At 44.3% G+C, this 288358-nt stretch overlaps 5 protein-coding genes and 3 pseudogenes across 18 annotated transcripts; 1 reads left to right on the forward strand and 7 right to left on the reverse strand.

The window, feature by feature from the left end:
- Positions 1-7312: 7312 nt before the first annotated feature.
- On the reverse strand, positions 7313-32833 carry LOC115502294 (zinc finger protein 501-like). Of its 4 annotated transcripts, none has more exons than XM_030297552.1 (6): positions 32612-32833; positions 32217-32430; positions 16979-17060; positions 12324-12766; positions 10653-10779; positions 7313-9790 (listed from the first exon to the last, which is right to left on the reverse strand). In XM_030297552.1, exons 4-6 carry the CDS (start codon positions 12354-12356, stop codon positions 8505-8507), a joined length of 1446 nt encoding a protein of 481 aa, XP_030153412.1. In that variant the 5' UTR covers positions 12357-12766; positions 16979-17060; positions 32217-32430; positions 32612-32833; the 3' UTR covers positions 7313-8504. The 4 variants fall into 4 exon arrangements, with proteins under 4 accessions (XP_030153412.1, XP_030153414.1, XP_030153413.1 ...); XM_030297554.1 differs by having other exon boundaries at positions 12324-13124; XM_030297553.1 differs by lacking the exon at positions 32217-32430.
- A 49847-nt stretch (positions 32834-82680) lies between these two features.
- Positions 82681-180978, reverse strand: LOC115502257 (zinc finger protein 418-like). Of its 6 annotated transcripts, none has more exons than XM_030297451.2 (3): positions 104455-104625; positions 101460-101586; positions 82681-88057 (listed from the first exon to the last, which is right to left on the reverse strand). In XM_030297451.2, the coding sequence occupies exons 1-3, from the start codon at positions 104485-104487 to the stop codon at positions 85254-85256; spliced, it is 2964 nt and encodes a 987-aa protein (XP_030153311.1). In that variant the 5' UTR covers positions 104488-104625; the 3' UTR covers positions 82681-85253. The 6 variants fall into 6 exon arrangements, 5 of the variants coding, with proteins under 5 accessions (XP_030153311.1, XP_030153310.1, XP_032447138.1 ...); XM_030297450.1 differs by lacking the exons at positions 101460-101586; positions 104455-104625 and adding exons at positions 178151-178277; positions 178384-178693 and having other exon boundaries at positions 84618-88057; XM_032591247.1 differs by lacking the exons at positions 82681-88057; positions 101460-101586; positions 104455-104625 and adding exons at positions 117072-122082; positions 127994-128120; positions 145528-145751.
- Positions 107175-115161, reverse strand: LOC116737801 (annotated as a pseudogene).
- Positions 125414-125953, forward strand: LOC115503151 (annotated as a pseudogene).
- LOC115503152 lies at positions 154804-155666 on the reverse strand (annotated as a pseudogene).
- Positions 180979-197309: 16331 nt separating the features above from the next.
- LOC115502260 (zinc finger protein 418-like) lies at positions 197310-208749 on the reverse strand. The gene is made up of 4 exons (XM_030297459.1): positions 207819-208749; positions 207630-207727; positions 205065-205191; positions 197310-202051 (listed from the first exon to the last, which is right to left on the reverse strand). Exons 1-4 carry the CDS (start codon positions 207952-207954, stop codon positions 199815-199817), a joined length of 2598 nt encoding a protein of 865 aa, XP_030153319.1. The 5' UTR covers positions 207955-208749; the 3' UTR covers positions 197310-199814.
- Positions 208750-231363: 22614 nt separating this feature from the next.
- LOC115502259 (zinc finger protein 814-like) lies at positions 231364-241349 on the reverse strand. 3 transcript variants are annotated; one of them, XM_030297458.1, is made up of 4 exons: positions 240156-240821; positions 238542-238735; positions 238309-238435; positions 231364-234321 (listed from the first exon to the last, which is right to left on the reverse strand). In XM_030297458.1, the coding sequence occupies exons 2-4, from the start codon at positions 238569-238571 to the stop codon at positions 231737-231739; spliced, it is 2742 nt and encodes a 913-aa protein (XP_030153318.1). In that variant the 5' UTR covers positions 238572-238735; positions 240156-240821; the 3' UTR covers positions 231364-231736. The 3 variants fall into 3 exon arrangements, with proteins under 3 accessions (XP_030153318.1, XP_030153316.1, XP_030153317.1); XM_030297456.1 differs by lacking the exons at positions 238542-238735; positions 240156-240821 and adding an exon at positions 240879-241349; XM_030297457.1 differs by lacking the exon at positions 240156-240821 and having other exon boundaries at positions 238542-238853.
- A 22404-nt stretch (positions 241350-263753) lies between these two features.
- LOC115502261 (zinc finger protein 814-like) lies at positions 263754-274128 on the reverse strand. Of its 4 annotated transcripts, none has more exons than XM_030297463.1 (4): positions 273147-273602; positions 271533-271726; positions 271300-271426; positions 263754-267317 (listed from the first exon to the last, which is right to left on the reverse strand). In XM_030297463.1, exons 2-4 carry the CDS (start codon positions 271560-271562, stop codon positions 264901-264903), a joined length of 2574 nt encoding a protein of 857 aa, XP_030153323.1. In that variant the 5' UTR covers positions 271563-271726; positions 273147-273602; the 3' UTR covers positions 263754-264900. The 4 variants fall into 4 exon arrangements, with proteins under 4 accessions (XP_030153323.1, XP_030153322.1, XP_030153320.1 ...); XM_030297462.1 differs by having other exon boundaries at positions 271533-272847; XM_030297460.1 differs by lacking the exons at positions 271533-271726; positions 273147-273602 and adding an exon at positions 273869-274128.
- Between the last annotated feature and the right edge of the window lie 14230 nt (positions 274129-288358).

The raw sequence follows: 288358 nt of genomic DNA on the forward strand, positions 1-288358 counted from the left end.
GAGGGGCGTGGTTTGGTGTATGTGGGTCCCGACTCCACTGTGGGCCCTGCGGACCCATCCCTGAGGCCCTGCCTTGGTGGTGGTGGGGACAAAAACGGCGACCCCCCAGTCTCTCCTCCACGGACCGGTGTCCCAAATCACTCTGTCTGAGCCCTCCTCACTGTGCCACAGGCACAGATGGGGAGGTCTGTCTCACTCCACCGACTCCCATGCCCCGGTGCTTGGCCGGGATTCAAACTCCCGCTCCGTGCACCCTGGTACCAGGGAAGTGCAGTTCCACACGCCCAATATGTGGTCCAGCTGGTTTTGTCCTATCTTGCAGCACTCCAGGAAGGGGAGCGCTTTGCCTGCAGACTGAGCCCCCGACCTAGCCACCAAGCCCAGGGCTGGCTCCCCTCCTCTCCAGGTGTGCGATCCGGCAAGCTGGCCCCGGTCCGGAGAAAGCCCTGCAGTTAGAGATTGGGTCTTTTTTCATCCCAGTCGGAGGTTTTCCTCTTGTCCAGACATAGTCCTGTGCTTCCCCAGCTGCTCTTTCTCTTTCCTTTGTCCTCCACAGAACGGGATCCCTCATTTTCTCTCTCCCAGTTCGCAGTCACGCACCTATGGCCCGTCAGGTTGTCTCGGTGTATCCCTCGTAGCTGAGTCGTCTCTTTTCCTCCCAGACTTTTGGGATTCAAAGTCCTTTGGCTTCAACGCTTCTGTGTTTAAGAGATGTGGGAAGTTCGGATTCCCCTTCTTCTCTGCCATGTTCTGTGTCTTATACTGAGCATCTGACTCTTGATCTCAGCCTGCGTCTTGATCTCAGAGTCGTGGCTTCAGGCCCTGCACTGGGCTCTGTGCTGGGCATGAAGCCTACTGAAAAAAACACAAAGCCACATACCAAAGAGGCATCTTTTTGGGGTGTCATGTTCTGGTTTCCTCCAGAGGAATCCAGGTAAGTGGCCTCCTTATCATTGTTCCACAAGACACTCTCATCCCTGGCTCCTGACAACCAGAAGGTTCTCCCTTCATTCCTACTTTTCCTGACGGCCTCCACGGCACCGTTTGCTGGCACAGGCTCCACTGCCTGGGTGTTAAACTTTGAAGCGCACCCTTTGCACAACCCAGGGCCCTTCAGAGTCCGCCATTGTTAATGATTTTTTAAACCAACCTCTGTGTGATCTAGTCCACTTGTAAGACGTTAATTGTGAACTCTATAAACACTAGACTTCATCTCCATCCAGATTTGGATATACAACCACCTAGTTGGTTTTCTGAATCGGATGTCTCATAGTACATCATACTAAAAATGGTTTGGCCATAAAATCTTGACCTTCTTCCTTCCTTGCGTTGGCTGTGCCCACAGACTTCCCACGTGAATGGATTTTATCATAATTTACCTACTGCCCCTGTTCCAAACTCTGGAAGCGTTTCCTTATCCTGTGTCACCCCGCACAATAGACAGTTCGTTGTCCAGTCATGGCCATTCTCTCCCTTGATACGTGCATCCACACACTTTATTTCCATTTCCGTAACCACTCTCCCCACTGTTTGTTTAACCACGTGTTCCTTGAAGGACATCGTTGTTGATTCCAGTTCAGGGTTATGATGACCAGAGCTGCTAACAAGATTCATGTCCAGGATTTTCTCGGAACATGTGTCATCGGGCCCAGGGAGGGGTCCTCCCGTCCACTCTTGGGTTTGATGCCTCACTTCCTAGAAGGACTTACAGGACTCTACAAAAGCTGACTTCCTGGAAGTCAAACTGGTACATGGCCCAGGGCCCCCCACCCTAAAATCACATTGTTAGCCTTAACTACCCAAGGGCTTAGAGGTTTCCTCTCTAAGAGGAGTGAGATCAGACCTTTCTTTGGAATATGTAGGTTCTGAGTATTCTAGACCTGCTCAGTCAACCCTTCACTGTACAACGTGTTTTCATTTGTCTGGGACAGAAGCCCAGGTTGAGGTTCTGGGTTGTAAGTTATTTACAAGTTTGTCGTTTTTGTTTTCGTCGCGTGTCCAAGACTGCCACACTTTCCAGAGCGGGCGTGCCATTTTACATCACTAGCGATGCATGAATGGCCCAGTTTCTCTACGAGCCCGCAAGCACTTGGATGCTGTTCCCCACCTATCCTGATACCTGCTGGGATTTACTTGCGTTCCCAGGAAACAGCTCTCAGCTTTTCATGTGCTTACTTGGCATCCAGCGGCGTCTCTCCCCCTCCGTGAAACGTTCTGCGCCTTTTGTCTCTTTCGCTTTTGGGTGATTTTGTGTACTGGAGGGAACATTGTTGCATTCTGAGAGCTCTTTACACATTCCTCTTGGATGTTTGGCCTTTGTCCTTTGTGGTTTTGTCTCTTTGGCGGTGTTTTATGGGGGGTGGGGAAGGGCGGGGGAGCGCCTTTTCCCGGCAGCACAGCAGCATTCCAATTGTTCCTGCCCGGCCTTTCCGCGTTGCACCGTGCTCTCCGAGCTGCCCTGCCGGTCCCTGCGCGCACTTTCCAAGCACGCCAGACCGAGCAGCCCCGCCTGCTGCCGGAGCCAGTTCTGCCACACGGGTGTCGGCCCAGCCCCCACCCCCTCCCCCCCCCCCCCCCCCCGTCGGTGTCCCAGGTGCAGGCACCCTGCCCGCGCTGCAGACCAGGGGCAGCGGGCGTGGGCGGTTGTGGGGGCGGAGCCTCAACCGGGACAGGGTCGTCAAAGGCCGGTGGGCGTTCTGGGTTCCTGGGGTGTCTTCTCCTGGCCGCCAACTTGCAGCCAAGATGTCCCCGACCCCTCGCCGCACCCAAGGTCCCTTGCTGCCCCTGCCGTGTGGTGCCCACCCCGTCATGCTGTCAACCTGGGGCCGCGCTCACCAGGCCCCTGTGGCTCCCTCCGTGTCCAAGCTGCGGCTCCACAGCAGTGGTGTGTGTGGGCAAAGGTGTGTCCCGGGCTGCTCCTTATTCTGACACCAGAACCTGGGTCAGGTCCCGTCTAACCTGGCCTGTGGCCCTGCTCTTCCAGGAGCAGTTGCTGTGATGATGGGGACCCCAGGGGTTGGGCAGTCTGGGTACAGTTCCGGAAAGGGAGCCTGAGAAAGGACTACCACGTCCAGGGAAGGCAGCAGGCACCCAAAGCACCTGCTGGGGCCACAGACCATGGTGAGAAGTGATACAGGATGCTCCCCGGGGCCCTGGCCTCAGGACGAGTCCACTCCAAGTCCTTAGCGCGGACCCACTGGAGGGTGAATCTGGTGCCAGCAGCCGTGGGAACCCCAGCTCCAGGAGAGGGTATTGTTGATAAGTTGGCGCTTGGGAGCAGGTGGTCACTTGGCCCTGGGGGGTGGCTGCTGCTGCTGCCCTCAACAGTTGAGTGTCCTTACTGGCCTGGAAGCAGTTACTCTGAAATTGGATACCACAGCTGGGTATTCATGAGCTGTGGGACCATGGCTCTATGTGGTTCGTTTGCTGGTTCTTTATTGAAGTAGGCTTCACGTCCACCTGACCCTCAGATCAAGACCTGAGTGTGAGGATCCAGTCGGTCGCTTAAGTAACTGGGCCCCCAGGCTCCCCCGTGTGGTTCTTTTCTGGACTTGAGGCCATGACTCGGGAGGGACGGATTGGGGCCCTCCTCCTCTGCGGGCGGAGGTGGGCCTCTTGGACGCGTGCAGGTCAGCGGTTTGAGGAGCTGGTGCCCTCTGTGCTAGGTCTACCGCATGCTACCCCCTGACCACGCGGGGGAAGCTGCGTACATGGAGTCTGCTCTCGGAGGCGCGCGGCCACTCAGCTGGAATTGGGACCAGAGCAGTGCCGGGAGCGGAACCTGCAGGGTCATCGGTGAGGGCGGCGGCAGCTCGGAGCGAGCGCTGGGTCGTCCCCGAGGTCACCGTGTGAGGGGGTGCTCCGTGCCTACCCACCGCCTGTGGCGTCCCCCTCCCACCATCCGTGTCACGGGTCCCACCTTTGCTTCCGCGCGGAGCTACCTTCGCCCTCGTGGTGCAGGGTCTTTGGCCCTGTGCCCAGATCCCGCCCCCGAGGCTCTTCCCCCCACACCCCACCGCGGCCCCGAGCCTTGTGTCTGGCTTCCCGCCCCGAGCCCTGTGCGCCCTCGGTGGTGAGGGGAGCAGGTGCGGAGAGGGACTGGGGGTCGGACCCCAGAGGCTCTGGCATGGTTCGGAGGGGAGGCCCGGGCAGCTCGTACTGGCGTGGAGACTTAAAGGCCCTTGGGGATGCCCTGTCCACCTCGGGTTGCGGTGCCCGCGGACAGTCGGGAGGCCCCGTCCTCTGCCGGACTGTCCCCCAGGTCAGGGGTGACGCCACTGAGCACACGGACACTGCGCTCTGCGGGGGGGGGGGGGGGGTGCTTCTGAGCTCGGGCTCCTGGTTAAGCCTTCTGACCTCTGGGGTCTGATCTCGGCGGGGGGAGGGGGCTGCCAATGAAACTCCCGCAGCTGTTAGGGTGCAGCGGAGGGTGGAGTGAGTTGCAGGCCACGTTTGATCGTGGACCCTTAGAACGTACTCCCGCCCCGGGCTGCACCCCCTCTACTCCCGGCCCTGCTGGAGAGCTATGTCCGTGGCCGAGTCGCGCGTGGGCCTGCGCCTGGGTATGTGCGTCCTGCGCCCGCGGTGGTGGCGCGGCAGGGTCCGCTGGCCATGGGGACCCCTGGCGCACGTGTCGGGGCGGATGGGCGGGAGGCCGGAGTCCTGCTCCACACCGTGTATGGTGCCGTCGTCTTTCCCCCGCAGGAACTCCGGTCCGGCCGGCTCGTGACCGGCTGTGTCCCCCTCTCCCTCAGGGCATGGGGGGGTGAAGATGGGCGTAGACGGTGGCCCGGTGCCCGGCTCTCCTCTGGCTCTCTGCGGCATCTCTCCCTGCACTGCCGGCAGTTGATCACGGTGGCCCGGCCTCCCAAGGGAAGTGGTAACCCGCTGAATTTGAAGCACGAAGTCGGTCTAACGATGAGAGACCAGGGAGGAGCCTGCCTCCGGGTGGGGCGCGGCGAGTGTGGCGTCGGGAGGCCCAGTCCCGGGGCCGCTGGGGCCTCCTGGCCAGTGGGGCCTTCCCGGTGTCGGGTCGCTTGGGACGCAGAGCGCCTGGTTAGGGTCCACTTGAGGCTCAAGCCGGCGTGAGGCCGACCGCGGAAAACAGGTGCGCAAGTTGAAAAGCACTCGGGAAGGGCACCGGAGAGGACCCGAAGCGCGGCGCAGGGAAGCGGGAGAGTGCACAGCCCGCCCGGCGCACCCCTCCCGCCCAGGGGCTCCGCGGTAGCCCAGGTGCGCCCCGCCCTGGTGGTGGCTGAACCGCGCGGGCTGTCGTGCTGTTCCCCGAGGGGCGCCCGAGGCGATTGGTGCCACGTGGAACAGGGAAAACTCTAGAGCCGAGTTTTCGGCTGCTCTGGTTCCTGTGTTTTGGTGTTGGTGTGGCTGTCTGTGAAAAAGACTTTGCTGTGTGTAATTAATAAGGACCGATGAGAGCCAAGAAGGTTTAGCAGTAAAGGTCATCCTCGATTGGGTTAGGGTTAGATGTGCCATCTCAGTATGAATGCATGCGGCAATCCCTACTTAATCCAGACGTCCCCTTCCTTGGGGACAGGTTTAATAAAGCTGTCCAAGGGGTGCCTGGGTGGCTCAGTTGGTTGGGAGTCCAAGTCCTGATTTTGGCTCAGGAGCCTGTTGGGGATTCGTTCCCTCCCCTGCTCTCCATCTCTTAAAACAGACTTTTAAAAGAATAAAAGTGATCTGTCCGAAAGTAAAAAGGGAAAGGGTGACGTACTGAGCGTGAACCACCCATGTTAACCCGGCGCTTGGGGCCAAGACCAACTCCTTTTGTGATTTCACTTCAAAAAGAAGTATGTACACCTCCGTGGACGTAATCTTGTGGAGGGGCATTTAAGTTCCAAGTGCATATTCAATTATGTTCAGAATTTGTTAAAAGTGGGTGTGCGCTCTGAGTCCATTCTTAACACACTGCCTAATTTATAGTTGTGATACCTCTGGCCTGGTGGTTCTTTATGATCTTGTGATGCGCTCACCCAAAAACCATTGGCGGGGGGGGGGGGGGAGGTTAGAATAGGATTTGTATGACTCAGTGTGACTCGTGGGATGGCTCACAGCATAGCGGCAGGGCTCTGAGGGGGGCCTTGGGTTTGGTGGGTTTCACTTGTCACTGGTAATTTCAGGGAGAAGACGGGGTATCTGCCCACCAGAAGTGGGCGTGTGGGTCTGTGGGTCGTCAAGGTGTTTGCCGGCAGAAAGGATGCTATCGACAGCTTTTATACAGGGGTAGCAACTTAAAAAGTAAGCATTAAAGATTTTGTACCTAAGTATTACGATTGCAAGAAAGAAGGTATGCCTTATTGGTTGTTCTTGCCACTGTTGGAAACAAGCAAAACCGGCCTCAGAATTCGAATTGAAGGTTATAATCACACTGTGTGAACAATCCGGTGAAGACAAACAGGGGAAGAACTTGCTGCTGCGAAGGGGCTGAATTTAGGAACCAGTAACAGATCATAAGCTTCTAGTTTTGGAATCCTCTCCACATTGTTTCTGAGTTGATGAATCCCATTTTGAGTGCGATTTTCCTGGTGTGAAGGAAGGGAGTGAGGCAGGCAGGCAGTCTACTGCAATGTTATTTTTCTTAGTTTTAGAAAGGCCATCGTGTATACAGAAATCCCAGTGGGAAACCAAATGCTAATGCGTTTCTTGCAAGAATTCCCCGGTGTGTGTGAAATTTTTTTCTTGAACATGCTTACCAGTCTTCCATTTCATGGTTTGGGGATAAGAAAGAATTTCTCGGGGCGCCTGGGTGGCTCATTCAGTTGAGTGTCAGACTTTGGCTCTGGTCTGGATGGATCTCACTGCTCGTGGGTTTGAGCCCTGTTTTGGGCTCTGTGTTGTCAGCTGGGAGCCTGCAGCCTACTTCGGATTCTGTCTCTCTCAAATACATATAAACGTTAAAATTTTTTGTTAAGAATTTCAGGTTTTTACCTAAGACAGTAGTAGTTCTGTGGGTAATCTGTTAAAGTCTACAGTATTTTCAGTGGCAACATTGCTGCATAGAGTCTCCACTGACTTTGAAATGATTTTTTCGTGGTGGTAATGGGCTGCAGGGCCAGTAATATAGTAGGAGCAAGGCAATAAACAACGAATGGGGAAGGTTCAAAGAGGTTCAGCAAAACGTACATTTGAAGTTTTATTTGTGGTGATCAGCAAGCGCATAGGTAAGTGGGGTAAGCAAAATCATGGTACATCCATACAGAATAGCATTCAGCAATAAAAAAATGTGCTCTCTCAAAATTATTCAGCATAAAGGAAACCACAATTTAAAAAAGTAAAACATTTGACTCTAATCATGTAAAAAATACAAAATAATTTACTGTGCAGGGTAGAGGTTTAAAAAGGGCACAAAATAAAAGGAGTTATATAGATTTATAACCACCCATGGTTTTGTATACAATTTAAATATGTGCAGTTTTACAGCATGTTAATTATACCTCAATAAAGCTTTTTTTAAAAATCAAATAGAGGTCTGGGTCCCCTATATTTTTGCACAAGAGTCCGCCATCCTTCCTCATGCCTGGGGAAGGGATGCCCTGCATCAAAGAAGAGTTTCAAGGTCATTTCTATCTGGGTCAGCAACTGGTCAGAAAAGCTACAGATCTCAGTGGGATTTTCTAATCCTATTGCCATTTTCTTGCCTACGCAGCAAACATCTGTGAGATGGGCTAAAAATTAAGATTGGCACGATGGCCTCGATTTCCACAACTATAGGAGGAACACTGGTGTGGAGTGTACAAACCAGCATGTCAGTGGACACAAGTTTTGTTAGATGTTTATATATCCTAAGTCCTGCCATCTTCTGTTTCTGTACAATCACGGGTTTTCAACCTGGCTCCTATCGTAGTTTTACAACCAGCCAATGACACCAGAAAGTGAACTTTACACATGAAGGCACATGATTCCTTTGCAGTGCTCGGGAACAGCTTCCCCATGATAATGCTCGACATCGTGGGACAGCCCTGGGAAAGAGGAACCACTCTCGCGGGAGCCCTACAGGTGGTCAGAAGAGAAATACGATGTCCTCGTGGTGTACTGCAAGGAGGTCTAGAAGGTAAACAGTATTTTCATTTCAACCCCTTGGCACTGTCAAAACTGGGTCAGAACCCGAATGAGGCAGAAGGGACTTGCTGTGTTACATGCCCCCCCACCCATCACTGACAGTGGTTGAGAAAGGACCTCTGCCCTGAATGAGGAACCTGGCAGAGCAGAGTAAGAATATGCAGGGCTCCCGGAAGCTTCCCCACAAACCTAGGAGTTTTGGGGGATCTCCCCAGTGTGGACGTTCACACGTGTGTGACGTTCAATTGCCAAGAGCTGGCTCCCTCACAAGGTCTCTAGTTCTATGAAATACCATATTCTGGGCAGGACCTTCTGGGGCCCAACAAGGCCGGACGTTTAGATGAAGGCTTTCCACCGACATCTGCTGCACATATGTAACATACATGTAGCTTACGAGCCATTTCCCCACAGTTGTTGAGCTCATGAGGTTATCTGGTGTGAAGTTTTCGGTGCTGAATGATGTGGGAGCTTTGGCTGAAGGATTTCCCACATTCCCCACACTCGTAAGGCTTTTCTCCTGTGTGGACTCTCCGGTGCTGAATGAGGTTGGACTTTTGGCTAAAGGATTTCTCACACTCGTTGCACTTATAAGGTCTGGCTCCAGTGTGAATTCTCTGGTGTTGATTGAGAGTGGACCTGTGGCTGAAGGATTTCCCACATTCACCACACTCATAAGGCCTTTCTCCGGTGTGAATGCGCAGGTGCTGAACAAGTTTGCATTTGTAGCTGAAGGATTTTGCACATTCGTTGCATTTATAAGGCCTTGCTCCACTGTGAATTTTCTGGTGTTGAATGAGGTTGGAGCTTTGGCTGAAGGAATTCCCACACTCGCCACACTTGTAAGGCTTCTCTCTCGTGTGAACTCTCTGGTGTTTAATGAGGGTAGAGCTGTAGCTGAAGGCTTTCCCGCATTCGCCACACGCATAGGGTCTCACTCTGGTGTGAATTTGCAGGTGCTGCACAAGCCTGAATTTGAAGCTGAAGGCTTTTCCACATTCGCTGCACTTGTAAGGCCTTGCGCCAGTGTGAATTCTGTGGTGTTGAATGAGGTTGTAGCTTTGGCTGAAGGATCTCCCACATTCGTTGCACTCGTAAGACCTCGTTGCTGGGTAAGCTCTCTGGCAATTACTCAGGATGGAGCTTTGGTTAAAAGGTTTTGCACAGTTCTCCCAGGCATGGGAACTTTCTCTAGGGTCAAGCTGCTGAGGCTGGAAAAGTTTATTATAGTCACAGCTGAATGATTTCCCATAGTCGCTGCATGCGTGCGGACTTTTTCCGCCCTGAAAGGACTCCTCGTGCTCGAAGCTGCTGTATGGTTTTGCCCCTTTGAGAGTGGCCTGATGCTGGAGGAGACTCAATATGGCCAGGAAGTCCTTCCCTATCTCCCCGCAGGGGAAGGGCTTCCCTGACACGTGCAACTTGTAGCTTGTCACAACCTCCATGTCCCACCTGAATGGCTTCTCTTCGTTGTGCTTCTGGTGCTGGTGAAGGCTTGTGCTGAACCACAGCTGCTTCCCGCATGCCTCACAGGTGTAGGATTTCTCGCCCGGATGTGGTCCTTGGTCCTCTGCCAGGTACAGAATATCTCTCCCAACCAAGACACACTTCTCGCAGGGATGAGATTTCCACACGGGTGGACCTGGATCTGTAGCCTTGCCCAGTGACATTCGTGGCACAGAAAGTGCCTCCTCGTCCTCCATTCCGTACCAGCAACCTGAAAGCCCAGAGACGCTGGTGTGAAGTGCATGCTATCTTTGGTGGAAGGGGAGGGCTCAACACAAATGTCTGTCGGGCACACTAAAGAACGAGTCCACTGGATGTGTTTTCAAGATGAGGGTGCTGGGGTCGGGTTGGTAAAAGGGTTGCAGTCCTGGAACTCTAATGTCACAAGACTGGGGGCGGGGGGGCAGCAGCACAGGAAGAAGCAGGTTCTCCAATGCACCCCTGCCACTGGCCTGCAGCTGGGAGTGCTGTGTGGGAGTTTATGTCCAGGCACCAGAACATCTGGTTGCAACTGACTAGATGGTATTCAAAGACTAAGGACGCGTAACCTAACATTGGGAACAGTAGAGAAGAAAGGTTGATGTATGGAAGACGGAAACAGCAAGGGACAAAACCTGAGGAAGGGGGAAGGAAAGACAGAAATGACGTGTGCGACCACTGGCATAAATACACCGGTGGGCCATCCTGCTAAGACCCTGGACTCTTCTAAACCCCGGGTGAGCGAAGCGGGACTTGGATGACACAAATCCCTGAGGCAAGGACAGGCAGGGACTAGCAATGCCCCAGAGCAATTCTGCACACGACCAAAAACTGGCAACAAAAATAATACTGTGTGTACAAACAGTCCCTGGTCCTCCAAGCAACTGCTGCCAGAGACCAGAAGAAACATGAGCTAGAAGGAGGGGAAAAACCTGGGCAGGGGCCACGGATGTGGACAACAGTGCTGGACGCTGATGTTGCGGGCTCAGCAAGAGGGCAGTTGCTGAGCCCGGCCCTGGTGATGGCAGTCCCTACAATCTCTACAACCCAAATGTGAGGGGCAGGATACCACGGAGTGGGGGTGAGGGTCTTACCCAGTGAGATCACAAGTGCAAAGTTCTCCAGCATCACATCGTGGTACAGGCATCTCTGAGTCTCATCAAGGAGACCCCACTCCTCCCAGGAGAAGTACACGACCACGTCTTCAAAGGTCACAGTATCCTGTCGTAATGGGGGAGAGATGCAACTACAAACAGTCCCCTCTCCACAGGACCCACACATCTATCCCACACTCATCCTCCTCGCGGGCCGCCCGACTGAGAGGAGATACCAAGCCCTGCTGCCAGTAAATCACTATGTCCAACCCTCTACAAGAACAAGGATGATGTGGGCAGACAGACATAATCTTAAGCTCGGGTGGGCATGGCCTCTCCAGCCCCCAACCAGGCAATGTCCCTGAAATCCTCCACAGTGTACCGGCCGGGTACAACCAAAGATAGACTCCACCCTCCCACCTAAGTCCCTGATACTGAAGGCCTGGGGGGGGGTCCCTCAGTTCACACACCTCTTTTACCCCGTAAGTGCCTCTCCCTAGTACTGAGCCCACAGCATCAAGAGTGCTTGGCAAGATGGACCCCACTTTCCAGGGCAACCTCAAATCCACTATGAAGACCTGCCTTTCATTGTATGTGTTCCAATTTCCTCTTCTTTTAAGGATACTACTAATCATATTGGATTTAGAGCCTCACTTTATAAGGTCTTTAAAGACCCTATATCCAAATACTGGGAATTAATGATCTTTGCCCCTGAGCTCACCCACCAGGCTCCATGAGAGCTTGCCACAAATAAGCAGCAGCCTGCTCATGTCCACTCTTCCCCTGAAAGTCTTCTGTCCCTTACCCGTGTTTGAGAGGCCACTTGCTCCAAGAAACAGGTTTGAACTCAGTGCCCAAATTCCTGGCCTCTTAATAATGTTATTGCCAGAATTTCCCTTCCTAAATGCAACACAAAGCGCCACCTACACATCTAATGTTGAACCACCTCAAATTTTTAGACTTTATATCCAGCTGCCCACTTCGTGCCTGCACTCAAAGCCTTCTGAGACAAAGAGACAGGGGTGGCCCCTAGGGCTTTATTCTAACTCACTCTCCACAGTAGAAAATCAGGTTGGGTCTACCTGAAGAAGGAAGTTAAAATCCAACAACTCCCCTTACCTCCATGGCCACAATTTACATCTACGTAGCCTCCCCGCTAACCTTCCCAGTATGTTTTCTGCAGCTACGAAGCGTGGGTAAGAGAAGATCCAGACCATCAGAACGAAAGAACATTTGCATTTCTCTGAATACTCACAGCTCCGGCAAACGGGTAGCTGTGCCCCAGGACAACCTCATCTTACCGCTAGAATGGAGAAGGCCTCCCCCCACACAACCTCTAGTTTAATGTCTCTCCAGCGTCCTGAACACCCTCCTCTTACTTTGATAGGTTCTAAAAGTGCTTCATCTGTAGAGGGTGGGGCGCAAAGAGATCTGGTCTCTACTGTTCCTCTAACCCCCCACCCCCACCCCTGGCCTATAAGTCTAGGCATGACTCTGCCTCATATTCTGCTTACGCACGCACAAAACTCACACCTCGGTTTGGAGCTTGCAAGCGGGTGCTCAGACACGTGGCCCCCGTCCACGAGCGCCTCCCTGTCTGGGACCCCGGGGTCTGGACCGCAGGGAAGCCAGCGGGTGCCCAGAGCTCAGGCCCAGGGGCTGTGCATTTACCTGAGCTGAGTCCCTGGGCGTGGCCGCCGCCATCGGACTCTGTGGGCAGAGCAGGGCTGGGAGCGGTCCGGCGTCTCAGACCCTCCTCTGAGCAGTGGGGACACCTCCTCTCGGGCCGCTGCAGTCCTCACCTCGTCTCGACCCAGCACTCTGGAGCCTCTGACCAGGAAATGGACTCGAGAGCTGCCAAAATGACTGCCACCAGGACCCCGCAAGTTCCACCCTGAGGAGTTGGCACACGTGGAAACGCCCGTCTCCTGGACCTTCATTGGCTCCACGCTGATGTCGCTTGGTGCAGGGTCCTCTGGGCAGTGTGGTTCTCACAGCCCCGTGGGCCTCTGCGAAGGGCACTGCACATCAGAACCTCCTGGAACACGGGTGAAGCAGCTTCGCTCCTCAACAGGCCAGGCCAGGTTCCTGGGGAGTTGCTGGCAACTGCTCACCTAAAGAGTTAGCAACAATGATGCTGCTTCAGACTTCATGAAGTCCACGTGCTCCCAGAGGCGACAAGTTCTATCCCAGATGCCCCCAAAGGTTACAGATCCAAATGCACACAGCATTCCATTGTCACTCACATAGCGTGTGGGACCTCATCTGCCATGGTTTTGCTTTCTCAAGGGTCACCGCCCAGTCAGTGCTTTTTTCCAACACCCGAAGGCCATGGATTCTGGTATTTGGTCCAGTTTTACAGCCACTTACAGAGGAGTGTGACGGAGACCATTATAGCCTCACACACTTGGAAATGAAAGGGATTCCAAGGCTTTCCAAGCCCAATTCTCCATGCAGAACTTTCTCCACACTCTGCAAATGTTATTAGGGTTTTCAAGAGATGTAGGTTATAAAACAGAAGGCTCCAAAGCGAATTCTATGTCACGTTAGAGATTTGACCGACACCAGTTGTGCTCACTAGCTCCTACGGCTTTACGTAGCACCTACCGTAAGAGGATTACCTATGCAAGGACTGAGAAGAGAGAACAGAAAGACAGGAGCACTGTGCACGAGTACTCACTTCTGTAGAGGTAGTTCTGAGTTACTCCCTGTGTCTGAGAAAGCAGCAAATAAAACCGTATATTTCATCTATGTAGGGGGCTTAAACAGATGAAGATATAGACTCATTAAGGATATTTTGATGTATATACTCCTGAATCGAGTTGGCAAAGAACATGATTTGTGATTTGATAGTTAACATTTTTTTAATGTTTCTTTATTTTCAAGACACACAGACAGAACGTGAATGGGGGAGGGGCAGAGACAGAGGGAGACAGAATCCGAAGCAGTTCCAGGCTCTGAGGTGTCAGCACAGAGCCTGATGCAGGGCTCGAACTCACAAACCAGGAGATCATGACCTGAGCCGAAGTCGGACACTTAACCAACTGAGTCACCCAGGTGCCCCATGATTTGCTACTTAAAGGATATGGTATGAAAGGCTGAGAGAAACCTGTTGTGTGTTGATGCTAAGAGTTTCTCACAGTTCCGGGGGGGCGGGGGACAAACAGTACATGCACCAAGAATAATCTTTTTGGACATTCAATTAGAAAACATCCTAAACCTCATGACTCTCTTGTGAAATACTTAACAGGTTTGGGATTTGCAGGTAATGAGGCCCTATTCAAAGGGCCACCTAGAATTTATGAATGCTGTGGTATTTGTTCTGACTGCTCTACCCTCAGGCTTCCTTATTGAGACACAATATTGAAACTATCCCAATTAATAATCCTACAATAGCTTCTAGATGAAAAGAAGAGTTGTAAGTCTCTCTCATTGAAATCATAAGCTAGAAATGATTAAGATTAGTATGGAAGGTATGTTGAAAGCCGAGACAGGCCAAAAACTATCCCCATAGCCAAGTTATGAATGCAAAAAACCCACAAAGTCTTTAAAGGAAATTAAAAGTGCTGTTCCAGGGGTGCCTGGGTGGCTCAGCTGGTTAAGCATCCAACTTCAACTCAAGTCATGATCTCGTGGTTTGTGAGTTCGAGCCCTGCATCAGACTCTGTGCTGACAGTGCAGAGCCTGCTTTGGATCCTCTATCTCCCTCTCTCTCAAAAATAAGCACTTAAAAAAAAAAGTGCTACTCCAGCGAACACACAAATGATAAGAACACAGGACAGCCTTACTACGGATACAGAGAAAGTTTTAGTGCTCTGGACAGAAGCTCAAAGCAGTCACAGCATTCCCTTAAGCCAAAGCCTAATCCAGAGCAAGGCCCTAACTCTCTCCCTTCTATGAAGGCCAGGGGAGGTGAGGAAGCTGCTGAACACAAGTTTGAAGTTAGCAGAGGTTGGCTCGTGACACTGAAGGAAAGAAGCCGTCTCCTAACCGCAAAGGACCAGGTGGGGCAGCAGGTGCTGACGCAGAAGCTGCAGCAAGTGCTCTGGTAGCCCTAGCGGAGATCGTTCGTGAAGGTGGTGACACTGAACCACGGATTTTCCAAATGCAGACCGAGCGGCCTTCGACTGCAAGATGGCCATCTGGCACTTTCATAGCTGGAAAAGTCAAGCTTGTTAGGGCCAAGGCTCACGTATCATTCTGAAAAGCCCAGGGCCCTTAGGAATTCTACTCTGCCCGCGCTATAAATAGAACGGCAAAGTCTGGATGACAGCACATCTGTTTATAATATGGCTTACTGAATAATTTTTTAAAAAATACTTATTTACTTTGGGGAGAGCACAAGTGGGGGAGGGGCAGAGAGAGGGACAGAGGATCTAAAGAGGCAGGCCTCTGCACTGACAGTCTGACAGCGGTGAGCCTGATGTGGGGCTCAAACTCACAAACGGCGAGATTATGACCTGAGCCGAAGTCGGACGCTCACTGATGGAGCCACCCAAGTGCTCCTGGTTACTGAATATTTTAAGCCCATTGCTGAGACACAGTGCTCAGAAAAATAGATCTCTTTCAAAATATCACTGCTCAGTGACAAAGCATCCTGATGGAGATGTATGATGAGACTAATGTCTCATGCCTGCTAACACGACATCCATTCTGTTGCCTGTGGATCAAGGAGTAATTTTGACTTTCAAGTCTTAAGAATATGATTTGTAAGGCCAGAAAAGTAAACTGAAATCCTTCTGGAATTCCATTTAGCTGTCATTCATCGGTAGCAGGAGTTTGGAAGAAGTCACTGCAGATGCGCTGGCAATGGCAAGAGAACTAGAATTAGAAGTAGACGAGATGCGGGGCGCCTGGGTGGCTCAGTTGGTTTAGTGTCCGACTTCGGCTCAGGTCGTGATCTCGCTGTGCGTGAGTTCGAGCCCCACGTCGGGCTCTGTGCTGACAGCTCAGAGCCTGGAGCCTGTTTCAGATTCTGTGTCTCCCTCTCTCTCTGACCCTCCCCCATTCATGCTCTGTCTCTCTCTGTCTCAAAAATAAATAAATGTTAAGAAAAAAAAAAAAAAAGAAGTAGACAAGATGTGACCAAATTGCTGCAAGGGACAAGCTCACAATAAAACCGGAAGTGGGTGACCAGAGAACTGGTTGCTTGAGGGGGAACCTACTCTGGGGAGAGGCCTGAAGACTAGAGAAATCCAGTTGGTGGATAAGATGCTATCAAACAGCATCGTGTGCTTTGGCGAAATTGTGACAGGAAGATCCACTGATATGGGAACTTCACTGCCTTATTTTAATAAACTGCCATAGCCACCCCCACGTTCAGGGTCATAAACAAAAAGATTATGACTCACTAACAGCTCAGATGAGGGTTAATGTTTTTTTTAGAAGACAGTATTTCTCAAGGTATGTATACTGTTTTTAAGACATAATGCTATTATATACTGTAAAGACAACAGTTATGTATGTACTGGGAAACCAACGACTCATCTGACTTGCTTTATTGCAGTGGTGTGGAACCAAATTTGTACCCAAAGTGTTTCTGTTGGTGGCCTAAAATAAGCTACTTTGGCATAAGAATCAACACAGGCAGAAAGAAGCCTTCCTGAGCATCCATCTGATAAAAGCAGAAACTTTTTAGAAATGAGTAGCGTTCTCAATCCACCCTCCCTCAGAAGAAAGTTGGAACTGAGCTCAAACTACACAAACCAACCTCTAGCTTTCTCACATTTTTACCTTCTTCTGCTAAGAACATAAAGGCAAACAGGTCCCTACACAAGACATGTGACCTTTTCTGCATCATTCATAGCATTAGATTAAAATACTATTGAGTCAATTTAGAGATTTATACTCCTCAAGGTCCACATGCACTGTCCATACCTTCACACAAAACATTTTTCACCCAATGTTTACAAAATAAACATTTTGGGCGTTAGCTTAAAATTCAGATCAGCATTGGATTCCTACCGTTAAACTCTCAAAATCTGAAAAAGACATACATTTACATTTTCATGGAATTCTGTCTTTGGATAATTGCTCATACAACAGCTTCTTTTGTATCCTACAATGGCTATTCAACACTGAAAGCAAAATTCCCAGCAGCTCAAATGACAGTTTATATTCTGGAAGGAACTTAGAGCCCAGAGCCTGTATTTGGAAAAAGATGTTTTCCTTGCCCTCAAGCAGAACTGAGAAACAAGTTGTCACTGCTAATGAGCACAATGGGAGGAAATGCTGAGAAGCATGCAGACACAAGAGAAGAGAGGTGTGAGTCAGGGTTACCCAAAAGGAAAAAACACAAGTAAATGAGTAAAAAGAGTCAAACATACCAGGATCAGGATGGTGCATATGGCTCTGGCTTCACAGGAAGAGAGTCCACTGCTGAGAAGGTACTGAACCCACTGCTTGGACCTGTAAAGAACAAAGACAATGTGGAGTCAAAAGCCCAGACCACGAAGCTCGAACACATTACATTAGTATCACAGATGCTGACTAAATTTCCTATGCCTCCTAAGCCTTCCAATCTGCAATATCCCAGGAAAAATGTATACATTCCCACCCCCGCCCCCCACTCCTGTTTCTGCTCAACAAACTGGCACTCTCATGGGAATGTCGATATTAAGTCATAAAATTATAGAGAAAACTGCAAGGAATTTCCAAAGATATCAACTCTAGTCTGAATGAGGAAGACAATATTTAAGTTAAAAGAAACTACTTTATCAACCAATTTAGAGAGTGTGCTAGAGGCTGATTTAATTGAATGAGAAGACTCTAGTGACAAAGAAGGAACACTGGGTCGTTATACCAGAAAATTTCTTTGCTCACATAACAAGTTGTTTCAATTTAGTAATAATCATGAGACCAAATCTTTCATAATTACAAAGCTATTTTATGTACATTGTTTTTTAATGACAAAGATGAGAATCACAGAATCAACCTAACATCTATCAACTGGGAATTGAATAAATCCTCATGGAGCATTAGGTAGTTGTGGATGTGATCGGTAACTTTCCCACTGCTGAAACTTCAGGTCATAATCTTCTATTAAGTAAAGCACGAGAGGGGGATGTGTGCATGTTTGTGTTTGAATATTTGTGGTTGGGTAGGGCATGGAAAAGGGACAAGTAAGGGGTGTTTCTGGGTGCTCCTAACGCTGATCAAACTGTGATTCATAAACGATTTGATTATTCTGACACTCAGTAGTGCATCTGCATACCTGTATCAGGGCCCCAGAATGTTCTCCAATGTTCACTCACAAGGTTCTCCTAATAGCCTGAAGCTAACTGGACACTTTTGTGTACACTTTCAGATCTTATCCTAGGTTATCCTACCAGCAGTCAGCTAAGTAATAAATGTATTTGTTTTATCCTTCTTCATCACAAAGAATAACCAGGATTCTTAAAATAGCAAAACATGCTCACAGTGCTTTCTAATATATCTAGAATTCCCTAACAGAATAGGATACCCAGTTTAATGTGAATTTCAGATGAGTAATGAATAACTTTATAAGGTCTATTGCATGGGACATACTTATAGTAAAAAATATATATATTATTTATTTTCTAAATCTGGCAACCCTAAGTATACTGATAATGCACAATTTCAACTGGGTATCACTTTAACATGTGAAACTGGCCTTTTGACTTTTTTGTTGCTGCTTAAACAATACAAACATTGAATTACGGTTCTGGAAGTCAGAAGTCCACAACGGGTCTCCACTGGAGTCAGCAAGGCTGCCTTCCTTTCTGGAGGCGCTAGGAAAGAATTTATTCTTTCGCCTTGTCCAGTTTCAGAGGCCAAACACAGACCTGGGCTCATGGCCCCTTTTCATCTCAAAGCGAGAAACGGCCAGCTGAGTCTTTCTCACCCTGCATCACTTGAACTTTTTCCATTTTCTGCCTATCGTTTCCCCATGTAAGAACGCTTTTACAATCATACTGGGCAGGCTCAGGTAATCCAGCATAATCTCCCCATTTCTAGGTCAGTGGATTAGTACTCTTAATTCTACCTACTACCTTAACTCTCCTTTGCTGTGTAATCCGACATTAAGACATAGACATTTAAGGGACACCTGGGTGGCTCAGTCAATTAAGTATCTAACTCTTGGTTTCGGCTCAGGTCACGATCTCCGGGTTTGTGAGATCGAGGCCTGAGTCGGGCTCCATGTGCTGACAGTACAGAGCCTGCTTGGGATTCTCTCTCTGCCCTTCCCCAACTTGTGCACGTGCCCTTTCTCTCTCTCTCTCTCAAAATAATAAATAAATAAACCTAAAAAAGACAAGGACATTTAAGTGGGGCAGTTTTCTGCCTATCCCATTGGCTTAAAAATGACTATAATTCCCAAAATCCAGCACAAACTTCCCTCTCATTAGGAACATTGGGTTATATGGTTTTAGGCGTATCTGGTGCTGGATCCCCCTCAAGCCCTAATGGTATGATATTGACTCCAACAACTCTTATCTTTTTAGGGGGGTTTCTGCTTTATCCTTAACTGCATACTGATACCACTGGGCAGAGGAAGAGAAAGAAGAAACAAATGCAGTTTCCTCTCTTCTTCAGGATGTGATGCTGGTAGCTACAGTTTCTTCTCCTTATTGCTTTCATTCCAACCATTCTCCTCAGATACATTCTTTATTTTGCTAGAAGCAAAAGTATTTTTTACTTATCTGTATTTTCATGGCTTTATTGAATTATAATAACTGAATACAGTTAAAGTGTACAATGTGGTGAGTTTTAACGTAGACCTACACCACTGAAACCATCACCACAATCAAGACAGGAAACATATTCATCACCATCCAAAATTTTCTTACAACCCTTTCCACTACATCTCTCCCCCATTCAACCACCATTCTCAGGAAACAACTGATCTGCCTGTGTTATAATGCATTAGTTTGCATTTTCAAGAATCTTAAACAGAATCATGCTGTGTGTTCACTTTGTCTGAATTTTTCCACTCAGCATAGTTATTTAGAGATTCATCCACGTTATTACATATAGCCACATTTCATTCCTGTTATGTAGTGGGTACGTGCCCCCCAAATTCATAGGCTGAACCCCCCAACCCAACGTAGTAGAATTAGAAGGTGGAGTACAGACAGGTAATTATGTCAGATAAGGTCATCTGGCTGGGACTCTCATCAAGAGATTAGTGATACCACGTAAGAGACAACAGAGGAAGATGGCAGAGCAGCATGGCTCACCTCCTCCCACAAACGCAACAAGGCAACAACTAAGTATAACCCAACTCACTCTGAAAATGACTTTAAGGCCAGCAGAACACTTATTCCACGGCTCAAGACAAAAAGCCAAATCGAGAAGGGTAGGAGGAGCAGAGATATGGTCCATAACCAAACCCCAAGCATGGCAAGCCACAAGCAGGAGGGATACCACAGGCACAGAGGTCCTCTCTGAGGAATGAGAGGATCGATCCCCACATCCGGCACCCCTGGTCCTGGGGACCTGTACCAGGAAGATGAGCCCCACAATGTCTGACTTTGAAATGAGCAGAGCTTAACTCTGGTAATGGGAGAGCCAGAAGGCTATATAGGAAACTGAGATTCTGTTCTTAAAGGGCCAGCATACCATAACACTCAGGCTGAAACCCAAAAATTCTGCCTGAATAGGCAGAAGTTTGAAAAATAACTGTATTACATATGAAGATTTACTGACTAATTTTAGAGCATATGCCAGAGGAGCAAGGATCTGTAGAAGCCTTTTTAAGGAAGAGAAGTGCTGGCAGGAGCCATTTTTCTTGCTCTCCTTCAGCCTAGCTGACTGGATGCTTGCGGGAGTCAGTTCGGACCGTCTGTCAGTGCTACCTTGCTAGACCCTCCCCCCTTCCTGGCATCCCCCTGCAAACCCACTCGACCTAAGCTACTCACCCCAGCAGGTACCCGTCCAAAGCAGCTCCTGCCCTGCCTCAGCCGGCAGGCAGCCCCAGACAGGCACCTCTCCAAAGCATCTCCTGGCCTGCCCCAGGGAGGAGAGATCGGCCCCCCTCACCAGCATACCAGCAGCAGCTACAGCTTGGCCTCTCAGCCAGCCACACCAGGGACCAGCCCTGCCCACCAGTATGCTTGTAGTAGTCACGGCTGGTCACTGCACACAGATGGGCTGAGGGCCAGCCCCACCCACTAGCATGCCCACAGCAGTCCTGGCCCAGTTACAAAAGAGCTCATAAAGCACACACAGGGGACACACCCTGCAGCAACTCGTCCTGGTGACTGGGGGACTGGGCTACTGGGCCCCACAGGATGCCTTCTACATAAAAGGTCATTCTTTTCAAGACCAGAACCCCCGTAGCTGATCTACTAATACATACAGATGAGACCGGGCGCATTCAGGGTGGTATGGCTGTACACTCTACCTGATACATACAAACAAACACAAGGAATCAGACAAAATGTGAAAAGAGGAGGAGTATGTTTCAAATATGAAACACAACAAAACCTTGGGACAAGAACTAAATGAAACGATCTACCTGATAAAGAGTTCAAAGTAACGGTCATAAAGATGCTCACTGGTCTTGGCGGAAGAGTGGATGAATTCAGTGAGACCTTCAATAAAGAGATATAAAAAAGAACTAGAGCTGAAAAATACAATAACTGAAATGAAAACTATACTAGAGGGAATTTACAAATTAGAAGATGCAGCAGAATGGATCAGTGAGCCAGAAGATATGGCAGTGGAAATACAGCAGTGCAAAGCACTCAAGCTGAATAGCAAAAAGAAAAACGTATTTTTTAAAACTGGGATAGGTTAAGGGACCTCTGGGACAACCTCAACTGTACCAACATTTGCAGAGTCTCTGAGGAAGAGAGAAAATGGTGTAAACTTCCCTAACCTGGGGAAAGGAAACTGATGACCAATCCCAGGAAACACAGAGAGCCCCAAACAAGATGAACCCAAGCAGGTCCACACCAAAACACATAACAGTTAAAGTAGAAACAAAATCTAAAGAGATGATCTTAAAAGCAGCAAAAGCAAAGCTAACAGTTACCTACATACAATGGAGACTCCATAAGGCTATCAGCTGAATTTTCCGCAGAAACACTTCTGGCCAGAAGGGAGTGGCATGTGGCATGATACTGAAAGGAAAAAAACCTACAACCAAGAACTTTACCAAGCAAGGTTATCATTCAGAATTGAAGAAGAGATAAAACTTTTCCAGACAAACAAAAGTTAAAGTTCATCACCACTCATCTGGCCTTACAAGCAATGTTAAAGGGAATTCTTTAAGCAGAAAAGAGAAAAACATATAACTAGAAGAAAATTATGAAAGGAAAAGTTTTACTGGTAAGACAAGCATATAATAAAGGTAGTGGATCAATGACTTATAAAGCTAGTATGAAGGCTAAACAGCAAAAGTAGTAAAATTTTGGTTTTATTAATTTTCTTTTACAAAAATTGGTTAAGCAATATATACAAAAAGATGTAAAATATGACATCATGTACATAAAACTTCGTGGGGGGAGAGAGTAATAAATGTAGTGCTTTTAGAATTTACATGACCACCAACTTAAAAACTTGTAATACTAAAGAAAGCCAACAAATCACAAGGGAAGAGCACAAAAGAAAAAAAACAAAATGCAGTTAAGTACATACCTACCAATAATTACTTTAAATGTAAATGGACTAAGTGCTCCAATCAAAAGATGTAGGGTGACTGAATGGATAAAAAAAAACAAGACCTATCTATACACTGCCTACAACAGACTCACTTCAGATCTAAAGACATACACACTGAAAATAGAGGAATGAAAAAACATATTCCATGCATACCGAAGTGAAAACAAGCTGGGGTAGCAATACTTATAAAGTAGACTTTAAGACATGGACTGTTAAAGACAAAAGTCATGCATAACTATAAAGGAATTAATCCAACAAGAGAATAGAATAACTGTAAATATCTATGAAACCAACATAGGAGCACCTACAAATATAAAGCAAATATTGGCAGCCATAAAGGGAGAAACTAACAATACAGTAATAGAAGGGGACTTCGGGGCTCCTGGGTGGCTCAGTCGGTTGAGTGTCTTGACTTCGGCTCAGGTCATGATCCCACGGTCTGTGAGTTCAAGCCCCGTGATGGGCTCTGGGCTGACAGCCCAGAGCCTGGAGCCTGCTTTGGATTCTGTGTCTCCCTCTCTCTCTGACCCTCCCCAGCTTGTGCTCTGTTTCTCTCTCTCAAATATAAATAAATGCTTAATTTTTTTTTTCTTCTTAAAAAAGGGGCTTCAATGCTCCACTTACATCAATGGACAGATCATCCAGAGAGAAAATCAATAAGACACATTAGACACATAGACTTAACAGATATACACAGAACATCATTTCCAAACAGAATACATTCTTTTCAAATGCATCTGGAACATTTTCCAGGATAGATTACATGTTAGGCCACAGAACAAGTCTCAATAAATTTAAGATTGAAATCATATCAAGTGTCTTTTCCAACAACAACAGTACGAAACTAGAAATCAATTACAAGAAAAGAAAATGGAAAACACAAACACGTGGAGGCTAAACAACATGCTACTAAACAACCAACAGGTCAAAGAAATTAAAGAACAGCTGGAGACATATAAAAATGGAAATGCAACAGTTCAAAATCTTTGGGATGAAGCAAAAGCTGTTCTAAGAGGGACGTTTATAGCAATACAGACCTACCAAGAAACAAGAAAAATCTCAAACAATCTAACCTTATATTTAAAGTAACCAGAAGAGGGGCTCCTGGGTGGCTCAGTCGGTTGAGTGTCTTGACTTCAGCTCAGGTCACGATCTCACGGTCCGTGAGTTCGAGCCCCGCGTCGGGCTCTGGGCTGATGGCTCAGGGCCTGGAGCCTGCTTCTGATTCTGTGTCTCCCTCTCTCTGCCCCTCCCCCATTCATGCTCTGTCTCTCTCAGTCTCAAAAATAAATAAACATTAAAAAAAATTAAAAAAATAAATAAATAAAGTAACCAGAAGAACAAACAAGGTCGAAAGTTAGTAGAATGAAAAAAAAAATAATAAAGATCTGAGTAGAAAGAAATGAAGACTGAAAAACAATAGAAAAGATCAGGGACACTAAGAGACAGTTCTTTGAAAAGATAAAAGAGATAAGCCTTTAGACAGACTCATAAAGGAAAAGAGAGAGGACTCAAAATCAGAAATCAAAGAGGAGTTACAACTAACACCATAGAAATAGAAAGGATTAATTATATGCCAACAAATTGGACAACATAGAAGAAATGGATAAATTCCTAAAATATATATATATAACCTTCCAAGACTGGATCACAAAGAAATAAAAAATTTGAACAGACTGTTTACTAGTAACAAAACTAAATCAGTAATCAAAAACCTCACCACAAACAAAAGTCCAGGACCAGATGGCTTCACAGGTGAATTCTACCAAATATTTCGTTTAGCGTTAATACCTATCCTTTTCACACTACTCCAAAAATAGAAAAGGAATGCTTCCAAACTCATCCTCAAAGCTAGCATATACCTTGATACAAAACCAAACAAAGACACCACAAAAAATGAAAACTACAGATCAATATCCCTGATGAACGCAGATACAAAAATCCTCAACAAATTAGGAAACTGAATTCAACATATGAAAAAGGTCATTCACCACAAGTGGGATTTATTTCAGGGATGTAAGGATGGTTCAATATCTGCAAATCAATCAACATGATACAATATATTAACAAAATGGAAAGTAAGAATTATATAATCATCTCAATATATGCAGAAACAGCATTTGACAAAATTTAACATCCGTTCATAATAAAAACTCTCAACAAAGTGGGTTTAGAGGGAAAATTCCTCAACACAATAAAGGCCATATATGAAAAAACTCACAGCTAACATCATACCCAATGGTGAAGAGCTGAAAGCTTTCCTCACCATCTACTCTCACCACCTTCATTCAATTCAGATAATAAAAAGAACTAAACAGCATCCAAGTTGGAAGAAAAATGTAAAACTGTCACTATTTGCAGGTGATATGCTATATACAGAAAACCCTGAAGACTCCAACTAATAAATGAATTCAGTCAATTTGCAGGATATAAAATTAATATGCAGAAATCTGTTGTGTTTCTACACACTAATAAAAACCCAGCAGAAAGAGTAATTAGGAAAACAATTCCATTTATAATTGCATCAAAAAGTGTAAAGTATTGGGGCGCCTGGGTGGCGCAGTCGGTTAAGCGTCCGACTTCAGCCAGGTCACGATCTCGCGGTCCGGGAGTTCGAGCCCCGCGTCGGGCTCTGGGCTGATGGCTCAGAGCCTGGAGCCTGTTTCCGATTCTGTGTCTCCCTCTCTCTCTGCCCCTCCCCCGTTCATGCTCTGTCTCTCTCTGTCCCAAAAATAAATAAACGTTGAAAAAAAAAATTAAAAAAAAAAAAAAAAGTGTAAAGTACCTAGGAATAAATGTAGATAAGGAGGTGAAAGACTTGTTTTCTGAAAACTGTAAGACACTGATGAAGACAGCACAAATAAATAAAAAGACATACCATGTATCATGTTCATGGAATGGGAGAATTAACATTGTTAAAATGTCCATACTACCAAAAGCAATCCACAGATTCAATGCAATCCCTACCAAAATACCAATAGTATTTTTCACAAAACTAGAACAAGGAATCCAAAAATTTGTATGGAACCACAAAAAAACACAAATAGCCAAAGCAAGCTTGAGAAAGAACAACAGAGCTGGAAATATACAACACCAGATTTCAAACCATAGTACAAAGCCATAGTAATCAAAACAGTATGGTACTGGCACAAAAATGGAACAGAATAGAGCTGAGAAACCTATGCTTATATGGTCACTCTGTGACAAAGGAGGCTAGAATACACAATGAATAAATGGTGTTGGGAAAACTGGACAGCTACATACGAAAGAACGAAATTGGACCACTTTCTTACACCATACACAAAAATAAACTCAACACGGGTGGGGGGCACCTGGGTGGCTCAGTTGGTTAAGTGTCTGACTCTTGGACTTCAGCTCAGGTCATGATCTCATGGTTCATGAGATCAAACCCCAGAGTACATGCATACACTCTCTCTCAAAATAAAACAATAAAACAGAACAAAACAAACTAAAAACTCAAAATGGATTAAAGACTTGGATGTAAGTCCTGAAACCATAAAATTAAAAGACATATGCAATAATTTCTTTGACATCAGCTTTAGCAACATTTTTCTGGATATGTTTCTTCAGGGAGACAAAAGCAAAAACAAAAGTAAAAGGGACAAAAGGGAAACAAAAGCAAAAATAAACAATTGGGACCACATAAAACTAAAAAACTTTTGCAAAGCAAAGCCATCAACACAACAAAAAGGCAACCTACTGAATTAGAAAAAATATTTGCTAATGATACATCCAAAAAATATAATATATATATGTATACATAATATATATAACATATATATTATACTCCAAATACCCCAATACTAAATATCCAAAACATATAAAGAATTCACACACCTTAACACCAAAACACCTGAAACAATTCAATTAAAAATTAGCAGAAGACCCAAATGGGCATTTTTCCAAAGAAGACATACAGATGGCCAACAGACATGAAAAGATGCTCAATGTAATCAGGGAAATGCAAATCAAATCCACAATGAGATATCACCTCACACCAGTCAAAACAGTATCAAAAAGACAAGAAATAACAAGATGATGAAATAGAGGAAAGAGAACTCTTGTGCACTGCTGGGTGGAATGTAAAGAGGTGCAGCCACTCTGGAAAACAGTATGGAGGGTCCTTAGAAAACTAAAAATAGAAAAACCATATGATCCGGTAATTCCACTTCTGGGTATTTACCTGAAGAAAATGAAAACACTAATTCAAAAAGATATATACATCCCTGTTTACTGCAGCATTATTTACAATAAATAGGATATGGACACAATCTAAGTGTCCACTGATATATAAATGAATAAAGACATGATACACACACACGGGAATATTACTTAGCCATTAAAAAAAAAAAAAGAAATCATAGGGTGTCTGGCTGGCTTAGCTGGTAGACAGTGCAACTCCTGATCTCCAGGTCATGAGTTCAAACCCTATACTGGGCATGGAGATTACCTTAAAAAAAAAAAAAAAAGAATCTTGACATTTACAACAAGGATGGACCTAGAGGGTATTATGCCAAGTGGAATAAGTCACAGAAAGACAAGTAAGATAGGATTTCAGTTATCTATGGAATGTAGAAAACAAAACTATCAACAGCAATAACAGAGGCAGACTTATAAATACAGAGAACAAACTAGTGGTTGCCAAAAGGGAAGAGTGTGGGGTGATGGACAAAACAGGTGAGGTAGATTAAGAGGCACAGCCTTCCAGCTCTAAAACAAGTTACTAAGGTGAAAAGTACATTATAGAGAATAGTCACTAACATTGTAATAACTTTGGTGAGAGATAGTACACTTATGAGCATTCTGTAAAGTATGTAATAGTTAAATCATTATGTTGTACACCTGAAACTAAAATTAATGTCAACTATACTTCAATAAAAAAAGAGGGGAGTGGGAACACCAGAGAACTGTCACTCCCTGTCTTTCCATCATGTGAAGACACAAGAGAGCCATCTGCAAACCAAGAAGAATCCTCATCAGGAACCAAAGCAATAAGCACTTAATCTGGACTTCCTTCCCAGCTTCCAGAACTCTGAACAATACATTTCTGTTCTTTAAGCCACCTAGTCTATGGTATTTTGTTACAGCTGACAAAGAAAATTGTTTATTCCTGAGTGATATTCCATTATATAGAGGTATTACAATTTGTTTATTCATTCAACTGTTTTTGATGGGCTTTGAGTTTTTTCCCCCTTTTCCATTAAAAGTAAAGCTGTTTTAAACATTTGTTCACAGGTCTTTGCATAAACATATGCTTTTATTTCCTTCGGATAAATACCTAGGAATGGGACGACTGGGTTGTATGAAAGCTGTATGTTTAATTTTATTTATTTTTAAAAAATGTTTATTTAGGGGGGCCTGGGTGGCTCAGTTGGTTAAGTGTCCAATTCTTGATTTTGGCTCAGGTCATGATCTCAGTTTGTGAGTTTGAGCCCCACATCAGGCTCTGTGCTGACAGCAAGGAGCCTGCTTGGCATTCTCTCTCTCTGCCCCTACCTGACTCATGCTATCTCAAAATAAATAAACTTTTTTTTTAACGTTTATTTATTTTTGAGACAGAGAAAGACAGAGCATGAACGGGGGAGGGGCAGAGAGAGATGGAGACACAGAATCAGAAGCAGACTCCAGGCTCTGAGCCATCAGCCAGAGCCCAACACGGGGCTCGAACTCACGGACCGCGAGATCGTGACTTGAGCTGAAGTTGGACGCTTAACCGACTGAGCCATCCAGGCGCCCCTCACATACACTTTAAAAAAATGTTTATTTATTGGGACAACTGGGTGGCTCAGTGGTTAAGCATCCAACTTGATTTCGGCTCAGGTCATGATCTCACAGTTCATGAGTTCAAGCTCCACATCAGCCTCTGCACTAATGGTGTGAAGCCTGCTTGGGATTCTTGCTCTCTGCCCCTCCCCTGCTCACACATGCATGCATTCTCTCAAAAATAAACTTAAAAAATGTATATTTATCTTGAGAGAGTGTGTGCACCAGGGGAGGAGGGGCAGAGAGAAGGAGGGAGAGAGAATCCCAAGCAGGCTCCATGCTCAGCACAGAGCTCAATCGGTCTCACGACCTGACATCAAGGGTCAGACACTTAACTGAGCCACCCAGGCACCCCTGTATGTTTAATTTTAAAGATGCTGCCAAACCGCTTTACAAAGTGCTTGTACAATTTCCCTTCCTACTATCAGTGGATGAGAGTTCCATTTGCTCCACATGCTTAACAAAAGATGGTATGGCCAGTTTTTAATGTTACTGATAGGGAAAAATCTGTTATAAGATGGCCAACAGGACTGATAGGGAAATTCCAGTCCTCGACTGAAGACTTCCCTTCCGGGTTCTTCTTCCCACCCCACTTGCCACGCTCACAGACACCAAATTACTACTAATGCGGAATGCAGAAGTAACAAACTATAAATTATTCCCTCTGCTTATGCTCGGGGCTCAGACCTCTGGAGAGGGATCTCCTCTGAGCCTGCCAGCATAAAATAAACCTCCAGCCTTCCAACATCTCGGAGTGCTGCTTGGTTCTTCTGCCGGGTAATCCAGAACAGGTTCCATGACATTATCAATTCTAAAAGTGCACAGTGGTTAAGTCATTATGGGTTTTTCATTTTCCTAATGACTCTTTCCAGCATCTTTTTATGTAAATTTTTGCCAAACTTTTTTTTGAAATATCTGTTCAAATCTATTGCCTGTTTTTAAAAACTGTTTCTAACTATCGAGTTATAAATGTTCTTTATGTATTTTAGATACTTGTCCTTAGATACGTTTTGCAAATAAAGTCCCTCTCTTCTCCTTCTGGGCCTGCCATAATGCATATATGGGTCAGCTGCTAGTATCCTACATGCCCCTTAAGCTCTCTTTACTTTTCTTCTTCTCCTTTTTTTTTTTTTTTTTTTTGCTCCTCTGACTTGACAATTTCAAATGACCTGTTTTCAAGTTTGTAGATTCTTTACCTGATCAAGTCTGCTACTGAACCTCTCTAGTAAAGTTTTCAGCTTAATTGTTTTTCAGCTCTAGAATTTCTGATTGGTTCTCTCTTACAGTCCCTATCTCTTTATTGACATTCTCACATTGTGCATGAATTGTTTTCTGACATTGTTGTTTGCGTTCTCTTAAGTCACCGAGCATCTTTAGCACAGCTGTTTTAAATTTTTGCCAAGTAATTCAGAGGCCTACATTTCTATATGGCCAGTTTCCAGACATTTATTTTGTTCCTTTGGTTGGGCCATGTTTCCTTATTTCTTTGTATGCTCTGTGATCTTTTGTTGAGATGTAGGCATTTGAATTTAACAAATAAATAAATAAATAAATAAATAAAAGCCAACTTTTCCAGTCATTAAGAACTGGCCCTGTGCAGGGGAAGACCTTCACTAATCTCCTTACCTCAGAGGTTCTGGGATCACTCAAATCTTTTCTGGGAATGCATATTCCCTGTGTTTGAGTGTGTGTGTTAGCTACAGCATATATGATTGCCTTTAAATACCTTCATTTCCTAGAGAGGTTCTCCCTTGCTGCTTCTTAAATTTTTTTTTTTTTTTCAACGTTTATTTATTTTTGGGACAGAGAGAGACAGAGCATGAACGGGGGAGGGGCAGAGAGGGAGACACAGAATCGGAAACAGGCTCCAGGCTCTGAGCCATCAGCCCAGAGCCCGACGTGGGGCTCGAACTCACAGACCGCGAGATCGTGACCTGGCTGAAGTCGGACGCTTAACCGACTGCGCCACCCAGGCGCCCCCCTTGCTGCTTCTTAGAAGCCACAGCCACTTCGTGCTCCACAGGAAGGTACAGGCATCTCCCTGGCCTCCCCATGTTACTTGCTGCATGGTACCCAGAGTTTTTTGTAAATTCAATCAAGATTCAATTGATCCTCTGATGATCCTCACTGCCAGAGGCAGCTGTGAAGCCTGGTATGTAGTCCTTCCTGCTTAACTTGGTCTCTTGCTACAACCTCCACAACCCAGACTGACCTGCAGATTGCAGATACCCATGACCTCATTCCATTTCTGTGCTGCCCTTGCTGTGCCCTCTGCAGTCAGAACTTTCTGATTTTGACTTAACCCCTCATTCAAAGCCCAGCCCTACTGGTCACCTACCTGAGTCCCAGTGTTTCTCCCAGATTTGCCCCTAATCTTATCCTCCATACTGAATGAAATATCCCAGGCCCCACCAAAGTTGCCACAAAATCCATGAAGTCCCTTAAGTGGAATAAACACTAGCTCCAAGGACTGAGTATTAATGGGCCAACTCCTATGCTTCTGTGTCCATCTCATGTCCACTCTTCTCCCGGTATCCTTCATCGGCTATGCGTCTACGCCATCCTCAGTGTTTTCTCCCTTCATGTTACTCACTTCTGTTAACTTCAGTATGTAAAACTCAATGCCATCAACCAGATATCCAAGCAAGAGGCCCAGTCCTCGGCTACTTCCCTTTCCTAGTCTGAAAATGGTTTTACCATCATAGCCTAGAGACTGCTTCTTGTAATCACAGCTCACTTACCTGGACATATACAGTAGCCACAATATTTTGGATGTCTCCATCCCGAAGCCCTCCCCAGATTTCCAAACATGGGTGTTCAGCTGCCTACTTGATGCTTTTACCCAGTGGTGTCTGAAACACCTCAGATCTTAAAATAGCCACAACAAAGTTCCCAATATCCCCAGTGAAAATTACTCTATGACCAATTTTCCCATATCAATTGATGGAATTTTCATCTTTCCCGTTGCTTAGATCAAAACCCTAGGGTCATCTCTGAAAGTGCTTCACTTTCCCACTGTTATAGAATGTTTATGTCTCCCACCCCAATTCATATTTTGACATTCTACCCCCCACAAGCTGATGGTATTAGGAGCTGGGGCCTTTGGGCTGAAATTAGGAAGCAGGCCCTCACCAGACACAGAAACTGACCAGCCTGATCTTGGACTTCTAGCCTCCAGAACTATGAGAAATAAATTTCTGCTGTTTATAAATCACCTAGTTTATGCTATTTTGTTACAGCAATAGCAGCAGACCAAGCATGCGACTTCCCTTCCACATTAGGAAATCTAGTTGGCCCTTAATAAAAACAGATCCAGAATCCAGTTACTTCTCCTAAGCCACCACTCTGTTCTGTGAACCCTGAACTGGAATGTTACACTGGGCTCCGCCTTAGTTTTCCTTCCTCTTCCCTCATCCTCACGATCTTTTCTCCACAGTGAAGCCAGAGGAAGACCCGGGTGAGATCATCTCCGTCCTCTAATCCAAAGCTCGAGTCACCTCCAGAACAGATAAGCAACTTCTCAGGCAGCCATTTCAGTCCTGAATCCTGTCTCACTGCTCTTTGTTCCCACCTGAAGGAAAAGGAATCTGTGGTTTCCTCAACACTCCCAGCTTCCCTAAAGCTCTAAGCGTTCTTGTGTGCCAGTATGGAGATAACCTTTCCTCGGCTGTTTCCCTCAGGCGCACAAAACGGAAACACCTCTATATAATCCCTGGTATGGACCCAGGGCGGGGGGAAGCCTGGGGTTTCTCGAGGGTCCCTCTACCCAAGGTCTGGAAGGTCTGGAGGAACGGCACCGAGAGTCCCCAGGCACTACGGGACAGAGAACACAAGAGGGGGAGGAGCCAGTGTGGGCCCGGGACACCGTACACGGACCGGTGCAGGTTCCATGAGAGCGTCCGTAGCCATGTTTTAACAGGCAGGTTCCAGAGGAACAGGGCCACGTCAGGTTGAGTGCGCTCAGGCCGGCATGTGAGCCAGGTGAATCTGGGACTGGATGCCTCACCTCTGTGCCTCAGGGTTTCCTCTTCCTAGCTCTGCGTCCTTGAAGAGTCAACCTTCCAGCGCCTCAATGTTTCCACCACCCTCCAACCAACTACCTTTGAGAAGCTCTTAAAGCCCTGACGTAATTCGTGTCGCTCCTTTCTTTACCGTTCTCCACAGCTTCCAGAATCCCGAGATGCAGGTAGAACCCTCGGCCTGCTATTCCAGGTGTGACTCCGCCTCAAACACTGTTCCTCGCAGGCACACCGGACCCCAGCTTTCCCGAACGCTGCCAGCTGAGTCGCACCTCCCAGCCTCGGCACGGGTCGGCTCCTCTGCCTGCAACACTCCCCCGCTCCTCATCACAACCACAACAGTAAAGCTGAACAGAGAAGCGGAGATGTCATGTTCGTTCACGGCCATTGTCAGAAACGGGACCCCACCTACCCGTGGCCTATTGTCCCAGACAGTCAGGCCTGGGACGTGAGGACGTGAGCAGGCGCCCCTCCGCCGGCGCTTTAGGACCCGGGAGGCGGGGAGGGGCCGGGGAACGCAGCGTTTACCTGAGCCGGGTCCCTCAGCGTGGCTGCCGCCATCCGGGCCTGTGGGCGGGGCGGGGAGCGGGCAGGCCCTCGTGCGGGGCGCCCCGGGCGGTGTCGCCGAGCCTCAGACCCGCCTCTGTGCGGCGGGGACAACGGCTCCTCCGACTCCTTCTCCCGCACGTCACCTCCGCGCAGACCCACCGCTCCGGAACTTCTGCCCGGATGAACACAGAGGAGAAGCCAAAATGACCGCCCGGAGGAGGACGCCGGAAGTCCCGCCCCGCGCTAGGTGTCACACACGGAAGGCCCCTGTGCTAAACCTTCATTGGCTCGGCGAGGGGGCCGTTAGACGCGGAGCCTGCCGGGTAATGTAGTTCACGGACTCGGGTGCCTCGGGCAAGAGCGCTCCCCAGCAGACCTGCGGACGAGTTTGGAGCCGCGAGCTGCCCTGGGGGATGGCGTCTGCGAGTCCAAGGGAGTAGAAGGGTCTTTGTCCCTTCCTCAAGGAGCAGAACTCAAGTTTCTGGGGCGTGTTGTGTATTGTCTGCAGCTGTTCACCCAAGCGTTTGGAAAAGTGTTAACTTCGGACTTCGTGAAGTTCAGTTTGCTCCCAGAGGCTACAGATCCAAATGCACTTATCCGTAGTCATTCAGACAAAATGTGTCCACTGGTAGCAGAAGCTAACATGTCACGTTGCAGTTCAAATCCATATACTGTGCAGTGTATGAAGAGTCGTTGTATCGGTCTATGCTTGACTAAGGACAAGAGAAAAAACAGGTTGCGTCATGACAGGAAATACTGTAGAGGGAGGCTGGGCTACCCTGAAGCAGGAATAAAAGGTGAGCTCTGTAATTACTACAGAAAATGTCTCCCTTGACTGTAAATTATTGTGTCCAACCTAGTGAGCGACATGTTTACCTCTTTTTTAAAATCTATTTAATCTTTTTGGATAGCCTGATAGTCATTTTCAAAAATGAAAATAGTCTGAAAAATAGAACTGTGAAGAACCTGCTACTTTGATAGCTTCAGTGGCTTGTGTTCACAGGTGTAGCATGTATGAAAAGGGTGTTGTGAACTTCAAAATGTAGGGAGCAACTTAAATCCATGATTTCCTCTCACTACTGGAAAGTGGTTATCATTTCCCCTATGATTACAGGGAATATTCTGCATGAGGAATTGACATTATCTGAGAAAAACCGTTGTAAAATGCAAATTACAGAAAGCTATTAATAGTGGCTATGTAATGATTCAGAATTTGTGTCAGAATTGTGATATTAATGGAAATATCAGCGGATGGTAAAAAGATCTCAGAGAAATTATATCAGTGTTGTCTGAGAAGAAATACAATTAAGCTGAGCATGTGACTGTAACAATCATTCTGAAGACTTTGTCTCCAAAATTTGATTCTTACTCATTCTTGAAATGAAGCGATATTGGCATTCAGGGAAAGCTAACAGGCACATGAGGAACAGGCAGAACTGTAAAACTATAAAGGGAAGCTAAAGTGTCTTGTTTTTTCTCTGTTCTAACAAGTGATCAATGAGTATTTGGCTTCAAGAACTTACTGTACACGGATAGGAGACATTAGGACACAAAAGGGACAAAAGATTTCTGTCCTCCTGGGGGCTATATTATATACAAGGAGGTCACAGAAATCATGAAAGAAGAAATACTAAATCATACGGCATGTTAGAATGTGGTAGGCACAAGAAGAACATAAGGTGAATGTGCTTAGAAGTATGGTATGTGTATTACATACAGCAGTAAGGCGGGCCTCTCTGGAGGGTCATTGAGCAAAAACTTGAAGGATAATATATGAGGGATAACTGGGTGGGCATTTTTGGAATAAGCTCTAGGCAAAATACACAGGTGGTTAGATAGCTTTGGTGGATAAAGCACTCAAAGGGCTCCACAGTGAAGGACTCTAGCCAAGTAGGCCATTAGCCTGACTTGCTCCTGCACAGATGCTCAGGGGATGTACGTGAGAAACCTTGGCTCTGCTTCTGGGAGCCTGCATTTCTTCATGGTGGTGGACTCGAAGGCCTGGAACTAGGCAGCCTCATTTTTCATAGAACCCTGTTTTTCAAGTTTGATTCCTAGACCTTCACCATCAGTGTCACCTGGTGACTTGTTAGAAATGCTCATTCTCAGGGCTCCTGGGGGGCTCAGTCGGTTAAGCGTCCGACTCTTGGTTTCAGCTCAGGTCATGATCTCATGTTTTGTGGGTTTGAGCCCCACATTGGGCTCTGCACTGACAGCACAGAGGCTTCTTGGGATTCTCTCTCTCTCTCCCTCTCCCTGCACTTTCCCTGCTTGCTCTCTCCCAAAATAAATAAACATAAACAAAAAAAAAAAAAAGAAAAGCTCATCCTCATTTCAGAAACTAACCTAGTGAAATAGAGACTCTGGGGATCAGGACCTAGAATTTGTGGTTTAACAATTTTCCAGGTGATTCTGATACATTTGATAACATTCCACTGTACTGTTGTGATTTTCAGGTCATGGTGTTTCTCACAGTAATTGGAGTCCTCTCTAAATCTGCAGGATTTTTGAAAAGGAGGAGGGAGAGGGGGAGAAGAAGAGATCAGTACAGGTTACTTTCCCTAATACAAAACATTATATACAATTATAAAATAGCATGTGAAAAGTCTATGACAGTTCTCCCTCTTGGAGAAAAACACGTGCAGTAGAGCATTATCTTTTCAGAATTGTATCTGCACGTGTGTGTCTGTGTTCAAATGTATGCTTGTATCAACTGTTTTTCTCAGGAAAAATTAAGTCAGACTTTGTACACTGACCCATGTTTTGATTTTCTCACTTAATACATCTTGGACAACCTAAAGCTACTTTCTCATTTTACACCCATTACCTGATACTTCCCTCTCTTGACACCTTGTAGACTGAAAGCTGCCTTCTTTTAATTTTTTCATAAAATTTTTTAAATGTTTATTTATTTTTAGAGAGACAGAGCGTGAGCAAGGGAGGGGCAGAGAAAGGGAGACACAGAATCCGAAGCAGGCTTCAGGCTCCTAGCTGTCAGCACAGAGCCAGAGGGGGGTCTCGAACTCCTGAACCATGAAATGATGACCTAAGCTGAAGTCGGACGCCTAACTGCCTGAGCCCCACCCCCCCAGGCGCCCCTAAAGCTGCCTTCTTTTAAAGACTGTTATGCATTTTGTGCACTGCATGTACTAAACCCGGCCAGCTGCTGTGAGGAAGCAGGGCTTGTGGCTATCCGTCACCTCCCAGGCCCGGCAGGACCCCTTCTCTAAGGCCAAAGAAAACTCCTCTGTGAGGAGAGTCCTCAAGGGCTGGTCAAGCCCCTCTGCAGCTCCCCATGGGAAGAAAAACCAGACCAAGTAACGACAGCATGAAGGCCTAGAGGCTGGCAACCATGTCCCAGGGCTCAGGTTCACCTGAGATTCCTGATGCAGAGTCTCCTGACCCAAGGGCAGGTCCCCAAGATTGCATGAACGCATGTGCAAGAGAGGCACCAGCACTGCTTGGTTGCCACAGGTGGGGCATCACCTTCTGGAGTAGGAGGAAGTGGGGCCCCGGCTTCTGAGCCTGAGGCGAGGACACTGCCTCTGTAGGAGGAAGCCGGGATGCAGCGGCTGGTGCACCTGACCTCTGATGCTAGCCTCTGGGGCTGAGGTTTAAGGGCGGCCAGCCTGAGGTTTCAGAGCACGCCTGTCTGGGTAGGACTCCGCGGAGAAGACACAGACACAGAATCCAGAACTAAATAAATGGAGAGACATACCAGGTTCATGAACAAGAAGACTCAATATTGTCTAGATGTCAGTTTTTCTCAAATTTATCTACATATCCAATACACTCTTAGTAAAAATCCCAGCAAGTTATTTTGTGGATATCGACAAACTGATTCTAAAGTTTGTATGGAGAGGCAAATGAACCAAAGTAGCTAATTAATTCAATATTCAAGAAAAAGAACAAAGTCAAAGACTGACACTACCCAACTTCAAGATTACTACAGCAACAGTGACAGGGGATGCCTGGGTGGCTCAGTCAGTTAAATGGCCAACTTCCTTCAGCTCAGGTCATGATCTCACAGTTCATGGGTTTGAACCCCACGCTGGGCTCTCTGCTGACAGCTCGGAGCCTGGAGCCAGCTTCAGACTCTGTGTCTCCCTCTCTCTCTGCCCCTCCCCCATTCAACCTCCGTCTCTCTCAAAAATAAACATTAAAAAAACTTAAAGCAACGGTGATCAAGACAGTGTGTTGCTGGCCAAAGAATCGATAAAAAGATTAATGGAACAGAATAGTGAGCTGAGAAATAGACCTATGGTCAAATGATCTTTGACAGAGTAACAAATGCAATGTAATGGAACACAGATAATCTTTTCCTTTTCAACAAATACGCTGGAACAACTGAACATCCAGATGCAAAAAAAAAAAAAAAAAAAATCTAAACATAGTCTTTATTCCCTTCACAAAAATGAACTCAAAGTGGATAACAGACCTGAATGCATAACAACAACAACGACTATAAAATTCCTAGAAGATAACATAGGAAAAAAATTAGATAACCTTGGGGATAGTGATAACTTTTTCAATACAAAACTAAAGGCACAATACATTAGAGAAATAATTGATAAGCTGGGCTCCATTAAAATTCAGAACTTCTGCTCAGCAAAAGACAATGTCAAGAGAATAGAAGACAAGCCACAGACCAGAAAAAAACATCTGCAAAGGACACATCTAATCAAAGACTGTTATCAAGTATATACAAAGAACTCTTAAAACCCTACAGTAAAACACTTGATTTAAAAATGGGCAAAAAATACCGTTTAAAAAATGGGCAAAAGACCTTAACAGACAGCTCACCAAAGAAGATACATATATCACCACCGAGCATATGAAATGATGTTCAACATCACGTCATTAAGAAATAGCAAATTAAGCACAGCAAAGGAAACAACCAACAAAACTAAAAGGCAACCAACGGAATGGGAAAAGATATTTGCAAATGACATATCAGACAAAGGGCTAGTATCTAAAATCTATAAAGAGCTCACCAAACTCCACACCCGAAAAACAACCCAGTGAAGAAATGGGCAGAAAACATGAATAGACACTTCTCTAAAGAAGACATCCAGATGGCCAACAGGCACATGAAAAGATGTTCAGCGTCGCTCCTTATCAGGGAAATACAAATCAAAACCACACTCAGGTATCACCTCACGCCAGTCAGAGTGGCCAAAATGAACCAATCAGGAGACTATAGATGCTGGAGAGGATGTGGAGAAACGGGAACCCTCTTGCACTGTTGGTGGGAATGCAAATTGGTGCAGCCGCTCTGGAAAGCAGTGTGGAGGTTCCTCAGAAAATTAAAAATAGACCTACCCTATGACCCAGCAATAGCACTGCTAGGAATTTACCCAAGGGATACAGGAGTACTGATGCATAGGGGCACTTGTACCCCAATGTTCATAGCAGCACTCTCAACAATAGCCAAATTATGGAAAGAGCCTAAATGTCCATCAACTGATGAATGGATAAAGAAATTGTGGTTTATATACACAATGGTGTACTACGTGGCAATGAGAAAAAATGAAATCTGGCCTTTTGTAGCAACGTGGATGGAACTGGAGAGTGTGATGCTAAGTGAAATAAGCCATACAGAGAAAGACAGATACCATATGGTTTCACTCTTATGTGGATCCTGAGAAACTTAACAGGAACCCATGGGGGAGGGGAAGGAACAAAAAAAAAAAGAGGTTAGAGTGGGAGAGAGCCAAAGCATAAGAGACTGTTAAAAACTGAGAACAAACTGAGGGTTGATGGGGGGTGGGAGGGAGGGGAGGGTGGGTGATGGGTATTGAGGAGGGCACCTTTTGGGATGAGCACTGGGTGTTGTATGGAAACCAATTTGTCAATAAATTTCATACATATAAAAAAAAAAAAGAAATAGCAAATTAAGAGTGAGATACTACTACACACCTAACACAACTGCCAATATCCCAAACCCTGACAACATCAAATGCTGGTGAGAATGTGGAGCAGCAGGAACTCTCATTCACTTCTGGTAGGAGTGAACAGTTGCATAAGACACTTTGGGATACAGTCTGACAGTATCTAACAAAACCAAACATACTCTTACCACACAATCCAGTAATCACACTCCTTCGTATTTACTCATATGGGTTGAAAACACATGCACACAAAAACCTGCACACAGATGTTCACAGTAGCTTTATTCATAGTTGCCAAACTGAGAGGCAACTAGGATTTGCTTTAATAGATGAATGGATACATAAACCCTAGTACATTCATACAATGGAAAATTAAAGAAATGAACTTGACACACAGGAACCAAAAAAATATGTTGCTAAGTGAAAGAAAATAATCTGAAACGGCTACATACTGTGTGATTCCAATTATGTAACATTTAGGAAAAGGCAAAACTTTGGAGACAGTAAAAAGATCAGTGGTTTCCAGGGGTTAAGGCACGGGGTGGATGAATATGCAGAGCATGAAGGACTGTCAGGGCAGTGAAATTATCCCATATATTATGATGATGGATACGTATCATTACACATGCACCAAATCCATACAATGTACAACACCAAAAGCAAACTCTAACTTAAACTATGAAAAAAAAAATGAACTATGAACTTCGGGTAATAATGATGTGTCAGTTTAGGTTCATTGATTGTAACAAATGGACATCGCTAATATTGAATGTTCATAGGAGGCTGTGCATCTGGGGACAGGCAGGCAGTATACAGGAACTCCTCGAACTTTCTGCTCTATTTTGTCTTGAACCTAAAACTGCTCTAAAATAAATTTCTTTTAGGGGTGCCTGGGTGATTCAGTTGGTTAAGTGTCCAACTTTGGCTCAGGTCACGATCTGGCAGTTTGTGGGTTCTAGCTTCGCGTCGGGCTCTGTGCTAACAGCTCAGATCCAGGAGGCTGGCTTCAGATTCTGTCTCTCTCTCTGCCCCTCATGTTTACACTGTCTCTCTCTCAAAAACAAACATTAAAAAAAAAAAAAAAACAGATAAGTTTGTTTTGATGGGATGCCTGGGTGGCTCAGTCGGTTGCACGAATGACTTTTGATTTCGGCTCAGGTCATTATCTCACAGTTTGTGAGATCGGGCTTCATGCTGACAGTGTGGAGCTTGCTTGGGATTCTCTCCCTCTCTCTCAAAATAAATAAATAAACTGTAAAAAATAAGTTTATTTAAAAATTAAAAAGAGATCATCACAGTTTTAATTAAAAGCTTTTACACACTTAAATGGGGAAACGTACACATTTAGGGGCATGGAATACATGAGTGTCAGTAGCTCTTCTTTCCCCTTTGATCTCTAGGTGAAAGTCGATATGAAAAATAGGTTTATAATAAAAATGTCCTGCAGCTAGTTACTTGAGAAAAAAATTTTAGGCACTCTCTACATACGTTAGATTGTAGGCCGTGAGGCCAAAAGTCTTCACTGCTTATTCTTAGCTCCGGACAGTTATTCAGAACTTTGAAAGTAATTCTAGATTCTAGAAACTGATCGATGATGAATTCTCATCCAACTGTATTATGAATCTGAGTTTCAGGACATTAGCACATGATTCTAGAAGATGGGAAATGGTCCTAGTCACATACATACAGACCTTCAATGCACAGCTGTACCATCTGTTCTCTAACAACAGAAGCTTGGACGTTATCCTGATGAGAGGGGGAGTGCCAGGCTCAGAACCCAACAGAGACTAGGACTCAGAAAGGAATACCCCAACAAGCGGCACAGCATCCCAGGGCACTCCTGTAACTGCTGTCTGAATGCATGCTTTCCTTTGCGAATCCACTGTGCTTCCAAAAACTGTTCTTACCAATTCTTTTTACATAGGGGCACGGAGACACTTTGCTGGCTCAGCAAAATAAATCTTTATCAGAATTCTGTATTGATTTGTCTCCTTTTAAGTCCATTTCAATTGTTAGAAAATGTACTTTCGTTCAGTTCCTGACACGCAGTCCTTTTCGTCACTACTGAAGACTTATACTGTCCCATCTGTCCCATTTTCCTAGAATTGTGCCACTTTCTGATATTTTTTTAATCTTTGGCTTTTAACATGATTCATCTCTTGTTCTCTCTTCCCCTCCCTCTTCTCTCACCTCTGTCTGCTGTATCACTCTCTCTTGCTTTACCCTATGTGTCTGTTCTCTAAGCTCTCTGATCCAAGATCACACCTGGCCACGCGTAACTTACTAAATGTATCCTCTTGTAAAAGTGTACTAAACTTCCAGAAACCGGGACACAGGAGAACGATGAGCCATCTGGAAAGGCTCCTCAGACTTGGAATATTCTTCATATGGCTTTATTCCTGACAAATGAAGACGAAATATTATGGAGTTGAATTTAGGACAGCTCCTAGATGTCGGACATCTTTTGTTTTTCATACGATTTGGTAGAATCCTCAAGAATGGAGTGTAGTTTTGATGTAGTTATGAAACCTCATCTTTACAGTGCAATCAGATTGCATCTGTCTTCCGTCTGCTGTTCCGTCTGCCTTTTGGAACCTTCACGTTGCCTGTTCCCGCTGCAGAGCCGCGGCCGTGTCTGTCACGTACTCTCACAGATGAAGGGAAGATGCACAGTGTGTGGGAAGCTCCCAGTCCAGGCGGAGGCTCCACATCTCATGACACCATCTGGATTATGATGAATGCTTCTGTAGCTGGCTGAGAACATGCTTAAGAAATCAGGATTGTGCTTCCATAGGAAAAAACCCTGTGACCTGCAAAAGAGAAAAATCTTCCCTCCCCCCTTAAAGGGAGAAAACATGAATTTCAGGAAAAGACTGAGTTACTTCAGAGAGCAAAGGTTTTAAGTGATTTTATGAGTTTCAAAATTCAAATGTTTCCCTAAGATGTTTTTCCTTACGTAAGCAGCTTTCATCTAAGCTCATCCTGTCTCTCAACCCCTTTGTTCTTTGCATTCCTCCTACTCACAAATGTCTGTGCTTTAGGGAAACCTTTTAAATCCTATTTGTGGTCTGAGTGACTGGATTCCAGGGATGAGGCAAATGGTTTGCTATGAGTTCATTTGTGTTACAAATGGGTAAGTGGTCATGAATTATGAATTAAAAATCTTGTAGGACTTCCGTGTTTGAAGGAAGAAATACTGTTTCAAATGAAACAAAACCTAACACCGAAGGGACTGTGGAATTCTGTCTTGACAGAATGTACAAGAACACACACGTCATTTGTGATGTGGAGAGCTCTCTTCCCAGATTCCGAAAAATATGTGAATGTTTGGTTTTCTCCCTGTAACTAGAATTTCAACAGCTCTCATCTAGGGCACAAGGACAGTTTTTCAGTCATTGCTGTCACCAGATGGACCTCAAAACCCCAAACCTTACTGCTTTCGTCTTTTTTTTTTTTTTAACGTTTATTTTTGAGACAGAGAGAGACAGAGCATGAACAGGGGAGGGGCAGAGAGAGAGGGAGACACAGAATCTGAAACAGGCTCCAGGCTCCGAGCTGTCAGCACAGAGCCCGATGCGGGGCTCGAACCCACGAACCGTGAGATCATGACCTGAGCCGAAGTCGGACGCTTAACCGACCGAGCCACCCAGTTGTCCCGCTGCTTTCGTCTTCTTACTCAGTGCTCTATACTTGCTCACAGTAGTCTTGTGATCCTTTTATTTCTGTGGTATTAGCTGCAAAGCCTCCACTTTTTATATAATTTTAATTCGATCCTGTTTTTTATCTCCGCTAATCTAGCTAGTTTTGTCAATTTTGCTTTTCTTAAAACAATTTCTCTCAAAATAAATAAATAAACATTAAAAAAAAAAAAGGAGGGGCACCTGGGTGGCTAAGTCGGTTAAGTGTTCAGCTCTTGATTTGGCTCAGGTCGTGACCCCATGGTGAGATTGAGCCCCACAATGGGATTTGCACTGACAGCACAGAGCCTGCTCGGGATTCTCTCTCTCCCACTCTCTCTGCCCCTCCCCTGCTCCCTCTCTCTCAAAATACATAAATATTTAAAAAAATTATTCATTTCATTGATCATTTCTGTTGTTTTTCTAGTCTCTATTTCATTTATTTCTGCTCTAATCTTTACCATTTATTTTCTTCAGCTAATTTGGGGCTTATTCTTCTAATTCCTGGCAGTGTAAAGTAAGGTTGTTTATTTGAGATCCATCTTTTATCTTAATGTAGGCATTTAGATCTATAATCTTTCTGTGTAACTGCTTTCCCTGCATCCAATATGTTTTGGTATGTTATGTTTTCATTTGTTTCGAGAGAGAGAGACAGAGCATGAGCAGGAGAGGGGCAGAAAGAGAGGAAGACACAGAATCCGAAGCAGCCTTCATGCTCCGAGCTGTCAGCACAGACCTGGACATGGGGCTCGAACCCACAAACCATGAGATCATGTCCTAGGCTGAAGTGGGACACTCAACTGACTGAGCCACCCAGGTACCTCTAACCTTTTTTTTAAAAAAGCAGGTAAAAGATATGAACCAACATTATACCAAAGACGACATGTATCTGGCAAATATACAAATGAAAAAATGTTCAACATCATGAAACATCAGGGAAATTCACCTAAAACCACAGTGAAATACTGCTAAATATTCATTAAAGGGGTCAAAATTTTTAAAAACTGTATCTACTACTGGCAAGGATATAGAGGAACCAGAACTCTCATATACTGCTAGTAGAGAGAACCATTTTTTTAATGTTTATTGTTTGAGAGAGAGACAGAGACAGAGCACAAGCAGGGGAAGGGCAGAGAGAGGGAGACACAGAATCGGAAGCAAGGCTCCAGGCTCTGAACTGTCAGCACAGAGTCCGACACAGTCCCACGAACCGCAAGATCATGACCAATGCTCAATCGACTGAGCCACCCAGGCACCCCGAGAGAACCATTTTAGACCAGTTTTGACATTTCTTTCTTTTTTTTTTTTTTTTTTAACGTTTATTTTTGGGACAGAGAGAGACAGAGCATGAACGGGGGAGGGGCAGAGAGAGAGGGAGACACAGAATCGGAAACAGGCTCCAGGCTCCGAGCCATCAGCCCAGAGCCCGACGCGGGGCTCGAACTCACGGACCGTGAGATCGTGACCTGGCTGAAGTGGGACGCTTAACCGACTGCGCCACCCAGGCGCCCCCAGTTTTGACATTTCTTAAAAAGCTAAGACATTCACCTAGCCTGTGACTCCAGCACTGCACTCTGAAGTACTAACACAAGAGAAATGAAACACAGCCACATAAAGAATTGTATTAAAATGTCTAGCAATTTTATTTGTAACCACCCAAACTGGAAAGAAGTCAATATCCATAAAGAGACGAATGAAAATACAAATAGTGGTAGTTCATAGAACATCATACTCTCAGTAATATAAAAATAATGAACGATCATGTAAGTATCATTGCTGAATCTGAAAATAAACATTCTGCAGAGGGCATCCATGGCAGTAAAAGAAAAAGGGTAAACAATGTATTACTTCAATCATGTAGACTTCCAGACAATGCAAATTAATCTGTTATAAAGGAAAGTAAACCAATGGTTGCCTGACAGGCAGGCAAGCGAGAGAGAGAGAAAGAGAGGGGGAGAGAGAGAGAGAGAGAGAGGGAGAGGGGGAGAGGGAGAGAGAGAGAGAGAGAGAGAGGGAGAGAGAGAGAGAGAAAGGCATCATTATAGATATGGGCGTGATGGGCAGGTCCATTATCATGACAGTGAGGGGTTTCCTGGGTTATTTAGTTGTACAGTTTACTGCATGCCATCTACACCTTATCAAAGCTTTAGAAACATGGTTTGAAATAAAAATCTGGACTTCCTACTATTTTGTAAAATCCTCCAATATCCACTCTACCATCTCTCCTCATGCTCCCGGAGCAGATGCCCTCCTCAGTGATAACAAATATTGGTGAGCAATGAAAGCCATTTCCACTTGATTCAAAAGGACAGCAGTCTGAGGTACAAAGGCCACATCACTGACCAAGACATCTCCTTTCTCTCTACCCCTCCCTGCCCCCAGTTTTCCTCCCTGCACAGCAACAGCCTCGAGATAGCCCAAAAAGAGCTGTAAGATTCGTAAAACCTTCAGATTATTCTTTCTGACAGGCCCTCAGCTACACAAGATATACTCTTCTGGAAATCCTGAGAATTTTGGATTCTCATCCTTCACAGCCACAGGAACTAAACGTCGTGGACGCTCTTTTAGAAGAGGCACAGTCCAACCAGTCTGTTGTAGTCTCCTCACTCCCTATAAGTCCAGTCTTTTATAATAATTATGAGTACCCCTATAATTTTTCTTTAAAATGTTTATTTACTTATTTTGAGAGAGAGAGAGAGAGAGAGAGAGAGAGAGAGAGAGAGAGAGAGAATCCCAAGCAGGCTCCACAGTGTCTGTGCAGAGCCCGATGTGGGGCTACATCCCACAACCGTGAGATCACGACCTGAGCTGAAATCAAGAGTCAGATATTTAACCAACTGAGTCACCAGGAGCCCCATCCCCCTATAATCTTTCAACTGGTACCACTAACCTAAAGAATTCTGGACACCAGGGCACATGCTCCTTTGCAGGAATCTGTGGAACAGATTTCCCTTACCAGTGCTGAGCAAAGCGCAACATCCCCTATGAATGAGTAACAGAATACTCTGTTACTCCCACAAACACCAGACGTCGTCACAATGGTCTCTTCCTCAGGCTGACCTCTGAACCGACAAAACACCACAACATCGAAGCTACATATAAAGACCATAAGGCCCTGCAGTCTTTCTGGGAGGCTAAGAGCAGCAACACAAACTAGGCCAAAAGGAGAGAGCTACACGTATTCTGCTGTAATATTATCCCATCTGAGGTGCACCAAATTTGGAATCCCAACAAAAGCCGGTCACACCTTCATGCTAGCACAACTCAACTGTTCTCAGCAGAACAGCTCAAAAGGTTGTTTTCAAGCTGCCACAAACACAGGGACTGGAACCCCCAAGATTAAAGGTGCCTGAAATAAGGCCTTCATCACACAAACCAGAACAGTGGAAGGCAGGCTGTTCCCAGGTTTGTGCTTTGGAGGCTGGAAAATTCCATCACAAGAGCCACATGAAGGGGATATGTGGGTGGGTCAATTGGTTGAGCAACTGACTTCAGCTCAGGTCACGATCTCACAGTTCCTGAGTTCGAGCCCTGTGTAGGCTCTCTGCTGTCAGCACATGGCCCTCTTCAGATACTGTCCCCCTCCCTTTCACTGCCTCTCCCCAGTTATGCACATGCACTCGCTCTCTTTCCCAAAAATAAACAAACACGGGCACAAAAACAGACATTCAGATCAATGGAACAGAATAGAGAACCCAGAAATGGACATACAAACATATGGCCAACTAATCTTTGACAAAGCAGGAAAGAATATCCAATGGATTAAAGACAGTCTCTTCAGCAAGTGGTACTGGGAAAACTGGACAGCGACATGCAAAAGAATGAACCTGGACCAGTTTCTTACACCATACACAAAAATAAACTCAAAATGGATGGAAGACAGGAAGCCATCAAAATCCTTGAGGAGAAAGCAGGCAAAAACCTCTTTAATCTTGGCCACAGCAACTTCTTACTCAACACGTCTTCAGAGGCCAAGGAAACCAAAGCAAAAATGAACTATTGGGACCTCATCAAAATAAAAAACTTCTACATAGTGAAGGAAACATTCAGCAAAACTAGAAGGCAACTGACAGAATGGGAGAAGATATTTGCAAATGACATATCAGATAAAGGGTTAGTATCCAAAATCTATAAAGAACTTATCAAACTCAACACCCAAAAACCAAATAATCCAGTGATGAAATGGGCAAAAGACATGAGTAGACACTTCTCCAAAGAAGACATCCAGATGGCCAACCGACACATGAAAAAATGCTCAACATCACTCATCATCAGGGAAATACAAAGCAAAACCACCTCATACCTATCAGAGTGGCTAATATTAACAACTCAGGCAACAAAAGATGTTGGAAAGGAGAAAGAGGATCTCTTTTGCGCTGCTGGTGGGAATGCAAACTGGTGCAGCCACTCTGCAAAACAGTATGGAGGTTCCTCAAAAAATTAAAAATAGAACTACCCTACGACCCAGCAGTTGCACTACTAGGTATTTATCCAAGGGATACAGGTATGCTGTTTCAAAGGGACACATGCACCCCAATGTTTATAGCAGTGCTATTGACAATAGCCAAAGTATGGAAAGAGCCCACATATCCATCGACAGATGAGTGAACAAAGAAGATGTAGTATTTATATACAATGGAGTATTACTCGGCAATCAGAAAGGAATGAAATCTTGCCATTTGCAACTATGTGGATGGAACTAGAGGGTATTATGCTAAATGAAATTAGAGAAAGACAAACATCATATGACTTCATTTATGAGGACTTTAAGACACAGAACAGATGAACACAAGGTAAGGGAAGCAAAAATAATATAAAAACAGGGAGGGGGACAAAACAGAAGAGACTCTTAAATATGGAGAACAGAGGGTTACTGGAGGGGTTGTGGGAGAGGGGATGGGTTAAATGGGTAAGGGGCATTAAGGAATCTACTCCTGAAATCACTGTTGCACTATATGCTAACTAACTTGGATGTAAATCAAATACTAATAATAAATGATTTAAATAAATAAATAAGCATTAAAAAAAAAAAAGTCATGTGAGACCAATAACATCCCTGAAAAAGGAAGTCTGTTTTCAAGTCATGAGCAAAGTCTTCCAGGCCCAAAGTGGATCAGATCCATGGCCTAAATCATCAGAGAGAAGGAAATGAGAAAGGAATGAAAGCTCAGGCTTCTCAGACACCCTTCCACCAACAGGAAAGTGCTACTTCCCTGAACACAATGTACTTAGTGAATGATACATACCATGGGCACCTTCCACAGGGTAGACGTAGAACAGGTTCAGCAACAGAACTGGGGGGCATAAATCTGGCAAAGGCAGATTTTAAAACATACCTCTCCCAGAGGTACCTGGGTGGCTCAGTCATTTAAGCATCTGACTACGGCTCTGGTCACGGTCTCACGGTTGGGGAGTTTGAGCCCCACATTGAGTTCGAGCTCCACATCAGGCTCTGTGCTGACAGTTCAGAGCCTCGAGCCTGCTTCAGATTCTGTGTCTGCCTCCCTCTCTGTCCCTCCCCTGCTTGCACTCTCTCTCTCTCAAAAATAAAATAAACATTAAAAGTTTCTTTTTTTTTAAATGAAAAAAGAAAACATACCTCGCACATACCTGGAATTTGGTGGCTGTTCAGATGTAGGAGTTTAAATTCAGGTGGAATTTAGATCCCTCACAAGGGACCACCTCCAGGGTTCTCAGCAGTACAGAGATCGCACATCCCCTGCACATCTACGGTAATGACCTAAGTTTCCCATGTGACTTTCTGGGTGCTCAGTGAGACGGGGCGTCCACCTGAGTACTCCGCACACGCAGGAAGCCTCCAGCCAGTGTGAGCTTTCTGATGCTGAAGGAGCACAGAGCTTCAGTTAAGGGATTTCCCACATTCCCTGTCCTCAAAAGGCCTTCTCCAGCATGAATTCTGATGCTGAAGGAGCACAGAACTCTGGCTACAAGATTTCCCCCATTCCCCGCACCCGTGAGGCCTGGATTCAGTATGAAACCTCAGGTTCAAGAGACTGGATCTGTAAGTAAAGAGGTGCCCACATTCCCTGCACAAACAAGGCCTTTGTCCAGTGTAACCTCTGTGATGCTCAGTGAGGTTGACCTAAATAATCTCCCCCGTTCCCTGCACCCCTGAGGCCCTCTTCCAGTGTGACCTCTCCAATGGTGACTGAGGCGGTGCCTTCTGCTGCAAGACTTCCACACATGGAACACGCACCACACATGGAAGGTCTTCCTCTAGAGCGGTCTCTGGTGTTGGACAGATGTGTATCTGTTCTTGAAAGCTTTCATGCGTCCTCTGTTTCGAATGAGTTTTCATACCACGTGAGGCCACTGCACACTCGGTACTCTCTTGGGCTTCTCCACAATGGGAGGGACTTACATTGAAGAGACACTGAGCTGCTCAAGAAGTCATTCCTGAGGTCCTTCCCGACCCCCCCCACCCCCGCCCCGCCTCGCCATGTAGGTAAAGCGCTTCTGGGACACAGAACCTGTAGCTCTTCACAAATGAGACTCTGCTCCGCAAGTGTTTCTCTCCAATGTGCTGCTTCTGGTGCTACAGGAGGTCTGCAATAAAACATTCACTGCCCACCTGCCCCATGGGTGTACAGCCTCCGCGTGGTATGTGCTCCCTGGTGCACATAAATGTCCCTCGAGACGAGGCTTCGTATCTCCTAGGAGCAGGCCTTCTGGGCAGACACACCTGCCTTGGAGTCCTCACCTGTGGCACGCCTACAGAAATGCTCCTCCTCGTGGTCTCCTCCACACCAACCACCTGAAAGGAACCAAATGAGGAGGATCCATGCTTACTGCGGTTGGGGGGACCGCCCACGCACAAGAATGTGTTTGACAAACTCAGGACAAGTCCAGGGATTGTCTACAGAACCCGAATCGGCTCAGGCTGAGGACAGAGCTGCTCTGTTGCAAGGAAATAAAGAGCAGAACACGGGGAAGGGGTCCAATGGCGAGGGACATGGCTACGACGTGTGACATGCAGGAGAGCAGGGCCTATAACCGGTTTCTGCGCAAAGAGCTTCAGCAGGCCCTTGTTACCAGTGACATGTCACCACTATGAAGAAGGGTACGTCCAGGACCAAGAAACTCCAACCGCGACAGAGCAGCTCATGGTCAAGTACTATTTGAAGACACATGCACACCTCATGACACAATGCGGAGCGGTCGATGCCGCGAAGCACTGCAGAAGGGAGCAGCGAGGGAAGTCGGTAAGACATAGAGTCCCAAAAGGGACAGATTGGTCCCGCCCAGGACATGAGAGCGGAAGTGACATGCAGAGCTGACAAGGAGGCCAAGCATTGAGACTGGGGAAGAAACAGCAGACATGAGAAGTACTCGCCGGCACCAAAACACCAATCACAGAGCATAGACTCTTGCTGCAGTTTCAACACAGCCCCGGTGTTATACCCTGACCCAGGCACCCCCGCTCAAGATCAGGGTCTCCCTGAACCCATGTTGCTGTGGCTGAACAGCCACTTGTGAACTGCTTAAAGGTTCTCCACCCTCCCCAGATGAGCAAATACATGGCACCTGTGTAACGCAACTACGAAGGGAAAGACCTTACAAAAGAGCAGACGGTACTGGGCCACAGCTCAGCATGTGACAGACCACGGCGGGGGGGGGGGGGGAGCGAAACCGATTACAGAAAACTTCAGAAGAGTGTCTCGCAAGACAGCTGTAACCGTGTCAGTGTTAGCAATTCCTGGCACAGCAGGCATGAGGAAATGTCAGCTAGAGGAAAGAAGTAGCCGCTGGTGTACTCTGGTGCCTCGGATCTGTACAAAGTCACAGGCCAGGAAGAGGGCAAGCGAAGCAGAATCAACTACAGTGACTGCTAGATGTCTGACCCATGCTGGGACTGCTGCAGGAGAGGGCAGTGCACATACCTCAGCCTTACCAGCCACAGCACATACTTGGGGAGCTGGGGCAAGAAGCAGTGTCCATGGTCCTGATACAGGAAGCACAGACAAGCCCCTGGGAAAAAGGGGAAGAGCAGAGAACATCTAAGGGTACAGGGGTGGTGTGAGGGCCTTACCCAGAAAGACTGTAAGTTCAAAGTTTTCCAGCATCACATCGTGGTGTAAGTGTCTCTGAAACTCATCAAGGAGACCCCACTCCTGCCGGGACAGGTACACAGCCACGTCTTCAAAAGTCACAGTGTCCTGTCATGATGGTGACAGATGAAACCACCAAGAGCCCTTCTCCTGGGTACCCAATCCCTCCTGTACACATCTACCCCAAGATCACCCTCCTCCCAAGCCTCCAACCTAGGAAACAAACCAGGCCTTGGGACAGCTTGCACTGCTGGTTACTCGTGGGCTCATGAGTCATGAGGTCCGATCATCAGCAACAACACACAGGTGAACAGATGTCTGAGCTGTGGTCCTGGGTGGATGAATGCACCCACTTCTGTCAAGCTACTCCTCCACCCTGATATGATCTGTCGTGTAAGTGTCATTCCTAGGGCCCTGGGACCTTCAGACATACTCCCTCTCCAAGTATTCTTCAGAATGCACAGCCTCATGTTCCTGGACACTGGTGGCACAATGCCACGTGGCACAGGCATCTCCTTGGCCTCCCTATAAGTCACTTTTGTTTGAGAATTCCTGTCCTAGGCTTATGGGGACGGCCAAACACAAAGTACCGGACACTGGACAGATGAGATCAACAGCAGTTTACTACATATATTCACAGCCCAGAGGGGAGGACACCACACGCCTTACAGGGCCATGTGAATGCTGTATACTAGAAAAGAGCGAACGACCAGGGGCTGTGAGATGCAAGTCTCACAAGATCAAGAGTTGGGGTACCATCTGGTTCCCACAGGATGATGTGAACGGCTTGTGTGAATAACTCCATGGGCCGGTAGACAAGTGAAGCCCACTTCAAAGGCCGAAGCAGGAAGTGCTCTGGTGCTCTCAATGAAAAGGGATGCCTGGCTAGGACACTTTACCCAAGAATACACTCTTGGCCACATCAGCCACTTGGGGCTTCAACAGGTGTCAAGGCAGCACATAAAAATGGGCCTTCAGGGGCGCCTGGGTGGCGCAGTCGGTTAAGCGTCCGACTTCAGCCAGGTCACGATCTCGCGGTCCGTGACTTCGAGCCCCGCGTCGGGCTCTGGGCGGATGGCTCGGAGCCTGGAGCCTGTTTCCGATTCTGTGTCTCCCTCTCTCTCTGCCCCTCCCCCGTTCATGCTCTGTCTCTCTCTGTCCCGAAAATAAATAAACGTTGAAAAAAAAATTTTTTTTTTAAATGGGCCTTCATTTTAAGTCATAAAATGAACTTAGCAGAAAACATCCAGAGCTACTTGGAAAATTCTAACAGAACCCAATACAAGCCAAGGATGCCCATGGCTCCCACTAGAGTTGGAAACACCTAATCCTTCTATGAAGGCCTCCCTACTGAGACTCAGCCACACAGAATCAGTTGTGGGTCTCAATACCCAGGGCCCTCTTCCATTTCTGTGCTGCACAGGCTGTCTCCTCGGCAATGACAACCTTCTGTGTCCACCTAACCCTCATTCAGAGCCCAGTCCATGTATCACCCACCCCAGTCCTACTGATTCTCACAGATGACCATATATCTGCCCCTGATCATACCCACCAGGCTGAATGAAACATCCCAGCCCCCACCAAATCCTCACAAATCTTGGTGGATCCACAGAGACGTGAATAAACAAGAGCTCTGGCCTGAGTGACATCTTGCCTCGATTACCCCTTCCTGCTACGTCTTCATGTCCACTCTTATCCACCTGCTAGACTAGTCTGTCTGATACACCCTACCTTAAGTGCCACATACCTCCCTCAGCTGCATTTAAGAATTCCAATGCCGTCACTCAGGTCCCAAGCAAGAGACCTAGTGCTCAGTCTCTACCCTCCACCTCCTGGCCCATAAACAGCTTCATGACCATGAATATGAAGATTATATCTCCTAAATGTAACCACAGGTTACTTACTTGGGCCCACAGAGTAACCACCACATTTTGAATGTCTTCAATTTGAACCCCTCTTTTGATTTCCCAACTTGTGTTTCTAGATGCCAATTCGATGCCTCCACTAAGTGATCTCTGAAATACCTCAGACTCCTAACGTGGCCAAAACAAAGCTCCTGATATCCCCAGTGAATATTATTCCTACTACCAACTTCCTCATCTCAGTTGGAACTTCCATCCCTACAGATGCGAAGATCAATCACTCTGGGGTTATCCCTGATACCTCTGTTTGCCTCCCTCACCACCCACATGAGAAAACCCAGTTTCCCTGTTTTAAAACTTGTATCCCATGGCCGCATCCAGAAATGCAACCACCCTAAACCACAGCCCCGGTCCATTAACCCTCACCTAGACTATAGTAGTAGCTTCCACCCTGGCTTTCCTTGCTCCTCTCTCATTCCCATGGTCTGTTCTCCACTTTACAGTCAGAAGGAGACTGTTTCCACCTTGCTAACGTTACCTCTCTCCTCTGGCCCAAACCTCCCACTGCCTCCAGAATTCACACTCAACTTTTCAGACAGTCATTCCCATCCTGACACCTGCTCTTTGTTCATATCAGAAAAGGAGACACGTGGTTCCTGAACACCCTGAGCTCAGCTTTACCTTTATGTATTTGCACTTCCTGGTACCTGACCCTGGGTTAACTCCACACACTCCTTCATGTTAGCTGACAGGAATGGAACACCTGCGTATAACCCCTGGCATGAGCTCAGGACCCTGAGATGGGGTTTCTCTAGGGTCCCCAGACCCAAGGACTGGGAAAATGGCACATAAGAGTCCCAGGACTGCCATCTGAGTGGCATTCAGGGCCAGTAAGGGATCAGGGCCCCCTCTACATACCTGTGTTGGTTCCCTAAGTATTTCTGCAGTCCTGGAACTCTGCGGGAAAAGGCAGGTGTCATGCGACGGTGGTGGAAAGGGAGGTGGATGGGCTCATGCCCTTCTCTACCCCTCCCAGGTCCTGAAGCCAAGTGACCTCAGACTGGCTGTCTAACCACTGGGCGTCAGTGCTCAGTATGGCCTTTTAGCAGCTGTGGGACCTTGCACAAAGATCCACCCTCCCAGGGTCTCAACGAACCCTCCTCCAATCTGCTCTTCCTTTGAACTGCCTGGGGGAGTTTTAAAACCCTAATGGAGGGAGGGGAAGGAAAAAAAAAAAAAAAAAAAGAGGTTAGAGTGGGAGAGAGCCAAAGCATAAGAGACTGTTAAAAACTGAGAACACACTGAGGGTTGATGGGGGGTGGGAGGGAGGGGAGGGTGGGTGATGGGTATTGAGGAGGGCACCTTTTGGGATGAGCACTGGGTGTTGTATGGAAACCAATTTGACAATAAATTTCATATATTAAAAAACAAACAAACAAACAAACAAACAAAACCAAAAAACCCTAATGGAAATCATGTCCCTCCTTTGGCCAGAACTCTCCTTGCCGTCTAGAGTCCTCACATAAAGGGACAACCTTCCTGACCGCCGTGCCCCCGCCGCACACCCTCTGTTTCCCGAGGTTAGAGGGCGGACCCCCACACTCCCGAATCCTCTCCCTCGGCGCCCCCTGCAGCCCTGCACCAGCCGGCCCCGCCCCAGCAGCCCGCTCCCGCACCCCGTCACGCCGGCGCTCAGACGCGGGGGTCCCTGCCCGCGAGCACCTCCCGGGCCCGGACACCGGACCTGGGCCGCAGGGGCGCGAGCAGACGCCCCGCGCTCGGGCCTCGAGGGTCTGGGGCGGGGGGGGGGGGCCGCGGGCCACGCGTTTACCTCAGCCGGGTCCCTGCGCGCGGCCGTCGCCATCGGACTCCATGGGCGGAGCGGACACCCGGGCGGGCGGTGCCTGTCCGGGCCCCGGCGCAGAGCAGCACCGGCAACGTCGCCGAGCCGCTAGCCCGCGTCTCGGCTGTGAGCATGGCTCTCGCCATGCCTGCTCCGTTCTGTCATGCGCGTCTCAACGCTGCGCCAGGGATCCCCAAGAACCGCAAAAAACGCGGGCGAGGGGCCGGAAGTCCCTGTCACGCGATGCGCACGCACGGATATGCTTCGTCCTGGTCGGTCATTGGCTCTTCTTGACGCACGATCTTCTGGGTAATGTGGTCCTGGAGCTCGCGAGGTGGCGGGAGAGCGCGTTCTCTATCCTGACCCAGAGCCTTGGCTGCGCGACGCTGCGAGGGAAGCTGGAAAATGGGACTCCTACCTCAAGGGAGGAAGAGGTTCGCCCGTTGTCAAGGCGGAGGAAGAACATTGTTTCAGACTCCATCAAATCAGCATGCTCCCAGAGGTTAAAAATCTCATGTGAGATGCTCCCAGATCTACAACATAAATGGCCTTATCGTCCCGTAATCATTCAGTCATAAAATGGTCCTTGAATAGCTGGAAACGTTATATTATTGCTCTTCAATTTTTTTTTTTTTAGCGTTTATTTATTTTTGAGACAGAGAGAGACAAAGCATGAACGGGGGAGGGCCAGAGAGAGGGAGACACAGAATCTGAAACAGGCTCCAGGCTCTGAGCTGTCAGCACAGAGCCGACGCGGGGCTCGAACTCACGGACCGCGAGATCATGACCTGGGCCGAAGTCGGCCGCTTAACCGACTGAGCCACCCAGGCGCCCCTATATTATTGCTCTTCAAATGCTGTGGCCTGAAGCGCTATTCGGTGTTGTTTCATTATGTTTGGACAGGAAGCCTAGAAAGACTCCATAGACGGTCGTGATGGGGGTCGTGACAGGGAAGGAAGAAGGATGTCAGACTGAAGCCGGTGGACAAACAGGAGCTCTGCGCCTGGATCCCACAGAAAACTCCCTTGCCTATATCATCAGTGATTGTGTCCTACACACTGAAAAACACTTGTAATCCATATGTTTTACCCCACAGACTAAGATATACTCAATTTCTTTTAGCAATTTGAGAAACATCTCAATATGAAAGCAACTTAACTAATGCTATCTGTGTGTGTGTGTGTGTGTGTGTGTGTGTGTGTGTAATAGGCTTTATTTTTTATACCAGTTTTAGGATCATACCAAAATTGAGCAGATTTCCCTTATATCTCTGCATTCCCTCCAAAGGTCCCCCATTACCAGTATACCCCTACAAGAGTGGTACATTTGTTACAATTTATGAACCTTCATTGATATATCATTATCATCCAAAGCCCATAGTTGTGTAAGGTTTCACTCTTGGTGTTGTACATTCTATAGGCTTGGACAAATGTATAATGACAAGTACCCACCATTATAATATCATATAGAGAAGTTTCACTGATCTAAAAATTCTTTCTGCTCCACCTATTCATCCCTCCCTGTAGTGTAAGGGACTGACAATAAGCTTTTGATCGCCAAGACATCAATTTCAAACACATGCATCTGGAAAGTGTATTGCCAGCTATATAACAGCTACTAGTAAAACAACTGGTATAAAGCCCCAGGTAACCTAAATAACTGACCATTGAAGTGACCCTGTTTTTCCCTTTGTGCCCTCATTCCCACTCTTATGTTTTAACTTCTCCAATAAAGAGGGAGGCTGTGAAACCCTAGGCAGCCCGCTCATGACCATAATCAAGGCAGAGCCCCAGGTCCAAACTCCCTCCTTCTAATTACGACCTCCTTATGTGGCCCTTGGGTGTGCTTTGTATCTTTTGCGACCTGTGAGTAATTAACATTGGTTTTTCAAAGTTCCTTGATCGTTTTCCCTGATTGCATCCTGCAATCATAATAAAAACCATGAGGTGTGGTCCAGCCATAACACTGGCTCCAGGGAAATATCTATGGGGGCTCGCCACAAGTGATACCAAACCTCAGGCATTCCTAGCTGATTGCATCATTATTGATAGGCTGAGAGCAACACAAAACCCTCTCTCTCTTACCCCAACTATTGCTATTTAGTAAAGGTCAAGGTATAAAGGGAGCATCTGAACTCTGAGATGGGGCATTTGAGTCCCATGGTCTCCTCTCTGTGCTGCAAGGTGATTATTATCTTCCAGTAATTGCAGGGACAGTTCTGCACAGGGGATTGAGGTTATCTCAAAAGTGTTTTAAAATGCAAATTTCAGAAAATTAGTTGTAAAGCTTATGCAGTTATTCAAGACAGTATCAGACATAGCTCTGGGGAAATATCAGGGAACTTTGAAGAAAGTTAAGATATTAGAGAATTTTTATCAGGGCTTTTATTCTCAAAAACATTAAGCAATACCAGCTCGGTCAGAAGGAGAGTTGAAGTGGATATTTACAGTAGCCAGATTTGTAAAAATGAACACAAAGCTGAGGTGTCCTGTTTATTCACAGCTTTAACAAATGTTCGTTGAGCAAATGCTGTTTCAGGTAGTATTGTAGGTGAATGGGAGACCTTGGGACACAAGAGAGACATTGTCTTCATGCAGCTAACATTCTTCAAAGAACACAGGCAGGTAATATGAAAGAAAATCATGAAGTTACACAGTAAGTTAGCATGTGGTAAAACAACGAAAACAAGAAGACAATGGAATATATTACATAGCACAGTAAGGGGGAAGGAGGTTCTCCTTAATTAGAGGTCCATTGAGATAACACTTGAAAGAGGTGAAGAATGAGCCATACGGGTATTTTTGAAGTAAGTTTTGAGCAGAAGAAGCAAGTGATTAACTGGCTTTGGTGGGTGGAGCCCTAACGGGGTCCAACAGCAGTGGGGGGGGGGTGTGGGACTCAATCCCAGATGGCCATCCATCTGCTTTCCTCACCGTAGAGACACTGAGAGGATGCGGGTAAGAAAACTTGGTCTATCCCTTGGAACCTCCAATTCCCTCCCTTAGTGGACTCTGGCCCAGAACTAGGCTGGATTTCGTACAACACCGGTTTTCCTAGTTTGATCCTTGGACCTTCACCTTCAGTGTCACCTGGGGACCTCCACAGGAAATGCATCTTATCAGTCCTGAATGCGGACCAACTGAGTCAGGCACTCTGGGAGTCAGGTCCCAGAATCTGTCTTAACAAGCTCCAGGTGATTTCGATGCATGTGAAGAACAGTCCATCCTTGGGGCGCCTGGGTGGCGCAGTCGGTTAAGCGGCCGACGTCAGCCAGGTCACGATCTCGCGGTCTGTGGGTTCGGGCCCCGCGTCGGGCTCTGGGCTGATGGCTCAGAGCCTGGAGCCTGTTTCCGATTCTGTGTCTCCCTCTCTCTCTGCTCCTCCCCCGTTCATGCTCTGTCTCTCTCTGTCCCAAAAATAAATAAACGTTGAAAAAAAAATTTAAAAAAAAAGAACAGTCCATCCTTCTTTTGTTAAGTCCTGTGGACAGGGTGCCCATGTTTCTTGTAATTACTTGGAATCCCTTATAAATCTGCAAGATTTCTGCACTGAGTTTGCAAAAATGCATCAGTATATTTGTTTCCCAAAACTTTAAGAAGTATATAAAATGTCAAAATTTCAAGTTTTTATTAAAGAGGTATCGTGTTATATACATTTATAAAATATAACATGAATAGTTTCTGATCAATCTAACTCCTGGAGAAAAGCAAAGTTTACAGTAACAGCTTTATCCTTTTAGGATCGTGTCTGCACATGTGTGCATCACTCTGCGCGTATGTCTGTGTTCAAACATATTCTAATACATGTTGTTTTTCTTAGCAAAAATCAAGTCATGTATTGTATGCTGATCCATACATTGACTTTCTCACTTAATACATCTGGGACAGCCTACAATTACTTCCTCATTTTATACCTGATACCTTCTTATCTCCATATTTTGCGGACCTAAAGCTGCCTCTTTGTGAAAACTGCCTTCCATTTTGTTTCTGCATGCCCCAGCTGGACCCAGCCTACCAACAGCCCCTAGGTTCCCACAGGGCCCCTCCTCCCAGGCCACAGAAACTCCTAGGGTCCTTCAGAATCTTTCCTTCGTGGTCAGGATGCTCTCAAGTGTCACTGGGGCTGAGAAGTAGGGCCAGGGAGTGTCTCATGAAGGCCAGGATGCTGGTGATGCCATACTAGGCCTGCAGAACCAAAACTGTCACATGCTGCTGGTTGGGGTCAGGTTTGGCTTTATTGCCCAATGCAGTGTCTAGGAAGGCCACATGGTGCCAGCTGTATGTTGCCCTGCAGATTGACACATGGAACTAACGCTACTCAGGTGCTAAAGGTGGGGCATGAGACTCTTGAGGGAGAAGTGGGGGCTCAGCCTCTGGTGTCAACAGTGAAGACACGCCCTATGGAGGAGGAAGCTGGGATTCAGTGGCTGCGGGTACCTGTGTGCACCTGCGTCCTGATGGATGAGAGAAGGAGGGTCTCCACCTCTGCAGGGAGGACCAAGATAGCCTGGTCTAAAGGTCCAGATCTTCCCCAACACTTTCCCAGCAGGGACCCCAAAAGAACTCAGCTGCAGGATTTCCTGTTGCCTGCCCAGCCCTAAGCTGCGTGAAGGGAAGACTAAGCTGGGGGTGGGAGTTGGGAATCTGGGGTCTACATTCTGCCTGCAGGGAATGGAGTGTCTGATGCTGAATTAAGCCTGCAATAGCAGGCAGAAGGTTATCCTTCATTGTGAGGACTCTAGATGCTGTGGAGAGTTTTGGACAAAAGAGGGACACAATCTATGTTTGTGTTTTAAAAGCTTCTTCAAAGGAAACTTCAAAGGAAGAACAGACCAGAGAGGAGTGATGAGGACACAGAGGCCCTGGGAATTTGAGCATCTTTGCTCAAAATCACACAACATAGTTGGTAAGAGGTGACATTGAGTACTGAGGCACAGAGGATAGAAGCTAGCCTGCGGTCACCTGACCCCGGACCAAGCAAAGGTTGAGTGAGACATGAACCCATTTAACCCTCCCATGGACACATTCTTCTAAGGCTTGCCTCTTCCCACAGGCTCCCACCACCGTAGATGTACCAATGGAGCCTACACAGATAAATGGAGGGTGTTCCAGTCCCTTACTGGCCCCAAAGTCGTCATTATGTTCTGTCAGTTGTGGTTTTCTGGGAGTCTTAAGTGCCATTCCTAATGCCAATCCTAGGGTTGGGAACTCTGAGAAACTCAAGCCCAGGGTCCTAAGTCAATTCCACAGGTTATATGGGCTTGTGGCAATTAGTGTAAACAGGCATGTTAAATTATCCCAGAAATTGGCACTAGGATGTGCAAATGCTTATAAACACAATTGAGCTGAGAGTGTTCAAAACACACAGGTCTGTCTTCAAGTGGGAAAGAATAGCAGATGATCAAGAGTTGGGACTGGAACACCTGGTTGAAACTTGGGTGTCTATTCTGGAGGTAAAAGGAATCTGATATCAAGGTCTCAGTGAGCTACATCTGGCTGCAGAATGGAGAACAGACTGCAAGGTTGAGGGAGGAGGAAGCAAAATTACAGTGGAGGCTAATGCTGTGTTCAGGTGAGGTTTAACTTGTCAGAGTCATGGCTTAGGAGATGTGGTTGGCTTGTGGATACATGTCCTAATAAGGGATAACTAGATTTTCTAACGTGGAAAGGGGTAAAACTGGATTCAGGGTATTTGTTCACAGCAGCTCTAGAGATGGAAACTCCATCGACTGAGACAAGTACATTGAGAGTAGGAATAATATTACCTGAGGTTATCAAGAGCTTTGCTTTGACTACAACAGTCTCAGACATTTCAGAAACTACTTAATGGAGCCTCTTCTTATTAATGGACCAACACAATTCCTTCTTATTCCTCTGTAGCACTTTTCAGTTCCAGGCCATGGAATTACTTAACCCAATCACATCCTTCTGCAGAAACCAGAGAACACCACACCTCTTGATCCTATAAGGTTTGTATTTCACTGCTCTTGGTTGTTCTCTGTTCTCCAGAGTAAAACCTCCATGTGGATATGTGTAATGTCTCCTTAATCTAGGCTGTGAATATATGTGATTAATAATAATGTTGTTGATCTCACCCATTGCTTTTCAGGAATTGTCTATTTGGCCATCCCCATAACTCTTGAGTGAGAATCCTACCCTTATCTATAGTGTAAAGAGAAGGTGATTAAAATACAAGTAATGTGTGGAGAGGCTAGAGAGATGCCTATGGAATGGGGCAGGTAGGTAGTGGCAGGCATGAGCATCTGGCTATGAGATCCAGTGATGTGAGAAGTGTAAAATTAAAATGGTGTGGGGTGCCTGGGTGGCTCAGTCAACTAAGCATCTGACTTCATCTCAGGTCATGATCTTATGGTTTTTAGGTTTGAGCCTACGATAGCGCTGCTATAAACTTTGGGGTGCATGTGCCCCTTCGAAACAGCACACCTATGTCCTTTGGATAAATACCTAGTAGTACAATTACTGGGTCGTAAGGTAGTTCTATTTTTAATTTTTTGAGGAACCTCCATAGTGTTTTCCAGAGTGGCTGCACCAGTTTGCATTCCCACCAGCAGTGCAAAAGTGTTCCTCTTTCTCTGCATCCTCACCAACATCTGTTGTTGCCTGAGTTGTTAATGTTAGCCATTCTGACAGGTGTGAGGTGGTATCTCATTGTGGTTTTGATTTGTATTTCCCTGATGATGAGTGCTGTTGAGCATTTTTCATGTGTCTGTTAGCCATCTGGATGTTTTCTTTGGAAAAGTGTCTACTCATGTCTTTTGCCCATTTCTTCACTGGATTGTTTGTTTTTTGGGTGTTGAATTTGATAAGTTCCTTATAGATTATGGATACTAACCCTTTATCTGATATGTCATTTGCAAATATCTTCTCCCATTCTGTCAGTTGCCTTTTAGTTTTGCTGATTGTCTCCTTCACTGTGCAGAAGGCTTTTATCTTGATGAGGTCCCAATAGTTCATTTTTGCTGTTGCTTCCCTTGCCTCTGGAGACATGTTGAGTAAGAGGTCATTGTAGCTGAGGTCAAAGAGGTTTTTGCCTGCTTTATCCTTGAGGATTTTGATGGCTTCCTGTCATACATTTAGGTCTTTCATCCAGTTTGAGTTTATTCTTGTGTATGGTGTAAGAAAGTGGTCCAGGTTCATTCTTCTGCATGTCATTGTCCAATTTTCCCAACACTATTTGCTGAAGAGACTGTCTTTACTCCATTAGATATTCTTTCCTGTTTTGTGAAAGATGAGTTGGCCATCCGTTTGTGGGTCCATTTCTGGGTTCTCTATTCTGTTCCATTGATCTGAGTGTCTGTTTTTGTGCCAGTACCATACTGTCTTGATGATTACAGCTTTGTAATATATCTTGAAGTCCAGAATTGTGGTACCTCCAGCTTTGGTTTTCTTTTTCAGGATTGCTTTGGCTATTTGGGGTCATTTCTGGTTCCATACAAATTTTAGGATTGTTTGTTCTAGCTCTGTGAAGAATGCTGGTGTTATTTTGATAGGGATTACATTGAATATGTAGATTGCTTCAGGTAGTACTAACATTTTAACAGTATTTCTTCTTCCAATCCATGAGCATGGAATGTTTTTCCATTTTTTTTTGTGCCTTCTTCAATTTCTTTCATAAGTTTCTGTAGTTTTCAGTGTATAGAATTTTCACCTCTTTGGTTAGGTTTATTCCTAGGTATTTTAAGGTTTTTGGTGCAATTATAAGTGGGATTGATTCCTTGATTTCTCTTTCTGCTGCTTCATTATTGGTGTATAGGAATGCTACCGATTTCTGTGCATTGATTTTATATCCTGCAACTTTGCCTAATCCATGGATCAGTTCTAGCCATTTTTTGGTGGCATCTTTTGGGTTTTCCATATAGAGTACCATGTTATCTGTGAAGAGTGAAAATTTAACTTCCTCCTTGCCAATTTGGATGTCTTCTATTTCTTTGTGTTGTCTGATTGCTGAGACTAGGACTTCCAATACTATGTTGAATAACAGTGGTGAGAGTGGACATCCCTGTTGTGCTCCTGACCTTAGGGGGGAAGTCTCAGTTTTTCCTCATTGAGGATGATATGAGTGGTGGGTCTTTTGTATATGAACTTTATGATCTTAAGGTATGATTCTTCTATCCATATTTTCTTGGGGGTTTTATCAAGAAAGGATGCTGTATCTTGTCACATGCTTTCTCTGCATCTATTGAGAGGGTCATGTGCTTCTTGTCCTTTCTCTTATTAATGGAATGTATTACACTGTTTGACTTGTGGATATTGAGCCAGCCCTGCAGCCCAGGAATAAATCCCACTCGATCGTGGTGAATAATTTTTTTAATGTATCTTTGGATCCGGTTGGCTAGTAACTTGTTGAGAATTTTTGCATCCATCTTCATCAGGAAATTTGGTCTATAGTTCTCCTTTTTAGTGGGATCTTTGGTTTTGGAATCAAGGTAATGTTGGCCTCATAGAATGAGTTTGGAAGTTTTCCTTCCATTTCTATTTTTTGGAACATCTTCAAAAGATTAGGTGTTAAGTCTTCTTTAAATGTTTGGTAGAATTTCCTTGGAAAGCCATCTGGCCCTTGACTCTCTTGTTTATTGGGAGATTTTTTATTCTAAATCAATTTATCTACTGAATTATGGGTTTGTTCAAATTTTCTATTTCTTCCTGTGTCAGTTTTGGTAGTTTTATGTTTCTAGGAATTTGTCCATTTCTTCCAGATTGCCCACTTTATTGGTGTATAATTGCTCATAATATTCTCTTATTATTGTTTGTATTTCTGCAGTGTTGGTTGTGATCTCTCTTCTTTCATTCTTGATTTTATTTATTTGGGTCCTTTCCTTTTTCTTTTTGATCAAACTGGCTAGGGTGGTTATGAATTTTGTTAATTTTTTCAAAGAACCAAATCCTGGTTTCATTGATCTGTTCTACTGTGTGTTTTTTTATATAGAATTGATTTCTGCTCTAATCTTTATTATTTCACATCTTCTGCTGGCTTTGGGTTGTATTTGCTGTTCTTTTTCCAGCTGTTTAAGGTGTAAGGTTAGGTTGTGTATCTGAGACCTTTCTTCCTTCTTTAGGAAGGCCCAGATTGCTATATACTGCCCTCTTATGACCACCTTTGCTGCATCCCAGAGATTTGAGACTGTGGTGTTATCATTTTCATTGGCTTCCATGTGCTTTTTAATTTCCTCTTTAATTTCTTGGTTAGCCCATTCATTCTTAAGTAGGATGTTCTTTAGTCTCCAAGTATTCGTTGTCTTTCCAAATTTTTTTCTTGTGGTTGATTTCGAGTTTCATAGCATTATGGTCTAAAAATATGCATGGTATGATCCCAATCTTTTTGTACTTGTTGAGGGCTGATTTGTGTCCCACTATGTGATCTATTCTGGAGAATGTTCCATGTGCATGGGAGAAGAATGCGTATTCTGCTGCTTTAGGATGAAATGTTTTGAATATATCTGTTAAGTCCATCCAGCTCATTCAAAGCCATATTTTCCTTGTTGATTTTCTGCTTAGATGATCTGTCCATTATTGTAAGTGGGGTGTTGAAGTTCCCTACTATTATGGTATTATCAATGAATTTCTTTATGCTTGTGATTAATTGATTTATATATTTGGGTGTGCCAGGTTGAGGGAATAACTGTTTATAATTGTTAGATTTTCTTGGTGGGTAGACACATTAATTATGATATAATGCCCTTCTTCATCTCTTGTTACATTCTTTATTTTAAATATAGATTGTCTGATATAAGAATGGCTACTGTGGCTTTCTTTTGGTGACTATTAGCATGATAGATGATTCTCCATCCCCTTACTTTCAATCTGCAGATAGCTTTAGGTCTAAAATGGGTCTCTTTTAAGCAGAATATCTATGGATTTTGTTTTCTTATCCATTCTTATACCCTATGTCTTTTGATTGAAACGTTTAGTACATTGACATTTACAGTGAGTACTGAAAGATATGAATTTATTGCCACTTTGTTGCCTGTAGAGTTGGAAGTTTCTGGTGATGTTCTCTGGTCCTTTTAGTCTTTGTTGCTTTTGGTGTTACTGGTTTTGTTTTGTCTTTTCTCCCCTCAAAGAGCCCCCCTTAAAATTTCTTGCAGGGCTGGTTTAGTGGTCACAAACTCCTTTAGCTTTTGTTTGTCTGGGAAACTCTTTATCTCTCCTTCTATTTTGAATGACAACGTTGCTGGATAAAGAATTCTTGACTGCATATTCTTCGAATTCAGCATGTTGAATATATCCTGCCACTCCTTTCTGGTCTGTCAAGTTCCTGTGGATAGGTCTGCTATGAGCCTGATCTCTCTTCCCTTATATGTTAAGGACTTTTTTTTCCCTTCCTGCTTGCATGATTCTTTCCTTGTCTGTGTATTTTGTAAATTTGATTTTTTTTAACATTTGTTTATTTTTGAGAGAAAGAGAGACGGAGCATGAGCGGGGGAGGGGCAGAGAGAGAGAAGGAGACACAGAATCTGAAGCAGGCTGCAGGCTCTGGGCAAGTTGTCAGCACAGAGCCTGATGCGGGGCTCAAACCCACAAACTGTAAGATCATGACCTGAGCCGAGGTTGGATGCTCAACTGACTGAGCCACCCAGGCGCCCCTGAATTTGATTTTTATATGCATTGTTGATGGTTGGTTTTTGTTGAATCTAATGGTAGTTCTCTGTGCTTCTTGGGTTTTGATGTCTGTGTCTTTCCCCAGGTTAGGAAAGTTTTCTGCTATGATTTGCTCACATAAACCTTCTACCACTTTTTCTCTCTCTTCATCTTCTGGGACCCCTATGATTCAGATGTTATTCCTTTTAATGAGTCACTGAGTTCCATAATTCTTATACCATGCTCTTTTGCCTTAGTTTTCCTCTTTTTTTTCTGCTTCATCATTGTACATAATTTTGTTTTCTATATCGCTGATTTGCTGCTCTGTTTCATCCATCCTTGCCTCCATGGCATCCATTCAAGATTGCATTTCAGTTATAGCATTTTTAATTTCATCCTGACTAGATTTTAGTTCTTTTATCTCCACAGAAAGGGATTCTATGCTTTTTTTCAACCCCAGCTAGTATTTTTATTATCATGATTCTAAATTCTAGTTCAGACGTCTTGCTTTTATCTGTGTTGATTACGTCCCTGGCTGTCATTTCTTCCTGTTCTTTCTTTTGAGGTGAATTCCTTCATTTTGTCATTTTGGAGGAAGAAAAATAATTAATAAAATAAAGTTTAAAAAGAGCACAAAAAATCAAATAAAGGATGCTAGTTCCTAGTTTTTTTGGTCTGGTTATTGAAAGACACTTGATAAAATAGAGAAAAAAGGAAAAGAAAAGAAAAGGTTTAAAAATTAAAACATATGTACACAATAAAATAAAGTGAAATGAAGAAAGTAAGAATAAAAAATTTTTCAAAAAATATTGTAAAGATATTTTTTCCCATTTTTTGTAAAAACAGAAAATAAAAATAAATTTTTTCTTTCTGCATCCAAGAAGAAAAGAAAAAGGGGGCGACTGGGTGGCTCAGTTGGTTAAGCGTCCAACTTTGGCTCAGGTCATGATCTCACAGTTTGTGGGTTCAAGCCCCGTGTTGGGCTCTGTGCTCAGAGCCTGGAGCCTGCTTCGGATTCTGTGTCTCCTCTCTCTCTGCTACTCCCCCACTCATGCTCTGTCTCTCTCTCAAAAAAATAAATAAACATTAAAAAAATTTTTTTAAAGAAAAGAAAAATAAATAAATAAAAAATGAATAGATGGACCAGTGAACAGAGTGAAATCCAAATGAAATTACATTCAGTTTCCCCTAGAAGTCAAACTATGAAGCACTTTATTGTCCATACACTAAGCAGGCAGAGAGACTGTGGTCCTCTAGGGCTTGGTTGGTGTGGTTGGATGGGGTTTGGTGTAAGAGCTCCATTCTCCACTAGGTGGCACTGCTTACCTTACTGGGATGGATAGGTGTGGCATGCGTGGGAGAAGTGAAAATGGCTTCACTCAGCTTCCCAGTCTCTTGGCACAGGAACACTACACTCTCATCAATTGGCAACCAAGCACCCCTCCTTTATCCCCAACTTCTGTCCACTCCCTACTTTTACACTGTCTGTGTCCAAGCCATCAGTCTTCCAGGCAGCACCTCCCACCCGAATTTTATCTCAGATGGGGCTGTTTCCAAACCCCTCACTTCTGAGGACCCTGTGGCTTGGACCTGCTCTCACCCTCTGGCAGAGGGTCTCACCAAGCAATGGCCAGGTGCCAGCCTGCTCCAGAAAAAGTGCATGCAATACCGCAGCAGCAGAAGTTCAGGGATTATGGTAAATCACAACACACAACCAATGCCGGGTTTCACCACATCCTGGCATCTTTGTTTCAATACCAGCAAACATGGCTGTTCTCTAGGGTCCACTGGGACCTTTGCCTGTGGGAAGGCCATAATGGCCTCTACCCAATACTCTCCAAGCAGGGGAACCACTTCTCTCTTTGTGGCCTGTAGACCTCTGGGACCTTGCTGCCTACTCCTGGGGATTCACCCTTCCCACCAGAGCACCACCAGGTATTGAGCTGAGGAATTTCTGAGTCCCCTCTCCCCTGTTTGTAGAGTCCTAATGATATTGAAACCCTCTCCTTTCTCCTTTCTCCCTTTCTTGTTCAGTCACTTGTGGGTGTTTCCACTCTTTCTCTTTCTCTTCAGCTACTTTCAGGAGAAGTGCTTTTCCTGTACCCTCCCCCCTTCTCTGTCCTCTCTCCACAAAAATAGCTCCCTACTCTCTGCAGCTTCTCTCTCCCCTAGTTCACCTCTCCATGCCATGTACCTGCCAAATTCTGTGGCTCAAGTTATGCAGATTGTTGTGTTAATCCTCAGGTCAATTTTTTAGGGTGCAAATGGTTTGTGCTAATCTAGCTGCATTTTAGGGATGAGAGAAGGAGAGAATTTTCATGCTGCCCTGCCATCTTGGCCCTTCCCCCCAAGACTCTTAAATACAGAAAACAAACTGCAGGCTGCTGGAGGGGAGGTGGGGGGGGATGGGTTAAAAGGGTGATGGGCATTAAGGAAGGCACTTTTTGGAATGAGCGCTGGGCATCATACGTGAGATGAATCACTGGGTTCTACTCCTGAAGCCAAGACTATACTGTATGTTAACTAACTTGAATTTAAACAAACAAATAAATAAATAATAAATAAACAAATAAAGATATAAAGACAGAAAGACAGACAGAAAGACAGAAAGGCCAAAAAGCACCTTTGCCACCCATGTTGCACGAGCTTAAGGGTCCATCACCAAAAAGTTCGCCCAGGACCTGATGTCTCAATTGTAGTCATTTGGGGCATGGAGAAAAAAGTTGTCCTGAAAGGTCTTGTATTAACCCAAGTTCATCTTGAAGAATTTGAGTAGCTTCTGTGGGTAGCACTGGGTAGACTGCCTAGCATAATCAATGTACTTTCTCAATAGCTGGTACCGAATGGATCTGTTGTTGCTCCAGGAACCACCTTTAATCTTTCTGATAAGGGTTACAGAAACCACTTCAAGTGCAGAAGTATTTCAATCTTGACTATTCATGTAAGGTACCATAGCACCGCTGACAGTTCTTTGCTTTCTATATCTTACTGCAATCACCAGTTCAGAGAGTAAGTGGTCATGACCCTTATTTGGGGTGTCATCTGCATATTTTTGGCTTCCTACAAATAGCACTAATACCAACCTGCTTTAACAAATTCATGACCAAAAATGATGGTGAACTGACAAATAAGTCTAAACATGTTTTCTTCAGCTTGAATCTCTTGGATGGCATAAAGGTTTTTAAGGGAGAATTCCATCAATGTTCCATGCATTTATCCATCCTTGGAAGCCTTTGTTTTCTGTCCTTTCCTATTGATAACAGAATATGCTTCAATGTACAAAAGGAATCTTCATCATTTGACACTTTAACTACTCATCTTCCTTACTTCATTCAGTTCCATGCCTGTTTGAATGCAGTTTTCCCATTAGTCCTGGAAATTACCAGAGACCTGTAGTTGTCAAAATCCCTTCTATGAATCTCTTTAAAGTTGAAACACATTTGCAAGAGCATCAGAGCACAACAATAACTGTAAATGACAAAAAAAGGGGCCCAAAATGGCCATAGTTCATTACAATGCCATTGACAAGGAAATTTGGTTATTTCTCTGACACACAATGCTTCAATAGTTACTTTAGGACATATAAAAATGTTAGGAATTTCTGGAATAGTTACAGCATTCACCCACACAATATAACCTATGAAGGTTTATCATCACTTTTTTCACAATGCTTTGCATATAATTTGACATTTAACCTACCAAATAAACAAGCCTAATTAGTTAAAAAGACATCATTTAGAAGGTAAATTTTAGGAAGTGTGTCGGAAAAATCAGAGGTTTTAAAGCACATGCCTAAGTAAGATTACAGGTCATTACAAAACTTAATTATCTATTATGCCAAGGTGACAATAAGAGATTCTAAAGGCAAATGCACAGGGTTACATAGTTGTTTAAAAAAACATATCTCTTTTAATATTGAGAAGATTCAACTTTAATCAAAGACCAAATAAAGACAAAATATTAAAACCTTGTTTTTACAAGCAGATTATAGATAAAGAAAAATTTCTGTTTACAATTTTGACCAGTAATCTAAGAAAACTCATTTTAACAGAGAGAAAAGCCAAATTCCAATTTTTTACTGGTGTACTTCTGATATTAAAACTCATTTATTCCAATAAGATCAACTTTATTTTTTAAATTTATGCAGTCCTTCCTTTTTCTTCTCTGTCATCTTGCATGTTGATACATACACTTATTGAGGGAAGGACATCCAGAGCACTGCATGGATCTCAGTTATTGTGGGGGATGCTGTGATGTGCCAACTAGAATCTTCACCATGAGTGAAGGACCCTCAGCTGTTGGAATGCTGCCAACTGTTCTCAATGTCAGACACCATCAGATTGCCTGGCTGAAGATAGCTGCTTTGCATGCTCTCTTCCCAGGTGGTCACATGCAATGACTGTTATGAAAGCCCATTGCTTTTGCCCCAATTAAGGATGGGTCTGAAGGGTAATCCAACTTTTGAGATTCCTCAGAGAATCAGCTTAGGCTTCTGTTGATATTGTATCACTGCTCAACTTCTCTCTCACTACCCTTTCTCTTCCCCAGGTAGTGGTCAACCCCTAGTAAACTTTTTTACACACCATTCTCCATAATCTCAGCCAGTCCTGACCAGGCACAAAATTCCTTTCCAAAGATTCACTTCTCATAAACCTTCTACAACTTTCCATTTTACATCATTCAGATTTTTTCCTAAGCTTTCGCTCTTTAGAGGAGAAAGTTTTTCCTACTTCCTTGCATATGGAATTTCCCTTATTATTTCCAGTAGGCTTTCTTTTAAGTTTACTTATTTTGAGAAAGAGAGAGAGAGAGAGAGAGAGAGAGAGAGAGAAAGAGAGAGAGAGAGAGAGAGAGAGATGAAGAAAGAGAATGAGTGGAGGAGGGGCAGACAGAGAGGGAGAAAGTGAGAATCCCAAGCAGGCTCTCCACCACCAGCACAGAGCCCAACAAGGGATTCCATCTCATGAATTTCAATATCATGGCCTGAGCTGAAATCAAGAGGTGGATGCTTAACCAACTGAGCTACCCAGGCACCCCTCCAGTAGTATTAATTACTACTTGTTCTTGGATTACTCATAAAACTTCACAAAGCATTAGACAAGGTTTAAAGTTTTTTTTCTTTTCTAACAAATTTTCCAACAGAAATAACATCAACTTACTTGAGTTTTAGTAAGTATAGGCAGAATAAATTTTGTATGTAATGTTGATAACTCTAAAGTCATGTCCATTTTTTAAAAAATCTTTTATTTATTTTTGGGAGAGAGAGACAGAGTGTGAGCAGGGGAGGGGCAGAGGGAGAGGGAGACACAGAATCCAAAGCAGGCTCCAGGCTGCAAGCTGTCAGCACAGAGCCTGATGCAGGGCTCGAACTCACGAACTGCGAGATCATGAACTGAGCCAAAGTCGGATGCTTAACCGACTGGGCCACCCAAGTGCCCCTAAAGTCATGTCCATTTTAATTAAACCAACAACTTTAAATTAGCTTTAATACTGGATATTATCCAAGATCACAGGAAAAACATTTGGATTAGTTTCTATCTTTCTGAGTTTTAGAATGCCTAACTCTTTTTTATTAAACATATTTATTTTAATTCAAGTTAGTTACCATACAATATAGTATTGGTTTCGGGAGTAGAACCCAGTGATTAATTGATCATTTACATATAACACCCAATGCTCACCTCAACAAGTACCCTCATTAATGCCAATCATCCATTTAGCCCACCCCCTACCTACCTCCCCTCCAGCAACCCTCAGTTTGTTCTCTGTATTTAAGAGTCTCTTATGGTTTGCCTCCCTGTCTGTTTTTATCTTATTTTTCCTTCCCTTTCCCTATGTTCATCTGTTGTGTTTCTTAAATTCCATATATGAGTGAAATCATATATTTGTCTTTCTCTGCCTGTCTTATTTTGCTTAGCATAATACATTCTAGTTCCATACACGTTGTTGCAAATGGCAAGATTTCACTCTTTTTAATCATTGAGTAGTATTCCATTGTGTGTGTGTGTGTGTGTGTGTGTGTACACATCTTCTTTGTCCATTCATCAGTTGACGGACATTTGGGATCTTTCCATAATTTGGCTATTGTTGACAGCCTAATTCTTACAAGAACTTACATTTAAAACAACTAAATAGAACTCCTTTACAAATAAACTTTAGCAAGACCATCTGGAGGTAGAGAAAATATTTCATATTCACAACATACTTGGAAACACATACAAGATGCAAACAAAATCTTAAAGGTTCTATTTCCAAATATCTCCCTTTTACAAGAGAAACCTAACTGCAAGACAGTATTATAATATATGGATCCATTAATTGGTAATTTTTTTTAGAGGTGGGGAGAGAGAGAGAATAAGCGGGGGGAGGACAGAGAGGGGGAGACACACAATCAGAAGCAGGCTCCAGGCTCTGAGTTGTCAGTGCAGAGTCCGACGCAGGGCCACAATTCAGCAACCTCAAGATCATGACATGAGCCGAAGTCCAACATTTAACTGACTGAGCCACCCAGGTGCCTCTAATTGGTCATTTTTTTCCAGAGTCTAATGAATATCGTGGCCAAGCAGTGTTCCAAAAACCGATTGCCCAATTTTGGAGAATAAACCTGAAGGGCTGTATGTGGGGATCAAATTATCATTTCCCATTTTCCAATTAGGACACAGCTGGTTTTATTCAAAGATACCAAAGGCTGCAGCAACAAACAAACCAAATGAAGCCCAGAACGCCTCTGTGAGCATGGGTTTCTCTCCAAAAGTCAAGGCTTCATCAACTGAACCAAACAGCTTCCTCATCAGCCTTTTTTCCCCTGTTTTATACAAATTAACATTCAATCAAACAGAATCTTCCCCAAATAGATGGGGCTCCAGGGGGCCCTCCAGTAAACTACATACAGTAATACCCTTAAACAGCCAAGGGAAAGCTAAATTTAATGGAAAGCCTTGACAAATTCTGGTACGTACTGGGGTTACACTGTCTACTTTAATTACCACTCTCATAGGCCAACAACATCTCTAGGAGTGAAAAAGTTTCCATAGAGGGATTGTCTCATAAAATTCAGAGAAAATTTCTATACCAATCAGTACAAGTGACTCTAGGGTCTTTCAATGAAAAACATTCCATTTTCCTGTACGATACAGCCCCAATCAATTAGGCAGAGATCTTTCTAAATTAAAAGGGCTAATCTGTTGCCTTCAGTGGAGCTCTCACCTTAGTTTCCTGACTGACCTACACCCATATTCTTTATAATTTTCTTTGGTATAGAAGAGGAAAAATTTCAACAATAGTTCTCTAATTTAATCGAGGTGTTCAAAAATCTGACCCTTCCAATGCTGACTAAAGAGAATAAAAAGTGTAAAGCCTATAAGAATTCAGATAGATGTAGGGCACCTGGGTGGCTCAGTGGATTGAGCATCCAACTTTGGTTATGGTCATGATCTCCTGGTTCCTGAGTTCAAGCCCCTCATCAGGCTTTTTGCTGTCAGTGCAGAGCCCACTTCATATCCTCTGTCCCCACTCTCTCTCTCTTCCCCTTCCCTGCTCTCTCTCTCTCTCTTAAAAATAAATCAACATTAAAAAACTCCTCTTGGGGCGCCTGGGTGGCGCAGTCGGTTAAGCGTCCGACTTCAGCCAGGTCACGATCTCGCGGTCCGTGAGTTCAAGCCCCGCGTCGGGCTCTGGGCTGATGGCTCAGAGCCTGGAGCCTGTTTCCGACTCTGTGACTCCCTCTCTCTCTGCCCCTCCCCCGTTCATGCTCTGTCTCTCTCTGTCCCAAAGATAAATAAACGTTGAAAAAAAAAAAAACTCCTCTTAACTCTGAATTAATTTCTCTGCATGCAGAGTAACCTGCTTTCACCACCTAACACTATAATCTTACTAATCCTGCCATGTCACTACCTCTGATGAAGGTGAGTCCCATGACTGTGGGGTAATAATGTCCCATTTCATATACCACATCCTGATTTGAGACATCACATTAATTAATTCTGATCTATTTTTGTTTGTTGGTGGGTCACACTGTAAAAAAAAAAAAAAGATAATTTCCAGGTTGGTTATGCTGTTATCACCCAATATGAACTACTTGAGAAGAAAAATCTCCTACAGGCTAAATCAGCCCAACAAGCAGAGCCCTATGCCCTTATCAGAGCATGCCAGTTATCGAAAGGCCAAATTGCTAATATTTATACTGATAGCCAATATACCTTTGGGGTCATCCGTAATTTTGGAATGTTATAGAAACAAAGGGTTTTCTTACAACCACTGGGACCCAATCAAAAATGTACCATGTAGGGCACCTGGGTGGCTCAGCTGGCTAGGCATTTAACTCTTGATTTTGGCTCAGGTCATGAGCTCATGGTTCATGGGTTCGAGCCCCACATTGGGCTCTGTGCTGACAGCGACGAGCCTGCTTGGGATTCTTTCTCTCTCCCTCTCTCTCTGCCCCTCCCCCACTTGTGTGCACCCTCTGTCTCTCTCTCTCTCTCAAAATGAATTAAAAACTTTTTAAAAAAATGAATGGGGCACCTAGGTGGCTTAGTTGGTTAAGCAGCCAAGTTTGCTTCAGGTCATGACCCCACGATTTGTAAGTTCAAGCCCCGCATTGGGCTCTGTGCTGACAGCTCAGAGCCTGGAGCCTGCTTCAGATTCTGTGTCTCCTTCTCTCTCTGCCTCTCCCCCACTCACACTCTGTCTCTCTCTCTCTCTCTCTCTCTCTCTCTCTCTCAAGACTAAATAAACACTAAAAAAATTTTTTTAAAAGGACATGTAAATGACCTTCTTACTGCTATTCTCCTACCTTCTGAAATTGTTGTCATCAAAATTAAGGCTCACGTTAAACAGACTACACCTAAGTACCAAGGAAATGTCCTAGCTGACTGTCATGCAGAGGCAGCAGCAATAGAATCTGTAAAAGTTGCAATTATCCACATGTGGATTAAGGCCATTCTCCAACAACAAAAAATGACCTCTTGCTGCCAGAGTTTTGCCATCCTGATGTCCCTGTGACATGACAATAGTCTGCTCCCCGATCAGAAAAATTAAGATAGAACAATGGTTGCAAATTCAATAAATAGAGCCATGGGAACCCAATACAGCTGTTTGGTTCTTCCCAGCTCCATGGCAAATCCTTTTATTTGTTTTTACATTCCTTCATCAGCCAAGGTGTGTTCAAGATGACTCAGTTATAAGTAAACATCGGTGGGTAGACTTCTACAAAATTGCAAAAACAGTTTACCATCAACATCTAATACTGGACAAACTATTTTCCCTCCAGAGGCCTCAAACTCCTCCCTCTATATCTCTTGATTACCCACAGCTGGAGTTCATTCAATTGCCACCTAGTATGGGTTATCAATATGTCCTTATTATATGTATGTTTTCCAAATGGGTTGAAACCTTCCTCTGCCACAAAGCTGATGCCCTTATAGTGGCAAGAAAACTGTTAGAAAATGTTTCCTACATGGGGTATACCTTCCATAATTTCCAGTGACTGAGACATCCACTTCACTGGGAAAATCTTATAAGCTTTAATGAGTGCCATTCAAACCTTCTGGAGTTATCACTATCCGTCAGGCAACGTTGAGAGAACTAATGGAATCCTAAAACTTAAAATATCTAAGCTTGCTGAAAGTACTGGACCCCCTTGGCCTAAGGTATTGCCTCTGGCTCTGCTGACTATTTGCAGTACCCCTTTTGGAAAACATAGACTCATTCCATATGAAATAGTCACCAGTAAACCAGTGTTTATTGGCTGATCCCACATTTTGCTGATCCCTTGTTATCTCATATTAATATAACCAGTGATTCTAAGTTTTTCGTGTCTTATGCTAAAACCTATCACCAAAAGGTTAAAGAATCTTTCCCTGTTTCTAATTCCAATGATCCTGTTAGTCATAGTCTGGAGCCTGGTGACTGGGTATGTGGAAACATCACAAATGTTTCTCTAGAGAAAAACAGCTCTAGAGACCCATTGGAAAGGACCTTTCAAGTGCTCCTGACAACACTAATTCAAAACTAGCTGTAATTGAGCCTTAGATACACATCTCACAGCTAAAGTCACCAGCTGACATCTGGTCCTATACAGACGCTGTAGACCTCCAAATAAAATCAACAAATAAGAGAAGCAGCTGACATTGAAGCAGACTGCTTCCATCCAAGATGCTGGATCAAGACTTCATACTTTAAGCATGAAATATTTTATTCTTCACTTTTTTTCCTTTACTCTGGCATTGACCTGGAAAGATAACACATTTATTAGTAACTCCCAGGCCACTGCTAAGGTTGGGGGGGGGGGCTTTTTCAGGCTGCTGGATTTGTCATCAAAGATACCAATCTTCCCATGAGACTAGAGACCTCCTAGTTCTCCCTGTGACCAATTACTCTTCTATTCTATTTGTAAATGCAAACTACAATCAACCCCCCTCCACCCCTACTGCCCCTTAAGAAGTCTCTTACCAAATTCCACTTGTGTGTAAAGAAAAACCTATGCCTTGTTTTTACCTTCCTTCAGTTATAACTGTATGTACCAAATTAGGCACAAATACTTCATATAAATCTTAGTATGTTTGTACCATCACCTTCCCTTGATTATCTATGTCAGATCTGCCCCTACTCACTAAAAGATCTCACCAGCAGTAAACATCCTTGCAAGGTATTTAGAAGTATTCACTCTTTTAGGCTAGATTTTCTTTCCATATGTGCTAAATGGCTCCTGGGGCATCTGGGTGGCTAGTCGGTTAAGCATCCAGCTCCTGATTTCAGCTCAGGTCACGATCTCACAGTTCATGGGTTCAAACCCCATATTGGCCTCTGCTCTGGCAGCATGGAGCCTGCTTGGGATTCTCTCTCTCTCTCTCTCTCTCTCTCTCTCTCTCTGCCCCTCCCCTGCTCACATTCTTTCCCTCTCTCTGTCTCTCTCTCAAAATAAATAAATAAATAAATAAATAAATAAATAAATAAATAAACAAACAAACTTAAAAAACAAAAACAAAAACCTAAATGGCTCCTGGCTTGAATGGGTAGACACAGCAATCCCTACAAATGAATCCATGAACAGTACCACTTTTTTTCCCCAAATTTTTATCTAAATCCTAGTTAACATACACTGAAATATTGTTTCAGTAGAATTAACTGATCACTTACATACGACACCCAGTGCTCATCATAACAAGTGCCGTCCTTCATACCCATCACCCATCTAGCCCATCTCCCACCCACTGCAGTACACTTCAAAGAGAACAGTTTGTGCGCTGACAGGGTTTGTCTTTCCCTGTGAATGTTATCATTCTCCTTGGGCCTATGAACATCTAGATAGCTAGCACACAGCAGGGCAATCCCTCTTAGGCTATCTAACTGCTTGTTTTCACAAGCAAACTAAGGCATCTTATTGATCAACTTCCTTGGCTTCACATTGTCAAGACAGACCTACAAGGAGGTATTCATGACTCAGGATTTGCTTCATTTTGCAGGGCCATACTTCCCTGGGTAGGAGTAAATGTAAAGGCAAATGTGATCAGAAAGCCCTTACCTCTGGTAGATATTATAGAATTTGTGCTAAGACAATAGCTTCTGAAAAAGATCTTTAGAGTCTCTAACCAAAGTTGTTCTTAATAATAAAAGAGCTCTGGGCACCTGGGGGGCTCAGTCAGTTAAATGTCCAACTTCGGCTCAGGTCATGATCTTGCAGCTCATGAGTTTGAGCCCCACATCAGGCTCTGTGCTGACACAGAGCCTGGAGCCTGCTTCGGATTCTGTGTCTCCCCCTCCTCTCTCTCTCTGTCCCCTCCCTCACTCTCTCTCTCAAAAATAAACATTAACTTTTTTTTTTTTTTTTTTTAATAGACGAGCTCTTGATTATCTTCTACCTGAGCAAGGAGTTGTCTGTGCTGTGGCTAACACCACCTACTATAGCTGGGTTAACACCTGCAGAAGTTGAACTCAATTAGTTAACTTCAAAGAACAAGCCACTTGGTGGCTTAAAAGGTGATTCCTTCCACAAGGCCTTCCTCTGACTTATTTTGGTTGGCTTGGTGTTAGGGACAGTGGCTCCAAAGTGCACTCCAAACAATGGGTATTATCCTGCGTATAATAATCTCCCTGATATGTTGTAGTCTCTCAAAATTATGCCTTCACCGCAGTTAACAAGAAGCAACTCTTGTCTCTAGGTTTCCAGGATCCCTTAGGGAGCCGCATTGCATTCTCTGATTGGTCAGCATGGAGAAAATCTCTGCAGCGGTCTCCACGGGCCCCCAACTACATTACCCAGAAGACCGCGCGCGGAGTTGAGCCGACGGAAGCATTTCCGCTGAAATTCATCGCTTATGTCGGGACTTCCGGTCTCCTCCCAGTGGTGGCTGCTTTGCTGCTCTAGGGTGTGTTCCGATTCTCCAGCGCCAGGATGGGACCAAGGTGATGGAAGAGAAATGGGCGCGTGGCAGAGAGGCGGGCTCGCGACTCGGCGACGCCGCCCGGGCTGCCCACTCCGGGGCCGGGACAGGGACTGCCGGCCCGGGTGTCTGCTCCGCTCACAGAGTCCGATGGAGGCAGCCGCGCGCAGGGTACCCGGCAGAGGTAAACGCGTGGCCCCCGGGTCCTCCCCCTCCCCCCAGACCCTCCAGGCCCGAGCGCAGGGCGCCTGCTCGCGTCCTTGCGGCCCGGGTTCCGGTGTCCGGGCCGGGGAGGCGCTCTTGGGCGGGGGCCCCGTGTATGAGCGCCGGCGTGACGGAGTGCGGGAGCGGGTTACAGGGGGGCCGTCGCGTGAGGAATCGGGGGTGTAGGATCCACCCTCTGCCCTTGGGGAACAGAGGGTGTGCAGCGCAGTCACTGCTGTAGTGGTGGGCTGAGGTGTGGTACCTACGTCCTGAGGGCGCTGAGACCAGTGAAAGATCGTGAACAGGAAGCCACAAGTCCAGCCTTCCAAAGCCGCTCAGAGACCCCACTGGCATGTTCTCAGGGTTGTGGTTCCCTGTTAGTTTAAATTCCATTTCCCCAGTCCTTGAGTTTGGAGATCATGGAGAAACCCAAAGCCCAGGGACTGAAATCCATGTCAGGTTTTATATATATATTACCATTTCTTGCAACCAGTGCAAACAGGTGTGGAGGGTACTATGGGAGATGTACCAAGATGTGTAAGTTCTCAGGTAAAACTGAGCTGGGGATGGTCAGGAGAACAAAGAGCAGGAGTGCAGAAGTCACAACTGGAATGGCTACCTGAGAAGCTGTGTGTCTGTCTACTCTGTAAGTGGTAAGAGATATGGATCAGAGGATGGGTGGTAAGATATGTCTGGAATATTTAATGCTCTAAGGCTGAGGGCATATTTATGAATTATACTTAGAACAAATGACATTTCTATAGCCGAGAATCCTTTTAAAATCATATGAAATATTAACATGGAAATGCAATAAAGTAAAAAATCAATGGTAATCCTGTAGGAAGCTTTCTCCCATCTAAACATTTAGAGAAAATATCTTAATGCAATATAAATAAAAAATTGAAAAATAAATACTAAGAAATGTGACAAAAGAATTGAAAGAAATTGGGGCGTCTGGGTGGCTCAGTCGGTTGAGCATCCTACAAGGGCTCAGGTCATTTCATGGTTCATGACTTAGAGCCCCCTCATTGGGCTCTGTGCTGACAGCTCAGAGCCTGGAGCCTGCTTTGGATTCAGTGTCTCCCTCTCTCTCTGCCCCTCCCTGCCTCACGCTCTATCACTCTCTCCCAAAAATAAACACTAAAAGCTTTTTTTAAAAAAATGGAAAGAAACCTAAAAACTTATGGGAATTGTGAAAAGCAGACCTAAATACAAATAGATATAAGCCATTTTTGATATAGGAAGATTAGATATTATAAATAAAATTACTAAAAGACAATTCAAACAAAAATGCTAATATTCCTGAGGTTATTAAGTAAAATTGGGAGCCCAGAAATAAACCCACACTTATCTGATTAATCTATGACAAAGGAGGCAAGAACGTAGTATGGGGAAAAGACAGTCTCTTCAATCAATGGTATTGAAAATGGACACCTACATGCAAAAGAATGAACCTGAACCACATTCTTTCACCATACAGAAACATAAACTCAAAATGGATTAAAGACCTAAACAGAAGACCTGAAATCATGAAACTACTAAAGGAAAACAGGCAGTAATCTCGTGTACATTGACCTCAGCAATACTTTTCTGAATATGTCTCTGTAGATGAGGAAAACAAAAGCAAAAATAAATAGGACTAAAACTAAAAACCTTTTGCATAGCAAAGGAAACCATCAACAAAAATGCAAAGGCAAGCTACTGAATCAGAAAAGACATTTGCTAATGATATATCCAATAAGGAGTTAATATCCAAAATTTGTAAAGAACTCACATACCTCAACACCAAAAAGCTCCAAATCAATTAAAAATTTCCAGAAGACCTGAATGGACAGGTTTCCAAGAAGACATACAGATGGCATGGGGCACCTGGATGGCTCGGTTAGGCATCTGACTACGGCTCGGGTCATGATCTCATGGTTTGTGAGTTCGAGCCTCACGTTGGGCTCTGTACTGACAGTGCAGAGCCTAGAGCCTGTTTTGGATTCTGCATCTTCTCTCTTTCTGCCTTCCCTCCCTTGCTCACACACTCTCTCTCTCTCTCTCTCTCTCTCTTAAAAATAAATAAACATTAAAAAAAAATTTAAAAAGTAGACATACAGATGACAAACAGACACATGAAAAGATGTTCAATATCACTCATCATCGGGGAAATGCAAATCAAAACCACAATGAGACATCACCTCACACCAGTCAGAATGGCTAGTATCAAAAAGACAAGCAAGTGTTGGTGAAGATATGGAGAAAAGGGAACGCTCATGCAGTTAATGGGAATGTAAGTCAGTGAAGCTACTCTGGAAAGCAATATGGAGGTTCCTTGAAAAACTAAAAATAGAACGATACAGTCCAATAGTTCCACTTCTGGATATTTACCTGAAGAAAACAAAAGCACTAATTCAAAAAGATCTGTGCACCCCTGCATTTATTGCAGCATCATTTACAATAGACAAGATATGGAAGTAACCAAAGTGTCCATTGATAGATGAATGGATAAAGATGTGGTATATGTACACAATGGACTATTACTCAGCCATAAAAAAAAAAATGGAATCTTGCCATTCACGACAGTGTGTATGGATGTAGAGGGCATTATGCCAAGTGAAATAAGTCAAAGAAGGACAACTACCATATGATTTCACTTATGTGTGGGATCTAAAAAACAATACAACAAAGGAGAGAAACTGAATCATGGAAAACTAGTGGTTGCCAGGGAGGAAGGAAAAGAGGGATTTGCAAAATAGTTGAGGGGGATTGATTAGTACAAACTTCTCATTGTAAAATAAGGAAGTCAGAGACATGAAAATACAGCATGGGGAATACAGTCAATAATATTGTAATGACTTCGAATGGTGACAGATAACTACCCTTATGGTGAGCGTTTCATGATGTATGTGTCAAATCACTATGTTGTACCTCTAAAACTAATATATTACATGTCAACTATACTTCAATTAAAAAAAATTTTATGTATTTTAATGGGTAATAAATGGGGGTACCTGGGTGGCTCAGTTGGCTAAGCGTCTGACTCTTGATTTCAGCTCAGGTCATGATCTCACCTCATGGTTGGTAGGTTCAAGCCCTGTGTCAGGCTTCGGGCTGACAGCACAGAACCTGCTTGGGGTGCCCTTCCCCTGCTTTCTCTCTCTCTCAAAATACATAAATAATAAATGTAACTTTATTGAGAAACCTTACATTTATATCTAGAAATTTATTCTAGAAGGAAAACCCTCCAGAATGGGTTAGTGGTACACAGTAGACAGCCTGGGAACACCTCTGACATCTACATACTGGTAAACGTTTAGAGACATACACGTATTAAATTTGATTATCAATTTGTAGAGAAAATAATGAAATAAATATTAAGATGGATTTTGCAAATGAGAAGGAAAAAATCTCAGTTTGTATCTCAGTTCAAATAGAAAATTAATTGCACCAATCTTAACATGAAAACAAAAAGCCTAAGATTATTTAAAAATTTTTTAAACAAAACTGCACTTGAAATGTTCAAGTCATGGGGTGCCTGGGTGGCCGGTCGGTTAAGTGTCCGACTTAAGCTCAGTTCGTGGTCTCACCGTTGGTGAGTTCAAGTCCCACGTCAGGCCCTGTGCTGACAGCTCAGAGGCTGGAGCCTCCTTTGGATTCTGTATCTCCCTCTGTCTCAGCCCCTCCCCTGCTCACACTCTGTCTCTCTCTCTAAAATAAATAAACATTAAAAAAATTGTTTCAAATGTCCGAGTCATTACAAAACAAGATCTCAATTTAAAGCCACAAAATATGCTTTTCACTTTTTAAAAATAAAAATATATGCAAAATACAAAAATACAACTAAAAAATTAATCACAAAAATAACACAGAATGTAAAACAGAACTGATATTTTCAGTATTCACACAAGCCATAAAATATTAGGCAAAATTTTAAAACAATTTTTGTGGAAACTATCCAATATATGGAGATACACACACACACACACACACACACACACACACACACACACACCTATACAAAAATTTCATTTTGATTTAAAAACGTCCCTTTAACCCATTCAGAGCTAAAGTAGACTGAAAATTTTAAATGTTTCAAAAACATCCTAATTGTAGAAAACTTATAGAATACTTAATACTTTATCACTTACACTTTTACCAGCCACATTTCACTGAATTTTTAAAAAATGTATTTGGAAGCTTTCCAGTGCACTCAAATGAATATTCATTAAAATAAGAATGCTTTTTGTTTTTCCAACTATCATCTGTTGTTTACATCATATTAAACAATATAAATTTTAAATAAAACCTGCATTGAATTTTTAGGAAAGAAAAAAAGTGATCCTTAATGAACCCAGGAGGTAACTATGAAAAGAATCTCTGGTGTGGAATAACACACCTTTATAATAGTACTCATCATTTTGCATTTAAGTATCATGAATTTGTTTTAAGAGGGTGTGAGGAGAATTAATTCAGCAGTTAGGGCAAGTAGAGGTCCATAAGAGCTCTCCCAGTATATATGAAAATGAATCAAAATATTTGTGATAATCCACCAATTGACAAGCATGCTCTTGGCTTCAGTTATAGAGTGATTCAGAAGGGAAAATAAACTAGGTCATATATAGATGGATTAGTCAAAGTTCTACAGTAAACATTGATTTATGAGGCACTCTATAGAACGAACAAAACTAGGGTATTACTAATGCAATATAAATGCCAATAAATCAGAGTTAAGCACAGTGAGAGAACTGTGAAAAGGAAAGTTATGGAAATATTTATATTAAAAACTTGATATAAAACATCATACACAAGCTCAAAGTCCTATGGGATTCCGGCATAAGTGCTCAGTGTTTTGTTACGTTTATTGATGCTCCCAGGAGCTCAAGTAAACCCCATCATCGCTTCTATGTCATAGTCAGCAAACAGGCTCAGGGGGCCCTAGCTGGTTGCTCAGATATTCCTAGCTGGGGAATCCACACCAAGACCTTGGTGTTGTGCAGACCCTCCTCCCTACAGGTGGGTTTTGGGGACTGATTTGGATCAGGGGCTTCTGGGCTTCTGAGACGCCCCATTTCTTTCCAGCACACACGTGGGAGCATAGGCGTCTGGTGGTAACTGGGAGAGCTACAGGTGCCTGGCCCTAGGATGCCCCCTACGGGTGGAGCTATACAGGAATGGACACAGCTCTTCACATCTTCCAAAGGACCAGGGGTGGGGCAGCTCCTAATGCCCATTATACATAAGAGAAAACTGAGGCCCCCAATGGGCGCATTTGCCTGTGGGTCTTTATTATGGCCAGGAATCCAAGAATTAAACATAGGCAGCTTGGACCAGGACCTGGGGAGTGTGATCACTGACCTCTGCATCACTACCACCCCACCCTCCGCCCCGCCAGGTTTTGGGACTCAAAGTCTAACCCAGCCCATCCTGATGCAACGTTATCGGCCACCTGCTCCAGCCCACCAACCAATGGTCACTGATGGTGATAAAGCAGGAAAATGGGTAAACCACTACAAAGAAAGGCTTTATTGTATTCCTCAATGACTGGACTCAAGAATGTGATGGAGAATATGTTAATAATGCAGAAAAAATTTAAAAGGGTACAGCATAAGTGTCCATCCCATTGTGAATTGTGCACACACACACTTGTTTCACTGTCCTGTTTCTTAAAGGAAATAGTCAAAGCTCAAAGAATAGGAAAAAGATATGTGCAGACATGTTACCAAAGATGTAGATAGCAAATGAACGTTGGAAAAAATGCCCATTGTGAATCCTTACAGAAATGCAATTTAAACAGAAAGTGAGATAACACTAAAAACTTATTAAAAGGACTAAAATTAAAATGATTGGCCAAACAGAGGAAATGGAACTCTGAGACACTGCTGGGAAGATGCAAAATGTAGAATCAAAAGTAAAACATTTACCTACCCTGTGACCCAGACATTACACTCTTAAGTTACTGACAGAAGATCAAGGAAACATACATTCACATAGAGAGCACTAATGTTTATACTAGCCTTATCTTCAGTAGTCAAAATCTAGAAAAAAAAAAAATCCTCGTACACTGATAAATGGATAAACTGGTATATCCAAAAATATTACTTGGCAAAAATGAATAAAACCCACTACTCACATAGTATCATTGATGAGTCTCAAAGTAATTGTGACACATAAATTCCAAACATAAACTCAATCTGTCTATTGTAGGAGAAACAAATGGTTACCTACAGAGGTGGGAGATGCAAGGATTATAAAAAGGACCTAAGTAAACATACTGTGACAGATATGGTTATTATCAGGACTATGATGATGGCTTTAGAGGTTCAGAACTATGCCAAAACTTATAAAATTATACTTTAAATATATGCAGGTTAGTACATGTAGGCTAGATCTTGAATAAAGCTCAAGATAGACTGTCCCACTCTTTTTGGAAAACAGGTTTGGCAACCTGTTTGGCACATTGACTCCATCAATCTTCCCCACGCCTATGGGGGTATCACCTCAGTGGCAGCAAATGTGGAGAACAGTGAATAATATTTCCATACAAGTCAACAGGAATGCTCCACATCCCAGGAATATAGATCCTCCTTTATCTTTTTCTTTTCCTGTCTGTGTGATAACGGCTTTGAGGCAAACATCACAGAATCCACAAAACCTTTTGATTATTTTAATTTTTATTTTTTTCTCTGACAATTACTTTAGCTACATAAGATAAATGTGCCCGGAGGTCCTGAGATTTGTGTACACACTGATCCTGCAAAGTCATGGTCACAGAAACTTTCCTGGACACATTTTTAGAAGAGGCACATTCCATCAAGTTGGCTGCAGTTTCCTCCACTCCCTATTAAGCCAGTGTTTCTTTATGAATTATGACTTCCCCAGATGCCTGTGGTCTTACAACCAGTGACCCTGGCCCAATGGATTGTGGACATCAGGGCACATGGCTGTTTGCAGAGCTGTGGAAGAAAACACCTCAACAGTACTGACATCCCCTGTGATAGCTCCTCTGAGTAAGTGAAAAATTCATGCTGCTTTCAAAAGCCTCTGAGGGTCTCACACTTGTCCCCTGCTTGGGGTCATCACTGAGACTCCTAAAACACAAAGCATCCAGACCTCAAATGAAAACCAGAAAGCCCTGCAGTTTTTCAGAGGTTGTGGGGCAGCGATACAGATTTGGTCAAGGCTGGCAAGCTACTTTCTGCCATCATCCTCTCCCTCCTCAGGCATGGACAATTTGAGACTCCTAAAAAGTTCACCCTCTGATGGCTGTTGAGCCCAAATCTGTTTATAAACTACCCCACAGAGTAAGTAGAACATTCAAGATTAAAAAGGATTTAAAAAGTAAGGCCTCGAGGGGCACGTGGGTGGCTCAGTTGGTTCAGCGTCTGACTTTGGCTCAGCTCATGATCTTATGGTTTGTGGGTTTGAGCCCCACATAGGGCTCTGTGCTGACAGCTCAGAGCCTGGAACCTGCTCCAGATTCTCTCTCTCTTGGCCCTCTCCCACTCGTGTGTGCTCGCTCTAAAAAATAAACATTAAAAAAAAAAAGGGCCTGGATTATTGTTTAAGCCAAAGCAATGTGCAGCAGACCACTCTCAAGTTTGTGACTTGGAAACTGAAAAAACATCTCACAAGTATCACAGGAGACCATCATGTCCCTGAAAAAGGTAGTTATTCTCTGTAAGCTGCCAGCCAAACTCATATTCTCTGGGTCATCAATGATTCAGGTTCAGGCTGAAGGTAGTCAAGGAGATGGGGAAGCTGACCCCTAAGGGCTCAGGTTACTCCTAATTTGCTCCAATTCATGAGAGAACAAAGGTCAGCCTCCCTGAACACACTGTGGTGGTGAACTAATGCACACCTTGGGGACCTGCCAGGCGGTAGAGGAGAACAGGCTTTGGGCACAAGTTCTAGCTGTGACCTAAATCTGGAAAGAGCCCTGAACAGTATGGAAAGTGCAACATATTTACACAAGCTTACCATGTCAATGAAACTTACAAGGGATCTCCCCACTGAGCATGTTTAGATGTCTGAGATTCAGTCCAGATAGAGGACTCCTCAAAGCTCCCTCCAGAGTTGTTACAGTGGATAGGAAATTGAACATTCCCCGCACACCTAAGGCCTTTCTCTAGCGTGAACTCTCTGATGTTGAGAGAGTGTAGATTTTCGTGTAAAAAATTTCCCACATTCACTGCACTCATAAGGCCTTTCTCCAGTGTGACCTCTCCGGTGTTGACTGAATTGGGAACTATCCCTGAAGGATTTTCCACATTCGCTGCACTCATAAGGCCTTTCTCCAGTGTGAACTCTCTGATGATAACGTAGCTTGGAGCTAGAAATAAAAGATTTCCCACATTCACTACACCCATAAGGCCTGTCTCCTGCATGAACTCTCTGATGATAACGAAGAGTGGAACTGGAAGTAAAAGACTTCCCACATTCACTGCATTCGTAAGGCCTTTTCCCTGCATGAACTCTCTGATGGTAAGAGAGGGTAGCGCTACTGGTAAAAGACTTCCCACATTCACTGCACACATAAGGTCTTTCTCCTGTGTGAACTCTCTGGTGTCGAATCAGTATGGAGCTGTTGGTAAAAGATTTCCCACATTCACTGCACTGATAAGGCTTTTCTCCTCTATGAACTCTATGATGATAACCAAGGCCAGAGATAGATGTAAAGGATTTCCCACAAGCACTACACTCATAAGACCGTTCACTATTATGAATTCTCTGGTGTATTGACAGGGAAGATTTTTGGCTAAAAGTCTTCCCACATTCACTGCACTCATAAGGCCTTTCTCCCGTGTGAGTTCTCCGGTGTTTATTGAATTGTGATCTATCCTTAAAGGATTTCCCACATTCACTGCACTCATAAGGTCTTTCTCCACTGTGCACTCTGTGATGATAACGAAGGCTGGCACTAAAGGTAAAAGATTTCCCACATTCACTGCACTTGTAAGGCCTCTCTCCTGTGTGAACTCTCTGATGGTAACGGAGGGTAGAACTGGAGGTAAAAGATTTCCCACATTCACTGCACTCATATGGCCTTTTACCTTCATGAACTCTTTGATGGTAACAAAGTGTGGAGCTACAGGTAAAAGATTTCCCACATTCATTGCACACATACGGTTTTTCTCCTGTGTGAACTCTCTGGTGTTGAATCAGGGTCCACCTATTATTAAAAGATTTCCCACATTCACTACACTTGTAAGGCCTTTCTCCTGTGTGAACTCTCTGATGTAAAATAAGGTTATTTCTTCGGATAAAGGATTTCCCACATTCACTACACTCATAAGGCCTTTCTCCAGAATGAACTCTATGATGATAATGGAGGTCAGATCTAGAAATAAAAGATTTCCCACATTCGTTACACTCATAAGGCCTTTCTCCAGTGTGAACTCTCTGGTGATAACGGAGGGCAGAGCTAGTAGTAAAAGATCTCCCACATTCACTGCACTCATAAGGCCTCTCTCCAAGGTGACCTCGATGATGATACTGGAGGGTGGAGCTACAGGTAAAAGATTTCCCACATTTATTGCACACATACGGCTTTTCTCCTGTGTGAATTCTCCGGTGTCGAATGAGTGTCCACCTATTGTTAAAAGATTTCCCACATTCACTACACTCATAAGGTCTTTCTCCAGTGTGAACTCTGTGGTGATAACGAAGGCTGGAACTAAAGGTAAAAGATTTCCCACATTCACTACACTCATAAGGTCTTTCACCTGAGTGAACTCTTAGGTGTATGATGAGGTTATTTCTTCGGGTAAAGGACTTGCCACATTCACTGCACTCATAAGGCCTCTCCCCAGTGTGAACCCTGTGATGATAACGGAGAGCAGTACGAGTGATAAAGGATTTCCCACATTCACTGCATTCGTAAGGCCTTTCTCCAGAATGAACTCTCTGATGATAACGGAGGTCAGACCTAGAGATAAAAGACTTCCCACATTCACTGCACTCATAGGGCCTTTCCCCTGTGTGAGATCTCTGATGATAACTTAGGGCAGAGATAGAGGTAAAAGATTTTGCACAGTCACCACACTTATAAGGCCTTTCTCCAGTTTGAACTCTACATGGAATCAACACCGAGCTCTGACTAAAAGATTTTGCACATTCACCACACATATAACTGTTTTCTCCACCGTGCCATCGCTGGGGATGAATGAGAACGGATTTGTGGCTTAAAGATTTCCCACATTTGCTGCACTTGTATTGCCTGGATCCAGAGTGAGTCTTTCCATGTTGACTGAGGGCTGAGCTTTGCCGAAGGGATTTTCCACATTCATCAAACTCGTGATGCCTTTTTCCAGTATGCAATCTCTGGTGGATAACAAATGAAGATTTGTACCTGAATGTTTTCCCACATTCACTGCACACAAAACACTGGTCCTGAGAAAGCGTGTGTTTGGGACCGAAGGCTTTCTTGCATTCTCCCCAGGTGTAATGACTTTTTCTGCTCTGTATAGTTGCCCTGCACTGGCTGATTGTGTTTAGCTTTTCTCCAGTATGAATGGCCCCTTGTTGCAGATGCCCCGAGCCAGGCAGGAAGTCTTTCTCAATCTCTCCACAGGTAAAGGGCTTTCCTGAATCATGGAATCCACAGCTCTTCACAAAAGAGGTCCTGTCCACGCTGCTTCTGAATGGTTTCTCTCCCGTGTGCTGCTCCGGCTGCCGCTGAAAGTTTACGCTGAAGTAAAATCGTTGTGCGCATGCCCCACACCTCAACAGTTTCTGGCTGCTTGGCTTTCCCTGGTGCTCAGCCAAGCGGAAAACGTCTCTCAAGACCGGACCGCACATCTCACAGGGGTGGGTCTTCCGGGAAGACAGAGCTGCCTTGGGCGTGCCGGCCTGTGACACACCTACAGAAACGCTCTGTTCAAGGGGTGCCTCCGCATCCTCTGCTCCACAGCAGCAACCTGAACGCAAAGAAACTCTCATGAAATACGTGGTGACTACAGTGAGGGGTGAGCCCGTCACGCATATGCACCTGTCTCGTGTAGGCACAAGTTTATGGGATGCTTTTCCAGACACAGGAGTTGGAATTCGGTTGTGCATTGCTGGGATCCTAAGGTCACAGACTGGTGGATAACCCACCAGGGAAGGAAACAAAGACAGCGTATGAGACAAGGAAGAGAGATGAAGACTACAACTCGTTTCTCTGCCAACGGTTATTGGCAGGACCTTTGCCACGGCTGATGAGATGCTGAGTAGAAGCATGCATCCAAGCCCACTAAAATCCAGCTGCAACAGATTAGCTGCTGTTCCATGTCATTGTAAGGACGCGTGAATATCTCATGGCTAATGCTGGAGCACACAGAAAGAACACTGAGAGAAATGGGTGAGATGAGGAGACACGGAGGTGATGATCATCACTGCACTGAAAGTCATAGTAGAAACGATGAGAAGAACCAAGAAATTGGCAAAGTGTCAAACCAGAGAAGAAGAAGGTAGTAATGAAGTGCGGCCAGTGGAAATGACATGAAAAGTGGGGGTGAATAAAGACAGGTTTCTGGTGTAACCTGAGCACATCCCTGATGGCACACTCTCTCCAGCCATTCACCAGGACCAGCCCACCCCTTCCCCCGCTGAGTCCACCTTGCCACATCTGGAGTCATGTCCATCCTGTAATACGCAAGGACTCTTCTCTGTAAGCCCTGAGCAACTACACGGGACATGGATGATACAAGTCCTAAGGGAAAAACAGGACAAATGAATAGCCAGCCCTGTCCCGGGGCTGTCCAGCACACAAGAGGCCTAGAAAAAAGAGCAAGGTAGATGATGTCAGCATGACAGCAGAGGAAACCAGCCTTTGACCTTAGCAGGCTTAGGAGTCCAATTAAGAGGGGCGGCTGGCTATCAACAATATCCAAATTATGGAAAGAACCCAATGTCCTTCGACTAATGAAAGATGATGTGGCATGTGTACGTATGTACATACATGTGTACACACACACACAGAGGAATATTACTCAGTGATCAAAAGGAATGCAATCTTGCCATTTGCAATAATGTGGATGGAACTAGAGTATATTATGCTAAGTGAAATCAGTCAGAGAAAGACAAATATTCTGCGATTTCATTCATATGTGGAATTTGAGAAACAAAACAGATGAACATAGGGGAAGGGAAGGAAAAATAAATAAGATAAAAACAGAGAGGGAGACTCTTAAATACAAAGAACAAACTGAGGGTTGCTGGAGGAGAGGTGGGCGAAGGGTGGACTAAATGGGTGATGGGCATTAAGGAGGATGCTTGTTGGGATGAGCACTGAGTGTTATATGTAAGTGATAAATCACTAAATTCTACTCTTGAAACCATTATTACACTACATGTTAACAACCTTAGACTTAAATGAAAATTTTAAAACATTTTTAACAAGAGGGGCACCTGGGTGGCTCAGTTGGTTAAGCATCCGACTCCTGATTTCAGCTCAGGTCATGATCTCACAGTTCATGGGACTGAGCCCCACGTTGGGCTCTGCACTGACAGCGTGGAGCCTGCAGGGGATTCTCTCTCTACCTCTCTCTCTGCCCTTCCCCTTCTTGCTTTCTCTAACACATTAAAAAAATATTAAAAAAGAGTCCAATTAAGACACAACCGCAACACAAGGGAGCACACAAAAAGGAGAATAACCACAAAAAGGATCGATGGGGACACTGGCTTAGTGAAGACACCTGGAGAGACAGAAAATAAGGGTGGGCACTATATGTGTCAGCCAAAGGGGTGACGCCACTGCATTCTGCAGTGGCCTACTCTACAGGGGACCCCAGCAGCCACTGCCGCGAACCTCAACAAGTCCCACTACCGCTGTGGACTATCACAGGTTACACAGCAGAAGTGTCCAGGTGTTTGTAGACATGGACCCCAGATGTCTGCTGTGCAGAAGACCCTGGCAGCTTCTGCACTAACATGACCGACAGCTGACACCATGGGGACCTGCCAGGGAATAATAACTGAGCTGCCCCCTCTGCCAAAAAAGGAGCTACTGCTCCACCCCGGGAGCAGAGCTGGCACTCACATCAAACCCGCACACACCCTGGACCCAAGAGATGCAACTGCTCCGTGGTTGCCCATATTCCATAACCTGACTCCATGGCTGTCACCTGAGTGCCCAAGCCTCAAGTACCAAGGCCATGGCCACTGTGGGCCAGCCAGCTCCTCAAAACCCAGAGACACTGTCTAAATGTACCCATGCTCCTGTCACAGGTTCCATCAATGCTCAGTGTCCAACCGCATCTCACATAGCACACTCAACACTGCTGCAGACTATTTGGCATCTGGGACCCTAGAACTGCTAATGCTCTGTGTCAGCTCACACCCTAGAAACCAGACCTGTACCTGCTCCACAGATGCCTGCATATCAGACACCAATGCTACCACCACCACGAAGACACCCAAGAGCTGGACTGGGCATCAAGATGGGAACCCCATGGCCAAAATACTTCCTGTGGGAGAAAGTGTTTCTCTACTACTGTGGACACACAGAGCCTTAGCTATTGAGGACTCCTGCAATCTTTCTAACATTGATCTCAGATGACAGAGCTGCAGACACTAAGCCTCTTGGCCATCTTGTAGTGGGAACTGCCACACACAGGTAAAGATCTTCCCCACTAAAATCTTTCTGTAAAGTCTAGAAGTGACTACTCCATGAAATGTACAGACATCAATGCAAGGCTACAAGAAACACAAAAAAATCAAGGAAACAGAACACCCCCAAAGGAACACAGTAATTTATCCATCACCCTAACAAAATGCAGATCTATGAACTGTCAAAGAATTCAAACTAATTGTCTTAAGGGAGTTCACTGAGCTACAAGAAAATACAATTTAATGAAATAAGGGAAACAATTACAAAAGATTTTCGACAGATACAAAAATATAAAAAAGAACCAAACAAATTATGGCATACTATATTGTACACCTGAAACAAATATAACACTGTATGTTAACTATACTGGAATTTAAATTTAATAATAAAAAAAGTTAAGGTGAAGAATACAATGAATGAAACCAACAAAAAAATACAGAAGAGAGAATCAGCAGCCAACCTGATCAATCAAAAGAATGAATCTGAAAAGGAAAAAAAAAAAAAAAAAGAAAATCTGAAACTGAAGATACTTTTGAAATTATTCAAATTAGAAAAAAGACAACAAAAAAATTGAACAAGGAAAGTCTGTGTGGATTATACATCATAAAACAATATTTGCATTATGGTGGTCCTGAAGGAGAAGACAGACAGACAGACAGAAAGGGACAGAAATCTGATGTAAACAGTCACAGATTATAAAATAATGGATGAAAACTTCCCAGATCTGGGGACAGACATGAACATACAGGTATATGATGCTCATAAGTCCCCAAAAAGATTCAAACCAAAGAGGACTTTACCAAGACACATTACAGGGGCACCTGGTTGGCTCAGTCAGAAAAGCATGAGACGCTTGATCTTGGGGTCATGAGTTCAAGACACATGTTGGATACAGAGATTACTTAAAAATAAAATCTTTAAAAAAAAAAAAGAAAAAAGAAAAAAAGACGACACATTACAGTGACCCTTAAGAACAACATGGGTTCGAACTGTGTGGATTAATTTATAAGCAGACTTTTTCCAGTAAATACAGTAAAATACTATAAATGTATTTACTCTTCCTTATGATTTTAGCATATTCTTTTCTCTGGCTTACTTTAATGTAAGAATACAGTAGATGTATAATGTACAAAATATGAGTTAATTTATGTTATTAGTAAGGCTTTGGTGAAGAGTAGGCTAATAGTAACTAAGTTCTGGGAGAAGTCAAAAGTTATACATGCATTTTTGGCTGCATGGGGGTTAGCGCCCCTAACCCCTGTGTTGTTCAAAGGTCAAATATATGGGGCACCTGGGTGGCTTCGGTTGAGAAGGCTCAAGTCATGATCTCAGTTTGTGAGTTCAAGTCCCGTATCGGGTGAGCTGGAGCCCTGCTTCAGGTGAGCATGAACCCCAGGTGAGCCCCAATTCTCTCTCCCTCTCTCTCTATGCCCCTCGTGGGATTCTCTCTTTCTCTCTGCCCCTTGCTCACTTGTGCCTTCTCGCTCTTAACAAAAAAAAAAAAAAAAAAAAAGTCAACTATATAATAAAAATCGAAATATAATGACAGAGAATTTGAAAGCTGTGGGAAGAGAACTCACACAAGGGAACCGCCCCCCCCAACCTCCATTAGGGTATGAGTAGTGTTCTTAGCTGTAACACTGAATACTAGGAGAGTGGCATGGTGTGTTCTGTAAATGCTGAAACAAAGAAACTGCAAACCAAAAATACTTTACTAGCAAAGTTCTCATTCAGAAATAAAGGAGAACTGCTTTCCCAGACAAACAGAAGCTAAGGGAGTTCATCACCACTTGATGTACCCTACAGAAGATGCTACAACAGTTCTTCAAGCTGAAATGAAAGTATGCTAATTAGTAACATGAAAATATAGAATACACTGGTAAATGCAATTATATAGTCATAGTCAAAATACAGGAGTCCCTCATCCATTTCACTTTCCATGGTTTCACTTACCCATGGTCAACGATGGTCCAAAAGCAAATGGGGGCACCTAGGTAGTGCAGTCAGTTAAGCGTCTCTTCATCTCGGCTCAGGTCATGATCTCACAGTTTGTGAGTTTCAGCCCTGCATTGGATTCTGTGCTGACAGTACGGAGCCTGCTTGGGATTCTGTCTCTCCTTCTATCTGCCCTTCCCCATTTATGCTATCTCTCAAAATAAATAAACTTTAAAAAAAAGCTGCAAAAGTAAATGATCCTTCTTCATTATAACAGTTCAGAGGGTCTCTAGTAGCCTAATGCTATGTCACAATGCCTATATCATTCACCTCACTTTATCTCATCATTCTTGATGAGGCATTCTTTTTTTCGTTAAGTTTATTTATTAAGAGAGAGAGAGAGAGAGCGCGCACATGTGAGTGGGGGGAGGGACAGAAAGAGAATCCCAATCAGGTTCTGTGCTGTCAGTGTGGATCTCAATGCGGGGCACAAACCCACAAACCATGAGATCACGATGTGAATCAAGAGTCAGACGCTCAGACTTGAGCCACCCAGCTGCCCCGAGATTATTTATGTAAGCCTCATGGTAACCACAAAGCAAAAACCTATAGGAGATACAAAAGAGAAAGGAATGGAAGCATAAGACCACGGGAAATCATCAGATCACCAAGGAAGACAGCAAAAGATGAAGAAGAAAGATACTACAACACTCTGAGACGATAATTAACATGGCAACAGTAGGTCCTAATAGAATTCTCCAATCAAAAGACAGAGTGGCTGAACTCAAAACAAAACATGACCCAACTATATGCTGCCAACACTAGAGTAACTTCAGCCTTAAGGACACACAGAAGCTGAAAGTGAAGGAATTGAGAAAGACAGTCCACACAAATAGAAACCAAAACAGAGTAGGGGTAGCTATACTTACAGGAGATACAACAGACTTTAAGTTAACAACTGTCAAGAGACAAAGAAGGTCATTACATAATGATAAAGGAATGAAATCATAAAGAGAATGCACGAATTTTATGTATATATGCATCACATAAAGCATCTAATTTAAGTATTAAGCAAATTCAACTAGATCTGAAGACAGAAAAGACAGCAATCAGATATTAATTATCAATATCCCCCTTTCAACAACAGGCAGATATCCAGACAAAAAATACTAATAAGAATATATCTGAATTGAACATTCTCGTCCAAATGGATGGAAAAGACATATATAGAACATTCCATTTCACTATAGCAGCATACACACTCTCAAGTGACACAGAATATTCTCTAAGATAAATCACATGTCAAACAAGTCTTAACAAATTTCAGAAGACTGAAATTCTGTCAAGTACCTTTTCCTAACAATGGATGAAACTAGAAATCAGTAACATGAGGAAACTTAACAATTCAAATATGTGGACATTAAACAACACATGCCTATCCAATCAGTTGGCCAAAGGATAAATCAAAAGCAAAATAAAAAAGTATCTTAAGAAAAACAAAAGTGGAAACAAAATCTATGGAATGTGAGGGGTGCCTGGGTGGCTCAGTCAGTTGAGTGTCCCACTTCGGTTCAGGTCACGATCTCACAGTTCATGAGTTCAAACTCCGCATTGAGTCTGATGCCGTTAGCACAGAGCCTGCTTCTGAACGTCTGTCCCCCTCTGTCTCTGCCCCTCCCCCCGCTCACGCTAAGATAAAAATAAACATTTAAAAGTATCTATATGGAGAGCACCTGGGTGGCTCAGTTGAAGTGTCTTCCTTCCGCTCAGGTCATGATCTCGCAGCTTGTGAGTTCAAGCCCCACATTGGGCTCTCTGCTGTCAGCATAGAGCCTGCTTCAGGTGCTCTGTCCCCCTCTGCCACTGCCCCACTCACACTCTCTCTCTTAAAAATAAACAAACATTAGTAAATAAATAAATACATACAAACATACATACATACATACATAAAAATACCTATATAGAATGTGAAAAGTCAGTTCTAAGAAAAAAGTTTAGAGCAATAAATGCCGGCTCTTAAAAAAAGAAAAGATCTCCAAGAAACAACCTAACTTTACACCTTAAGAAACTAGAAAAATAACAAACTAAGACCAAAGTTAGAGAAACAAAGGAAAACACAAAGATCAGACCAAAAATAAAATAGAAACTAGAAAAATAAAAAGATAAACAATACTAAGAGCTGGTTTTCTGAGCAGAAACTTGAAAAACCTTTAGCTAGACTTAGAACAAAGGCAAGACTCAAATAAATTAATGCAGAAATATAAGAGGAGAAATTGCAAGCGAGAGCACAGAAACACAAAGGATCATAAAACACTACTATGAACGATATACACCAACATATTAGATAACATAGAATAAAGTCCTACAAACATACAACCTACCAACACTGAATTGTAAGACATAAAATCCAAATGACAAGGAAATTGATTCAGAAATCAAATATCTCCCAACAAAGAAAAGGTCATGACCACAAGATTTCTATCAACATCTTTTTTTTTTTAATATGAAATTTATTGTCAAATTGGTTTCCATACAACACCCAGTGCTCATCCCAACAGGTGCCCTCCTCAATACCCATCACCCACCCTCCCACCCCCCATCAACCCTCAGTTAGTTCTCAGTTTTTAAAATTTTTTTTTTTTTCAACGTTTTTTATTTATTTTGGGACAGAGAGAGACAGAGCATGAATGGGGGAGGGGCAGAGAGAGAGGGAGACACAGAATCGGAAACAGGCTCCAGGCTCCGAGCCATCAGCCCAGAGCCTGACGCGGGGCTCGAACTCACGGACCGCGAGATCGTGACCTGGCTGAAGTCGGACGCTTAACCGACTGCGCCACCCAGGCGCCCCAGTTCTCAGTTTTTAAGAGTCTCTTATGTTTTGGCTCCCTCCCTCTCTAACCTTTTTTTTTTTTTCCTTCCCCTCCCACATGGTCTTCTGTTAAGTTTCTCAGGATCCACATAAGAGTGAAAACATAAGGCATCTGTCTTTCTCTGTATGACTTATTTCACTTAGCATAACACTCTCCAGTTCCATTCACGTTGCTACAAAAGGCCATATTTCATTCTTTCTCATTGCCACGTAGTTCCATTGTGTATATAGACCACAATTTCTTTATCCATTCATCAGTTGATGGACATTTAGGCTTTTTCCATAATTTGGCTACTGTTGAAAGTGCTGCTATAAACATTGGGGTACAAGTGCCCCTATGCATCAGCACTCCTGTATCCCTTGGGTAAATTCCTAGCAGTGCTATTGCTGGGTCATTGGGTAGATCTATTTTTATTTTTTTTTTTTTTTTTTTTTTTTTTTTTATTTTTGGGACAGAGAGAGACAGAGCATGAACGGGGGAGGGGCAGAGAGAGAGGGAGACACAGAATCGGAAACAGGCTCCAGGCTCCGAGCCATCAGCCCAGAGCCCGACGCGGGGCTCGAACTCCCGGACCGCGAGATCGTGACCTGGCTGAAGTCGGACGCTTAACCGACTGCGCCACCCAGGCGCCCCAGATCTATTTTTAATTTTTTGAGGAACCTCCACACTGTTTTCCAGAGTGGCTGTACCAGTTTGTATTCCCACCAACAGTGCAAGAGGGTTCCTGTTTCTCCACATCCTCGTCACCATCTAGTCTCCTGATTTGTTCATTGTAGCCACTCTGACTGGCGTGAGGTGGTACCTGAGTGAAGGATTAAACTCTCAAGTTCTTCCAAAAATTTGAAGAGGAAGGGATCATTTTCAAATTCATTTTAGAAGACTAGAATTAGGACACCAAAGCACCTTACAAGAAAACAAAATTACAGGCCAACATCTCTAATGAACATAGATGTAAAAAAGCTCAATAAAATCCTAGCAAACCAAATTCAACAGTATATGAAAAGAATCATAAACTGTGACCAAGTGATATTTATCCCTGGGATACAAGGGTGGTTCCTCATAAGTAAATTGGTAAATGTGTTCTATCTTATAAAAGAGTGAAGGCCAAAACTCATATGATCACATGAACAAATATTAAAAAAAAAAAAAAAAAAAAGCATTTCACAAAATTCAATCCTTTTATGATAAAACTCCCCAAAATTAGGTAAAGAAGACATACACCACAATACACAAAGGCCACATATAAGCCCACAGCTAAAAGCACATTCTACAGTGAAAAGGTAAAAACTTTTACTCTATGATCAGGAATGAGACAAGGATGTCCACTCTCATAACTGCTATTCAAAATTGTACTGGAAGTCCTACCTGGAACAATCAGAGATGAAAAAGGCATCCAAATCAGAAAAGAAGTAAAACTGTTTGTAGATGACATAGATCTTGTATAAAGCAAACCACAAAAAGTCCACCAAAAAACTGTCAAAATGAATAAACTCAGTAAATTTACAGGATAAGAAATCTACATACAAAAATCAGATATGCCCATTACTAACAATGAAATATCTCGAAAGAAATTAAGAAATCAATTCCATTTACAATAGCATTTAAGAAATAAAATACTTAGGAATACATTTAGCCAAACAGATGAAAGATATGTACAATGAAAACTGTAAGACATTAATGAGAGAAATTGAAGATACAAATAAATGGAAAGATATCCCATGTTTGTGGACTGAAAGAATCACTATTAAAATATTTCTACTACATAAAGCAACCTAAAATTCACTACACTCTACCAAAATTCCAGTGGGATTTTTTACCAGAAACAGAACCAGAATCCTAAAATTCGAACCACAAATGACGTCAAACAGTCAGAGAAATCTTGATCACAAAGATCAAAGTTAGAGTAATCACATTTGTAATTTCAAACTATACCAGAAAACAATAGTAATCAAAATATTATGGTACTGGAATTAAACAAAACAAAACAAAACAAAACATGCAGGGGCCCCTGGGTGGCTCATGGTTAAGCATCTTTCTCTTGATTTTCGCTCAGGTCATGATCTCATGGTTCATAAGATCGAGCCCCGAGTCGAGCTCTGTGCTGACAGTGCAGAACCTGCTTGGGATTCTCTCTCCTTCTCTCTCTGCCTCTCCTCCACATGCTTGCTCTCTCTCTCTCTCTCTCTCAAAATAAAATAAACAAGCATTTATAAAAGTGCTACTCCAGGGGTACCTGGGTGGCTCAGTCGGTTAAGCATCCTACTTCGGTTCAGGTCACGATCTCGAGGTTCGTGAGCTCGAGCCCCGCATCCAGCTCTATGCTGACAGCTCAGAGCCTGAAGCCTCCTTCAGAGTCTGTGTCTCCCTCTCTCTCTGCCCCTCCCCCACTCACATTATCTCTCTCTCTCTCTCTCTCAAAAATAAATATATATATATATATATATATTTTTTTTTTTTTTTTTTTTTTAATTAGGATAGGGCGCCTGGGTGGCTCAGTTGGTTAAGCGTCCAACTTCAGCTCAGGTCATGATCTCACGGTCTGTAAGTTCAAGCTCAGCGTTGGGCTCTGTGCTGACAGCTCAGAGCCTGGAGCCTGTTTCAGATTCTCTGTCTCCTTCTCTCTCTGACCCTCCCCCGTTCATGCTCTGTCTCTGTCTCAAAAATAAATAAACGTTATATTTTTAATTAGGATAAATTATTAAAAAAAAAAAAAGTGTTACTCCAGCGAACACACAAATGATAAGAACACACAACAGCCTTACTACGGATACAGAGAAAGTTTTAGTGCTCTGGACAGAAGCTCAAAGCAGTCACAACATTCCCTTAAGCCAAAGCCTAATCCAGAGCAAGGCCCTAACTCTCTCCCTTCTATGAAGGCCAGGGGAGGTGAGGAAGCTGCTGAACACAAGTTTGAAGTTAGCAGAGGTTGGCTCGTGACACTGAAGGAAAGAAGCCGTCTCCTAACCGCAAAGGACCAGGTGGGGCAGCAGGTGCTGACGCAGAAGCTGCAGCAAGTGCTCTGGTAGCCCTAGCGGAGATCGTTCGTGAAGGTGGTGACACTGAACCACGGATTTTCCAAATGCAGACCGAGCGGCCTTCGACTGCAAGATGGCCATCTGGCACTTTCATAGCTGGAAAAGTCAAGCTTGTTAGGGCCAAGGCTCACGTATCATTCTGAAAAGCCCAGGGCCCTTAGGAATTCTACTCTGCCCGCGCTATAAATAGAACGGCAAAGTCTGGATGACAGCACATCTGTTTATAATATGGCTTACTGAATATTTTAAGCCCACTGTTGAGACGTAGTGCTTTCTTTTAAAATATCACTGCTTAGTGACAAAGCACCCGTGAGCTCTGATGGAGATGTACAATGAGCTAATGTCTCATGCCTGCTAACACAACATCCATTCTGTAGCCTATGGATCAAGGAATAATTTTGATATTCAAGCATTATTTTTAAGAAATACCATCCTGTAAAACCAGACAGAGCTGCCACAGTGATTTTTCTTTTTTTTTTTTTTTTCTTTTTTTTTTCTCGTTTTTATTTATTTTTGGGACAGAGAGAGACAGAGCATGAACGGGGGAGAGGCAGAGAGAGAGGGAGACACAGAATCGGAAACAGGCTCCAGGCTCTGAGCCATCAGCCCAGAGCCTGACGCGGGGCTGGAACTCCCAGACCGTGAGATCGTGACCTGGCTGAAGTCGGACGCTTAACCGACTGCGCCACCCAGGCGCCCCAAGTGATTTTTCTGATGGATCTGGGCAAAGTAAATAGAAACCTTCTGGAAAGGATTCACCATGACTTTGAAGGGTTCAAGACTTCCTTGGAGAAAGTAACTGCAGTTGTGGTGGGAATGACAACAGAACTGGAGGTGGGGCTAGAAGATATGAATGAATTGCTACAAGCTCATGGTAAAACTTGAATGGAATGGATGAGGACTTGCTTTATATGGATGAACAAAGAAAGTAGTTTACTGAGATGGAATCCAAAATTTAGAAAATATAAAAACACTGTATTTAACTATCCTGGAATTAAAATTTTTAAAAATTCAAAACATGGCCACCTGGGTGGCTCAGGTGAGCATCCGACTCTTGATTTCAACTCAGGTCATGATCTCACAGTTCATGGGCTCTGCACTGATACAGCAGAGCCTACCTGGGATTCTTTCTCTCCCTCTCTCTCTCTCTCTCTCTCTCTCTCTGCCTTCCCCCACACATGCATTCATTCTCTCTCAAAATAAAATAAAATAAATTCAAACAGGGGCACCTGGGTGGCTCAGTCGGTTTAGCATCTGACTACAGCTCAGGTCATGATCTCACGGTTCGTGGGTTTGAGCCCCATGTCATGCTCTGTGCTGACAGCTCAGAGCCTGAAGCTTGCTTCCGATTCTGTGTCTCCCTCTCTCTCTCTGCCCCTCTCCTGTTCATGCTCTGTCTCTCTGTCTCTCAAGGATAAATAAACATTAAAAATTTAAAAAAAAATCAAAGAGATGAAATCTACTCCTGGTGAAGATGTTAAGACTGTGGAAATGACAACAAAGAATTTAGAATATTATATACGCTTAGCTGATAAAGCAGCAAAAGGGTTTGAGAGGACTGACTCCAGTTCTGAAAGAAGTTCCACTGTGGGTAAAATGCTATTAAACAGTATCGCATGCTATAGAGAAATCACTCATGAACAGAAGAGTGAACCAATGCAGCAAGCTTTGTTGTTGTCTTATTTTACGAAACTGCCACAGCCACTCACCTTACAAACCACCCTGGGCAGTCAGCAGCCATGAACATCAAGACAAGACCCTTCACCAACAAAAACATGACTGGCTGCAATTTCAGATGACAGCAGCGAACTATTTTTAAATCAGCTACATTGTTTTTGAGACACCATGCTATGACAGACTTAATAGACTACAATAATGCAAACATAACTTGCGTGCACCAGGAAAACAAAAAATTCATCTGACTTGCTTTATTGTGATGTTTCTACACTGCAGTGGTCTGGAGCCAAACCAACAATACCTCCAAGGTGTGCCTATAGAATGCCAGAAGCCGGGGTGTGGAGGAAATAGGGCGATGTTGGTCAAATGGTACAAACGTTCAGTAATAAGATGAAAAGTTCTGAAAATGTAACATACAGCATGGTGACTGCAGTTAATAATGATGCTGTATACTTGAAATTTACTGAAAGTACTAAAAGTAGATCTTAGGCATTCATACAGAAAAATAATGTAATAATTTTATAAGAATGGATATTTAATTAACTTCAATTGTGGAAATTATATCACAGTGTATACATATATCAAATCACTACAGTGTACACTTGAATATATATAAATTTGTATCTCCAGAAGGCTGAGGGGAAAAAGAAAATACACCTAAAGTACAAACCTTGCAGGAGTCTGTTGAAAAGTAGCCTGTGATTCAGCTAAGTAGTCTGACAATGTCTGCAAACCCAGCACAAGGAGACAGGAAGACATGTCAGCTAAAAGAAGGGATCAAAACCTGGGAAACAGGGGAGCCTGGCTGGCTTACTTAGTAAAGCATGCAATTCTTGATCTCAGAATTCTAAGTTCAAGACCCAAGGCTGTAGAGCTAACTTTAAACAAACAAAACCCCTGGGATACAGAAGTGACATGGATCTGTACTCACTGACCCAAACGAAGAGAGCAAGCATGGTGGAATCCATTACGGTCACTAAAAATCGACTAACTTTGAATCCTTCCCTATGAGGGTTTTAGTATAGCAGGTACTGAGGCTGCAGGGGCGGGGAGAAGAGGGCAGTGCAAACAAACCAGCCCTATCGACATGGCAACTACCCAGAAAGCTGAGAACCCACAGTGCCCATGGTCCACATGTAAGAGAGACTGAGAAGGGATGGGTTGGGGGAGAACAGGACCTAGTTCAGGCCACTGGGGAGGGAGAGGGCCTTACCCAGTGAGGATATAAGTGCAAAGTTCTCCAGCATCACATCGTGGTACAGGCATCTCTGAGCCTCATCAAGGAGCCTCCACTCCTCCCAGGAGAAGTACACAGCAACATCCTCAAAGGACACACTATCCTGTTACGATGGGGACAGATGAAACCATGAACATTCTGAGATCCCACAATCCATCTCACCATACATCTACCCCACACTCCTCCTCCTCCAGAGCTCCCCACTCCAAGAATTCCAGGCCTATGTGCCACTAGCACTGCCCCTCCCTCCCCCCCCCACCCCCCATCCTCAGGGTCTCTTTATTCACTGAGTTCAGCCCTCAGCAACATCAGGCAGGGAGACAGAGATGTCATCCAAATTCATCCTGGCCTGTAGGGTCCCAACCATACAATTCCCTAGGGCCTCCATTTTGAGACTCCCAAGACACACTGAAATGTGGGCTCATGCTGTACCCTTCAGCCTCCAATACCAGGGCCCTGTGGCCCTGAGCACACACTTCCTCTTGATGTGCACACTGCTCTGCAGACTCTCCTCTCTCACATCTCCAGTCCCTACAGCTGCACTCCCACAAGCTCTACTTTGGGCAAAGCCCTGAATTCTGCTTTGAAGTCCTCCTCTGTGCCTCTGATCTTTGCTTCAGTGTCAGCCGCCCAGAAGCACATATGCATTAGAAGGCTATGGCCCACTTCCACTTCTGTGCTGGACTTGCTGTCGTCTCACTGGTCACAACTCCCCACCTCTCCACTCAACCTTCCTTAAAACCCCAGCCAGGCATGATGACTCTCACAAAGGACTACATTTACCGGATCTTATCCACCAGCAAGACCCGAACACCCCAGACCCCATCAAAGCCCCCCCAAAATTCTGGTGAATCCATACAGTGGTGAATTAGCAGGAGCCCTGCCTTCAGTGTCATCTTGCCTCAATTACTCCTCCGAAGCCATCTTGCAGCCACTTGTGCCATGGAAGCTTTAGCCTCCCTGATCATCCTCTCTCCCACACCATTCACACCATCATTTCTCCCTATCGCCTGTGTTTCTCATACTTAGGATGTCAACCAGGAGCTAAGCAAGAGAAGCACCTCTCAGCATGCACCCTAGTCTTTCTGACCAGCCAACAGCATTACCACTATAACCTACATTACACACTTCCTAAAGTGTGACCCACAGTTCCATCCTGGTCCGATAGCCACCGCTTTTGAAAGTCTGCCCCAGACCTATGCACCATCAAGACTGAACACCACAAACCCCACCGAAGCTCACCACAAAATTCCCGCGAAACTGCAATAGTGAGTAAGCAGGAGCCTGGCCTCAGTGTCCTCTTGTCTCAATTACTCCCGTGCCTCCATGGCCTCCACTCCACAGGAGCCTTCATCACCTGCCAGATCATCCTCTCTCCCATGTGTTCCCCACCATCACGTCTCTTCTTCACCCGTGTTTGTGTGCCCAGCAACCCTGATCAGGTGCACAGCAAGAAAATCACTCCTCATCATGCACCTCCCTCTATTTGGCCAGCTAAGGCACTGTCACAATGACCTGCATTCCCCAACCTAAACATAGTCCACAGCTCCTCTCTGGTCTACACAACAGCCACCACTTCTGGATGTCTTCATCCTGCACCTCCTCCCCAAATCTCCAGACCGGCAAATCCAGCTACTCACTTGCTGTCTCCACGAGCTGTGCCCTGAAATATCTCCTAACAGGACTCGTAACAGGACCAAACGAAACTCCTGGCAGTCCCAAAGAAAATTAACCTACCGTCAACCTCCCCACCCCAGGTGATGAAACTTCCATCCCTTCAGCTGCTAGGACCAAAATCCCTGGGGTCATCCCTGACTTTTTTCTCTCCCTCACCTACAACATCAAAAAATCTACTTTACCCTTCTTTTAAAAATGGAAGAGTCCAACTTTTCACCTACCCCTACGGCCATTGCTTTGGTTCATCAGCACTCATTTGGATTGCAGCAGCTGCCTCCTCCCGGGCTCCCTGCCTCCTCCCCTACCCCCAAGGTCTGTTATCTTTTCTACAACCGGAAAGAGCCCATTAAGACTTCGGTAAGACCAGCCCCTCCCCCTCTCATCCAAGCCTCTCACTGCCTCCAAAAGAGGTGCCCAAATTCTCAACAGCCGAATTACAGGCCTGATCCTTGACCCTCTGCTTTGTTCCCGACAGGGAGAATGGACGCAGGTCGTACCTGTCCAAGCATTTGCACACTCTGATATCTATTCCTGGGATAGCTTCTCACACCTGTTTATATGTAACCCTTGGCCTGCACTCAAGAGCCTCGGCTTGGGGTATCCTCAGGGACCCCACACCCAGCCGTTGGAAAAATAGCAAGGGAAGGGGCTCAAGACACCACAATCCTGGACACCGTACTGGCGATGTCAAGATCAGTGAGGGACTTGCGCAGGTGCCATATGAGCTTTCACAACCTTCAGAACTTGTGGCTGAGTGAAGGCAACCAGGGCTGGGCTCTACCAGGTCAGGCCTCCCCTGCATCCCGCCCGGCCCTGGAACCCAGGGACCTCGGGATGACCAACCTCGGTGCCTCAGTCCTCCTACCAGCTCTGTGACCTTCGACAAGAACGGCACTCCCGGGGCCTCCTTGTCTTCATCACCCCCTTTCACCTCTCTCTTGAGAAGCTTTCGGAAAGCTATTCACACCCAAACACGGACCGTGTCCCTCTTCGGTTCACGACCCTCCAGCGCCCTCAGAACGGAGGTACCACACCCCAGCTCGCCAGTCCCCCCGTGATCCCGCCGCACACCCCGTGTCCCTGAGGGCAGACCCCACACCCCCGAATCCTCCCCCTCGGCGCCCCCTGCAGCCCGCTCCCGCACCCCATCACGCCGGCGCTCAGACACGGGGCCCCGCCCACGAGCGCCTCCCCGGCCCGGACACCGGACCTGGGCCGCAGGGACGCGAGCAGGTGCCCCGCGCTCGGGCCTCGGGAGTCTGGGTGGGGGAGGGTCCGGGGGCCTCGCGTTTACCTGAGCCGGGTCCCTGCGCGCGGCCGCCGCCATCGGACTCTGTGGGCGGAGCGGGGCCCAGAGCGGCGAAAGAGGAGCAGACACCCGCCGCGGGACAGCTCGGGCGGCGTCGTCGCCGAGCCGCGGACCCGCCTCTCCGCCGTGGGGACAACGACTCCTGAGCCTTGACAGTTCCGTCACTTCGGTCCCGCCCCGGCACGCCCGAGAGCAGCAAAATGGCCGCCACAAGGAGGAGGCCGGAAGTCCCACCCCTACGGGATGAATTCCCGCGGAAACGCTTCCATTGGCTCAATTCCGCGCACGGTCTTCTGGAAAATGTAGTTGGCGGATCCCTAGAGGCAGCAGCGAGGGTTTTCTCCATTCTGATCTGAGCATTGGCCAGGCTGCTCTCCAAGGGATGCTGGAAACCTAGAGGGAGAAGGAGTTTGCTCCTTGTGAACTGCGATGAACAGGCATAATTTCATACTCCGTGATTGCCAGCCTCTTCCCAGAAATGAGATGTTCCCAAATCCAGTGATCTAAATGGTCCTATCATTCCATAGAACCATTCAGACATAAAATAATCCACGCATAGCTGAAGGCAGTATGTTACTCCTCTTCAAATGAATGTAGCTGATGCTTTTGTCATCACTTTGTGAGTTCTATTATGATTGACTAAGAGCAAGGGAAAAAACTTTACACAGGGACGTGACTGGGAATAAAGAGAGATGTTAGGCCGGAATAAACAGGATCTCTGCCCCTGGTTCCCACAGAAAATTTGTTCCTTGCCTGTAGGGTCAGTGATTGTGTCCTGCCCATTTTTAACTACCTAGTATTCTTACTCAGTGTTCTAAGATACACTCAATTCTATTTCGCAAAGTGACATCTACCTCAAACAAAGACCAACCTTAGTGCTATTTTAGTTTGGGTCAGTGGCTACAACTTTAACAGTTGCAGAATGTCTGATGCAGAGTATCTGAACCTCCAGATAAAGGGTGTAATTGACCCCCATGATGTCATGTCCTGACTGGTAAGTGACTATGATATTCCAGTGATTGCAGGTACAGTTGTGCATGGGGAACTGAGATTATTTCAGAAGAGTAGTTTGGAAATGCAAATTCAGAAAATTAGTAATAATGTTTTTGTTCTTTTTTTTTTTTTTAAGGTTCTCTTTTAAGTAATCTCCATATACAACTTGGGGCTCAAACTCACAGCCCTGAGATCAAGAGTCACATGCTCTTCTGACTGAGCCAGCCAGGTGCCCCAGTAATAATGTTTTTGCAGTTTAGAGATAGTGTTAGAAATAGCTCTGGGAAAATACCAGGGGATGCTGAAGAAAGTTAAGATGTTAGAGAATTTTTAGCGGAGCTATTTTTCTTGAAAATATTAAGCATACCACCTTGGAGGGAAGAAAAGAAGTGAACATTTATAGTAGCCAGATTACTAAAAATGGACAAGAAACTGAGGTGTTCTGTTTATTCACAGCTCTACCGCTGTACACTGAGCAAATACTCAGTTGCAGGCACTTAGGCACTTTTGTAATGTGAATGGAAACATTAGGGGATGCATGGGTGGCTCAGTCGGTTAAGCATCAGACTCTTGATTTTGGCTTAGGTCATGATCTCACCATTTGCAAGTTCAAGCCTCACTTTGGACTCTCTGCTGTTAGTGCAGAGCCCGCTTCAGATCTTCTGTCCCCCCACTCTCTCTCTCTCTGCCCTTCCCCCAGTTGCTTGTTCTCTCTCTGTCTCAAAAATAAACATTTTAAAAAAGGTTAAAAAAAAAAAAGAAACATTAGAACACTGGAAAGACAAATACTCATGCAATTTACATTCTTCAAAGAACACAGGTAGGTAGCAATCCCTATCAAAATAATACCAGCATTCTTCACAGAGCTATAACAAGCAATCCTAAAATTGGTATGGAACCAGAAAAGACCCCGAATAGCCAAAGCAATCTTGAAAAAGAAAACCAAAGCTGGAGGCATCATAATCCCAGACTTCAAGATGTATTACAAAGCTGTAATAATCAAGACAGTATGGTACTGGCACAAGAACAGACACTCAGCTCAATGGAACAGAATAGAGAACCCAGAAATGGACCCACAAACGTATGGCTAACTAATCTTTGACAAAGCAGGAAAGAATATCCGATGGAATAAAGACAGTCTCTTCAGCAAGTGGTGCTGAGAAAACTGGACAGTGACATGCAGAAAAATGAACCTGGACCACTTTCTTACACCATATACAATGATAAACTCAAAATGGATAAAAACCTAAATGTAAGACAGGAAGCCATCAAAATCCTTGAGGAGAAAGCAGGCAAAAACCTCTTTGACCTTGGCTGCAGCAACTTTTTACTCAACACGTCTCCAGAAGCAAGGAAAACAAAAGCAAAAATGAACTACTGAGACTTCATCAATATAAAAAGCTTCTGCACAGCAAAGGAAACAATCAGCAAAACTAAAAGGCAACCAACAGAATGGAAGAAAATATGTGCAAACGACATATCAGATAAAGGGTTAGTATCCAAAATCTATAAAGAACTTATCAAACTCAACACCCAAAAAACAAATAACCCAGTGAAGAAATGGGCAAAAGACATGAATAGACACTTCTCCAAAGAAGACATCCAGGTGACTGACAGGTACATTAAAAAATGCTCAACATCACTCATCATCAGGGGAATACAAATCAAAACCACAATGAGATACCACCTCCCACCTGTCAGAATGGCTAACGTTAACAACTCAAGCAACAAGTGCATAAGAGATAGAATGTGGATTCATTTCTGCTTGCTTGTTGATCCTTATGTTCCTTTATGCTGGCCTCAAATTTGTCCAGCCCACGCTGGCAGACATTCACAAGCCCTGTCAAGCCTCTCTGAAAAGGCTCAACAGCTGGAAGAGCACCTCAAGTCTGAATGCATAAATTAATTTTGCTCTCTGAAGGATGGGTTGTAGTGTAACCACAAAATTCCACTTCTGGGTTCTTCATGATCATGTAACGAAGAGCATTTCTTAGGGTATGGTCCTCCTCCTTGTGCAACAAAAATGTCACACAATTGTCACACATTTCCAGGGCTGTCTTCTTCTCACCTTCAGCCACTGAGGTTCAATCCAGGAATTTTTCCCTCCAGCTCCTGGTCCTCTTCTATTGTGGGGGCGGCTTCCTGAAGCCTCAGGTGGTGTAGGAGGGTCGGAGGCTCTAAGGCATACCGCAAATGGTGAGGGCAAAGCAGGAAGGAAGGAACGACCTATGCAAGGAGCCAAGGACAGAGGCAAAAATGAATAAACATTTTAAAAATAGAAGAAGATTCTCTCTCTCCCTCTGCCCCTTCCCTGCTCTCTTTCTCTCTCAAAAAAAAAAAAAAATTAAAAACTTAAGAAGCCGATTTAAATTGTTGTGGCATTTTTAGAATTATACCAGGTGTGTCCCCAACTACATCTTTTGGGTGTGGAGCCTCGTTATTTATGTCTTTGGCAAAGAGAACACATGAAGTGAGAGCTGTGTTAGTCTGCTGGGGTGGCCACAACAAAACCCCATAGACCGGGTGGCTTCAACAACAGAATGTATTTCTCACAGTTCTGGATGCTGGGAGTGCGAGATGGTCGGGTCAACAGGTTTGGTGATCTATAGTCTCTCTCCTTGGCTTGTGGATGGCTACCTTCTAGCTGTGTCCTAATGGGCCTTTTCCTCTTGGCGAGCAGTGTTGGTGTCTATTCTTCTTAAAATGCAGCCAGTTTGAATAGGGTAGGACCCCACCTTAGTGACTTCATTTAACCTTAGTGACCTCTTTAAAAGTAGTCCTTTAGGGGTTAGGGCTCCAACATATGAAAAGTATTCTATTAATGTTTTAGTGGTAATAGAAGGCAAAGGAGTTACTAAAGTTAGATGATAGACAAAGACCATTCAACTATTTGAAAGTATCTTCCAGTGGCCAGTGGCTCACAATAACTTCTAAAAGTGACTTTTATGAAAATGTAATTTCCAAAAGGTGCATTTAGTGGTATTTACTTACAGTATCAACTGTAAATGCATTGTTTCTTTTTGTTTGTTTGTTTAAGTTTACATATTTATTTTGAAAGAGACAGAGACAGTGCACATGGAAGAGGGGCATAGAGAGAGGGAGAGAGAGAGAGAATCCCAAGCAGGCTCCACATGGACAGCATGGAGCCCAATGTGGGGTTCAAACTCACAAACTGTGAGATCATGACCTGAGCTGAAACCAAGACTTGGATGCTTAGCTGACTGAACCACCCAGGTGCCCTTGTAAATGCATTATTTCTAAGAACTACTTAAAGAAAACAGGGTGCCTAGGTGGCTCAGTCACTTAAGTGTATGACTTCAGCTCACATCATGATCTTATGGTTCGTGAGTTTGAGCCTGCATCAGGCTCTGCCCTGATGGTGCGGAGCCTGCTTGGAATTCTGTCTCCCTCTCTCTATGCCCCCCCCCAAAAGAAATAAACTTTAAAAAATTCAAATACTTAAAAAAATAAAGCAAATATTACAAAGTGCTAAAAGATAGAGTTTAATAAAGTAAAATACATTTCTTTCAATTGAAACTTAGTATTTTGTGATGATGGAAACAAAGGCAAGAAAAATGTAGCTTAAATTAAATCTCTTTCCAGCTCACAGTCCACTGACAGACACCTGAAACATGCAGAGTGTGACCTTCCCCAAGGAACTCATGGCTGCCTTAGTGACTTTATGTTTATATTTTATTAAAGTCTAAAAGTAACCTTAACAGCTAGCCCCTCAAGGTCCTGAAAGCCTTGCTTCAAAATTTCTCTATCCCCACTCCCTCTGCAAACTTAAAAGTCTATAATCAGTCACTCCTCACAACCCCAGTGCAGCTCTTTCTGCCCATGGGTCCTGTCCCTGTGCTATAATAAAATCACCTTTTTTCTCCAAAAATATCTCAAGAATTCTTTCTTAAAAATCATAAGCAACGCTGATTATTTATGCAGCCTGATTAAACCCTCACAAACACATCATCTGGCCTAAGAAAAGTTCTGAACATTTTGGTCTTTGCGGTGTCCTCAGATACCTGGCATGAAAACCCTTCACCTACTTTCTGGGATTCTTTTCTCGCCCCTGTCTCCATCATACATTTTTCCACAGAGGCAATGATCTTTCTTCAGTTTTTTAAATTCCACATGCATCTCTCCACATGCATACGTCTGGCTTTCCTTCTCTCTGATTAAAACATTTGCCCCCACTATGCTTTGTAAATTTAAATATATCTATATATAGGTGTCTGCATAAATTTCAAATCAGAAGTGTTTTCTACCCTAAACTCCTAAATCCTGAACATTCTGTGAAAGGATCTCAATTTAAAATGGAACCAGAAAATATGAAATGGAGACTCTCACACACAGACTCTCAGAAGAGTGGAACTTAAGAACTGAGAGACTGTGGCTCCTGGGGGGTGCAGTCAGTTAAGCATCTGATACTTGATCTCATCTCAGGTTGTGATCTCATGATTCATGAGTTCAATCCCCACATCGGGCTCTGCACTGATGGTGAGGAGCCTGCTTGGGATTCTGTGTTTCCTTCTCTCTGCCTGTACACCACTTGTGCTTTCTCTCTCTCTCTCCCTCAAAATAAATAAATAAACATTAAAATATTAAAAAAACAAACAAACCCGGGGGTCCTGGGTAACTCAGTCAGTTAAGCATCTGACTTGGGCTCAGGTCATGATCTCATGGTTCGCAAGTTCAAGCCCCACATCAGGCTCCGTGCTGACAGCTCAGAGCCTGGAGCCTGCTTTGGATTCTGTATCTCCTCTCTCTGCCCTTCCCCTGCTCATGCTCATGCTCATGCTCTGTCTCTCTCTTTCTCTCTCTCAAAAACAAATAAACATTCAAAAAAATTATTAAAGGGGCGCCTGGGTGGCGCAGTCGGCTAAGCGTCCGACTTCAGCCAGGTCACGATCTCGCGGTCCGTGAGTTCGAGCCCCGCGTCGGGCTCTGGGCTGATGGCTCAGAGCCTGGAGCTTGCTTCCGATTCTGTGTCTCCCTCTCTCTCTGCCCCTCCCCCGTTCATGCTCTGTCTCTCTCTGTCCCAAAAATAAAATAAATGTTGAAAAAAAAAATTAAAAAAAAAAAAATAAATAAAATTATTAAAAAAACAAAAAAGAACTGAGAGACTGATTTGCTGTAAACATTTGATTTACAGAAGATTTGTCACCTGACCAATGAACATCCCCCAAGAATCTCCATCCTCAAGACAATGAACTTCCTGCTTGGACTTGGGCTTGACTCCTCTATCTTTGCACTGCAAGCCCTAAATACAGCCTGCTTGAAACCCCCATTGGACTTGCCTGTATCTTTCTACATTATATGTGCTGAATTGCAATTTCTCTGTCATTCCTAAATAAAATAAATTTCTGGTAATTCAAGCTTGTTCCAGTTTACCTCCCTATTTAAGGTGACAATTCCCTATATTATACTATCATAAAATTTCCTGAATATCTCTAGTGATTAACAGTATTCAATTTTAGAAAATTCTTTAAAAATAATTATCAATAGCGTTCCTGTTTTCCATACACTATAAGCAACCCAAAGCAGAGTTATTATCATTGTTACTCAATTTGAATCAAAATGTCCTGGAAGATTAAATGGTATACAATGAGAGCCTACAAATACATAAAGTTGACTAAATAAATGATCGGAGGGGCGCCTGGGTGGCGCAGTCGGTTAAGCGTCCGACTTCAGCCAGGTCACGATCTCGCGGTCCGTGAGTTCGAGCCCCGCGTCAGGCTCTGGGCTGATGGCTCAGAGCCTGGAGCCTGTTTCCGATTCTGTGTCTCCCTGTCTCTCTGCCCCTCCCCCGTTCATGCTCTGTCTCTCTCTGTCCCAAAAATAAATAAACGTTGAAAAAAAAATTAAAAAAAAAAAATAAATAAATGATCGGATGTTTTAGAGAGGACTTCTAGCCCAGAAACTGCATTTGGAACATTTGGGGTTTTGCCTAGTGGGCAAAACAAAACAGAGATCCTGGTTTCACTGCCAAAGAGACTGAAAGGATGACTGTCAGGGACCCTGAAGACACCCATGCAGAGGCATTCATCAGAGGTGTGGCTTCATAATCCCATAATCAGGGGTATGTGAAAATACAAAATAGAAGGCGGAGTAAAAGGAGACAAACATTCACCAGAACAAGAATTGTGCTGAGGGCTCTAGCCTCGTGGGAAGGTCTGGGGGAAAGGCTGTTGCTGTGAATTCGACGGCCTTGCTTCCTGTGCCTGTGTAGGTCAAAGATCATGGAGCCACATGGCCAACCATGAGGTTAGGACACATAACATCAACGAAGAACAACATGAATGTGTGTACTGGGATGGTCCATTTTTCTGGAATGTCTGAAAGACAGTATCTATGAATATTTTTCTGCAGTTGTTTTTCCTCTTTCTTGGTCCAGTCTACTCATAGCAGGAGAGGAATTTAGCAGGAGTTACAGGGCCCACCAGAGGAAAGAGCAGAATCCAAGGCACTTTGGAGACATCATTCCTTAGCTCCACCCATCTCAGAACACTGGGGCAAAGCTTACTGACCTGGAAGCCACTTGAAAGGATGTAGTGTTGAGACAGATCCTTCTGCCCCTCTGTGAAAATAAAGGACAAGTTTATGTCCAATGTCACCTAGAAAATATTTCCTTCCAACGCTGCCCTTGTCTGAAGGAACTCTTTAGAGAGAAGCCCCAAGGAGTTGGCAAAGACAAGTTGTTTAACCATATCTCTTAACAGATATTCTCCCCATCAGTACTATTCAGTCTCTTTGAGTCTCTTTTTAAAATATCTCTTTAAATGTTGTACACGTTAAAACAATTATAGTTTCACTCTTCCATCCAGTATATTTCTTGTTTCTACCTGTTAGTTCATAATTTGGGGAGCTTCCTGGGTATCATCTGAAACTGGCCCTTGTACACAGAGGACAGAGGCAGACCGCTCCAGATTGCTAGGTGGCAGAATTAAGCAAGGAAACTTATGTGTGAGGCTTACCTTGGGTGACTGCAAGATAAACAGATCTCTGCATCTGCCCACCGGAATCTTAAAATGTATATAGAAACCTTCACTGGGTTCAGCTGCATATACCATCCGGATGGTGTCAACAACACTTAGTATCGCAAGGCTGTGTCCTCGGGCAGCTTCTAGTGTAGGGAAGGCAAGCAGAGTGGACATTCCCAGGACAGGGGAGGGGTTTGGAGCCTCTGACTGCCCAGGCCAATCTCTTCACTCAACCGATGGTGACTTCTTGATGACTTCCTCTAATACTACCATTTCTCATTCACATCTGAAATAATATATATCTGTCCCTGGTTCCTGATGCAAACCTTCTAAACCATTATAATTTTCTGGTGATAGTCACCTTTTCACCTCTCTGGCAAAACTGAGGCTTAACAGTGAATGCAGATGTATCACCTGGTGTAAAGCCCTCTACTTCTGCATCTTTGTAATTTTCAAAGGATTGAACAAATGAGTTATGTAATGAGGGAAATCCAAAATTACATTAATGCCTCGAAAGGGGCTCACAGCGAGATGGAACACAGGTAGGTGAGAAGGACACGTGACAACATGGGCTTGCGACAGGTATCTGAAGTGGGGGAGGGGCAGCAATCCCTGCTATCTCCAGGTAGATAGCGTCAGAACCGATTTCAATTGTAGGACACCCAGATGGTGTCAGAGACTTGCTTGGTGTGCACCCCCCACGCATACCCCCAGTACCACTGACACTGGACAAGAGTGCAGAACCTTCAGGCAGTAAGCACAGAACATTGAGTTCTAAGGTGTAAAAGAATTAAGTTGAACCCACGGCTACACTGGAAACTTGGCTACCAGGAAATTCTTCTTTCTAAAAAGCGTGTTGTTTTATTTTTTTCTCACTCTTGAGAAGTCTGAGGAAAATTACACTTAGAGGGAAGGAAATAATCAAGTGAGAATAGAAATACATGGAAAAGTGGAAGGAAAGCTATATAGCCTTGTGCTGTTTCATTGTTTCAAAAACGTTCACTCAACATCTTATCTGGTTCAGAGACTGGTCTAGATATGTTACACATCAGTAAAGAAAGAAATGTGTCCTACCGTAGCCTGCATTCAAAATTATTGAGGGGAGTGACCAATAAGTAGTGAAGAGACTATTCTATATTATACTAAATTATAAGGTGGCAGGTGCTGTGGAAATATGAAATAAGAGCATTACCAAGTAATGGCAAGGATGTGGATTCAGGAGGATTTCGATAGGAAATAGAGGGGTCAGGGTTGTTCTCATAGGGAGATATTTGACCACACAATTAAAGGAGGGAAAGGAGAGATTTGGGTACTTGGGGAAGATGTTCCATGGAGAAGAAATGGCCAGTACAATGTCCCAGGACCAGGAGCTTGCCTGGAGTATAAGACAATTGATGTGATTGTTGTTTGAATTGGTTGGTAAATTTTAGTAAGCCAGACAGAAATCTCCCTACTGTGTGCACATTTCTGTAAGTACATCTACATGTCTCTACCACAGACCCCCTGGTTTCCAATCTTCTTCACTCTTCCTTCTTCACCAGGGCAGATCACTGGCTACTACCTGGAATCTACATATATTATCGGCTTGGGATAATAATTGTTCCACACAAAGTGGATGGCCAGACCAAAGCATAGGTAAAATGCTGCTTCTTCATTGTCTTTCTGGGACACCTTGAATATGGCTGTGATGCAGCTACCATTGATTTTACTTGCAACCATAAACCAAAATGAGCCAAGCAGAACCCAAGCTCAAGCCCTTAACGCCCAGTACAGCCATTATAGTGAGCTATTGCCACATTGGTGGGTTCTCATGAAGCCCAGTTGTGTTCTCTAGATCTGATTTGGCTCAATCCTGACTGCACATTTCTACCTTCTAATTAAATACACCAGAGTCCTTTGACTTTATAATTTGGTTGGTCCAAGAGAACTCTCCTCATAGTGGGTTGTTCTGGATGCACAGATATTTATACACCCTATTCACTGTTCAGTTCTTATTTGGAGACAATGACTCAACAGGAATGGTGTCAAAATGATGTAGAAGTCTGTACTACAGACACACAGGCTTCCTCCAAGAGCCCTGGGGGACTGTCTTGTGATTCTCTGGCTTGGACTCTTACTCAAACCCCACACTGCATGTTTCCTACCAGGTGGTCTGCTCAATTTTGTGGCCCAGTGGACAGGACTGCTCCCACCACAGCCCAGATCTGCTGCACAGCTCTTTCCCACAGGACCCCGTCCATGGCCTCCATATCCTCTGGCATAGGACAAGTGTTTCTAGTTGAGGAAATGTTGCTTCTTAAAGACAAAGAAGCCTACCAGGTGCCGTGCTCCACATTTTTGTAAGGAGATCCAAGAGACAAATATCAGAATGGCTAACACTAAAAAGATCGATTACAGCAAGGGTTGGTGAGCATCTAAAGAAACTGAAATTCATAGGCTACTGTTGGGCAGGAAGCTAGGCATGCGCAACAGGAGGACGGACCTTAGATGTCCTGATGGAGAGCCCCAACCGAAGGCCACCTGGGGGGAGGGGGAGCTTTGTCTCCCTTGGAGTGTACTTCAGTAACACTTTGCTCACCTTTACGTTCATTTTGCTGTCCTGTAATTTTTTCCTGTGGCAGCGAGAACTGAGGCTTCTTTCCTTTTCCATCAAATTCTCAGTAATACTAGTGGTGGAGATGTAGAACCCTGTAACCAAGATGGAAAGCAGTTTGGCCATTCCCCCTCTCCCCTCCCCCCTTCCCCCCCTTCTTGTGAACTCCTTTGGGTCAGACACCAGATCTTAAAAATTGTAGCAAAAATGAAAACTAATACCGGTTTGGTACTTTGGCAGCCATTATCTCCTCTTTCTCATAATGGCCACGTAAGGTAGGCGGGGCATAGGTTATAACCTCCACCGGGCAGATGAGAGGCTATCACACAGCAGGAAGCAGCAGGGCAGGGAGGGCCTGGGGCTTCTGCCACCTGATTCTATCCCTGTTCCACTACCCCTTGCAGTCTCCCTTGTGCTCTTCTGATTTCCCAAACCCTCTCTAAGGCAAGCGATGGCCAATATTTGTCGATTTTATAACCTCCAACTTTACCCCCTGGCTGTCATCCTGCTGCCGTAGTGGCCTGGTGTTCGCCTGCTGGTACAACTTTGTTCTCCATGTCCCATGTCGGTGTTACAGGCTCCGAGAAGCAAGAGGATAACCGATGGCGGACCCTCAGAAGCAGCTGCCGGCGGGCCTTCATTGGGCCAGGTGTGTGTGTCAAGGTCACACAGCTAGGGAGACAGAGGCTGCACTGGGACCTGGCTCTTTCCAGAGCTCAGTGTTTGCTCCTATGGGAAAAGCAGAGATGCAGCAAGGGAGAGAGATGATGCTTGGGGAGGTGAGCCCTTACCTAGCAAGACCAGGAGTCCAAAGGTCTCCAGCATCACCTCCAGGTACTAGATTCTCTGGGCTGTGCCCAGCCCACCAGAGTGAAGGTCATAAACACCTGGAAGTCAAACTAAGGCATCATATTGACCTTCGGGTTGGTGAGTGGGATCAGAGCTTATCACTCCATTGCTGATAAAGATAGAGAGACCCAACCGTGAATCACCAAGGTGTCTTAAGGTTTGAGCTCTGTGCTGGGCTCAAGGAGGAGGCTAATGCAGTCGTGTACATAATGCTACTGTGACTGAGAGAAAAGCCCTTCCTGGGGAAGGCCACTGGAGATGACAATGGCCTCCCCATGAGGACAGTGGGGGCAGAGGACAAGTGGGAAAACAGTCATGACCATTCCAAGGAGAACAGCAGCAGCAACAGCACCTCCTTGGTCCTTGCTATGCACCTGCCCTGGGCTGAGGGCTTCGTGAACTGTGGTACAGGGGTTACACACACCCAGGGCTGGAGCTAGTCGTTCAGGTTTGAATCCAGTCTCTCAAATCCGACACTTGTCTGTTTTATGACCTTGAGGAACCAACTCCATCTTTCCAACCCTGGACTTCTCTGGAAATACAAAAATCATTCTCACCTCCTCAGGTTGCCATAATTAGAGATGCTCACAATGCAAGCCCGCGAGTCCTGACACTGATAAATGCTCAGGGTGCGAGTCTTAGTAATTCTCACAGGGGCCAAGGTAAGCACCATCACTGCCTCCCTGTCAGTCAGGGAGCTGAGACTCCGGGAGCAATAACGAGTTGCCCAGATTCCCAGGTGAAGCCCCGCTTCCCCTGCAGGCAGGTTAGCAGGTACTGGAAGGCCCCATTTCTTTCTCAAACACACCAAGGGATAGAGGGCTGTTGGGGCACTGGAGAAACATTGCCTGGCCCAGGGGTGCCACTGCAGGCAGAAGTTGGAGTTGCTCAGGGCTAGATAGGCCACAGGTGCCACTGCACAGCAAATGACCTCCGAATGCTCAGGAGCAGCCTACACCTTACACGCCTTTTACACAAGAGGAACCTGAGGCCCACAGAAGATGGGAATGTGTCCTGGGGATCTGGGGTTCAAACCCAGGGCTTAGGGATCCTGATCAGTGCCTTATATCCTCTCTGTTGGGCTTTAGGACTCGAAAAACACCTTCTCCATCCTGAGTCCACCTGGTGCCCCGAGAGTCCTGCTCCAGCCTACCGACCTCCATAATGACAGACCAGGAAAATGGGTGGACACTACAAAGCAAGGCTTTATTGTATTATTAAATGTCTGGACTTTAGAACGTGAAGGAGAATATATTAATGTAGATTAAAAGTGTTTATGTGTGTCCATTATGCATAGCATTAAAAAACTGAAAACAACGAGAACATACACTTTCAGTATTAAAAATAATTATCCCACAAAGTAAAAGTCACAACATGAAATTCCAACATACACCTGTTGTTTCACATCCTTTTGTAAAAGGAAAATAACCAAAGTTCATAGAATAGGCAGAAGATATGAACCGTTTAGCAAAAATATAGATAGCAAATACACATCAGAAAAAAATGCTCATCATGACTCCTCAGGAAAATGCAGTTAAAACACTGAGACTGCACTATAGACTTATAAAAAGGATTAAAATTAAGAATGACCAAACCAAACAATTCACTAGGATGTGGAGGAAATGGAACTCTCATACACTGCTGGTAAGAGTACAAAAAGGTATACCATTTACATCACAATATGCTAAATTCTTTAAGTTAAACATTTACCCTACGACTCAGACTTTCCACTCTGAGCTACAGACAAAAAATAAGTGAAACACATGTCCATATAAATAATTACACATGAATGTTTATACCAACTTTATTTTCCATATGCAAAAATTAGAAATACCCAAATGCCTGTAAACAAATTAATGGGTAAACTAAGAGTGGTATAACTCAAAAGAATATTTGTCAGCCAAAAAAAAAAAAAAAAAAAAAGATCACCTACTTATATATCATTGATGCATCTACAATTATTTATGCAACACAAAAGTAGGAAAAAAGGGGGGGGGCACCTGGGTGGCTCAGCTGGTTAAGCATACAACTTGATTTTGGCTCAGGTCATGACCTCATGGTTCGTGAGTTCAAGCCCTACATCATGCTCTGCGCTGTCAGGGCAGCGCCTGCGTGAGTTTCTCTCCCTCCCTTGCTCTCTTTCAAAATAAATAAAATTTTAAAAACTTAAAAAGAAAATACTTTGATTCCCACTATATAAATCATAGAAAATAGGGTTTTTTTTTTTTAATGGAAAGTAAATCAATAGTTACTTGGAGTGCTGTGAAGGTAGATAAAGGACATGAGGTAAATATACAATGACCGATATGATCACTATAAGACCACGATGTTTTCTGAGGTTTGTAAGTATGTCAAAACTTACTAAAGACTACATTTCCAATATGTACAGTTTATTACATGTAATTATACCTTAATAAACCTTTCTTAAATAATTCAAGATAAAAAATCTGTTTGTCCAACTCTTTTTGGAAAATAGGTTTTGCAACCCTACATTCAACACACAGTCTCACCCCGCGGAGGCTAGTTTTGCTGTGAAAGCAAATATAGCGATCAACGAAGGACTCTCCATGAGAGTCAAGAGGACTGCTGGCTGGGTCACAAAAGCCGCATCCCCGGACTACAGATCCCCCTTTTCTCGATCTGTTTTCCTGCCTGTGCAGCAGTGGTCTTGAGATGAACATCACTAAGAGGCTGCAGGAATCCACAAAACCTTTCAATTATTTCCAATGGCAACGATGTAAGCTACACCAGATCCATCCACCCGGAGGTCCATGGACTTGCGCACACCCCAGCTCTGCACAGCCTCTGCTGCAGTATATGTGGGCACACTTTTAGAAGAGGCACATTCTGTCTAGTTGGCTGCAGTCTCCTCCACTCCCTGTTAAGTCAGTGTTTCTATAGCAGTTCTGGTCTCCCCTGAACCTTATGGCCTTACAATCAATGACAAAACACAGGATATCAGGACACATGGCTCTTTGCAGGACCTGGGAAAGAGGTGTCCCTCAACAGTGCTGACATCCCCTGTGCTATCCCCTGTGAAAAAAAAAAAATCATGCTGCTCGCAGAAGCACCTGAGGTTCTCACACCTGCCCCTCCTCAGGGTGATCTCTATGCAGTCTTTCCTAGGAGGTCACGGGCAGTGCAAATTTGGCAAAAACTGGTAAGCTCATTTCTGCCACCATACTGTCCCCTTGAGGCACAGAAATTTGAGACCCTCCCCAATGAAAGCTCTTCACCCCTTCATGTTTGTAGATCACAAAATGTTTATAAACCACCACACATGGTAGATAAAACACACAAGATTGAAAAGGACTTAAACATGGACTTTGTTACTGCACAAACCAAAGCAACAGGGGCTAGCAGTTCTTCAGTGGCTTGGAAGCTGGAAAAATTAATCACAAATGTCTCTGGAGACCATGTTCCTGCAAATGCTCATCCTTCTCTGCAAGCTGCCAGCTGAACTGATTTGATGTTCTCTAGGACAACATTGGCCAGGTCTATGCCAATTAGTCAGAAAGAAGGAAATGTGGGTCCCCCAGAGACTCAGGTTACTCCTAATTTCCTCCAGCAATGAGAACAGAGGTGAGCTTCCCTGAGCACAGTGGGGTGATGACTGATGCATGATGTAGAGACTTGCCAGGGGAGGAGTAAATAGCTTTGGCCACAGACTGGCAGTGAAATGTATCTGGAGAAAGCCCTCAGCAGTTTAGAAACTGCAACATAGCCACACATGCTTCAGCCACATAGCTGAAACTTATGAGAAACCTCTCTACTATTGGCATTTAGATGCAGTAGATTGAATTCAGGCAAATGGTGCCTTACAAAGAGTTGCCTCTGGTATCATTACACCGAACAAGGAAACTGTATGCTTCTTACCCATCTAAGGCCTTTCTCCGGTGTGAACCCTCTGGTGCTGAGAAAGGTTTGATTTTCGGCTAAAAGATTTCCCACATTCATTGCAGTCATAAGGCCTCTCTCCTGTGTGAACTCTCTGATGATAATGGAGGGTAGAACGAGAGGTAAAAGATTTCCCACATTCACTGCACTCAAAAGGCCTTTCTCCTGTGTGAACTCTCCGGTGAATAATGAGGTGAATTCTTTGGGTAAAGGATTTTCCACATTCACTGCACTCATGAGGCCTTTCTCCTGTGTGAACCCTGCGATGTCGAATCAGTATGGAGCTATTGGTAAAAGATTTCCCACATTCACTACACTCATAAGGCCTTTCTCCAGTGTGAACTCTCTGATGATAACCAAGGGCAGAGACGGAAGTAAAAGATTTCCCACATTCACTGCACTCGTAAGGCCTTTCTCCAGTGTGGACTCTCCGATGTTTAGAGAGATATGAGTTCTGACTAAAGGATCTCCCACAGTCACTACATTCGTAAGGCTTTTCTCCAGTGTGAACTCTCTGGTGTTGATTCAATTGGGAACTATCCCTAAAAGATTTCCCACATTCGCTGCAGTCAAAAGGCCTTTCTCCTGTGTGAACTCTCTGATGACAACGGAGAGCAGAGGCAGAGGTAAAAGACTTCTCACATTCTTTGCACTCGTAAGGCCTTTCTCCAATGTGAACTTTTTGATGATAACGGAGGGCAGAGCCAGAGGTAAAGGATTTTCCACATTCCTTGCACTCGTAAGGCCTTTCTCCTGTGTGAACTCTCTGGTGTATATTGAGGTGATTTCTTTGGGTAAAGGATTTCCCACATTCATTGCACTCGTAAGGCCTTTCTCCCGTGTGAACTCTACGGTGTCGAATAAGTATCGGTCCATTGGTAAAAGATTTCCCACATTCACTACACTCATAAGGTTTTTCTCCAGTGTGAACTCTCTGATGATAACAGAGGGCAGAGCCAGAGGTAAAGGATTTTCCACATTCACTACATTCATAAGGCCTTTCTCCCGTGTGAACTCTCTGGTGTTGAGAGAGGTAAGATTTGTGGCTAAATGATTTCCCACATTCACTGCATTCGTAAGGCCTTTCTCCTGTGTGAACTCTTCGGTGTATAATGAGGTGATTTATTTGGGTAAAAGATTTCCCACAATCATTACACTCATATGGCCTTTCTCCTGTGTGAATTCTCTGATGGTAACGGAGGCCAGAGCTAGAGGTAAAAGACTTTCCGCATTCACTACATTTATAAGGTTTTTCTCCAGTATGAATTCTCTGATGATAACGGAGGGCAGAGCTAGAAGTAAAAGATTTCCCACATTCACTACATTCATAAGGCCTTTCTCCTGTGTGTACTCTCCAGTGTTCAATGAGATCGGATTTTCGTCGAAACGATTTCTCACATTCAGTGCACTCATAACTCATTTCTCCAGTGTGAATTGTACGTTGTCGAATAATGATGGAGCTCTGACTAACAGATTGAGCACAGCCACGACACACGTAACAATTTTCTCCAGTGTGACTTCTCTGAGGATAAGGGAGGACAAATTTTTGGCTAAAAGATTTCCCACATTTGCTGCACTTGTACTGCCTTGGTCCAGTATGAATTCTTCGATGTTGACTGAGGGTTGAGCTTCCCGTAAATGATTTACCACAATCACTACACACATGAAGCTTGTCACCAGTGTGGATTCTCTGGTGAATAGCAAGTGAAGATCTGTACCTGAATGTTTTCCCACATTCAGGACACACAAAACACTGTCTTCCAGTGTGGATACCCTGGTCTTGAACAAGTGTGTGTTTGGGACCAAAGGCTTTACCGCATTCTTCCCAGGTGTAATGACTTTCTTTGCTTTGAAAAGTCATCCCACACTTGGTGATTCTGTTCTCTCCAGTATGAGCTGCCTGTTGTTGGAGATGTTCTGAGGTGGTCAGGAAGTCCTTCTCAACCTCCTTATAGGTAAAGGACTTTTCTGAATCATGGAAATTGCTGCTCTTCACAAATGAGGCCCTGTCCACACTGCTTCTGAAGGATTTTTCTCTCATGTGCTGCTTCTCATGCTCTTGAAGGTTTGCACTGCAATAGATTTGTTTCACACATGCCCCATACTTGAATAGTTTCTGGCTACTTGGCTTCTCCTGGTGCTCAGCCAAGTGGAAAACGTCTCTCAAGACCGGACCACACATCTCACAGGGATGGGTCTTCCGGGAAGACAGAGCTGCCTTGGGCACACTGGCCTGTGACACACCTACAGAAATGCTCTGTTCAAGGGGTGCCTCCGCATCTTCTGCCCCACAGCAGCAACCTGAACGCAAAGAAACACTAGTGAAATACAAGCTGACTTTATTGGAAGAGGGCAACCCAATTACAAATATGCAAATAAAAACCAAAAAAGAGCAAGGTCTGGTATAATGATAAAATAGTTAATTTATCAAGAGGATAGAATAATTAATTGTAAGTATACAGGTGCCCAATATCCAAGCACTTAAATATATTAAGCAAATACAGATCAGAAGGCAGAAATAGACAGCAATGCTATAATAGTAGGAGACTTCAATATCCTATTATCAACAATCAACAGACTATGCAGACAGAAAATCAGTAAGGAAATGTTGGATTTGAACTGCACTTGATACCAAAGAGACCTAACAGACGTACACAGAAGATGCCATCCAACTGCAGCAATAAACTGTACGTTCTTCTTTTTTTTAATTTTAAATGTTTTTTTTATTTATTTTTAAGACAGAGACAGACACAGCATGAGTGGGGATGGGGCAGAGAGAGAGGGAGACACAGAAACAGAAGCAAGTTCCAGGCTCTGAGCTGTCAGCACAGAGCCTGATGTGGGGCTTGAACTCACCGTGAGATCATGACCTGAGCTGAAGTTGGACACTCAACCGACTGAGCCACCTGGGCGCCCCAACTGTACATTCTTGTTAAGTACACATGGAACATGTCTAGGACTCTCTCACATGTAGATCACAAAAAAATTCTTAACACTTAAGAAGACTGAAAACATACCAGGGATCTTTTTCAACTATGTGGTATGAAACTAGAAATCATTAATAGAAGGAAAGCTGGAAAATATCACAAATATGTGGAACTCAAACAACATTATCCTGAACAATGGGTCAAAGAAGAAATCAAGAACTATATTCAAACAAATGAAAATAGAAACACAATACATTAAAACTTATGGAATGTAAGAAAATCAGTTATAAGAAGGAATAAAAATTATAGTAGAAATAATTGAAACAGAAACTAGAAAAATAGAAAGACCAATGAAACTAACAGTTGGGTTTTTGAAATGATAAACAATTTGACAAACCATTAGTTAGACTAAGAAAAATGTGAGAAGACACAAAACCAGAAATGAAAGTGGAAACATCACAAGTGATACTGCAGGAATATAATCAAACAAAAGAGACTACTATGAACAATTACATGACAACAAATTGGCTAACCTAGAAGAAACAGATAAATTCACAGAAATATATAACCTGACAATACTAAATACTGAAGAAATAGAAAATCTGAACAGACTCATAACTGGTAAGGAGAGTCAATCAGTAATAAAAAATCTTCCAACAAGGGACATAGGTGGCTCAGTCAGTTAATCTTCTGACTCTTAATTTTGGCTCAGGTCATGATCTCACGGTTCGTGGGCTCAAGCCCTGCATCGGACTCTGTGTTGACAGCACAGAGCCTGTTTGGGATTCTCGGTCTCCCTCTCTGCCACTCTCCCACTTGCTCTCTCTCAAAAATAAATAAACATTAAAAAAAAAAAATCTCCCAGGGGTGCCTGGGTGATCAGTCAGTTAAGCTTCCGACTCTTGATTTTGGATCAGGTCATGATCTCACACTTCATGAGTTCAAGCCCCACACTGGGTTCTGCACTGGCAGCACACAGCCTGCTTGGGATTCTCTCTCTCCCCTTTTCTCTGCCCCCCCCCCACTCATGCTCTTTTTCTGGGTGTCTCAAAATAAATAAATAAACTTAAAAAAAAAAAAATCTCCTAACAAAGAAAAGCCCAGAACCAGACAGAATCACTGGAAATTCCACTACATATTTAAAGAATCAACGCCATCCTTCTTAAAGTCTTCCAAAAAACTGAAGGAACACTTCTAAAATCATTTTATGAGGCCAGTATTACCTCAAAGGTAGTACAAGAGAGGAAAAGTACAGGCCAATATCCCCAATGAACATGAATGCAAAACTCTTCAAAAAAAGAAAAAAAAAATACTTGCAAACCAAATCCAAACCCAAAAGCACATTACAAGGATCATACACTACAATCAATCAGGATTTATCCCTGGGATCCAAGGATAGTTCAATATGTGCATATCAATAAATGCAATACACCACCTTAATGGAATAAGAGTTTAAAAGGTAAAAATCATATAATCACATCAATAGATGTAGCAAGTTTATTTATTTTGAGAGAGTGTGAGTGGGGGAGGAGGAGGGAGGGGAAGGAGGGAAGGAGGGAGGGAGGGAGAGAGGGAGAGAGGGAGAGAGGGAGAAGGAGAATGAATCCCAAGCAGGCTCTGCACTGTCTGTGCAGAGCCTGATGCAAGGCCCAATCCCACAAACCATGAGATCACGACCTGAGCAGAAATCAAGAGATGGACATTCAACTGAGCCACCCAGGTGCCCCACCTTCACTTTTATTCAACCTAGAACTAGAAGTTCTAGCCCCAAGTAATTAAGGAAAAAAAATAAAAGGCATCCAAATCGGAATGAAAGTAAAATGGTCTGTTTGCAGGTGATACAACCTAACATACAGAAAATCAAAGAATACACCAAAACACTGTTAGAAGTAATTAATGAATTCAGTAAGGTTGTAGAACTAAAAAAAAAAATCAACATACAAAACTAAATTGTATTTATATACACCAATAATAAACTACCTGGGGGAAAAAACTGAGAAAACAATCCCACTTAAAATAGCATCAAAAAGAAAACAATATTCAAAATAAATTTAACATAGAAGGTGAAAGATCTGTATCTTGAAAATTATAAGAAATTGATGAAAAAAATTGAAGACACAAATGGAAAAACATCCTGTGTTCTCAGACTGGAAGAATTAATAGTTAAAATGTCCATTTTACCACAGCAATCTACCCAAAGCAATCTACAGATTTAATGCAATCCATAACAAAATCCAATGACATTTTTCACAGAAATAGAAAAAACAATTGTAAAATTCATATGGAACCACAGAAAACTCCAAATAGCCAAAGCAATCTTGAGAAAAAAGAGCAAAGCTGGAGACATCACACTTCTTGATTTCAAAATATGCCAAAGGTATAGTAATTAAAACAGTATGGTACTAGCATAAAAACAGACCAATGAAACAGAATAGAGAGCCCAGAGATAAACCTTTGCACACATGGGTCAACTAATCTTTGATAAGGACACCAAGTATGCATTACGAGGAAAGGACAGTCTCTTCAATAAATGGATATCCACATGGAAAAAGAAAAAACACCTCCACCTTGGGTCTTAAAATAAGATGGGAGGCATGGGGAGACTTTGGCCAAGCCTGCCAGCTGGTTTGAGAAGCCAGACTAGCTGTCGGTGAATGTGGACATTGCGGGCTTTTGTCCACTCCCCACCCCAAGTTCTCCATATGTAATTTGGGTGCCAGCAGCACTGTGATGAGGCCAAGGCTGTGGATATTCCCTACATGGATACTGAGGCACTGAAGAAACTCAACAAGAATAAAAAAATCAGTCAAGAAGCTGGCCAAGAACTATGATGTCTTTTTCTTTCAGAATCTCTGATCAAGCAGATTACACAAATCCTGGGCCCAGGCCTGAATAAGGCCGATAAGTTCCCTTCCTTGCTGACCCATAATGAGAATACGTGGCCTATGTGGATGAAGTTCACAATCAAATTCCAGATGAAGAAAATGCTGTGTCGGGCAGTGGCCATTGGCCATGTGAAGATGACAGATGAGGACCTTGTGGACAACATCTACTTAGCTGTCAATTTCCTGTTGTCAGTGCTCAAGAAGAATTGGCAGAACACCTGGGTTTTCCATGTTAAGAGCACCAGGGGCAAGCCCCAGTGCCTATCTATACTAAGGCACAGCTTAATAAACCCTAAGGCTACCAAATACAACAACAACAAAAACACTGGACCTGTATTTTACACCACTCACAAAAATTAACTTGAATTGGATTTTTTTAAAAACTTAAAACATAAGACCTAAAATTACAGAAGTTTTAGAAAAAACATACAGAAAAAGCTCCTTGACATTTGTGTTGCCAATGATTTTTTGGATAGGACACCAATAGCAAAGGCAACAAAAGCAAAAATAAATTAAGTGGAACTGTATCAAACCAAAAACTTCATAGCAATGGAAATAATCAACAAAATGAAAAGACAACCTAAGAAATAAGAGAAAATATCTGCCAAGAGATTAATATCCAGAATACATAAAGAACTCATAAAACTCAACAACAAAACCCAAATAACCCAATTAAAAAGGAGCAAAGGACCTGAATAAACATCTATCCAAAGACATATAAATGGCCCACAGGTACATGAAAAGGTGCTCAACATCACTAACATCAGAAAAATGTAAATCTTAGTTACAATGAAAAATCACCTCACACCTATTAGGATAGCTCTTATCAAAATGCAAGAGAGAACAAGTGTTGGTAAGGAATGTGAAAAAAAGGAAATCATCACAGTTGGTAAGATAAATTGGTACACACATCGGTACAGAATGGAAAAGCTCTCAAAAATTAAAAATAGCAGCACCAGGGGCGCCTGGGTGGCTCAGTCCGTTGTGTCCAACTTTGGCTAGGTCATGATCTCAAGGTTCATGGGTACGAGCTCTGCATCCAGGCACAGAGCCTGGAGCCTGCTTCAGATTCTGTGTCTCTCTCTCTCTTTGCCCCTCCCTTGCTAGCACACTCTCTCTCAAAAATAAATAAAAACGTTAAAAAAAAAAATTACAAAAAAAATAGCAGTGCCTGTTTCAGTTAGAAGAGCATGAGACTCTTGATCTCAGGGTTGTGAGTTCAAGCCCCACTTTGGGTATAGAGATTACTTTAAAAAATAAAACCTTAAAAAAACTGAGTATCTCAAAGAGGTATTTGTACTCCTGTATTTATTGCAGCACTGTTCACAACAGCCAAGGTATGAGAACAAGGTAAGTATCTATGGATGAATGGATAAATAAACCCTGGTGTATATATATACAATGGAGTATTGTTCAGCCATAAAAAAGGAAATCATGCATTTATGACAACATGAATAAACTTGGAGAGCATAATGCAAAGTGAAATAAGTCAGACAGAGAAAGACAAATACTATATGGTATCACTTCTATGTGGAATCAAAAAAAGGAAGGAAGGAAGGAAGGAAGGAAGGAAGGAAACAAAGAGTAGAATGCCAGGGGCTGGAGGCTATGGGAAACAGGGAGATGTTGGTCTGTTACAAACTGATCAAGTTCTGTGAATCTAATATGCACCGCGGTGATTATCATTAATAATGCTGTGCTGTACACTTGAATTCGCTAAGAGAATAGATCTTAAGGGTTCTTATACTCACAAAAAATATGTAAAGTGATGATATGAAATCAATTGTAGTAACCATTTCATAATATACATGAACATCAAGGTCATAACACTATACACTATAAATATATACAAAATTATTGGTCAATGATACTTCAATAAAGCTGGCAAACAAGAAAAAGAAAAAAGAAGTCTGAACACTATAAATAGAACCGGGATGGTCTTGAAAGACAGTCAATGGTCCATGTAAATAATGGTCATGATAATGCCTGCAATTCCCAGCACAGGCAAGCACAATGAAATCTCAGATTAAATAAGCAAACAAAACCAAGGACACAGAAGAGCCATGGACCTAGAGAGATGAACTGGCCAGGGAGAGGACAAACAAGATGCCATCCATTAGCCTTACTGCACAACTACTGAAATCAAATCCTTCTTGTAAAAGTTCAGTACGGACAGTGCTGGGACTGTGGGGAGAGAAGAGGGCAGTGCAAAAACACAGCCCTACCTAGGACAGCAACTATCCAGGAAACGGGGAAAGCCAGCTGTACCTATGGTCTATATGTTGAAAAGGACAGAGAAGACCCTGGGGGCAAGAGGGACAAGGAAAAAAAAAAAAAGGAAAAGAGAGTTATGGATGGTGAAGTGCAAAACCTAGTCCACATCACTGGGGAGGGTCTTACCCAGTGAGGATATAAGTGCAAAGGTCTCCAGCATCACATCGTGGTACAAGCGTTTTTGAGCCTCATCAAGGAGCTTCCACTCCTCCTGGGAGAAGTACACGGCGACATCCTCAAAGGTCACACCACCCTGTCAAGAACAGGACAGATGAAACCATGAACATTCTTTCTCTGAGAACCCACAATCCACCTCCTACACATCTACTCCACATCCATCCTCTTCCAGAACTCCCCACCCTAGAGGAGGTACCGGGCCCCAGTGCCACTGACAGCGGTTCTCAGCAACAACAAGCAGCAGTGCCCATGATGTCAAGGAAGCTCTGGGACTGGCCCTCAGGGCCCCATCCCTCTTACCAAGCATTTCTCCTACATCTCACAGATCATACATACAAGATACGGCCACATGGGCTCATGCTTCACCCCAAGGTCCCCAATCCCAGGGCCGGAGGGCTCTCAGCTCATACTTACTCTTGATGTGTACATCATTCAGTAGACCTGTCTCACATCTACGGATCCCTCAAATGCACTCCCAAGCTCTACCATCTCCCTGCCCCGCACCACAGGCATCTCCCTGGACTCACCCACGTACTGGGCACACCGCATCCAGCGTGCTTGAAAGTTTCAAACATGATCTGGTATAACCCCCGTCCTTTGATGGGATCCCAATGACAAAGAAACCCCAAGTGCTGCTTTGAAGGCCTGCCCATCTCTCTGCCTGGGATCTCTGCTTCAGTATTAGTCACCCAGAACCACAAGTGAATCTCATGACCCTCTTCTACTTCTGTGCTGCCCTTGCTGTCCCCATAGCAGCAGCAACCCTCCTTTCTCCACTTAACTTTCATTAGAAGTGCATCAAGGGGCACCTGAGTGGCTCAGTCTCTTAAGCGTCCGACTCTTGATTTCAGCTCATATCTCACAGTCATGAGATTGACCCCCATATCGGGCTCTGCGCTGGCATTTCAGAGCCTGCTTGCCATTCTCTCTCTCTGCCCCTGCCCTGCTTGTGCTCTCTCCCACAATAAATAAACGGAGGAAAAAAAAAAAAGTGCATCAAAACCCCACTGGTCTCCATGCCAGGCACAGTGACCCTCACAAATGAACAGATTTGCCCCAGACCTTATCCACCAGTAAGACTAAAACACCGCAGATGCCATAAAATCTCGCCACAATTCTGGTGAATCTGCACGGTAGCGAATAAACAGGCCTCACTGTCATCCTGACTCAACGACTAGCTCTGCCTCCGCAGCCGTCTCCTGTCCACTCCTCCCAGGGAAGTCTTGGCCACCTGCCAGATGGTCCTCTCTCCCACACTGTTCCCGCTCTCACACTTCTCCTTCAGCAGGCACCCTCTTCTTTCCAGCCCACCAACAGCACTGCCACCACGCTACCACCACCTGCATCTCACCCCTCCTATATGTGATCCAAAGCTCCACCTGGTCCACACAATAGCCAGAACTCTTGGATGTCTCCATCCTGGACCTCTCCCAGATTCCAGACCTGAGTGTCCAGTGGCCCATTTGACGCTTTCACTCAGTTCTCTAAAACTTCTCACACTCTTAACAGGGCCGAAAAACTTAAGACATTCACAGTGAAAATGAGCCCACCGCCAACGTCCCCATCCCAGTTGATGGAGCTTCCGTAGCTTCAGCTGCTAGGACCAAACCCTCCCCCCTCTGCTAGGCCAGAACTCTCCCTGGCGTCTAGAGTCCTCACATGAAGGGGCAACCCCTCCAGCCCGCCAGTGCCCTCGCCGCACACCCTCTGTTCCCCGAGAGCAGAGGGCGGACCCCACACCCCCCGATTCCTCCCCCTCGGCGCCCCCTGCAGCCCTGCACCAGCCGACCCCTCCCCTGCAGCCCGCTCCCGCACCCCCTCAGGCCGGCGCTCAGACACTGGGCCCCCGCCCACGAGCGCCTCCCGGACACGGACACCGGGACCGGGGCCGCAGGAACGCAAGCAAGCGCCCCGCGCTCGGGCCTGAGGGTCGGGGGTGGGGGCGGGGAGAGGAGGGTCCGGGGGCCGCGCGTTTACCTCAGCCGAGTCCCTGCGCGCGGCCGCCGCCATCGGACTCTGTGGGCGGAGCGGACACCCGGGCGGGCGGTGCCTGTCCCGGCCCCGGCGCGGGGCAGCACGGGCGGCGTCGCCGAGCCGTGAATCCCGGTCGGCGCGCCGCGTACGGCGCCTCCTCCCGCCCTTTCTCGGTCAGTCATCCACAGTCCGAACCCGGAGCTCCGGAATTTGTGTGAAAGAACGTGCCAAAAGGACCAGGATGACGGCCCCGGAAGTCCCGCCCCGAGACGATGCGCACGCACGGAAATGGCCCCTCATTGGCTCCTGACTGCGGCCGCCCAGCGCAGGATCTCCTGGGAAATGTAGTAGTAGCACAGGGTCCGCAGTGTCTACCAGCAGGTGGGCCACGCGACACGCAGGCAAGGCTAGTGACGCTTCAGAGTCAGTGGGGAGAAGGGGTTTTTGCTCATTGTTAAACGTGGCTTAGAGACATTATTTCGACTCTATAAAGCTCAGCCTGCTCCCTGAGGATAAAAATATTATTTTAAATGGGCTCCATGCCCAACGTGGGGCTTGAACTCAGGACCCTGGGATCGAGAGTGGGATGCTCTACCAAATGAGCCATCCAGGTGCCAGAGATGACATTTGGATAGAGGATTTGGGCGCATCTCAAATAATATTAATTTTAGGAGCGCCCGGCTGAGCTTCTGGCTGGCTCAGTGGGTTAAGCGGCCCACTCTTGATTTCAGCTCGGGTCAGGGTCTCAGGGTGGTGAAATCGAGCCCCACTCCTGGGTCCGCAGTATGTATGGAGCCTACTTGAGATTCTCTCTCCCTCTGCCCCTCCCTGGCTCGCTCACATGTGCTCACTTGCTCTCAATAAACAAACATTTTTAAAATGGCATCTGATTCCATACATCATTAAAACATAAAAGAGTTCACACATAGCTGGAAACATTACGGTATTGTTCCTCAAATGTATATGGCCTGAAGCATTACTCAGTTTTGTGTGTGTGTTTGTCAGGAAGAAGAAAAAAGACTCCACACAGGGCCATCACAGAAAAGCAAGAAAAGGCATATTACACCACCCTGACACAGGTGGACAAAGAGGAATTGTTTCTGGCTCCCACAGAAAACTTCTCCCTTACCTGTATCATAAGTGATTTTGAGAAGCGGAAGCAAAAATCAACAGAAGTGGAAGTAAAATTGTAAAAGCTCTATACTAAACCCTCTATATTTTGTAAAAGCTAATTTATAATTGTGTAGCCTTTAAAAAAAAAAATTTTAAGTAATCTGTACACCCAAGGTGGGGCTGGAACCACAGCCTTGTGAGATCAAGAGTCACATGCTCCACTGACTGAGCCAGCCAGGGCAGGTGTAGCCTTTTTAGAATTGTGACCATTGTGTCCCCTAACTGTATCTTTTTGGATGTCCAGCTTATTTATTTTTTTGGTGAGAAGAACACATTAAATGACAATTGTGGTAGCCTACTAGGACTGTCATAACAAAACAGTATGGACTGAAGCAGCTTGAACAGAAATTTATTTTCTCACCGCTCTGGATGCTGGAAGTTGAAGATGAAGGTTTCTCCTAAGGCCTCTCTCCTTGGCTTGTGCATGGCCATCTTGCTGTGCCCTCACAGGGCCTTTTCCTCTCTGTGACCATACTCCTGGTGTCTATTCTTATAAAGAAATCAGTCCTAATGAAGTAGTGCCCCATCCTTATGATGTCATTTTACCTTAATTGCCTCTATGAATGCTCTTTCTCCAAATACACATTCTGGCTTAGGATTTAAAATATTAATATTACATTAATAAACGTTTTAGTGGTAATGAAAGGTAAATGGCTTACTAACGATATGTAATAAAGAGAAAAAGAGCAACTTTTTGAAAGTATCATCCAGGTGCCAATGGCTCACAATAATTACTAAAATTGACTTTTATAAAAACAATTTCCAAAAGCTTCATACTAAGTACTGTAAATGCACTTACAAGAACTATTTAAAAGAAAAACCTTTCAATTAAAACAAATATTAAAAGGTGCTAAAATGTAAAGTTTAATACATTTATTTGGATACTTAAAATGTTATCATTAACAATACTATTGATCCCATCTGATTAATCCCTCACAAACCCATTATTTCCCTTACCCAAAGTTCTAATCATTCTTACAGTTCAGGTGTCCTCTGATACCTCGTAGAAAAAGCCTCACCCACTTTCTATGCTGCTTTTCTCACCACAGTCCCCATCATACATTGTACTAAACACCCATTGATCTTCCTTCAGTCTTTTGAATTCCATGTGCCTTTCCATCTCAGAGTATTCCCAGGTCTTTTTTTCTCCAATTGAAACACCCTCTCCCCTGCCACTATGCTTTGTTAATTAGAATCTTTTAAATGTCAGCGTAAATTTGTAATCAGAAGTGGTTTTATACTCTCAGCTCCTATATTCTGAACATTCCCACTGTTAGATCATAAAATTACCTGAGCCTCTAGTGAACTACATCATACAATTTTAGAAAATTACTTTTGAATGAGTGGCATTCATGTTTTCCACAATATAAGCAATATAGAACAGAGTTATGATCTTTGTTATTCACCTTTGAGTCAAAGTTTCTCAGATTAAATGACATAAAATCTGAGCCTACAAACATGTAAAGTTTATTTAAAGAAATGGTGAGGTGTCCTAGAGAGAACTTAGAGCCCAGAAACTACACTTGGAACATATGTTTTTCTTGCCGAGCCAGCAAAGTATAACTGAAAGACCTGGGTGTCACTACCAACGAGCACAAAGGGATGAATGTCAGGGAGCCTGAAGAAATCAGTGTAGAGCTATTCATCAGACCATGGTGTAGGTTCATATTCCGAAAGATAAAAGAGAACAAAAGGTGACAAACGTATTCACCAGGATGAGAATGGTGAATGTGGCTTTTGTCTCACCAGGATAAGAATGCTGCTTACGAGAAAGTCTAGGGGAAAGGCGGTTCCTGTGACTGTATTGGATTCCCCACTTGTGTCTGCGCCAAAGTCCCTTGGAGCCACTTGGTAGACCATGAAGTGAGAACATACAATGTGAATGACGAACAACATGAATTCATGTACTGGGACTATATATCTTTCTGGAATGCCTGCATAACAGTTTCCATGAATTATTATTATTTTTTTTCTGGAGTTGTTTTTCCTTTTTATTGCTCCCGTCTATTCATGGCAAGAAAGGAATTTAGCAGGAGTTACAGGGCCCACTAGAGGAAAGAGCAGAGTCCAAGGCACTTTGGAGACATCATTCTTAGCTCCACCCACCTCAGACTCCTGGGGCAAAGTGTATTGGCCTAGAAGTCACTTGAGAGAATGTAGTGCTGAGACAGATCCTTCTGCCCCTCTGTGAAAATGAAGGACAAGTTTATGTCCAACGTCACCTAGAAAATATTTCCTTCCAAAGCCACCACTGTCTGAAGGTACTCTTTAGAGAGAAGCTGTAAGGAGTTGGCAAAGACAAGTTGTTTAAAATAACTATGTTGGGGGTGCCTGGCTGACTCAGAAGATCATGTAACTCTTGATCTTTGGGTTGTGAATTTGAGTTCCATGTTGGGTGCAGAGACTACTTAAATAAAAACTTAAAATAACTTTGTTGGACACCTTAAAACAATTATACTTCACTCTTCCATCCGGTACATTTCCTGCTTCTACCATTTCTCACTCACACCCTTTACATCTCAACTTTTTAAGAGTGTTTTTTGGGGCACCTGGGTGGCTCAGTCGGTTAAGCATCAGACTTTGGCTCAGGTCATGATCTCACAGCTCATGAGTTGGAGCCCGAGGTCGGGCTGTGTGCTGACAGCTCAGAGCCTGAAGCTGCTTCAGATTCTGTGTCTCCCCCTCTCTCTCTGCCTCTCTCCTGCTCATGCTCTGTCTCTCTCTGTCTCTCAAAAATAAATAAACTAAAAGAATTAAAAAGTTAAAAAAATTTAAAAAAACTATTTGAGAGAAACACCCAGCCTATAACGTATCTAAAATGCCTGGAAAACACCAGGTAAAAACGACAGGCAAGACAAGGTCTAACCATTGAGAGAAGACAGCTAAGATGGACGAGGTGTTTACTGGGATGTGTTTTTGGTCAACCCAAGTGTTTCACCTAAAAATATATTACTTTAAATTTCTGTTATTTGTGCATCATTGCAGCCTGCTAGAAGATGAAAATAAAGAAGTAGGAAAGATTTCACATTCTTAAAAATGAACAGGGACAAGGTAGGTATACTTTTATTCACTGCTTCAATAGGTACATGTTAAGCATGCAATGTGTGTCACACCTTATTCTTGTATATGAGAAGTAGGAGGAAGAAAATGTCTGGCAAAGAACCTGCCTCTATTAAGCCAATGTTACCATCAGGAAAGATAAACTTCAAACAAAACAAATAGCTAAAATATGCAATATATTTTCAGATGAGAAGGGCACAGTCAGGGATTCCACAGACAGAGGAAATTCTGTCTCTAGACTGGCTTCAGACTAGCGCTGAACATCCACTATTCCCTGGATCTCTAGTTTAGATCTAAGATCTAAGATCTTAGACTTTTCCAGCCTCCACATTTTTGTGAACCAGTTCCTTTAAAATCTCTCTCCTTTCTCTCTCGTGTCTCCATTAAGCCAATATTACCGAGGAAAAAACGAATATGACGTTTCTCTCTCTTTCTCTCTCTCTCTCTCCCTCTTGGTTCTGTTGCTCTGGAGAGCCCGATGAATGAATAGTCTTTGAAAACTTTCTGTGATCAGTTACAAAACTGCACACCCTGTGTACTTTATTACTGGTCCTGGGGAGCTGGGTGCACATTATTTCATCTGTATTTTATGTCTATAGCAAATTTCTGGGATCTGCACAAAGAAAGTGTTACTGAACCCAAGTTTGGCTGGCAGTCGCCTGAAAGATCATTACTCAAGAGACCAGTTTTAATTGGAAAGGAATTTGAGCTTTATATACAAGGCCGGCAACCTGGGGAGAAGAGGACTCTTGTCCAAACGCCAACTCTGAGGTTTCTACCTGGCCCAGGGGTTGGTAAAGGGGTTTAGGACAGCTACTCAGCAAAGGGAGTGCCATGACCTGCAACATTTCTTGGTCACGGGCAAACTCGATGGTGCCAGTTATAGATGTTGTCTCGGTGCTTGGTAGTTGTGCGGCGGGGTCCTGGTTATGTGCTGTGCAGGAGGACTCTGTTCTTTCTGCAAAGGAGGGCAAGGTCTACAGATACGAAAAGGGAGGTGAGGAAAAACATTTCTGTGACCTAAAAAAAAAAAAAAAGTTTTTCAAAAAAAAAAAAAAAAAAAAAAAAGAGAAAAGAAAAGAAAATTGCTAGGCTAATCAGAAAGCCGAGGTGGCTTCAAACAGATCTGCTGGCCTCTGTGGCCTGGGAAAGTTCTAGTTCCTCACACCTCAAGACAGGTGGTCTGCAAATCTCAAAGAGAGTATAAATGAGCTGTTATAGATCAAGGACCTCAGGTCAGCAAGTAAGGAGCGTGTCAACTAGAAGCAAGTTAACCTTTAAAACCAGCTGGAGTGCTGTCACAAGTGTGTTCTCACTCAGAATAAACACCTCATTGGATAAGAGAAAGAATAAGTGAAAGATCACCGAGTGCAGAGGCCAGGAATCACAAAGGTGTATGATGGTGTCAAGGCCCAAGTGTTTCTCTGGCACTTATATGGCCCCTGGATATCAGCACCTGCTCCAGATCTGCAAGGATTTCTAAAGCAGCTGCCCCACTCATCCTCTGAGCAGTGACAACTTGGTCTGATCTGACCTCTAGAATTTAAGCCACAGAGCTGTGAGGTGGGGAGTCTCCTGTTACTTCTCCTGAAAATAAGATGTGCCAATTTAGTCCCTAAGTGTCCTTCTACAGAAACTATGTGATAAAAGACAGGACACAGGCTTGATTTTTTTCACAAATGACTATAGTTCTTAGTAGGAGTGAGACAGGTAACCACAACTGGTCCAGGACTCAAAGATCTTTTGTGATCTCTTTATGTACCCAAATCTTGTGGTTCTGACTCCCACTTACATGTTACATCTGATTATTATTTAAATTCATTTCATACTTTTTCTTTATTACAATTCCTCTATAATTTTCTATTATTTGTATTTATTGATTAATTTCACATGCACATGCACGCACACACACACTTTGTTTGTTCTAGTTTATTACTGTTTTCCTTACTATTTTTTCAATATGTATACAATCTTTTTGTTTAGAAAATTTTGAGATTTATGTGCATACACATACAATACCTAGTATTTCCTCTTTCTCCTACTTGACGCCCTATCTCCTATAACGCAAGAGTTAAGTTCTGTCATCAATTGTTGTGCATCCCTCCAGAAACACTTATTTGTTAGCATATATTCGCGGTAACTAGCCTGTAGTTTACCAAACATCTGACGGTCCCTGAAGTCTAATTCCAATTAATAATTTGCTGTTATTTAATAACTTATGGACTATTAATATAAACAAGTAAAATATTATTATGGATTTGAAGTAAGTGATGCTGTGATGAATCCTAATTTGAATTCTCTGGGAGAATCTCAAATCTGTATGGTTTAGGTGTCGTTAACTTAATGTAGCTAATAAAACTGTTTTTTTTTAACATAAACGTGAACAGATACTTCACCAAAGAAGACAGATGGATGGCAAGCGAGCATATGAAAAGATGCTCAACATCATTTTATTATTAGAAATTGCAAAATAAAACAATGAGATACAACTAAATATCTAACACAAATGGCCAAAATCCAGAACACTGATGACAACAAATGCTCACAAGAATACAGAGCAATAGAAACTCTCATTCATTACTGGTAGGGATGCAAACTGGTACAGCCACTTTGGAAGATGGTTTGGCGGTTTCTTACAGAACTAATCACACTCTTATCATACAATCTGGCATTGTGCCCCTTGGTATTTACCCAAAGCAGTTGAAAATGTATGTCCACATAAAAACCTGAAGATAGACATTTTTAGCTGTTTTATCCGTAACTGCCCAAACTAGGAAGCAACCAAGGTGTCCTTCAATAGGTGAATGGATAAATTATGTCCTATCCAGACAATGGGATATTATTCAGCACTAAAAAGAAGTTATCAAGGGGCACCTGGATGGCTCAGTTGGATAACATCAGATTTTTTACTTCGGCTCAGGTCATGATCTCATGGTTCGTGAGACTGGGCCCCACATCGGGCTCTGCGCTGACAGTGCGGAGTCTACTTGGGATTCTCCCTCCATCTCTCTCTGCCCCTCCCTTGCTCATGCACATGTGCTCTCTTGCACTCTCTCTCAAAATAAATATTTTTTAAAAATTATTTAAAAAAAGAAGTTATCAAGTCATGAAAAGGCATATTACTAAGTGGAAGAAACCAATCTGAAAAGGGTACATACTGTAGGATTGCAAGTATATGACATTCTGGAAAAGGTCGAACTATGGAGATAGTAAAAATCCACAGAATGCACAACACTAAGTGTGAACCCTAATGTTAACCGTGGACTTTGAGTGAAAATGATGTGTCAGTGCAGATTCATAGATTGGGAACAAACATATCACTCTGACGTGGGATGTTGATAGCAGGAAGTGTGTGCTTTTGTGGGGGAAGGCGTATACGGGATACCTCTGTAGCTTCCACTAATTTTGCTGGGAACTTAAAACTGCCCTAAAATCATAAAGTCTAATTTAAAAAATAATAATCTGGGGCTCCTGGGTGGCTCAGTTGGTTAAGCGTCCGACTTCAGCTCAGGTCACGATCTCACAGTCCGGGAGTTCGAGCCCCGTGTTGGGCTCTGGGCTGATGGCTCAGAGCCTGGAGCCTGCTTCCGATTCTGTGTCTCCCTCTCTCTCTGCCCCTCCCCTGTTCATGCTCTGTCTCTCTCTGTCTCAAAAATAAATAAAACGTTAAAAAAAAATTTTTTTAAATAATAATCTGGATTTGATGACCTGCTTAACAAGTAAAAAACTTATCATAAATACAAAATAACAGCTAACTTAGTGGGGTCTTCTCTTCTCCAGTATGCAAGCTCTACCCACATGGCTGACCTTACTCCTTTCACTGACCTCTCCTCCCAACGTAGAAAGAATATAAATTATTGATTCTTGCTTAGGAAAAATGATGAGAAACAGAGTAACAGAAAGAGACTTCAATGTAATACTCTCAAAATTGAAGGCTAAATAATGCAATATAAGGATGAATGGTGCCCTAGAAAATAATGATTTTAGCAAATAGAGGAAAAATATTTTTATCTGTATTTAATTATTGAAATAATGACATTTTAACAATAACTTTAAATTTTCAGACATCTACAAAAGAGAAAGGTTAATAAAATGAACCATGTGAACCCATAACAGTTTCACAGAACCTACCCACTGCCAAACTCATTTCGCTTATAAACCCACCCACCCAACTTCCCTCCAAAGCCAATTCATGTTAAGGATAATTTAAGAAGCCATATAATTGTGCCTCTAAACACTTATGTGAATATTTATAAAAGAATGTTTTTTATAAAAGAATATTTCATTTAACATAAAGTATTTTTATTACATGTAAACTAAATAATAGTTGCTTAAAATCATCAATTACCAAGTCAGTATTCAATTGTGATGTGTTGATTAAATATTTAGAGTTGTTTGTTGGAATCAGCACTCAAATATTTTTCTGACCATTGTATCATATTTATATGTTCTCTAGATTTTATTATATTCTACAGATATCCTATCCCTTTTATCTTAACATATTACATTTTATGAAAGGGTTCATATATCTTATAGAATTTCACATATATTAATTTGGCTTACTGCTTACTCATAATGTATTTTAATATAATCTTCGATTCCCCATTGTTCCTTTAAACAGTCACTTAAAATCAATGGGTGGGATCAAAATTAGATTTGGTACTTGGGTAGAATTATTCATATGGGGCCATTGCATTGCTACTTTTCTCTATATGACATTCCAAAAAACATACTATCTCCTTATCTCTATTTTCATCAAGTCAGTATCAATGTATTCAGTAAGTTCTTACTTAGGAGCCAATCAGCTCCTAATGACACTCAAGAGAAACAAACAAACAAAATTTTCCTTCCATTCTTAGAAAAATACAGCTACCTGCACAAAATATTATGACACCTTCTTCTTCTTCTTCTTCTTCTTCTTCTTCTTCTTCTTCTTCTTCTTCTTCTTCTTCTTCTTCTTCTTCTTCTTCTTCTTCTTCTTCTTCCTTCTTCTTCTTCTTCTTCCTTCTTCTTTCTTCTTCTTCTTCTTTCTTCTTCTTCTTCTTCTTCTTCTTCTTCTTCTTCTTCTTCTTCTTCTTCTTCTTCTTCTTCTTCTTCTTCTTCTTCTTCTTCTTCTTCTTCTTCTTCACCTAACAGTATGTTCCAGAGCTGTAGCAGTTGGGAGAACTTCCTCCAAAGCTAATGCTCCATCTTGGTATCCGTCGTGATTTATTCAATTTTCCATTGACAGACATCAAATTAGTTTCAATCTTTGGTAGTATTAAAAAACCCTCCATGGGGCGCCTGGGTGGCGCAGTCGGTTAAGCGTCCGACTTCAGCTCAGGTCACGATCTCGCGGTCCGTGAGTTCGAGCCCCGCGTCAGGCTCTGGGCTGATGGCTCAGAGCCTGGAGCCTGTTTCCGATTCTGTGTCTTCCTCTCTCTCTGCCCCTCCCCCGTTCATGCTCTGTCTCTCTCTGTCCCAAAAGTGAATAAACGTTGAAAAAAAAAATAAAAAAAAAAAAAAAAAAACCCTCCATGGGGCGCCTGGGTGGCGCAGTCGGTTAAGCGTCTGACTTCAGCCAGGTCACGATCTCCCGGTCCGTGAATTCGAGCCCCGCGTCAGGCTCTGGGCTGATGGCTCGGAGCCTGGAGCCTGTTTCCGATTCTGTGTCTCCCTCTCTCTCTGCCCCTCCCCCGTTCATGCTCTGTCTCTCTCTGTCCCAAAAATAAATAAAAAACGTTGAAAAAAAAAATTAAAAAAAAAAAACCTCCAAAAATTAAATTTGTGTGTGTGAAAGACCTGATGTTAATGCTTATGTTATATTGAGTTGGAAAAGTCGGTTACGTGAAAAATGACTTCTGAGTGTAAAGATAATAAGTCTTATTTATTTATCAAACTCACAACCCTGAGATCAAGAGTCACATGCTCCACCAACTTCCAGGTGCCCCAATCCAATTTTATTTTAAAGTTTACATATTTCTCTGATTCAAGGAAAATCAAACCGCCCAAGTCCTCTAAATTGATAAAATGGTTTCTACTAAAATTTGGATATTATCTTCCTCAACCATACTGAATGTGGGATCCTTATATTATCTGTATAATTTTACTTTTCTCACAGCACAGAAGGTGTTATTGACAGACTTGAATTTCAACCAACTTATCTTTAAACTCAATAAAGCTTCCCTCTAATGAGATTTCTCAGCCAATGACAGCTTTTGGAAGGAAATGTTTTCTGGAATGATGTTGGATATTACCTTGTCTTTATTTTCACAAAGGGGCAGGTTTTTCTCAGCATTGCCTCCTTTCTGAGTGGCTTTCAGAAACTTAAGCTTTGCCATAATACTTTGCAGTGGATGGAGCTTAGAATGATGTCTCCAAAGTGTCACTGGTTTCTTCTCCTGCAGCCTGCATCTGCATTAAGTAACTTTACTGCCAAGAAAGTAAATGGCCCCAAAAGAAATAAAAACTACTAAAAAAATATATAGTAGTATTCATTGGATATTCTAGAAATATCACCTCACTGCATGTATGCATGTTGTCATCCACTGACATTGTGTGCTCTGGCCTCATCTACCAAGTGGCTGCATGTCCTTGTCCTGATCGGGTACAAGCAACAAGCCCACCATGTTCACAGCCACGGCCTTTCCCCCAGACCTTCCTGTGAAACCAAAGCCCCAAACTCTATTCTCATCTCAGTGAGACAAGAGCCATGTCTCATCCTAATGAATATGTCAGTCGCCTTTTACTTTCTTCTACTTCATCTTTTTGAATAACGCTGATTATGAACCTACAACATAGTCTGATGAACACCTCTACACTGGTCTCCTCAGCCTCCCCAACATTCATCCCTTCATGCTTTCTGACAGTGACATGTGGGTGTCTCAGTCCTGCTTTACCTGCTGGGCAAGAAAAACAAATGCTCCAAGTATAGTCTCTAGGCTTTAAGTTCCCTCTAGAACATCTCATTATTTATCTAATCAACTTTATATATTTGTAAGCTCACATTTCATGTCATTTAGTCTTCCAGGATATTTTTATTCAAAATTCAGTAACAGTGATAGTAAGTCTGCTTCATCTTGCTTATAGTGTAGACAACTATAAGCTACATCTTAAAGGTCACACTGCCCTGCATGATGACAGATAAAACTACATTCTACTTCTGAGAAGCCACAATCCTTTCCCCTGCACATCTCCCTATGACCATCCATCTCCCAAGCTTCCCAACTTAGAGGAGAAATCAGGCCCTGGTACCACTGGTGTTATTGTCTCCTCATGGTCCCATTGGCCACTGGGTTCAACCACCAGCAATAAAAGACAGGCAGAAAAATATATATCTGAGCTGTGGGCCTGGCACACAGGGATCCACAACCTCCTGACAAGCAATTCCCCTGGTATGGTCATTGTCATGTAATTAGCAATGCAGGGCCCTGGGATCATCTGACATGTTCCCTCTCCAAACTCACATCTTTCTTTAGGCTGCACATCCCTTAGTGCCTGTAACCCACAGTCAAATTACTGCAGCTGCCACCGCCTCACTGTCCCACTCCAAAGACAGCTCCCTGACCTGCCCAGAAGTTACCTATATTTAAACTGCTTCCTCCTCACCCCACCCTCAGATTATGGTGATGGCTGAACACATAACACCTAAGACTGGACAGATGTGACTGACAGCAGTTTATCACAAATTCACCCCTCTGAGTACAGGATACTACTCACCATAAAGGCCCACATGGGGGCTGCATTCTGGAAAAAAGTGAGAAAATAGGGGCTGTGAGATGCTATCCTTGTAGGATGAAAAGGTTGGGAGCCCTCTAAATCCCATAGGCTGTGACTGGCTTGTGTGAATAAGTCTGTGGGCTGGGAGGGGACTGAAACCTGCTACAAAGAGATGAGCAGGAACCGTGCCCTGTTCCCTTTATGAAAAGGGTTGTTAGGCTAGGAGATATTATCCCATGAAGCAATGTGGGAAGGAGAATTTGCACTCAGGCCATCTGAGAGCACTAGGTACCTCCACATGTCAAGGAAGCATATCATACAGGGTTTAGGCCTTATGCCACAATTTGGCACACAGCACCCACAATTCAAGTGGCAAATTCAAACAGGATCCTGTAAGACCACTAACCTCATACGGGTCCCAACAGCAGTGTTATTCCAAATCATTTTATGGCTCTGATCATCCTGTGGCTCGATCCTTACCTGACTTAGACACACAGAACCATGGGCAGATCTCACATATCCATAGGCCCATCCTATTTCCTTGATGCACTTGCTATCACCTCAGCAAATAAAAATTTTCTCTGTCCCCCTAACCTTCGAGACCAACTCCATTGATTGCCCACCCCAGGCCTAGTGATTCTCACAGGTGACCCTATTTTCCCTGACCAGGCTGAATGAAACACATCAGGCCCCACCAAAGTCCTCACAAAATCTTGCTAAGTCTAAAAAGTGGCTAATAAATACCAGTTCTGGCCTGGGCGTCATCTTTTGTCCCCTACCTCTCGTCTCTGCATCCACTGCAAACCCACTCTTCCCTTGGAAGCTCTGGCCATCTACAGACTATTCTGTCTGATACACCAAACCTCATGTCTACTTACCTGCATCTGTGCAGCCCGAAACCATGACCCAGGTATCCAAGCAAGAGACCCAGTCCTGGCCCTCACCCTCCACACCTGGCTCCCAAATAGTTTTGCCACCACAACCTCAAGTTTGCCTAAATATGACCCACCGCTCAGTCCTCTTCGTCCCCACTGTAGTTTCCACATTTTGGATGTTTCTAACCTGAATCCCTCCCCAGATTTCCCGACCTGTAAGCTGTTCATTTGATGCCTCCAGTCACTGATTTTTGAAACACCTCAGACTCTTCACATGGTCAAAACTAAGCTCCTGATACCCTCGGTGAATACCAACTTGCTCATCTGAATGTGCCAGCAGCTAGATCCCAAGACCTGACCTTTACTTCTCACCTGCTTGTATCCACCGACCTTTGTCCCACATTTTTCTTAGGCTCTTCTTTCCAGCTTATCTCCTAACTCAGGCCAAAGACCCAAGAGGCAGAGCATCCCATGATGGAAACCAAAACTACCCCTCAAGCTATCACGACTGCCTGGAGCAAGAGCTCTTGCGGCCCAGACCAGTTGGAGCTTAACCCCTAACTCACGCCAGCACAGATGGATCATGGAGTGACCAAGAGTTACCTTTAACTCACTACAATGTTGAAAATCACGCCCAGAGGTGGAGGCTTACCTGCAAACAAAACACCCAATGTATGAAGAAGCATGTTCTGTCAACTGCGCCTGCGTGCCCAATTCCTTGTATTTCCCCACCCCTACATGCTTACACGTCACTCCTTTTCCGCCCTAGGTCCTTTAAAATTCCCTATTTTTCGGAGAGCCAGTCTAACACCTTTGTTGTGACTGTGTTTCCATTCAGTTACAGCTGTTGCTCCAATAAAGCTTTGTCTGTATTTTTAAATCGTGGGTCCAGGTTCATTTCTACTCTCACTGGGTCCAAGGACTGGAGTTCGGTAACACATTGATGCAGCTTCCATTCCTACAGCTGCTAAGACCAAAATCTTTGAGGTCATCACTGATTAGCTCTTTCATTTTCTCACTGTCCACATCAGAAAGTCTAGTTGCCCCTTTTAAAAACACACAGGGGCACCTGGGTGGTCCAGTCAGTTAAGTGTCCGACTTCAGCTCAGGTCATGATCTCGCGGCTTGTGGGTTCGAGCCCCATGTCAGGCTCTGTGCTGACAGTTCAGAGCCTGGAGCCTGCTTCAGATTCTGTGTGTGTGTCTCTCTCTCTGCCCCTCCCCCGCCTAGGCTCTGTCTCTCTCTGTCTCTCAAAAATAAATACAAAAAAAAATTTATTTTAATAAATAAATACAAAATAAAAAATAAATAAAGACACACAGGGCACTTGGGTGGCTCAGTCTGTTAAGCGACCAACTTTGGCTCAGGTCATGATCTCATGGTTCATGAATTCAAGCCCTGTGTCGGGCTCTGTGCTGACAGCTCAGAGTCTGGAACCTGCTTCAGATTCTGTGTCTCCCTCTCTCTCTGCCCCTCTCCTGCTCGTGCTCTGCTTCTCTCTCTCTTTCAAAAATAAAACATTAATAAAAAAATTTTTTTAACACACAGCCAGAATACAACCATCTCCTAAGCAACAACCCTGGTCCATTACCCCTCACCTGGACTATAGCAGTAGCCACAATGATTTTCCTTCTTGCTCCCTCAAGCTCATAGTCTGTTTTCCACTCTGAAGCCAGATGAAGTCTTCTAAGACCTTGGTAACATCACCTCCTTCCTGTGATCAAAACCTCTCGTTACTTCTAAATTTTTTTTTTCCAACGTTTATTTATTTTTGGGACAGAGAGAGACAGAGCATGAACAGGGGAGGGGCAGAGAGAGAGGGAGACACAGAATCGGAAACAGGCTCCAGGCTCGGAGCCATCAGCCCAGAGCCCGACGCGGGGCTCGAACTCACAGACCGTGAGATCGTGACCTGAGCTGAAGTCGGACGCTTAACCGACTGCGCCACCCAGGCGCCCCCCTCGTTACTTCTAGAACACACACCCAGAAGCGCAGGCAGTCACTCTTATCATGACACCTATCCACTTGCTATTTATTTCTACTTGAAAGAAACGGAGACCTGTGGTTTTGAACATTACTGACTTTAGTTTTACCTCTAGGCACTTGCACATCTTGGTACCCAGTCCTGGGTTAACCTTCCACACCTGCTTAAAATGGTCGCCATTAAAGGGAACATCCACATATAACCCCTGACATGAACTTAGGACCTCGGCCAGCTGACCTCAGGCTGGCTTCTATTTTTTGTGCCTGAGTACTCAGTTTTGCCTTTTACCAGGTGTGACCTTGAACAAAGACTCAACCTCCCAGGGCCACAAGGTCTTCACCACTCCTCACCCCCCCACCCCTTACGGAGATCGTGTCCCTCCTTTGGCCAAAACTTGGCGTCTAGTGTCTAGAGTCCTTGGCGTCTAGAGTCCTCACGTGAAAGGACAACCCTCCAGCCCGCCAGTCCCCCCGTGACTCCGCGGCACTTATGTTCCCCGAGGGCAGAAGGAGGACCCCACACTCCCGAATCCTCCCCCTCAGGTCCCCCTGCAGACCCCTTCCTTGCAGCCCACTCCCACACCCCGTCACGCCAGCGCTCAGACACTGGGCCCCCGCCCCGGGGCCGGACACTGGGGCCTGGGCTGCAGAGACCCGAGCAGGTGCCCCGCGCTCTGGCCTGGAGGGGCGGAGGCGGGGGCCCGGGGGCCGCGCGTTTACCTCAGCCGGGTCCCTGGGCGCGGCCACCGCCATCGGACTGTGGGCGGAGTGAAGTGATGACAGCTGAGTGAACACGACGGTCACGGGCACAGAAGTCTCCAGGCCGGTCTCGCTGGCGACGAGGTCCCCGCCCCCAGACTCGCCTCCGTACGGCGGGACAAAGCCTCCTTTCTCGCCGCGGCCCGGCCCTCCGGAACGTCTCACAAGGCGAAGACACCTGCCGACAGCCAAAACGATGGCCACAGACTGGACACAGGAAGCCCCGCCCCAACCCTTTGTGCTCAAACGGAAACACCTCTTTTCTAAGCCTTCGTTGGCTCAGCGATGCCGTCTTTAACGCTGGGCGTTCTGGGAAATTTAGTTCCCACAGATTCCCAAGGCCTAGGAAAGAGGGTTCTCCACCTGACTCCAGGAGAAAAGGCCAAGATTTACTGAGAGGGCCTCTGGGAAATGGAAGGCCCTTGTTCAAGGGTAGAGGTTCGGCGGTCCTTCTTTAAGGAGGCCATGTGCGGATATCTGGAGACTAATCACCCAGGTGTCCAAGCCATGAATTAGAATAACAAATCTTTGCCAAGAGGCTATGGGCAGCGATGCAAATTTGCCCAACACTGAGGTGCCATTTCCTCCCATACTGTTCCCTTAGAGGCACACAGAGTTCGGGAATCGACAAAAATTGTAATGCTTGCAAAGCCCAAATCTATTATAAGCCACTGCATAGTAGCTAGAAACCCCAAATTTAGAGAGTATTTTGAAAATAAGGTCTTTCTTATGGTACAAACCAAAGCAATATGTGATAGGCAGTCCCCAAGTTGGAGACTTGGGAGTGGGAAAAATTAATTGCAAGTATCGCGTGAGACAAACGTACCTGAAAAAGGTAGCTCTTGGCAAGCTGCCAGTAGAATTCATCTGCTTTCCTCTGGGACAACGCTAGGTGAGGTCCATGCCAACTAATCAGAGAGAAGGGGATATGGACCTTCTAAGGGCTCAGGCTACTACTACTTTTCTCCAATACATGGCAGAACAGATGCCAGCTTCCCGGAGGGGAACCTGCCAGGTAGTTGAGATGAAGTGGCTTTGGCCACAGAAACGGGCAGTGACATGAATCTGGAAAGAGCCCTGGGCTGGTTAGAAAGTGCAACATAGCCACATATGCTTCCCACATAAATTAAATTTATGGGGCATCTTCCCTTTATGGAGGTTCAGATGTATGAGATTCAAAGCAGACAGATGGATACTCACAGAGGCTTTGATCCATTTTTGTTATACTGAACAAGGAAATTTCACATTTCCTCCAAACTATGGTCTTTCTCTAGTGTGAACTCTCCATTGATAATTGAAGGTGAGGCTATCGCCAGAAGATGTCCTATATTCACTATACTGTAAGGATTTTCTTTAGTGTAGACACCCTGATTCTGAGCAAGTGTGTCGGTGTAGCTGAAGGCTGTCTTGCGTTCTTCCCAGTTTTAATGACTTTTTCTACCAACCCACACTTGATGGTTTTGTTTGCTCTCTACCTAGTATAAGTGCCCTACTTATAAAAATAGTCCAAGGTGGCCAGGACGTCCTTCCTAACCTCCCCACGGGTAAAGGGCTTCCTTAACACACGGAACTTGCATCTCTTCACACATGAGGCCCTTTCCATGTTTCTTCTGAAATTTTTCACCAAAATGCTGCTCCTGGTGACACTAAGGGTTTGCACTAAAATAAAATTGTTTGGTACATGCTGTTCTCTTGTAAACAGTTTCTGTCCATGATGCTTTCCATGGTGCTTAGACAGCTGTAAAATGTGTTTCAAGATAGGGATACACATATCACAGGGGTGGATCTTCTGGATAAAGGGACCTGCCTTGAAAATCCTGATCTGTGCTACTCCTACAGAAACACTCTGTTCATAAGGTACCTCTTTGTTCTCTGATCTGCACCAATAACCTTAAAGCAAAGAAGTAACAGTGAAATATGTGTTGACATTATTGGAGTAATGTGTCTACACTGACTCAATGAATCACATCCAGTTGAATTACTCAATTGATTTGCAACCAGGAATAATTCAGGTGATGCTTTTGAGAAATGGGAGTGGGGTTCTGGTTGCAGATGTGGCTGCTGAGCATTACTGAAACCATAAGGTCACAGAATAGTAGAGGCTTCACCAGGAGGACATGGGACAGGGTGTGGCACAGGGAAGCAAAGCAGATGTACATCTTCTTCTTCCACCAAAGGCTTTCAGCAGGAACTTGTCTGCTGGTGACATTGAAGGCCATGCAGAGGCATGTGAGAGCCCAAGAAAATCCAATTGCAACAAATGAGTGGGAGTTCAAGGCCAATGTCAGGATACTGTACACCTTGGGGTACAACATAGGCAGGTCAGTGTGGCAGAGCACTTAAGAAAGATTGTTGAGAGGGATAGGTAAGATGTGGAATACAGAGATATTCGAGATTTCCCCTGGACTTCAACAAGTCAGCACAGTACCAACAACAGAAAGATAGAAATGGGGTGTGGCCACTGGCAATGGCACCAAAACCCTGGTTGGAAAGGACAGGTTGCTGGTATGATCTGAACATAGCCCAGACATCACACACTCCCCAGCTGCCATCCACCAGGGGCAGACCCCCTCTGAGCCCACCCTGTCACGGCTAAGGTCATGTCCATCCTGTGATGCAGAAAGGACTCTTCTGAAGCCCTACTTGAGCAACTACATGGGACATGGAGGATACAAGCACTGAAGGAAAAAACTGTCAGGTGAGTGGTCACTACTGGGCCAGGGCAATTCAGCACACAACAGACCACAAAAGAGATCTCCACACTACAAAGAGAACTGAGCAGGAGGCTTGAAAAACAGCTCATGGTCCAGGTAAGTAGAGGCCATGAGAATGCAAGGAATTCGTGGCACGAGCCTGCACAAGGAAATGTCAGTTAAAGTAAGGGAGTAAAACCTAAGGTACAGAGGTTCCATGGACCTAAACACAGTCACTGGCCAGGGAGAGGGCAAGCAAGTGAGATCCTTGGGCTCACTATAAGAGTACTGACCCTGAATCTTTCCCTATGAGGCAGATGTTGGGGCATGAGGAGGGAAGAGGTCAGTGCAAACAGTCCAGCCCTATCAACCACAGCACCTGCTCAGGAACTGGGGACAGAAACAGTGTCCATGGTCCTGATGTGAGAAGGACAGAGCACCATCTGGGGAAAGCAGGGTTGGAGAGTGGGGATACAAAGCTGAGACCAGAGCACTGGGGAGGGCATGAATGCCTTGCCCAGTGAGGATATGAGCATATAAATGCAAAGTTCTTCAGATTCACATTGTGGTACAGGAATCTCTGGAACTCATCCAGGAACCCCCACTCCTCCCACAAATACAAAAGCATGTCCCCAAATGTCATAGTGCCTGTCATTATAGGGACAGCTGAATTCAGGAGTAGCCTCTCTGAGGTCCCACAATACAAACTCATCTTCCTCCAGAGATCCACATCTCAGATTAGATACCAGTCGTTGGTCCCACTGATGACTATGCTCTCCTCTTGGTCACATTAATACTGTTCAGACCTCACTAACAACAGGCAGGTGGGGAAATAGACCCCATCTAAGCAGTGAGCCTGGCCTGCAGGGTGCAAACCCTCCTGCCAGGCAATAACCCTGGGCCCCCCAAGATCATGACTCCCAGATACAACCAAACCTGTCTTCACAACTCTACCTTCAGTCCCCATAGCAAGGCCCTGGAGCCATCAGATCACGCTTCCCCCCATATGCACATCATTCTGTGGACCATACTCTCACATCTCCAGACACTATAGTCACCACCACCTCCCTGCCCCCCTTCACAGGTATCTCCCTGGACTCACCCAGGTACCGGGCACATGGCATCCAAAGAGTGCTTGACCAGTTCAAACATGATCCAGCACAACCCCAGACCTCTGATGGATCCCACAGTCAGGAAAAGTCCCAAATGCTGCTTTGAAGGCCTCATAGCCTGCCTCTGAATCTTTCTTCAATATTAACCACCCAGAACTACAAGTGAGTTTGAGACACGCATAGCTTTCTTGCACTTCTGTGCTGCACTGGTATCCCCTCAGCAGTCATTACCCACCATTCTCTACAAAACTTTCATTAAAATCCCAGCACTACTGGTCCCCCATGCCAGACATAGTATCTCTCACAGATGACAACCTTTGCTCCAGATCTTATCCACCAGCAAGACTGAAAAATCCCAGACCTCAGCAAAGCTCATCACAAAATTATGCTGATTCGGTATAGTAGTAAGAATAAGCAGGAGCCTTGCCTTCAGTGTCATCTTGACTCAATTACTATTCTGTCCTCATATCCATCTCATATCTACTCATCCCAGGGAAGCCTTGGTCACCTGCCAGACCATCCTCTCCTCACCTTTGTGCCCTCCACACTCAACCATGGTGCCCAATCCTGGGTACCATCTTCCTAACCTATTAAGAGCATCACCACCATTAAAAAAAGAGCATCACCACCATAACATAAATTTCCCCCTCCTACATGTGATCCAAAGCTCCACTCAGGTTCACCACTTTTGGATGTCTCCCTCTTGAACTGCTCCCCATATTTTTAGTCCTGTGTGTCCAACTGCCCACTTGGTGACCTCACTTAGCATTCTATGAAATATCATAGACTCTTAACAGAGCCAAACAAAACCCCTGATAGTCCCAATAAAAATTAATCTTCCACCAACTTCATCCTAGTTGATGGAGCTTCCATTGTTTCAGCTGCTAGGACCAAAAACCCTAAGGTCTTTTCTGACTCCTCCCTTTTCTCCCTCACCTACATCATCAAAATGTCTACTTGGCCTTTCTTTTTTTTTTTTTTTAATTTTTTTTTTCAACGTTTATTTATTTTTGGGACAGAGAGAGACAGAGCATGAACGGGGGAGGGGCAGAGAGAGAGGGAGACACAGAATCGGAAACAGGCTCCAGGCTCTGAGCCATCAGCCCAGAGCCCGACGCGGGGCTCGAACTCACGGACCGCGAGGTCGTGACCTGGCTGAAGTCGGATGCTTAACCGACTGCGCCACCCAGGCGCCCCGGCCTTTCTTTAAAAATAGACCCATTCTCTCTCCTTCTTCCTTTCCAATTGTGTGAAATAAATAAATAAACAATAAATCATAAAATGGACCCAGAAACCAACCACTTCTCCCACCTCTACAGCCACTACTCTGGTTCACCAACACTCACCAGGACTATTGCAGTAGCCTCCTTCTGGCCTCCCTCCCTCCTCTCTTAACCTCATACATAATCTGCTCTCCACTGTGCAGGGTGTGATTCAGATCGTGTAACTCCATCATTACTAGAACCTACAACACATTTATAGAAAAGAAAAGCGATTCTGAGAGTTTCATAAACCAATTTTTCAAGTGGAGCTTTGTTTACACTGAGACAAATTGGAGTTAAGTTTTGGATTCTTTTTTTCCCTAAGATTTATTTAAGTAATCTCTACATCCAAGGTGGAGCTTGAACTCATGAGATCAAGAGTCGCATGTTCTACCGACTGAGCCAACCAGATGCCCCAAGTTTTGGAATATAACAGACAAGGTGCATAGGCACAAAAACCCTCATATAATATATGTACTTTTGAAAAATGCAATACATGAACATGTAATTTGAGTGTCTTGCATTAGGCCAGATTTCAAAGTCAGTATTTGTGAAAACAATGGAAAGATTCAACATTTCAAAATAATTGCATCTCATTCAGATGACATCTAGGTAAGCCACTGAGCATTTACTAAAAACTCTTAGACTGTGAAAACTATTAAAACATCAAAGTAAAAACTTCAAAAGAAAAAAGCTTCAAGGAAATCATGCAGTTTCTTATTTTCTATTAGAATATAGATTAATGTTGAAAAGAAACAACTCTTCCTATGGAAATTTATGTTGTTATTGAGTTTATTAGAAATACTAAATATAACTTAAATCACCATGATTTATCATTTATAACACCCATGTTACTTAAATATATTGGATTAAAGTGCTATTTAGGCAAACATGTGCTTCATATTTACTTAAACAGTAATTAAATACTAAAATTCAAACAATTTTCAAATCGATTTTTTTAAAGCAGATATCACAGAACTATATTTAGCCACAGATAAGACTATTTTTCAATGACCAAGAATTATTTTTATGTTAGTCATCATAAAAGACAAATGGGGGGGGCGCCTGGGTAGTTCAGTCAGCTAATCATCTGACTTTGCTCAGGTCATGATCTCATTGGTCCATGAGTTCAATCCCTGAATTGGCTCTGTGTTGACATCTTGAAGCCTGGAACCTGCTTCGGATTCTCCATCTCTCTCTGCCCCTCCCCTGCTTGTGCTTTGTCTCTCTCTCTCTCTCTCTCTCTCTCTCACTCACTCAAAAAAGTAAATAAATACATAAATACTAAATTTTTTAAAATAAATAAAAGACAAATGGTTATGAAATATAGATAATGAGGAAATGAAAATCCAGGTCTTTGAAAGTTGCCATTATGTGCCAGTGACCACCAAATATTTCTAAAAGTTGTTTTCATTTCATAAAAAATTCCAAACTATTCCTTTAGTATTTTTCCTGGTTCGTTGGTGGTTAAATGTAACAGTCAATAAAGTAAATTTATTTAATTAAATTTTTAAAGAAATATGATCATTTCACCTATGCGAATAAATGCTTATTGACCCATCATGTCCCCTCTGTAAAGATTCTCATCTTTGGCATATCCATCAAGACCTAACAGAAGAAATGATCAATACTTCCTCTGCTTTGTCTTATATGCACTCACATACTTCTTAAATTCCCTTCAGTTTTTCTGAAGTCTTTTTTATCAGCCTCCATAATCTGGGATATTCCCATGACTTTTCTCTCCATTTGGAAGGACCTTCACCCTATATGCTTAGAAAATGCAAATAAATCTTTTAGTCATTAGTTTAAAGTTCAGATTAGCAGTGAGTTTTGTAAGGGTAAATATAAATCTAAAAAAGAAAAAAAAAACCTGAGGTAAGAAGAGAAAGAGACTCCATCTATCCATCACTTTTCTTAGAGTATTTGCTTTAGAAAACTTGTAATTGTGAATTCTTCCTTTGCTCTTTGAAATGTATGTAAATATTTATAAATGTTTGGGGCGCCTGGGTGGCGCAGTCGGTTAAGCGTCCGACTTCAGCCAGGTCACGATCTCGCGGTCCGTGAGTTCGAGCCCCGCGTCGGGCTCTGGGCTGATGGCTCAGAGCCTGGAGCCTGTTTCCGATTCTGTGTCTCCCTCTCTCTCTGCCCCTCGCCCGTTCATGCTCTGTCTCTCTCTGTCCCAAAAATAAATAAGCGTTGAAAAAAAAATTAAAAAAATATTTATAAATGTTAGATAAGCCCCATGCCAGTTTTAAAACCCAGGATTTTTTTTTTCTTGAAGATCTGAAGGGCATCTCTTTGAAATGATATGGAGAAAACTAAGATACCATCTCCTAGATTCCAAGGGAAGATAGGAGCCTAACTTCTGCAGGAGCCAGGGTCCAAGTTACAAAATTCCTTCCTGCCATAAAGATACAAGAAATTTATTTTTCCTTAGGATAGGGCAATCAGCAAACACCAACAGCCATTCTAATTGTGAAGTGAGTTTAAGATGGATTTTGTGCAACAAATGGTGCTATGAAGTCATCTTACTTGACATATAGTTATTGTTTAAGAACATGGATGTCTTAGGTTGTATTTCTTTGACCTATAAAAGGCAGAGAGTTCTTATTGATTTTATTGTCTTTTTAGTGGGTAGTCCCTGATGCACATTACATCCTGTTCAAGAATAAGACTGTTGTCTGCTAGTGTGGAGAAGTTTTCTGGGTCAGCAGCAGATTTTGTTGATAATTATATTTCCCCAACAGTTTCCATCTCAGAACTCCAAAACACTGAAAATTCCATCCACAGCATTATCATGAAACCCTCAAATTTCAGTAGTGAGTGATACTACCATTTGAGAAAGTCACCTTTGAGTCTTTTTACATTTTTATCGTAGTAAAATAGACATAAAATTGACCATCTTAACCATTTTATTTTTTTAATTTTTTTTTTTTTTTAAGAAAAAGAGGGATAGTGCATGAGCAAGGGAGAGAGACAGAGAGAGAATCTTAGCAGCCTCCCAGCTGAGCATGGGGCTCAATCCCACAACTCTGGGATCATGCCCTGAACCAAAATCAAGACTCAGATGCCCAACTGACTGAGCCACCCATGTGCCACTTAACCATTTTATATATTAAAATTTTTTTTAACATTTATTTATTTTTGAGAGACAGAGAGAGATGGAGCACAAATGGGGGAGGGGCAGAGAGAGAGGGAGACACAGAATCTGAAAAAGGCTCCAGGCTCGAGGCTGTCAGCACAGAGCCGAGCCTGATGCAGGGCTCGAACCCACAAACCATGACATCATGACCTGAGCCAAAGTTGGACTGAGCCACCCAGGCACCCTGTTATATTTTTAAAATAATCTCTACACCCAAAGTGGTACTCAAACTCAAGAACCTGAGATCAAGAGTCACATGCTCTACTGACGGAGCCAGCCAGGTGCCCTTAGCTATCTTAGCCACTTTAAGTGTACAATTCAGTCGAATTAAGTACATTCACATTGTTGTGCAACCACCAGCAGCATTAAGTCCACATCATCACATTGTCCACGTTCGTTACATCATCCCAAATGGAAACTCTATACTGAAGAAACAAAAATCTCCATTCCCTACTTCCCCCAGCCCCTGGTAATGAATACTCTACTTTCTGTCTGAGTTTGGCTATTCTAAATACCTCATATAAATGGAATCATTCAGTATTTGTCTTTTGTTGTCTTGTTTATTTCACTAAGCATACTTTCAAGATTTATCCATGTTGTAGCATGTTTCAAAATCTAATTCATTTTTGAGGCTGAATGATATCATATTGTATGTATATACCATATTGTATCTATTCATCATCCATCCATGGACATTTGAGTTGTTTCCACCTTTTCACCATCATGAATAATGTTCCTATGAACACTGATGTACAAATATCTGTTGGAGTCCTTGCTTTCAATTCTTTTGGGTATAGTGGAATTGTTAAATAATATGGTAATGCTACATTTTTAAGGAGGTAATGCTATTTTTTTTAAGGAATTGCCATACATTTGAGTTATTATTTATACCATGTTCATTTCTTGGAAGTCCATTAAACAATGTAAAATCAAAATTTTTATTCAACACAATCTCAGAGTTTTTGCATAGAAGCCCACAAATGTTGCATAAAGTAATCAAATTAATGGTGGGATGTTCTGGAAGAAACTTATGGCCCAGAGACCATCCTTAGAGCATTTGTTTTCCTTGTCCAGCCAACAAAGCAAAACTTTGAGATTCGGATATCACTGAAAATGAACACAAAGGGGCTGAATGTTGGGAAGCCTAAAGACACCAATCTTTAGTGCAGAGGCGTTCCTCAGCCAGTGGCTTGGGTTCACAGTCTGGGTTATCCAGAATGATAAAATAGAAGATAGAGACAAACATGTTCACCAGGATCAAGACGGTGCATGTCGCTCTGGTTTCGGGGGAAGGACTGGGGGGAAAGGCTGTTGCTGTGAATGTGTTGGACTCTGATTGTGCCTGAACAGAACAAGGACCATGGAGCAGTTAGTCCACATCATGAGGCTGAAACACACAATATCAGTGAAGGTGTGAACAACTGCAGTTACAGAGAATACCAATCTCTCAGGAATGGGTGGAGGAACAGTATCTATAAATGTTTTCCACACCCATGTTTTTGCTATTCTTTGGGCCAGTTACATTCATAATAATCAGCATATTTAACAAAAGGTGCAGAATCCAGTAGATGAAAGAGCAGAAGCCCATGCACATTGTGGATCTAATTCTGAATGCATCTACCCAGAGAAACTGGGGCAAAGCTTAATGCACTGGAAACAACCAAGGAGGCAGGTGGTGCTGAGGGAAGCCCCTCTGGCCACTATGTATAAATAGAAGTCCAATTTACATCCAGCATCATCCAGGAAAGATTTTAATACAAAAGCTGTCAGTGTCTGAGGGACCCCTTTAGAGAAAAGAACCAAGATGTTAGCTAAGACCAGTTGGTTAAGAATCAAGTCTATGGGTCTCAAGACCTGTGCACTGAGCAACATAACATTATAAAGACAAAGAAGTGAAGAATTTCCAAGGATCCCAGCAACAATCTGAGTTAGGAAGGTAAGACCCCAGTTTAAGTTAATAGAAATCAATCCATCCATTCAGAAGAGATGTTACAGTTTAATTTCATTTGAATCAGAGGAATATGGAGACTGAAAGAAAATTTGGTTACTCTCATTATATCAAGAAAGTGTCTTTCCTCAAAAACAAACAAACAAACAAACAAACAAACCCCACCATTATTCCAAGAGAATATGAACATGATGGATGACTTCTAGTTTCTGGTTAAACTCATAAGGAAATTGGAGTCACCACTACAACCTCACCACAAATAAAAAGCTGAACACGCTGAAAAACTAATAACTCTTTTTGGATCCATAAGGGGAGGGGTGCAGGGTAAACTGGTGCCCTAGATCAGAGAGACAGACAGGTGAATATAGAAAGTCACCCCTTGCTGCAGCAGAGACACTCATGAGCAGAAACCACCATGAGAACCAGTGTCTGGGTAGAAAAACCCACACCGTAACTGATGAATTGCTGGATGCACAGTGTGGACAATTCCGAGCTGAAAACTCCAGGGGACCCAGTCACAGCAGGACCCCATAAAATTGTGAAATTATCTCCAGGAACATGGCCAGATTCACACAGTAAATACTGAAACAACAACAACAACACCCAACAAACAAAAAACCATCAATCTCAAGATTCCTGCAGGAGGAGGGGAAAAAGAACCCTTCTGAAATAAGCCAGAACAGTTCATTCTTCTCAACAAGGCCTGCACTCAGGAGAAACTACTTAACCTGAACCTGACTTGCTGGGTTTTATCAGAGCCTAACTAACCCCAGGGAAGGCAAATACCCAACTCCAGCCCATTCTAGCCATTCATCCGTCCCATCTAAGGGAGGAGAAAAATATAGAAACACTTGTGAAGTAAATAGTCCAGAAGCACAGGTTCACTAGAACACTGAGACCTAATCTTAGAATTCCCCTCCTCCACACCTCACTACCACACAATGAAAGGACTAAATATAGTAGTTCCTTTTACCCATACATCATGCCTGGCTATCAAGAAAAAAATTACAAGGTACAAAAGGCAAAAAACCCACAATTTGAAAAGACAGAGCAGGCATCAGATCCAGACATAGAAAGGATGCTGGAATTATCAGACCCAGAATAAAAAGCAACTATGATTAATATGCTAAAGGCTCTCATGCATAAAGTAGACAGCATGCAAGGACACATGAGCAATGTAAGCAGAGAGATGGAAGCCCTAGGGAAGAACCAAAAATAAATGCGGGAGATCAAAAATATTGTAACATAAATGAGGAATGCCTTTGATGGACTTATTAGTAGACTGGACACAGCTGAGGAAAGATTCTTTGGGCTTAAAAATATATTGATAGTGGGGCACCTGGGTGGATCAGTTGGTTGAGCGTCTGACTTTGGCTCAGGTCATGATCTCAAGGTTCCTGAGTTTAAGTCCCACATCAGGTTCAGGTTCACTGCTGTCAGCGCAGAGCCCGCTTCAGATCCTCTGTCCCCGTCTCTCTGCCCCTCCCCTGTTTGTGCTCTCTCTCAAATATAAATAAATAAATAAATAAATAAATAAATAAATAAAACATTACAGAAAGATATCAACAGAAACTTCAGAAACTAAAATGCAAGGAGAACAACGATTGAAAAAAAGGGAAAGAATATCCAAGGACTGAGGGGCAGCCACAAAAAGTGTAACATATACACAATGGAAAGACCAGATGGACAAGGGAGAGAGGAATAGAAGAAATTTTTGCAACAATAATGACTAAGAATTTCCCCCGAATTAATGTCAGACAGCAAACCACAGATCCAGGGAGCTCAGAGAACACCAAACAGGACAAAAACAAAACAAAACAAACCACCACTACCACCACCCACAATAAAAGAAATACTAGTAGGCATATAATTTTCAAATTATGTAAAACCAAAGATAAGTAAAAACAAACCATGAATAATGCTGGAGTGAAAAACACCTCACCAATAGCAGAGCAACAAATAAGAATTACAACTTTTCTTCAGAAACCATGTAATCAACAGAGGAGTGAAACATTGAAAATGTTGAGAGAAAACCCTCACCAAACTATAAGTTTGTACCCTGTGAAATTATCCTTCAAAAGTGAAAGAGAAATAAAGACTTTCTCAGACAAACAAAAATTGAGGGAATTTCTTGCTATTAGACCTACCTTGCCAAGAAATGTCACAAGATATTCTTTAAAGAAAAGGAAAGCAAGTTCAGAAACTCAGATTGACAAAGAAATGAAGAGCATCAAAGGAATGAAAGTAAAATTAAAACTCTTATTTTCTTTAAAAAAATTTTTTTTAATGTGTATTTATTTCTGAGACAGAGAGAGACAGAGCATGAGTGGGGGAGGGACAGAGAGAGGGAGACACAGAATCCGAAGCAGGCTCCAGGCTCTGAGCTGTGAGCACAGAGCCCCACGCAGGACTCAAACTCATGGACCGTGAGATCATGACCTGAGCTGAAGTTAGTCGCTCAACTGACTGAGCCACCCAGGCGCCCCAAAACTCTTATTTTTCTTATTCAATCGATCTAACAAAATAACAATGTCACAAAAGTAGACAAGAATATAGAATATTTTCTTTCTTCCTTTTTTTAATGTTTATTTATGAGAGAGAAAGAGAGAGAGAGAGAGAGAGAGAGAGAGAGAGAGACAGGGCACGAGCAGGGGAGGGGCAGAGAGAGAGGGAGACACAGAATCTGAAGCAGACTCTAGGCTCTGAGCTGTCAACACAGAGCCCGACGTGGGGCTTGAACTGACAAACTGTGAGATCATGACCTGAGCTGAAGTTGGACACTTAACCAATTGAGCCACCCAGGTGCCCCAGAATATTTTCTTTTTCTAATGCATTTTTTTAATGTTTATTTTTGAGAGAGTGTGTGTGCGCATTCGTGTGCACAACAGGGAGAGGGACAGAGAGAGAGAGAGAGAAAGAGAGAGACAGGATCCAAAGCCGGTTCTGCACTGACAGCAGAGAGCCCAATGTGGGGCTTGAACTCACAAACTGTGAGATCATGACCTGAGCCAAAGTTGGATGCTCAACCAACTGAGCCACCCAGGTGCCCCAGAAATATAGAATATTTTCATGTTATGCAAAAAGAAGTAGACAGAAGTAGACATGAACACCTGTGAATGAGTCTACTGAATGTCAAATTAGATAGAACAATTATCTGTAAAAGGAATTACAGGGCAGAGAGTCACATCAGAAGCCAACTTAGAATAAGGTGAATTCCACATGATAAATGACCTCTTTCTGAATAATGATTTGATACTTCACGGTATTGAAGAATTAATATGTTTATGGATGGAAAGATATTGTAAATAAGAGGAAAGGGGTTTTTGTCTTTTTAAAAAAATTAAAAAAAATTTTTTTAACGTTTATTTATTTTTGAGACAGAGAGAGACAGAGCATGAACGGGGGAGGGGCAGAGAGAGAGGGAGACACAGAATCGGAAGCAGGCTCCAGGCTCTGAGCCATCAGCCCAGAGCCCGATGCGGGGCTCGAACTCACGGACCGCAAGATCGTGACCTGAGCTGAAGTCGGACACTTAACCGACTGAGCCACCCAGGCGCCCCTAAAAATTTTTTTAATAAGGAGCCTCCACGCCCAATGTGGGGCTTGAACTCATGTCATGACCCCAAGATCAAGAGTCAGATGCTCTGCTGACTGAGCCAGCCAAGTACTCCAAGTGTCTTTGTCTTTCAAAGTGATGTATTTATAGATGCAATTATATGGCTTCTAGGATTTGCTTTTAAGTAGTTCCTGGAGAATATGGGTGCAATTATACATGAAATGAGTTTAGCCATGGATTGATCCTGGAACAGATGTGTAATAGCTTCACGTGGTTTATTATACTGCCTCCTCATCTTTTGTAGATATCTGCAAATTCATATATCAATGTTTTAAAATTCTTATTTGAATAACAAATATTAGAATTTGTTTTCTATTTGGGACACTTATTTTTTCTCCTGGACACTGTAATTTTTTCACTTTGTATCAACTGGCCTGCAATTTTCAGAGAGTATTATGTTGAAGTCTCTTTATCTTACTCTATTTCTATTATTTTTCTGAAGTCTCATTTAAAAACTCTAATGCCTTTACTGTTCAGAGTCACATCAAAGGAAAGAGGCCAGCTATGTGGACAGAAGTGGAAAATGGAGAATATGATGCCCAAGGGAATAGGTTGCCATGTCCCAGTTCTAACTTTCTTTTGATGTTGTGTTCTGGTGTCATCAAATATCACCTGTTTTTAAAAATGCATCCTTGATTTTTATCAGAAAACAAAATTTCAATTAAAAGCCAAAACACTTGGCTCAGTCAGTGGTGCATGTTACTCTTGATCTCGGGCTTCTGAGTTCAAGCCCCATGTTTTTTGTACAAAAGACTTAAAAATAAAATCTTAGGGTCGCCTGGGTGGCCCAATCAGTTAAGTGTCCCGACTCTTGGTTTTGGCTCAGGTCATGATCTCACGGTTTCGTGAGCTCAAGCCCCACGGCAGGCTCTGCACTGGCAGCATGAAGCCTGCTTGGGATTCTCTCTCTCTCACCCTCTCTCTCTTTCCCCCTCCCCCACTTGCACTCTCTCTCTCTTTCTCTCAAAATAAATAAACTTAAAAAAAATAAATAATAAAGTCTTTTTAAAAATCAAAGCACTCAAACAAATACGTACATTTTTTGGGTGAGACTTCCTGACCCCTACTTCTAGACCTCAGGAATGTGTGGACCAATGATTTATTAACAGAGCACTGCCTCTTGTATGATTTTAATTTTTTCCATATTAAAGAGCATCCTTTATTATTATAGAGCGGTTGTAACCAGCAACATATGAAAAAATTTCAGAAATATGATAAGGCTGAAATCCATATCTCTAGCAAATATAAGGCAAAAGTATAATGATACTGAATTTCTTGGCATCACAAGTTTACCTTTTAACTGGTGGAGATGACACAGTTGAATACTTGCTAAATAAATAGGTAATTAGTAAATGGAAAAAATGAATTATTATGAATATTTATGAGTTTAGAAAATGTACAAGTGCTACGGTAAAATGAATAATTTGTAGGTGGTTCTGCGTAGATATAGATTGTATTTGAAAATATGATGGGAAAAAAGTGCTTTGATAAAATGTGTGTAAAGGTACAAAACCAAAGAATTAAATACAGAATAAATATTTCAAGAAAATAACTTAAAATAAGATCTAAAGGAATGCACAAATAACTACCTTGCATGAAATGCCTCAATATTTTAAATAATTTGATCAACTAAATATAAGTGTGTATAAACAACATAAGTGGTAACTAAGTGGAACACAATCACATATTCTGCACCGGAAAGGGGAGGAGGAAGAACAGGAGGAATAGAAGAAAACTCAGAGAACACTAAGCAAGATAAATGTCAAAAAAAAAAAGTTACATGTAGGTATATTTCAATTTATAGAAACTTGAAAGATAAATAAGAAAACAATCCTGAAAGAAAAAAATACCTTACCTATGGAGGAACACAGATTAAGAATTACATTCATCTTCTCAGAAACCATGCAAGTGAGTAAGAGGGAGAACAATAAAATTTTGGTAAATATTTTCAAACAAGAAAATATTTGAATCCTGGGCCAGCTGTGGTTATGGATCTGGGTGTGTTCAAGAATGGTAGTCATTCATGGAAAAGCAAAAACCTTTCTCCCTTATTTTATCAAAGTATTTTCTATGGAGGAACAGTTAGGGATTAAATTGGGCACATTTACTTCCTGGCACAGTGACAGGAAAATACCCGCTCCATAGGTGTTCTGGCTTGGAACAGTAAAGTTTTCACTACTTGATGACTGAGTGGGGTGACAACTTCCGAAATCTCAACGGATCTGGTGCAGATGCAGAGGTCTGAGGACTATCAAAGCATTTTTAAATCTTTAAATGTCAGAGTGGCATTAAGACATTAACACATTTTCATGGTGCCTGGGTGGCTCAGGTCATGGTCTTACAGTTCATGGGTTCAAGCCCCACATTTTTGTGCTGACAGCTCAGAGCCTGGAGCCTGCTTCGGATTCTGTGTCTCCCTCTCTCTCTGCCCCTCCCCCGCTCACTCTCCCTCTCTCTCAAAAGAAAAAAATTAAAAATTGTTTTAAAAAGACATTAACACATTTTAATCTCTGATTAATCCTGCTGATTAAACCTGGCAATCTCTCTGAGAGAGATTGATTTGTATTTCACTAAATGGGAGATATAGTCTACCTTCTTGACACTGATCCCAGAAATTTTCTGTAGCAATGAAATACTGGTTCAGTAAAGTGCATCCTGTTCTCCAGAACCCATAATAAAGGATATGGAGGATCGCACTGGTCACAGACAGTTTTCACAGACATACTGTCACAGCCAATCAGAGCACAATATATACAGATGTGTAAAAGGATGTCGCAGGTGCCATCAGACACCAGGTGTCTAAGCAGAAGCCAAGAGCTAAACACACTCATACCAACCATGTAAGTAGGGGAGTGAGGGCTGTGAGGGTGTACATGTTCACTCAGGGAGAGGATTGCAGATGGGGCTGTGACAAAGAAGATGGACAAGAGATGTCAGGCAACTTTGAGCTAGGAAGGCTGGGGTGGCTCTGTGCCTCAGGAACCCTCAGAAAATATCACCACTTCATATATTTTTCTTGGTTCAGTTTCAACCACGGGGGGAGGGGAAGAAGAAAAGATGATATGTCCATATTTCTTATGAGCTTTCTAAAGAAATATTCTACTTTTCTAAGTATCTATCTAGAAAGAAGGTCCACTTACCAAATACCTTTTCTTGCTGAGACAGCAGCTACCATGACCACAGTCTGAGCGCAAGTGCAAAGGGAGCATCTTATCCCCACAATAAAGGCTGGGGACAATATGATCTCCTCTCTTGCTGGCAAGTGATTATCATTTCACTTGTAAGTTTAGTGACAGTGTCTGTCTGGGTAGTGGCAGTTTTCTCAGAAAGACAACTGTGAAATGTGAGAATTACTAAAAGCTAGTAGGAGCAATTTGCAATGATTAGCCAATTATATGGTCAGAGAGAGAGAGAGAGAGGCCAGAGAAAACACATCTCAGAAGCCTGGAAAAGACCAGGTACAAGGGACAGGTGAGAGAAGGACACTGGGGTCTAGAAAGTGAGAGAAGGAAGCTGAGAACAAGGCTGGGCTTTGTTTCTTGCCAACCTGAGGCATTTTGCTTTCCAAATGTGATTATTTTTCAATTCTGATAACTTTGCACCATGGAAGCCTGAAAGGGAGAAGAAAAGAATTGATTAGGAACAAATTGCCTGAATGTCAGAAATGAACTAGAAAAAGTGGATAGACTTTTACTCACTGCTTCAATAGGCACAGGTGAAGCATCACATGTCATTATTATTAATTTTTTTGATGTATAAGAGGTACCAGGAAAAAAAAAAACTTGTGAAGAATCTGTCTCCATCGAGCCAGCATTACAGTTAAGAAAGATGGACAATAACAAAATATTGAATCTAAGATGACAGTTCCTTGCATGAAAAAAAAAGACAGTTTGAGGGATGATCAGGGAACGAAGGAAGATGCAATATAATCTAGGTAGTAATGGAGAACCTCATTGACAAGATCATTACAGGCAGTATTTGAAAAAAGATGAATGACTAAGCTATGCAGATATGTTGTATATATTATCTAAACACAGGAAGCCACCAGTGTCCTGTCCCAGGCAAAGCCAAGTGCCAGTGCACACGGAACTAGATGTGGGGCAGAGTTTAAGGAGGTGGTCAGAGAAAAACATGGAAGAACTGTAAGGCTGTCTAGGTTTCTGTAAGAATTTTGAATTTTCTCTAAATAAAATGGGAGCCATTACAGGGTTTGACCAAAACACAGACACTATCCACTTTGTACACTGAAAGGTTCATGTTGACTGGTGGGTGGAGACTACACTGAAAATAAAGTTAGGAAGAGGAAGAACAGTTACACACCCAATGAGGAAACCCAGGTAAAAGATGCTGGCTCTGTCCAGGCTAGTTGCAGAGAAAACAATGGAAAGTGTTCACATTGTTGACAAATTCTGAGACAGAGCAAGTAGGATATCCAGTAGGAATGGATACGGGGAGTGAAAATAAAATGAATCAAAGATGGTCCCTAGATTTGTGGGCTCTGCAACTGGGAAGATGAAGCTGGCATCATCTGAGGTCAGGAAGGCTGGCCAGAGCAGGTCACATTTCTGTGAAAAATCACACAACATAGTGAAAAATACTACCCAATTTGGATATATGTTTTACTCCTAATTTAAACCATAGGAATTGTATAGTGTCCCATTTAAATGTAATATTGTATTATGAACATCTTATCTTATAATTCAAAGTATTATCAATATGTGATTCTATTATTTTGTAAATGGTAAGGCATTGTGTTAAGCTTCTGTCTGCAGCTTCAGCCCTCATTAACCCTCTCCCTGCACAGAAACTTTCAGCCTCATTAATCTACTTGCCTTCCTGGAATATCCTATACATTTGTACTTCTGTGCATCTTCCTAACTGCTTTTCTTTTCTCATGAACACTTAGTGAACAAATGACAGGTGTGAAGCTCTATGGATGCAGCATGGGTGGAACAGACACAGAGCCTTTGCTCAAATGGACCTTGGCTGCTAGAGGAAGAGGCAAGTATCACAAAACTGATGCCTGCCCTCGATTCTTCACTGAGGCATCTCACCTATCCTTCAAGGCTACCACTAAGGACCCTTTCCTAATACCCAACAGCTTCACTAACCCTCGTTTGTCCTCAATGTTCTCATAACATTCCAATCTTCATCATTTAGTGTGGCATCATAGAAGGATTACTTTGGCTTTCCTACCTGTAGGGCTTTGGCTAATACATCAGTGTCCCCATTGCCACAGAACTCCCAGCATGAGCAGGGGAGGGGCAGAGAGAGAGAGAGAGAGACACAGAATCTGAAGCAGGCTCCAGGCTGTCAGCATAGAGCCCAATGCAGGGCTCGAACCCATGAACCATGAGATCATGACCTGAGCCAAAGTTGGACGCTTAACCGATTGAACCACCCAGGTGCCCCAAGTGTTCGTGGTATATTAAGGAAGACAGCAAATTCCTTGCTATTCCTCCCACTGAAAAGTGACTCTATTTCAACTTACCTCAAAACCGGATGACTTGTTTGACTGAAAGAACTGGTGGATGCATTTTTTTTTCATCTCTGAGAACAAGACACAAAGAGTTTGCAGCTTCTCTGTGAGCTTCTAGATACACCTGGACTTCCATGTAAGAAGTTTGACCATGTATATGTGAATGCTCTAGTTCAAAGTTCCTGCTGAGCCCACCTTTCCAGCCATCTATTAAGGCAGCACAGGAACGTGGGTGAATCATCCCAGGCTCCCTAAACCAACCCACCCACTACCTGAATGTCTCTAAGTATAATTTCTGTTGATACAGTGAAGAGAATTACCCAACTGAAACTTGTTCAGTTTTCTGACCCCCAAAACTGAATTAATGCACTATTTTTTTGTTTATTTATTTTGAGAGAGAATGTGTATGCGAGCAGAGGAGGGGCAGAGAGAGAATCCTAAGCAGGCTCTGTGAAGTCAGCACTAAACCCTGTATGGAGCTCCATCTCATGAACCCTGAGACCATGACCTGAGCCAAAATCAAGAATTGGATTTCTAACCAACTGAGCCACCCAGGTGTCCCCATTATTTGCTATTTTAAATCACTTAAGTTTGGGGTCATGTTTTTACACAACAAAAGACACCTGCAAAAGTACTTCATTCTTTTCACCCACCTAATTATTAGCTTCCTCCAAGGACAAGTAGAAGCCTCACCCTCTATTTATAAGTTCTTTCACATACTCATTCTTCCCTCTTGGGATCTGTCATGGTCCAAAGAACTCACAAAAAATGAAGAACTTATCTAAAAGGTGAGGTTCTCTCCTTAATGAATCAAGAAGAAAGAAAAATTCTAACTTGGATAAATGAAGATGTTTGAACTCTCCTCTTTTCAGTGCCCCCTTAGACCTCAACATCTTTGAATATATTCAAGATTCTCTCTCTCTCTCTCTCTCTCTCTCTCTCTCTCTCTGAGTGATTGGAGACCAGCCCTGGGGCCAGGTAAAAGAATCGTGGGGGATGACTGTCCTTTCCTCCCCACCCTGGCAGGTGGAGCTTATCCTCAAGACAAAAACTACTGGACAAGTCAACCAGCAGTTCAGATATCATGGTCACCTGGAGGTGAATGTGAAGAGCTGCCCTGTGGTCTCTGACCCAGAACCTGTCTTTTGAGGATGTGCCCATGTTCATTCAAGGAAGTCGGAAGGAGCCTTCTTAAAAAAATTTTTTTTAATGTTTATTTATTTTTGAGAGGGGGGGGGGGGAGAGAGGAGACACAGAATCTGAAGCAGGTTCCAGGCTCCGAGCTGTCAGCACAGAGCCCAAAGCAGGGCTCAAACTCAAACTGTGAGCTCATGACCTGAGCCGAAGTCAGATGCTTAACCAACTGAGCCACCCAGGCGCCTCAGAGCCTTTATGTGGAAGACAGGGGTGTAAAAGAAACCCTGCTTGTGTGTCAGGCGACCTGCATTCTGGCCTCAGGTCTGACATAATTTTTATTACGTTGGGGAAGATCCTTTCCCCATTCTCCCAGAGAAAGGTATACCTCTGTGTCCCATTTTGTACAAGATGGCTAGGCTGTTGATCCTAGCAACCATTTAAACAAGCTAGTGTTTTCACACTTCATTGAAGCACAATTTAAACTGTTAAAAGTGTACCTATTTAAAATATACAATTGGGGGGCCTGGGTGGCTCAGACGGTTAAGTGCCTGACTCTTGATTTCAGCTCAGGTCATGATCTCACTGTTCATGAGTTCAAGCCCTATCTCAGGTTCTACACTGACAGCCCATCACCTGCTTGGGATTCTCTCTCTCTCCCTTTCTCTCAAAATAATAAACTGAAAAAAGTAATAAAATATACACTTCATTGAGTTTTGACAAATGTTTGTACCTGTTTCATCACCACCATATATTTGGTATCAAATCGAAAAAAAACCAAAAAACCCAAAACATTACCAAGACCAATTTCAAGATTACCCCTATGTTTTTTCTAGATTTATTGTTTCAGGTCTTACATTCAAATCTTTCATCCATTTAGAACTTATTTTCATTTGTGGTATAAGACTGGTGTCCAGATTCATTCTTTCGCATGTGACTGCCCAGTTTTGCCAACATAATTTATTGGCGACTATCCTTTCTGAATTATATATTCTTGGCTTTGTCTTTATAAACAGACAAACCCATACATGCATGGGTTTATTTCTGGGCTCCCTATTCTGTTCCATTGATATTTGTGTGTTTCTATGTCAATAATGAGTTATGAAGGCTTGCTTAATTTCAAACTCTTATATTCCTGGAGTATGATTTCATATTTGTAAAATTCTACACATTGTGTGTTTATCAGGTTAATTTCATACAATATTCTGTGATGAGGCTGTATCCTTCCAATACCTCCCCATTCTCAGAACTTCACAATCAGATAAAGGGTGTTTCGTTAAAGCACAATGACTTAAATGCTTTCTAACTAGCTAAACAGGTCACCAACTGACTTTTGCACTCTATAATACTAAGGTCATTTCTGACCCAGTCATACCTGCATAATTTTATGATAAAACGTCAATATAAAGTTATACCTTTGCCTGATGACAGTTAATGGATACTGTTAAGCAATGAAGCCACAGTAAATAAAGCAGTTTACTTACCAACACTGATCCTACCATGTCACACAGAGGGAGAAGCGTCATAAAGTGAGCCCTCACTAACTTGCTCTATGTCTTTCTCAATCATTCATTTCTCTGCATGTCTGTTCCTCTATCCATTTTCTATTGTTCCTGTAATAGATTACTACAAACTCAGAGGTTAAAACACTGCATATGTATTATCGCACAGTTTCTGTAGACAATATATAGTAGGATCTTGCTTTGGGGCCCATTGTGAAAATCTTTTAATTAGTTTTCCACCATTCAAAGTGATTATTGATATAGTTAGATTAACATATACCATATTTGTTACTGATTTCTATTCATCACCCTTGTTCTTTGTCCCAATTTGTCTTCCACTCTTTTCCTGCTTTTTATGGTTTTAACTGAGTATTTTATGGTACTCCATCTTCTTTTGTTCCTTAGCATACCAGTTATACTTTTTGTTGCCCTCGAATTTGCAATAAACATTGACAACTAATCCAAATCTACTTCTTTTTAATGCTGATTTTATTTTTGAGAGAGAGAGAGAGAGACAGTGTGCACACATGCTCAAGGAGAGGAGGGCCAGAGAGAGACAGAGGATGTAAAGCAGGCTCTGCACTAACTATGGGACTCAATCCCATGAAACGTGAGATTGTGATCTCAGCCTAAGTCAGACGCTTAACTGACTGAACCAACCAGGAGCCCTTCCAAATCTACTTTCAAATACTACACCACTTCAAGGATACTATACCTTATCATAACAAAATAATCTCAATTCCTCCTTCCAGTCCCTTTTATCATTGACATCATTCATTCTATGAATATCAAAGCCTAATATCTGCACACACACATTAAGATAATCATAAATAACAGAATATATTGTTGATGTAACAACTGTTTGGCTCAGTTGGCAGAGCATGCAACTCTTAATTTTAGGGCCATGAGTTTAAGCCCCTTGTCGGGTGTGGAGCATACTTAAAAATTGTTAAATAATAATATTAAAAAAGAAAAATATATTAAAAAATTTTTTAATATTTATTTTGACAGAGAGACAGAGACCGAGCAGGGGAGGGACAGAGAGAGAGGGAGACACAGAATCCAAAGCAGACTCCAGGTTCTGAGCTGTCAGCACACAGCCCAACGTGGGGCTCAAACTCACAAACTGTGAGATCATGACCTGAGCCCAAGTCAGACGCTTAACTGACTGATCCACCCAGGTGCCCCAGAAAAATACTTTTTTTACGTTGTTATTCTTCCTGCAATACTTTCTTTATGTAGATCTAAGTTTCTGACCCATATCACCTTCCTTGTCTCTAAAGTTCTTTTCACAATTCTTGCAAGCAAGATCCTATGGTCATCCCCCTTCCCCAAATTCATGTGAAAAAATCCTAACCCCTAAATATGACACTTTTGGGAGGTGCTTAGGTTATAAGGTTAGAGCCCTCATGAATGGGCTTACTGCCTTTATAAAAGGAGCTCCACGAAGATCCCTTATTTCTGGGGTGCCCGGATGGCTCAATTAGTTAAGCATCCAACTCTTGATCTCAGGATCATGAGTTAAAGCCCCATATTTGGCTCCATCCTGGACCTGCAGCCTACTGAAAAAAAAAAAAATCCCTAATTTCTTTAATCATGGAAGAATGTAGCAAGAAAAGCCAACTAGGAACCAGGAGGAGGATCTTGACCAGAGAACTCACCCATGCTGGCGCCTTGACCTTGGACTTGCCAGCCTCCGGAACTGTGAGAAATGAATGTTTATCTTTCTATAAATTACCCAGTCTGTAGTACTTTGTCATATCACCCAAAATGGAATAAGATGGCAGGTTTGCTGACAAAACGTTCCCTAGTTTTTCTTTCAGAAATGCTGTTTGCCCTGCACTGTCGAAGGATAATTTTGCCAGGTAGACAACTCTAGCCTGATGAGTTTTTCTCTCAACACTAAATATTTCATTCCTCTCCTGTCTTGCTTGCATGATTTCTGAGAAAATGGATGTAAGTCTTTGTTCTTCTGGAGCTAAGGTATTTTCTTCCCTCAGGCTTCTTTAAAAACTTTATCTATGATTTCAAGTAAGTTGAAAATAAAACACCTACATGTGGGTCTTTTTTTCTTCTTGCATTTATCCTGTTTAGTGTATTCTAAGCTTTCTGAATATGTGGTTCATTGCCTGATATTAATTTGTCCTTAACAATTTATTTCAAAAAATATAATCACTATGGAGATTGAGTCCCTCACTGGCACCACAGACTTGTACATGCCATTGCACAGCATGTATGTATGAGTTGGGTCAAGGACCTCTGGGCCACATAGACTGTGCGGTGTCCCTCAGGGAACTACTGGGAAAAGAGTGGCTAGAGCAATAGGCAGGTCACTGTCTTAGGGACCCACAGTGGGAAATCCATGTCCAGGGTGAAAAAGGGAGACTCAGCCCATAGAGTCCTACCTAAATAGCATTGCTGGGTGTGCCACCCCCTTCAGGTGTCTCACCCACTCCTTGCATGTCAACCCAGCCCTCCAACCTGGCACAGTGGTCCCCTGGCATGCCCCACACTGCTGTCCACAAGGCTCAGCCACTTCCTCAAAATCATCTCTGAGATGTTACCACACTCACACCAGGGTCTGCAAAGGAAAAGACTTCACCATGTTGCTGCACAGAATGCTACCTCTTGCCTCTTCCTTCTGGATGAGGCCTTTCCCCACATGACCAGTTGGGCATCACAAGATGGTAACGTCCCTAAGATGAGTCTTTCTCTGCAAGATACCACCAAGAACTCAGATCAGGTGCTGTGGATAAACAATGTGTCACATCCACATTCTAACTGAGAAGGGAATGAGAAGTTCCAACAATCCATAATTCCTATCGCCAATGACAAACCACAGAGACCAGCTTGCCATAGCATATTGGGGTGGTGACTGATATATATTGTGGGAACCTGCCAGGTGGCATTGGTGAAATGACTTCTGCTACAGAAACTGGCAGTGACTTCAATCTAGCAATGACTCCGGACACATCAGAAGCACAACACAGCTCCTCAAGTTTTCCCAAACAGCTGGAACTTAGGGTAAGTCACTCCACTGGGGACATTCAAGTGAACAAGGTTTGTTCCAGCTAAGTGGCTGCTTCACAAAGGCACTCCTCCACTGTGATTACACTACTCAAGGAAATACCACCTGCTCTGCTACCTTAAAGCCCTTTGGCAGTGTGAACTCTAAGTGTGCAATGAAGACAGAGGACTGGCAAAAGGAATTGTGTCATTCCCCTCACTCATGAGGCCTTACCCAGGGTAATTTCTGATTTTTATGAAACTGTATCCTTCGCCAAAAGATTGCCCACATTCTTCACATGTCTTAGCTCAGGCTGCTCTAACAAAGTACCACAAACTAGGTGACTTGCAAACAACAGAAACTTCTTTCTGGAGGCTGGGTAGCCAACCTAACATTCCCTATAGGGTCCGGTTCCATGTCTGGTGAGGAGCAACTTCCTGATTTATAGATGATCTTCTCAAAAGGGTCCTCACATGGTACCCAGAGGAAGCAAGCTCTCTTAGAACTGGTATGAAGACAATAAACCCATTCATGAGGGTTCCATCCACACTCATGACCCATTCTGATTCAAATTACCTCCCAAAGACATCATCTGCTAATCCTGAATAGAAGATAGGAAGAGAAATACAACTTCTAGTGAACATAAACAATTCATAATTGATCACTCAGAAGGGCTTCATCTACTATACTTTCTGTTGTTGAGTGAGACTGGAGCTTTGGCTGAAAGACTGCCCACATTCACAGCACTCCTAAGGCCTTTCTCCAGTGTGAACTCTTTGATGATAACTAAGAGCAGGATGACTGATAAAAGATTTCCCACATACAGTGCACTCATAAGGCCTTTCTCCTGTGTGAAGTCTCTGGTGTTGAATGAATGTTGCCTTCCACTTAAAAGATTTCCCACATTTATTACAATTGTAAGGCCTTTCACCCGAGTGAACCTTTATGTGTACATTGAGGCTATTTCTTCGGAGAAAGGACTTGCCACATTCACTGCATTCATACGGTCTTTCTCCAGTGTGAACTCTCTGGTGAGCATGTAGGACAGAACTAGCTGTAAAAGATTTCCCACATTCATTGCACTCATAAGGCCTTTCTCCAGTGTGAACTCTCTGGTGAGATCGGAGGGAATAACTACAAGCAAAAGATTTCCCACATTCACTACACTTATAAGGCCTTATTCCAAGGTGACTTTGATGATGATACTGAAGGGCATGGCTACGACTAAAAGATTTCCCACATTTATTGCACAGATAAGGTTTTTCCCCTGTGTGAATTCTCTGGTGTTCAAGGAGTTTTGACTTGCAGGTGAAAGATTTCTCACATTCATTGCACTTATAAGGCATTTCACCAGAATGAACCTTTCTGTGTACTTTGAGACTATTTCTTTGGATAAAGGACTTGCCACATTCACTGCATTCATAAGGCCTTTCTCCACTATGAACTCTCTGATGATAAAGGAGGACAGACCTAGTGGTAAAAGTTTTCCCACATTCACTGCACTCATAAGGTCTTTCTCCAGTGTGAACTCTCTTGTGATTACGGAGGATAGAGCTAGCAGTAAAAGTTTTCCCACATTCACTGCACTCATAAGGCCTTTCTCCAGTGTGAACTCGCTGGTGAGAACGAAGGACAGAACTAGTGGAAAAAGGTTTCCCACACTCACTGCACTCATAAGGTCTTTCTCCAGTGTGAACTCTCTGGTGTTCAATGAATGATGACTTACACTTGAAAGATTTCCCACAATCATTACACTTGTAAGGCTTTTCATCTGAGTGAACCTTTAGGTGTACATTGAGGTTATTTCTTCGGGAAAAAGACTTGCCACACTCACTGCACTCATAAGGCCTCTCCCCAGTGTGGACTCTGTGATGATAATGGAGGTCAGACCTAGAGAAAAAAGATTTCCCACATTCACTGCACTCATAAGGCCTTTCTCCTGTGTGAACTCTCTGGTGATAATGGAGGGCAGAAGTGTCAGCAAAAGATTTCCCACATTCAGTACACTCATAAGGCCTTTCTCCAGTGTGAAATCTCTGGTGATAACGAAGGCCTGAACTAGTGGTAAAAGATTTCCCACATTCACTGCACTCATAAGGCCTTTCTCCAGTGTGAACTCTCTGGTGTTGAATGCATGCTGACTTACACTTAAAAGATTTCCCACATTCATTACACTTGTAAGGCCTTTCATCTGAGTGGACCTTTGCATGTACATTGAGATTATTTCTTCGGAGAAAGGACTTGCCACATTCACTGCACTCATAAGGCCTTTCTCCAGTGTGAACTCTATGATGACAATGGAGGTCAGACTTAGAGAAAAAAGATTTCCCACATTCACTGCACTCATAAGGCCTTTCTCCTGTGTGAACTCTCTGGTGAGAACGGAGAGCAAAAGGAGTAGTAAAAGATTTCCCACATTCCCTACAGCCATAAGGCTTTTCCCCAGTGTGAACTCTCTGGTGATAACGAAGGGCAGAAGTATGAGTAAAAGATTTCCCACATTCACTGCACTCATAAGGCCTTTCTCCAGTGTGAACTCTCTGGTGAGAACGGAGGGCAGAAGGAGTAGTAAAAGATTTCCCACATTCACTGCACTCATAAGGCCTTTCTCCAGTGTGAACTCTCTGATGACAACGCAGGGCAGACGGAGTAGTAAAAGATTTCCCACATTCACTGCACTCATAAGGCTTTTCTCCAGTGTGAACTCTCTGATGATATCGGAGGGCAGAAGTATCAGTAAAAGTTTTCCCACATTCTCTGCATTCATAAGGCCTTTCTCCAGTGTGAACTCTGTAATGGTAACGGAGGCCAGTTCTGGAGATAAAAGCCTTCCCACACTTACTGCACTCATAAGGCCTCTCTCCAGAGTGAACTATGTAATGGTAATGGAGGCCAGTCCTGGAGGTAAAAGACTTCCCACATTCACTGCACCCATAAGGTCTTTCCCCTGTGTGAGATCTCTGATGATAAGTGAGGGCAGAGATAGAGGTAAAACATTTTGCACAGACACTACACTTATAGGGCCTTTCTGAGGTTTGAACAGAATGTATAATCGAAACTGAACTATGGCTAAAAGATGTTGAACATCCACTGCAAACATAATCATTTTCTCCACTATGCCCTCTCTGGGGATGAATGAGCACAGATTTGTGGCTTAAGGATTTCCCACATTTGTTGCACGTGTATTGCCTAGACGCAGTGAGAGTCTTTCCATGTGCAGTGTGAGTTGACATCTGCCTTAGCAATTTTCCACATTTGTTAAGCTCATGATGTCTTTCCGCAGTATGGAATCTCTGGTGTATGGCAAATAAAGATTTGTGCCTGAATGTTTTCCCACATTCACTGCACACAAAACATGGACTTCCAGGTTGGACACTCTGATCCCGAACATGTGTATGTTCGGAACAGAAGGCTTCCTTGCATTCTCCCCGAGTGTAATGACCTTTACTGCTCTGCAAAGTTGCCCTGCACTGACTGATTGTGTTTGGCTTCTCTCCAGTTTCAGTGGCCTCTTGCTGCAGATGCCCCGAGCCAGGCACGAAATCCTTCTGAACCTCTGTACAGGTAAAGGGCTTTCCTGAATCATGGAGTCCGTATCCTTTCATAAAAGAGGCCGTGTCCACACTACTTCTGAATGGTTTCTCTCCCGTATGCTGGTCCGGCTGCCGCTGAAAGTTTACGCTGAAGTAAAATCGTTGTGCGCATGCCCCACACCTCAACAGTTTCTGGCTGCTTGGTTTTCCCTGGTGCTCAGCCAAGCGGAAAACGTCTCTCAAGACCGGACCGCACATCTCACAGGGGTGGGTCTTCCGGGAAGACAGAGCTGCCTTGGGCGTGCCGGCCTGTGACACACCTACAGAAACGCTCTGTTCAAGGGGTGCCTCTGCATCCTCTGCTCCACAGCAGCAACCTGAACGCAAAGAAACTCTCATGAAATACATGGTGACTACAGTGAGGGGTAAGCCCGTCACACATATGCACCTGTCTCGTGTAGGCACGAGTTGAGTAGATGCTATTCCAGACACGGGAGTTGGAATTCAGGTGAAGGAGTTACTGGGCCCCTAAGGTCAATGCACTGTGGACAGCTCATTGGAAGGACAGAAAACCAGGGTTTCATGGAAGGAAGAGAGCCAGGGGCTACAACTTGTTTCTCTGCCCACAGCATTGGCAAGGTTCTTTTCTGCTACTGACACCTGGCTGAGTAGGAGGCTGCTGAAAAATCCAATCAAAAGAAATCTGTGGCTGTTCAAGGTCACATTAAGGATACACGAACATTTCTGGCAAATGGGTGAAGGTGAATGTTGGACTACCAAGGAAGAGCAGTGAGAGAAATGGGTAAGATGTGGAGGCCTGAGAAACGGCAATTACCCCTGCGCTGGAAGTCACAGGACTACCAAAGGAGTAGAACCCACAAGTACACAAACTGTCAACAGTGAAGAAGGAAAGGCAGGAACGAGGTGTGGCCATTGGCATGGCACCAAACTCTAGTTGAACAAAGGTACCTAGTGTGATCTGAACAGAGTCCTGATATCACACCTTCCCCAGCTGCCATTCACCAGAAAAAGGCCCCTGTGAGCCCACCTGGTCATGTCTGGATCAGGTCCATTGTATGATACAGTCCATGTATGGACTCTTCCCTGTAAGCTCCAGGTGAGCAACTACAGGGCACAGGGAGGCTAGAAATACTGAAGAAAATTGGTCACGCTGGATGGCCACGACTGTCCCAGAGCTACTCAGCGCACAACAGACTCAGAAAAGCATCCTATGTGACTGACGTTGGCAGGATGGTAGAATACGGGATTCCAGCCTTCACCAAAAAAAATCAATTCAACAGCTATTCATGAATCATAGTAGCCTCAGAGGGCTCAAGAGTCCAATCAAGACTCACTAATACACAGTGAAGCATAAAAGAGAGCACAAGCACACAGAAAGGATGGCTGGAGACGATATTAGCAGAGACATGGGGGGATGGGTAGAAAACAGGGGCTGGGGAATCTCTGTCAGCCACCAGGTGGGTGCTACTGAGGTCCCTGCTCAGCAGGGACTCCTACTGCCTGCTCCACAGAGGACACTGGCACCCCTGCCACCGAATCTCCTAAAACAGAAAGCAAAGAAATCTTGGAAACAAAAATCAAAACTGAAGGCAGCACATTTCTGATTTCAAACAACATTACAAAGCTATATAATCAAAACAATATGGCACTGGCATAAAAAATAGACCAGTGCAATTGAATAAAGAGCCCAAATTCTAACTACACATACATAATTAACTGATTTTTGGCAATTATGCCAAGAATACTCTGTTGAAAAAATAATCTCTTAAAAATTTTTTTTTAACATTTATTTATTTTTGAGACAGAGACAGAGCATGAACGGGGGAGGGTCAGAGAGAGAGGGAGACACAGAATCCGAAACAGGCCCCAGGCTCTGAGCGGCTAGCACAGAGCCCGATGCGGGGCTCAAACTCACGGACCGCGAGATCATGACCTGAGCTGAAGTCAGACGCTCAACCCACTGAGCCACCCAGGCGCCCTGAAAAAATAATCTCTTTAAGACTGTTGTCGAATCTGATATTCCAAATGAAAAAAAATTATGTACAGGATCTCCATGTTACAGCTCTCATGGAAATAAACTTGAAATTAATTAAAAATTTCAACACATGACATCAAACCCTAAAACTCTTAGAAAAAAACTAGGGAAAAGTCTCCTTAACCTTACTATTGTCAATTTTTTTTTAATATGACATCAAAAACACACACAACAAAATAAAAAAGAAACAAGTAGGATTATAGCAAATTGCAAAGTAGCAGCAGAACCAGACACACAGAAGACAGTGAAAAGGAGATACAATTGGCCAACAAGGGCTTGGAGCACTAATCAGCAGGAAACGCAAATCAAAATCATAAGTTATGTGGGGTGTTGGGGGGCTCAGTCGTTTTAGGCATCGCTTGATTTCTGCACAACACTCGGTTTGGAACCTGCTTAAGATTCTCTCTCTCCCTTGCTTGCATGTGCTATCTCTATCAGTCTCTCATTCAAAAAAACAAAACAAAAACAAAAAACAAAAACACCCCCACAAGATATCATCTTATACCTGTTAAAATGGCTATGACCAAAAAACAAGAGGTAACATGTTGGTGAGGATGTGGAGAAAAAAGAATGGCTGAACACTGTTGCTGGGAATGTAAATCAGGTAAGTCATTATAGGAAATAATAGGGAGGAGTCACAAAAAAAATTTTAAATCAAATTGCCACATGGCCCACCATTGCCATTTCTAGGTACGTATCCCAAGGAAACAAAATCAGAATCTACACGAAGTGTCTGCACATCCACATCCACTGTAGTATTATTCACAACAGTCAACATAGGGAAACATGATTAAGTGTGCATGAGCTGATAAGTGACAACACTTAGTACACACACAAGTGTAGGAATATTCAGCCATAAAAAAGAACGTAAAACGGGCACTTACCACAATACGGATGAACACGAAAAACTTACTCTAAGTGAAATAAACCACACAGGACAAGACAAATACTGCATGGTATTTTATTTGGGTATTCTTACAAAATATTTGAACTCATAGAGACAGAAAGTAGAATGCCAGAAGCTCTGGACTGGGGGAAATGGGGAGATGACGGTTATGAGTACACACTTTCATTTATAAGATGAGTAAGTTTGAGGATCTAAAGGACAGCATGTTGACTACGCATGTTAATACTGACTGTACTGTAACTTAAAATTTGCTGAGAGTAGATATTAAGCTTTCTCACCACGAGCCTGAAAAAGGTAATTATGTCAAGTAATCAGTGTGCTGATCACCTTCATTTTGGTAATAATTTCATAATGTTTAAGTATATCAATTCATCTTGTAATATACTTTCAATGATACAATTTGGTCAATCAAACCTTAACAGAGCTGAATGGCGAAGGGCAGGTATACGAAAAATGTAAACACTACAAGAAGAACCACATAAGATAGTCTTGAGGAGTAGCCCATAGTCCACTTGAGTGTGACCAAGCCAATGCCTGCAATTTTTTTTTTAAAAAAAAAAAAAAAAAAATTTTTTTTTTTCAACGTTTATTTATTTTTGGGACAGAGAGAGACAGAGCATGAACGGGGGAGGGGCAGAGAGAGAGGGAGACACAGAATCGGAAACAGGCTCCAGGCTCCGAGCCATCAGCCCAGAGCCCGACGCGGGGCTCGAACTCACGGACCGCGAGATCGTGACCTGGCTGAAGTCGGACGCTTAACCGACTGCGCCACCCAGGCGCCCCTGCAATTTTTGGCACAGGCAGGCACAAGTACACATCACCGAAGGGAAGAGATCAAAACCTGGGCCACAGAAATGGTATAGGTCTGGATACACTGACCCAGCCAAGGAGAGGGCCAGCAAGGTGCAATCTGTCAGCTTTAATTAATGACTACTGCCCAAATCTTACCGTATGAGGGTTCAGCACAGAGGGCACTGGGCTGCAAGGAAAGAGAAATGGGCATATGGACAACCCAGACCCAGCAACAAATGCAACCACCAAAAAAGCAGGTAAAGCAGGCAAGTCCCACATCCACACCTGAGAAGGAAAAAGCATCACCGGGGGAATGGAAGGAGGAAGAGGGGGTAGGCGGAAGAGAGGTAAATGAGAATAGAGAGCCCAGTCCAGGTCACTGGGGAGGATGAGGGCCTTACCCAGGGAGGATATAAGTGTAAAGTTCTCCAGCATCACGTCATGGTACAGCCGTCTCTGAGCCTCATCAAGAAGTCTCCATTCCTTCCAGGAGAAGTAGATGGCAATGTCCTCAAAGGTCACACCACCCTGTCATGAAACGGACAGATGGCACCATGAACATTCTCTCTCGGAGAACCCACAATCTAAACCCTGACACATACACCCCATTCTCCCCAGCCACGCCAGCTCCTACCTCAGAATAAATACCAGGTCCTGGTGTCATTAATGCCACCGTCTCCTCACCATCCCACCAATCACTGTGTTCGGTCCTCAGCAATAACAGGCAGGGGTGCGTAGATGCAATCTGCGGGGGCCAATCTGGGTTTGGCCCCCCAAGCGCCATCCTTTCTGCCTGGAAATTCCCGTGGAGTCTCCCCGAATGTGCCCTCAAACACAGACAATTATGGACCCACCTCGACCAGTCAGTCTCCAGTCCCAGGGCCCTGAGACCCTAAGCTCACAATCACACTCACACTCCCTCTCCAAGTGAACATGACCCTGTAGTCTGCATCTCCCTCACACCTTCAGACCCCACAGTTGCGCCCCCACAGCTTCCTGCCCCACACCAAAGGATGCCCCTTGACTCACACTGGGACCTGTCACATGACACCCAAAGGATGTGTGACAAATCCAAACAGGTTCCACGACAACCCCAGCACTCTCATGCATCCCACCACAGGGAAAGCCTCAAATGCGGCCGAGGAGTCCCCCTCGCCTGCCGGGGATCCTGGCTTCAGGGACACACACCCACAGCCACGTGGCCGTTTCAGATACTCCCAGTCCCTCTAATACTTCTGTGCTGCCCGTGCTGTCCCTCCAACAGTCACAACCCTCCACTCTGCACTGAACCTTTGTGAAAAGCCCAGCCCTAAAGGTCTCCCTGCCAGGCACAGAGACGCACAAGTGACCACACTGGCCCCACACCTTATCCATCAGCAAGACTGTGAAACGGCCCGGACACCAGAAAAGCGCACCACAAAGTTCTGGTGAAGCCCTACACCACTGAACAAAGGGCAGCCCCGACTCCCTGTCACCTCGCCGCAATTGCTCCTAGGTGTCCTCAGCCATCTCTTGTCCCATCATGCCATGGAAGCCTTACCCACCCATCCATCTGCCACATCTTTCTCTCTCCTTCGCCTGTGCCCGCACTGCCCAGCAGCCCCAACCAGGCGCTGAGCCAGGGAACCACTCTTCAGCACACCTCACTAAGGCCCTCTGACCTACTAATAGCATTGCCCCCCTAGTCTGCACCCCCTCCTCAATGTGATCCAAACCTCCGCCGGGGCCACACAACTGCCGTCACTTTTCAAAGTTTCCATCCTGAAACCTGCCCCGCTTTCCCGGGTTTTCCTGTCCCGCTGCCCACTGGATGACGTCACTCACGCCTCTCTGAACATCTAAGACTTAACGACGTCCAAGCAACCTGGGAGATCTCCAAGGACAATCAACCTACTGCCACCTTCCGTCCAGCTGATGGGAGCGTCCACCCCTTCCGCTGCTAGGACCGCTGAAAATTAATAACGGGAAACCTCACTAAAAGGGAGTCGGGAGGACGCAGCTGGGGGAGCTCTCACGCACTACCGCCATGATCAGTGCACACCCCACAGGACCACACACTTGAACTTGGGGACTGGGAAACTACCTCCTCTACTAGCCCAGACGGGAAAAGGCAGGCTTTCGGGACCACCCCACCCACAGCTCAGCCAACCGGAAGCCACTATACTTTCAATTCCCAGTTTACTCTCAGGGACTTGTAGATTTTAACAGCCTTCCCAACTTAGCCCCTTCCCCTTTAAAAACGCCTACCTCTCTCGTGTCCTGCAGACTGGCCTACCGTTGAGCCTCAGCTTGCTTGTTCCAGACTGCGGTGCTCTTTCGTTCTCAAAGAAACTCAGTTTTGCCCGTCAAATAACTGGCAGATTATACTCCAAAGGACCAAAGCCCCCAGGCATCCCGGGACCCCTCCCTTTCTCCTGTCACCTGCAACACCCCAAATTTGCCTTGGCCCTTCTCGAACCCGGGGCCAAAATTCAACCGCTTCTCGGACATCCACGGTGACCGTTCTGGCCCGTCAACGATGACACACACTGGCGCAGGCACCCCCTCCTGCGCTCCCTGCCCCCTCTGCCCCCCACCCCTGCAATCTGTCCTCTCCGCAGCCAGATTGGGCCTATCTATTTACACCTGGGTTACACCGCCTGGCACACCGCCAGCACGGATGGACTGCTCAGGCAGCCAGGTGACAGGCCTCACGGGCGCCGCTGCACCTTGCGTCGCTGAAACAACCGAGACCTGCCGTGCCCCGCTGGTGGCGCAGGCCCCCTGCAGCCCTGCACCAGCCGGCCCCTCCCCTGCAGCCCGTTCGTTCCCGCACCCCGTCACGCCGGCTCAGACGCGGGGACCCCGCCCGCGAGCGCCTCCTCGGCCCGGACACCGGGACCTGGGCCGCAGGGACGCGAGCAGGCGCCCCGCGCTCGGGCCTGGAGGGTCAGGGGCGGGGCGGGTGGACCTGGGGGCCGCGCGTTTACCTCAGCCGGGTTCCTAGGCGCTGCCGCCGCCATCGGACTCTGTGGGAGAACTGACACTCGAGCCCGCGGTCCCAGTTCCGGCCCCGGCGGGGAGCAGCCCGAGTGGCGTCAGCGAGTCGTTATCCCCAGTCTATGCGGCGGGGACGTCGCCTCCCCTCGCGCTTTGTCAGTTTGTCACCTCGTCCCCGAAAGTCCGCTCCGGAACCTTAGAGGTTGAGCCGACCTGAGGAAAGGCCAGAAGTCGTCCGAGGGGTGAGGCCGGAAGTCCCGCCCCCAGCGGCTGCGCACGCCTAGAAATCCCTTTCCTGTTCCCTTGTTGGCTCCTCGCTCTGTCCTCTGTGTCCGGTGCCTTCCGGGTACCTTAGCTCCCGGCGCAGTAGTTGCCACCAGAAGTAGGTTTTGCGCCCTGGAGCTTTGGACACGCCGCACCCCGAGGGTTAGTGGAAAGTGCTGCTCCTACCCACGGGGAACTGCTTTGCACATTGTTAAAGACAGAGAAGAGCCCTAACTTCACACTCCATGAAGCTCAATCAGCTTCCAAAGGAGAAAATTATTATTTTATATGCTCCCACGACCTCTTCCTGAGGTAAAGGACACATCATTAAAATGTGTCCATCGCTTCAGAAATCAAAGGAGTGTACACAGCTGGAAAGATGTTGCTCTTCAAACACTTGCACCGTGAAGCGTTAGAGTCAGTTTTGTAATTGGTTAGGAACAATAGAAAAGTTTCTTTAAAAAACAAAAATTCAGCCCAGTACATTTTAACGGTCTTTTGCCTTTATTCGTTGATTCGTGAATTGGGCAGCATCACATCTAGCAAGTAGTGGGAAGCTCCAAAGGGCTACAGAAAGGGAAAGGTTTTTTGGTGTTGGTTTGTGTTGTTTTGTTTTTTTTTTTTTTTTTTTTTTGTTTTTGTTTTTAAGAAAAGCTTTTTAAAGGTAGGACAAAAATATCATAAACAGAAAAAAAGGGTTGTCAGTTGAGGTCATCTTAATTGGGGGACAAATGGGTCTTATTAGAGAAATACCTCATCTTCCTTTGGGTGATGGAGTGGACCCATCCATGTAGCTGATTACCTTTTTAGTGCTGACCACAAAATTCCTCAGTGGCCAGTGGAAACTAAATTTCTGGGGGTGGTTGAAAGTACAATGAGTTTAGGTATTATGCCCAGGTTTGGTGACATGACCTAGCAGAAGGGACTCCATCTGGGGCCTGTGGTTTACTTTGTCACACTCCATACATGTCTGTGACAGGGAAGAAGGAAGATGGATGGCAAGCCACCCTGAGTTAGGTGGACAATGAGGAGGTCAGCCTCTGGTTCCACACAAACCTTCACTTGCCTGTATAGTGATTGTGTCCCATCTACTGAGGAACACCTTTATCCATATATTTCTTACTCCATATTCTCAGATATACCCAATTCCTTATAGGAGTTTGACATCAATCTCAGAGAGCAACTTAACTGATGCTATATTTGGTACCGAATACGTGTTGCCATTTCCATTTGGAGCATGTGTGCAAAGGGAGAATCTGAACCCAATGATCTCATCTCCTCGCTGGGAAATGATTCTCATTTCTGCAGGTACTGGCAGTAGGAACTGAAATTATCGTAGAAAATCAGATGTGAAATGCCCATTTCAAAAAGCAGTTCATAACATTTATCTAGTGGTTTAAAGACAGTAACAGAAATACCTAAGGGCAAACCCACATCCCATATTCCTACATATCAGTAAAGACCAAAAAACAGTAGAATTCACAGAACTTTTCTTTTTTAAATGTTTATTTATTTTTGAGAATACAGCCAGGTGAGGGATAGAGAACGGGGGGGGGGGGGGGGGGGGGAGGCGGTGGTCAGGGGATCTGAAGCAGGCTCTGTCCTGACAGCAGTGAGTGCAGTGTGGTGGTGGAACTCAGGGATCGCAAAACCATGACCTGGGCTGAAGTTGGACACTCTAACAAGTGAGCCTTGGAACTCACATAAATATTAGAAGAAGGCTCTAAGTAGTCTGAGAAAGGATACAATGAAACAGAGCATGTGGCTGTGCCAGACCAATGTGCTTGGTCTTTGTGAGACTTTTATCTGCAAAATGTGAAATTTTCATTTCTGCAAACATTGAGCAATACTTTCCAGCTTAAAAATAAACAGCCAGTTATTTTACTAGCAAACTGAGTTTATTTAGGAATAACAGAGGAATTTTAACTGGCAAGTGTCCACAGGCAAGTGTCAAGAGACACAGGTAAAGTCAGTTTTTATGAGGTTTTAGGAGGATATTGGGGAGTGCTGATTTCAATGAAAGTTCACTGAGGAACAACAGTGTGAGGTTGTGGCAGATATTCAGTGGCTGCATGCCTTCATTAGTGTGTCCTTGGTGGGGCAAGGAAAGACCATCCTTCTTTTTATTAAAGGCAGGAGACTAAATTCCTACCCAGAATGCATTCTCCTTTGTCAATATAAAAATTATATTCCTTGGGAATGCAAGCTGGTGCAGCCACTCTGGAAAACAGTATGGAGGTTCCTCAAAAAACTAAAAATAGAACTACCCTACAAATCAGGAATTGCACTATTAGGTATTTATCCAAGGGACACAGGTATGCTGTTTCGAAGGAACACATGCACCACAATGTTTATAGCAGCACTATCAACAATAGCCAAAGTATGGAAAGAGCCCAAATGTCCATTGATGGATGAATGGATAAAGAAAATGTGGTATATATATACAATGGAGTATTACTCGGCAATCAGAAAGGAATGGAATCTTGCCATTTGCAACTACGTGGGAAGAACTGGAGGGTTTTATGCTAAGTGAAATTAGTCAGAGAAAGACAAATAGTATATGACTTCACTCATATGAGGACTTTAAGAGACAAAACAGATGAACATAAGGGAAGGGAATCAAAAATAATATAAAAACAGGGAGGGGGACAAAACATAAGACACTCATAAATATGGAGAACAAACAGAGGGTTACTGGAGGGGGAGTGGGCTAAATGGGTAAGGGGCACTAAGGAATCTACTCCTGAGATCATTGTTGAACTATATGTTAACTAATTTGTATGTAAATTTAAAAAATAAAAGAAAATAAATTATATTCCTTCCTCCTGCAGATTATGTCCTACAAGCCCAAGAGCTCCCTCATTTCAGCCTCCTGACTCCATTTTTAAAGGAGATTTCCTTTACTAATTTTCACACTACTTTGAAGAGAGACTTAAGGAGGACATTTAGGGTACCTGGAATAGTTTAAATGGGAAAGAACTTGAAATGTCATGTTTAGGGTCACCTGGGTGGGTCAGTTAGTTAAGCTTCAGACTTCTGATTTCAGCTCAGGTCATGATCTGAGGGTTCATGAGATTGAGCCCCACGTTGGACTCTGCACTGACAGTGCAAAGGCTGCTTGGGATTCTCTTTCTCCCTCTATCTCTGCCCTGCTTGCTCTGTGTCTCTCAAAATAAATCAACTTTAAAAATTGTCATGTTTATTCACTGTCTTAACAAATTTGCATTGTGCACATACTGACCTTTCAGGAACTTTTGGTAGATTCACGAGAGAAATGGAGAGAGAAGACAAGCAGTCCCATATTCATGTGGCTTTTATTATGTTCAAGGAAAACACAGGAAACATGAAAGCAGAAATACTGTTATATTGTACGTTAGAATGTGGCAGGTGCAATGACAAAAAGGAGAGGTGATTTTGTGAGAAGAGGGGATTGGATGTAATATTACATTGTGTAGTGAGGAAGCCCTTTTTTTAAGTTTATTTATTTTGAGAGAGAGAAAGAGTTGAGGAGGGGCAGAGAGAGAGAGGGAGAGAGAATCCCAAGCAGGCTCTGCATTGACAGACTTGGGTCTCAAACCCACGAACTGTGAGATCATGACCTGAGCCAAAATCAACAGCTAGATGCCCACTGGACTGAGCCACCTGGGCACACTATGCAAGGAAGCTCTTTTTAATAACAGCACTACTGAGCAAGGATGAGTCATGTGGGTTTTATTTATTTTTTTTTTAGTTCTTTTAAAAGATAAAGTTGAGGTGGTTTTGGAGTGGTGGTGAGGGTCCAGAACGAATGGCCAAGAAAGAATTCTTGAGACCTCTTTGTTGCAAAAAGGTGATTTTATGAAAGCATAGGGACAGGGCCTTTGGGCAGAAAGAGCTGCACTGGGGTTGTGAGGAGTGACTGGTTATGTACTATGGAGCTGGGGGAGGTAAAGGCAAAAGGGAGGTTTCCAGAAGGACTTTCATATTCTAAAGAAGACGCATAAGTTATGAGAGGCCTAGCTATTGTCAAGCTAAGGTTGTTTTTTCCTCATGAAGGCATTAACATTAAGACAGTAGGGAGTTCCTGTAGGAATGTTTTACTCTGCCTGTCTCAAGTCTTTGTCAATGGGTGCAGGTTATAAAGAAATTTAATTTTATTTGCCATTTCCTTCCTTCCTTGTTTTTGTTCCCCACATCACTATGAAAGGGAGGGTGATGTTGGGGCTCCAGGAAACTGAGTATATGGGTTTCTGGAGGCTGGACTATTGATAAGATTGCCTTTTTCTTGTAATTGACTAAGACATTTGTAAACTGATGAAGACTTGCATCCTGCATAACTATCATCTCTGTCAGTTAGCCATTTGTTTTCTCCTTCTCTTAGCTTATGACAGTCAGGAATGCCTGAGTAATGTCACATATATCCCAATGAGGTTGGCTGGTTGGCAGGTTGCTGGCTTGTGGTTCGCCCTCTACTTGCCTTTGGCTCCCTCACCAAATTGATGAACATCAAAATTTTGAAGACCATATTTGAGCAAACAGCAAATACATTTGGGCAGCATCAAACCAAACTCAGGGGAAAGGCTTTTTTAGACAAAAGTGGAAAGCAAAGCAAAGAAGTTACATGATTCGCTATAGCTTAAGGAATTGCCTTATTTGGGAAAGCCTAGTTAGCTGTTTGTGATTGGGTGTTTCGATTGGGTGTTCTTAGGTTTGGATTTCTTATCCTAGCAGCCCTCCTTGTCCCCCACACCAGGTAGGATATGTGTGACATTCCTCAGGCACTCCTGCCTACCCAGGGACAAAGGAAAGGAAAGAAGACAAATGGTTAAACTGATCGAGTCTCCATCAGTTTACAAATATCTTAGTAAATATTGTAGTATTGTGGGGAACAAAGGCAAAAAGGAAATGGTGGATAAAAGCAAATTTCCTTATAACCTACAGCCTATTGACAAATACTTGAGGCTTGCAGAATAAAATGTTTCTCCAGGAACTCCTTATTGTCTTAATGCTTTGCTAGAGGGAAAAACAATCTTAGCTTGACAATAACTAGGCCTCCAGTAATCTGTGAGTCTTTAGCATATGAAAGTCTCTTTGGAAACTTCCCTTTTGATTTTCCCCCCCCCCCCCAAAAAAAAACTGCAAAGTACATAACCAGTCATTTACACAACCCCGGTGCAGCTCTTCCTGCCCATGGGTCCTGTCCCCATGCTTTATAAAATCACATTTTTGCACCAAAGAGGTCTTCAAGAATTCTTTCTTGGTCGTCAGCTCTGGACCCCACGAACCCCACCATCACCCCAAAACCTCATCATATGGCGTCCAATGTGTGGGGCTATGAGTCTTTTCAACTGGACTCTGAGCTTCGGTGCAAACTTGGTGAGTACTTTCTCTTTTCTTCCTTTACTCTCATTTCGAGGGCCTTTCAAGGAGTATGGTCTTATTGGAACATTTTCTTGTCAATTGTTCAGGCTGCAATCCTCTAGCCCATGGCTACTCTACATGGAGGAGAAAGCCTGACTTTTGGCTAGAAGTTAGTACCTTGGCCAGAATAGTAATAAGACCCAGAAACTTGACGCCCTCTCTTTATTCCTGTCTTTATAAAAAGTTGTATGTCTTGGGCACAGGACAGCCACCCAAGTCACCAAGATGGTTGCCAATCTTAAGACTCCAGTATAAGGTTTCCTCCTCATTGGTCTAACATGACCCCCTCCACATCCCTGGTCTAGCCACTTCTGGCAGGGGGACCTGCACCGGGACCCGGCCAAAGCCAGTACCCAATTGAATTAAAACCCAACCAGGGACCATTTCCTAGGAAGTTGGCTATAAAAACTATATGTGTTGGAATGTCGCTTAGATCATGATGGATTTCTGTCTTTACTGTTTTTGGTCAATGGCCTCTACTACTACTTAAATTACAAAATTGAGTAATTTCTCCATGTAACATTTTCCCAATATTTTCCATGGGTTAAAAACAGTGGTTTCTTGGGGGTGCCTGGGTGGCTCAGTTGGTTGAGCGTCCAACTTCGGCTCAGGTCATGATCTTGCGGTTGATGAGTTTGAGCCCCGCGTTGGATCTGTGCTGACAGATCAGAGCCTGGAGCCTGCTTCTGATTCTGTGTCTCTCTCTCTCTCTCTCTGCCCCTCACCTGCTCGTGCTCGGTCTCTCTCTGTCTCAAAAATATAACCATTAAAAAATTAAAAAACAAACAAACAAACAAACAAACAGTGGTTTCTTGGCCTTCTCAGCAAGGCAAACTTGGTCCATATACCGGCACCCATTTGTAGCCAGGGTGCAATGGGAAAGCGGGGGGGGGGGGGGAGATGCTACCATCCATTTTTCAGCTGTCTTGTTTGGCTGGTTGGTCATCACAGTGACTTCATTTGAGGGATGTCTCAGTTCGTTTTGACACCAGGAACCTCTGACATATACGGTGCATGAAACACCACCTGGGCATCAGGGGGGATCTTCGTGGTAATGGACCTTCTCTACTTTTCTCTCTCTAGGAGCCTGGGAGCTTCTCTTCCATCCCTAAGGACTCTCCCTTGGGATGCCTTTTTAATTCATTGAAAACAATTTGGATTGCAAGATTTAGGAAAGGACTGATGTCCTGTAACACTGCAAGGCCTTAGTAGAATCTAACAGATCTCTTCTGCAGGCAATAGGGAAAATCGACAGAGGTACCCTAGGTCCAGGTCTTCATGGCTCTAAATCAGGACCCAGACCAAAAGGCCTCTTGCAGAATGTGTTTTACCAAATGTGTTTGGCTACTAAACTCCCTCCTGACAAATTGGATGTCTAAACAGGCCTCCTCCTGCTAGAACTCAGTTGCTGGAGGAAACACAGGCCATCCCTAATGAAAGGGTCACTGACTCTCTCTGTTCCTCCTCGTAATAGATGTGAAGGCCTCTCCCTCAATTATTTCCCAGGTTAATGGCTATAATTGAAACTAACTGTGGTTAGTCTACCTTGGGACAGGGACTTTAAGGAATATTCCCAAGTAGCTGCTGAAACTCCATTTGTTTCAGGGAAATTCTCTGTCTTCTCCGGCCTGATATGGACTGCCTAATTCCAATAGTTGGTGGGGGGCAGGGGAGAGAGAGGGCGAGAGAGAGACAGATAGACAGAAATGGCATCTGTTGCTCTGTCCAAGGTGACAAGGTTCAGGACTGGGAATTCCCTTTGTCTACCTTCTGCTGGCAACTCGCTTCTTCCTTCCCCTCCCCCTCTTCCTCTTTCTGCACCATCTTGGGTACGGCCTGCAAAACTGGTTCCTATACCATCCTCAGTGCCTCAGGCACCATCAACTCCTCCTCCCACCCTCAAAGTCAGAGAAGAAGAGCATCCCCCACCCATGGAATACCCACTTCAGATTTTCCCACCAGTGTTCCAGGTTAAAAAATGGACAATGGGGAAAAATTTGTCTTAACTGGACCCAAGTGAAACATATTTGGTAAACTAATTTAAATTCTTTGGTTTAATTAAGATAGACCTGTATTTATAGTTATCAGCATTAAATATGGAACTCATCTATCTAGGCTTGCTGAAGGTCAAGTAAACTCATATTATCTCTGTTGGAATTTGTTAGCAAAATATGACTTAAAATATTGGTTAATTTTGTCTGCCCCAAAGTTTTCATGGGTAATTGTTAAGATAGCTTTCAAAGTCTTTGGTAATCTGAAACTTTAAAGTTTCTCTCACACACATTAAATGCGATTGAAATCATTGGATATCTAATGAGATAAAATACTAAAGCACTGATTACTAAACATAGGTTTATGCTTCGACTTACTGCAGAAAAACTAAGGCTATTGGATCTGTTGGTAAACATGCTTTGTGCTTAACTGGTTTATAAATTTGTCATCTAAAGAATTCTGGTGTAACAGGTTACAGTTGGTTACTGTTTTCACTGGAGACTAAGGTTTCTGAATTAAAATTCTGCAGAATGTAGTTAAGACTAACAGATATAAGAAAAGCAACTCTGTATGGAAAATGGAAATACAGTTTTGTTGAAGGTAAAAGAAAGTAATTTTGTCCTAAATGAGATTGGTTGTTTGCAAAGAAACGGCTTGGGACAAAATCTGAAGGCGAAGGAAAGTTGTAGGTCTGTGAAGGGAAATCTTTGGAAAGGAATTTTATGGTGGTCAGAATGGACTAAGGTTGAAATGGATGGATTTTAAAAGTACACTGGTATTAGATTAAAATTCTGCTTTTTTCTCGGTTCAAAAGACAAAGTTTTCTTGGACTGTTGATCTGCTGTTAAGAATAATGTAAACAATAGCTTTTTCTCTCTTGTCCGCCAGGAAAACCAAAGCTTTATGTTTTGTCTTTATCAGGTCTTTGATTACTTAAAGTTAAAACTTGTCAATGTTAAGCCAGCAAAGTTTTGCTAACAACTATATAACCCTACATATTTGCCTTTGGAATCTCTTATTGCCACCTTGGTTAAACAAATAAGATTTGTAATGATCTGTAACCCTATTTAGGATATGTTTTATAACTTTGTAAGGTTTTAACAAACTTCCCAGGATTTAAATTGTAAATGAAGTCCTTTTGACCATTCAGACTTATTTGGTATGTTTAAGTTACTTGGAAAAGCTCTCCCAAATAATGGTAAACCTTAGTTGTATTGCATAAGTAAATGCTATAAATGCTCAAATACATATGCAACTCCTAAAATTTTAATATGTTTCGGTAATAAGGTAATCACCTGATATTCTGATCATAAAATGTTATGTGTCACAGAAATCACTGAATTTCCCTGTCAATTGCATATAAGGAACTCTCATAAGATCTTTAGCAATGTCCATTTCTGAGATTGTGTCATTTATAATTGTTCTCATTCTCAAAACATATTTCATCTTCAAGAAGATTCATAAAAAGGACTTTTAGGACAAACACAGGTATTTGACATCTTTAAAAATCCTAAAACTAAAATGGGTAAGAATTTCCAGAATGAAAAAGCTGCATTCAAACTGAACAAGAATTAGGAACATGGGACTAAATGAACTGAGAGGAAGATTATAGTTTTGTGATTCTTGTTGGAAATATTGTTGGATCTCTAATATTTGCTCACCCAGATTAAGGAAACTTTCTCTTAAGATATCTATGACATACAGGAATGTGATAAAGTATTCATTTGTCAACAAACTATAGTATTGAACTTTTCTCTCTACCTAAACCCTCTGAAATTCACAAACTCAGTGAGTGTTCTTTCTCCATGGCAATCATACTTACTTGCATAAGTTCAATAAGAATATGTTCACCTTGGGGCGCCTGGGTGGCGCAGTCGGTTAAGTGTCCGACTTCAGCCAGGTCACGATCTCGCGGTCCGTGACTTCGAGCCCCGCGTCAGGCTCTGGGCTGATGGCTCAGAGCCTGGAGCCTGCTTCCGATTCTGTGTCTCCCTCTCTCTCTGCCCCTCCCCCGTTCATGCTCTGTCTCTCTCTGTCCCAAAAATAAATAAACGTTAAAAAAAAAATTTTTTTTTAAAGAATATGTTCACCTTGTAACAGGATGCCATTGGAAATACTGGTTATTTTACCAAGGCTTTGACTGGAATGTCATATTTGAGAGACATGCATAGACTCAGATATGACCACACAGCTCTAAGGAACTAAGGTTTGAAAGAGCAGACCTAGGCCGGCCGACTCCATTTTGTGTGTTCTGTGTCCTCCATCTTGTTCTGTATCCTCCATTTTGTTCTGTGTCCTCCATCTTGTTCTGTGTCCTCCATCTTGAGTGACTATGTCCCCGATATGGCCCCCTTTCCAGGAAAACCGCAGAAAGAAATTACTGCTCAAAACTCAGACCACGCCTCCTCCCCTTGAGTAACTTCCCTCTCACCCAAACTTCCCATTCAAACCACGTCTGGTGACCTGCGCAACAGGACTCTGACCCTTCCTCAGCCAATCGGCTAAGGCCATGACCATTACCCCACCAACCACCCCTAGATCCCTATAAAACCTTTATGCTTTTGAACTCGCACTCTCTCTCCGGCATCTCACCACTGCGTCAGTGCAGGTGGGGGATTGAACTCGAGCTAGCTCGAATAAAGGCTCTTTGCTTTTGCATTGGACTTGGCTCCCTGGTTGTCTTTGGGGATCACGAATTCTGGGCATAACAGGTTCACTTTAAGAAACATGGAGGCATAAATCCCCTTGGAAATGTTAGCCTGATACCTTGCTTACAGAGTTCCCAGCAGCCTTACCAGGTGAGTAAAGAATGTCACTTCCTGACAGGTGCAGGAACCTCAGGATATCTTGGGGACCGTGTGAGGAGGAATTTGCATAATTCTACAGGTATTGCAGGACTGTCTGATGGCAAGTACTTGTCTTGGCTTCTGGTCTTGAGAGCCTACTAAAAGTTCAATCTGGAGATTCCTTACAAAAGTTTCCAGCAAAGCAAACTTTAAAAGATTTACATGATAGGGGCGCCTGGGTGGCTCAGTCGGTTAAGCATCCAACTTCAGCTCAGGTCACGATCTCGTGGTCTGCGAGTTCAAGCCCCGTGTTGGGCTCTGGGCTGATGGCTCAGAGCCTGGAGCCTGCCTCCGATTCTGTGTCTCCCTCTCTCTCTGCCCCTCCCCTGTTCATGCTCTGTCTCTCTCTGTCTCAAAAATAAATAAACGTTAAAAAAAATTTTTTTTAAACAAAAAAAAAAGATCTACATGATAAATTGCTGTTCTTGCTGAGCTTATGTAAATAATTAGGCCAAGTTTGTTAAAACTTGACTTGGTCTACAAATGAATTAATCTTGATTTGGCTATCCCTGGAAATGAGGGTTCTTAGAAAAACTATGTTTCAATAATGCACCTTTATGGATGTTAAACTTTAGTTTTCATTGTCTTTAAACGTTATTTGCCTAAACTAGACAACTTGAGGTAAACTTCAGAAAAATTGTCACAATGGCACAGGTGTGGACAATTTTTTGCTTCTTGTTCTGTGGGGGTAATAATAAGACCCCATGGGCATATGATTATTTAAACAACTGGAGGGGCGCCTGGGTGGCGCAGTCGGTTAAGCGTCCGACTTCAGCCAGGTCACGATCTCGCGGTCCGTGAGTTCGAGCCCCGCGTCAGGCTCTGGGCTGATGGCTCAGAGCCTGGAGCCTGTTTCCGATTCTGTGTCTCCCTCTCTCTCTGCCCCTCCCCCGTTCATGCTCTGTCTCTCTCTGTCCCAAAAATAAATAAACGTTGAAAAAAAAAATTAAAAAAAAAAAAAAAAAAACAACTGGAAAGTGGGATGGATTCCCCCAACAATTGTATGTAAAGACTTTTATCACTGTAAGCCTATCAATAGATAAGGACTATAGTACTTCATTAAATTATTCACTTGAGGCAGGGTTAATTCATTCATAAATCTCTAAGTGAATATGCAAACCATATCCTCCCTAAACCTGATCTGACAGCTAATAGAAACCCATACCATTTACACCCAAAGACCTGGTTTAGTAAAAAGATTCAAAGTCTAATACAGCAGCAGATCTAACTCCAGAATGGAAGGGCCCCTATGGGGTCATACTGAGTACTCCCACTGCAGTAAATTAGAGGGACACTTTTCATAGTCTCCTATATCTCAAATAAAACCTGTACCCCCTTTAATCAATGAGCAAACTAATGTGCCTTCTCATTCCTGTGAGCCTCAAACTTCTCTTATGGTGGTTGTACCTTTCTTTTTCATTATCCTTTCCCCAATTTATACTAACAATTCCTTCTTACAATGGGCCATTCAAAAGTATCACCACAGACATTTGAGTTACAAACCAGAAAGACCAATCTGATTCCTGCTGCCTGTTTCCACTCCATCTGAGGATGCGTCAAGCCTGACATCTAAAAATCTCACTGGCAGCACTGGTCGACACTGGGTTTGTAATTTTCTCTATCCATTAACCTTTATTTTTGTTATAAAAATGTCTTTTTAAAATTACCTGATTGCTTACTAAACAGGAAAGCACCTGTTGGCTAAACACCACCTGTTACACAGTTAAGGTATTAAAAAAATTTTTTTTGATGTTTATTTATTTTTGAAAGAGAGACAGAGTGAGAGGCGGAGGGGTAGAGAGAGAAGGAGTCACAGAATCCGAAGCAGGTCCCGAGCTGTCAGCACAGAGCCCGACGTGGGGCTTGAACTCACGGAGTATAAGATCATGACCTGAGCTGAAGTCGGACACCTAACTGACTGAGCCACCCAGGTGCCCCACACAGTTAAGGTCTTAAATGACTCTTAAAATAACATTATATTATTCAATGCTAAAATAGCCCAAATGCACAAAACAGTTCTACAAAATAAAATGGGATTAAATGTTTTAGCTGCTACTTAAAGTGGAACTCGTGCTGTCACACAAACAATGCTGTATGTGCATTCCAGATTACCACAAAAATATTTCTGGATTTTTAATGACATGAATACTCAAACTGGTACTTTAAACAATCCCTCTCTTTCCTTTAGTGATTGGTTAACCTCCTGGACTAGAGGATTTTTGTCAACTACTCTGGTGCCCAGAGTCCACCCCTGCAATAACTTCAAAACAACAGATGATCTTTTCTCCTCAAGGAGGTTCATACCTGTTGTCCACGTTGGATCCAGTTGCCTCCACCATTTGCAACTCCCCCACACATTTCCCACCTGATCAATATTGACCCCTACTCAGCAGGAAGAAGCTACAGAAGATGAGACCTTCCACTTTTAACAACCTTAATGACTTCAGGATCAAAACTGTTCAGGGGATATGATGAGGGAGGGTGGGGCAAGCTGAGGGCAAAGTACAGGCTAACAGCAAACCTCCCCCTCTCCCCACTGGGTTATGTGTGACATTCCTCAAGCACTCCTGGCGGTCCAAGAACAAAGGAAAGGGAAAAACAAATGGTTAACTGATAGATATCACAGTCATGCAAGATATGAGTCTCCATCAGTTTACAAATATCTTAGTAAATTACAAGAAAAAGGCAACCTTCTCAATAGCCTAATCTCCAGAAATCTCTAGCTCCAAATTCACCCTTCCCTCCATAGTGATGTGGGGAACAATGGCAAGAAGGAACTGGCAGATAAAAATTAAATTTCCTTTAACCAACAGTCCATTGTCAAATACTTGAGTCAAACACAGATCATAACATTTCTCCAGGAACTCCCTATCCTCTTAATGTTAATGTGCTGAAGGGAAAAACCACCTTAGCTTGATAATAGCTGGGCGTCCAGCAATCTGTGAGTCTTCTTTAGCAGATGAAGATCCTATCAGAAACATCCTCAGGACTTTATCTCCCCCAGGTCCCTGTATATAACCAGTTAACTCTCTTCACAATCCCAGTACAGCTCTTTCTGCCCCTGGGTCCTGTCCCCATGCTATAATAAAATCAATTTTTGCATCAAAGTCATCTCAAGAATTATTTCTTGGCCATCACCTCTGTACCCCCATCACGCCAAAACCCCATCATGTGTCTATGTGTCTGTTAATTCCTGTTTGTACATTACCAAAGTTCAGCTGCCCATTGCTCCAAAAGCCAATATGCAAGAGACAAGTGTTCCATGGAAAGGAATATGAGCTTTATTCAAGAGGGTGATCACCTGAGGAAGGTGGGGCTGTTGTACAAAGGCCAAATCCAAGGTCTGTGTGTAGCCCAGGGGTTTTTAATGGAGTTTAGAGATGTTAACCGGTAAAGGGAGTACAGTGGTCCATAAGTTTCTTATAAGTTTCTTGACTGCATGCAGACTCAATAGTCGCAGCTATAGATGTTTTCACAGTGCTGGAAGGTTGTGAAGGGGGTCTGATGACTTAATGCTAGGGGTCAGGTTTGTTTTGTGACATGCAGACGTGCTAAGTTCTTTCCATGAGACAACGCCGGATCTTTGGATACACAGAAAAAGCTTAATCAATCATGTGGGCTAAAGGTGTTTGTTAAATTTTCACAATTACTAGGTTGGCTGGAGGGCCCAAGGTAGATTTCCCATACATCCTGTTTTTTTAGTACTGAAAGAGGAACTCAGCTGCCCCCGTTTTGACCCCAAACTTTCTCATTGGGTTCTTTGAGCTTGTCTCTTGGCTAAGGAAGACCCTGATGGCAAGCGTTCCCAAATGAGAACCAAAACGACCCCTTCAAGCAATAAAGAGTGCCCTGAACAGCAAGACCCCACTCATGAGTGACTCCATGACAATGATCTACTTGGCTCACTGCCTCCCTGCATGTACACACCCACCTTTGCTGACATTTTTCTTATATAAACCTAGAAGTGTTTTCACCACTTTGGAATCAGTCTTTGAGAGTTTAGTCCACTGTGTTCCCTATGTTAGCCTCCCTGAAAGAGATTCCTTTCCTGTTTCACCCCCACTCGTTTCTCTGCCTTGGGATTTTGTCAATGCTGAGCAGCCAAACCTAGTCCACTTGGGACCCCCAGGCTTGATGCTCTTACATCCCTGTACCCCACAGTACAACAAACTCATAATTTGTTGACCAACCTGCACCTGAGGTGTTTTCCCTTAACATAATCTTGGACAACCTAACCCAATGAGTTTAGCCCAGATGTCACACCCCGTCACCCCGAGGAGCTGCCAGAGTGGTCACAATTGTGCACGTGGAAAGGAATCAAGAACTCACCTGTGGACTGGGCTGTGTCCCTCGGGCGCCTCCCGGGTCAAGAATGGCCAGCGCTCCGGGCAATGCATCGCATTAAGGATCGACAGTGGGACCTTGAGCTCCACAGGACACACGGGGACTCAACCCAGCAGGTCCTTCCAAAGTCACCTCCGGGGGGTGCCATTTTCCTCCCCTGTCCCTGTGCCACTCCTGACCTGCGACCCAGCACCTTTTTCTCCCTGCAGGCCCCTTCCTGGCTGATGCTCTGAGATGACACCACCGTCACGTGGGGGTCCGAGGAAAAAAGGTCTCAGCGGGTTCCTACACTAAGGCCGCTGACCTCTCCTTCTGGGAGTGTCGCCCTCCTCTGCCTGCCCCACTGGCTCCCAGTCCTCCCTGGAGAGGGGGAAGCCAGAAATGGCCGCAGTGCCCCGGCCAGCAGTCTTCCCCTGAGTGGGAGGGCTGGTAAGGCAACCTAGATTCAGGGTGAGATGCACCAAAGGCATTCATCTTTGGGGAATGCACTCAACTATTACAGAAAGAAAGAGTTACATCACATGGAGGTGATCACTAGAGGGTGAGAAATCCCTCCAAGGTACTGGGTGGGATCCGAGGAAGCAATCTGAACCCAGCGGGTTTGCCCGACAACCTGGTCACCACTAAGGTGAGGCCAGCCATATTTTCACTCACCCATCAGGGTGTTTAGGGAGGTCCCTCCCCTCTGGCCAATCAGGATTAACATCTTCTCCTGAGGCTTGTGCAGACCTGCAGCTGGCTCAAGGCACCCCCACCTCCACCCCCACCCCAGCTCCTGTCCGCCTGGGATTGTAAAGTCTCCTGCACACGCCAAAGTTTAGTCTTCCACCAAACACCCAAGTGGAATTTTCCAGCGCCTTCTCCCAGCATATCCCGCTCTCATGATGGGAGAATTTACACTTTGGAAATTGGCAAGCACTACAAAGCAGGGCTGCAGTTTTGTATTTCTGAATGCCTGGATGTAAGAAAGCGAAGACATAATGGTAAGAATGCACACTAAACTTACACATGTATGGTGTTCTGGGCCGTCACGTGTGCAGGACACAAAAGCAGCTGAGTGAAAATAGTGAAGAAATAGCCTAACACTGTTACTATGACTCCATACAGCAAAATGTCACACCATTTAAGAATGAGGAAAATTCAAATACATACCATTGCTGTATGCGTTTCTTATTTGTAAATGAAAATGGAAATAGCCATAAGTCATCGGAAAGATAATGGGCAAACGATATGAACAGAAATTGTACCAAAGGAGATAGACGGGTGGTACATAAACACACGAAAAAATACTCAAAACCAACACCCCTAGGAAATGCAATGGCAACAGCACTACACACTTATGAAATGCGCTGACATTACAGACTGGCCCTATCAAGTAGTGGCAGGGACTGGAGGCACTGGAACTCTCATACATGCTGGTGGGAATGCAGAACTGAAGTTTCGATCGCATTTTGGCAGTTTCTTAAAAATATCAGCACTAACCTACCTGTGACGGGCATTGCGCTTTGAGTCACACCACAAGAGAAAGGAAACCTCTATCCACATAGAGAACGGTAATGAAAATTCTGAGAGAGCACTTTGTTTACAAACGCCAAAACTCTAAGTAACCCAAATGGTCCAAACAGATGAATGGGTAAATAGTGGTATACTTCCAGAGAAGAAAATAGTAGTATTGCCTGGAAGGGACGTATACGCAAAATGACCTCCAAACCTTAAGCAAGGGAAAAGGTTGAGAAGTCCAGCTTGAGGAGAAACGGTTTATTTACGGACTCAGGGACAGAAGCGTGACTTTGGCACCCATAAGAGGAGTCGGTCCCTGCACCACCAACTCCAGGACGACCAGTTTTTACAGCCAAGGAGGCTGGGGAGTACCTGGGAGACTACTTGGGAGGTGAATGTTTCAGAACAAGCATGTGCCACAGGCACAGCTAGTACCAACAATGCTGGCTAGGCGTGTCAAAAAAGCTACCACCCTGGACTTGAAACCACCCTTGTCCTCTATCCTTTTCCTCTTGCACACAATGGCCTTGAGATGTAAACACCAGAGAGGATATGAGACTTCAGATACAATGAGCTCTGTTGCACAGGATACGTATGTCTGATAGTGAAGAATTTCTGTGCACACTGATCCTGCCCAGCCAGTCACTAGAACATCTGTGGATACATGTTTGTGAGAGATACACTCCACTAAGTGGCTGATGTCTCCTCTACTCCCTCATTACCCTATCTTCTAGATTACCAATTACAGTTCCCTTGCCCCTGTGGTGTAACACACGAATAGTGTGCATCAGGCCACATGGCTCCTTTGAAGAATTTGGGGTAGATATTCCACTCAACAGTGCCTGGCAGTATGTGGTATCAGCTATGGACAAGCAAAACATTCATGTTGTCTCCACAACCACTGGAGATGGTTTCATAACCACTGGAGATGCTCCCTCTTCAGGGTGACCTCTCAGCACAGGAAAAATCCTGGCATCCAGACCACAGAATCCAGATATAGAACACAGGGGACTGTATTAGCTAGAACTGCCATAATAATGTACCACATGGGTGATTTGACATCGGAAATTTACTTGCCCACAAATCTGGAATCTAGAAACTGGACATAAATCAGCAGGGTTAGTTTCTTCTCAGGCCTCTGTCCTTGGAGAGAGATGGAGATGGCTTGGAGATGGGGATTTCCCTGTCTTCAAATGGTCATTCTTCTGGTCCTCTATCCTCAGCTCCTCTTCTTATAAGGAAAGTCCATCCTAATAACCTCATTTCAACTTCATTATATCTTTAAACATCCTGTGTTTCACTATAGTCTCATTCTGACATACTGGGGGCCACAACTTCAACATAGGTATTCTGGATTCACAATTCAGCCCATAAGAAAGGTAGTGGGTCATAATGCAAATTCACACCCAAGCTGGAGAGTGCACACGCACATATTATTTATTTGCAATTATCCTCTCCAGGACACAGCAAGCTTGGGATGCAATGAAATCTGTTCAGTCCTTACTGCTGGAAGAGCCTAATTCTGCTTTCAAATAACCCATTAGAATACAACACCTAAGACTAAAGTAATTAAACAAAAAAGGCATTTATTAATGCATAAACCAGAGCAACATGTGGCAGCAAATACCTGTGTTGGGACTTGGATGCTGCATAGATTTATCACAAGCATCACAAGACCAACAATATCCTAAGACATTTACTCTTTATCTGCAGACACTATCCAAATCTCAGATCAGGTACTGTGGATAAACACTGCATCACATCCATGTCCTAACTTAGAAGGGAATGTGAAGTTCCAATTACCCATAATGTCCATCACCAATGACAATGAGCAGGGGTAACATGCTTAAGCATGTAGGCGGTGATTGATGCACATTAGGGGACCTGTCAGGTATCAAAGTGGAGTCATTTGTTATAGAAACTGGCAGTGACTTCAATCTAGCAATGACTCCGGACACATCAGAAGCACAACACAGCTCCTCAAGTTTTCTCAAGTAGCTGGAACTTAGGGTAAGTTACTCCACTGCGGACATTCAAGTGAACAAGGTTTGTTCCAGCTAAGTGGCTGCTTCACAAAGGCACTCCTCCATTGTGATCACACTACTCAAGGAAATACCACCTGCTCTGCTACCTTAACGCCCTTTGGCAGTGTGAACTGAGTGTGCAATGAAGACAGAGGACTGGCAAAAGGAATTGTGTCATTCCTCTCACTCATGAGGCCTTACCCAGGGTAATTTCTGATTTTTATGAAACTGTATCCTTCGCCAAAAGATTGCCCACATTCTTCACATGTCTTAGCTCAGGCTGCTCTAACAAAGTACCACAAACTAGGTGACTTGCAAACAACAGAAACTTCTTTCTGGAGGCTGGGTAGCCAACCTAACATTCCCTATAGGGTCCGGTTCCATGTCTGGTGAGGAGCAACTTCCTGATTTATAGATGATCTTCTCAAAAGGGTCCTCACATGGTACCCAGAGGAAGCAAGCTCTCTTAGAACTGGTATGAAGACAATAAACCCATTCATGAGGGCTCCATCCACACTCATGACCCATTCTGATTCAAATTACCTCCCAAAGACATCATCTGCTAATCCTGAATAGAGGATAGGAAGAGAAATACAACTTCTAGTGAACATAAACAATTCATAATTGATCACTCAGAAGGGCTTCATCTACTATACTTTCTGTTGTTGAGTGAGACTGGAGCTTTGGCTGAAAGACTGCCCACATTCACAGCACTCCTAAGGCCTTTCTCCAGTGTGAACTCTTTGATGATAACTAAGAGCAGGATGACTGATAAAAGATTTCCCACATACAGTGCACTCATAAGGCCTTTCTCCTGTGTGAATTCTCTGGTGTTGAATGAATGTTGCCTTCCACTTAAAAGATTTCCCACATTCATTACACTTATAAGGTCTTTCACCCGAGTGAACCTTTATGTGTACATTGAGGCTATTTCTTCGGAGAAAGGACTTGCCACATTCACTGCACTCATACGGTCTTTCTCCAGTATGAACTCTCTGGTGAGCACGAAGGACAGAACTAGCTGTAAAAGATTTCCCACATTCATTGCACTCATAAGGTCTTGCTCCAGTGTGAACTCTTTGGTGAGATCGGAGGGAAGAACTACAAGCAAAAGATTTCCCACACTCATTACACTCATAAGGCCTTATTCCAAGGTGACTTTGTCGATGATACTGGAGGGCGTGGCTACGACTAAAAGATTTCCCACATTTACTACACAAATAAGGCTTTTCTCCTGTGTGAATTCTCTGGTGTTCAATGAGTTTGGACTTACACTTAAAAGATTTCCCACATTCATTACACTCATAAGGCCTTTCACCTGAGTGAACCTTTATGTGTACATTCAGGTTAGTTCTTCGGGGAAAGGACTTGCCACATTCCCTGCATTCATAAGGCTTTTCTCCAGTATGAACTCTCTGGTGGTAACGGAGGACAGAACTAGTGGTAAAAGTTTTCCCACATTCACTGCATTCATAAGGCCTTTCTCCTGTGTGAACCCTCTGGTGATTATGGAGGACAGAGCTAGCAGTAAAGGATTTCCCACATTCACTACACTCATAAGGCCTTTCTCCAGTGTGAACTCTCTGGTGAGAACGAAGGACAAAACTAGTGGTAAAAGATTTCCCACATTCACTGCACTCATAAGGCCTTTCTCCTGTGTGAATTCTTTGGTGTTGAATGAATGAAGACTTACACTTCAAAGATTTTCCACATTCATTACATTCGTATGGCCTCTCACTTGAGTGAACCTTTATGTGTACATTGAGGTTATTTCTTCGGTGAAAGGACTTGCCACATTCACTGCACTCATAAGGCCTCTCCCCAGTGTGAACTCTGTGATGATAATGGAGGTCAGACCTAGAGAAAAATGATTTACCACATTCACTGCACTCATAAGGCTTTTCTCCAGTGTGAACACTCTGGTGAGAACGGAAGCCAGTACTGGAGATAAAAGACTTCCCACATTCACTGCACTCATAAGGTCTTTCCCCTGTGTGAGATCTCTGATGATAACTGAGAGCAGAGATAGAGGTAAAACGTTTTGCACAGTCACCACAATTATAAGGCCTTTCTAAGGTTTGAACAGAACGTGTAATCAACATCTGGCGATGGCTAAAAGATTTTGCACATCCACTGCAAACATGATTACTTTCTCCACTATGCCATCTCTGGGGATGAATAAGTACTGATTTGTGGCTTAAGGATTTCCCACATTTGTTGCACGTGTATTGCCTAGACCCAGCGTGAGTCTTTCCGTACAGACTGTGAGCTGACCTTCGTCTAAGGGATTTTTCACCTTCGCCAAACTCATGATGTCCTTGTGCAGTATGGAATGTCTGGTGGATAGTGTATAAAGATTTTTGCCTGAATGTTTTCCCACATTCACTGCACACAAAACATGGACTTCCAGGTTGGACACCCTGATCCTGAACATGTGTATATTTGGGACCAAAAGCTTCCTTGCATTCTCCCCGAGTGTAATGACCTTTACTGCTCTGCAAAGTTGCCCTGCACTGACTGATTGTGTTTGGCTTCTCTCCAGTATGAATGGCGTCCTGCTGCAGACGCACCAAGCCAGGCAGGAAGTCCTTCTGAACCTCTGTACAGATAAAGGGCTTTCCTGAATCATGGAATCCATATCCCTTCATAAAAGAGACCGTGTCCACACTACTTCTGAATGGTTTCTCTCCAGTGTGCTGCTCCGGCTGCCGCTGAAAGTTTACGCTGAAGTAAAATCGTTGTGCGCATGCCCCACACCTCAACAGTTTCTGGCTGCTTGGCTTTCCCTGGTGCTCAGCCAAGCGGAAAACGTCTCTCAAGACCGGACCGCACATCTCACAGGGGTGGGTCTTCCGGGAAGACAGAGCTGCCTTGGGCGTGCCGGCCTGTGACACACCTACAGAAACGCTCTGTTCAAGGGGTGCCTCCGCATCCTCTGCTCCACAGCAGCAACCTGAACGCAAAGAAACTCTCATGAAATACATGGTGACTACAGTGAGGGGTAAGCCCGTCACACATATGCACCTGTCTCCTGTAGGCACGAGTTGAGTAGATACTGTTTCAGACAGTGGAGTTGGAATTCAGGTGAAGGAGTGCCTGCTCTGCGTTACTGGGCCCCTAAGGTCAATGCACTGTGGACAGCTCATTGGAAGGACAGAAAACCAGGGGAGAGAGCCAGGGGCTACAACTTGTTTCTCTGCCCACAGCATTGGCAAGGTTCTTTTCTGCTACTGACACCTGGCTGAGTAGGAGGCTGCTGAAAAATCCAATCAAAAGAAATCTGTGGCTGTTCAAGGTCACATTAAGGATACACGAACATTTCTGGCAAATGGGTGAAGGTGAATGTTGGACTACCCAGGAAGAGCAGTGAGAGAAATGGGTAAGATGTGGAGGCCTGAGAAACGGCAATTACCCCTGCGCTGGAAGTCACAGGACTACCAAAGGAGTAGAACCCACAAGTACACAAACTGTCAACAGTGAAGAAGGAAAGGCAGGAACGAGGTGTGGCCATTGGCATGGCACCAAACTCTAGTTGAACAAAGGTACCTAGTGTGATCTGAACAAAGTCCTGATATCACACCTTCCCCAGCTGCCATTCACCAGAAAAAGGCCCCTGTGAGCCCACCTGGTCATGTCTGGATCAGGTCCATTGTATGATACAGTCCATGTATGGACTCTTCCCTGTAAGCTCCAGGTGAGCAACTACAGGGCACAGGGAGGCTAGAAATACTGAAGAAAATTGGTCACGCTGGATGGCCACGACTGTCCCAGAGCTACTCAGCGCACAACAGACTCAGAAAAGCATCCTATGTGACTGACGTTGGCAGGATGATAGAATACGGGATCCCAGCCTTCACCAAAAAAAATCAATTCAACAGCTATTCATGAATCATAGTAGCCTCAGAGGGCTCAAGAGTCCAATCAAGACTCACTAATACACAGTGAAGCACAAAAGAGAGCACAAGCACACAGAAAGGATGGCTGGAGACGATATTAGCAGAGACATGGGGGGATGGGTAGAAAACAGGGGCTGGGGAATCTCTGTCAGCCACCAGGTGGGTGCTACTGAGGTCCCTGCTCAGCAGGGACTCCTACTGCCTGCTCCACAGAGGACACTGGCACCCCTGCCACCGAATCTCCTAAAACAGGAAGCAAAGAAATCTTGAAAACAAAAATCAAAACTGAAGGCAGCACATTTCTGATTTCAAACAACATTACAAAGCTATATAATCAAAACAATAGGACACTGACATAAATGGAATAAAGAGACCAGAAATAAATATATACAAGCAACTAGTATTTGAAAATTTCCCCAAGAATATACACTAGGGAATGAACAATCTCTTCAATGCTGTTTTGAAATCTGAATATCCAAAAGAACAAACAAGGAAACTTGACCCACATCTCACAGCACTCATGGAAATGAACTTGAAATTGATTCAAAACTTCAACTTAAGACCTCAAACCCTAAAACTTCAAAAGCATATACTCCAAAAGGAAAAAAAAAAACACACAGGACTATATCTAATTGAAAAGTTGTAGCAGAACCGTAGACAGAGAAGAAAGTGAAGATAGATACACATCACCAACAGGCACTGATAATCAAGGCACTGATCATCAGTAAATGCAAATAAAAAATCACAAATATCACCTCCTACCTGTTAAAATGGCTATGACCAAAAAGACAAGAGGTAACACGTTGGTGAGGATGTGCGCAATATAGAACCCTTGAACACTGTTGCTGGGACTGTAAATCAGGGAAGTCATTATGGAAAATATTACGGAGGCCTCTCCAAAACTTTAAACAGAACTACCACATAGCCCACCATTGCCATTTCTATGTATGTATCCCAAGAAAAGAAAATCAGTATCCACACAGTGTCTGTGCATACACATCCACTACAGTATCATTCAGAAAAATCAATATACGGAAACATGAATAGGTGTGTGTGAGAAGATACAGTGAGAAACATTTAGTACACACATATGTAGTAATAATTGGTGATAAAAAAGAAAGGAAAATGGACACTTGCCACCACATGGATGAAATGGAAGACATTATCCTAAGTGAAATAAGCCACAAAGCAAAAGAAAAGTGCTGCATGGTATTTCTTATTCAAACTAATAAAGATAGAAACTAGAATGCCAGAGGCTAAGGACTGGGAAAAATGGAAATGCTGGGAATGGATACACAATTTCATTTATAAGATGAATGTGAGGATCTAAGAGACAGCATGTTGACTACACTTGTGAATACTGTACTGTACACTTACAATTTGCTGAGAGAGTAGATATTAAGCTTTCTCATCACTAACCATAGAAAAGGTAATTATGTCAAGTAATTGTTATGTTGATTACCTTCATCTTGGTAAAAACTTCATAAAGTGTAAGTATATCAAACTATAATGTAATAATACACTTTCAATAACATAATTTTATTTGTCAGTTGTACCTTAACAAAGGTGAAGGGAGTAGGGGGAGGTAGGAAGAAAGATGTAAACACTATAAAAGCACCACACTGGATAGTCTTGAGAAGTGGCCAGAGTCCACTTAAGTATGACCAAGCCAATGTGTGCAATTTCTGGCAAAGGCAGGCACAAGTACTGGCTTCAAGAGGAAGAGATCAAAACCCAGGCCACAGAAATGGCAGTGATCTGAACAAACAGACCCAGCCAGGGAGAGAGAAAGCAAAGTGCAATCCATTATCCTCAAGGCATGACTACTGACCTTGAATCTTACTCTATGAAGGATCGGCACAGAGAGCACTGGAACGGCAGGGGAGAGAAAAGGGCACACCAAACCCCAGCCTTAGCAACAAATGCAACCACCACGGAAGCTGGGGGAGCAAGCAGGGCCCACAGTCCACACCCAAGAGGTACAAAGCATCCCCTAGGGAATGGGCAGTTGGGGGCTAAAGCGGGAATACAGAGCCCAGTCCAGGTCACTGGGGAGGGTGAGGGCCTTACCCAGGGAGGATATAAGTGTAAAGTTCTCCAGCATCACGTCATAGTACAGCCGTCTCTGAGCCTCATCAAGAAGTCTCCATTCCTTCCAGGAGAAGTAGATGGCAATGTCCTCAAAGGTCACACCACCCTGTCATGAAACGGACAGATGGCACCATGAACATTCTCTCTCGGAGAACCCACAATCTAAACCCTGACACATACACCCCATTCTCCCCAGCCACGCCAGCTCCTACCTCAGAATAAATACCAGGTCCTGGTGTCATTAATGCCACCGTCTCCTCACCATCCCACCAATCACTGTGTTCGGTCCTCAGCAATAACAGGCAGGGGTGCGTAGATGCAATCTGCGGGGGCCAATCTGGGTTTGGCCCCCCAAGCGCCATCCTTTCTGCCTGGAAATTCCCGTGGAGTCTCCCCGAATGTGCCCTCAAACACAGACAATTATGGACCCACCTCGACCAGTCAGTCTCCAGTCCCAGGGCCCTGAGACCCTAAGCTCACAATCACACTCACACTCCCTCTCCAAGTGAACATGACCCTGTAGTCTGCATCTCCCTCACACCTTCAGACCCCACAGTTGCGCCCCCACAGCTTCCTGCCCCACACCAAAGGATGCCCCTTGACTCACACTGGGACCTGTCACATGACACCCAAAGGATGTGTGACAAATCCAAACAGGTTCCACGACAACCCCAGCACTCTCATGCATCCCACCACAGGGAAAGCCTCAAATGCGGCCGAGGAGTCCCCCTCGCCTGCCGGGGATCCTGGCTTCAGGGACACACACCCACAGCCACGTGGCCGTTTCAGATACTCCCAGTCCCTCTAATACTTCTGTGCTGCCCATGCTGTCCCTCCAACAGTCACAACCCTCCACTCTGCACTGAACCTTTGTGAAAAGCCCAGCCCTAAAGGTCTCCCTGCCAGGCACAGAGACGCACAAGTGACCACACTGGCCCCACACCTTATCCATCAGCAAGACTGTGAAACGGCCCGGACACCAGAAAAGCGCACCACAAAGTTCTGGTGAAGCCCTACACCACTGAACAAAGGGCAGCCCCGACTCCCTGTCACCTCGCCGCAATTGCTCCTAGGTGTCCTCAGCCATCTCTTGTCCCATCATGCCATGGAAGCCTTACCCACCCATCCACCTGCCACATCTTTCTCTCTCCTTCGCCTGTGCCCGCACTGCCCAGCAGCCCCAACCAGGCGCTGAGCCAGGGAACCACTCTTCACACCTCACTAAGGCCCTCTGACCTACTAATAGCATTGCCCCCCTAGTCTGCACCCCCTCCTCAATGTGATCCAAACCTCCGCCGGGGCCACACTACTGCCGTCACTTTTCAAAGTTTCCATCCTGAAACCTGCCCCGCTTTCCCGGGTTTTCCTGTCCCGCTGCCCACTGGATGACGTCACTCACGCCTCTCTGAACATCTAAGACTTAACGACGTCCAAGCAACCTGGGAGATCTCCAAGGACAATCAACCTACTGCCACCTTCCGTCCAGCTGATGGGAGCGTCCACCCCTTCCGCTGCTAGGACCGCTGAAAATTAATAACGGGAAACCTCACTAAAAGGGAGTCGGGAGGACGCAGCTGGGGGAGCTCTCACGCACTACCGCCATGATCAGTGCACACCCCACAGGACCACACACTTGAACTTGGGGACTGGGAAACTACCTCCTCTACTAGCCCAGACGGGAAAAGGCAGGCTTTCGGGACCACCTCACCCACAGCTCAGCCAACCGGAAGCCACTATACTTTCAATTCCCAGTTTACTCTCAGGGACTTGTAGATTTTAACAGCCTTCCCAACTTAGCCCCTTCCCCTTTAAAAACGCCTACCTCTCTCGTGTCCTGCAGACTGGCCTACCGTTGAGCCTCAGCTTGCTTGTTCCAGACTGCGGTGCTCTTTCGTTCTCAAAGAAACTCAGTTTTGCCCGTCAAATAACTGGCAGATTATACTCCAAAGGACCAAAGCCCCCAGGCATTCCGGGACCCCTCCCTTTCTCCTGTCACCTGCAACACCCCAAATTTGCCTTGGCCCTTCTCGAACCCGGGGCCAAAATTCAACCGCTTCTCGGACATCCACGGTGACCGTTCTGGCCCGTCAACGATGACACACACTGGCGCAGGCACCCCCTCCTGCGCTCCCTGCCCCCTCTGCCCCCCACCCCTGCAATCTGTCCTCTCCGCAGCCAGATTGGGCCTATCTATTTACACCTGGGTTACACCGCCTGGCACACCGCCAGCACGGATGGACTGCTCAGGCAGCCAGGTGACAGGCCTCACGGGCGCCGCTGCACCGTGCGTCGCTGAAACAACCGAGACCTGCCGTGCCCCGCTGGTGGCGCAGGCCCCCTGCAGCCCTGCACCAGCCGGCCCCTCCCCTGCAGCCCGTTCGTTCCCGCACCCCGTCACGCCGGCTCAGACGCGGGGACCCCGCCCGCGAGCGCCTCCTCGGCCCGGACACCGGGACCTGGGCCGCAGGGACGCGAGCAGGCGCCCCGCGCTCGGGCCTGGAGGGTCAGGGGCGGGGCGGGTGGACCTGGGGGCCGCGCGTTTACCTCAGCCGGGTTCCTAGTCGAGGCCGCCGCCATGGGACTCTGTAGGTCCAGCGAGCGCGGAGCTGCCCGGACGGTGTCGGGCACTCGAGGGTCCCAGTCTGTGCGAAAGGACAGCGCCTTCCTTCGCTCGGTGTCACTTTGTCACCAAGATCCAAAGGTGGGCTCTCCAACCTCTGAGGGTAAACAAACCTGAGGCCAAAATCGTCCACCGAGAAGAGGCCGGAAATCCCACCCCCACGCGCCACGCATGCCCACAAATGCCTCGTCCTGCTCCGTCATTGGCTGCTGCCTGCGTCCTGTATCCACACGCTTTTCCGGGTACCATAGATCTCAGAGTTACAGCGGCCACCGAAGGGGGTTCGGCCCCAGGGACTTCCACAGTTCGGCCAGCTGTCCCCGGGAGTTCCTGCAAAGTGCTGCTCCTACCAGAGGGAGCGGCTTTGTTGGTTTTTAAAGTCCAAAGCCGAAAAGTAGTAGTTTAGTTGCTCCCACTTCCTCTTCCTGAGGTAAATGACACATCATTCAAATGTGTCCAGCACTTAAGAAATCAAAGGAGGCCGTGCACAGCTGGAAAGATGTTGCTCTTCAAATGCTTGCAGCCTGAAGCGTTAGAGTCAGTTTTGCAATTGGTCGGGAACAATACAAAAGTCCCCGTTATCATAAAAATTCAGCCCAGTGCATTTTGAAGGTCTTCAGGATCAGTCACTCATTTGTGAATTGGGCAGCATCACATCTAGCAAGTTAAGGGAAGCAACAAAGAGCTACAGAAAGGGTACGGTTTTTAAAGGTAGAACAAGAAGTTCATAAACAGAAAAAAGGATTATGTCAGGCGAGGTCACTTTGTTAGGGGACAAAAAGGTCTTCCAGCGGAATACCTCATCTTTGGGCGACGCAGAGGACCCATTCTTGTGGCCGATTACCCTTTTGGTGCTGACCACAAAATTCCTCACTGACCAGTGGAAACTAAATTTCTGGGTAGTGCTGAAGTTGTATGAGCTTAGGTATTGTGCCCTGCTTTGGTGACATGACCCAGCAGAAGTGACTCCATTTGGGGCCTGTGGTTCCCTTTGTCACACCCTATACAAGTCCGTGACAGGGATGGTTGGCCACCCTGAATTAGGTAAACTGACAACGTCAGCCTCTGGTTCCACACAAAACTTCATATGCCCATATCGTGATTGTTGTCCCATTTTTTTTTTTAATTTAATTTAATGTTTATTTACGTTTGAGAGAGAGCCAGAGTGTGAGTGCTGAAGGGGCAGAGAGATGGAGACACAGAATCCAAAGCAGGCTCCAGGCTCTGAGCTGTCAGCACAGAGCCTGACGTGGGGCTCGAACCCCCGAACCGCGAGATCATGGCCTGAGCCAAAGTTGGACCCCCAACCAACTGAGCCACACAGGCACCCCGTGTCTTCCCATCTTTTGAGGAACATTTTTATCCATATATTACTTACTCCACATACCCACATATACTCAGTTCCTGTCAGGAGATTGACATCGAACCCAAACAGTGAGCAACTTAACGCATGCTATATTTGGTACCAAACACGTTGCCATTTAGTTGGAGCGTGTGTGCAAAGGGAGAATATGAACCCTGAAGTAAAGGATTATCTGAACCCAATGACCTCATCTCCTTGCTGGGAAGTGATTCTCATTTCTTCAGGTACTGGCAGTAGGAATTGAAAGTATCCTAGAAAATCAGATGTGGAATGCCCATTTCAGAAAGCAGTTCACAACGTTTATCTAGTGGTTTAAGACAGTGCCAGAAATACCTATGGGCAAACCAACATTCCACCTCCCTACACATCAGGAAAGAGTAAAAAACAGTTACAAACTAACAGAACTTTTAGAAGCAGGCTCTAAGTCTGAGAAAAGATAGGACCAAATGGAGCATGTGACTGTGCTAAACCAATACTTGGTTTTTGTGAGGGTTTTATCTCAAGAATGTGACGTTTTCATTCCTACAAGCATTGAACAATACTACTGTCCAGCTTAAAAATAAATAGCCAGTAACTTTACTAGCAAACTGAATTTATTCAGGAATGACAAAGGAATTTCAACTGAGGATAACCACACCATGGCAATCCACAGGCAAGGTTCAAGAGACAGAGGGAAAGTGAGCAGTAAAAAAAAATAAAGGTCCAGAGCTACTTTCACAAATGTTTATTTATTTTTTATAAATTTTTTTTTTAACGTTTCTTTATTTTTGGGACAGAGAGAGACAGAGCATGAACGGGGGAGGGGCAGAGAGAGAGGGAGACACAGAATCGGAAACAGGCTCCAGGCTCTGAGCCGTCAGCCCAGAGCCCGACATGGGCTCGAACTCATGGACCGCGAGATCGTGACCTGAGCCGAAGTCGGACGCCCAACCGACTGCGCCACCCAGGCGCCCCAGATGTTTATTTATTTTTTAGAGAGGGAGAGCAAGTGGGAGAGGGGCGGGGGGGAGGGGGCGGGGGAGGGCACACTGGATCCAGAGCAGGCTCCGGGAGACACCAGATAGCCCAATGTGGGGCTTGAACTCATGAACCATAAAAAAATGGCCTGAGCTGAAGTTGGAAACTCAACCAAGTGAGCCACTTAGGCACCACAAAAGTCTGGGTTTATTAGGTTTAAGGTGGAGATTGGGGAGAGTTGCTTTCAACAAAAGTTCACTGAAGAACAAAAGTTTGAGGTTGTGGCGGGTTTTCACTGGCTGCATGCCATGGTTAGTGTTTCCTTACTGGGGCAAGGAGAGATCATCCTTCTTTTTGTGAAAGGCAGGAGATTAATTTCCTACTGGGAATGTGTCCTCCCTTGTCAAGACAAAAGTTATCTCCCCTCCTCCTGCTCTTTATGCATGTCATGTCTGCGTGAGAGGTCTCCCTCCAGGGCCTCCTGAATCCATTCTAGTAAGATTTCATTTACTAATTTTCACACTAATTTGGAGACTTAAAGAGGACATTTAGGGTACCCAGAATAGTTAAAATGAGAGGTAAATTCAAATGTCATGTTTATTCACTGTTCTAAAAAATGTGCATTGAGCACATAATGTGTTTGCAAGAACTTTTGGTAGATGCATGGGAAAATTCAGTTACAAGAGAAGCAGTCCCGTCTTCATGTGCCTTTTATCGTGTTCAAGAAAAACACAGGAAACATGAAGCAGGAATACTAAGTTCTATTGTACGTTAGAATGTGGCAGGTGTGATGGAAACAACAAGAGGTGATTCTGTGAGCAAAGGACGTTGGAGGGGCGCCTGGGTGCCTCAATGGGTTAAGTGTCCTATTTCGGCACAGGTCATAATCTCACAGTTCATGAGTTCGAGCCCTGTATCGGGCTCTGTGCTGACAACTCAGGGACGGGAGCTTGCTTCAGATTCTGTGTCTCCCTCTCTCTGCCCCTCTCATTCTCACACTCTGTCTCTCTTGAAATAAATAATTAATTTTTAAAATTAAAATAAAAAAGAGCAGGATATTTTATGTAATATTACACAGGGCTGTGTGGCAGCCCTCATTATTACGTGCACCATGAGTAAATGTGAGTCCCGTGGGTTATTACTTTTATTAGTTTTGTTTAAATAAAGTGAGGTACATTAAAATTTAGAAGTGCCTGTTTGAGCAAACACCAAATCCAATCAGGCAGCCCCAAACCCAACTAGGGGAAAGGCTTTTGTAGACCAAAATGAGAAGAAAAGGAAACACGTTACATGACTGGCTATAGCTTCAGAAACTATCTTATATGGGAAAGCCTAGTTGCCTGTTAGAGACAGGGTAGCCTTTGGTTTTGAATTCTGACCCTTGAGGCATTCACAAGAATTTGCTTGAAGTGAGGTGTAGGTGGCTAAGGCATTGGAGCCACCTGAGTCTGATGGCCTTCCTGTGGATGTACAGTTTCCAGCAAAAGAAACACGTTGGTAGGTGGCTTCAGTGTGTGGACTCCTTGGCATCGGAGCCCCTGGAACTCCATTCATTTAAGCCTTTAGATTGCTTGGCTCACTGCAGAGAAACTCAGGAGGTGTCCATTAGACATCTTTGGACTGGGGGAGGGGAGGAGCTAAGATACTGGCAGAGTAGGAGGAACCTAGGCTCATTTCTTCCCTTAAACACGACTAAATAACTATCCAGTCACTCTGAATACCCATAAAATCAACCTGGGTTCAACAGAACAAACTGCACAACTAGAGGGAGAGAAGATGTCACATCAAGGGAAGCAGGAAGTGCAGAGATGGGGTTTGGGCAAGAAACAGATTGGGGGGCTGCAGAGGGCTGGGATCCCTGAGAGATGAGAGACAGAGAGAGAGAGAGAGACAGAGAGAGGGAGGGAAAGAGGGAGGGAGGGAGGAGAGCACAGGGGATTGCACTAGCAAAACACTTCCCCAAAGCCATTCGCTGGAGAAATGAGAGGGCCTGACACCTGGCAGCTTTTGCAACCAACAGGGCTCAGAGACTAGATTTTAAATGTTGGTGGGTTTCACTGGGATGCAGCCCTGAGCGTCTGCCCTACTCCTCTAGAGAAGGCAGGCAAGCAACCTGGAGTCAGAAGGCACGATCTGAAGAACACCTAGGGACCACAGGGCAGACACTGTTCACTCTTCTTGGAGTGCATCTGTGAGAAGTGGGTTAGCAGAGATGCCTCCCTGGGAACAAAAGAACCAGCTGCACCATTTCCCTCCCATGCCCCTTGGCATAGATGCAGAAGAGCTGCTGAGGGTGGCTCAAGCTGACACTGGCTGCCTAGCCTGCTTGCTCCAAGTCCCAAGGCCCGTGCTCTGGGGCAACCGCCCCTCTCGGTCAAACACGCATCAGCCTCAGGATGGAGAGACCCTATCCCAGGTAATCAGCACAGGCCCCTGCCACAGCATGTCCCTAAATTTTTGAGTTGTAAAAGTCAGCATACTGGGCTGGGATAGAGCCCAAAGCACTGCTCTTGGCAAGCAAACATCCCAGAGACAGGCAGAGTGAAAACGGCTCTCTGTAAACGGCCTTGGATGCATGGGGGATTATTCAGCCTTCTGGGAGCGCTTCCCTGAGAGCAGTAAGCATGGAGACCCCTCTCCAGGATCAAAGGGGTTGGCTGGTGCCATTTTCCTCCACTGCCCCTCAGCAAAATCCAGCTCCAGTAAACAGCACAGGGCGAACACTGGTTTCCTAACCTGCATACACCAAGTCCCACCCGCCTGCACTCTGCCAGCACTGCCCTTCTGGGCCACGTGGGCTTAAGTCCCACGGCTGTGGGCCCATTCGAAAGATGACCAGCAGAAACCCACCCACACACCACACCTCCTGACAAGAGAGTTCTGCAAGGATTCAGTTCTAGTGGAAGTAGCATCAGGTCTCATTTAACAAGCAGGCCTGAGACACCTAGTTACAATTTGCCACATTCAGGCCAAGGACCAAACAGTGCCCACTGTGGGCAAGGAGAACCTCTGCAAGCAACTGGCCTGAAGGATAGAGCAGCAAATCACAGCAGTAGAGTACACACAGTACACACAACAGACACTCCCTGAAGCACCAGGCCATGGACACTATATGACTTCTCCTTAGTAAAGCCATTACTCTCAGGAAAAGAAAATTTGATGGGCTTCTCTAATATATAGAAGAAGACAGAGACCTAAACAAAATGCCCACATGGAGGAATTCTTCCCTAAAGGAAGAACAAGATAAAATTACAGCCAGAGCGCCTCAGACGGTTGAGCATCCAATTCTTGATTTTTGGCTTAGTTCATGATCTCACGGATCATGAGATTGAGGCCCATATCGGGTTCTGTGATTAGGCAAGAAGCCTGCTTGGGATTTTCACTCTCCCTCTCTCTCCAGCCATCCCCTGTCTCACTCTCTCATTCTCTAAAAATAAATAAATACAATTCAAAAAAAAAAAAAACCAACAACAACAACAGTAAAATCACAGCCAGAGATCTAATTAACACAGATCTAATTAATATACTCATGGAGAACTTAAAGCAATAATCTGAGGATACTTGCTGGGCTTGAGAAAAGAAGGGAAGACATCTGGGAGGTCTTTACCAGAGAAACAAAACAGTTAAAAAACAATCAGGCAGGAACGAAAAGTGCAATGACTGATATTTGAAACACATTGGATGTAATGACAAGGGTGGAAGAAGCAGAGGAACAAATAAGTCATATAGAGGATAGAATTAGGGAAAATAATGAAGCTGAATAAAAGAGAGAAAGAAGACAGAGGATCATGGGGATAGACTTAGGGAACTCGGTGATTCCATCAAACATAATAGCATTCGTATCATAGGAGTCTCAGAAGAATTGGAGAGGGAAAAGGGGATAGAAAGTTGATTTCAGGCCATTATAGCTGAAAACTTCCCTTATCTGAGAAAGTAAATAGACATCCAAATCCAGGAGGGAAAAAGAACTCCCAACAAAATCAACAAAAGCAAGGCCAGCACCATACATATTATAATTACATTTGCAAAATATACTGCTAAATCAAAAATCCTAAAAGCACCAAGACAATAGAAGCCTCTAACTAACAAGGGAAGACCCATCAGAATAGCTGCAGATCTCTCCATAGAAACTTGGCAGGCCAGAAGGGAGTGGCATGATATATTCAACGTGCAGAATGGGAAAAGTATGCAGCCTAGAATACTCTATGCAGCAAGAGTGTCGTTCAGAATGGAGGGAGAGATAAAGAGTTTCCCAAAAAACAAAAATGAAAGGAGCTCACGATCACTAAACCAGCCCTCCAAGAAATATTAAAGGGGACTCCTAGAGTGAGAAGGAAAGACCAAAAGTGATAGAGACTGGAAAGGAACAGAGAAAATCTCCGTAAACAATGATAAAACAAGTCATAAAATGGAACTAAATTCATTTTCATCAATACTTACTCTTATCAGTTCAGGTCTTGATCTCTGCATTTGAGTTTGAGCTTTGCATTGGCCTCTGTGCTGGGTGTGTAGCTTACTTAAAAAAAAATTACTCTGGGAGTGCCTGAGTGGCTCAGGTAGATGAGTGACCAACTCTTGGTTTAGGCTCAGGTCATGATCTTATGGTTCATGAGTTCAAGCCCTGTATCAGGCTCTGTACTGACAGTGTGGACCTTGTCTCTCTGTCTCTGTCTCTCTCTCACTCTCTCTCCCTCTCTCACTCTCTATCTCACACTTCTTCTCTCTCTCTGTCTCTCTCTCTCCCCTTATCTTTCTGCTCCTCCTGCATTCTCTGTCTCTCACTATCTCTCAAAATAAATAGATAAACTTAAAAAAATTATTCTGAATGTAAATGGACTAAACGTTCCATCAAACACATAGGGTGTTACAATCTCTAAAAAAACCAAGACTAATCCCCCCACCCAATAAACCAGCAAGAAAATAAGACCCTTCTGTATGCTGCCTCAGAAAGACTCGTTTAAGACCTAAGACACCTGCAGATTGAAAGTGAGGGGATGGAGAATCATCTATCATGCAAATGAACATCAGAAGAAAGCTGGAATAGCAAGACTCATATCAAACAAGATTTTATTTTATTTATTTTTTTAACGTTTATTTATTTTTGAGACAGAGAGAGACAGAGCATGAACAGGGGAGGGTCAGAGAGAGAGGGACACACAGAATCCGAAACAGGCTCCAGACTCTGAGCTGTCAGCACAGAGCCCGACGCACGGGGCTCAAACTCACGGACCGTGAGATCATGACCTGAGCCGAAGTCGGACGCTTAACCGACTGAGCCACCCAGGCGCCTCTCAACAAGATTTTAAACCAAAGACTATATAACAAGAGTTGAAGAGGACACTAGATCATAATAAAAAGAACAATCCAACAATAAGATCTAACAATTGTAAATACTTATGCCCTGAATATGAGAGTACCCAGATATATAAAACAATAAATAACAAACACAAAGGGAGCTATGATGGTGGAGTAACAGACGGGCCCTCCCTATACAGTCCTCATCCCCTGAACACAGCTAGATAAATATCAAATCATTCTGAACACCCAGGAAAACGACCTGAAGAGAGACATGACAAACTGCACCACTAAAGAAAGAGACAAGAGGCCACACCGTGAAAGTTAAGAGAGGTGGAGATATGACTTGGGGGAGGAAAGGGCCGCGTATGCTGCAGAACAGAGGGAGCCATGATCACAGAGAGATGACACACAAAGAGAAACGGAAAGGGAGGGGGGTAAGGGGAAAGTGAAGGGGAAGGGGAAGAGAAGCAAGAGGGGGAGGAGTAGGGAGAGGGAGAGGGAGAAAGAGAGAGAAGGAGAGAGGAAGAAAGCACACAGAACCTAGGGGATTGCACAAGGAAAACACTTTCTAAAGCCATTCATTCACAGGGAAAACAAGAAGGGCTGATTATCGTGAATGTTTAGAATGAGTGGAGCTCAGAGATCCTCATTTTGGCTGGTATGGATCCTGGTGGCTGTGTAGTGCTCATGTGGAAAGAGAGGGCAGGACCCTGGAGCACACAGCATGATCTGAGGATCCCCTGGGGTGCACTGGGAGAGATGTTTCCCCCTTCTTGGAGTGCATCTGGCAGAGGAGACATTGTCTCTCACTGGTCCAAACATTTGGCAGGTGCCATTGTGCACACCCACCTCTTAGCACAAGGGCAGAGACATCTGCTGAGGGCAGCCAACCTAGACACCGGTTTTTGCTGCACTTTACCCCAAACTCCAAGCTCCTGTGCACTGGTGCAACTGCCTTTCTAGGACAGACCTGCATCGGCACCAGCATGGCAAAACACCCCCCCCCCCAATCCAGAGGACCGGTGTGGGTCTGCTCCACGACAGGCCCCTAAACTTTGGAGTTTTAAAACTCAGCCAGCCTGCCTGGGATATAACACAGGTGCACTGCACTGCCAGATGGGCAGACAGCCCAGACACAGATGCGGTGAAGGCAGGGATCTGTGGCACACCTGGGACACATGCAGGGAGATGATTCACTCATCTCTGAGGGCTTCCCAGACACCAGCCGGCATGAACTTCCCTCTCGGGAATGAGAAAGAGGGCTGGTGCCATTTTCATCGCCCACCCATCAGTATGGACTGACTTCAGTGAGCAGCACAGCACAAACAGTAGAGTCCAGAACTGCTTACACCAAGCCTCACCAATCTGCACTCTCCCAGTGCCTCTTTACCAGGGCAAGCGTGCCTGAGAACCAGAGCAGCATGCCCTTCCCACTGAAGACCAGCACAAACACCCCGCGCATACAAGACTACGGACCACAGAGAGCTACAAAGCTTCAGTTAACTGGAAATAGCATCAGGGCTCTTTCATCAAGTAGATGAGAGCACAGCTAGTTAAAACTTACCACACTCTAGACAAGGTGCAAACACTCCCCAGTGGTGAAATGGAGAAACTTTGCTGAAGAGTGACCTGAGGGAAACAGCAGCAAAAACACAGCAGCAGACTGCACACAGCATACACACAGCATATACCTGGCACCTGAAGCACCAAGGCTCTGGTCAGTATTATGACCTGTTTTTAACAAAGCCATTGCTCTCAGAATCAGGGAACATAGCAGGCTTTCCTAACACAGAGAAGAAGACAGAGACCTAGACAAAATACAAGAGGGAGGAATTCGTCCCAAAAGAAAGAGCAAGAAAAGGTCACAGATAGGGATCTAATCAAAAGAGGTATAGGTAATATGCCTGATACAGAACTTAAGGCAACGATCATAAGGATGCTACTTGGGCTTGAGAAACCGCAGAAGACAGCAGGGACTTCCTTACCACAGAAATAAAAGAACAAAACACTAGTCGGCCTGAAATAAAGAATGCCAAAACCGAGAAGTGAAACTGATGGATTGTAATGACAACAAGGATGGAAGAAGCCGTGGAATGAATAAGTGATACAGAAGATAAAATTACGGAAAATAATAAAGCTGAAAAGAAGAGGGAAAGAAAAATATTGGATCATGAACGTAGAACTAGGGAACTTAGCGACTCCACAAAATGTAGTAATACTCATATCATAGGAGTCCCAGAGAAAGAAGAGAGAGGAAAAGGGGGCAGGCTTATGTGAGGAAATTATAGCTGAAAACTTCCCTAATTCAGGGAAGGAAACAAACGTCCAAATCCAAGAAGCAGAGAGAACTCCCATCAAAATCAACAAAAGCAGTGGACTCCAAGCTGCATTACAAACCTGTAATCATCAAGACAGTATGGCACTGGCGTAAGAACACACACTCAGATCAGTGGGACAGAACAGAGAACCCAGAAATGGACACAGAAACGTATGGCAAACTAATCTTTGGCAAAGCAGGAAAGCATATCCAATGGAATAAAGACAGTCCCTTCAGCAAGTGGTGCTGGGAAAACCAGACAATGACATGCAGAAAAAACGATTCTGGACCACTTTCTTACACCATACACAAAAATAAACTCAAAATGGATGAAAGACCTAAATGTAAGACAGGAAGCCATCAAAATCCTTGAGGACAAAGCAGGCAAAAACCTCTTTGATCTTGGCCACAGCAACTTCTTACTCAACAAGTCTCCAGAGGCAAGGGAAACAAAAGCAAAAATGAACTATTGAGACCTCATCAAAATAAAAAGCTTCTGCACAGCGAAGGAAACAATCAGCAAAACTAAAAGGCAACCAGTGGAATGGCAGAAGATATTTGCAAACGACATATCAGATAAAGGGTTAGTATCCAAAATCTAAAAAGAACGTATCAAACTCAACACCCAAAAAACAAATAGTCCAGTAAAGAAATGGACAAAAGACATGAATAGACATTTCCCCAAAGAAGACACATGAAAAAATGCTCAACATCACTCATTATTGGGGAAATACAAATCAAAACCACAATGAGATACCACCTCACACTTGACAGAAGGGCTAACATTAACAAACTCAGGCACAACAGATGTTGGCGAGGATGCTGAGAAAGAGGATGTCTTTTTTTTAAATTTTTTTTTAACATTTATTTATTTTTGAGACAGAGAGAGACAGAGCATGAACAGGGGGAGGGCCAGAGAGAGAGGGAGACACAGAATCCGAAGCAGGCTCCAGGCTCTGAGCTGTCAGCACAGAGCCTGATGCGGGGCTCGAACTCACGGACCGTGAGATCGTGACCTGAGCAAAGTCGGACGCTCAACCGACTGAGCCACCCAGGCGCCCCGAAAGAGGATGTCTTCTGCACTGCTGGTGGAAATGCTAACGGTGCAGCCACTCTGGAAAACAGTATGGAAGTTCCTAAAAATTTTGAAAATAAAACTACCCTACGACCCAGCAATTGCAGTACTAGGTATTTATCCAAGGGATGCAGGTATGCTGTTTCAAAGGGGCACATGCACCCCAATGTTTATAGCAGCACTATCAACAATAGCCAAAGTATGGAAAGAGCCCAAATGTCCATCGATGGATGAATGGATAAAGAAGATGTGGGGTGTGTATGTATACACACACACACACACACACACACACAAACACACACTGGAGTATTACTCGGCAATCAAAAAGAATGAAATCTTGCCGTCTTGCAACTACATGGATGGAACTGGAGGATGTTATGCTAAGGGAAATGAGCCAGAGAAACACAAATATCATATGACGTCACTCCTATGAGGACTTTAAGACACAGAACAGATGAACACAAGGGAAGGGAATCAAAAATAATATAAAAACAGGGAGGAGGACAAATCATACGAGAATCTTAGATATGGAGAACAAACAGAGGGTTACTGGAGGGGTTGTGGGATGGGGAGTGGTCTACGTGGGTAGGGACGTTAAGGAATCTACCCCTGAAATCACTGTTGCACTATATGCTAACTAACGTGGATGTAAATTTAGAAAAAGAAAAGAAAAAAAATCAACAAAAGCAGGCCAACACCAGGACATATCATAGTAAAATTTGCAAAATATACAGATAAGGACAAAATCCTAAAAGGGAAAAGGGAAAAGAAATCCATAACCTACAAGGCAAGACAAATAAGGTTAGACCTTTCCACAAAGACCTGGCACACCTGAAGGGAGTGGCATGAATCACTGTGCTGAATGGGAAAATTCTGCAGCCAAGAATACTCTATCCAGCAAGACTGTCATTCAGAAGAGAAGGAAACATAAAGAGCTTCTCAGACAAACAAAAATTATGGCGTTTGTGACCACCAGATGAGATCTGCAAAAAATATTAAAGAGAACTCTTTGAGTGGGAAAGAAAGACTGAAAGTGACAAAGATTAAACAGGAACAGAAAAAAAGCTTCAGAAACAATGACTTAACAAGTGACACAGGGGCGCCTAGCTGGCTCAGTTGGTTAAGCGTCCGACTTCAGCTCAGGTCACGATCTCATGGTACATGGGTTTGAACCCCGTATCGGGCTCTATGCTGACAGCTCAGAGCCTGGAGTCTGCAATGGATTCTGTCTCCCTCTCTCTCTCCCCCTCCCCTGCTTGTTCTCTCTCTCTCTCTCTCTCTCTCTCTCTCTCTCTAAAAGAAATAAACATTAAAAAATTTTTTAAAACAACAAGTGATACAATGGCACTAAATTCATAACTGTCAATAATCACTCTAATGTAAATGGACTAAATATTCCAATCAAAAGACTTAGGGTGTCAGAATGGATGAAGAAAACAAGATCCATCTACATGCTCTCTACAAGAGACTCACTTTATATTTTTTTATTTTTAAAAATTTTTAAATATTTATTTTTCAGAGAGAGACAGAGAGGGAGAGCTTGTGGGAGGGACAGACAGAGAGGGAGACACAAAATCCGAAGCAGGCTCCAGACTCTGAGGTGTCAGCACACAGTCCAACACAGGGCTCGAACCCACAAACTGCAAGATCGTGAACTGAGCTGAAATTGGTCGCCTAACCAACTGAGCCGCCCAGGCCCCTCAGGAGACTCACTTTAGACCTAAAACACCTGCAGATTGAAAGTGAGGGGATGGAGAAACATTTATCTTCTTAATAGATGTCAAGGGAAAGCCAGAGTAGCCATGCTTATATCAGACAGACTAGATTTAAACCAACGACTGTAACAAGAGTTAAGAATGGCCCTATATCATAATAAAGGGGTCTATTCGCCAAGAACTAACAATTGTAAGTATTTATGCCCCGATCTTGGCGTTCCCAAAGATATAAATCAATTAATAACAAACATAATGAAACTCATTGATAATAATACAATAAAAGTAGATGGCTTTAACACCCCATTGACAGCAATCCACAGATCATCCACGCAGAAAATCAACAAGGAAACGATGGCTTTGAATGACACACTGGACCAGATGCATGTAACAGATATAGTCACAACATTTCACCCTAAAGAAGCAGATACACATTCTTATCAAGGGCGCATGGGACATTCTCTAGAATATTATTACACAGTGGGTCACAATTCAGGCTTCAACAAGGACAAAAAGATTGAGATTACGCGATGCATATTTCCCACCATGACACTATGAAACTTCAGGTCAGCCACAAGAAACAATTTGGAAACACCACAAATACGTGGAGACTAAAGTACATCCTACTAAAGTAGGAATGAGTCAACCAGGAAATGAAAGATAAAAAATTCATGGAAACAAATGAAAATGAAATGAAAATGTAAATATGATGGTACAAAACCTTTGGGATGCGGGGTGCCTGGGTAGCTCAGTCGGTTAGGCGTCTGACTTGGGCTCAGTCATCATGTCATGGCTTGTGAGTTCGAGCCCTACGTCAGGATCTGTGCTGACAGCTCAGAGCTTGAAGCCTGCTTTGGATTCTGTGTCTCCTTCTCTCTCTGCCCTTCCCATCCCCCCCCTCAAAAATAAATAAACATTAAGAAAAAAAGTTTTTTAAACTTTGGGATGCAGCAAAAGTGGTCCTAAGAGATAAGTATATGGCAATACAGGCTCACCTCAAAAAGAAGAAAGGCAAACCTAACCTTATACCTAAAGCAGCTAGAAAAAGAAGAATAAACGAAGCCTAAAGCCAGCAGAAGGGAAATAATAAAGATTAGACCCGAAATAAGTGACATACAGACAAACAAGCAAACAAAAACAGAAATGAAAACAAAAATAGAAGAACAGATCAATGAAACCAGGAGCTTCTTCTTTGAAAGACACAATAAAAGGGATAAACACCTAGTGAGACTTATGAAAAAGAAAAGAGAAAGCACTCAAATAAATGAAATCACAAATGGGAGAGGAGAGATCACAACCAACAGCCCAGAAATACAAATATAACAGAATATTATGAAAAATAATATACCATCACACCAGGTAATCTTGAAAAAATTAAAAAAAAAAACCTAGAAACATATGAACTACCAAAACCGAAACAGGAAAAAATAGAAAATTTGAACAGACTGATAACCAGCAAAGAAATTGCACCAGTAGTCAAAAATCTCCCAACAATAGGGGCGCCTGGGTGGCGCAGTCGGTTAAGCGTCCGACTTCAGCCAGGTCACGATCTCGCGGTCCGTGAGTTTGAGCCCCGCATCAGGCTCTGGCCTGATGGCTCGGAGCCTGGAGCCTGTTTCCGATTCTGTGTCTCCCTCTCTCTCTGCCCCTCCCCCGTTCATGCTCTGTCTCTCTCTGTCCCAAAAATTAAAAAAAAAAAAAAAAAAAAAAGTTGAAAAAAAAAAATCTCCCAACAATAAATCTCTAGGGCCACATGGCTTCCCAAATTTTAAAGAAGAGTTAATACCTATTCTTTTCACACTATTCCAAAAAATGGAAATGGAAGGAAAACTTCCAAACCAATTCTATGACACCAGAATTACCTTGATCTGAGAACCAGACAAAGACCACACTAGAAAAAATAATTACAGGCAATATCCCCGATTAACATGGATGAGAAATTTCTCAACAAAACAGTAGCAAATCAAATCAAACAGCATGTTAAAAGAATCATTCACCGTGAACAGAGGATTTATTCCAGGGTTGCAAAGGTGATTCAATATTCACAAATCAATCGATGTGATACACCACATTAACAACAACAACAACAGCAACAACAACAGCACCACAACAACAACAAAGGATAAGAACAATAGGATCCTCTCAATAGATGCAGAAAAAACACTCGACAAAGTACAGCATCCATGCTTGAGAAAAACCCTCTAAAGTACGAATAGAGGGAACATATCTCAACATCAAAAGGCCAAATATAAAAGAGCCAAGGCTAATATGATCTTCAATGGGGAAAAATGAGCTCTTCCTCTACAGTCAGGAACAAGACAGGGATGGCCACTCCCACCATTGATATTTAACATTGTACCAGAAGTCCTTGCTTCAGCAATCAGACAACAAAAAGAAATAAAAGGCACCCAAATTGGCAAGGAAGAAGTCAAATTTATACTATTTGCAGATGACATGATGCTCCATGTGGAAAACCTGAATGAGTCCACCAAAGAATTGCTAGAACTGATACCTGAATTCAGTAAAGTTCCAGGATACAAAAGCAATGTACAGAACTCTGTTCCATTTCTATACGCCAATAAAAAAACAGCTGAAAGAGAAATCAAGGAATCGATCTCTTCTACAATTGCCAACAAAAACCATAAGATACCTAGGAGTAAACCTAAACAAAGAGGTAAAAAAATCTGTACTCTGAAAACTATAGAGCACTTATGAAAGAAATTGAAGATGACACAAACAAATGGAAGCACATTATGTGTTCATGGGTTGGAAGAACAAACATTGTTAGAATGTCTATATTACCCAAGGCAATTTACACATTTAACGCGATCCCTATCAAAATACGACCAGCAGTTTTCACAGAGCTAGAACAAACAATGCAAAAATTTGTATGAAAACACAAAAGATCCCAAATGTCCAAAGCAATCCTAAAAAAGAAAATCAAACCTGGAGGCATCACAATTCCAGAATTCAAGTTATATTACAAAGCGGTAGTGATCAACACAGTATGGTACTTGCACAAAAACAAGAAACATAGATCAATGGAACAGAGTAGAAAACCTGGAAATGAACCCACACCTATATGGTCAAATAATGCCCGACAAAGCAGGAAAGAATACCTAATAGAAAAAAGACAGTCTCTTCAAAAAATGGTGCTGGGAAAACTGGATAGGAACATGCAAAAGAATCAAACTGGACCACTTTCTCACACCATACACAAAAAGTAAATTCAAAATGGATGAAAGAAGGGTGCCTGGATGACTCAGTCGGTTAAGCGTCCAACTCTTGATTTTGGCTCAGATCACGATCTCACGGTTTGTGAGTTCAAGCCCCACGTCCGGCTCTGTAATGCCAGCATGGAGCCCACTTGGGATTCTCTCTCTCCCTCCCTGTTATCCCCTCCCCCTCTCATGTAGGCATGCACATGCATACTCTCCTTCTCTAAGTAAATAAAAATAAAAAAATTTTTTTAGTGGATGAAAGCCCTAAATGTGAGAGAAGAAACCATGAAAGCCTAGAGAACACAGGCAGAAACCTCTCTGAAATTGGCCTTAACGAGTTCTTACTAGATACGTCTCCTGAGGCAAGGGAAATAAAAGCTAAAGTCAACTATTGGAATAGTTTATTGGCAAAGAAAACAATGAACAAAACTAAAAAGCAACCTAGAGAACGGGAGAAGATATTTTCAAATGACATTTCTGAGAAAGGGTTAATATCCACAATTTATGAACAACTTATAACATTCAACACCCAAAAAACAAATCATTTACTTAAGAAATGGGCAGAAGACACGAACAGACATGTTTCCAAAGAAGATATACACATGGCTAACACACAAATGAAAAGATACTCAACATCACTCATCATCAGGGAAATGCAAATCAAAACTACAATGAGATACCATGTCACACAACTCACAATGGCTACAGTTAACATCACAGGAGACAACAGATACTGGTGAGGATGCAGAGAGAGGGTAACCCTCTTATGTTGGTGGGAATGGAAACTGCTGCAGCCACTCCAGAAAACAGTATGGAGGTTCCTCAAAAAGTGAAAAATGCTACTACCCTACAATCCAGTAATTGCACTACTAGGTACTGACCCAAAGGATACAAAAATATTGATGCAAAGGAATACACGCACCCCCGATGCTCATAGCAGCACTATCAACAATAGCAAAATTAGGGAAAGAGCCCAGATTTCCATCGACTGTTGAATGGATAAAGATGTGGTAGGTGTATGAGTGTATATATGTATGTATGTGTGTGTGTGTATGTATGTGTGTATATACACATATATGTATATGTGTATGTGTGTATATATATGTATATGTATATATGTGTGTTTATGCATATACATATATGTATATGTATATATGTGTATATGCATATACATATACATATAAATTTACATATACATATACATATATACAATGGAATACTACTCAGCCACCAAAAAGAATGCAATCTTGCCTTTGCAACGACATGGATGGAGCCAGAGAGTATGATGCTAAGTGCAATGAGTCAGTCAGAGAAACACAAATCCCATAGGACTTCACTCATATGTGAAATATAAGAAACAACACAAATGAACATGGGGCGGGGGGAGGGGGGCGGTGAGGAGAGAGGCAAGCAAGAAATAGACTCTTGTTAGGTGCTTTTTGCTTTTTGTTTTTTTTTGTTTTTTTTTTTTGAGGGGGCAGGAGGAGCAGAGAGAGAGGGCGACAGAATCCCAGGCAGGCTCTGTGTATCAGTGAAGAGTCTGATCCGGGGACCGACCCACAAACTGTGAGATCACAACATGAGCTGAAATCAAGTTCTGGATGCTTAACCAACTAAGCCACCCAGGCTCCCCAAGAAACAGATTCTTAACTATAGAGACCAAACGCAGGGTTCCTTGAGGATAGGTGGGTGGGTGGGGGATGTGTTAACAGGTGATGGCTATCAAGGGGTGCACTTGTCGTGATGAGCACCAGTTGGAAGTAATGAATCACTAAATTCTACACCTGAAACTAATACTGCACTGTATTTTAAACTAGCTGGAATTTAAATAAATACTTGGAGGAAAAAAGTATTCTGCTGTCCTCTGAGTCTACAGAGCTACAGTCCACAGGTACTGCAGCCTGGAGGGAGGGAGCCTGGCCCTCCCTAAAGGCTTGTTCTCACAGTTTCATCTCTGCACTGACCTTGTCCATTGGCATCACCTACCAACTCACTAGAAATGCTCATTCTCAGCCTATACCCTAGACTGACTGACTCAGACACTTTCCACGTGATTCCAAGAAGCAGTGCTTTTGTTTTGTTTTGTTTTGTTTTGTTTTGTTTTGTTTTGTTTTGAGGTTTATTTATTATTGAGAAAGAGAGTGTGAGTGAGGGAGAAGCAGAAGGTCCAAAGTGGGCTCTGCGCTGAGAGCGGAGAGCCCAATGCAGGCCTCAAACTCACAAACCATGAGATCATGACTTGAGCCTAAGTCAGATGCTCAACCAACTGAGCCATGCAGGCGCCAATAAACAGCGGTGTTTTAAGAAGACTCCGGGTGAAATAGACACAGAGTTAAGTATTCCCTCCACTTACTTGTTCCTGAAGACAGTAAACCCAATGTGCTTGTGTTTAACATGAATCTTCTCTAAGGCTGCAGGATTTGAGAACCAAGCCTGCAAAATTTATCAGCACACAAATGTTTCCTTCACTAAAAAGTAAGGTCTACAATAGCTGATTTTCTATTGTTTATTAATGGATTACTACTCCTTTATGAACATACAAAGTGAAAAGCCTTCAATCACTCTCCCTCATACAGAAAAACGGTATTTGCATACCGTACTGGTATCCTATTACCTTACTGGTATCCAACTGCTTTGGTACTTGGATGCACATCTGTGTATCTATGTTCAAATACATTCCTACATTACCAAAACTCAAGTTCTGCTGCCCACTGCTCAAAAACCCAATACTCAAGAGACAAGTGTTCAAGGGAAAGGAACATGAGCTCATTCAGGCGGCTGGCCACCCGGGGAGAAGGCGGACTTTTGTACACAGGCCAACTCCCAGGTATCTGCCCCCCCAAGGGTTTTAAAGCAGTTTAGGGCAGTTAACCAGAAAAGGGAGCACAGCGGTCTGGAGCATCTCTTGACTACATGCAGACTCTTCTGGTGCTAGCTATGGATGTTATCACAGTGCTCAAAGGTTTTACAACAGGTTCTGGTTCCCCAGTGCCTAGGGGTTGTGCAAGAGGGTCTGCTTTGTGTTGTGGCATGCAGAACTGCTCTGCTCTTCTAGGAGAGAATGCCTGATCTACAGAGAAACATCCGCAGAGAAATCATGGGGACGAAGCATGCTTGGGAAACCTTCAAGATGACTGGATTGGCCATAGGGTTTGAGGTGGCTGCACCCCTACATACTATTTTTGTTAGTACTGAAAGAGGTCCTCAGTTCCCTCTCTTTTGACTTCAAACTTTCTCGTTGGGTTCCTTCCAGCTTGTCTCTTGGCTAAGGAAGACCCTGATGGCAAGCGTTCCCAGATTAGAACCAAAACGACCCCTTCAAGCAATAAAGAGTGCCCTGAACAGCAAGACCCCACTCATGAGTGACTCCATGACAATGATCTACTTGACTCACTGCCTCCCTGCATGTACCCACCCACCTTTGCTGACATTTTTCTTATATAAACCTAGAAGTGTTTTCACCACTGTGGAATCAGTCGTTGAGAATTTAGTCCACTGTGTTCCCTGTTAGCCTCCCTGAACGAGATTCACCCCCAACTTGTTCCTCTGCCTTGGGATTTTGTCACCGCTGAGCAGCCAAACCTAGTCCACTTGGGACCCCCAGGATTGGTGCTCTTATATCCCTGTACCCCACAGTACAACAAACTCATAATTTGTTGACCAACCTGCGCCTGAGGTGTTTTCCCTTAACATAATCTTGGACAACCTAACCCAATGAGTTTAGCCCAGATGTCACACCCCGTCACCCCGAGGAGCTTCCAGAGTGGTCACAATTGTGCACGTGGAAAGGAATCAAGAACTCACCTGTGGACTGGGCTGTGTCCCTCGGGCGCCTCCCGGGTCAAGAATGGCCAGCGCTCCGGGCAATGCATCGCATTAAGGATCGACAGTGGGACCTTGAGCTCCACAGGACATACAGGGACTCAACCCAGCAGGTCCTTCCAAAGTCACCTCCGGGGGGTGCCATTTTCCTCCCGTCCCTGTGCCACTCCTGACCTGCGACCCAGCACCTTTTTCTCCCTGCAGGCCCCTTCCTGGCTGATGCTCTGAGATGACACCACCGTCACGTGGGGGTCCGAGGAAAAAAGGTCTCAGCGGGTTCCTACACTAAGGCCGCTGACCTCTCCTTCTGGGAGTGTCGCCCTCCTCTGCCTGCCCCACTGGCTCCCAGTCCTCCCTGGAGAGGGGGAAGCCAGAAATGGCCGCAGTGCCCCGGCCAGCAGTCTTCCCCTGAGTGGGAGGGCTGGTAAGGCAACCTAGATTCAGGGTGAGATGCACCAAAGGCATTCATCTTTGGGGAATGCACTCAACTATTACAGAAAGAAAGAGTTACATCACATGGAGGTGATCACTAGAGGGTGAGAAATCCCTCCAAGGTACTGGGTGGGATCCGAGGAAGCAATCTGAACCCAGCGGGTTTGCCCGACAACCTGGTCACCACTAAGGTGAGGCCAGCCATATTTTCACTCACCCATCAGGGTGTTTAGGGAGGTCCCTCCCCTCTGGCCAATCAGGATTAACATCTTCTCCTGAGGCTTGTGCAGACCTGCAGCTGGCTCAAGGCACCCCCACCTCCACCCCCACCCCAGCTCCTGTCCGCCTGGGATTGTAAAGTCTCCTGCACACGCCAAAGTTTAGTCTTCCACCAAACACCCAAGTGGAATTTTCCAGCGCCTTCTCCCAGCATATCCCGCTCTCATGATGGGAGAATTTACACTTTGGAAATTGGCAAGCACTACAAAGCAGGGCTGCAGTTTTGTATTTCTGAATGCCTGGATGTAAGAAAGCGAAGACATAATGGTAAGAATGCACACTAAACTTACACATGTATGGTGTTCTGGGCCGTCACGTGTGCAGGACACAAAAGCAGCTGAGTGAAAATAGTGAAGAAATAGCCTAACACTGTTACTATGACTCCATACAGCAAAATGTCACACCATTTAAGAATGAGGAAAATTCAAATACATACCATTGCTGTATGCGTTTCTTATTTGTAAATGAAAATGGAAATAGCCATAAGTCATCGGAAAGATAATGGGCAAACGATATGAACAGAAATTGTACCAAAGGAGATAGACGGGTGGTACATAAACACACGAAAAAATACTCAAAACCAACACCCCTAGGAAATGCAATGGCAACAGCACTACACACTTATGAAATGCGCTGACATTACAGACTGGCCCTATCAAGTAGTGGCAGGGACTGGAGGCACTGGAACTCTCATACATGCTGGTGGGAATGCAGAACTGAAGTTTCGATCGCATTTTGGCAGTTTCTTAAAAATATCAGCACTAACCTACCTGTGACGGGCATTGCGCTTTGAGTCACACCACAAGAGAAAGGAAACCTCTATCCACATAGAGAACGGTAATGAAAATTCTGAGAGAGCACTTTGTTTACAAACGCCAAAACTCTAAGTAACCCAAATGGTCCAAACAGATGAATGGGTAAATAGTGGTATACTTCCAGAGAAGAAAATAGTAGTATTGCCTGGAAGGGACGTATACGCAAAATGACCTCCAAACCTTAAGCAAGGGAAAAGGTTGAGAAGTCCAGCTTGAGGAGAAACGGTTTATTTACGGACTCAGGGACAGAAGCGTGACCTTGGCACCCATAAGAGGAGTCGGTCCCTGCACCACCAACTCCAGGACGACCAGTTTTTACAGCCAAGGAGGCTGGGGAGTACCTGGGAGACTACTTGGGAGGTGAATGTTTCAGAACAAGCATGTGCCACAGGCACAGCTAGTACCAACAATGCTGGCTAGGCGTGTCAAAAAAGCTACCTCTCTGGACTATGAAACCACCCTTGTCTTGTATCCTCTTCCTCTCTCGCACGATGGCCTTGAGACGTAAACACCAGAGAGGATATGCGAGTTCAGACACCTTTGGATTATTTTATGACAGTGACCTCTTGGACACAGGACACATGTGTCCAGAGTGAAGAATTTCTGTACACACTGATCCTGCCCGGTCACTAGAACACCCGTGGATACATATTTATAAGAGATACACTCCACTAAGTGGCTGATGTCTCCTCTATTCCCTCATTACCCTATCTTCTAGATTACCAATTACAGTTCCCTTGCCCCTGTGGTGTAACACACGAATAGTGTGCATCAGGCCACATGGCTCCTTTGAAGCATTTGGGGTAGATATTCCACTCAATAGTGCCTGGCAGTATGTGGTATCAGCTGTGGACAAACAAAATATTCATGTTGTCTCCACAACCACTGGAGATGGTTTCATAACCACTGGAGATGCTTCCTCTTCAGGGTGACCTCTGAGCACAGGAAAATTGCCGGCATCCACACAGAAGCCAGATATACAACACAGGGGGCTGTGTTATCCAGAACTGCCATAACGGTGTCCGACACACGAGGTGATTAGACAACAGAAATTTACTTCCACACAAATCTGGAGTCTAGAAATTGGACATAAGGTATCAGCAGGGTCAGTTTCTTCTGAGGCCTCTCTCCTTGGCTTGGAGATGGGGATTTCTTGGTCTTCAAATGGTCATCCTTCCGTACCACTATTCTCAGCTCCTTTTCTTCTAAGGACACCAGTCATACTAAGAGTACTAAGACTCCATCCTAATAACCTCATTCTCATTAAACTTCAACTTCATTCTCATGAAACATGCTATGTCTAACTACAGTCACATTCTGACATACTGGGGGTCACAACTTAAACATAGGAATTTGGGGTACACGATTCAGCCCACAACAAAGGTGTTGGGTCACAATGCGAATTCACATCCAAGCTGCACGGTATGTGTCGTAGTTATTTTTTTATTTACAATTATCCAAGACACAGTAAGTTTGGGATGCAATGAAATCTGTTCACTTCTTCATGCTGGCAGACGCCAATTCTGCTCTCAAACAACCCCTTTGAGTGAATACAACACATAAGGTTAAAGGTAATTAAACAAAAAAGGCATTTATTAATGCATAAACCAGAGCAAAACGTGGCACCAAATTCCTGTGCTGGTGACTTGGGTGCTGCACAGATTGATCACAAACATCAGGAGACCAACAACGTCCTAAGAGACTCAGCCTCTCTGCAAGACACCACCCCAAACTCAGTTCGGGTAGGAGTGTCAACACTGGGTCACATCCACGTTCTGACTTAGAAGGGAACAAGGAGTTCCAATTACCCACAATGTCCGTCGCCAATGACAAAGCGCAGAGGTCAGCATGCTTGAGCATGGTGGGTGGTGGCTGATACACATGATGGGAACCTGGCAAGTGGCAGGGGTGAAGTGACTTTTGCTACAGAAACTGGCAGTGATTTCAATTGAGCAATGACTCCAACCACAGCAAAAGCACAACGCAGCTTCTGTATTTTTCTGAAATAGCTTCAAATTATGGTAAGTCACTCCCCTCTGGACATTCAGGTGAACAAAGTTCAACTCAGGTAGGTGTCTGCCTCGCAAACGGTTCTCCTCCACTGTGATTACACGAAGCAAGGAAACATCACCTTCTCTGCTACTTTAAATTCTTTCTGCAGTGTGACCTCTGAGCGTGGAATGAAGACAGATCACTGGACTAAAGGAATGGTCATGTACCTCACCCATGAGGCCCTGCTCCAAGGTGAATTCGGATTTCAAAACTGTATCTTTGGCCAAAACATTACCCATATTCTTCACATTTGTCTCAGCTCAGGCTGCTCTAACAAAATATCACAAAGGAGGGGGCTTGTAAACAAACAAGTTTCCCAGTTGTGGAGGTTGTATATCTGACCTACCATTCCGCATATGGCCTGGTTCTGTGACTGGTCCACCAGCTTCCTGATTTATAGATCACCTTCTCAAGGGTCCTCACATGACTGATAGGGGAAGGAAACTTGCTTTAGAGATATTATGATATTAACCCCACTCATGAGTGTTCCACACTTCTGACCATTCTCAACTGAAATACCTCCCAAAGATATCACCTGTTAATACTATTCCATCAGAATGGGTATTCAACATAGAAATTTTAGTGAACATGAGCATTCAGGTCATCATGTCACCAATAAAGACATTTTTTACTGTGTAGTTTCTCATGTTGAGTAAGTCTGGAGATTTAGCTGAAAGATTTTCCAGATTCAGAGCACTCCTAAGGCCTTTCTCCTGTGTGCACTCTTGCGGTGATAAATAAGAGCTGGATGACTGATAAAAGCCTTTCCACATTCACTGCACTCATAAGGCCTTTCTCCTGTGTGAATTCTCTGGTGTTTTATGAATGTGGATCTATACTTCAATGATTTCCCACATTCATTACACTTATAAGGCCGTTCAGCTGAGTGAACCTTTATGTGTGCATTGAGCGTAGTTTTTCGGGGAAAGGACTTGCCACATTCACTGCATTCATAAGGCTTTTCTTCAGTATGAACAATCTGGTGAGAACGGAGGAGAGAACGAGCAGTGAAAGCCTTCCCACATTCACTGCACTCATAAGGCTTTTCTCCAGTGTGAATTCTCTGGTGTGACATGAAGGAAGAATTAGAAGTAAAAGATTTCCCACACTGACTACACTCATAAGGACTTCTTTCAAGGTGACAGTGACGATGAATCCGTAGGGCACGACTATGACTAAAAGACATTCCACATTCATTGCATAGGTAAGGCTTTTCTCCTGTGTGAATTCTCTGGTGTTGAATGAATGTCGACTTATAGTTCAGAGATTTCCCACATTCATTACATTTATAAGGCCTTTCACCTGAGTGAAGTTTTATGTGTACATTGAGGCTATTTCTTCGGAGAAAGGATTTGCCACACTCAGTGCATTTATAAGGCCTTTCTCCAGTGTGAAGTCTCTGGTGACACTGGAGATCAGACCCAGAGAAAAAAGATTTGCCACATTCACTGCACTCGTAAGGCCTCTCTGTAGTGTGAACTCTCTGGTGGTAACGGAGGGCAGAAGTAGCAGTAAATGATTTCCCACATTTACTGCACTCATAAGGCCTTTCTCCAGTGTGAACTCTCCGGTGTTCATGGAGGACAGAACTAGTGGTAAAAGATTTCCCACATTCACTGCACTCATAAGGCCTTTCTCCAGTGTGAACTCTCTGATGACACTGAAGGGCAGAACTAGTGGTAAAAGATTTGCCACATTCACTACACTCATAAGGCTTCTCTCCAGTGTGAACTCTCTGGTGATAGTGGAGGGCAGAACTAGCAGTAAAAGATTTGCCACATTCACTGCATTCATAAGGCCTCTCTCCAGTGTGAACTCTCTGGTGATTATGGAGGACAAAACTAGTGGTAAAAGATTTCCCACATTCCCTACATTCATAAGGCCTTTCCCCAGTGTGAATTCTCTGGTGAGAACGAAGGACAGAACTTGTACTAAATGATTTTCCACAATCACTGCATTCATAAGGTCTTTCTCCTGTGTGAACTCTCTGGTGTTTAATGAATGTCGCCTTACACTTAAAAGATTTCCCACATTCATTACACTTATAAGGCCTTTCACTTGAGTGAATCTTTATGTGTGCATTGAGGACGTTTCTTCGGAGAAAGGACTTGCCACATATATTGCACTGATAAGGCTTTTCTGTACTGTGACCTCTGTGATGATAATGGAGGTCAGAAGTAGAGAAAAAAGATTTGCCACATTCATGACACTTATAAGGCCTTTCTCTAGTGTGAACCCTGCGATGATAACGGAGGCCAGTACTGGAGATATAAGACTTCCCACATTCCATGCACTGATAAGGTTTTTCCCCTCTGTGAGTTCTCTGATGATAACTGAGAATAGACATAGAGGTAAAACATTTTCCACAGTCACCACACTTATAAGGCCTTTTTCTAGGTTGAACCCTGTGACTAATTAAAACTGAACTATGGCTAAAAGATTTTGAACATCCACTGCAAACATAAACATTTTCTCCACTGTGCCCTCTCTGGGGATGAATGAGCACAGATTTGTGGCTTATGGATTTCCCACATTTGCTGCAGGTGTACTGCCTGGACCCAGTGTGAGCCTTTCCATTTTGACTAAGGACAGACCTTTGCCTAATGGATTTTCTACCTTTGCCAAACTCATGATGTCCTTCTGCAGCATGGAATCTCTGGTGGATAGTCAATAAAGATTTGTACCTGAATGTTTTCCCACATTCACTGCACACAAAACACGGTCGTCCAGGCTGCATACCCTGATCCTGAACAGGTGTATGCTCGGGACCAAAGGCTTCCTTGCATTCTCCCCAAGTGTAATGACCTTCACTACTCTGTAAAGTTTCCCTGCGCTGGCTGATTGTGTTTGGCTTTTCTCCAGTATGAGTGGCCTCTTGCTGCAGATGCCCTGAGCCAGGCATGAAATCCTTCTGAACCTCTATACATGTAAAGCGCTTTTCTAAATCATGGAATCCATATTCCTTCACAAAAGAGGCCGTGTCCACACTACTTCTGAATGGTTTCTCTCCCGTATGCTGGTCCGGCTGCTGATGAAAGTTTACGCTGAAGTAAAATCGTTTTCCACATGCCCCACACCTCAACAGTTTCTTGCTGCTTGGTTTTCCCTGGTGCTCACCCAGGCGGAAAACATCTCTCAAGACCGGACCACACATCTCACAGGGGTGGGTCTTCCGGGAAGACAGAGCTGCCTTGGGCGTGCCGGCCTGTGACACACCTACAGAAACGCTCTGTTCAAGGGGTGCCTCCGCATCTTCTGCTCCACAGCAGCAACCTGAACGCAAAGAAACTCTCATGAAATACATGGTGACTACAGTGAGGGGTGAGCCCGTCACACATATGCACCTGTCTCCTGTAGGCACGAGTTGAGTAGATACTGTTTCAGACAGTGGAGTTGGAATTCAGGTGAAGGAGTGCCTGCTCTGCGTTACTGGGCCCCTAAAGTCAAAGCATTGTGGACCGCTCACTAGAAGGATACAAATTTAGGATGTGACACAAGGAACAGAGCCGGAATCTAAACCTTACATCTCTTCCCACAGCTTTGTGTAGGACCTTTCTGGCTGCTGATGTTTCGCTGAACAGAAGAGTGTGAGAAAATCCATTCACAAGACATTTGCTGCTATTCACGGTCAGTTTAAGGACACTGAACATCTCATGGCAAAATGTTCAGGGGTCAATATTACGGTAAACAGAAAGTGCAGCGAGAGAAATGGGTGGGATGCGGAGGCCCGAGAAACAGCAATTACCCCTGCGCTGGAAGTCACAGGACTACCAAAGGAGTAGAACACACAAGTACACAAACTCTCAACAGTGAAGAAGGAAAGACAGGAACGAGGTGTGGCCTTTGACAATGGCACCAAAGTCGGGTTGAACAAACAAAGCTGCCTAGTGTGAGCTGAACAGAGTCCTGATATCACACCTTCCCCGGCTGCCATTCACCGGAAATGCCCCCCCGTGAAGCCACATGGTCCTGTCTGCATCATGTCCGTCCTACGCTACACAGAACACTCTTTTCCTGTAAGCGCTAAGTGAGCAACTACAGGGCACAGGGAGAGTAGAAATAATGTAGGAAAAAAAGTAGATGGCCAGGGGTATTCCAGAGCTGCCCTGCACACAACAGACTCAGAAAAGTATCCTATGTGACTGACGTTGGCAGGACTGTAGAATAGGAGATGCCATCTTTCACACCAACAAAAATCAATTCAACAGCTGTCTATGAATGACTTTAGACTCCTAGGGCTCAAGGGCCCAATTAAGACGGACTACTATACTGTGCAGCATAAAAGAGAGCAGAAGCACGAAGAAAGGATCGCTGGAGACTATTATCAGAGACACGTGGAGATGGGTAGGAAACGAGCTGGGGCATCTCTATCAGCCACAGGGCAGATGCTACTGCAGTCCCTGCGCAGGAGACGCCAGCTGCCTGCTCCAGGGGACACTCGCACCGAGTTATCCAAATCCTCAAGGCCAAAGCACTCTTGAGAAAGAAGTTCCAAGCTGAAGGCAGACATTTGTGATTTCAAACTCTATTACGAAGCTGTAGTAATCAAAACAATATGCTACTACACATAAAACAGCACTAAAGCATAAAAACAGACCAGTGCAACGGAATAAAGAGCCCGGAAGGAAACCCACACATCTACCGTCCATTAATCCTTGACAATTATGCCAAGAATACACTGGGGAAAGAATACTCTCCTCTCGGGAATCTGAATATCCAAATGACAAAACAATGAAACCGGACCCCCATCTTCCAGCACTTGTGGAAATGAACTCTAAATTGAAAAAAGACTTAAACACAGGACATCAAAACCTAAAACTCCTAGGAAGAACGTATGGAAAATCCTAACTTAATTCCTGTCAATGAGTTTCTGAATGTGACATCAAAAGCATAGACAAAAAGCAAAAACAAGTACCACTGTACAAAATTCAAAAGTTGCAGCAGAGCCAAAGAAATACACAAGAGGGGCACCTGGGTGGCTCAGTAGGTTGGGCGTCTGACTTCAGCTCAGGTCATGATTTCACAGCTCGTGAGTTCGAGCCCCACGTGAGGCTCTGTGCTGACAGCTCAGAGCCTCAAGCCTGCTTCAAATTCGGTGCCTCCCTCTCTCTCTGCCCAAACCCACTTGCATTCTGTCTCTGTGTCTCTCAGAAATAAGTAAACAGTAAAAGAAAAAAAAGTCAAGAGGTAGCATGTTGGTGAGGATGTGGAGGGAAAAAAACCCCTTGAGCATTGTTGCTGGGAATATAAATAGGCAAGTTATGGAAAATGTTAGGGGAGACCCACAAGAAAATTAAAAATAGAACTACCGTATGGTCCACCGTTGCCATTCCTGGGTATGTATCGCAAGGAAACAAAATCAGAAACTCCACAAATGACCTGCACTTGCACATACCGCAGTATTATTCACAATAGCCAATATATGGAAACACCATGAAGTGTGCTGAGTGTTGTTTTCTTTAAGGTTTATTTGTTCATGAGACAGAGAGAGTGTGAGTTGGGGAGGGGCAGAGAGACGGCGGGAGACACAGAATCTGAAGCAGGCTCCAGGCTCTAAGGTGTCAGCACAGAATCTGATGCGGGGCTTGAACTCACTGACCGCGAGATCATGATGTGAGCAGAAGTTGGAGGCTTAACTGAAGGAGTCACCCAGACGCCCCTAAGTGTGGTGAGTGTTTAAAGTGACAAAGAAGGGGCACCTGGCAGGCTCAGTGGTGGGGTACAGGACTCTTAATCTCAGGGTTCAGAGTTCAAGCTCCACTTTGGGCACGGAGCATACTTTTAAAAAACTAAAATACATAAATAAATTGTATTTTAAAAATAAACGAATACAGTGACAAAGAACATTTAGGACACACACATACGTAAATAATAGGTCATAAAAAAAAGAAGGCAACACTGCCACTTGCCACAACATGGATGAACCTGGAATACATTATGCTAATCAAATAAGCCATACAGCAAAAAACAAATCCTGTATGATATCACTTATAGATATTCTTTAAAAAAAGAAAAATCTGGGGCGCCTAGGTGGCTCAGTTGGTTAAGCATCTGACTTTGGCTCAAGTCTAGATATCAGGGTTCGTGAGCACAGCCCCGCATCAGGCTCCCTGCTGTCAGCAGAGCCCACGTGGGATCCTGTCTCCCTCTTTCTTCCCCCATTCCCTGCTGGTTCTCTCTCTCTCTCTCAAAATAAATAAATAAAAAATTAAAAAAAAAAAATCACACCCCCAGAAGGTAGAAAAGCTAAAAGCTAAGGAATGGGGGAAATGGAGAGATCCTGGTCAGGGGAACACATTTCCCTTTATAAGATGAGTAAGTTCTGGGCACCTGGGTGGCCCAGTCTGATAAACATCCCCCTCCTGATTTCGGCTCAGATCATGATCTCACCTTGGCTCAATGCTAAGCAGGAAGCCTAGTTGAGATTTTGTCTTCCTCCCTCAGTCTGGCCCTCCCCTGCTCACACGTTCTCTGTCTCTCAAAATAAATAAAAAACACTAAAAAAATTTTTTTAAAGCTAACTAAGTTCAAAGGACCTAACAGCATGTTGACTACACTTGTGAATACTGTACTGTATGCTTGGAATTTGCTAAGGGAGTAGATATTAAGCTTCTCACGAACCGCAAAAGGTAATTATGTCAACGAATCGGTGTGTTGACTACCTTCTATTTGGAACTAGTTTCCTAATGTATAAGCAGATCAAATCCTCATGTAATACACTTTCGAAATGGAATCTTCCTGGTCAGTTCATACCTCAACGAAACGGAAGGGATGGGGGCAGGTAGAAGAAGAGATGTAAACACCACCAAAAGAACCATACAAGACAGTCTTGAGAAGTAGCCCATAGTCCTCATAAGTACGACCCAGTCAATCCTTGCAATTTCCGGCAGAGGCAGGCAAGGAAATGTCAGTCAAAAGAAGGTATCAAAACAGGGGCCATAGAGAAGGCATGGATCTCAACACAGTGACCCGGTGGGTCAGAGGGTAAGTAAGGCACAATCCGTTAGCGTCACTGACTGACTACTCTTTTACCCTATGAGGGTTCGGCACAGAGAGCACTGGGACGGCAGGGGAGAGAAAAGGGCACACCAACACCCCAGCCTTAGCAACAAATGCAACCACCACGGAAGCTGGGGGAGCAAGCAGGGCCCACAGTCCACACCCAAGAGGTACAAAGCATCCCCTAGGGAATGGGCAGTTGGGGGCTAAAGCGGGAATACAGAGCCCAGTCCAGGTCACTGGGGAGGGTGAGGGCCTTACCCAGGGAGGATATAAGTGTAAAGTTCTCCAGCATCACGTCATAGTACAGCCGTCTCTGAGCCTCATCAAGAAGTCTCCATTCCTTCCAGGAGAAGTAGATGGCAATGTCCTCAAAGGTCACACCACCCTGTCATGAAACGGACAGATGGCACCATGAACATTCTCCCTCGGAGAACCCACAATCTAAACCCTGACACATACACCCCATTCTCCCCAGCCACGCCAGCTCCTACCTCAGAATAAATACCAGGTCCTGGTGTCATTAATGCCACCGTCTCCTCACCATCCCACCAATCACTGTGCTCGGTCCTCAGCAATAACAGGCAGGGGGTGCGTAGATGCAATCTGCGGGGGCCAATCTGGGTTTGGCCCCCCAAGCGCCATCCTTTCTGCCTGGAAATTCCCGTGGAGTCTCCCCGAATGTGCCCTCAAACACAGACAATTATGGACCCACCTCGACCAGTCAGTCTCCAGTCCCAGGGCCCTGAGACCCTAAGCTCACAATCACACTCACACTCCCTCTCCAAGTGAACATGACCCTGTAGTCTGCATCTCCCTCACACCTTCAGACCCCACAGTTGCGCCCCCACAGCTTCCTGCCCCACACCAAAGGATGCCCCTTGACTCACACTGGGACCTGTCACATGACACCCAAAGGATGTGTGACAAATCCAAACAGGTTCCACGACAACCCCAGCACTCTCATGCATCCCACCACAGGGAAAGCCTCAAATGCGGCCGAGGAGTCCCCCTCGCCTGCCGGGGATCCTGGCTTCAGGGACACACACCCACAGCCACGTGGCCGTTTCAGATACTCCCAGTCCCTCTAATACTTCTGTGCTGCCCATGCTGTCCCTCCAACAGTCACAACCCTCCACTCTGCACTGAACCTTTGTGAAAAGCCCAGCCCTAAAGGTCTCCCTGCCAGGCACAGAGACGCACAAGTGACCACACTGGCCCCACACCTTATCCATCAGCAAGACTGTGAAACGGCCCGGACACCAGAAAAGCGCACCACAAAGTTCTGGTGAAGCCCTACACCACTGAACAAAGGGCAGCCTCGACTCCCTGTCACCTCGCCGCAATTGCTCCTAGGTGTCCTCAGCCATCTCTTGTCCCATCATGCCATGGAAGCCTTACCCACCCATCCATCTGCCACATCTTTCTCTCTCCTTCGCCTGTGCCCGCACTGCCCAGCAGCCCCAACCAGGCGCTGAGCCAGGGAACCACTCTTCAGCACACCTCACTAAGGCCCTCTGACCTACTAATAGCATTGCCCCCCTAGTCTGCACCCCCTCCTCAATGTGATCCAAACCTCCGCCGGGGCCACACAACTGCCGTCACTTTTCAAAGTTTCCATCCTGAAACCTGCCCCGCTTTCCCGGGTTTTCCTGCCCCGCTGCCCACTGGATGACGTCACTCACGCCTCTCTGAACATCTAAGACTTAACGACGTCCAAGCAACCTGGGAGATCTCCAAGGACAATCAACCTACTGCCACCTTCCGTCCAGCTGATGGGAGCGTCCACCCCTTCCGCTGCTAGGACCGCTGAAAATTAATAACGGGAAACCTCACTAAAAGGGAGTCGGGAGGACGCAGCTGGGGGAGCTCTCACGCACTACCGCCATGATCAGTGCACACCCCACAGGACCACACACTTGAACTTGGGGACTGGGAAACTACCTCCTCTACTAGCCCAGACGGGAAAAGGCAGGCTTTCGGGACCACCCCACCCACAGCTCAGCCAACCGGAAGCCACTATACTTTCAATTCCCAGTTTACTCTCAGGGACTTGTAGATTTTAACAGCCTTCCCAACTTAGCCCCTTCCCCTTTAAAAACGCCTACCTCTCTCGTGTCCTGCAGACTGGCCTACCGTTGAGCCTCAGCTTGCTTGTTCCAGACTGCGGTGCTCTTTCGTTCTCGAAGAAACTCAGTTTTGCCCGTCAAATAACTGGCAGATTATACTTCAAAGGACCAAAGCCCCCAGGCATTCCGGGACCCCTCCCTTTCTCCTGTCACCTGCAACACCCCAAATTTGCCTTGGCCCTTCTCGAACCCGGGGCCAAAATTCAACCGCTTCTCGGACATCCACGGTGACCGTTCTGGCCCGTCAACGATGACACACACTGGCGCAGGCACCCCCTCCTGCGCTCCCTGCCCCCTCTGCCCCCCACCCCTGCAATCTGTCCTCTCCGCAGCCAGATTGGGCCTATCTATTTACACCTGGGTTACACCGCCTGGCACACCGCCAGCACGGATGGACTGCTCAGGCAGCCAGGTGACAGGCCTCACGGGCGCCGCTGCACCGTGCGTCGCTGAAACAACCGAGACCTGCCGTGCCCCGCTGGTGGCGCAGGCCCCCTGCAGCCCGTTCGTTCCCGCACCCCGTCACGCCGGCGCTCAGACGCGGGGACCCCGCCCGCGAGCGCCTCCTCGGCCCGGACACCGGGACCTGGGCCGCAGGGACGCGAGCAGGCGACCCGCGCTCGGTCCTGGAGGGTCGGGGGGGTGGGGGGGAAGGGAAGGCTGAGAGGGCGGGCCGGGAGGGCCCGGGGGCCGCGCGTTTACCTCAGCCGGGTCCCTGGGCGCGGCCGTCGCCAACGGACTCTGTGGGCGGATCGGGAAATCAGGCCTGCATTCTCTGTCCCGGCCACAGCGCGGGGCAGACCGGGCGCGTCGTCGTGGAGCCATGGACCGCAGTGTCCGCGACAGGGACGTCGCCTCCTCTCCTACTTTGTCCGTTTGTCACCTCGACCCGGAATCTGCACTCTCTAACCTCCCAGGGTAAACAAGCCTGACGCCAAAAGTCGTCCACCGTGAAGAGGCCGGAAATCCCACCCCCACGCGCCACGCATGCCCACAAATGCCTCGTCCTGCTCCGTCATTGGCTGCTGCCTGCGTCCTGTATCCACACGCTTTTCCGGGTACCATAGATCTCAGAGTTACAGCGGCCACCGAAGGGGGTTCGGCCCCAGGGACTTCCACAGTTCGGCCAGCTGTCCCCGGGAGTTCCTGCAAAGTGCTGCTCCTACCAGAGGGAGCGGCTTTGTTGGTTTTTAAAGTCCAAAGCCGAAAAGTAGTAGTTTAGTTGCTCCCACTTCCTCTTCCTGAGGTAAATGACACATCATTCAAATGTGTCCAGCACTTAAGAAATCAAAGGAGGCCGTGCACAGCTGGAAAGATGTTGCTCTTCAAATGCTTGCAGCCTGAAGCGTTAGAGTCAGTTTTGCAATTGGTCGGGAACAATACAAAAGTCCCCGTTATCATAAAAATTCAGCCCAGTGCATTTTGAAGGTCTTCAGGATCAGTCACTCATTTGTGAATTGGGCAGCATCACATCTAGCAAGTTAAGGGAAGCAACAAAGAGCTACAGAAAGGGTACGGTTTTTAAAGGTAGAACAAGAAGTTCATAAACAGAAAAAAGGATTATGTCAGGCGAGGTCACTTTGTTAGGGGACAAAAAGGTCTTCCAGCGGAATACCTCATCTTTGGGCGACGCAGAGGACCCATTCTTGTGGCCGATTACCCTTTTGGTGCTGACCACAAAATTCCTCACTGACCAGTGGAAACTAAATTTCTGGGTAGTGCTGAAGTTGTATGAGCTTAGGTATTGTGCCCTGCTTTGGTGACATGACCCAGCAGAAGTGACTCCATTTGGGGCCTGTGGTTCCCTTTGTCACACCCTATACAAGTCCGTGACAGGGATGGTTGGCCACCCTGAATTAGGTAAACTGACAACGTCAGCCTCTGGTTCCACACAAAACTTCATATGCCCATATCGTGATTGTTGTCCCATTTTTTTTTTTAATTTAATTTAATGTTTATTTACGTTTGAGAGAGAGCCAGAGTGTGAGTGCTGAAGGGGCAGAGAGATGGAGACACAGAATCCAAAGCAGGCTCCAGGCTCTGAGCTGTCAGCACAGAGCCTGACGTGGGGCTCGAACCCCCGAACCGCGAGATCATGGCCTGAGCCAAAGTTGGACCCCCAACCAACTGAGCCACACAGGCACCCCGTGTCTTCCCATCTTTTGAGGAACATTTTTATCCATATATTACTTACTCCACATACCCACATATACTCAGTTCCTGTCAGGAGATTGACATCGAACCCAAACAGTGAGCAACTTAACGCATGCTATATTTGGTACCAAACACGTTGCCATTTAGTTGGAGCGTGTGTGCAAAGGGAGAATATGAACCCTGAAGTAAAGGATTATCTGAACCCAATGACCTCATCTCCTTGCTGGGAAGTGATTCTCATTTCTTCAGGTACTGGCAGTAGGAATTGAAAGTATCCTAGAAAATCAGATGTGGAATGCCCATTTCAGAAAGCAGTTCACAACGTTTATCTAGTGGTTTAAGACAGTGCCAGAAATACCTATGGGCAAACCAACATTCCACCTCCCTACACATCAGGAAAGAGTAAAAAACAGTTACAAACTAACAGAACTTTTAGAAGCAGGCTCTAAGTCTGAGAAAAGATAGGACCAAATGGAGCATGTGACTGTGCTAAACCAATACTTGGTTTTTGTGAGGGTTTTATCTCAAGAATGTGACGTTTTCATTCCTACAAGCATTGAACAATACTACTGTCCAGCTTAAAAATAAATAGCCAGTAACTTTACTAGCAAACTGAATTTATTCAGGAATGACAAAGGAATTTCAACTGAGGATAACCACACCATGGCAATCCACAGGCAAGGTTCAAGAGACAGAGGGAAAGTGAGCAGTAAAAAAAAATAAAGGTCCAGAGCTACTTTCACAAATGTTTATTTATTTTTTATAAATTTTTTTTTTAACGTTTCTTTATTTTTGGGACAGAGAGAGACAGAGCATGAACGGGGGAGGGGCAGAGAGAGAGGGAGACACAGAATCGGAAACAGGCTCCAGGCTCTGAGCCGTCAGCCCAGAGCCCGACATGGGCTCGAACTCATGGACCGCGAGATCGTGACCTGAGCCGAAGTCGGACGCCCAACCGACTGCGCCACCCAGGCGCCCCAGATGTTTATTTATTTTTTAGAGAGGGAGAGCAAGTGGGAGAGGGGCGGGGGGGAGGGGGCGGGGGAGGGCAGACTGGATCCAGAGCAGGCTCCGGGAGACACCAGATAGCCCAATGTGGGGCTTGAACTCATGAACCATAAAAAAATGGCCTGAGCTGAAGTTGGAAACTCAACCAAGTGAGCCACTTAGGCACCACAAAAGTCTGGGTTTATTAGGTTTAAGGTGGAGATTGGGGAGAGTTGCTTTCAACAAAAGTTCACTGAAGAACAAAAGTTTGAGGTTGTGGCGGGTTTTCACTGGCTGCATGCCATGGTTAGTGTTTCCTTACTGGGGCAAGGAGAGATCATCCTTCTTTTTGTGAAAGGCAGGAGATTAATTTCCTACTGGGAATGTGTCCTCCCTTGTCAAGACAAAAGTTATCTCCCCTCCTCCTGCTCTTTATGCATGTCATGTCTGCGTGAGAGGTCTCCCTCCAGGGCCTCCTGAATCCATTCTAGTAAGATTTCATTTACTAATTTTCACACTAATTTGGAGACTTAAAGAGGACATTTAGGGTACCCAGAATAGTTAAAATGAGAGGTAAATTCAAATGTCATGTTTATTCACTGTTCTAAAAAAATGTGCATTGAGCACATAATGTGTTTGCAAGAACTTTTGGTAGATGCATGGGAAAATTCAGTTACAAGAGAAGCAGTCCCGTCTTCATGTGCCTTTTATCGTGTTCAAGAAAAACACAGGAAACATGAAGCAGGAATACTAAGTTCTATTGTACGTTAGAATGTGGCAGGTGTGATGGAAACAACAAGAGGTGATTCTGTGAGCAAAGGACGTTGGAGAGGCGCCTGGGTGCCTCAATGGGTTAAGTGTCCTATTTCGGCACAGGTCATAATCTCACAGTTCATGAGTTCGAGCCCTGTATCGGGCTCTGTGCTGACAACTCAGGGACGGGAGCTTGCTTCAGATTCTGTGTCTCCCTCTCTCTGCCCCTCTCATTCTCACACTCTGTCTCTCTTGAAATAAATAATTAATTTTTAAAATTAAAATAAAAAGAGCAGGATATTTTATGTAATATTACACAGGGCTGTGTGGCAGCCCTCATTATTACGTGCACCATGAGTAAATGTGAGTCCCGTGGGTTATTACTTTTATTAGTTTTGTTTAAATAAAGTGAGGTACATTAAAATTTAGAAGTGCCTGTTTGAGCAAACACCAAATCCAATCAGGCAGCCCCAAACCCAACTAGGGGAAAGGCTTTTGTAGACCAAAATGAGAAGAAAAGGAAACACGTTACATGACTGGCTATAGCTTCAGAAACTATCTTATATGGGAAAGCCTAGTTGCCTGTTAGAGACAGGGTAGCCTTTGGTTTTGAATTCTGACCCTTGAGGCATTCACAAGAATTTGCTTGAAGTGAGGTGTAGGTGGCTAAGGCATTGGAGCCACCTGAGTCTGATGGCCTTCCTGTGGATGTACAGTTTCCAGCAAAAGAAACACGTTGGTAGGTGGCTTCAGTGTGTGGACTCCTTGGCATCGGAGCCCCTGGAACTCCATTCATTTAAGCCTTTAGATTGCTTGGCTCACTGCAGAGAAACTCAGGAGGTGTCCATTAGACATCTTTGGACTGGGGGAGGGGAGGAGCTAAGATACTGGCAGAGTAGGAGGAACCTAGGCTCATTTCTTCCCTTAAACACGACTAAATAACTATCCAGTCACTCTGAATACCCATAAAATCAACCTGGGTTCAACAGAACAAACTGCACAACTAGAGGGAGAGAAGATGTCACATCAAGGGAAGCAGGAAGTGCAGAGATGGGGTTTGGGCAAGAAACAGATTGGGGGGCTGCAGAGGGCTGGGATCCCTGAGAGATGAGAGACAGAGAGAGAGAGAGAGACAGAGAGAGGGAGGGAAAGAGGGAGGGAGGGAGGAGAGCACAGGGGATTGCACTAGCAAAACACTTCCCCAAAGCCATTCGCTGGAGAAATGAGAGGGCCTGACACCTGGCAGCTTTTGCAACCAACAGGGCTCAGAGACTAGATTTTAAATGTTGGTGGGTTTCACTGGGATGCAGCCCTGAGCGTCTGCCCTACTCCTCTAGAGAAGGCAGGCAAGCAACCTGGAGTCAGAAGGCACGATCTGAAGAACACCTAGGGACCACAGGGCAGACACTGTTCACTCTTCTTGGAGTGCATCTGTGAGAAGTGGGTTAGCAGAGATGCCTCCCTGGGAACAAAAGAACCAGCTGCACCATTTCCCTCCCATGCCCCTTGGCATAGATGCAGAAGAGCTGCTGAGGGTGGCTCAAGCTGACACTGGCTGCCTAGCCTGCTTGCTCCAAGTCCCAAGGCCCGTGCTCTGGGGCAACCGCCCCTCTCGGTCAAACACGCATCAGCCTCAGGATGGAGAGACCCTATCCCAGGTAATCAGCACAGGCCCCTGCCACAGCATGTCCCTAAATTTTTGAGTTGTAAAAGTCAGCATACTGGGCTGGGATAGAGCCCAAAGCACTGCTCTTGGCAAGCAAACATCCCAGAGACAGGCAGAGTGAAAACGGCTCTCTGTAAACGGCCTTGGATGCATGGGGGATTATTCAGCCTTCTGGGAGCGCTTCCCTGAGAGCAGTAAGCATGGAGACCCCTCTCCAGGATCAAAGGGGTTGGCTGGTGCCATTTTCCTCCACTGCCCCTCAGCAAAATCCAGCTCCAGTAAACAGCACAGGGCGAACACTGGTTTCCTAACCTGCATACACCAAGTCCCACCCGCCTGCACTCTGCCAGCACTGCCCTTCTGGGCCACGTGGGCTTAAGTCCCACGGCTGTGGGCCCATTCGAAAGATGACCAGCAGAAACCCACCCACACACCACACCTCCTGACAAGAGAGTTCTGCAAGGATTCAGTTCTAGTGGAAGTAGCATCAGGTCTCATTTAACAAGCAGGCCTGAGACACCTAGTTACAATTTGCCACATTCAGGCCAAGGACCAAACAGTGCCCACTGTGGGCAAGGAGAACCTCTGCAAGCAACTGGCCTGAAGGATAGAGCAGCAAATCACAGCAGTAGAGTACACACAGTACACACAACAGACACTCCCTGAAGCACCAGGCCATGGACACTATATGACTTCTCCTTAGTAAAGCCATTACTCTCAGGAAAAGAAAATTTGATGGGCTTCTCTAATATATAGAAGAAGACAGAGACCTAAACAAAATGCCCACATGGAGGAATTCTTCCCTAAAGGAAGAACAAGATAAAATTACAGCCAGAGCGCCTCAGACGGTTGAGCATCCAATTCTTGATTTTTGGCTTAGTTCATGATCTCACGGATCATGAGATTGAGGCCCATATCGGGTTCTGTGATTAGGCAAGAAGCCTGCTTGGGATTTTCACTCTCCCTCTCTCTCCAGCCATCCCCTGTCTCACTCTCTCATTCTCTAAAAATAAATAAATACAATTCAAAAAAAAAAAAAACCAACAACAACAACAGTAAAATCACAGCCAGAGATCTAATTAACACAGATCTAATTAATATACTCATGGAGAACTTAAAGCAATAATCTGAGGATACTTGCTGGGCTTGAGAAAAGAAGGGAAGACATCTGGGAGGTCTTTACCAGAGAAACAAAACAGTTAAAAAACAATCAGGCAGGAACGAAAAGTGCAATGACTGATATTTGAAACACATTGGATGTAATGACAAGGGTGGAAGAAGCAGAGGAACAAATAAGTCATATAGAGGATAGAATTAGGGAAAATAATGAAGCTGAATAAAAGAGAGAAAGAAGACAGAGGATCATGGGGATAGACTTAGGGAACTCGGTGATTCCATCAAACATAATAGCATTCGTATCATAGGAGTCTCAGAAGAATTGGAGAGGGAAAAGGGGATAGAAAGTTGATTTCAGGCCATTATAGCTGAAAACTTCCCTTATCTGAGAAAGTAAATAGACATCCAAATCCAGGAGGGAAAAAGAACTCCCAACAAAATCAACAAAAGCAAGGCCAGCACCATACATATTATAATTACATTTGCAAAATATACTGCTAAATCAAAAATCCTAAAAGCACCAAGACAATAGAAGCCTCTAACTAACAAGGGAAGACCCATCAGAATAGCTGCAGATCTCTCCATAGAAACTTGGCAGGCCAGAAGGGAGTGGCATGATATATTCAACGTGCAGAATGGGAAAAGTATGCAGCCTAGAATACTCTATGCAGCAAGAGTGTCGTTCAGAATGGAGGGAGAGATAAAGAGTTTCCCAAAAAACAAAAATGAAAGGAGCTCACGATCACTAAACCAGCCCTCCAAGAAATATTAAAGGGGACTCCTAGAGTGAGAAGGAAAGACCAAAAGTGATAGAGACTGGAAAGGAACAGAGAAAATCTCCGTAAACAATGATAAAACAAGTCATAAAATGGAACTAAATTCATTTTCATCAATACTTACTCTTATCAGTTCAGGTCTTGATCTCTGCATTTGAGTTTGAGCTTTGCATTGGCCTCTGTGCTGGGTGTGTAGCTTACTTAAAAAAAATTACTCTGGGAGTGCCTGAGTGGCTCAGGTAGATGAGTGACCAACTCTTGGTTTAGGCTCAGGTCATGATCTTATGGTTCATGAGTTCAAGCCCTGTATCAGGCTCTGTACTGACAGTGTGGACCTTGTCTCTCTGTCTCTGTCTCTCTCTCACTCTCTCTCCCTCTCTCACTCTCTATCTCACACTTCTTCTCTCTCTCTGTCTCTCTCTCTCCCCTTATCTTTCTGCTCCTCCTGCATTCTCTGTCTCTCACTATCTCTCAAAATAAATAGATAAACTTAAAAAAATTATTCTGAATGTAAATGGACTAAACGTTCCATCAAACACATAGGGTGTTACAATCTCTAAAAAAACCAACACTAATCCCCACACCCAATAAACCAGCAAGAAAACAAGACCCTTCTGTATGCTGCCTCAGAAAGACTCGTTTAAGACCTAAGACACCTGCAGATTGAAAGTGAGGGGATGGAGAATCATCTATCATGCAAATGAACATCAGAAGAAAGCTGGAATAGCAAGACTCATATCAAACAAGATTTTATTTTATTTATTTATTTTTTTAACGTTTATTTATTTTTGAGACAGAGAGAGACAGAGCATGAACAGGGGAGGGTCAGAGAGAGAGGGACACACAGAATCCGAAACAGGCTCCAGGCTCTGAGCTGTCAGCACAGAGCCCGACGCGCGGGGCTCGAACTCACGGACCGTGAGATCATGACCTGAGCCGAAGTCGGACGCTTAACCGACTGAGCCACCCAGGCGCCTCTCAACAAGATTTTAAACCAAAGACTATATAACAAGAGTTGAAGAGGACACTAGATCATAATAAAAGGAACAATCCAACAATAAGATCTAACAATTGTAAATACTTATGCCCTGAATATGAGAGTACCCAGATATATAAAACAATAAATAACAAACATAAAGGGAGCTATGATGGTGGAGTAACAGACGGCCCTCCCTATACAGTCCTCATCCCCTGAACACAGCTAGATAAATATCAAATCATTCTGAACACCCAGGAAAACGATCTGAAGAGAGACATGACAAACTGCACCACTAAAGAAAGAGACAAGAGGCCACACCGTGAAAGTTAAGAGAGGTGGAGATATGACTTGGGGGAGGAAAGGGCCGTGTATGCTGCAGAACAGAGGGAGCCATGATCACAGAGAGATGACACACAAAGAGAAACGGAAAGGGAGGGGGGTAAGGGGAAAGTGAAGGGGAAGGGGAAGAGAAGCAAGAGGGGGAGGAGTAGGGAGAGGGAGAGGGAGAAAGAGAGAGAAGGAGAGAGGAAGAAAGCACACAGAACCTAGGGGATTGCACAAGGAAAACACTTTCTAAAGCCATTCATTCACAGGGAAAACAAGAAGGGCTGATTATCGTGAATGTTTAGAATGAGTGGAGCTCAGAGATCCTCATTTTGGCTGGTATGGATCCTGGTGGCTGTGTAGTGCTCATGTGGAAAGAGAGGGCAGGACCCTGGAGCACACAGCATGATCTGAGGATCCCCTGGGGTGCACTGGGAGAGATGTTTCCCCCTTCTTGGAGTGCATCTGGCAGAGGAGACATTGTCTCTCACTGGTCCAAACATTTGGCAGGTGCCGTTGTGCACACCCACCTCTTAGCACAAGGGCAGAGGCATCTGCTGAGGGCAGCCAACCTAGACACCGGTTTTTGCTGCACTTTACCCCAAACTCCAAGCTCCTGTGCACTGGTGCAACTGCCTTTCTAGGACAGACCTGCATCGGCACCAGCATGGCAAAACCCCCCCCCCCCCAATCCAGAGGACCGGTGTGGGTCTGCTCCACGACAGGCCCCTAAACTTTGGAGTTTTAAAACTCAGCCAGCCTGCCTGGGATATAACACAGGTGCACTGCACTGCCAGATGGGCAGACAGCCCAGACACAGATGCGGTGAAGGCAGGGATCTGTGGCACACCTGGGACACATGCAGGGAGATGATTCACTCATCTCTGAGGGCTTCCCAGACACCAGCCGGCATGAACTTCCCTCTCGGGAATGAGAAAGAGGGCTGGTGCCATTTTCATCGCCCACCCATCAGTATGGACTGACTTCAGTGAGCAGCACAGCACAAACAGTAGAGTCCAGAACTGCTTACACCAAGCCTCACCAATCTGCACTCTCCCAGTGCCTCTTTACCAGGGCAAGCGTGCCTGAGAACCAGAGCAGCATGCCCTTCCCACTGAAGACCAGCACAAACACCCCGCGCATACAAGACTACGGACCACAGAGAGCTACAAAGCTTCAGTTAACTGGAAATAGCATCAGGGCTCTTTCATCAAGTAGATGAGAGCACAGCTAGTTAAAACTTACCACACTCTAGACAAGGTGCAAACACTCCCCAGTGGTGAAATGGAGAAACTTTGCTGAAGAGTGACCTGAGGGAAACAGCAGCAAAAACACAGCAGCAGACTGCACACAGCATACACACAGCATATACCTGGCACCTGAAGCACCAAGGCTCTGGTCAGTATTATGACCTGTTTTTAACAAAGCCATTGCTCTCAGAATCAGGGAACATAGCAGGCTTTCCTAACACAGAGAAGAAGACAGAGACCTAGACAAAATACAAGAGGGAGGAATTCGTCCCAAAAGAAAGAGCAAGAAAAGGTCACAGATAGGGATCTAATCAAAAGAGGTATAGGTAATATGCCTGATACAGAACTTAAGGCAACGATCATAAGGATGCTACTTGGGCTTGAGAAACCGCAGAAGACAGCAGGGACTTCCTTACCACAGAAATAAAAGAACAAAACACTAGTCGGCCTGAAATAAAGAATGCCAAAACCGAGAAGTGAAACTGATGGATTGTAATGACAACAAGGATGGAAGAAGCCGTGGAATGAATAAGTGATACAGAAGATAAAATTACGGAAAATAATAAAGCTGAAAAGAAGAGGGAAAGAAAAATATTGGATCATGAACGTAGAACTAGGGAACTTAGCGACTCCACAAAATGTAGTAATACTCATATCATAGGAGTCCCAGAGAAAGAAGAGAGAGGAAAAGGGGGCAGGCTTATGTGAGGAAATTATAGCTGAAAACTTCCCTAATTCAGGGAAGGAAACAAACGTCCAAATCCAAGAAGCAGAGAGAACTCCCATCAAAATCAACAAAAGCAGTGGACTCCAAGCTGCATTACAAACCTGTAATCATCAAGACAGTATGGCACTGGCGTAAGAACACACACTCAGATCAGTGGGACAGAACAGAGAACCCAGAAATGGACACAGAAACGTATGGCAAACTAATCTTTGGCAAAGCAGGAAAGCATATCCAATGGAATAAAGACAGTCCCTTCAGCAAGTGGTGCTGGGAAAACCAGACAATGACATGCAGAAAAAACGATTCTGGACCACTTTCTTACACCATACACAAAAATAAACTCAAAATGGATGAAAGACCTAAATGTAAGACAGGAAGCCATCAAAATCCTTGAGGACAAAGCAGGCAAAAACCTCTTTGATCTTGGCCACAGCAACTTCTTACTCAACAAGTCTCCAGAGGCAAGGGAAACAAAAGCAAAAATGAACTATTGAGACCTCATCAAAATAAAAAGCTTCTGCACAGCGAAGGAAACAATCAGCAAAACTAAAAGGCAACCAGTGGAATGGCAGAAGATATTTGCAAACGACATATCAGATAAAGGGTTAGTATCCAAAATCTAAAAAGAACGTATCAAACTCAACACCCAAAAAACAAATAGTCCAGTAAAGAAATGGACAAAAGACATGAATAGACATTTCCCCAAAGAAGACACATGAAAAAATGCTCAACATCACTCATTATTGGGGAAATACAAATCAAAACCACAATGAGATACCACCTCACACTTGACAGAAGGGCTAACATTAACAAACTCAGGCACAACAGATGTTGGCGAGGATGCTGAGAAAGAGGATGTCTTTTTTTTAAATTTTTTTTTAACATTTATTTATTTTTGAGACAGAGAGAGACAGAGCATGAACAGGGGGAGGGCCAGAGAGAGAGGGAGACACAGAATCCGAAGCAGGCTCCAGGCTCTGAGCTGTCAGCACAGAGCCTGATGCGGGGCTCGAACTCACGGACCGTGAGATCGTGACCTGAGCAAAGTCGGACGCTCAACCGACTGAGCCACCCAGGCGCCCCGAAAGAGGATGTCTTCTGCACTGCTGGTGGAAATGCTAACGGTGCAGCCACTCTGGAAAACAGTATGGAAGTTCCTAAAAATTTTGAAAATAAAACTACCCTACGACCCAGCAATTGCAGTACTAGGTATTTATCCAAGGGATGCAGGTATGCTGTTTCAAAGGGGCACATGCACCCCAATGTTTATAGCAGCACTATCAACAATAGCCAAAGTATGGAAAGAGCCCAAATGTCCATCGATGGATGAATGGATAAAGAAGATGTGGGGTGTGTATGTATACACACACACACACACACACACACACACAAACACACACTGGAGTATTACTCGGCAATCAAAAAGAATGAAATCTTGCCGTCTTGCAACTACATGGATGGAACTGGAGGATGTTATGCTAAGGGAAATGAGCCAGAGAAACACAAATATCATATGACGTCACTCCTATGAGGACTTTAAGACACAGAACAGATGAACACAAGGGAAGGGAATCAAAAATAATATAAAAACAGGGAGGAGGACAAATCATACGAGAATCTTAGATATGGAGAACAAACAGAGGGTTACTGGAGGGGTTGTGGGATGGGGAGTGGTCTACGTGGGTAGGGACGTTAAGGAATCTACCCCTGAAATCACTGTTGCACTATATGCTAACTAACGTGGATGTAAATTTAGAAAAAGAAAAGAAAAAAAATCAACAAAAGCAGGCCAACACCAGGACATATCATAGTAAAATTTGCAAAATATACAGATAAGGACAAAATCCTAAAAGGGAAAAGGGAAAAGAAATCCATAACCTACAAGGCAAGACAAATAAGGTTAGACCTTTCCACAAAGACCTGGCACACCTGAAGGGAGTGGCATGAATCACTGTGCTGAATGGGAAAATTCTGCAGCCAAGAATACTCTATCCAGCAAGACTGTCATTCAGAAGAGAAGGAAACATAAAGAGCTTCTCAGACAAACAAAAATTATGGCGTTTGTGACCACCAGATGAGATCTGCAAAAAATATTAAAGAGAACTCTTTGAGTGGGAAAGAAAGACTGAAAGTGACAAAGATTAAACAGGAACAGAAAAAAAGCTTCAGAAACAATGACTTAACAAGTGACACAGGGGCGCCTAGCTGGCTCAGTTGGTTAAGCGTCCGACTTCAGCTCAGGTCACGATCTCATGGTACATGGGTTTGAACCCCGTATCGGGCTCTATGCTGACAGCTCAGAGCCTGGAGTCTGCAATGGATTCTGTCTCCCTCTCTCTCTCCCCCTCCCCTGCTTGTTCTCTCTCTCTCTCTCTCTCTCTCTCTCTCTCTCTCTCTCTCTCTAAAAGAAATAAACATTAAAAAATTTTTTAAAACAACAAGTGATACAATGGCACTAAATTCATAACTGTCAATAATCACTCTAATGTAAATGGACTAAATATTCCAATCAAAAGACTTAGGGTGTCAGAATGGATGAAGAAAACAAGATCCATCTACATGCTGTCTACAAGAGACTCACTTTATATTTTTTTATTTTTAAAAATTTTTAAATATTTATTTTTCAGAGAGAGACAGAGAGGGAGAGCTTGTGGGAGGGACAGACAGAGAGGGAGACACAAAATCCGAAGCAGGCTCCAGACTCTGAGGTGTCAGCACACAGTCCAACACAGGGCTCGAACCCACAAACTGCAAGATCGTGAACTGAGCTGAAATTGGTCGCCTAACCAACTGAGCCGCCCAGGCCCCTCAGGAGACTCACTTTAGACCTAAAACACCTGCAGATTGAAAGTGAGGGGATGGAGAAACATTTATCTTCTTAATAGATGTCAAGGGAAAGCCAGAGTAGCCATGCTTATATCAGACAGACTAGATTTAAACCAACGACTGTAACAAGAGTTAAGAATGGCCCTATATCATAATAAAGGGGTCTATTCGCCAAGAACTAACAATTGTAAGTATTTATGCCCCGATCTTGGCGTTCCCAAAGATATAAATCAATTAATAACAAACATAATGAAACTCATTGATAATAATACAATAAAAGTAGATGGCTTTAACACCCCATTGACAGCAATCCACAGATCATCCACGCAGAAAATCAACAAGGAAACGATGGCTTTGAATGACACACTGGACCAGATGCATGTAACAGATATAGTCACAACATTTCACCCTAAAGAAGCAGATACACATTCTTATCAAGGGCGCATGGGACATTCTCTAGAATATTATTACACAGTGGGTCACAATTCAGGCTTCAACAAGGACAAAAAGATTGAGATTACGCGATGCATATTTCCCACCATGACACTATGAAACTTCAGGTCAGCCACAAGAAACAATTTGGAAACACCACAAATACGTGGAGACTAAAGTACATCCTACTAAAGTAGGAATGAGTCAACCAGGAAATGAAAGATAAAAAATTCATGGAAACAAATGAAAATGAAATGAAAATGTAAATATGATGGTACAAAACCTTTGGGATGCGGGGTGCCTGGGTAGCTCAGTCGGTTAGGCGTCTGACTTGGGCTCAGTCATCATGTCATGGCTTGTGAGTTCGAGCCCTACGTCAGGATCTGTGCTGACAGCTCAGAGCTTGAAGCCTGCTTTGGATTCTGTGTCTCCTTCTCTCTCTGCCCTTCCCATCCCCCCCCTCAAAAATAAATAAACATTAAGAAAAAAAGTTTTTTAAACTTTGGGATGCAGCAAAAGTGGTCCTAAGAGATAAGTATATGGCAATACAGGCTCACCTCAAAAAGAAGAAAGGCAAACCTAACCTTATACCTAAAGCAGCTAGAAAAAGAAGAACAAACGAAGCCTAAAGCCAGCAGAAGGGAAATAATAAAGATTAGACCCGAAATAAGTGACATAGAGACAAACAAGCAAACAAAAACAGAAATGAAAACAAAAATAGAAGAACAGATCAATGAAACCAGGAGCTTCTTCTTTGAAAGACACAATAAAAGGGATAAACACCTAGTGAGACTTATGAAAAAGAAAAGAGAAAGCACTCAAATAAATGAAATCACAAGTGGGAGAGGAGAGATCACAACCAACAGCCCAGAAATACAAATATAACAGAATATTATGAAAAATAATATACCATCACACCAGGTAATCTTGAAGAAATGAAAAAAAAACCTAGAAACATATGAACTACCAAAACTGAAACAGGAAAAAATAGAAAATTTGAACAGACTGATAACCAGCAAAGAAATTGCACCAGTAGTCAAAAATCTCCCAACAATAAATCTCTAGGGCCACATGGCTTCCCAAATTTTAAAGAGGAATTAATACCTATTCTTTTCAAACTATTCCAAAAAATGGAAATGGAAGGAAAACTTCCAAACCAATTCTATGACACCAGAATTACCTTGATCTGAGAACCAGACAAAGACCACACTAGAAAAAATAATTACAGGCAATATCCCCGATTAACATGGATGAGAAATTTCTCAACAAAACAGTAGCAAATCAAATCAAACAGCATGTTAAAAGAATCATTCACCGTGAACAGAGGATTTATTCCAGGGTTGCAAAGGTGATTCAATATTCACAAATCAATCGATGTGATACACCACATTAACAACAACAACAACAACAACAACAACAACAACAACAACAACAAAGGGTAAGAACAATAGGATCCTCTCAATAGATGCAGAAAAAACACTCGACAAAGTACAGCATCCATGCTTGAGAAAAACCCTCTAAAGTACGAATAGAGGGAACATATCTCAACATCAAAAGGCCAAATATAAAAGAGCCAAGGCTAATATGATCTTCAATGGGGAAAAATGAGCTCTTCCTCTACAGTCAGGAACAAGACAGGGATGGCCACTCCCACCATTGTTATTTAACATTGTACCAGAAGTCCTTGCTTCAGCAATCAGACAACAAAAAGAAATAAAAGGCACCCAAATTGGCAAGGAAGAAGTCAAATTTATACTATTTGCAGATGACATGATGCTCCATGTGGAAAACCTGAATGAGTCCACCAAAGAATTGCTAGAACTGATACCTGAATTCAGTAAAGTTCCAGGATACAAAAGCAATGTACAGAACTCTGTTCCATTTCTATACGCCAATAAAAAAACAGCTGAAAGAGAAATCAAGGAATCGATCTCTTCTACAATTGCCAACAAAAACCATAAGATACCTAGGAGTAAACCTAAACAAAGAGGTAAAAAAATCTGTACTCTGAAAACTATAGAGCACTTATGAAAGAAATTGAAGATGACACAAACAAATGGAAGCACATTATGTGTTCATGGGTTGGAAGAACAAATATTGTTAGAATGTCTATATTACCCAAGGCAATTTACACATTTAACGCGATCCCTATCAAAATACGACCAGCAGTTTTCACAGAGCTAGAACAAACAATGCAAAAATTTGTATGAAAACACAAAAGATCCCAAATGTCCAAAGCAATCCTAAAAAAGAAAATCAAACCTGGAGGCATCACAATTCCAGAATTCAAGTTATATTACAAAGCGGTAGTGATCAACACAGTATGGTACTTGCACAAAAACAAGAAACATAGATCAATGGAACAGAGTAGAAAACCTGGAAATGAACCCACACCTATATGGTCAAATAATGCCTGACAAAGCAGGAAAGAATATCTAATAGAAAAAAGACAGTCTCTTCAAAAAATGGTGCTGGGAAAACTGGATAGGAACATGCAAAAGAATCAAACTGGACCACTTTCTCACACCATACACAAAAAGTAAATTCAAAATGGATGAAAGAAGGGTGCCTGGATGACTCAGTCGGTTAAGCGTCCAACTCTTGATTTTGGCTCAGATCACGATCTCACGGTTTGTGAGTTCAAGCCCCACGTCCGGCTCTGTAATGCCAGCATGGAGCCCACTTGGGATTCTCTCTCTCCCTCCCTGTTATCCCCTCCCCCTCTCGTGCAGGCATGCACATGCATACTCTCCTTCTCTAAGTAAATAAAAATTAAAAAAAAAATTTAGTGGATGAAAGCCCTAAATGCGAGAGAAGAAATCATGAAAGCCTAGAGAACACAGGCAGAAACCTCTCTGAAATTGGCCTTAACGAGTTCTTACTAGATACGTCTCCTGAGGCAAGGGAAATAAAAGCTAAAGTCAACTATTGGACTTTCATCAAGATAAAAAAAAACTTCTGCATGGCAAAGAAAACAACGAACAAAACTAAAAAGCAACCTACAGAACGGGAGAAGATATTTTCAAATGACATTTCTGAGAAAGGGTTAATATCCACAGTTTATAAACAACTTATAACATTCAACACCCAAAAAACAAATCATTTACTTAAGAAATGGGCAGAAGACACAAGCAGACATGTTTCCAAAGAAGATATACACATGGCTAACACACACATGAAAAGATACTCAACATCACTCATCATCAGGGAAATGCAAATCAAAACTACAATGAGATACCATGTCACACAACTCACAATGGCTACAGTTAACATCACAGGAGACAACAGATACTGGTGAGGATGCAGAAAGAGGGTAACCCTCTTATGTTGGTGGGAATGGAAACTGCTGCAGCCACTCCGGAAAACAGTATGGAGGTTCCTCAAAAAGTGAAAAATGCTACTACCCTACAATCCAGTAATTGCACTACTAGGTACTGACCCAAAGGATACAAAAATATTGATGCAAAGGAATACACGCACCCCCGATGCTCATAGCAGCACTATCAACAATAGCAAAATTAGGGAAAGAGCCCAGATTTCCATCGACTGTTGAATGGATAAAGATGTGGTAGGTGTATGAGTGTATATATGTATGTATGTGTGTGTGTGTGTATGTGTGTGTATACATATATATGTATATATGTATGTGTGTACATATATGTATATGTACACATATGTGTTTATGCATATACATATATATGTATATATGTATGTGTGTATATACATATACATATACATATACATATACATATACATATACATATATATAATGGAATACTACTCAGCCACCAAAAAGAATGCAATCTTGCCTTTGCAACGACATGGATGGAGCCAGAGAGTATGATGCTAAGTGCAATGAGTCAGTCAGAGAAACACAAATCCCATAGGACTTCACTCATATGTGAAATATAAGAAACAACACAAATGAACATGGGGCGGGGGGGGGGGGGCGGTGAGGAGAGAGGCAAGCAAGAAATAGACTCTTGTTAGGTGCTTTTTGCTTTTTGTTTTTTTTTGTTTTTTTTTTTTGAGGGGGCAGGAGGAGCAGAGAGAGAGGGCGACAGAATCCCAGGCAGGCTCTGTGTATCAGTGAAGAGTCTGATCCGGGGACCGACCCACAAACTGTGAGATCACAACATGAGCTGAAATCAAGTTCTGGATGCTTAACCAACTAAGCCACCCAGGCTCCCCAAGAAACAGATTCTTAACTATAGAGACCAAACGCAGGGTTCCTTGAGGATAGGTGGGTGGGTGGGGGATGTGTTAACAGGTGATGGCTATCAAGGGGTGCACTTGTCGTGATGAGCACCAGTTGGAAGTAATGAATCACTAAATTCTACACCTGAAACTAATACTGCACTGTATTTTAAACTAGCTGGAATTTAAATAAATACTTGGAGGAAAAAAGTATTCTGCTGTCCTCTGAGTCTACAGAGCTACAGTCCACAGGTACTGCAGCCTGGAGGGAGGGAGCCTGGCCCTCCCTAAAGGCTTGTTCTCACAGTTTCATCTCTGCACTGACCTTGTCCATTGGCATCACCTACCAACTCACTAGAAATGCTCATTCTCAGCCTATACCCTAGACTGACTGACTCAGACACTTTCCACGTGATTCCAAGAAGCAGTGCTTTTGTTTTGTTTTGTTTTGTTTTGTTTTGTTTTGTTTTGTTTTGTTTTGAGGTTTATTTATTATTGAGAAAGAGAGTGTGAGTGAGGGAGAAGCAGAAGGTCCAAAGTGGGCTCTGCGCTGAGAGCGGAGAGCCCAATGCAGGCCTCAAACTCACAAACCATGAGATCATGACTTGAGCCTAAGTCAGATGCTCAACCAACTGAGCCATGCAGGCGCCAATAAACAGCGGTGTTTTAAGAAGACTCCGGGTGAAATAGACACAGAGTTAAGTATTCCCTCCACTTACTTGTTCCTGAAGACAGTAAACCCAATGTGCTTGTGTTTAACATGAATCTTCTCTAAGGCTGCAGGATTTGAGAACCAAGCCTGCAAAATTTATCAGCACACAAATGTTTCCTTCACTAAAAAGTAAGGTCTACAATAGCTGATTTTCTATTGTTTATTAATGGATTACTACTCCTTTATGAACATTCAAAGTGAAAAGCCTTCAATCACTCTCCCTCATACAGAAAAACGGTATTTGCATACCGTACTGGTATCCTATTACCTTACTGGTATCCAACTGCTTTGGTACTTGGATGCACATCTGTGTATCTATGTTCAAATACATTCCTACATTACCAAAACTCAAGTTCTGCTGCCCACTGCTCAAAAACCCAATACTCAAGAGACAAGTGTTCAAGGGAAAGGAACATGAGCTCATTCAGGCGGCTGGCCACCCGGGGAGAAGGCGGACTTTTGTACACAGGCCAACTCCCAGGTCTCTGCCTCCCCCAAGGGTTTTAAAGCAGTTTAGGGCAGTTAACCAGAAAAGGGAGCACAGCGGTCTGGAGCATCTCTTGACTACATGCAGACTCTTCTGGTGCTAGCTATGGATGTTATCACAGTGCTCAAAGGTTTTACAACAGGTTCTGGTTCCCCAGTGCCTAGGGGTTGTGCAAGAGGGTCTGCTTTGTGTTGTGGCATGCAGAACTGCTCTGCTCTTCTAGGAGAGAATGCCTGATCTACAGAGAAACATCCGCAGAGAAATCATGGGGACGAAGCATGCTTGGGAAACCTTCAAGATGACTGGATTGGCCATAGGGTTTGAGGTGGCTGCACCCCTACATACTATTTTTGTTAGTACTGAAAGAGGTCCTCAGTTCCCTCTCTTTTGACTTCAAACTTTCTCGTTGGGTTCCTTCCAGCTTGTCTCTTGGCTAAGGAAGACCCTGATGGCAAGCGTTCCCAGATTAGAACCAAAACGACCCCTTCAAGCAATAGAGTGCCCTGAACAGCAAGACCCCACTCATGAGTGACTCCATGACAATGATCTACTTGACTCACTGCCTCCCTGCATGTACCCACCCACCTTTGCTGACATTTTTCTTATATAAACCTAGAAGTGTTTTCACCACTGTGGAATCAGTCGTTGAGAATTTAGTCCACTGTGTTCCCTGTTAGCCTCCCTGAACGAGATTCACCCCCAACTTGTTCCTCTGCCTTGGGATTTTGTCACCGCTGAGCAGCCAAACCTAGTCCACTTGGGACCCCCAGGATTGGTGCTCTTATATCCCTGTACCCCACAGTACAACAAACTCATAATTTGTTGACCAACCTGCGCCTGAGGTGTTTTCCCTTAACATAATCTTGGACAACCTAACCCAATGAGTTTAGCCCAGATGTCACACCCCGTCACCCCGAGGAGCTTCCAGAGTGGTCACAATTGTGCACGTGGAAAGGAATCAAGAACTCACCTGTGGACTGGGCTGTGTCCCTCGGGCGCCTCCCGGGTCAAGAATGGCCAGCGCTCCGGGCAATGCATCGCATTAAGGATCGACAGTGGGACCTTGAGCTCCACAGGACATACGGGGACTCAACCCAGCAGGTCCTTCCAAAGTCACCTCCGGGGGGTGCCATTTTCCTCCCCTGTCCCTTGCCACTCCTGACCTGCGACCCAGCACCTTTTTCTCCCTGCAGGCCCCTTCCTGGCTGATGCTCTGAGATGACACCACCGTCACGTGGGGGTCCGAGGAAAAAAGGTCTCAGCGGGTTCCTACACTAAGGCCGCTGACCTCTCCTTCTGGGAGTGTCACCCTCCTCTGCCTGCCCCACTGGCTCCCAGTCCTCCCTGGAGAGGGGGAAGCCAGAAATGGCCGCAGTGCCCCGGCCAGCAGTCTTCCCCTGAGTGGGAGGGCTGGTAAGGCAACCTAGATTCAGGGTGAGATGCACCAAAGGCATTCATCTTTGGGGAATGCACTCAACTATTACAGAAAGAAAGAGTTACATCACATGGAGGTGATCACTAGAGGGTGAGAAATCCCTCCAAGGTACTGGGTGGGATCCGAGGAAGCAATCTGAACCCAGCGGGTTTGCCCGACAACCTGGTCACCACTAAGGTGAGGCCAGCCATATTTTCACTCACCCATCAGGGTGTTTAGGGAGGTCCCTCCCCTCTGGCCAATCAGGATTAACATCTTCTCCTGAGGCTTGTGCAGACCTGCAGCTGGCTCAAGGCACCCCCACCTCCACCCCCACCCCAGCTCCTGTCCGCCTGGGATTGTAAAGTCTCCTGCACACGCCAAAGTTTAGTCTTCCACCAAACACCCAAGTGGAATTTTCCAGCGCCTTCTCCCAGCATATCCCGCTCTCATGATGGGAGAATTTACACTTTGGAAATTGGCAAGCACTACAAAGCAGGGCTGCAGTTTTGTATTTCTGAATGCCTGGATGTAAGAAAGCGAAGACATAATGGTAAGAATGCACACTAAACTTACACATGTATGGTGTTCTGGGCCGTCACGTGTGCAGGACACAAAAGCAGCTGAGTGAAAATAGTGAAGAAATAGCCTAACACTGTTACTATGACTCCATACAGCAACTTGTCACACCATTTAAGAATGAGGAAAATTCAAATACATACCATTGCTGTATGCGTTTCTTATTTGTAAATGAAAATGGAAATAGCCATAAGTCATCGGAAAGATAATGGGCAAACGATATGAACAGAAATTGTACCAAAGGAGATAGACGGGTGGTACATAAACACACGAAAAAATACTCAAAACCAACACCCCTAGGAAATGCAATGGCAACAGCACTACACACTTATGAAATGCGCTGACATTACAGACTGGCCCTATCAAGTAGTGGCAGGGACTGGAGGCACTGGAACTCTCATACATGCTGGTGGGAATGCAGACTGAAGTTTCGATCGCATTTTGGCAGTTTCTTAAAAATATCAGCACTAACCTACCTGTGACGGGCATTGCGCTTTGAGTCACACCACAAGAGAAAGGAAACCTCTATCCACATAGAGAACGGTAATGAAAATTTTGAGAGAGCACCTTGTTTACAAACGCCAAAACTCTAAGTAACCCAAATGGTCCAAACAGATGAATGGGTAAATAGTGGTATACTTCCAGAGAAGAAAATAGTAGTATTGCCTGGAAGGGACGTATACGCAAAATGACCTCCAAACCTTAAGCAAGGGAAAAGGTTGAGAAGTCCAGCTTGAGGAGAAACGGTTTATTTACGGACTCAGGGACAGAAGCGTGACCTTGGCACCCATAAGAGGAGTCGGTCCCTGCACCACCAACTCCAGGACGACCAGTTTTTACAGCCAAGGAGGCTGGGGAGTACCTGGGAGACTACTTGGGAGGTGAATGTTTCAGAACAAGCATGTGCCACAGGCACAGCTAGTACCAACAATGCTGGCTAGGCGTGTCAAAAAAGCTACCTCTCTGGACTATGAAACCACCCTTGTCTTGTATCCTCTTCCTCTCTCGCACGATGGCCTTGAGACGTAAACACCAGAGAGGATATGCGAGTTCAGACACCTTTGGATTATTTTATGACAGTGACCTCTTGGACACAGGACACATGTGTCCAGAGTGAAGAATTTCTGTACACACTGATCCTGCCCGGTCACTAGAACACCCGTGGATACATATTTATAAGAGATACACTCCACTAAGTGGCTGATGTCTCCTCTATTCCCTCATTACCCTATCTTCTAGATTACCAATTACAGTTCCCTTGCCCCTGTGGTGTAACACACGAATAGTGTGCATCAGGCCACATGGCTCCTTTGAAGCATTTGGGGTAGATATTCCACTCAATAGTGCCTGGCAGTATGTGGTATCAGCTGTGGACAAACAAAATATTCATGTTGTCTCCACAACCACTGGAGATGGTTTCATAACCACTGGAGATGCTTCCTCTTCAGGGTGACCTCTGAGCACAGGAAAATTGCCGGCATCCACACAGAAGCCAGATATACAACACAGGGGGCTGTGTTATCCAGAACTGCCATAACGGTGTCCGACACACGAGGTGATTAGACAACAGAAATTTACTTCCACACAAATCTGGAGTCTAGAAATTGGACATAAGGTATCAGCAGGGTCAGTTTCTTCTGAGGCCTCTCTCCTTGGCTTGGAGATGGGGATTTCTTGGTCTTCAAATGGTCATCCTTCCGTACCACTATTCTCAGCTCCTTTTCTTCTAAGGACACCAGTCATACTAAGAGTACTAAGACTCCATCCTAATAACCTCATTCTCATTAAACTTCAACTTCATTCTCATGAAACATGCTATGTCTAACTACAGTCACATTCTGACATACTGGGGGTCACAACTTAAACATAGGAATTTGGGGTACACGATTCAGCCCACAACAAAGGTGTTGGGTCACAATGCGAATTCACATCCAAGCTGCACGGTATGTGTCGTAGTTATTTTTTTATTTACAATTATCCAAGACACAGTAAGTTTGGGATGCAATGAAATCTGTTCACTTCTTCATGCTGGCAGACGCCAATTCTGCTCTCAAACAACCCCTTTGAGTGAATACAACACATAAGGTTAAAGGTAATTAAACAAAAAAGGCATTTATTAATGCATAAACCAGAGCAAAACGTGGCACCAAATTCCTGTGCTGGTGACTTGGGTGCTGCACAGATTGATCACAATCAGGAGACCAACAATGTCCTAAGAGACTCAGCCTCTCTGCAAGACACCACCCCAAACTCAGTTCGGGTAGGCGGGTCAACACTGGGTCACATCCACGTCCTGACTTAGAAGGGAACAAGGAGTTCCAATTACCCACAATGTCCGTCGCCAATGACAAAGCGCAGAGGTCAGCATGCTTGAGCACGGTGGGTGGTGGCTGATACACATGATGGGAACCTGGCAAGTGGCAGGGGTGAAGTGACTTTTGCTACAGAAACCGGCAGTGATTTCAATTGAGCAATGACTCCAACCACAGCAAAAGCACAACGCAGCTTCTGTATTTTTCTGAAATAGCTTCAAATTATGGAAGTCACTCCCCTCTGGACATTCAGGTGAACAAAGTTCAACTCAGGTAGGTGTCTGCCTTGCAAACGGTTCTCCTCCACTGTGATTACATGAAGCAAGGAAAGATCACCTTCTCTGCTAGTTTAGTCTTTCTGCAGTGTGACCTCTGAGCGTGGAATGAAGACAGAACACTGGACTAAAGGAATGGTCATGTACCTCACCCATGAGGCTCTGCTCCAAGGTGAATTCAGATTTCAAAACTATCTTTGGTCAAAAGATTACCCATATTCTTCACATTTGTCTCAGCTCAGGCTGCTCTAACAAAATATCACAAAGGAGGGGGCTTGTAAACAAACAAGAAGTTTCCCAGTTGTGGAGGTTGTATATCTGACCTACCATTCCGCATATGGCCTGGTTCTGTGACTGGTCCACCAGTTTCCTGATTTATAGATCATTTTCTCAAGGGTCCTCACATGACTGATAGGGGAAGGAAACTTGCTTTAGAGATATTAACCCCACTCATGAGTGTTCCACACACCTGACCATTCTCAACTGAAATACCTCCCAAAGATATCACCTGTTAATACTATTCCATCAGACTACTCCTGAAATCATTGTTGCACAATATGCTAATTTGGATGTAAATTAAAAAAAATAAAAAATACAAGTTAATAAAAAAAATACCATTCCTTCAGAATGGGTATTCAACATAGAAATTTTAGTGAACATGAACATTCAGGTCATCATGTTAAGAATCAAGACATTTTCTACCGTATAGTTTCTCATGTTGAGTACGTTTTTAGAGTTAGTTGAAAGACTTCCTACATTCATGGCACTCCTAAGGCCTTTCTCTTGTGTGCACTCTTGCGATGATAACTAAGAGCTGGATGACTGATAAAAGCCTTCCCACATTCACTGCACTCATAAGGCCTTTCTCCTGTGTGAATTCTCTGGTGTTTTATGAATGTGGATCTATACTTCAACGATTTCCCACACTCATTACACTTATAAGGCCGTTCAGCTGAGTGAACCTTTATGTGTACATTGAGGGTAGTTCTTCGGGGAAAGGACTTGCCACATTCACTGCATTCATAAGGCCTTTCTTCCGTGTGAACAATCCGGTGAGAATAGAGGAGAGAACGAGCAGTGAAAGCCTTCCCACATTCACTGCACTCATAAGGCTTTTCTCCAGTGTGAATTCTCTGGTGTGACATGAAGGAAGAATTAGAAGTAAAAGATTTCCCACACTGACTACACTCATAAGGACTTCTTCCAAGGTGACAATGACGATGAAACCGTAGGGCACGACTATGACTAAAAGACATTCCACATTCGTTGCATAGGTAAGGCTTTTCTCCTGTGTGAATTCTCTGGTGTTGAATGAATGTCGACTTATAGTTCAGAGATTTCCCACATTCATTACATTTATAAGGCCTTTCACCTGAATGGACTTTTATGTGTTCAGTGAAGCTATTTCTTCGGAGAAAGGACTTGTCACATTCACTGCACTTATAAGGCTTTTCTCCAGTGTGAACTCTCTGGTGATACTGGAGGTCAGACCCAGAGAGGAAAGATTTGCCACATTCACCACACTCATAAGGCCTCTCTGTAATGTGAACTCTCTGGTGATGACGGAGGGAAGAAGTTGAGGAGAAAGATGTCCCACATTTCCTGCACTCATAAGGCCTTTCTCCAGTGTGAACTCTCCGGTGTTCATGGAGGACAGAACTAGTGATAAAAGATTTCCCACATTCACTGCACTCATAAGGCCTTTCTCCCGTATGAACTCTCCGATGATACTGGAGAGCAGAACTAGCGGTAAAAGATTTACCACATTCACTGCACCTGTAAGGTCTTTCTCCTGTGTGAATTCTCTGGTGTTTAATGAACGTTGCCTTCCACTTCAAAGATTTTCCACATTCATTACACTTATAAGGCCTTTCACTTGAGTGAACCTTTACATGTACATTGAGGCTGTTTCTTCGGAGAAAGGACTTGCCACATTCATTGCACTGATACGGCTTTTCTGCACTGTGAACTCTGTGATGATAATGGAGGTCAGACGCAGAGAAAAAAGATTTGCCACATTCATGGCACTTATAAGGCCTTTCTACAGTGTGAATTCTCTTATGATAATGGAGGACAGAACTAGCAGTAAAAGTTTTCCCACATTCACTGCACTCATAAGGCCTTTCTCCAGTGTGAACCCTGCGATGATAACGGAGGCCAGTACTGGAGATATAAGTCTTCCCACATTCCCTACACTGATAAGGTCTTTCCCCTGTGTGAGATCTCTGATGATATCTGAGAGCAGAGATAGAGGTAAAACATTTTGTACAGTCACCACACTTATAACGCCTTTCTCTAGATTGAACCTTCTGAGTAATTAAAACTGAACCATGGCTAAAAGATTTTGAACATCCACTGCAAACATAAACATTTTCTCCACTGTGCCCTCTCTGGGGATGAATGAGCACAGATTTGTGGCTTACGGATTTCCCACATTTGCTGCACGTGTACTGCCTGGACCCAGTGTGAGCCTTTCCATTTTGACTAAGGACAGACCTTTTCCTAATGGATTTTTCACCTTTGCCAAACTCATGATGTCCTTCTGCAGCATGGAATCTCTGGTGGATAGTCAATAAAGATTTGTACCTGAATGTTTTCCCACATTCACTGCACACAAAACACGGTCGTCCAGGCTGCACACTCTCATCCTGAACGGGTGTATGCTCAGGACCAAAGGCTTCCTTGCATTTTCCCCAAGTGTAATGACCTTTACTACTCTGTAAAGTTTCCCTGCACTGGATGATTGTGTTTGGCTTCTCTCCAGTATGAATGGCGTACTGCTGCAGACGAACCACGCCAGGCAGGAAGTCCTTCTGAACCTCTGTACAGGTAAAGGGCTTTCCTGAATCATGGAATCCATATCCCTTCATAAAACAGAGGGTGTCCACACTATTTCTGAATGGTTTCTCTCCCGTATGCTGGTCCGGCTGCTGATGAAAGTTTACGCTGAAGTAAAATTGTTTTCCACATGCCCCACACCTCAACAGTTTCTGGCTGCTTGGCTTTCCCTGGTGCTCAGCCAAGCGGAAAACGTCTCTCAAGACCGGACCACACATCTCACAGGGGTGGGTCTTCCGGGAAGACAGATCTGCCTTGGGTGTGCCGGCCTGTGACACACCTACAGAAACGCTCTGTTCAAGGGGTGCCTCCGCATCCTCTGCTCCACAGCAGCAACCTGAACGCAAAGAAACTCTCATGAAATACTTGGTGACTACAGTGAGGGGTGAGCCCGTCACGCATATGCACCTGTCTCCTGTAGGCACGAGTTGAATAGATACTGTTTCAGACAGTGGAGTTGGAATTCAGGTGAAGGAGTGCCTGCTCTGCGTTACTGGGCCCCTAAAGTCAAAGCATTGTGGACCGCTCACTAGAAGGATACAAATTTAGGATGTGACACAAGGAACAGAGCCGGAATCTAAACCTTACATCTCTTCCCACAGCTTTGTGTAGGACCTTTCTGGCTGCTGATGTTTCGCTGAACAGAAGAGTGTGAGAAAATCCATTCACAAGACATTTGCTGCTATTCACGGTCAGTTTAAGGACACTGAACATCTCATGGCAAAATGTTCAGGGGTCAATATTACGGTAAACAGAAAGTGCAGCGAGAGAAATGGGTGGGATGCGGAGGCCCGAGAAACAGCAATTACCCCTGCGCTGGAAGTCACAGGACTACCAAAGGAGTAGAACACACAAGTACACAAACTCTCAACAGTGAAGAAGGAAAGACAGGAACGAGGTGTGGCCTTTGACAATGGCACCAAAGTCGGGTTGAACAAACAAAGCTGCCTAGTGTGAGCTGAACAGAGTCCTGATATCACACCTTCCCCGGCTGCCATTCACCGGAAATGCCCCCCCGTGAAGCCACATGGTCCTGTCTGCATCATGTCCGTCCTACGCTACACAGAACACTCTTTTCCTGTAAGCGCTAAGTGAGCAACTACAGGGCACAGGGAGAGTAGAAATAATGTAGGAAAAAAAGTAGATGGCCAGGGGTATTCCAGAGCTGCCCTGCACACAACAGACTCAGAAAAGTATCCTATGTGACTGACGTTGGCAGGACTGTAGAATAGGAGATGCCATCTTTCACACCAACAAAATCAATTCAACAGCTGTCTATGAATGACTTTAGACTCCTAGGGCTCAAGGGCCCAATTAAGACGGACTACTATACTGTGCAGCATAAAAGAGAGCAGAAGCACGAAGAAAGGATCGCTGGAGACTATTATCAGAGACACGTGGAGATGGGTAGGAAACGAGCTGGGGCATCTCTATCAGCCACAGGGCAGATGCTACTGCAGTCCCTGCGCAGGAGACGCCAGCTGCCTGCTCCAGGGGACACTCGCACCGAGTTATCCAAATCCTCAAGGCCAAAGCACTCTTGAGAAAGAAGTTCCAAGCTGAAGGCAGACATTTGTGATTTCAAACTCTATTACGAAGCTGTAGTAATCAAAACAATATGCTACTACACATAAAACAGCACTAAAGCATAAAAACAGACCAGTGCAACGGAATAAAGAGCCCGGAAGGAAACCCACACATCTACCGTCCATTAATCCTTGACAATTATGCCAAGAATACACTGGGGAAAGAATACTCTCCTCTCGGGAATCTGAATATCCAAATGACAAAACAATGAAACCGGACCCCCATCTTCCAGCACTTGTGGAAATGAACTCTAAATTGAAAAAAGACTTAAACACAGGACATCAAAACCTAAAACTCCTAGGAAGAACGTATGGAAAATCCTAACTTAATTCCTGTCAATGAGTTTCTGAATGTGACATCAAAAGCATAGACAAAAAGCAAAAACAAGTACCACTGTACAAAATTCAAAAGTTGCAGCAGAGCCAAAGAAATACACAAGAGGGGCACCTGGGTGGCTCAGTAGGTTGGGCGTCTGACTTCAGCTCAGGTCATGATTTCACAGCTCGTGAGTTCGAGCCCCACGTGAGGCTCTGTGCTGACAGCTCAGAGCCTCAAGCCTGCTTCAAATTCGGTGCCTCCCTCTCTCTCTGCCCAAACCCACTTGCATTCTGTCTCTGTGTCTCTCAGAAATAAGTAAACAGTAAAAGAAAAAAAAGTCAAGAGGTAGCATGTTGGTGAGGATGTGGAGGGAAAAAAAACCCCTTGAGCATTGTTGCTGGGAATATAAATAGGCAAGTTATGGAAAATGTTAGGGGAGACCCACAAGAAAATTAAAAATAGAACTACCGTATGGTCCACCGTTGCCATTCCTGGGTATGTATCGCAAGGAAACAAAATCAGAAACTCCACAAATGACCTGCACTTGCACATACCGCAGTATTATTCACAATAGCCAATATATGGAAACACCATGAAGTGTGCTGAGTGTTGTTTTCTTTAAGGTTTATTTGTTCATGAGACAGAGAGAGTGTGAGTTGGGGAGGGGCAGAGAGACGGCGGGAGACACAGAATCTGAAGCAGGCTCCAGGCTCTAAGGTGTCAGCACAGAACCTGATGCGGGGCTTGAACTCACTGACCGCGAGATCATGATGTGAGCAGAAGTTGGAGGCTTAACTGAAGGAGTCACCCAGACGCCCCTAAGTGTGGTGAGTGTTTAAAGTGACAAAGAAGGGGCACCTGGCAGGCTCAGTGGTGGGGTACAGGACTCTTAATCTCAGGGTTCAGAGTTCAAGCTCCACTTTGGGCACGGAGCATACTTTTAAAAAACTAAAATACATAAATAAATTGTATTTTAAAAATAAACGAATACAGTGACAAAGAACATTTAGGACACACACATACGTAAATAATAGGTCATAAAAAAAAGAAGGCAACACTGCCACTTGCCACAACATGGATGAACCTGGAATACATTATGCTAATCAAATAAGCCATACAGCAAAAAACAAATCCTGTATGATATCACTTATAGATATTCTTTAAAAAAAGAAAAATCTGGGGCGCCTAGGTGGCTCAGTTGGTTAAGCATCTGACTTTGGCTCAAGTCTAGATATCAGGGTTCGTGAGCACAGCCCCGCATCAGGCTCCCTGCTGTCAGCAGAGCCCACGTGGGATCCTGTCTCCCTCTTTCTTCCCCCATTCCCTGCTGGTTCTCTCTCTCAAAATAAATAAATAAAAAATTAAAAAAAAAAAAATCACACCCCCAGAAGGTAGAAAAGCTAAAAGCTAAGGAATGGGGGAAATGGAGAGATCCTGGTCAGGGGAACACATTTCCCTTTATAAGATGAGTAAGTTCTGGGCACCTGGGTGGCCCAGTCTGATAAACATCCCCCTCCTGATTTCGGCTCAGATCATGATCTCACCTTGGCTCAATGCTAAGCAGGAAGCCTAGTTGAGATTTTGTCTTCCTCCCTCAGTCTGGCCCTCCCCTGCTCACACGTTCTCTGTCTCTCAAAATAAATAAAAAACACTAAAAAAATTTTTTTAAAGCTAACTAAGTTCAAAGGACCTAACAGCATGTTGACTACACTTGTGAATACTGTACTGTATGCTTGGAATTTGCTAAGGGAGTAGATATTAAGCTTCTCACGAACCGCAAAAGGTAATTATGTCAACGAATCGGTGTGTTGACTACCTTCTATTTGGAACTAGTTTCCTAATGTATAAGCAGATCAAATCCTCATGTAATACACTTTCGAAATGGAATCTTCCTGGTCAGTTCATACCTCAACGAAACGGAAGGGATGGGGGCAGGTAGAAGAAGAGATGTAAACACCACCAAAAGAACCATACAAGACAGTCTTGAGAAGTAGCCCATAGTCCTCATAAGTACGACCCAGTCAATCCTTGCAATTTCCGGCAGAGGCAGGCAAGGAAATGTCAGTCAAAAGAAGGTATCAAAACAGGGGCCATAGAGAAGGCATGGATCTCAACACAGTGACCCGGTGGGTCAGAGGGTAAGTAAGGCACAATCCGTTAGCGTCACTGACTGACTACTCTTTTACCCTATGAGGGTTCGGCACAGAGAGCACTGGGACGGCAGGGGAGAGAAAAGGGCACACCAACACCCCAGCCTTAGCAACAAATGCAACCACCACGGAAGCTGGGGGAGCAAGCAGGGCCCACAGTCCACACCCAAGAGGTACAAAGCATCCCCTAGGGAATGGGCAGTTGGGGGCTAAAGCGGGAATACAGAGCCCAGTCCAGGTCACTGGGGAGGGTGAGGGCCTTACCCAGGGAGGATATAAGTGTAAAGTTCTCCAGCATCACGTCATAGTACAGCCGTCTCTGAGCCTCATCAAGAAGTCTCCATTCCTTCCAGGAGAAGTAGATGGCAATGTCCTCAAAGGTCACACCACCCTGTCATGAAACGGACAGATGGCACCATGAACATTCTCCCTCGGAGAACCCACAATCTAAACCCTGACACATACACCCCATTCTCCCCAGCCACGCCAGCTCCTACCTCAGAATAAATACCAGGTCCTGGTGTCATTAATGCCACCGTCTCCTCACCATCCCACCAATCACTGTGTTCGGTCCTCAGCAATAACAGGCAGGGGGTGCGTAGATGCAATCTGCGGGGGCCAATCTGGGTTTGGCCCCCCAAGCGCCATCCTTTCTGCCTGGAAATTCCCGTGGAGTCTCCCCGAATGTGCCCTCAAACACAGACAATTATGGACCCACCTCGACCAGTCAGTCTCCAGTCCCAGGGCCCTGAGACCCTAAGCTCACAATCACACTCACACTCCCTCTCCAAGTGAACATGACCCTGTAGTCTGCACCTCCCTCACACCTTCAGACCCCACAGTTGCGCCCCCACAGCTTCCTGCCCCACACCAAAGGATGCCCCTTGACTCACACTGGGACCTGTCACATGACACCCAAAGGATGTGTGACAAATCCAAACAGGTTCCACGACAACCCCAGCACTCTCATGCATCCCACCACAGGGAAAGCCTCAAATGCGGCCGAGGAGTCCCCCTCGCCTGCCGGGGATCCTGGCTTCAGGGACACACACCCACAGCCACGTGGCCGTTTCAGATACTCCCAGTCCCTCTAATACTTCTGTGCTGCCCGTGCTGTCCCTCCAACAGTCACAACCCTCCACTCTGCACTGAACCTTTGTGAAAAGCCCAGCCCTAAAGGTCTCCCTGCCAGGCACAGAGACGCACAAGTGACCACACTGGCCCCACACCTTATCCATCAGCAAGACTGTGAAACGGCCCGGACACCAGAAAAGCGCACCACAAAGTTCTGGTGAAGCCCTACACCACTGAACAAAGGGCAGCCCCGACTCCCTGTCACCTCGCCGCAATTACTCCTAGGTGTCCTCAGCCATCTCTTGTCCCATCATGCCATGGAAGCCTTACCCACCCATCCACCTGCCACATCTTTCTCTCTCCTTCGCCTGTGCCCGCACTGCCCAGCAGCCCCAACCAGGCGCTGAGCCAGGGAACCACTCTTCAGCACACCTCACTAAGGCCCTCTGACCTACTAATAGCATTGCCCCCCTAGTCTGCACCCCCTCCTCAATGTGATCCAAACCTCCGCCGGGGCCACACAACTGCCGTCACTTTTCAAAGTTTCCATCCTGAAACCTGCCCCGCTTTCCCGGGTTTTCCTGCCCCGCTGCCCACTGGATGACGTCACTCACGCCTCTCTGAACATCTAAGACTTAACGACGTCCAAGCAACCTGGGAGATCTCCAAGGACAATCAACCTACTGCCACCTTCCGTCCAGCTGATGGGAGCGTCCACCCCTTCCGCTGCTAGGACCGCTGAAAATTAATAACGGGAAACCTCACTAAAAGGGAGTCGGGAGGACGCAGCTGGGGGAGCTCTCACGCACTACCGCCATGATCAGTGCACACCCCACAGGACCACACACTTGAACTTGGGGACTGGGAAACTACCTCCTCTACTAGCCCAGACGGGAAAAGGCAGGCTTTCGGGACCACCTCACCCACAGCTCAGCCAACCGGAAGCCACTATACTTTCAATTCCCAGTTTACTCTCAGGGACTTGTAGATTTTAACAGCCTTCCCAACTTAGCCCCTTCCCCTTTAAAAACGCCTACCTCTCTCGTGTCCTGCAGACTGGCCTACCGTTGAGCCTCAGCTTGCTTGTTCCAGACTGCGGTGCTCTTTCGTTCTCAAAGAAACTCAGTTTTGCCCGTCAAATAACTGGCAGATTATACTCCAAAGGACCAAAGCCCCCAGGCATTCCGGGACCCCTCCCTTTCTCCTGTCACCTGCAACACCCCAAATTTGCCTTGGCCCTTCTCGAACCCGGGGCCAAAATTCAACCGCTTCTCGGACATCCACGGTGACCGTTCTGGCCCGTCAACGATGACACACACTGGCGCAGGCACCCCCTCCTGCGCTCCCTGCCCCCTCTGCCCCCCACCCCTGCAATCTGTCCTCTCCGCAGCCAGATTGGGCCTATCTATTTACACCTGGGTTACACCGCCTGGCACACCGCCAGCACGGATGGACTGCTCAGGCAGCCAGGTGACAGGCCTCACGGGCGCCGCTGCACCGTGCGTCGCTGAAACAACCGAGACCTGCCGTGCCCCGCTGGTGGCGCAGGCCCCCTGCAGCCCTGCACCAGCCGGCCCCTCCCCTGCAGCCCGTTCGTTCCCGCACCCCGTCATGCCGGCTCAGACGCGGGGACCCCGCCCGCGAGCGCCTCCTCGGCCCGGACACCGGGACCTGGGCCGCAGGGACGCGAGCAGGCGCCCCGCGCTCGGGCCTGGAGGGTCAGGGGCGGGGCGGGTGGACCTGGGGGCCGCGCGTTTACCTCAGCCGGGTTCCTAGGCGCTGCCGCCGCCATCGGACTCTGTGGGAGAACTGACACTCGAGCCCGCGGTCCCAGTTCCGGCCCCGGCGGGGAGCAGCCCGAGTGGCGTCAGCGAGTCGTTATCCCCAGTCTATGCGGCGGGGACGTCGCCTCCCCTCGCGCTTTGTCAGTTTGTCACCTCGTCCCCGAAAGTCCGCTCCGGAACCTTAGAGGTTGAGCCGACCTGAGGAAAGGCCAGAAGTCGTCCGAGGGGTGAGGCCGGAAGTCCCGCCCCCAGCGGCTGCGCACGCCTAGAAATCCCTTTCCTGTTCCCTTGTTGGCTCCTCGCTCTGTCCTCTGTGCCCGGTGTCTTCCGGGTACCTTAGCTCCCAGTGCAGTATCTGAGAGTGGGTTCTGTACCCTGGAGCTTTGGAGCAGAAGTAGCTTCTGCACCCGGAGCCTGGACACGCCTCACCTGGCAGGTTACTGGAAAGTGCTGGTCCTACCCACGGGGAACTGCTTTGAACCTTGTTAAAAACCGAGTAGAGCCCTGATTTCACACCCCATGAAGCTCAAGCAGCTTCCAAAGGAAAACTTATTTTAGATGCTCCCACGACCTCTTCCTAGCGGAAATTACACCTCGTTCCGTTGTGTACAGTACTTTAGAAGTCAAATTAATGAAGATTTGGGGTGATGGTGGGGTGGCCTGTAGCTGACGGCCAATAAAGATTTCTTGAAGACATCTTTGGTGCAAAAAGGTGATTTTCTTAAAGCACGGGGACAGGACCCATATGGAGAGACTAGTTATATATTTGGGGATTGGGGGAGGTAAGTCACTGTGAAGTTTCCAATGAGATTTTCTTATGCTAAAGAAGAGTCACAGGATATTGGAGGCCTAGCTATTGTCAAGCTAAGGTTGTTTTTCCCTCTAGCAAATCATTAGCATTAAGACAGTAGGATTTCCTGGAGAAACATTTTACTCTGCCACCCTCAAGTAGTTGTCAATGGGCTGTGGGTTATAAGGAAATTTAATTCTATCTGCCATTTCCTCCTGCCTTTGTTCCGACATCAAAATGTGTCTGTGCACAGCTGGAAAGATGTTGTTGCTCTTCAAATGCTTGCAGCCTGAATTGTTAGAGTCAATTTGTAATTGGTTAGAACAATAGAAAAGTCCCGGTTACCATAAAAATTCAGCCCAGTGCATTTTAAAGGTCTTTAGGATTAGTCATTCATTTGTGAATTGGGCAGCATCACATCTACTAAGTAGAGGGAAGCAACAAGGGGCTACAGAAAGCTTAAGGTAAGAACTTCATAAACAGGAAAAAAAAAGGATTATGTCAGGTGAGGTCACTTTGTTATGGGACACAAAGGTCTTATCAGGGGAATACCTCGTCTTTGGTGATGGAAAGGGTCCATCCATATGGCTAATTACCTTTTTGGTATTGACCCCAATATTCCTGACTGACCAACCCCAAACTAAATTTCTGGGGTTGGTTGAGAGGACAATGGGTTTAGGTATTATGCCCAGGTTTGGTGACATGGCCTAGCAGAAGTGACTCCATCTGAGGCCTGTGGTTTTCTTTGTCACACCCTATACAGGTCAGTGACAGGGAAGATGGAAGAGGGATGGTAGGCCACCCTGAGTTAGGTGAACAATGACGAGGTTAGCCACTGGTTCTGATGAGGGAGTATGAGGCAGGCTGAGGGGCAAAATACAGGCTGCACCCCCCTCCCCAACCAAGTGGAATATGTGTGATATTCCTTAGACACTCCTGGCTACTGAACAACAAAGGAAAGAGGTTAAGTGCTTGCCATGGTAATGTGGGAAACTAAGGCAAATGAAAAATTAAATTTCCTTACTGCCTATGGCCCATTGACAAGTCCTTGAGACTGGCAGAGTGACCACCCTTTTAGGATTTCAGGACCACCTTTTTAGGATTTCAGCTGCCTCAAGGATGACACTTTACAGGGAGCAAAAGAGAACCTTGGCTTCACATTATCCCAACCTCGAGGATCCTGTAAGTCAACTTCTCAACTGTCCCAAGATACATGCTGGCAATCATACTCCAAGCTTATGGTTCCCTGATATGAATCTAAAGGGTCTCATCACTGAGACTTTATTAAACGGTGATAAATGATGTTTCCCTAGCAACAGCTAGCCTCTCAAGGTCCTGGAAACCTTGCTTCCAAAATTACTTAGAGAGATACTCTATCCCTGACCCCCCTCCCAACCTGAGGGTATATAATGAGTTACCTGTCACAACCCCAGTGCAGCTCTTCCTGCCCACAAGTCCTGTCCCATGCTTTAATAAAATCACCGTTTTGCAGGAAAGACATCTTCAAGAATTCTTTTTTGGCCGTCGGCTCTTGACCCCATGAACCCCCCCATCACCCCAAAACTTCATCACTTCTACACTTGCCTGAATCGTGATTGTGTCCCATCTGTTGAGAAACACTTTTATCCATATATTTTTACTTTATATTTTCATATATACTTGATGAAGGAGCATAAGTAAAGCTGACAGGCCACAAATGCTCCCCACCCCATTTGCGATTTGTGTGACATTTCTCAGGTACTCCTGGCTGCCCAAGGACAAAGGAAAGGACAGAAAACAAATGGCTGGTAGAGATCACAGTTATACAGGACAGGAGTCTCCATCAGTTTGCAAATATCTTAGTAAATTACAAGAAAAAGGCAATCTTAATCAATAGCCTAATCTCCAGAAAACTATAGGCTCAGTTTCCTCGAGCTCCAACATCACCCATCAATAGTGATATGAGGGAACAAAGGCAGAAAGAAGGAAATGGCAGGTAAAATTTCCTTATAACCTGCAGCCCATTGGCAGATAGATACTTGAGGCAGGCAGAGTAAAATGTTTCTCCAGGAACTCCCTACTTTCTTAATGCTAATGCTTTGCTAGAGGGAAAAAACAACCTTAGCTTGACAATAGTTGGGTCTCCATTATCCTGTGACTCTTGTTTAGCATATGAAAATCTCACTGGAAACTTCCCCTTGACTTTACCTCCCCCAACTCCTAAATATATATCCAGTCTCTCCACAGGGTCTGGGGCAGCTCTTCCTGCCCACAGGTCCTGTCCTCATACTTTAATAAAATCACTTTTTTTGCACCAAAGATGTCTTAAAGAATTCTTTCTTGGTCGTTGTCTCTGGACCACCCCTCCCTCACCCCCAAACTTCATCATACTCCATTTTTTTTTTAGGAGTCTGACATTAATCTCAAACAGAGAGCAACTTAACTGATGCTGTTTTGGGTCCCAAACACACGTTGCCATTTTCAGTTGGAGCGAGTGTGCAAAGGGAGAATCTGAACCCTGAGTTAAAGGGTCATTTGAACCCGATGATCTCATCTCCTTGCTGGGAAGTGATTCTTAGTTCTTCAGGCACTGGCAGTAGGAATTGAAAGTATGCTACAAAATCAGATGTGAAAAGCCATTTCAGAAAGCAGTTCACAACATTTATCTAGTGGTTTAAAGGCAGTGGCCGAAGTACCTATGGGTAAACCAACATTCTATCTACACATCAGTAAAGACTAAAAAACAGTTACAAACTCACAGGACTTTTAGAAGCCGACTCTAAGTAGTCTGAGAAGATAGAATCAAATGGAGCATGTGACTGTGCTACACCAATGTGCTTGGTCATTGTGAAGGTTTTATCTCCAAATTGTGATATTTTTTTTTTTTTTTTTTTGAGAGAGAGGGCATATGCGAGTAAAGGGCAGAGAGAGAGAGAATCCCATGAGGGGCAGAAAGAGAGAGAGGGAGAGAGAGAGTAAGAAGTGTGGCTCATCTAAAGTGGTGCTTGTGTTCACCCTAAGGGGGGTGGGGCTCAAGCTCACCCAATGTGGGACTCGAACTCAAGAACCATGAGATCATGACCTGAGCTGAAGTCAGATGCTTAACTGACTGAGACACTCAGGCACCCTGACTTTTTCATTTTTGAAAACACTGAGTAATACTACTTTCAAGCTTTAAAATAAACAGCCAGTTATTTTATTAGCAAACTGAGTTTATTCAGGAAAAGCAGAGGAATTTCAACTGCATATAAGCACACTATTGCATACCACTAGCAAATCTGAGGAAACACAGGAAAAGTTGTCTTTTACTAGGTTTTAGAAGGAAATTGGGGAGGAATATTTCAATAAATGACATTGAAGAACAAGAGTTTGAGTTTACAGTAGTTTTTCATTGGCTGCATGCCATGGTTAGTGTGTCCTTGCTGGGACACGGAGAGATCATCCTTCTTTTATTTAAAGCTAAAGATTAAAGTCCTACCTGGGCAGCATCCTCCCTGTCAAGATCTAAATTCTTTTCCTTTTTCCTGCTGATTTTTCATGTCCAACCTATGTGAGAGGTCAGCCTTCAGGGCCTCCTGACTCCATTCTATTTTTTTTTTAATGTTCATTTACTTGAGAGACAGAGAGCACAGCAAGGTGCAGAGATAGAGGGAAAGAGAGAGAATCCCAAGCAGTCTCCATGCTGTCAGTGCAGAGCCCAACATGGGGCTCAGTCTCACCATCTGTAAGATCCTGAAATGAGTTGAAAACAAGAATTGGACGCTTATTTGACTAAGCTACCTAGGTCCCCCTCCTGAGTCCATTTTAAATGAGGCATCCTTTACTAATTTTCACACTACTTTGGAGAGAGACATAAAGGGGACATTTAGGGCACCAAGAATAGTTAAAATGAGAGGGAAATTGAAATGTCATTTTATTCACTGTTCTAAGAAATGTGCACTGAGCGCATACTGGGTTTTCAGGAACTTTTGGGACATGCATGAGAGAAATGCAGGCACAAGACAAGCAATCCCATCTTCATGTTACTTTTATTATGTTCAAGGAAGACACAGGAAACAGGGAAGCAGAAATAGTAAGTTATATTGTATGTTAGAAGGTGGCAGCTGCTACGGAAACAAAGATAGGTAATTTTGTGAGAACAGCAGACTGGATGTAATATTACACTGGGCGATAAGGAAGCCCTCCTTAATTAGAGCACCACTGAGGGGTGCCTGGCTGTCTCAGTTGGTAGAGCATGCAACTTGATCTTGAGGTGGTAAGTTCATGTCCCATGTTGGCTGTAGAGATTACTTAAAAATAAAATCTTTTTTTTTTAACATTTATTCATTTCTGAGAGACAGAGAGAGACAGAGCACGACTGGGGGAGGGGCAGAGAGAGAGGGAGACACATAACCCTAAGCAGCCTTAAGGGTCTGAGCTGTCAGTACAGAGTCTGATGCAGGGCTCAAACCCATGAACCATGAGATCATGACATGAGCCAAAGTCGGTCACTTAACTGAGCCACCCAGGTGCCCCTAAAAATACAATCTTTAAGAGGTGCCTGGGTGGCTCTGTTGGTTGAGCATCTAACTCTCGATTTTGATTCAGGTCATGATCTTATGGCTCATGAGTTCAAACCCTGCATCAGGCTCTGCACTGACAGTGTGGAGCCTGCTTGGAATTCTCTCTCTCTGCTCCTTCCCCCACCCTCAAAATAAATAAATAAACTTAAAATTTTTTAAATAAAATCTTTAAAATTAATAAATAAAAGCAGAACTGAGCAAGGATGAGCCTTATGGGCTTTTTTTTTTAATTTTTTTTTTCAACGTTTTTATTTATTTTTGGGACAGACAGAGACAGAGCATGAACGGGGGAGGGGCAGAGAGAGAGGGAGACACAGAATCGGAAACAGGCTCCGAGCCATCAGCCCAGAGCCTGACGCGGGGCTCGAACTCACAGACCGTGAGATCGTGACCTGGCTGAAGTCGGATGCTTAACCGACTGCGCCACCCAGGCGCCCCTTATGGGCTTTTTTAAATTAGTTCTGTTAAAAGATAAACTGAGGTATATTAAAATTTCACAGTATATTTCACCATACAGCAAATCCAATCAGGCAGCACCAAAACAAACTAGGGGAAAGGCTTTTGTAGACAAAAAGGGAAAACGAAGCAAATAAGTTATAAGATTGGCTATAGCTTAAGGAATTGCCTTACTTAGGAAAGCCTAGTTAGTTGGCTGCTTGAGATTGGGTGTTCTTAGGATTGTTTTCTTACCCTTGAGGCATTCACAAGAATTTGTTTGAAAATAGGTTTCTGTTTGCTTATGTAGGCAGCTAGAGCATTGGAGCCTCCTGAGTATAATGGCCGCCTTTTTTTATTTAATTAATTAATTTATTTATTTTTAACATTTTTAACCTTTATTTATTTATTTATTTTTAACGTTTATTTATTTTTGAGACAGAGAGAGACAGAGCATGAACGGGGGAGAGTCAGAGAGAGGGAGACACAGAATCTGAAACAGGCTTCAGGCTCTGAGCTGTCAGCAGAGCCCGAGGCGGGGCTCGAACTCACGGACCGGAGATCATGACCTGAGCCGAAGTCGGAAGCTTAACCGACTGAGCCACCCAGGTGCCCCAACCTTTATTTATTTTTAAGAGAGACGGAGACAGAGTGACAGCTGGGGAGGGGCTGAGAGAGAGGGAGACACAGAATCCAAAGCAGGCTCCAGGCTCTGAGCTGTCAGCACAGGGCCCAACACAGGACTTGAACTCACAAACCGCAAGATCATGACCTGAGCTGAAGTCGGGCGCTAAACTGACTGAGCCACCCAGGTGCCCCTATAATGGCCTTCGTGATTTACAGTTCCAAGCAAAAGAAGCAGGTGGCTAGATGACTTTAGTGTGTGGATTCCTTGGCAGTAAGGAGCCCCTGGACTCTAGCCCTCTAAGCCTATGGACTGCTTGATTCATTGCAGAGATGCTCAGGAGGTGTCCATTAAAACCTTCACTCTGGGGTGGGGATGGGGGGCAGTGCTAACATGGTGGCATAGTAGGAGGATCCTAGGTCATCTCTTCCCTCAGACACAACAGGATAACTATCATATCACTCTGAGTACCCATAAAATCAACATGAGGTCTGACAGAATAAATCTCACAACTAGAGAGAGAAAAGAGGCCACACTGAGGAATGTAAGAAGTGTAGAGATGTGGTTTGGGGAGAAACATATGTTGGGTGCTGCTGAGGGAAGAGAGCCCAGGTCACTGAGAAAGAGAGAGAGCACAGGAGACCACAAGAGGAGGAAATTTCCCCAAAGCCATTGGCTGGGAAAACAAGTGGATTGATTTCCTGAGCTTTTGCAACCAGCAGGGCTCAAAGAATGTAGTTTTAAAGTTTGGCATTTTTAAAGTTTGGCAGTTTTAAAGTTGACTCAGATAGAGGCCTGAGAGTACTGCCCTATTCCTGGAAAGAAGGCAGGCAAGCCACCTGGGGGTAGAAGGCATAAACTGAAGAATGTCTAAGGCTCACAAGGGAGACAATATTCACTCTTCTAGGAGTCCCTTTGTGAGAAGTGGCAGAAACGGCTTTCTGAGAACAAAAACGCCAGCGGGTGCCATTTTCCTCCCCTGCTCGTAGCACAGATGCTGAACCTTGTGCCAAGGGTGGCTTATTCTGACACTGGCTGCAAGCCTGCTTGCTCCAAGTCTCGAGCCCCTGTTCTGGTGCAACTGCCTTTCTGAGTCAAACCTGTATCAGTCCCAGCACAATGAGACCCTCCCCCAGAAGACCAGCTCAGACCCCTCCCACAGCACTTAAATTTTAATTTTATTTGATTTAATTTAAACTTAAATTTTTGAGTTTTAAAAGTCGGCAGGCGTGGCTAGGATAGAGCCCAAATTGCACTGTACAGTGCAATTTTTTTTTGCAGCAGTGTTTGCACTGCTCCTGGCAGACAAACAACCTGGAGACAGACAGAGCGTACACAGTGATTTGAAAAATGCCTGTGATGCACGAGGGATAATTCACTCTTCTGGGAGTGCTTCCCTGAGAGCAGCAAGCAAGGACACCCTCTCTGGGAACAAAGGAGCTGACAGCACCATTTCTCTTCCCTTCCCATCAGCATAAAATGTTTCAGTAAACAGCACAGCAGTGAACACTGGCCACCTAACTTGCATACACAATGTCCCACCCACCTGCGCTCTGCCAGTACTGCCCTTTTGGGGCAAATGTGCTTAAGTCTCAGTGCAGTGGGCCTCTTCGGTGGAAGACCAGCACAAAGCTCCATCCACACCATGTCTCCTGACCAGAGAGCTTTACAAAGCTTCAAATCTAGTGGCAGCAGCATCAGGTCCCACTTAACAAGCAGACCAGAGTACACCTACTTGAAACTCACCACACTTTGGCCAAGGTCCAAACACTGACCACTCTAGGCATGTAGAGCCTCTGCAGACAACTGGCCTGGAGGATAGAGCAGCCAAAACACAGCAGCAGAATGCATGCAGCACACACCAGAGACACTCCATGAAGTGCCAGACCTTGGACACTATATGACCTCTTTTCATAAAGTCATTACTCTCAGGATCAAGACACATAATAGGCTTTTCTAACACACAGAAGAAGACAGAGATGTAAACAAAATGCCAAGATGGAGCAATTCTTCCCAAAAGAAAGAACAAGATAAGGTCACGGATAGAGATCTAATTGAAACAGACATAATTCATATGCCTGATGACACTCACTGGGCTTAAGAAAAAAATGGAAGACTTAAGGGAGGTCCCTACTGCAGAAATAAGAGTTAAAAAACAACCAGGCAGAAATGAAAAATGTAATAACTGAAATTTGAAACAGATGGGATACAATGACCACAAGGATGGAAGAAGCAGAGGAACAAACAAGCAATATAGAAGATAGAGTTAGGGAAAATAACGAAGTTGAACACAAGAGAGAAAGAAGAATTATGGAGCACAAAAGTAGACTTAGGGAACTCAGTGACTCCATCAAACGTAATAACATTCATATCATAGGAGTCCCAGAAGAATTAGGGAAGGAAAAAGGGATAGAAAGTTGATTTCAGACAATTATGACTAAAAACTTCACTTCCTTGGGGAAAGCAAATGGACTTCCAAATCCAGGAGGGAAAAAGAACTCCCACGAAAATCAATAAAAGCAAGGCCAGCACCATACATATTATAATTAAATTTGTAAAATATACTGCTAAAGCAAAAATCCTAAAAGCAGCAAGACAAAAGAAGTCCCTAACTTACAAGGGAAGACCCATTAGAATAACTGCAGATATCTCCATAGAAACTTGGCAGGCCAGAATGGTGTGACATGATGTATTCAATGTGCTAAATGATAAAAATCTGCAGCCAAGAATACTTCTTCCAGCAAGGCTGCCATTCAGAATGGAAGGAGAGATAAAGTTTCCCAGACAAACAAAAATGAAAGGAGTTCATGAGCCTTGCGAGAAATATTAAAGGGGACTCTCTAAGTGGGAAGGAAAGACCAGAAGGAACAAAGACAGGAAAGGAACAGAGAAAATCTCCAGAAACAATAACAAAACAAGTAATAAAATGGCACTAAATGGATACCTATCAATAATCACCCTGATTATAAATGTACTAAATGCTCCAGTCAAAAAACATAGGGTATCAGAATGGCTAAAAAGCAAGACCCCCCCCAATAAAACAAAACAAACAAACAAACAAACAAACAAACAAAAAGAGGAAATAAGATCCATCTCTATGCTGCCTACAAGAGACTCATTTTAGATCTAAAGACAACTGCAGATTGAAAATGAGGGGATGGAGCACCATTTATCTTGTTAATGGACATCAAAAGAAAGCTAAAGTAGCAATAATTAAACAATTAGACAAACTAAATATTTTATTTTTTTAATTTGAGGTGGGGGGGATAAAATCTTTTTTTAAACATTTATTTTTTTTTTAATTTTTTTTTTCAACGTTTATTTATTTTTGGGACAGAGAGAGACAGAGCATGAACAGGGGAGGGGCAGAGAGAGGGAGACACAGAATCGGAAGCAGGCTCCAGGCTCTGAGCCATCAGCCCAGAGCCCGACGCGGGGCTCGAACTCACAGACCGCGAGATCGTGACCTGGCTGAAGTCGGACGCTTAACCGACTGCGCCACCCAGGCGCCCCGGGGGGGATAAAATCTTAAGCAGAAAGGGACAGAGGGAGGGAGGGAGGGAGAGAGAGAGAGAGAGAGAGAGAGAGAGAGAGAGAGAGAAATCTTAAGCAGGCTCCACGCTCAACATGGGGCTCGATCCCACAACCTTGGTATCATAACCTGAACCAAAATCAAGAATTGGACACTCAACTGACTGAGTCACCCAATGCTCTAGAAAAACTAGATTTTAAACCAAAGCCTGTAACAAGGATGAAGAAAGGCTCTATATCATAATAAAGGGAACTATCCAACAAGAAGATCTAACAATTGTAAATATATTTGCCTCCAACTTGGAAGAATACAAAGATATAAAACAATTAATAACAAACATAACAGAACTAATTGATAATAATACATTAATAATAGGGAACTTTGACACCCCATTTACATCAATGGACAGATCATCTAAGCAGAAAATTAACAGGGAAACAATGGCTTTCAATGACACACTGGATCAGATGGACTTAACAAATATATTCACAAGATCCCATCCTAAAGCAGCAGAATACACATTATTTTCAAGTACACATTGGACACTGTCCAGCATAGATCACATACTAGATCACAAATCAGGCCTCAACAAGTACAAAAAGACTGAGATCATACCATGCATATTTCCCACAACACTTTGAGGCTTGAAGTCATCCACAAGAAAAAATTGGAAAGACCACAAATAAATGGAGGTTAAGCAACATGCTACTAAAAATGAATGGGTCAACCAGGAAATCAATGAAACTTTTAAAAACACATGGAAACAAATGAAAATGAAAACATGACTCTCTAAAACCTCTGGGATGCAGCAAAAGTGGTCCTAAGAGGGATGTATACAGCAAAACAGGCCTACCTCAAAAGCCATAAAAACCTCCAATGAACAAACTAACGTTATACCTAAAGGAGCTAGAAAAAGAACAACAAATAAAGCCTAAAGCCAGCAGAAGAAGATTAGAGCAGAAATAAATGGTACAGAAACTAAAAGAATAGATCAATGAAACAAAGAACTGGTTCTTTGAAAAAATTAATAAAATTGATAAACTCCTAGCCAGACTTACCAAAAAGAAAAGAGAAAGAATAAAAATAAATAAAATCACAAATGAGAAAGGAAAAATAACAACCAATACCACAGAAATGCAAACAAGTACAATGGAATGTTTTGAGAAACCATATGCCAAAAATTGGACAATCTGGAAGAAATGGATCAATTCCTAGAAACATATAAAATACCAAAACTGAAACAGGAAAAAATAGAAAACTTAAAGAAACTGACAACCAGCAAAGAAATTGAATCAGTAATCAGAAATCTCCCAACAACAAAACTCTAGGGCCACATGACTTCCCAGGGGAATTCTACCAAACATTTAAAGAATAGTTAACACCTATCCTTCTCAAAGTATTCCAAAAAAAAGTAGAAATGGAAGTAAACTTTCCAAACTCATTCTATGAGGCCAGAATCATCCTGATTCTGAAACCAGACAAAGACTCCACTTAAAACGAGAACTACAGGCCAACATCCCTGATGCATATGGATTCAAAAATTCTCAACAAAATAATAGCAAATCAAATCCAATAGTATATTAAAAGAATTATTCACCATGATCAAGTGGGGTTTCTTCCTGGCTGCACAGGTAGTTCAATATTTGTAAATCAATCAATGTAATGCACCACATTAATTAATAAAAGAATAAGAACCATAGGATCCTTTCAATAAATGCAGAAAAAGTGACAAAGGAAAACATCCATTCATGATAAAAACCTTCAACAAAGTAGACATAGAAGGAAAATATCTCAAAATAATAAAGGCCATATATGAAAAATCCGCAGCTAATATCATTGTCAATGGGGGAAAACTAAGAGTTCTTCTTCTAAGGTCAGGAAGAGGACAGGGATGTCCACTCTTACCACTGTCATTCAACATAGTACTGGAAGTCTTAGCCTCAGGAATCAGACAATGAATCAAAATAAAAGACATCCCAATTGGGAAGGAAGAAGTCAAATTTTCACTATTTGCAGATGACATGATACTTTAAAGACTCCACCAAAAAATTGCTAGAACTGATACACAAAATCAGTAAAGTTGCAGGATACAAAATCAATGTACAGAAATGTGTTGCATTTCTGTACATCAATAATGAAGCTGCAGTAAGAGAAATCAAGGTATCAATCCCATTTACAATTGCAACAAAAACCATAAGATACCTAGGAAGAAACCTAACTAAGGAGGTGAAAGATCTGTACTCTGAAAACTATAAAACATGGGTGAAAGACATGGAAGATGACACAGAAAAATGGAAAAACATTCCATGCTCATGGACTAGAATGAATATTATTAAAATGTCTATCCTACCCAAAGCAATCTATACATTTAATGCAATCCCTACCAAAATACCACCAGCATTTTTCACAGAGCTAGAACAAACAATCCTAAAATTTATATGGAACCACAAAATTACACAAAGAACCAAAGCAATCTTAAAAACAAATGCAAGGCTGGAGGCATCACAATTCCAGAATTCAAGTTATATTACAAAGCTGTAGTGATCAACACAGTACGGTGGCACAAAAACAGACACATAGATCAATGGAACAGAATAGAAAACCAAGAAATGAACCCACAACTATATGGTCAACTAATCTTCCACAAAGCAGGAAAGAATATCCAATAGAAAGAACACAGTCTCTTCAACAAATAGTGATAGCAACATGCAAAAGAATCAAACTGGACCACTTTCTCACACAAAAAATAAATTCAACATGGATGGAAGACCTAAATGTGAGACAGGAAACCATCAAAATCCTCAAGGAGAACACAGGCAGTAACCACTTTGACATCAGCCTTAAAAACTTCTTCCTAGATATGTCTCCTGAGGCAAGGGAAACAAAAGGTAAAGTATCCTATTGGGACTTCATCAAGATAGAAAACTTTTTTCTGCACAGCGAAGGAAACAATCAACAAAACTAAAAGGCAACCTTCAGAATGGGAAAAGATATTTGCAAATGGCAATCCTGATAAAGGGTTAGTATCCAAAAGATATACAGAAGTTATAAAACTCAACACTCAAAAAAAAAAAAATCTACTTACAAAATGGGCAGAAGACCTTAACAGACATGTTTCCAAAGAAGACATACAGATGGCTCATGGACACATAAAAAGATGCTCAATATCATTCATAATCAGAGAAATAAAAATCAAAACAACAGTGAAATCACCTCATACCAGTCAGAATGGCTAAAATAAACAACACAAGTAACAACTGTTGTTGGTCAGGATGCATAAAAAGGGGAACTCTCTTATACTGTTGGTGGGAATGCTAACTGCTGCAGCATTCTGGAAAACAGTATGGAGGTCCCTCAAAAAGTTTAAAATAGGGGCACCTGTGTTGGCCCAGTTGGTTGACCATTTGACTTCTGATACAAGCTTAGGTTGTGATCTCACAGTTGTGGGTTTGATCTCCGTGCTGGGCTCAGTGGTGAGTGTGGATCTGTTTGGATTCTCACTCTCCCTCACTCTCTGCCTCTCCCCCACTAGTACACTCTCTCTCTCTCTCTCTCTCTCTCTCTCTCTCTCTCTCTCTCTCCAAATAAGTAAACATTTTTTAAAGTTAAAAATAGAACTACCCTAGGATCCAGCAGTTGCACTTCTAAGTATTTACTTAAAGCATACAAAGATGCTGTTTCAAAGGGATACATGCATCCCAATGTTTACAGCAGCATTATCAACAATAGCCAAATTATGGAAAGAGCCCATAGGTCCATCAACTGATGAATGGATAAAGAAGATGTGGTGTATATATACAATGGAATATTATTCAGCCATAAAAGATGAAATCTTGTCATTAGTAAAGATGTGGATAGAAATAGAGTATTATGCTAAGTGAGATAACTCAGAGAAATGCAAGTACCGTATTATTTCACTCATATATGGAATTTAAGAAACAAACAGATGAACATAGAGGGGAAAAAGAGAGACAAACCAGAAAACGTACTCTTAAATATAGAGAACAAACTGAGGGTTGCTGGAGGGATGGTGGGGGGTAGGAGGGAAGGATGGGCTAAATGAGTGATGGTATTAAGGAGAGCATTTGCTGCGATGAGCACTGGCTGCTGTATGTAAATGATGAATCACTAAATTCCACACTGTATGTAAACTCATTGGAACTTAAATAAAAACTTGAAAAAAAACCAGTGACTATGTAGTGATTCAAAGGTGGTGGCATACATATCTCTGTAAAAACACTAGTTGATGATGAAGAAAAATTAAGACTTTAGAGAAATTTTAGATGTGAAGTCTGAGCAGATATAGAATTAATCTGAACATTTGACTACGAGGGTCACTAAACATTTTGCTTCCAAAAGGAGATTTTCTTCATTCTTGAAAACATTGAGTAATACCTGTGTGAAGGGAAAAAATAACATAAACACTTAATGATAATTCTATATTATTATTATTGGTACAATAAAAATATTTTAGTTCTTAATGAAATAAACTATTTACCTTTAAAAAATTTTTTATATGTTTATTTATTTTTGAGAGAGAGA

The sequence above is a fragment of the Lynx canadensis genome, chromosome E2, assembly GCF_007474595.2.
Source record: "Lynx canadensis isolate LIC74 chromosome E2, mLynCan4.pri.v2, whole genome shotgun sequence".
NCBI lineage: Eukaryota > Metazoa > Chordata > Mammalia > Carnivora > Felidae > Lynx > Lynx canadensis.

What these genes read in the sequence shown, in the direction of transcription:
- LOC115502294 (XM_030297553.1), bottom strand. Translation starts at nt 12,356, where the DNA reads ATGGCGGCGGCCACGCCCAGGGACTCAGCTCAG. An exon ending in CGCCCAGGGACTCAGCTCAG is followed by an intron (nt 10,780 to 12,323) that starts GTAAATGCACAG and finishes CCATTACGACAG; the next exon opens with GATACTGTGACCTTTGAAGA. An exon ending in TGCACTTGTGATCTCACTGG is followed by an intron (nt 9,791 to 10,652) that starts GTAAGACCCTCA and finishes CTGGGCTTTCAG; the next exon opens with GTTGCTGGTACGGAATGGAG.
- LOC115502257 (XM_030297449.1), bottom strand. Translation starts at nt 178,533, where the DNA reads ATGGCGCTTGGGGGGCCAAACCCAGATTGGCCCCCGCAGATTGCATCT. An exon ending in GACCTGGTATTTATTCTGAG is followed by an intron (nt 178,278 to 178,383) that starts GTAGGAGCTGGC and finishes GTTTCATGACAG; the next exon opens with GGTGGTGTGACCTTTGAGGA. An exon ending in TACACTTATATCCTCCCTGG is followed by an intron (nt 174,372 to 178,150) that starts GTAAGGCCCTCA and finishes CTTTGCGTTCAG; the next exon opens with GTTGCTGCTGTGGAGCAGAG.
- LOC115502260 (XM_030297459.1), bottom strand. Translation starts at nt 207,954, where the DNA reads ATGGTACCCGGAAAAGCGTGTGGATACAGGACGCAGGCAGCAGCCAAT. An exon ending in GTGGACGATTTTGGCCTCAG is followed by an intron (nt 207,728 to 207,818) that starts GTTTGTTTACCC and finishes CCTTTCGCACAG; the next exon opens with ACTGGGACCCTCGAGTGCCC. An exon ending in TACACTTATATCCTCCCTGG is followed by an intron (nt 202,052 to 205,064) that starts GTAAGGCCCTCA and finishes CTTTGCGTTCAG; the next exon opens with GTTGCTGCTGTGGAGCAGAG.
- LOC115502259 (XM_030297456.1), bottom strand. Translation starts at nt 241,001, where the DNA reads ATGGCTCCACGACGACGCGCCCGGTCTGCCCCGCGCTGTGGCCGGGAC. An exon ending in CGCCCAGGGACCCGGCTGAG is followed by an intron (nt 238,436 to 240,878) that starts GTAAACGCGCGG and finishes GTTTCATGACAG; the next exon opens with GGTGGTGTGACCTTTGAGGA. An exon ending in TACACTTATATCCTCCCTGG is followed by an intron (nt 234,322 to 238,308) that starts GTAAGGCCCTCA and finishes CTTTGCGTTCAG; the next exon opens with GTTGCTGCTGTGGAGCAGAA.
- LOC115502261 (XM_030297460.1), bottom strand. Translation starts at nt 273,901, where the DNA reads ATGGCGGCGGCAGCGCCTAGGAACCCGGCTGAG. An exon ending in CGCCTAGGAACCCGGCTGAG is followed by an intron (nt 271,427 to 273,868) that starts GTAAACGCGCGG and finishes GTTTCATGACAG; the next exon opens with GGTGGTGTGACCTTTGAGGA. An exon ending in TACACTTATATCCTCCCTGG is followed by an intron (nt 267,318 to 271,299) that starts GTAAGGCCCTCA and finishes CTTTGCGTTCAG; the next exon opens with GTTGCTGCTGTGGAGCAGAG.